The 285,981-nt window shown below is 39.0% G+C and overlaps 12 protein-coding genes across 44 annotated transcripts; 7 read left to right on the top strand and 5 right to left on the bottom strand.

The window, feature by feature from the left end:
- Positions 1-16,090: 16,090 nt before the first annotated feature.
- KIF14 (kinesin family member 14) lies at positions 16,091-39,089 on the bottom strand. Of its 3 annotated transcripts, none has more exons than XM_039386294.1 (30): positions 38,899-39,089; positions 36,227-37,423; positions 35,597-35,851; positions 34,436-34,523; positions 33,838-33,933; positions 33,155-33,207; positions 32,800-32,830; positions 32,348-32,455; positions 31,129-31,245; positions 30,386-30,504; positions 29,916-30,088; positions 29,420-29,567; positions 29,253-29,316; positions 28,877-29,061; positions 28,050-28,152; positions 27,679-27,839; positions 26,741-26,888; positions 25,934-26,086; positions 25,200-25,326; positions 24,535-24,628; positions 23,424-23,562; positions 22,960-23,060; positions 22,189-22,283; positions 20,725-20,946; positions 20,397-20,581; positions 19,678-19,836; positions 19,000-19,119; positions 18,588-18,662; positions 17,828-17,966; positions 16,091-17,693 (listed from the first exon to the last, which is right to left on the bottom strand). In XM_039386294.1, the coding sequence occupies exons 2-30, from the start codon at positions 37,333-37,335 to the stop codon at positions 17,332-17,334; spliced, it is 4,929 nt and encodes a 1,642-aa protein (XP_039242228.1). In that variant the 5' UTR covers positions 37,336-37,423; positions 38,899-39,089; the 3' UTR covers positions 16,091-17,331. The 3 variants fall into 3 exon arrangements, with proteins under 3 accessions (XP_039242228.1, XP_039242230.1, XP_039242229.1); XM_039386296.1 differs by having other exon boundaries at positions 38,951-39,089; XM_039386295.1 differs by lacking the exon at positions 38,899-39,089 and adding an exon at positions 38,448-38,557.
- Positions 39,090-41,140: 2,051 nt separating this feature from the next.
- DDX59 (DEAD-box helicase 59) lies at positions 41,141-65,018 on the bottom strand. 4 transcript variants are annotated; one of them, XM_039386291.1, is made up of 8 exons: positions 64,960-65,018; positions 46,416-47,239; positions 45,102-45,269; positions 44,457-44,546; positions 43,846-44,097; positions 43,108-43,260; positions 42,459-42,587; positions 41,141-41,605 (listed from the first exon to the last, which is right to left on the bottom strand). In XM_039386291.1, the coding sequence occupies exons 2-8, from the start codon at positions 47,226-47,228 to the stop codon at positions 41,342-41,344; spliced, it is 1,869 nt and encodes a 622-aa protein (XP_039242225.1). In that variant the 5' UTR covers positions 47,229-47,239; positions 64,960-65,018; the 3' UTR covers positions 41,141-41,341. The 4 variants fall into 4 exon arrangements, with proteins under 4 accessions (XP_039242225.1, XP_039242226.1, XP_039242227.1 ...); XM_039386292.1 differs by lacking the exon at positions 64,960-65,018 and adding an exon at positions 51,552-51,877; XM_039386293.1 differs by lacking the exon at positions 64,960-65,018 and adding an exon at positions 48,518-48,597.
- Positions 65,019-65,351: 333 nt separating this feature from the next.
- On the top strand, positions 65,352-147,557 carry CAMSAP2 (calmodulin regulated spectrin associated protein family member 2). Of its 4 annotated transcripts, none has more exons than XM_039386286.1 (18): positions 65,352-65,826; positions 77,258-77,517; positions 105,472-105,633; positions 106,295-106,378; positions 112,236-112,268; positions 116,365-116,506; positions 119,682-119,821; positions 128,050-128,143; positions 129,223-129,316; positions 132,808-132,878; positions 133,390-133,459; positions 134,268-136,476; positions 137,550-137,686; positions 138,229-138,449; positions 139,500-139,599; positions 141,603-141,718; positions 142,696-142,814; positions 144,285-147,557. In XM_039386286.1, the coding sequence occupies exons 1-18, from the start codon at positions 65,688-65,690 to the stop codon at positions 144,588-144,590; spliced, it is 4,497 nt and encodes a 1,498-aa protein (XP_039242220.1). In that variant the 5' UTR covers positions 65,352-65,687; the 3' UTR covers positions 144,591-147,557. The 4 variants fall into 4 exon arrangements, with proteins under 4 accessions (XP_039242220.1, XP_039242223.1, XP_039242222.1 ...); XM_039386287.1 differs by having other exon boundaries at positions 65,688-65,826; positions 139,527-139,599; positions 144,285-144,590; XM_039386289.1 differs by lacking the exon at positions 112,236-112,268 and having other exon boundaries at positions 139,527-139,599.
- A 4,916-nt stretch (positions 147,558-152,473) lies between these two features.
- On the top strand, positions 152,474-177,164 carry WDR47 (WD repeat domain 47). 4 transcript variants are annotated; one of them, XM_039386256.1, is made up of 15 exons: positions 152,474-152,694; positions 158,344-158,510; positions 159,284-159,367; positions 159,910-159,994; positions 161,655-162,457; positions 164,944-165,067; positions 167,011-167,189; positions 167,298-167,555; positions 167,941-168,019; positions 169,259-169,416; positions 172,580-172,749; positions 173,626-173,796; positions 174,192-174,323; positions 174,921-175,139; positions 175,771-177,164. In XM_039386256.1, exons 2-15 carry the CDS (start codon positions 158,353-158,355, stop codon positions 175,911-175,913), a joined length of 2,763 nt encoding a protein of 920 aa, XP_039242190.1. In that variant the 5' UTR covers positions 152,474-152,694; positions 158,344-158,352; the 3' UTR covers positions 175,914-177,164. The 4 variants fall into 4 exon arrangements, with proteins under 4 accessions (XP_039242190.1, XP_039242188.1, XP_039242187.1 ...); XM_039386254.1 differs by lacking the exon at positions 152,474-152,694 and adding an exon at positions 152,973-153,121; XM_039386253.1 differs by lacking the exon at positions 152,474-152,694 and adding an exon at positions 153,170-153,835.
- Positions 177,165-177,616: 452 nt separating this feature from the next.
- On the top strand, positions 177,617-201,406 carry CLCC1 (chloride channel CLIC like 1). Of its 4 annotated transcripts, XR_005565432.1 has the most exons (13): positions 177,617-177,883; positions 181,190-181,285; positions 181,741-181,848; positions 182,690-182,911; positions 184,069-184,209; positions 184,878-184,971; positions 186,080-186,177; positions 186,262-186,408; positions 186,992-187,303; positions 187,817-188,063; positions 191,986-192,154; positions 196,883-197,082; positions 198,505-201,406. XR_005565432.1 is itself a non-coding variant. In XM_039386282.1 (12 exons), exons 2-11 carry the CDS (start codon positions 179,296-179,298, stop codon positions 188,042-188,044), a joined length of 1,578 nt encoding a protein of 525 aa, XP_039242216.1. In that variant the 5' UTR covers positions 177,795-177,883; positions 179,287-179,295; the 3' UTR covers positions 188,045-188,063; positions 191,986-193,344. The 4 variants fall into 4 exon arrangements, 2 of the variants coding, with proteins under 2 accessions (XP_039242215.1, XP_039242216.1); XR_005565431.1 differs by having other exon boundaries at positions 196,883-201,406; XM_039386282.1 differs by lacking the exons at positions 196,883-197,082; positions 198,505-201,406 and adding an exon at positions 179,287-179,427 and having other exon boundaries at positions 177,795-177,883; positions 191,986-193,344.
- On the bottom strand, positions 186,664-216,678 carry GPSM2 (G protein signaling modulator 2). Of its 6 annotated transcripts, none has more exons than XM_039386277.1 (16): positions 216,551-216,678; positions 207,106-207,411; positions 200,962-201,183; positions 199,904-200,039; positions 199,290-199,432; positions 198,671-198,794; positions 198,293-198,408; positions 197,124-197,279; positions 196,198-196,306; positions 195,663-195,792; positions 195,005-195,075; positions 192,903-193,079; positions 191,968-192,130; positions 191,597-191,814; positions 189,900-190,104; positions 186,664-188,744 (listed from the first exon to the last, which is right to left on the bottom strand). In XM_039386277.1, the coding sequence occupies exons 2-15, from the start codon at positions 207,165-207,167 to the stop codon at positions 189,940-189,942; spliced, it is 1,992 nt and encodes a 663-aa protein (XP_039242211.1). In that variant the 5' UTR covers positions 207,168-207,411; positions 216,551-216,678; the 3' UTR covers positions 186,664-188,744; positions 189,900-189,939. The 6 variants fall into 6 exon arrangements, with proteins under 6 accessions (XP_039242211.1, XP_039242214.1, XP_039242210.1 ...); XM_039386276.1 differs by lacking the exon at positions 186,664-188,744 and adding an exon at positions 215,408-215,536 and having other exon boundaries at positions 189,689-190,104; XM_039386278.1 differs by lacking the exon at positions 186,664-188,744 and adding an exon at positions 215,408-215,502 and having other exon boundaries at positions 189,689-190,104.
- A 207-nt stretch (positions 216,679-216,885) lies between these two features.
- AKNAD1 (AKNA domain containing 1) lies at positions 216,886-228,566 on the top strand. 4 transcript variants are annotated; one of them, XM_039386259.1, is made up of 14 exons: positions 216,886-218,134; positions 219,233-219,292; positions 219,601-219,730; positions 219,828-219,979; positions 220,089-220,148; positions 220,640-220,773; positions 221,125-221,260; positions 221,930-222,093; positions 223,438-223,523; positions 224,981-225,103; positions 225,190-225,300; positions 226,216-226,297; positions 227,126-227,261; positions 227,890-228,566. In XM_039386259.1, the coding sequence occupies exons 1-14, from the start codon at positions 217,499-217,501 to the stop codon at positions 228,046-228,048; spliced, it is 2,169 nt and encodes a 722-aa protein (XP_039242193.1). In that variant the 5' UTR covers positions 216,886-217,498; the 3' UTR covers positions 228,049-228,566. The 4 variants fall into 4 exon arrangements, with proteins under 4 accessions (XP_039242193.1, XP_039242191.1, XP_039242192.1 ...); XM_039386257.1 differs by having other exon boundaries at positions 216,886-218,575; XM_039386258.1 differs by lacking the exon at positions 220,089-220,148 and having other exon boundaries at positions 216,886-218,575.
- On the bottom strand, positions 226,096-250,036 carry STXBP3 (syntaxin binding protein 3). 3 transcript variants are annotated; one of them, XM_039386272.1, is made up of 19 exons: positions 249,962-250,036; positions 246,978-247,027; positions 246,171-246,252; positions 244,674-244,750; positions 243,973-244,051; positions 242,503-242,603; positions 240,395-240,549; positions 239,371-239,461; positions 238,308-238,432; positions 236,773-236,877; positions 236,213-236,270; positions 235,929-235,994; positions 235,412-235,492; positions 234,637-234,775; positions 234,004-234,110; positions 233,465-233,563; positions 232,497-232,582; positions 231,959-232,107; positions 226,096-230,253 (listed from the first exon to the last, which is right to left on the bottom strand). In XM_039386272.1, the coding sequence occupies exons 1-19, from the start codon at positions 250,002-250,004 to the stop codon at positions 230,162-230,164; spliced, it is 1,785 nt and encodes a 594-aa protein (XP_039242206.1). In that variant the 5' UTR covers positions 250,005-250,036; the 3' UTR covers positions 226,096-230,161. The 3 variants fall into 3 exon arrangements, with proteins under 3 accessions (XP_039242206.1, XP_039242208.1, XP_039242207.1); XM_039386274.1 differs by lacking the exons at positions 238,308-238,432; positions 239,371-239,461 and having other exon boundaries at positions 249,962-250,035; XM_039386273.1 differs by lacking the exons at positions 246,171-246,252; positions 249,962-250,036.
- Positions 249,654-268,979, top strand: FNDC7 (fibronectin type III domain containing 7). Of its 7 annotated transcripts, none has more exons than XM_039386262.1 (15): positions 249,655-250,254; positions 250,817-251,127; positions 251,563-251,581; positions 252,670-252,927; positions 254,212-254,466; positions 255,093-255,353; positions 255,884-256,135; positions 257,504-257,758; positions 258,456-258,713; positions 259,149-259,403; positions 260,265-260,519; positions 261,061-261,321; positions 261,869-261,898; positions 262,407-262,470; positions 268,621-268,979. In XM_039386262.1, exons 2-14 carry the CDS (start codon positions 251,065-251,067, stop codon positions 262,442-262,444), a joined length of 2,460 nt encoding a protein of 819 aa, XP_039242196.1. In that variant the 5' UTR covers positions 249,655-250,254; positions 250,817-251,064; the 3' UTR covers positions 262,445-262,470; positions 268,621-268,979. The 7 variants fall into 7 exon arrangements, with proteins under 7 accessions (XP_039242200.1, XP_039242196.1, XP_039242195.1 ...); XM_039386261.1 differs by having other exon boundaries at positions 249,655-250,713; XM_039386264.1 differs by lacking the exon at positions 268,621-268,979 and adding an exon at positions 262,957-266,663 and having other exon boundaries at positions 249,655-250,713.
- PRPF38B (pre-mRNA processing factor 38B) lies at positions 266,651-280,014 on the bottom strand. 3 transcript variants are annotated; one of them, XM_039386269.1, is made up of 8 exons: positions 279,248-280,014; positions 278,982-279,084; positions 275,622-276,663; positions 272,306-272,374; positions 271,860-272,011; positions 271,716-271,776; positions 268,991-269,214; positions 266,651-268,723 (listed from the first exon to the last, which is right to left on the bottom strand). In XM_039386269.1, the coding sequence occupies exons 3-8, from the start codon at positions 276,441-276,443 to the stop codon at positions 267,868-267,870; spliced, it is 2,184 nt and encodes a 727-aa protein (XP_039242203.1). In that variant the 5' UTR covers positions 276,444-276,663; positions 278,982-279,084; positions 279,248-280,014; the 3' UTR covers positions 266,651-267,867. The 3 variants fall into 3 exon arrangements, with proteins under 3 accessions (XP_039242203.1, XP_039242204.1, XP_039242205.1); XM_039386270.1 differs by having other exon boundaries at positions 278,982-279,081; XM_039386271.1 differs by lacking the exon at positions 278,982-279,084.
- Positions 279,023-280,389, top strand: LOC120324256 (translation initiation factor IF-2-like). The gene is made up of 2 exons (XM_039386252.1): positions 279,023-279,084; positions 279,248-280,389. The coding sequence occupies exon 2, from the start codon at positions 279,316-279,318 to the stop codon at positions 280,387-280,389; it is 1,074 nt and encodes a 357-aa protein (XP_039242186.1). The 5' UTR covers positions 279,023-279,084; positions 279,248-279,315.
- Positions 280,390-281,314: 925 nt separating this feature from the next.
- On the top strand, positions 281,315-285,807 carry LOC114002751 (collagen alpha-1(I) chain-like). Its single transcript, XM_039386283.1, has 7 exons — positions 281,315-281,639; positions 281,785-283,079; positions 283,243-283,636; positions 283,826-284,105; positions 284,220-284,385; positions 284,440-285,093; positions 285,256-285,807. Exons 1-7 carry the CDS (start codon positions 281,315-281,317, stop codon positions 285,676-285,678), a joined length of 3,537 nt encoding a protein of 1,178 aa, XP_039242217.1. The 3' UTR covers positions 285,679-285,807.
- Positions 285,808-285,981: the final 174 nt, after the last annotated feature.

Here is a 285,981-nt window from a genome sequence, read left to right as displayed (position 1 = left end):
TAACTGAAGGAATATAGAAGGAAACAAGGAGAAAATTAATGTCAGCTACAAATGTCCTTGCTTTTGTGTGCTTCAGACGGACTTCTATTGTGATTTGGTGTGCAATCAGGCTAAAACTCCTTTGTTTTCAACTCTACTCAAAATACAATTTCCTGATCTAATTCTGTTTATTACCAGTATGAACATTTTTGACCTTAAAAGGTATCTGAGCAACATTAATGACCCAAACATTAATTCTTAACAAGGCAGTACATTAGTTTACTGATGCAGATTCATTTTTGCCCCTAAGTACTCACACTAAAAATCCTCCTAAAAGACAAGTTAGGGTCTCACCCACAGAACCTCTTTCCTTCAAATAAGAAAGTCATAATCCAACATCAAGACAGGATAGTAATTTTTGAAATCTATAAAATTAAACCTAAATGTCTTTATTTTACACCAGAAAAGGGGGATGACTCGTCTTACACACACACACACACACACGCACGCACAAGGAAAAAAAAAAAAAAAGTATCTGGATGACCCCCCAGTGAAGCCTTTCTTAATTTGATGATCTGTTGCTTTGACATCTTTGGTCATTATGTGTTTCATGGAGTGTTGTATTAAATAGAAACAACAGAAATAAATTTCAAACCCAAATATTTTAGATGTATATCTGAAATGCAGATGCATGTGTCTGGCAAATGATTGGTGTGTTTAAAGTACAAAGTTGATTGACACGTGCTTTCACTTAATGATGGTAATTACGAAGAATAACAACTCGAAGCCACATCTGTTCAATATAACAATCTTGTTGTGCTATGCAGATTACATTGAGAGCTGTCAGAAATGCCAATTTTGCCACAAATCACGCACAAGCACATTTGTAAGACAAAAAACAGATTAATAAGCATCAACACTTTTCTGTAAACACTTGTTGAAGAGAATAAAAGCTGTTAGCACTGAAGGAAATGATACAACAGTGGATGCTTTCTCTATCAAGCTTGAAATAAGAAATCACAGGAAGGACAAAAGTGCAGGCTGAATCCCCAAAGAAAAAGTCCCTCTGTAGCAGATCAAGATGTGGAAAACTCAACAATTACACTACATGCAAACAACATATAATCATATTTTTTCTTTCACTTTGCTCAGTTCTCACTTAAAATCTACATTTTTGACAGCAGTAGATAATGTAATATCAATTTTTTATTTAATTGCGGAACATGCAGATCTAAATTGAAGATAAAACCACTAAATGAAGAAAACTGAAATTGGTAACTCATAAACATATGAAATTTTTTTATCATATCATAATTGTAGGTGCCTTTATTCAAAAGCTGTTTAAGATTCAGGGTCACTTTTTTCTATAGCAAAGGAGCATGGAATTATAGGCATGCAGTCTCAGAGAAGTCATTAATGTAATATGACTTTGCTTGCTTTTGTATGACAGAAGACATTATACAGCTAATATGCAATATAACTGTAGAATAAATAAGTAACATGACTTTTAAAAAGATTTTTAGATATATTCCCCTGTAAAATATAATTAAAAATTGAAATAAAGAAGATTTTTTTAAAATCTCTTTGAGAAGCAGTCTTCCACTGATGTGACTTAGTAGACTCTAAATAATCAACACAGAAACTGTACATGCACTTATAATAGAAACTTAACAAATCATCTTTTTTTGGTTTTAAGTATTTATTTTCCAAATTGTCTAAGCTTACTCTTGTTCACAGGCTGCTAGAGCAGATAAACTGTATACTCTCTTAGTGGATCAGTTAGACATCCTGCAGATTTAGCCAGAGAGGAGACCCTCTTTGTGAATCATTTCTTTCTAAGTTTAGCTTTAATTTGCCTGAGTTTGATCAAAATATTTTTCCAGTATTCATTGATAATGCTGGTACAGCTGCCTCAGGCGTTTAAAGCATACAGAGAAGCCAACAATGATTTACAATACCTAAAGATTTCATAGAAAGACTCTTTAACCATCTAAGTAATATAATTTTGTATAATCTACAAAGTGTCCAGAAAGAATAGTACAGTTATTTCCATACTCTGGGCTTACTCACTTTGCAATAAAATGAACAAAATATTTTTGTAACTAATAGGAGAGATCTTGCAGAACATTAAGTCTCATATTCCACAAATCACTTAATTATGAGGCTATCCTCCTTAAATCCACAAAGTTACATACAAAGTTTGGATCATGGAATGCCAGGCTAGAAGGGACCTTAGGGATCATCCGGATCAAACTTTTTTTTGTATAAAATCCACATTGTGTTAAAACTGCATGGTTCCTATCAAGCTACCTACCTGCATCTGTGATCACACAGCTCACAGTTCCCAATGAGGAAACCAGGGAAATATTTTCAGAACACATTCAGAACTTTAAAACTTGCATTTAAAATTGTCCATAAAATCTTTCAAACTTTACAAGAAAAAAAACAGCAGCTACCAGGACTTTAAACACTTAATAGCATTGCTTCTATCAAGCCATTAGCTACAGAATTAACATTCAGTGGTTATTTATTGCAACTGTCAAGCAGCAGCAGTGGTATCTCTTAGCCAGCAGGTTTGCAAACTGAGTCCCTGTTCCAGCCAGGGTTGAAAGTTCTTGACTAAGGAGCCCACCTGCCCATCAGAATCATCATTTAACTCCCTCTTCAGGGTATGGCACAGCGTGCTTCCTACTGCAGTAGGAAAGGATTCTCTAACCTAATGTTCTTCATCACAACAAATATGTAAGCCTGAACAAATTTTCTCAGACACAGCTGCTTCTATGGTATCTCGGCATTTGAGTAGATGATTTGCAGAAATTCCACTGGGAAGGAGGTACTTTAAAGGCTGCCAGGGAGTGTGATAGGGCTAGAAGAAGAGTGAAGAGGCACAGCTGCGACAGCTGAAAGCACGATAAGCTGCCACTGATCTGTTTCTATGCTTATCACAACACCCATTAATCAATTCCAATCACAGCAGGCCCACCAACTAAACTATACTCCACCTCTCAAAAACTGACTACTCAGCCTTGTAATCTTCCTGAAAAATTGTTCATCTGAAAAAGTGTCAGAGGAGCATTATATTACTTACTTTATTTAAAAAAACCTATTATATTTGCATTTAAAAAAAATAAAAATCAAGCAATAGTCAAAATATCCACAGGCCTTTCTTCACAAAACTGTTCAAAATTTCACTGTATTGATTATTTTTGTGTGCAATTTTAAATGAAATCTTTTCCTTTCTGCTTTTTGTAAGTTGCACCACAGATGCTACTTTTAGTGAACCTGAGATCAACAGTAGACCTTTAGGTCTGTATCTTAAAGACAGCCTAGAATATAAATAGTATTTACCCTATCATTTAGAAAGGGTCTCTTTAAATACAGGTCTTCGTGAAAAAAAAATAGAATTACACAAAAATGACAGAACACACAAATACATTGAATGCCCCAAATTGCACTAACTGAAACACAAGTAGGTATGTTCTGATTGATGGTAAATTTCCTATTATTTTTATAATTTGCTTTAGTAAGTTTACTTCCAATGACATTAATGCTACCCTGAATTTGAGTTTTCTTTAGAGCAAAGGGTTGAAGGGACACCCTTAACCACTGTTGGAATACATCACCAGCTCACCTGATGTGCAAATTCTGTAGATTTTGAAGGAGTAGTCTGATCTGTTTGGTATATGAGCTGCAGTAATATTTGTTCCCTAGAACAAGTGAGCAGGCAGTTCTGCAATTTGGTTCCTTGTTCACTCATTTTCTAGTCATTACTGCATTTTACAGTTACTGCTTTTGTTGGCCTCAGGTCTGCTCACACCAGAAAAGTTGTAGTTTTAGAGAACAAAACAGCAATGAATTAAAAGCAGAATGAAGAAAATTGTACTTTCCCCAACATGTTAAAGGATAACATTGGGACACCTTTCCACAGATTTTCAAAGTTAGCCTGAGGAGTGAGACCCCTTGGAACCAGAAGTGGCCACATGTGGATGTCTGGCCCCCAGCGTGCTTGGTGACACAGAACTCAGTCCCGTGCTGACAGCCCAGAAGCTTTAAGCTCGGCCAGGCATCAGAAAAAGCACTTCATCAGAAGCCTGGCTACTTAAAACAACCAGTTGGAAGGATTAAGTGCACTTTGTATATCTCTTTGCAATGTCAGTTTAAAGCTTGGAAGGAGGTTTTCAGAATAACCAAATACATTTAGAAGCCAGAGTCCCTTTACTATCTAGTGGGATCTGTGCATCCAAAGAACATGGCAAGTTCTGGAAAATCTCCCAATATGATACACCACTAAAACAGCTTTCATATTTATGCAGCTGTCACGTCATTGAAGGATTGTATTCACTCTTTTTATAAAAGTTGTGTATTTTAATAGTGGAATGGGTTTAGAAAAACTAGATGCCTGCTGTGGCATTTGTGGAATTGTACTATTTTCCAGAGAATGGCACTGTTGTTTCCCAAGACCATGTTACAAATCCAGGCAATTCATAAGGCTCCAAAACAAGTACGTGAAGAGAGTTGCTATTATTTATCAACAGTTTTCTAGCTGATCCACAAGCAAAAGAAAGAGCCTGACATAATTACAATACAACAGCACAGAACATCAAATAGCAAAATTTACACTCATTTAAAAAAGCAGTAGTCCACAATTACCACTGGCACAGAATTTGCTTTACTTTTGAATTCTTCCTTTATTTAGTAGGATGGTGTCAACCATCTAAGTGTTGAGAGAGGTCTTTCATGCTCATTTTAAATCTCTTTTATTACCACGACAAAATTCTGAGAGATCCTATATGATATTCATATAATACATATTATCATGTAATATCACATGACTTATTTCTATGTTTATTATTAAAATTAATTTGGCAAATAGATGAATATGCTGCATGTATTGGCACTGCAGAATGGACACAGTAAACATGCCGGGGAAATTCTGAATTTAGAATCAAATCATGTAAGTTATATAGTATTTCTAACCCTATAAAAACTTGGTAAGTACAATAAAACTACTATTTATTTTAATATTCATCACATTCCTATCTTTTGTCACCTTCATCGTATGGCAGTTTAAGGATTTTCTTCCCACTCTCTTGATCTCCCTTCAAGACAGGTACAACTCATTCTTCTTCTAGATGGCATTTCCAGGAACAATAGCATAGTGTAAAAATACTACCTGTATAATATAAAAGAATTTTGATTCTCAGGCCCTGCAAAAATTTCCAAATTCAACACCACCCCCCCTCCTTTTTTATCCCCTGTTTTCAGCTCTAAATTCTTTGGGACACAAATTTCCTCTACAACTGAAAAATGCCTATCAAAGAATGAGCATCTAAATAATCCTTACCTGAGCAAATTTCCTGATGCAGCCTCTGCAGTGGTGAAATAAAAAAAAGCTTCACCTCTTCAAACTACTTTCACACTCTGATTTTGCATTTACACTCTAATAGAAAAGTTGATATATTTCTCATGTAAAAATTAACAAGAAAAACTGAGGGAGTAAAAAATCTGTTTCCAGCAGGCAAAGCACAGCTTAAGAAACTACAGACACCATCAGCTTAGAGACCTGCATCCCATGAAGACAGAATATACCAGTGTGCTCTTGATATAGAGACATTTAACACAGAAGTAACAGAAAACAAATCAGATGTGCACACACATGAGAATGTGATTGCTCTATGAAAACATACTAGTACAGAAATCTATCACATACCAGGTTTAGAAGAATCTAATAGGAATCTAACAAGTTGGTCCTAAGCCACTACGCTACATGGACGTGACTTTTATTGACCTCTTTGATCATAAAGAGCTCTGGAACTGTCAAAAGAAATGTACAGGATTCCCAATTTATGCAAATGCTCAGGTGTTACAAACAGCAAAAGTGACTGCCAAAATAAAATAATCTTATTCAACACAAAAGCCAACTTTGTGCATTCAGAGTTATATTGTCAATTCTATAATGATAAAAATACATTTTATTGTGACTACAGAAATGAGAAATGGAGCTGGTGGACTGCACTGCCTACTGAATTATTTATTTCCTACTGAAAAAGCCTGCCAGATAACTCCTTCCTTACCAAAGACATAGGAAATTAAGACACTGCATGACAGGAGAATTTCTGCTAAGTAGTAATCACCCTAACACTGTATAACAAAAAAGTATCAGCATCATGCTAAATACAATGGCTCCCCCATTCTAACATCTGGACAAGGCAAAGAAATATTTCAGTCACATTATGCCTTTAGCCTCAAAGCAAATTCCCAGTTTTAGTTAACTTAAACGTACCAGCCACAAGAGCCTATTTTTAGGTTGAGCTGTATGCAACGTTCAACATTTCCAAAATACCGTGATGAATTTCAATGCTTTTACAAAACAGTTCTTTCGATACTGCCCACAATGAATTCTTTCAAGGATTTCTTCTTTCACAGTTAGAATTTTATTTTCCTCTGAAAGCTCCAATTATCTGAGAATTCAGGAGAAAAGCCAACTATTCTGTTTTGCACCTGTGCGCATCCAGATCACTGATGTCTTTACTCCTCTGAGCAGAGGATGCTGGTAAATGCCCTCCCAGGACAGCACCGCTGGGCCACAGCACAGAGCAGAGAACAATCTTTATTCCCTGGACAGCAGAGCCTACCAACACAGTGTTGCCAGTGCAATGTGTCAGAAATGTGTTTTATGTATTGTATATCTTAGTGAAGCCTCATCTTTCCTGGGCCACAGCTGTAAACTAATAGCATGGAAGTCTAGTCTTAAGCACAGTGAAAAGGGGCCGTTGAACTGACAGATTAAAAAGGTTCCACATGGGTTCTAGGTACTGTAAGAACAGTCACACATGTTCATTCAACATCAATATTAAAAAGCATGGGCAGGCAAAACTGCAGGGCTCACCTTCAGGCAGTGCTCTTGAGTCCAGCTAATACAATCTACTTTTGCTATTACTATATACAAGGATGTTTGTCTACACCTGGGTTGTGATTAACTAAGTCCCTTAACAGTGCTATAACTGTATCCATGCCAAGTGTGCACCACATTAATAGCTGAATTCTTAAAACAACTTATACATAACCTACTCCCTACAAGTTAAAAAAATACCACCATAGCTAAGCAGATTCCCCAGAAGTTAAGAAACTATTTCTTCAATAAGATCTGTTCCTAAAGACATAGATCACTGAATTGCTTTGCAACTGAGATATGAAACATTCGATCTGTTTGAATACTTTCTCCCCATCTATTGAATGAGAAAGTGTTTCTCACCTTTGCAAAGCACTTTGAGATCTACTAGATGAGAAACACTGTAGATTTTCATGCAATTCCAGCCACAGCTGCAGAACAAGAGATAGTTTTATGATGACTCAATAGCATCAGAAGTGGAAAGGTCAAGTCACAGCTAGTAGGATCCAAGAACATTAACACTCTGCAAAGAGAAACCCTCTCTTGAAATTATATCTATCAAGAAATGTACTTAATTTCTGGATTTCTAAAAAACAAACAAACAAACCTACCTCAACAAAAAACCACAAAACCAAAAAAAATCCCACCCCCAACTTTAGTGCAAGACTTGATATATACATCAGGAGTATATATATACAGTATTGATCCTACTGATCTGTCTACAAAACACATAATATTTAAAAATTCCCATTATTTCAAAAAAAAGTATTGGCTTCCCCCCCAAGAGATAAGACTGCTTTACTACTGCTGCTTTCATTTCATAGGGGTTTTTTAAAGCCCTTTATCCATTGCAATGCCATTAACATGCAGACAAAACAATTCTGGAAGAATCCCACGCTATCAAGACACAGCTAATAAAACAGTTTCTAGACCTGTGGTCTGAGTTTTTGTAAGCACAATAATTGGTAAGTTGGATTGCTTTATGCCCATTTTTATGCTTTTATTAAAGCAGTGAGATTGTGAATAAACGCAGACTGCTCATTAAACAAGGATTCTCTCTAAAAAAAAAAATTAAAAAAAAATCTACCTCTCCATCTGATTTACAACCTCACTTTCACAAGAAGCATAGCCAAGGCTGGAGAAGGACAAGTTTATCTCAGATCTTCTTAGCCCTTTGGATACAGCTTGAAATTATGATGTGAGACATGCTAACAAGCACTGGGGATTATTTTAAACAGGGGACCAAAAAAGTTACTAAATAAATAATTCTTAAGTATTAAGCTTCTCTGAACACATTGAGAGGTTTTCCCAAAAATACTTCTCTCTTATTCAATGCAAACCTAAACCTTAATAAACCTCGGTTTCACATTAGAACACATTTACAACACTTCTATGTACAAAGTTAACCTGTTAAAAACCAAAATATTGTCAGCTATTTCTTACCTACCAGTCAGAACAGAAAACATCAGAATTTCCAAGTTCCATTCTGAATTTCACTCTCGACCCACTACGTGATTTGTGGGAGAGACAAGGAGGAATAAAGGAGTCACCCAAGCTCCTGGGCAGTAAAACATTAGTTTATTTGTAGGCATTTTGGCAATTAGAAGTGGTTTAAGAGTGAAGTTAAACAGTCATAATATTTTTTCACTGAGCCATCATCTTTCCTGGCTTTACATTTTCCAATATTAAATATGAGCTATTATATTTCTTTTTTGGGGCTATTCACGTGAATATGACAGGAAAAGTTATTCCTTGATATTGTTTATGTAGTTAAACCCACTATATTAGAAATATATTTGTGACATTGATAAAAAACGTTATTAAACTGTATTATGCACAGGCAAAATTCCATGTTTTTTCACTTAATAGCAACTTTAGAAAAAAGAAAATTGTAAACTAATAATGTGAAAACTAAGTGTAGGATAGTAGGTGTTTTTGTATATAGTGACAGCTAATCTCGATGGTTACAGCTATGCTATAGCTGCCATATACTTGAGGGAATATATAATAGAAAAGTTGTTCTATAAACTGTAAAAAGACCCCGAGGGAACAGATTTTCCTACAGACCCTGGCAGGAGCGATAACTTTCCCGGGGCGATGGGGCCCGACACGCCTTGGGCAGCGCTGCCATCCAGCGGCTACCGCGGGAACAGCAGCCACGGCCCGCCCAGCCCCACGGCATCCCGCCAACTTCCACCGGGCTTTTCCACTCCCCCACCGGAGGGGAAGGAAAAAACATCACCACATCAAATATCCATCTTCTTGAAACCACTCTTTTCAGGAAACACATTGTAAAGCCAGCAGAACTTGTGTAAGATAAGAGAAAAAAAATCCAAAACTAAAAAAGTCGAGACAGTCTCGTTACCATCCATGTTTTTCTAAGAATGCTGCTTGTGGACAGTGCTGGCATGTGGCAGAATGCAAAATGCTAAGAGAATCATGAAAGAATAGCTAATAAGTGACAAATGGGTTTGGATAGAGTTACTCAATCACCCCTGGCAGTGGACCACAGTAGAACTAAGTAGGGAAGTATCCTGGATCTCTCTGGAAACAGTCAGGATATGGCAGCACACCAACCCAGAACACCAGCCAGAGCTCTTGCTGCTGGAGTATTTTAGGGGTCCACAATCTAACAAAAGCTATGTCTAGAGCACTTTGCATGGATCCCCCAGACCACATGAAGCTGGACCCAGCTCCCTGCAGTGCTTCTGGGGTAATCCCAGAAGTCAGTGACTTCTGATAGCAGCAGTAGAGGGAAGAGCACAGGCTCAATCCTGTAGCATTAGTCACAGATGTCTAAAGGGACTATTCTGAGACACATTTACAAAGGTTTTATGCAAACAGAAAACCAGCTGATATCCTCATTGCATTAGTCCATTGTTTATCACTCTTGCTACACAAAACAAACCCCACAGTGCTACCTCAGAGCACTCTGTAAGCATCTTTACACAGCAATCTGGAGTCCCTCTCCTGATAACCAGAAAAATTAGAAAAACTGATACACCATTGCACAGCAGGATGAGGAGTACAAAGGAACAGCTTTGCATACTTCCCTTTTGGGCTGTGTGTTAAATGCTTAGGGTGGGGTACAGTAGTATAAGAAGTTTATTATACACATACATCACCCCTTGATTAATTATCTTGTAGTGAGAGTCAAGTGTAGGAGATGAAACTTGTATGTTAGTGGTTACAGTCAAACAACTCAGCTGGCCTTCAATTCTTAATACTGGCCTTCAATTCTTATACTCTTCTGATTTTATCTTCATTAATCAAATATTTAAACAAACTGAGTCCTACTTACCAACTTTGCTATCTACTGTTGAAGATGACTCAGGAGCTCAAAAACAATCTGTTTTATTCCATACTTACCCACCTGACTTTGCCATGTTCTTTGTGGACACATAGCTGATATTAAATATAATTTAATTTACATGGTTTAACTTCATATTTTATCAACTCACCTTAGTTGTGCTGTCTTCTTGTATACATAACAATACACAGATAGTAAAGTTGTGATACAAACTACCAATAGAGAATTTCATATTCCATTTGCTCTATCTCTGAAAGATACCTGAAGTAATATTTTATGTTGTTCTTGCTGTTGAAGAACCATTAGCTCAGAAGACTTCTTTCTCAGTTTTGTCCTGTTTTCACTGCAACAATCACAGGAATGTTATTAGATTATATAAATCCAATTCTAGAAACCAATATGATTCATGCATACAAATATACTAAAACAACAAAAACAAATCAAAAAATAGTGCAGGAAACAAATTCAAGATCAACCAAATCTTGTTACATATCCTGATTCGAAGTCCTAAAAAGAGTATAAAATAAAGAAAATATGACAATTATTTTTTAATATAGAAAAGTAAAAATATCAGGACTTAAAAAAAAAAACAACAAAACAAAACAAAAAAAACCAACCAACCAACCAAACAACAACCAAAAACCAGTCCTTTCTTGGGAAAATGCGTAAACCATCTCAAATACTACCAAAAGCCAAGAAGGGAACTAAAATGCTGTCCTAAAATAATAATATAAAAAAAAAAAAAAAAACACAATCCAAACAACCCAAAAATCCCCCTTACCATGAAATCAGAAAAGCTGCAAAATACGCAAAAGCAACAGGACTTATCTAATCACAGTGTTTTACTGTATATGAAGAATGAGAAGAAATTTCCTGTCCAAAAATAATAGGTTGCATTTGCAGAGGTGAATCAGATGTAGTCTCCTCTTCTGCCTGCAGATGCCATTACTGGATCAAATTAAATCTGGACTAGAGCTTGCTGTTTTCCTTCACCTCAAATTCTCAAGCAAGTACTAGAAGAGTTTACTTATCCTTAATTTCTAAGACTGATACACATTCTTTAAAAAGCATAGCTAGACTGCCTTTGTTTTAAAAATGCATTTATATACAACACGTCTCAATAAAGATGGACTACCGTTGTCTGAAGGATTCTCATGTAATCAAGTCTCACAGTCTGAGGATATACTTCCTTCCAGGACTGTTATTTTTACCTGAAATAAACATGTTTCTTAAGGATAAAAACAAACAGGTTAGTGACTAATCACAGTTAGTTGGACTCTCATGGTTTTAACAATTTTCACCAAAAAATCAATTTGTTTAATTTTTGTGCAGTAGTTTAATGCTGCACATATTAATGCTGAATGATGTTGGAATGTGTAATTTCAATTTTATTATCCTACTATTAAATAAATAAAACTAGACTCAGAGCTATAATGACAAAAAGAGTTGCAGATCAGTACTCTCAAGATCATTAAGCATTTGTATTGATGTAATACCATTTTTAAAATAAAGTATGGAACTGAAGAAATACCTATTTCTTATTAACTTCTTAAAGCGATTTCTATTATAAAGGGAATGTTTTCCATTAGTTAGATTTTTCCTAGTTGCACATTTTCAAATTAACCTAGGGTGCAGCAGCTTGAATACCCCATCTCTCCACTTTATATTTCAACTAAAACAAACCCCCCTCCTTCTATATCAGTCAATAAAACCCATGAGTCAAGTACATATAGTTCTAATTACATGATTACTTTTTACCTGAAAGCTGACTAAAGAACATTTTTCTGGAGAGAGAAGACATTAAAGGAAACAACAAACAAACACCACCAAAAAAACAACTTCAATAACCCACGGCCTGACTGTGCATGTTCCTGACTGTTCACTCGAAGTTCATTTCAGTCACACAGAGCTGAAAGACTGTAGGTTTGAGAATCTCAAAACCTTTCAAGACCAAATATAGCATTCTTAGCAAAACCATGGCATTATCTGCTACAGTGACTAAGTCTCAGCCAAAATCATAAAAGTCCTGTGTATGCAAGTGTGTGTGAATGGACTCTACCGGTCCTTGTGGCTGCAGATGAAGAAATAGTAACTCAAAAACATTAGCCAACAAGAGGCAGCACACATGCTGAGGTGTACAGCACATCAAAGCTTATGGGTAAGCAAACACAAACCTCCACTTCAGAGTCAGAAGCTCAGTTGTTGCTCCAGCCTTGTAACCCTAAGTGATTTTTCTGTGTGGGTGCAACTGAAGTGTGAAGGAACTGTGTGAACAGTTACCTGCTGGAAGTAAACATCTTAATTCCATTAATAACAGTTAACTAATGAGAAGTGTGTTAATAAATATTATTAATATTACTACGTAATCATTATTAATAAATAATAATAAATACAAATTAATAAATATATTCCTGTGAATGTAATTAACTTCATGACATACTAAAACTTTTTCAATTGCATTGTTTTGGTGTCTGCTTTAGGGTTTAGAAGAAACTTCTAAAGGTACCATCATAAGAAGATTTTATGTATTACCACTGTCTGCCAAAGTTATCCAGACCCTGACTTTACAGTCAGATCTGCAAAAATACAAGATGGTGAAAGTATCTGGGCCATACTATTGAGCAATATTAAGGTCAACTTCAATTCCCCACCGTGCCCAGCAGGGGATGCAGATACCGTGTTCAGACATGGCAATTCCTGTGCTGACCTGGGCCTAACCCACACCTATCTCCAATGTGTTGGAAAGACTAATAAAATAACATACTGGTCAAATCAATACATCCCAAAATTTGCCTGCTATAATCCCAATTCCTTGACATTCGTAACTAATAAATACGTTAGCCTACAGTTATAAATATACCTTACCTCATGGAATATTACACCAACAGATTACTGGAGCCTCAGCCAGGCTGGCTGATGTATTAATGCAGCACGCTGTGAGAGCACCAGCTCACTCTGATGATGTACTGTGACCATAAAGATCCTAAGAATAAAGCACTTCAATGATGTACAACTGTAAGAAGGGTACAGAGCTGAAAAAAGCACTAGCAGGAGTAGGTTTTGTTAACATATTACTTTAGAATGTGAATATGGTATTAACAAAGGGAAAAAAAGAGGGATTGATTAGTCAAATCATTAGATAAGGTTAGTTAGCACAGAGAAGAGGAAAAAAGAAACAAGAAGAAAAAAACCCCACAAAACACCCTAAAAACAAACCCCAACCAAGCAGCAAGAACCTACTGGCAACATTTTCACTCATCCTGCAAAAGCTAAATTTCATATCATTAAGATGGCCCAATATCTCAGTTAAAACTATCTGAAACTCATTTGTTTGCATGGTCACTTCCTCCTGAGTTTCAGGAAGGCTAAAAGCTTAAGGGCAGTTTGAGCTCCAAGTTTGTTTTTTAGTTACAGAAAGAAAAAAGGATGAAAAAACTTAAAAATTCTCATAAGAATACACAGAACTACAAAACTCAATGTTTCCTAAGCAATGCTTCCCATTAAACACAAGAATAAAGCAAACATCATTAATCACCTGGGCAGGTGGAACATCAGTAACACTTGAATGTAATTTTACAATGGACACTTGACATGATACCACAATATTGACTTGTAGATACAGGAGGGGGTTGAGTATTCTGACATTAATAGGTGTAGATTACTGCATAAGCATTCAGCCTCCAAATGTGTGCTGTCCACAGAGGAAAGTTAATGTGTATTAGTAGAGGAAAGAAACACAGGTAAAGAAGTTTTCTGTTTTGTTTCACTTGTGAGCTACAGAAAACAACTCTTACTAATATTTCATATTTCTACACTATGATACTTTGAGCAAGAAAGCAATACTCTCAGCAACAAAGGAAGGTCTCAAAATCAACTGTACCCAGATGAAAAATCAACAAGGAATTTACATTTGAAGTCATCAAAAAATAAATAAATATTGGTGTTCAGTTACATGATGTAGTTTTACTCTTTACAGTTTCCATGCTTAGATACACAATTCAGAAGGACCAGTTACGTTCTTAGAACGCCAGCTGAATATAAAGTAATACATTTACACAAGTACAAATATATCAGGTTTCTTTTCATTTTTACAGCACAAAAAGCTGAACAACTAAATAAATATACTTTAACCCTGGAGCAGACTTGCAAAAGCTTTTACAGTAACAAAGCAGTTAAGCATCATACCTCATGTCAGAAGAAAATTATTAGCTGATACAAAAATTGGTGAATATTTTTGATGGCAGCACTGTGCCACTAGACATTTTTTGACTAAGTACAATGGTATACTAGTCTTTAAGAAATACATGTGGGTTACCAGATCAGCATAATTACCCTCCTCATTTCCTCTAAATAAGGAAAGTGCAAAATCCCTGAATAACAGCATCAATTATATTTACAGTATGAAAGGTTTCAAAAGAAAATGATGGTTGACTCTACTGCAGTCTTTTTACAAAGAATAGTTCTAAGAACCTAACATGTTCTCAGAGACTGAAATTCCCAAAATGCTGAACACCTTCCCTCAGAAGGAAAGGTGACAGCTGTGAATATCTGGTTTGTAAGGTGTGCTGGGTTTGGCTGAGGTAATTTTTTTTACTATAGCTAGTATGGAACTATGGTTTGGATTTGTGCTGAACACAATAATAAAAAACAGATGGTTTTGTTATTGCTGAGCAGCACCAACACAGAGCCAAGGCCTTTCCTCTTTTCATACTGCCATGTTGGCAAGGGGGCTGGGGGTGCTTGGGAAGTTGGGAGGAGACACAGCCAGGACAGGTGACCCCAACTGACCAAAGGGATATTCCATACCATTTGACATTATGCTCAGTATATAGAAAGAGAGGAAGGAGGAAAGGGAGGACATTCAGAGTGATGACATTTGTCTTCTCAAGTAGGAATGATGGAGGCTCTGCTTTCCTGGGGATGGCTAAACACCTGCCTGCCCATGGGAAGCAGTGAATTGATTTCTTCTTTTGCTTTGCTCATGTGCACAGCTTTTGCTTTCCCTATTAAACTGTCTTTATCTCAACTCAGGAGGAGTTTTCTCACTTTTACCCTTTCAATTCTCTCCCTGACCCCACTGGGTGGGACTAAGTGAGTGGCTGTGTGGGGCTGAGCTGCCAGCTGGGGTTAAACCATGACAGTTTGTTTTGGTGCCCAACATGGAGCTCAGAAGGTTTGAGATAACGACAGATTTGATTGGAATATGTTAGATGGAATTTATAGCCCTTATTGCTGTTTTGCTGCTTTGGGCAGGCTCTTGTGCTTGCCCTGGGCTCGACTGTATGAGAATCTGAGCTCCTTAGTGGCTGCTTTTTACTTTCACTGCTTGTTGTGCTGCTGATCACCTTGCTCTGCTCTTCCTGGGAACATTCTGATATCAGCAGTGGTGATGCACAGGGACTAGCAGATGGCTGGGGCATGGCTGCTGTTTGTGCTGCTGCACTGGCCACGCTGGAAGTCCAGTGTGAACACAAGTCAAGGAGACTAGGACCTGTGGATGAGTCCATAGGGATATCCACCTGCAGCCCCTGGAGGATCCATGCCCAAAGGAGCAGGTGGATGCTCGAAGGAGGCTGTGACCCTGTGGGAAGCCCACACTGGAGCAGGGTCCTGGCAGGACCTGTGGAGCCATGGGGAGAGAAGCCCACGCTGGAACAGGTTTGCTGGCAGGACTTGTGACCCCATGCGGGAGCCCCGCTGGAGCAGCCTGTTCCTGTGGGACTGCACCCTGTGGAAGGGACCCACACTGGAGCAATTAATGAAGAATTGCAGCCTGTGGGAAGGACCCACAACCCCATGCTGGAGTAGAGGAGTAGGTATTCCAGCTATTGGAGCAGAGATTCCCCTGCAGCCCCTGGTGAAGACCATGGGAAACAGAATTTCTTCTTTTGCTTCACTTGCGTGTGGCTTTTGCTTTCCCTATTAAACTGTCTTTATCTCAAACCCAGGAGTTTTCTCACTTTTACCCTTCTGATTCTCCCCCACTGGTGGGGCAGTGAGGGAGCAGCTGTGTCGTGCTTAGTTTCCAGTTGGGGTTAAACCATGACAGAAACTTTGATGTACAGGGAAAATTCTTTGGTTTTAGCTTACAAATTTCGCTGTTCTGTTGTCAGTAAACTGTGCTCACTCCAGGCCTCCTAAAACCCAGTCTTAAAGAATAAAAATTCAAATTAATTTCCATCCTTCCTGTCAACTCGCACTGGCTTCAGCCAACAGACTAAAATTAAAGCGTTAAACAATGACTACAATAAAAAGCATAAGGAAGTAGTTGACTGAGAAAATTCTCTACAACCTCATGGGTTAATGTATATTTAGAGATATGCTTCTATTCCAATATGAATAGTACTGAAAATCATTTGAGCAATCAAAAGATATCTCACTAGCAACAAACCCAACATGAACTTAGTTCACATCACGTTGAAGAGCAGCATCACTGATACACTTTAAACCCAGATTTTTCAATGATCTACAAAACCACTTCAAAAAGCATTTATCAAATAGCGTTGGTAAAGTACTCTTACTCTCAGTTTTTCTCTACAGAAACAAAGGTTTTGCTCTGTTTAAAAAAAGGTATAAAAACCCCACTTTAAGTTTGCAGTAACACTACTAGATCATAATGCAGCAGAATTGAAGCAACAACTCAAAAAAAAAAAAAAAGAAAATTGGTTCCCACATCATTTACCTTTCAAGTGTCCAAGTTAGGAAGGCAGTCTTCTTACCTAACTGTATGCAACATAACATGTGTTATGAATGCCCTTCAAAGGAATCTCCCACACAGTCCTAAATCATGGTTTGTGATGAAGAGATGTGAATGTCCTGCCAAGCCTTTACTGTGTATCCCAGTTGTTCCCCAGGAATTTTAGTCTACCTGTTCATAACATCTCCAACTGATTTTTTACTTACTGCATTAAATTATTTCTTATAAACTTAGGTAATAATAGACATTTATTAAAACAAAACAAATTGTATTTTCAAGTCTGGCAGCCATTTAAGGAATTTTTTTTGGTGAAATGTAGGGTACTTATCCTCACACAAACATGTCACTTACTTTCACATCACTCACTCACTAATCTTAGTAATATTATTGTGGCATACGTTACTTTGCCTTCATGCAATAGGAAAGAGTTTCCTTTCATTTGTCGATAACGTTTTATACCCACTCTATCCTACCAGGTGAAAGCTCTGGAGTTTCTGTGTGTTCTCGAGTCCCATTCCATTTCCAAGCAAATTCAACTTCACCTGTTTCAACCTGTCCTCCTTGAGTCTCAGTAGTTTCACTACAAACAGTTTGAGACTGCAGTGATGGCTGTCCTTGTTCAAGTTCAAAATTCATAATAAGGGAATCAACCAGAGAGTCCAGTTCATCCAAGTTCATAAAAGGTTGGGGTATCTTCTGGATAGGGTTGTTTGCAGAAGACAAGGCAAATAAACTGAAATAGTTGTTAAAATATCCACCTATGACAGAAATATTTTCTGCAAAGCTCCTGAGGGGGCTTGTGTTTCTGTACAACCCTATGAAGAACAGAGACAAGAAGAATCAAATGCAGCATTTTGCAAAGGCAAACCAAGTTGTCTTCCCTCTTGCTTTACAAGTCTCCTGTAGCCCACAGGTTACTATCAAGACAGGTGATAACCCAGATAAATACCTTGTAACATAGAAGAAACAATTCGACAGACTTCAGTTAGGCACTGCTCCAATTCCAAATATTTCACAGCAATCTTAGTGCTTTTCTTTATTTCTCGATACAGAGATTCTTCTCCTGGTAACTGAGATTCTATTTCTTTCTGTATTATCAAAGAACAGTTAAAAAAAAACCCAAATACATGACAATATATTAACTATTAAACATGCCTATTATGAATTCAGTCACATACAACAAGCCAATGCCAAAACACAAAATCCAACTGACATCAAGTCACACAAGTAAGATAGCACCAGAAAGAGTACAGATTGTTGACGAGGTTAAAAGAAGGCAAATGAAACTAAAATCCATAATAAACTTGGCTCTTAGGAGACAAATTAAATGATCTATCCTGGCTTTTAATTGAAAATACCAATAACTACAGCAGCAGCTATAAGTTACACTAGAATTACTGAACTTAAGGTTTTCAACTTAAAAGAAAACAAAACAGGTGGTTAGGCTTATGATGAGCATAAAATGAAGAAAGATAAAAGTACCTCCAGAAATACTTTAAGTGAAACAAAAATCAAAGAGTTTTGAGTGGAAATGTAGCAGCCAGAAAACTTTGCATCCCAATCACAGGAATGCTGCTGAGACAGGAACTGTTATCATGCAAACGTAAATATACAGAAGGTAGTTTCAATTCCTCTTCTTTGATAAATGTATTCTTCAAATTTAAATGCCAGCCTCAAAGCACACACATTTTGTGAAGCATTTCTCTTACCTTTCTGCAGTAAGAGATGTTATTTTCAAGGAATCTGGCTAATACCACAACGTTATCCTTTATTCGATTTTGAATCTACAAAGAAACTTTTAATTATATTGTACACTTGATTGAAGTCAAAGTACATTAATATTTTAAAAGGATAAGAATGAATACTGGCACACTATTAAGAAAAATACTCTAAAGCAGAAATAATGTTTTCTGCAACATAACATGGAATTTTTCAAATGTTAACAGGTTACTTCCTTATACTTTACTCTCTATTATGTGTATCATCTAGTATCATCTACTTCACAATTTACCACTTAAGTAAATTAAAAGCACAAAAGAACAGACTGTACCTCAAAAAAACCCTCTATAATCAAGTGCCTTCAAGATATAGTAGTAGTTTTTAATCTTACTTTCATCTCACCTCATTTTGTGGACATTGTTTCAGAAGTTTTTTCTGTACCATTCTTGCTTTCTCCTGTACAGCATCAATGAGAAATTCCAGACCCAAGCCTACTCCATCATAAATGGCAAGTACAAATTCCTTTTAAAAAAAAGGTTCAAAATGCAATGATTAAAGAAACTGATTTGGTCTTAAAAATTTAAATTAAAAGAGATTTTCTGTAGTGGGCTAGAAACAATTTTGTTTTCAGCAAATTGTTCAGTGCAGGCCTATTCAGTCACCTGTCATTCTTGGACCACTGGTGCTCAGCACTGTAACCTCCTTTTCCTAACTTTGTTCAGATTTCTGAAAACTCAGTGTGGTACTTAAACACAGATTACTGAAATATAAGTATTGAATTTCAGTGAAACAGGTAGACTTGTATAATCTCAATGCAGATACAATCCTAAAAGCACAGTATTTCTTTCTCTTTACAAGTGTAAGTTACAGATTTAAAGTGAAGCTTTTAAGGGAAAAAAATGTCAAAGGTGTTAACACATCTGTTTTCACCATAAAAATGAATGTACTATATGTACTTAATACAGTTGGTGAAATTGTTATTTGTAACAATTTGCTTCTGAGCAGTTACTGATAATAAGTGTGACAGCAACATTAAAATTACCATTCATAATTACTATTTCTAATAAACATTTTTTTTACCTGTAGACTAGATGCAGGAATATTGTTCTCTTCAGGAAATGAAATATCAGCTGTTGTGACTACTGCCAAGTGTCCAATGTATTTCATTGTTTGTTTTACTGTTTGGTTTACTTTGCTCCATGCTTCTGTTACCATTGAGGATATATCTGAAGAACATCCCTGAGAAACAAAGGCACATCGTTCACTGAAAGCACTTGCGGTCAAAGAGCACATACTTTCTGTAATGCAATAGTTTGTAGCATGCAATAGTTCAAGGAATTTTTAGCTTTACATCTTTCTAATTACAGTGACTTATCTATCACAGCTAAAAGACTGTGCCTTGCAACCACAGAGAAGAAAACACAATCAAGAAAAGAAATAAAAGCTTCACAAGGCTGCAGCGTAAAAAGGGTAATACTCGCTGGCCACTAGTTTATACATTTATAAACAGCAGCACTTCACAGTCTAAACCAGCACTTGGCTCTTGCTCCTGCATGTTTTCTTTTACCCTTTTACGAATAAGAACTAATGCTGTTGTCCTGGGCACAGGAAGGTCTGCATTACTCTCAACTAGCACATGGAAGTACCAATTTAGCCAGAAAAAAGCACACCTTCCTTAGGTGTGTCCAGTTGTCATTGCATGCATTGGACATTTAAGTGTTTTTAGCAAGTCTGTAGTAAATACTCCATTAATGCACAGAAGTTCTCTATACACAGAAGAATTCTTTAATATGCTTTACCTGCAACAGTAACTGTAAATAACCTCCCAAGTTCTTTATTTCCCGTTTCATTTCTTCATCAACTTTTATAGATCCAGGACACTTTTGGACATTGTTAAGCCAGAGCTTGCTTAGAACCACAATCTGGTCAAAAGCAGAGATAATTCTGATGCTGTAGGACTGAGCAGCAGGATCAAGATTGAAAACTACAAGAGAAAAACATCTATCAGATCTATCTCCTTGGCAAATTAATGGAGGAATGTTAATTCTTGTGAGAGACAAACACATGAATGCTTTTGAATCTTCAAGTAATTAGTAATGTTTAAACTCTTTTGAAAATGAGACTTACAGTTTTCTTGACATTCTTCATCTTGCTGTTCATAGGCTTTTGAAATGGCAGACACTCCAGAAAAAATTATAAACAAATTAGTTAGGAGACTGTCTGCTATGCTTTTTCCCGCTTCATGATTCTGTTCCAGTAAATCTAAAGCTGAACTTATAGATTCCTTGCAAATTCCAGGAAGAAATGATTCAGAAAAGCTTGGGCATATGCTGGACTTGTTCTGTGAACCTGTATGATGTAAAAGCAAAACATACGTGCAAGGAACTCTTCACAGGAATGAGCAGTCAGTGTGTCTAAGCAGTAATGACTATTTAATCTTAACAGTCATCTACTCAAGATTGTAAGTCAGGAAAAAATGCATATACAATATCCTAAATACATTCTAGATTCAGTTAGTATGAAGACAAATTCAACAGTGAAATTCCTTAACATGAATCCATCTGTTTCAACAATCAAATCTACTGAGAAACAGAAGATAAAACCCAACCAATCTAAAATAACTGAATGCAAAAAAATGTTTGGAGCATCCTATATTTCAGAAAACAAGTTTGTAAAACCTGGAAAAAGCTTGGGGAAACCTCAGTAGTTGAATGAATAGCAACAACTCAAGAAAACAAAGTCTCCAAATTATTGTATCAGGATGCAACCTTTTTCTCCAGTTAACCCATGTAGTTACACAGAGTAATGTTTTAGGCAAGTTTCTTAAATAAGGTTCTACGGCGAATTGAGGGAGAGGGAGACCTCCAGGCCTTAAGCTTCTAGCCCCATTACCTGCGAGGTGAATGCCCTTCCCCCCACCCCAGCACATGGCCCGGTGACCCCGCAAGGAGCACACACAGACCACCTGGGAGGGACGGACGAAAGAGGAAGTTTATTGTGGGGTTGGGGTTTATAAGGCTTTTAGGAAGGTCAAAGGGGACCAATCACAAGTTCAGGGTCACACAAAAGAAACCATCAGGTAAGGGGTCAACAGCCAATAGGAAAGGGTTAAACAAAGGACCAATGGGACCCCTCGGGACATCTTCCCAGGACACCTTGTATTGGAGACAATAGCTTCACAGGGGGTGTTTGGGAGAGGGATACACTGCAGAAAATACACAAACATGTTGAGACATGTTTAAACTACAGTAAAAACTTCTGTTTCCATAGAGTTTGAGCTGTTTTCCTCACCAGTCCATTTCTGGCAGGACTTTTTCCATATTGTATATGGCAAATTCATTGCCACAAGGTTCACAGAGTGCTGGTCAGGAAGTTTTTGCCCTAAGAAAGTGTAATTAAAAATACAGAAACCCCTACTGTTAACAGTTTGACATTAAAAATTTGAAGATATCACAAACAGGATATTTTTAACTTTGCTTTCCAACCCATGCTGCTTTTTTAAAAAACTATTACAAATGCCTATGTTTTCTGCATGTATTAGGTTCAAATTCTCAGTATGAAATAGAAGGTATTCTGCCATATAGCAAGTACCTGATATATAGGAAGTCTGTATATTCTGAATGGGTTGCAATTTTATCTCCGACAAACATCCAGAAATTCTCTTGTTCTTCATGAAACTTCTACTTCTAAGAAAGGATGATAAAGTAAAAACATGACAAAATGTCAAAAGAAAAGGATCTCTTTCCTCATACCCACTGAAAGTTCAATGAATATTAACAGACATCAGGCAAACAAAATAAACATCTAATTAATGGAACTTCTGAACACAGAACCTAAACCAGAGTGAAAGCAAGTCAATACAGCCCATAGAATGGATCCTACTTACTTTCTTCAGCCTCTTGCTACTATAGAGGGATCTTCATTCCATGAACTCATTTTTAATCTAATGTCCTCTACTACTGGATTATTGTAATCCAGAACTAATTGTCAGTGGTCATACATAAAACCCTCTGGCACTGATCAGACACACGCTGCACATATTCCACACCTGACCTCAGAAACACTGCTGTTACATCTACCAAACTGCTTCCTGGGCACATAATTTTTACCTGCAACATGTTGCACACCAGTACACATTTCATAAGTGAAGCCAGTAGAGCCTAATAAGGTAACATATTTAGTTTCAACTTTCCCCTCCTCCTCACAAATACAAATTAAATCAAAATTTATGGATATAATTGACATTATAATAAGGTAAAAGAAGAATTAATAACTTACTATGTTAGTGACACAAAAACATATTCAGATAATTACACAATTTTGTGCTTTAAGTGTAGAAGAAGAGCTACAAATTAGTATTACCTTCTTCTGGAAAGAGAGGAAACTGAGGTGTCTGAAAGGTCAGGTTCCCACTCATCAGCAGGATCATAAAACACATCAGCAGCTTTATTTCTATCATTACTCTGAAAAAATAAAGAAAACAAAGGGGAGGAAGAGAGTTAAACAGAAGTAAAGTGACAAAGAACTCAATGCATAGATGAAGACAACATGTTCTATTAACAGGAAAAGGGTAGCTTTAATGTTTTTGCTTATTTTCAGACATAAATGTTTTACTGTTTCTTACTCAGTACAAAAAACCTGAATAAAGTCATTGATTTCTATTGTCCTCTTGCTGTTTGATGAAGAAATGCATATACATGTCTTGGCATTTAAAATGAGACAAAACCCCAAAAAACTCAAAATTTTCCTCCTGCATAGATTACCAAAATCTTATCTTTGACAAAGTATTACTGATTATTAGTGTTTATTCTTCAGCTGTTACTGACCTCATACAGTTCTTTCATTGCTGCTAGTTTGCATTCAAATTTCTCTAGACTCCAAAAAGTTGCTATTCCCAGCTTGATGTTACGAACATGCACCTGAACAGAAGACACTGCTCCTGTTTTATCATCAATTTTGTCATGCCTAAGAATGTGGGAGAGTTAAAAGACAAATATCAAGACAAAACACATTATTCACATTGCAAAAATAAACAAGATACTTGTTTATTACATAGAGAATAAAAACATGATACAAATTTCTTGAGACATCATGTATCTAACCAAACCAACCTAAGTATAGCTGTTAAAGTTACTTTTATGCAAAGGAAAAAAGGAATCCCTGCATTCAGAGGCAGAAGTAGATACTAGCATATGAATTCCTGGCTCCCAAGAAATTCAGAGCCAAACATATGCTACAGAATTCTACTAGCAGAATTCTTCTTGAAGGAAGTGAAAATATAACACCTGGAAAAACAGTAAACATACACCTCCTATTTTACCTGCATTTACTGTAGCAAGTGTTTTAAATGATACAGCATTTGCTCTGCACTAATACATCTCTGCTCATGCTAAGAAGATCTGAACAACACACAGGTCCACTTCCAGAACGTTCTTCAGCTACAGCTATCAAGTAGCCTGGCATAGCAAGAGATCTGTGGAGTGAAATAACTGGTCTCAAAGGCTCAATATCCACTGAGGTTTTTACTTTGAGCTACCCCTGTTCCAGGCCTGTGAACTGAGCACCTCCTGGTGGCTGGCACATAGGGCTCTGTTCAGTTTTGCTTTAAAGGAACATAGTGTTCTTTAGGACCACTTCAATATGCGGACACGGGCATCAGAAGATTCACCTCCAAAGCACATTCAATCCAAAATTACTTGGCTGTGGACACACCTTTGAAGTTGTGATCTAAAATTCAAATTTGAAATTCACATTTCAAAGTAACAAGGCTGAACTACACACTTAACTGAAGTTAGTTTGGAAAGTTCATTTATCATGTTCGATTTCATAAGACTGTTAAAAGAAAAACCAACAGCTCCCTGCATATTCACCCCCCAGTTATAAATAGGTATATTGTATATACATAACCCCTTAAAATTAACTAACTCAGATACTCACCTGCAGAAAACAGTGTTTTTCCCTAATGCATTACTAATGGTGTTGGCCTCTTTGACCATCACTGACAGCTTCAGAGACTTCCAGTTAAGTAGACCTATAAAGAACATAGAACATAATGCTTAAGTGGACCAAACAATGTGATGCAACAACTTTAGGGTTAATTAAAACAAAAAAAAAAAGGCGAAAAAGAAATCAACCCAAATATTCCATGAATTCCCAGTACATTGGGAAAAAATTACCCTTCCAGGCAAGATAACCCTTTCAAAAGGTCAGATAAAGGGTATTTCAGAAACAGAGGCGTAAGACCAAACACTACATATTAATCTGCAGTAGAAAACTAAACAAAATTAACTCTGTTACTCCAGTTTCCCCAACGAGTTAATGCTTGACCAGTTCAGACAGAAGGGGAAGGACTTTCAAGCAACTGGGATAAATACAGACTACATGGATATCTACCTAATCACCCTGAGTATGATTAAAACAGAGCTTTTAACACAGTCTGACAGATACAGCTTATGAATAGAAAAGCTTGTAACAACCAGGAAGGGTCTTCTGTTTAGGGAAGTGTTAGGGGAATAGAAAGACCCCCTGTATCTGTATCCATGGCCCAAGCCCACCGAGCAAATGAAAAGTCAGCATTGTCTTTGCAAAACATATATACAAACTTGTCATTGTTCTATTCCCACTCCGACGGTTCTTCTGAAGGGTGTGTATTTCTTCAGCAATCTTCTGCTTCTCAGCTTCCAGAGCCTCCAGTATCTTTGCATGACGAATAGTATGGTCTTCTAGAGCCTGGGGAAAAATGGGCAGTGATTAAAAAAAACCTAAAAATTTAAAATTCTTAATGCTGTTTATTGAAGTTAAATTTTACGTTCCTGTCATTTTAAAGACTCTCAGAATGAAACTGATACCAGGCACCTGCTATATTGATAGGAAATCCCTCATTTTCAAACTCTGACATTTTTCTGAGTTTGCTTCAACATTGCAAAGCTTAAAAAATACTGCAATTAAAAAAAGAAACAACTTTTAAAAAATTAAGTCATATTTGTTGCAGCAGTCAGATATATATCAACACCAGCCAGGAACCAGACGTTGTTTACATTAATGCCTGGCGTAATGACTTTTGCCACAGGCAACAGTCTCTAAAGTTTGGTACAGAAAAAAAAACATCCATGTTATATAAGAAATAAAGTCAGCATTAATTAATCCCCAACATTAATACAACATCATACTCAGAATGCAAACTAAGTATCAGTTCTTCTGCATAAAATCACGTAGAAGAAAAATACTTCAAAGCATTTCCTTTAAAGTAATTGTTTTAAAAAAAAAATTAACAAAAAAAAAAGCCCCCCCAAACAAACCAGTTTATTGCCTAAAGAGCTGCTTTTTTTAAAATTACCTGCTTGGTAGCCAAGGTCTCCATTTCCAAACGTTTCTTATTGAATTGTAGTTCTAGCTCAAGGTTTTGCTTTGCCTTCTCTAGCTCCTGTATTTTAGTTGCAGCTTTTTGGTTATTCATTTCTTGGATTTGCTTCTTACGAGATTCTTCTCTCTGATAATAAAAAGAAGAGATGAGAGGAGGAAAACCACTTCTACAGCATTTCTGACCCATCCCTTACACAGATATTAAGGTTTATTTCCACTTCCAACAATTAAAACATGCAGTCCCTACAGCCTACACAGCCCAATGTCAGCAATGAAAGGTTATATCCCGCATTACAAGCATCACTGTCTCCCACAGAATGTTTAAAAAATAAGATACATCATCATTATTATTTTACCATGATGTACGTTCTATGCCAATATACATACTATATTGTAAAAGTGCTGAAAAAACTAACAAAGTAGCATGCCAACTTGGAGAGAAAAAAAGCCATATTAAGTAACATACTGTAGTAATATACTATAGTAATTTAAAAATCGCATGGAATAATTCTGTAGGTATTTTTCTTTGCATGCAAGTTACAATCCCTAGAATAACTCTGAAGGGGATACCTACTTGACAACTTCTTGTGTTACTAAGACTGACTTCGTTACTTTTTAAAGAATGAGGCCTAGCATTCCCTAAAATACTTAGAATATATTCAAGACAAAAAAACCCACACCATAAACAAACCAACCCCAACCAAGCACCAAACAAACAGATACCACATACTACAGTTTCTGTTATTGATATGTTTGATGTAATGATGAGATGGCAACTTACCACCTCTGCTTCCAGTGATTTTATTTTGCTTTCATAAGCTTCTTTTTGTGAGGTCAGCTCTTGTTGAACCATCTCTTTTGCAATTTGGACACTTTGCATCATTTCTTCCTTGGCTTTGAGCCGCGCCTCTTCAATTTCTGATTCAAGACTACAAGTATCATACATTTAGAACGCTGCCTTTAATCTCATATAGGTTGTATAGAGACTATCAACTTTTTATTCTTATCATGAGGGTTTGTTAAGGTTTTTTTTTAGAAGAACGATTTTTATACTTCACCTATTTTACATTTCATAGGGAAAATGTAGACACTGGTAAATATGAAGAGCGTTCCAGAATGTTTAAGTCCACTCTATTTCCATTTTCATTTTATTACATCACTTCCACAAAACTAAGAACTGTAATGGAAACCCACTAAATCACATTAAGATGGGATAAGTAAATTTTAAGTCAGTGAGTCTGGCACTCTGATAACTCCCAGGAATGAAGCAAGTACAAATAACACTTCACCATCTCCCAAATTCTCCCTCATCAGATACGACTTCAGGTTATAACTTCAGGTTCTTCCCATTTTCCTAAGGCATTTATTTTTCAGGGTTTAAATCTCTCTAAAACATCAAAACTAACTTTCAGACTCATCCTATGCTTGGAGAGAAACACAACCCAAGAGACACACTACTTTGAGGACCCATGGAGCTCAGCGTTTCTTTAATCATGGTCTACATTGTTGATAAGTGGACTAGTGTGTGGTGATTGAACCTTAGAGGTACACTTTCATTTCAGCTAAGTCTGGGACTTTCATTTCCATTACAAATAGAGTTGCTATTTTCCTATTTTCCTTTATTGTGAAATAACTGAAGGTTATTAATTATTTCTTAAACTAATTGCACGGTTGAATTAACAATTGCATTTATCAAGAACAAGAAGAACTAATGCTTACTGTGTTCTCTGTGCAATAAGCAGCTCATTCTTTGCAAATTCAAAATCTTTTGGACCATCATGCAAACATGTAGTCCCACAAGAAGGTGTTTTAACTTTCTGAACCTCTGCTGGATGATTAAACCTGAAATAATGGTCTCCTCCAAGGATCACTCGATCACCCTATTGAGAAAAAAAGAATTCTTCTAAAAATTTAAATTTATAAGCAAAAATTTTCAGCGCTTAAAACACAGCAGGCAGAGCTATAAATCAAAGATGAAGAGACAAATATTTACAGTTACAGAGCCTTCTAAGAAAACTGCAGTCTGAAGTTGAAATATTAACGAAGCAAAGAAATTCACACATGCACATATTACTAAATCAATCACTTACATGATGCAGAACTGTTGGGTTCAAAATGCATTTCCCATTTACATATGTCTTTGCTTCTCTCAGTGGAATAATACTTACTTGGCCAACAGCATTTTTTATAACACTGAAAACAAGAAACATTTACAGTATCAGTAGTTCATAATAATTGCAAGTGTTATTTCTTAATAGACTAAAATTCATGCTTTAGAGATTGTGTTCTGTTATTGTCTTTCCAGATGTGTATTGTCTTCATACTATTCAGTCACAACACACACACTGAAGAAATGACAACCTACATTTTGGAAGGGAACCTATATTAAAACTAAGAATCCACTGCTAAAAAATTACTACACTACCCTGAGCATTCCTTTCATAATACTTAATTTCCCAACATATCTGCATCTTTCATGGGTTTAGTAACTGATTAGCTAAGTTTCTTACAGCTTTTTGTCTGGGATCAATTGCACAGAATGCACTTTAAACAATATTTCTGCAGTATGGCCAAGTTGATCTCTATTTTTACTAACGTAAGAACTGTCAGGACATTTCACTTTTCTATTGAACTTAATGTAACAGAGTTATCTACCACAAAACATCATCTGATCAGGTCTAATTCATGCAGAAATGCTGCAGAAGATTTTGCTACATGAATGAGATGAACAAAGAAATTAAACTATCCCAGTTAACAGAAGGAAGCTGCCTTAATCATTGAACAGTAAAAAAAAAAATCCCTAAATGTTATTTTCTTGGCTAAAAAAAACTGGTTTTTTACTGCCAGAAGAAAGAGTGACTCCAAAAGAAAGGGAAGAGGGAGAAGAAATTTTAAGTATAAAAATAACACTACATACCAATGGTCATCAGCAATCAGTACTCCAGAAAGCTGGATATCATGTCTTGAATTTGGTGTACACCTTCCAACTGTAGTTTCTCCTTCTTTGATCATATACAACAGCACCTCAGAAAGTTGAGGATCTTCATTGAGATTGACAAGGTTTGGTAAATGATTGTCCATTTTGAATGCAATTCCAGCTTTCTAGATAAAAGAGAGCTCTGCATAAAAATACAATTTACTTTGTGCATTCAAATATTAAATCTTCCTAAGTCACAGCGGTCTGTTAAAAGAATAGTATTACAGAAACCAAATCTTACAGCTACTCCCATTATTCTACAAGGTTTGCTGATGTTATATTTTCTGTATTATCTCCTATAGAAAGAAAAATGTACCTGCAGTTCCTCTATATCTTCCAGTTTCCTTTTTTCTGCTTGTTCAAATTTTTCTTTCCAGGCCCTTAATATATTAAGAGAAAATAACGCAACATATTAGGAGAAAAATGACAGCATATAAGTCTTGCCATTTCTATTTTAAATTAAGACATTCATGACTGCCTGACCTTTGCATTTCTGCCATGTTCCTCTCCTGCTGGTGCAGTTCTACCCTCAAAGATGTTATTTCCTGCAAATAACGCCTGTATTTTTCACGATCAGTGTTTAGAGCACTTTTCTGAGCTGCCTTCATCCTCTCAATTTCAGCTTTCAATTCTGCATTAGACAAAGACACACAATGCACATTAGAAATGAAGACAAAATAGGGTGTAGAAATTTCAGTACAATACTAGAAAATTCATCCTGTTACTCAATTAAAAAAACAAAACACTTTTCCCTGTTCCAGGTTCTCAAGTGTAACCTAAGATACCACTTAAACTTTGGAAAAAAAGAGTTCACAAAGAATAATGATATTAAAAGGAAGAAAATCCTAAGTTGTATTAGCCTAGTTGACAAGCGGTCACTCAAATCAACAGATTATTAATAGTAAGAACTCCTATGAAGCAATAAGTTAAACACATGTGCAAGTGAAAAACCCTCAAAGACTGCAGATGTCAATCTCACCTCTGATTAGCTTCACATTTACATCTTCATTTACTTTAGCAATGTTGATAATTGAACAAGCCTGCTTTGCATAGCGGAGGGTGCTGAGCGTTTCCTCCATACTGCTGGCAGCTGGACTCACTGTGGCAATCATCGTCGTTTGGGAATTCCCACCAAGACTTTCCTTTAACAACCTTCATTTAACAGAAGAATACAAGTCAATCCACTGAGAGAAAAATTCACAACTTCTCAAGCAGAACAGATTAAATAAAAATACCCAGGGTCTTGCTACTTATTTGAGAGGGACTGTTAGCTACTTAAAAAACAAACCAAGGTCCTGTTTGTTGTTCATCTGATGCAACAGGCTAATTTCTTCTTTCCACAGATCATTTGAGAGAAAGAGAAAAGTGATGCCTCATGAACAGATAAAGAAAAACACAATCTCAAAAAGCCTTTACTTCTATATACAAAAAATTCTTAAGTGTACATACCAAGTAAGGACAGATTCCCGGTAAGGAATGAAAGTTTTCTTTCCATTTTGAAATTGTTTAGAGAGTGCAGAAATAACCCTTCCAAGGGTTAACAGCGACTTATTGATACTCACACCTTCCTACACAAAGCAGAAATAAAAATATTTATAATACAGTTGCATCTTCTTGTGTGATGTTATTAACTGTACTGTTGATTAATTATGCTTGTTCAATGTATGGTGCAGCTGTACCACATTAAATGTTACCACTTATTAACTTATTAAAACAACAATAAGATGCAAAAGCAATCTAGAAGATCTTCATTTGGAAAGAACAAAGACCTTGCCTTTAAAATAAGTGGTGTTAAGAGCAATCAAACTTATGAAGGCAGCTTGAAATAAAGTCTCTTATTAGAAACTCTAATTAGATTCCCCCAAAAAGGGGCAAGACCCAACTCTGTGATATTTGATTCACTATTTGCCAAGCCATGTCAATAGTTTTCCCTCACTCCTCCTGCAGGATCATTAGACCTGCATAGCATGGGAAGTGCTGTTCTAAGCAAGATGTGCCATATTGCACAGTGCAAACACCTTCTTCAGGTCACCCACCCTCACGGCAAAATGTGATGTAATACTTATAAGGGCTACATACATCCTTTATAGCTACAGTTCCTGCCCAAGAGTCCCATTAGGTGAGCATGGTTTGGAGTTTAAGGATATTATTAGGAGTCAATCCTTCTCCACAGATTTCCAGTCCTGGTTTACCTTCAGCCTCTCTCCAGTGGTCTGAGCTTTCGCACAGCATTCACTGCCAGCGAGATCAATTAGATTGATGTGACTGGTAAGCCTACGATCACACTGTTCTTCATTCACAAATTCTACCTGGAAAAAAAGGGGTACGTTGGCATTCAAACCAAAAAAAAGTCTGAGGACAAGCAGAAATCTGATAAGGTGTTCACAGTAAATACATCAAGAGTTCCTTCTAATTTTTGGCAGGATATCCTCATGTACATCCCTTGAAGGAGATGAAGTTCAGATTTTAACCACAGAATTAGCTAGCTGTGGCTGACTAACTGCATAAGCATAAACTGCAAACATAACAGATTACCAAACTGTGGGTTTGGGTCCGAAGTTTGGTTATTGCAGTTATCCAAAAAACATCAAAGTCAGTAAGCTGTTACTGACTTAGACTAATCAAGATCAGGTCAGTAGAAAAGGCTCAAGACTAGTTATGATAGAGAAAAATCAACAATGTAGTGGTGAGAATGGCAAGGGGGAAGATGGAAAGAAGATCAGGAAACTGGGATGAAAAATTAAACCAATCAAGAACAAAAAAAACCACAAACCAACAAGTTAATTGTGCACAGAGAAAACTGACAGTCTGCAGACTCCTGAGGAGCTCTACCTAATTCACTTTTGTCTTCAGGTTCAACTCAATAAGTCAGGTTTTGTCTTTTAAGCATCTGTAAATCAGATGAGGAGTTGTAGTCCCTATGTCCTAGAGATACATGGGGGAGGAGAGGCATCCTGAAGCAAGGAAACATTTGTTCAGTAAATTGTGTTCAGACTGAGCAGAAACTGCATCTCCTACCATTGACCCAGTCCGCTGCTTGCATGAACTCAGCACAGCTATACACCTCACACAGCCTAACCTTCTCAGAAGCTGTGTTGGCAACAGTGTGAAATTTGGTCTGGCCTCAATTAGGATTCCTGTTATATCTCAAAACTCACACTGAGAAGCTTGGAACTACTCCTAGATCTGTCAGTCTAGACGTATTTATATTGCTGCTATAAATACAAGTAGCACAGAGACACAAGAATCTACTCAAAGCATGTAAAATAAAACAAGTTTTGCTGTGTAGAAAGCCACATTAAAATGCCCTGTGCTTTTCTCAAAGATCTCCAGGTATATTCTCACAGCACACAAAACAACTTTTTACTACCTGATCTGAGTAGATATAAAAAAAGAACAACCTGGCAATACCTTGGTTTGCGTCATGACAAGGGTGAAGACAGAATGAGATCTAGAGCTCTTGTCATTCATTACTGTAGCAGCCGTTGCTCTCTGCTTATTTCCTAGTTCAAGCCAACTCTGTAAGAAACAAAAGTTAGGATGTGAAACCAAAACCTGCTTCAGAGTTAATTGAAGATTTTTATGTTTGCCAATAAAGTTATTAACAAAAATCATGACTATATGGGAGGAATGAAAACTTGAATTTAAGAGATAACCATGTGAAAAGGGACACTTAACTGTATGAATCTACTCAGCTCCATTATATAGGACTAGTCTTCATTATCCTTTTACAAAAACAGTTGAAACATCACATACTGGACAGTCTACACTTTCTTGCCATCCATGGAATTTATTTTTCAGCAGTGAAGAAAGGAGCAAATAGAAATATTTGTATTCTCTTTTAGTAACCAAATAACTCTTACCTGAATATCAGAGTAAGAACGAACAACATTCCTAAGGTGGGGGGGAAAAAGAAAAGTTTGGGTTCAGACAGTTTTCTTTCTACAGTTTTCCCTGCTGCCTGAGTTCTGAAGCATTTCCCCAGTTACAAACAAAATACAAACACACAATGAAAGCTTCAGTTGTCTTGAGACTTTCACACGCTTATTTCACTAGGGCAATACACCACAGGTATGAATTTTTCTAAAACTACATGACACTGAGATCTTGCTTGATTTACTGGTGAGTACACAAGCTTGCACAGAGCCTCAAGATAACTATTGCACTCTTTCAGGATTACACCACACATCTTTTAAAGTAAGAACAGTTAAGACTTACACTGTCAGGCCTTCCACATATGGTCCTAACACTGGATGTTCTCTTACACGAAGCTGGTGAGAATAATTTCAAAATACAAATTATTAGGAGTGCAATAGTTAGATCTGGCACTCAGGACTATCTTACAAGAAAAAAAACATTCTGCAACATAAATCTATTACGTTTCCAAGTTAAGTAGCTTACCTTGAAATTACTGACAAAACTCACTCCTGCTTTAGACAAGACAGTATAGTCTTAATTTCTATAAAACAAGTCCACATAAGTCTCAAGCTTAGGTTAAAGGACTTAGTTCAACAGCAAGTTGAACATACTGTATCATCTCTATCATAAACTAATATTCAGTTTACACACAAGTGGCCAGTATACTGTTCAGTGTCAAAGAGCAGAAAATACTTTTTTTGATAAATCAGACATAATAAATTCCTTCCTACGTACCCTACGTAAGACAAATTTCTTTAATTTATGTTTTTTCTTATTCTAACACACAAACACTAAAAACTAGCTAAACTAGTTTAAGTAGTGATATAGTGATATTTTTGGTTTTTTTACTTGATTCCCATTATTCGCAACTAAGTTACTTAGATGGCAAATTAATAATCATTTGCCAATTGTGCATTTTTGTTTACAGAACAGATGCCACTGCTTGGAGCTTATGCATATACTTGTTTCTGTGAGCAACTTACTTGTTTTTTCTGCCCATTTTCAGCTTTAAAGACAAGCAAATCATGGATTTTCTCGTTGTATATTTCAAAGAAACTCATTTCAAGATGATACAAAATCTAATAAAATTAATAATAAAAGAGGTATTAATATGGTCCACAAAACATTTTCATTATTCTGAGTGAGGGTTGTTATTTTTTATTTCAGCAAGAATACTGAGCTAGAATAGGAATACTATTGAAGTGTATTTTGCTTTGATACATGATGTTTAACAATAAATTCATATTTTTTGAGTTCTATTCTACTGCCTCCACTGCAAGTATGAAGCCCACTGGGATTTATCTCTACTTACATAAATCTTATCTTGTAAGACATGCAATATAGAGAAAAGAATCCTAGTCTAGCGATGTATTAAAAATATCATGCCCGTTTTTTTTTCACATTACTGCCATTAAGGAAGTAAAACAATATTGATTTTGACTGCTTAGCCCTGTTAGTCAGAGCTACTAGCAGAAATAAGATTTGAATCAGCAAAAGAATATGAACATAAATAAACGGATTAGCACTAAGTTATCAGTTTCCTCATATTCCAATGTGAGGTCAATAGCATAAGCACATCACCTGTTCCTTGTCCATTTGTGCTATTTGATTGAAAAGATCTTCACAAAGTCTTGGAATTATTCCTCGGTCTTCATCAAATCCCATCATCCTGTGGTTACAAAAAACCTGCTAGTTCAGCTTTGTAACTCTCAACAGATACTTTAGCTGTGCATCTCTGCAGTTGACACTCCATATGCTTTTGTGTTATACAAGTAATAAGCAACAGAAATAAATCTGATCTGAGTTGATGCTTATTTAAGCAGGGAGTTGGACAAGATGATGTCTGGAGGTATTTTCTATTTAATCCATTGAGAAATGGGTTGAAAACCTAAGAAAAACCAAAAACCTACAGCAGCTGAAGAGTAAGTCATACTATTAACAGTAAGCCTATAGATGTTTATTATCTTAACACGCATGCATCTTGTACCCTCTGCACACTTCCAGTGTAGTCACATAAGACCCTCTCCACCTCTGGTGCAGCTTTTTCTTGTTGAATTGTGCCATTGCAGACCACCAGTGTACTGGGCTAACTCAGCCACAGCCTAGGGACACACACAGGTGCACAACATAGTCATCAGCACAAATCTGTTGTGTAAACTTGACCAGAGGACACAGGTGCTACTGATACTAATTTCAGCCTTGCTTAAAATATCAGTGGTTGAAGGTAAGTAGTTAAGGGAAAGTAGAAGAAAAAAGCTAAACAAAAACCCAACAAACATACCAACATAATATTGCAATCCCAAGTGTATCTTTTCTTTTAGGTCAAGGCTAAAAAAATATTGTACATAACAACTGAGTTCACACTTAAAAAGGAAAACCCTACTTCTAAGTTCTGTATCTATTGTAAATTGAACAGAAATACTTCTGGTCCTCAACTACCTATATTAAAAGTTTATACAGCCTCATGGAAATTACAAAACTCAGAACTAATTTCTCTTTAAAGAGGTTTTTTTTCCCACTAGAAGTAGTAAGAAGTCAGTGTCAGATACATAAAAGTATTCTAAAGCTAACTTTGGATTAATTACTATAGATATTTGTTTAAATATTTTTGTTTTAAAATACACAAAAATATTTTGACAAAATTCTATAACACTGGAATCTATTCCATACAATCTTTTTTCATGATTTTACATGGCGTAACAATTGGCTCCTACAGAATTTTGACAATTATCAGGAACTTACGTGTATGATTTTCCAGAACCAGTCTGCCCATAAGCAAAAAGACAAGCGTTGTATCCCTCAAAAGCTCTTTCAAGGAGTGGCACTGCTAAAGCTTGATAAATAACTGCTTGGTTTGCAAAATTAGGACAACACTTGTCAAAAGACCAGAAGGAGAAGTCATAACTGAAGCTGTAAACTTGGTTTGTGGATGGATTTTGTACAGTTGTCTCTGAACCACTCATGCAGATTACAGGGAGTGAGTTTTCAGTTTTCTCTCTGCATGGAAAGGGAGGGATATTAAAAAAAAATAAAAAGTATAAGCTACATGCTTTAAATTAATAATTTCAATCAAAACAAAAAGAAAAAAATAAATAGAAAAATATTGGTGATCATTGTAAAAATATCTGTTTGATGAACATATAAAGTATTAAAGATCAAAACACTCTTAATGAATATGTAAACAATAGACCCAAATACCCATAAAGTCAATTCAGTTTCTTAATAAAATCTTCATCTTGGTGTTTCATAAGTATCAGCTACTTTCAAAGTATATATTATATCCTTATTGGGTCAACGATTAAACAATTCAAGAAGTACAAAGCAGAAGTCACCATACACTGCGAGCAGCAGATATAAGTCCAGGACACAAACCTGTTACTGAAGGGCCGGACCCGCACAGCCACAATCACTTTGCTGTTTTTCACTTTGAAAACATCTCCCTCAGTTCTACTGCTCTCATCTAAAGCTTCTGTGTTCACTTCTGCTTCTGAACTTCTACTCCCAGGAAGAGAGCTGGAGACACTACAGATCTTTTTGGTTAAAATTTGAAGATGAGGTGTTTGTTCATTTGAGGCCAATTTGAGAGATGGCTGATCTTGAAAAGTGCTGTTCTTTGGTGTAAGCTTAAATCCTTCTGTTAAACTTTTGGCTGGGGTCCTTGGTCTTTCCAAGCTGTTATGTTTTATCATCAAGTGCTGTACCCTTTGCTTTCCAGCTAGCTTATTTATATTGCCTTTTTCATTCAGTTCTCCTGATAGCCTATTAATACATTTTGAGGTAACTAATTGTTCTAATTTAGGAATTTCATTTTGAAATTTTGTATCAGCAGTGTCTGTCTTATCTTTTAAACACGTGGAGATACCATTTTTACAGACACCATCAACAAAACCCAAGGAACCCTTGCTTTTCAAGTTACACTGCAATTTGGTACTGGACTGACCCTCAGCTAACTTCAAGTTTGGTTTAACAACATCAGTATCATTAATATTCTGTGGAGGTGTAACCTTGTAATTTCTTTGTGCATCAGCTGGCAAGTTTTCTTTTCTAGGCACAATATTCTGATTGATATTACTCTTCTCAGTGGAGCCAGTCCTCACACGCCTCCGCAGAGTAAGTCTTTTCTCTGTTTGTAGCTCTTCCGTGCCCTGTGTTGCATTTGTATGCAATGGTTCACTACTGGACACCGGTTTTTTGCTTACTCCAGTTCTCCTCTGAAGTGTTAACCTGCCTTCAGATGTAAAAGCAGTTGATGCGTCACCCACTTTTTCACAAGCTGAAATCACATAAGTCCTATTTACTTCCTCAGCCTTATTCTGAGAACATGGAAGTAGACTATTCTTTTCTTCTCCCAACATCCGTGACTTCAGTTGCTGCCCAGATGTTTTCCTGCTCGCAAAGGTATCATTTGAGGAAGGCTTCTGCAAAGTGGCAGTGCATCGTGTCCCAGCAGGGCTTCTGCCAGGAACTGTGTAAATAGGCATGTTGTCTTCCAGCCCGTTAACACTTGGTTTTTAACAAGCACAGCACCTTTCCTAAAGGATCATTTCTAGTTGCTGCTTCACAAGGAATCTGGGAAGACAAAGCAAAAATTTTTTTTATGATGCTCACATCCAGTGTGAGTTATGTTTTGGTGCATGGGGAGCTCTTTACATACACTGCAGTACTTGCTCCCAAACATAAATAAATAACAATTAGTATCCTGTTTCGCCTCCAGTACTTAAAAAAAAAAGTTATTATTTTATATTTGAATGACTGCTTCCAACAACAACAGGCTATTTGACTTTATTTACTGAGTTCTATGATTTGTTGCAGAAGGTTAACCAAACATCACAAAGCACCTGTTGGTAAAAAGAATGATCTAACTATTTAGCAACAAAGATGACCATGGATATTTCTTTCAAGTGATCTACTATGATCCTTAAAGTAAGGAAATTCCAGATCATGCCTCCATTCACTCACACCTATTTATACTCTTAGTGTTTCACAGCTAGCAGAGTCCAATAGAACAAAAAAATTAACTTTGAATAAGAAGTCTGTGAACATGGAAAGCAGATTCTTTTTCAGGATTTTGATACGTAATATAAAACCCACTATCAGAACAAAACAGTTAATAAAGATGACTATTAATAGTACCTTTGGACATTACTTTAGTTCACTCTAGTACATAGGCCCATAGCAAAACAAAAGACATCTAGCCTAGGGGAAAGAAAAAATATGTAAGATATGTTCCCCATCCTTCCTACATGTAAATATTTTGAAAGCTGTATATATGCAATCTGCATAGGAAAGTATGTTTTCACTGTTGTATCTGCATCATGGATATTGGGTTGCTACAGGTTTGGTATCCCTACCCACTGTAGACTTGCCAGCTGCAATTAATTTGCTGTTACAAGAAGTCACCTGACTTAGATCCTTAAAAACTGCATCTATCATTAACAACAGCTGTACATGGTCAGGGGAAAAAATGGGAAGCAAGATGAGAGCAAGTGATGTAGAAGAAACCGTTTAACCACTGCTCCAACAGAAGTTTACATTAAATGCTACACTTTTTAAGTTGTAGTTTTCAGAGCACTCTCCGACTTTATGCACTTACATCCACTTTCGCATGTCATGACTGCACACTTTTCGCAGCTTGCAAGTTGTGAGGAAAATATCAAAATTTCAAACCAGAGCATATTTATTGCTCAATCCAGCTTGAGACAGGAAACTATTTACGTCACACGAGTTGTAAAACATCAATTTTGTGGCTCCCTCGGCAATCAGTAAATAGAGAAACACGGCCGCAAGCCATGAATGGTTTCAGTGTTTTCTGAAAAGTCCACCCTTCCCGTGCAGCTTTAATACAAGTCCTGTAAGAAAGTTCTCCCCTCTCCTTGCCATAGCTGTGCCTTGTGAACGCACATAAAGTTTTTCTGTAGAACAGTGAAACTGCCCATTGAGAGCTCTTTCATTCTAAAATAAGGAACGATGTCCAGTTCGAGAGAGCCGAACTCGGAACGAGAAGTACGCTCACCCCTCGTTTTTAAAGGATTACAATCACCAACCAGAGATGAAACCCATGCGCTCAAAGCTGGGTGAAGACGCAGCTTTGGGTACCGGCAGCAAAGCTCCTGTCCGTCCCTCCGTCCATCCATCCATCCGTCCCTCCCAGCCGAGCCCCGGCAGAGCCCGCGCGGCCGCAGGGCCGTGTCACGGGCCCGCGCGCACCGACAGGGCGAGGAAGCGGCGGCGAGGAAGCGGCAGCGCTGCCCGCAGCCCTGCGGCTCCCAAAGCCCTCCCGCGGAGGGGCAAGCTCCGCCGGGACGCGGAGGGACCCCGTGTGTCCGCCCCATCCCGCCCGGCCCTTACCTGCGCGCGGGGCCTCCACAACCGCCGCCGCCCCGTTTGAACGCGCCGGGCGCGCGCCATTGGCTGCGCGAGGCACCGCCCCGGGACCCGCCCCGCGGCACCGCCCCCGCACCGCCAGGGGGCGCCCCTGCGCGGGGACCGGCGGGAGCGGCGGGAAAGGCGAGCGTTGGGAGCGCGGACCGTGAAGAACCGGAGTGTGGGGACAACACCCATCTCCACCCGCTCCGTACGGCCCACACAAACCTTGGGAGTGCAGTCACACCTCACTGCCACGGATATCCAAGGGGTGAGTGGAAATGGGAAAAAATGGGTGGGAAAGGAACTAAAATAACTCATAACGGCCAGGACACTTACACAATGCTGGCACTCCAAGCAACACCAAGGGAAGAAGTGAAAACGGGGTGCTGGGCAAACAATGGATCTGCCCATGAAAGATCCATTGAATTAAAATATGTTATACTAAATTATCTAAACCCAGTAACAATGAAAAATCTTGCTATAGCATAACCAGGTCACTGGTACAATTTCACTTTTACAAAACCTGCACTCGCGTTTTTTTCCTGGGGCAAACATGGTGTAGAACTATTGCTTGATCTTGTAATTGCCAAAGAGAAATCATGGAATTCGTGTAGGGCAGGGTGCCCAGGGGTAGAGGTGTGTGCAGTTCTAAACATGTGCATGCCTGAGCTAGGTTTGCCTGCAGTAGCATTACACAAAAACAGTCTATGGGCAGGAGTGGGTTATTTCAAACGAGAGAGAAAAATCAACAAATTCCAACTCTACAGGAGACGTTTTGATATGATGCCAAATTGAAAGTAATACTAAAAGCATGACGACAGTTTTACACGTTGTGGTGAATTATGTTGAAGGGAAAAAATGTTGTAAACTGTCAAAGGAATTCAACACTCATAACGTGCCTTTGGACAGGCCACAACTCTCATTTGAGCTTGTGTCTACAATTCAAGATTGGCATCAAATGGCCATATTCAACAACACTCATCCCTGTGTCTCCTCACATTTACAACAGGGTGCCACACTCATATCATCTGTCCTGCAGCATGTAAGACCTATTGTTTTAATTTCTAGTTGAGGAAATTAAAAACAACAGCAAACCACTAAGCTGTTTTGTCACCAAAGTCAATTTATCCCCTTGCTATCTTTGGCCAAAGAACAGACATACAATGCATAGGGCTAACGCTTAACTACCTGCAACATCTCAGTCTGCCAAAAAGGGATGATGCATCACAGCACCACAAAAGGTCTGATGAAACTAATTTCTCAAGCCTTAGTCTAAAAGGAAAAAAAAAAAAGAGGGAAGTTCTGATTATGACCTCTCTACTTCAGATGGGAAATCATACAACGCTATCTCAATACAGTTTTAACCTCACTTCCCCAAAAAAATGAAGGAGTATCTGATGTCAGAGCATGGCAAGTTCTGCTCAAATAATATGACCATTTATACATTAATTGTGTTTCACTAAAGAACAACACAAATTTCTTACGTGTTTTATCTTACATCTCTACAATGAAGCTCCGCTAATAACCAAGTACTGCTGCTATTGTAAAGTGCTTGAGTAGAACATCCCACTGGTTCACAGGCACTAAAGGAAAAACTAAACTACCAGTGTTCTTTACAAACAAAACTTGAATATGTTCCTAAGAAAGCCCCAGAGAGCACACTGAGAATCTGGGGAAATGTTCCCAGTGGAAGATTTTATGTAAGCTAACAGGAAGAGATTTTCAGAGACTAATCTGTCACCAATTTTTAATGGTCTATAACGGTGTCCTTTGCAAAGATCTTGTCTCAATATAATGACATAAGAATTACCAGAAGAGTATGTCTCACAAGAAGTCTGAAACTATCATGCAGAAATACTAGAACAAAATAAAAGGTATCTTCTCAGTTCATGTTGCAAGCAAGACCAAGACTACTAGTTATAAAAGGGTTACAGAGTATCTTTACTAGGCACTACTGTAATTCAAACACACAGCCTGTATTTCAAAATAAAGATGAGATAAAAATGAGCCTCCTTAAAAAATTGACAAACTTCTTTAAAAAAGGCAATACACAAACCATCATTTCATGTTTATTTTTAATCATACTTTCATTGTAATTACATAACTATAAATATATCTTTATTACCTCTGAGAATTATTTTTCTTGTGTTTTCTAATAATGTCCATAATATTATCTCCTGTTACAAGGCTATTTTGTAACTGTTTAAGTCTTTGTTGTTCCCTTCTCTTTTGGTCATGCAGATATGGGGAATTAAGCAGCTGTGGGGGAAGAATGGTGCCTGTAGGTTTTACTCTTTTTACAACGTCCCAAAAGAGCTTCTTGCTGTTGTTATTGATAAAAGTAATTGCAGTTCCACTGTGGCCCAACCTTCCCGCTCTTCCAACCTGAAAAAGCATGAATTAATTTTAAGTTATCAATACTAAATGGAAGTCCTTCAAATAGCCCTTAAGTTTATTTTCTGTTATAAAACAGAAAATAACCTAAGTGACAGGGTCAAATCTCTAACACAAAGTTACTTACAAAATACTTCCTGAATTCAGGATATGTAGATCTGAAGTTTGAGCTTAAATGCATCTAAAGTTATGACTTGCTTATAGGACATACCAGAAGTCCACTATTGATACTGAGACATGTGACACAGCCTACAGGCAAAAGCTTACAGTAGATCTGATCCAAATAAAATGTTTTTCAAAAATCTTTATTATAGAGATGTCACATACATGTATCAAGCACAATATGTACCAGCACGGCGATAAAAATGCCCTTTACTTTCTATGTTCTAGTAACTTTAAATTATTTGCCAACAACGTTCATGACTGGTTTCCTGACTATTTCATGCATATCCCACACTGCAGACAAACTGCAGCAGATAGAGGGATATTTGGCCTTTCTTCACACAGATAGTAACAATGGTAAACTTTGCTTTCTATAGACACAAAATTCTACAAGAGTACAAAACAGGAAGAATAATACTGCAAAAATAATTGACATAAAAACACTCTTCTAGGTTTTAGTAACTTATACAGATGAGAGACAAGAGCAGTGTTCTAGATTTTAGTAATTTACATAAAGAACTTATAGAAGAGATAGCCCACATCTTTCTTTCTTTTCCTATAAAAATCAATATTCTGAAGAGGAAAATAATCTTTCTTTTTACATTTAAATTTGAATTTCCGCAGGTGGATATCGTATTTTGATATACTTTTCAAATAAGGCTTTAGCAATTTATTTATTTACCTGGTGTACATATTCATCCATACTTGAAGGCATATCAAAATTCACTACCAGTTTGACGTTGACAAGGTCAAGCCCTCGTCCAAGGACTCCAGTACTTACTATAACTTCATACTTCTCTTGAAGTAATCCCTGGCAAGGGAGGAACAAATAAAAATTAGTTCTTTTTAGCTCATTTTTATTTTGAACCGCTCCAAGCATAGGCTAAGGGCTAGTGTGTAAGAACAGTGTAAGAACACAGCAAGTGGGATTATTCTATTGTAGAAGAGATAATAGCTCCCCTGTATTCTTGATTTAAACAGGAATATAATCCACAGAGATAATTCAAGAGAAATCAAAGCCACAATTTTAACTCTAAAAAATAATCAATATAATAAAAATAATCAATATAATCAAATAATCAAGATAATGCATATTTGAATTTCAATTTCTAAGCAAATAACCTAGGAAATAGTGTCCAGTATTTATCTACATTTAAAATGGCATTATTATCTTCAGTTTTGTTTGGCCCCATCTGTCTCCCCCAGCACTACCTCAGGTATTACTGCAGAAAAGCAGTCAATTATGACTTCAGTCATTCAAGTGAAGCCACCTTAAAAAAATGGCCTTTTAAAAATCTACCAAAACTCCCGTAACTTCAGGAGGCACAAACCTGTAATATGTCTGTTCTTTCCACCTGAGACTTTTCAGAATGCATAGCTGTGCACTGCAATCCTGTAATCTTATGAACAGCATCACTCAGCAGATCTGCTCCTAGTTTACAGTCCACAAACACTAACACTGGAGGCTTGAAAAGCTTCTCATCCTGTAAAATTAAACAGTTCGTATAAAAAGGTACCCATTGGAAACCACTGGCTGCCCATCATCAGCATGGATTAAATTTCTTCTGCTCTTTATCTCCAACATTAACAAGACTTTCAGATGAACAAATGTTTCTAGACTTCATATAACAACAAGATACCAGCCATGAAACTTTACAAAGCTGTACATTATAAACATATAATGACTTGTAGACTCAGAAGCCAATTTTATATCAACACATGAATTTTTTTACAAGTCAGAAGTTTTCAAGTAATTCCAAATCTCTTTAAGTTCAGAGATTCAGTTAAAAGATTCTTATTTACCTCTTGGATAACCTCAGTCAAACATCCAAAATCACCCCCATTTCCTCATAGAAAATACATGGGAGTGATGGGAGTGGAGTAATCCCTGAAACTGCCCTTAAAACTCTTACACTGCAGAACTGCTGAAGTGCGTGCAGTTACATGCTTCACCTCACTCCACCTCTTCACTACATACAGATTAGAACTAAAGATGAGAACCTGACAGAGATGTGTAAAGACATGAGCATTTTTATAAACTGTTCTTATGAGAAAAATATTAGACTTACATTTAGTATTTCAAACAGCTTTTTCTTTTTAGATGGTTCTTCTACCCACAAGATAATCTGGCGGACATTGGAACATGGCAGATTCTTCTCTCCAATCGTTATTCTTACAAAATTGTGCAGAAGCTGATTTGCCAAGTGTTCAATGCCCACTGGAATCGTGGCTGACACCAGTATGGTTTGATGGTCCTGTGAGATGTCTTCCAAAATATCCAACACTTGCTGCTGGAAACCCATTTTTAACATGGTATCCACCTAAGTGAAAAATATTAATTTCTACCAGAGTTTTCCATGAAGAGCAGGACCCTGAACTTGAATTGACAAAAGAACCATAATGTGTATGATGCAGCAGTATTTACAGTCAGAAGAAAAGGTGAGAAAATTAAAAACAAATGATTCACACTGGTCTAACAGTATTACCCTGTCAGGTATCTAAGTCTTTTACAGCCAACAGAAGAGGAGTTGTTCAAATACATTTCAAATTGTATTAAAAAAATAAAATTTTCTCTTAAGAAATGTATCTTTATAACAAACACTCTGTATATTTAATCAGTTAGACCAGCCACTCACACTGGTTCTTAAAGGAAATACAGCTCTGATAAATAAAAACTTACTTCATCCACCACTACAATTTTTATGCCATGCAGTTGAACACAACTTTGCTTTAAAATCTCAAGAAGCCTTCCAGGCGTTGCTATTATAACCTATTTAAAAAACAAACAAACAAACAAACAAAAAAATAACCCAGGAGTTAGAAATTCCATGAAAGAACAGATGACTTTCCTAGAAAAACTATGAAGTTACAGCAGAGATAACAAGAGCTATAATTAGTGAAACTACTTGCCTTCAAATAAGTCGTAAAACTTTTAAAGATAACTTAAATTATAGATGCTCAAAAGGAAACAGACCTTTTAGAACTCTAATGGATGTGTCTAAATTACAAGCAGTATAATCTGCATGAAAAACAAACTACTTTTTGCTGTAAATTACAACTCCTTGTCTAATAAAATAGTATATTTTAGTCTTCGAAAGCAGCAATATCACCCATGAAACTTTTTAAAACAAACAAAAAAAAAGTTTAATCAGAAGTCAAAATGTTTTTAAAAATTGTATTACTGTAAAATTTTCAAGAGCTAACAAACATTTCAGTAGTTTAGACTTGGAAAAAACACATCCTTGTGTGCTCATACATGTCAACAATAACATTTTTCTTTTCTGTGAATGTCATGAAAACCTAACTCCCCACTCCAAGTCCTTACCTTAACACTTTGCTTGAGCCGGTGAAGCTGTGGAGGCAGCGGCAAACCTCCTACCAGGAGAACTGTTCTCATGTTTGGTAAACCAGCCATCAGTTCCTTAGCTTGTCTCTCTATCTGAATTGCCAACTCCCTTGTTGGTGCCAAAATAAGGGCAGATGGAGTTTCTGTCTAGAAAGAGGGGGAGAAATCTAATGAACATGGGAGTGCTCTATTATTTTGAGAAAAAGCTTTCAAAATTAAATCTCCCAACGTAATATTTTACATTAAAACCAAAAATTATTTTAAACAACAAAATAAAATTATTTCTTGACATATACATGAACTTGTTTAGTGCCCTGAAGATGAAGAACAGGAAAGATCATGTACAGAGGTATTATTCATTGACACTCCAATTTTGTGCACATTATTATAAACATACAACTGTCTTGCAGACTTTAATGATAATCAGACAGAGGAAGTACGGGAATGCAATACACCTGTTCTTACATGTTCTTACATAATGCTTTTATTCTTAAAACTAATGCTAGAGTACTTTAGAGATTAAAAGAGTTGCTTAAATAATTTCTCTTCATTTGTAAAAGTTTATGCACTCGTTTGTGAGTGTATACATATATTTGTAAAGGTATCTAACCAGTGCGAAACATCAACTAGAATCAGGTCCAGAATGTTCAAATATGTTCTTATAAATAAAACCACCAAAGAAAAAGCAATACTGAGCCACACACAAGGTACTCAATACTATTTGCCATTACTTCTTGTCATACATTCATGTCCTTATGAAGCAAAAACTTTCTTAATTGCTTTTTCCCACAGAATCAAAGGGGTGACTGGGTAACTAGAGGATTTCAGAAATTATATTACCCCAAATTCCTGCAGTTATTTGATGGTCAACCAAATATATTCCAAGAGAAATTACTCTTTGAAATTATGCAAATGTCAACACATCTCTTTCAGCCTTCTGGCATATCAAGATAGAGGAACAACTTCTTGTAGAGGGCTGGAATTACTTTCACTTTCTGTTTTAAGTCATTTAGGAAGTGTACCACAGAATTGAATTACCTTTCTTAAAAAGGAGCAACTCTACACTTGGTAATATTAATATTGCTTTATCTCCTGACCAAAGTGAAAAAACATTCAAAATCATTAAAATTATTCAGCAACTCCGCCCACCCCCAAGAACCAACATTCCATCGATCAAAAGTAAAATAAATCATTGAATGTTAATTAAAATCACCACAGTCACATTCTCCTTCACATTGGGAAACCAAAAGACAAAGTTGCAAACCACACTCAAAACATACAAAGTTCCATTACCTCATTCAAAACCTTCATAATAACAGGGAGTAGGAAGGCTGCTGTTTTTCCAGAGCCCGTGTCTGCACTAGCCACAATATCCCGCCCCATTAGTCCAACAGGGATCATTTGCATTTGGATGGGAGTTGGGACTTCATAGCCAGAATTCTTCAAATTATGGTTTAAAGTTTCAGGAAAACCACAGTGTTCAAACTCTACAATAGGTCTTGGAACTTGCTGGCCCTGGACAGCAATACCCAGCTGCAGCTTAAGGTTCTCAACCTGCTCATCTCGCAAACCTAAAATAAAGGAATGATCTTTGTAGAAATAAGGTGCATGAGGCAGGTGAGCTTCTGCTTCAGAGTTTGTGAGTTGATCAGATGTCAGCTGTTCTTCCTTTGCTTGAGTTTGTAGAAGGTGTTTGGCTTTACATTCCAAACTACAAACATCTTCATCTGTTTTATCGCAGATATACTCTCCATAGCGACCGCACACCACACACACAGGCTCTCCGGGTTCTGCCCAACGCTGGGATTTGCTGAAGGATTTTATGGGTTCTTCCAAAGGGCTGTCTTCATCAGTATTTTGACTGTCCTTTCCCAACGTTGTATTAGCAGCATCAAGGTCTCCAGCTACAGGTTCTGTGTGTTCTTGTACAATTTCATTCAAATTGCATGCTGAAGGAGAAGTTTCTGTTCTAACTGACTTACAGTCTTGGAACTCAGTGGTGTCCTCTAGCAAAGGTCCTCCAGAAGACAGTTTATTTTTCTTAGCTGTACAGCTTTTGTCCTCATCAGCAGTCCTCTTGACTTTAACAGATCTTGGTAAAAACATGCTTCAGTACACTAGAAGGCAAATGGTTACAGTTGTTAGAAACTAGTGCTATTGAGAAAGGTACATATACTGTTACCACAAAAAAAAGTCCAGCAAATATTTGCAAACCCAGGAACGAACTCTCACTCCCTGAAAAGATCTAGAAACTGCCTTATTTAAAAATTATCTTGGTATTACAATGTTCATGCAATGTCAAGTAGTATTTCAAAATAACAGTGAAAGCATGGAACAGTACAGAGATCCATCTACAGGTAGTTTTCACTATTAGACCTTTGCAGCTGAGTAAAAACTTTGGTTTTGACTGCATGGAAATTTATCTATTTTGAGAGTCAGTCATATTTAAATCCTTGGAGAGTTGTTTCTAGGACAAAACTATGGAAGCAAGCATTGTTCTAAACTATAAATAAGAAAAAATAATAAATTTTGAAAAATATGTCAAATTCAGTATAGGACCCACTCAAGACCACTCCTTTTGTTGCCCTTTTCAAAGACCACTCAAATTTAAAAGGCTGCACACTTTTGAGATGTTTGGAGTCCAGATCTGTTTGCTCGAGGTGTCCATAAAAGAGCAAAGACCTACATGATTAATTTGCTAAATCTCTACTGTAAAACAAGGAAGACAAATCAAGAGTCCATAATGAACCATAACTTTTATATTCTGAAACCTTCAGTAGTTGACTCTGAAAGCGTCAGATATTCTCACTAATCGTTTGCTACCGTACAATCACTAAAAAAAGTACACAAAACCCAGCAATTTTATTCTGAATAAATGGTACTGTGTATACCAGTCTCTGAGAACTTCTTCTTACATTAGTTTTGTAAAACCCCACAAAGCTATCTCTGTTTACACCCAGCTGTGTTTGTGTAACTCGGAGCCGTCCAGCGGCTGAGGTAGCGGGGCCGGCCCGGAGCTCGGCGGGCAGACCGCGGGGGCTCGGCGAATGCTGCTCCCCCTCGCTACCGGACCAGAAGCCAAATCTCACCACTTAATTTTTCGAGCCTAATGAGGATTTTCCACAACAAACCTCTTCGCAAGCTCAGCAGCCTCCCAGGCAAGGGGAGCGCTCAAGCAGAGTGCCGGACTGACGGACGGGCTGCTCGGAAGGGACCCGCGGGAATCCCGGACAGCCTCTCCTCGCCTGCCCCAGCCCCGCTCTCCGGCAACGGCCGCGCACCCCACGGGACAACACTGCGGCGCGGAGCCTTTTCTGCCCCCCAGCCGCCCTGCCCGCGCCCGGGCCCCGGCGCTGCAGGCGAGGCCCGGCCCCGGCCCCCCTCGCCTCACGCACCGGTGCCAGCCGCCCGCGGGGCCGCGCCGCTTCCCGCACAAAATGGCGGCGGCAGCGCAGGGCCGCTCCCGCCCACAGGCTGAGGCGGGGAGGGGCGGGTTCCCGGCTCCGGGGTTCCCGGCTCCCCGCGGCCGAGAGCCTCCCTGCTCGGCCGAGGAGGGCCGAACCTGTCCCGGAGCTGCTAAACTCGGCTCGGATTGGGGTCTGAAGGCGCGGTTTTTGTCCACCAAAATCGGATTCGTCACCCAGTGTAAAACAAGCCCAATAATTAGTAACTCGAGAGAGACATTGGTTATTTCAGAGTTGCGCAAGCCTGAGTGCTCGGTGTTATTACACAAATCGAGCACACCAACTATCAGTACATTTTACTATTTAAACATTTTAGCAAACAAAGGAATTAGTGCTCATTTGCTACAAGTTACATTGTTATCCTATTAATTAGTATTCTATGATTCCCTCGCTTCTCATGCTAATTAGTCCACATGCCCAGTCTTTCTCTTCTTTTGGGTCGGTGGGTTTCTCGGGTCAGTGGTCTCTGAGTTGGTGGTCACAATTTGCCCCTGCCAGAATTAACCATTTAACCGGTTGGAGCAGATTCAGCACAGTTGCTGAGTTGTCTTTATTAGTTTCTTCCTTATCTTGGGAGTACTGCCAAACGACCTTGTGGCCTGTAAATTCTGCACTCTTTGTGTCCACTATCAGAGGACATCCTTCTTCCCAAGCTTTGCTAACCTCCCCCTAGGTCTTTGATCACTGGAGCATGCCTAGACCTAAACCTTAACAAGGCAATTCTACCAACAAGTTATTTGTCTTTCTAACACCTGGACATCACTTAGAGCTTTCTTGTTAGCTGTTATCTGTTTCACCGACTAAATCTCCCTTCTTGTTGATTAGCCTTGAAAGTATACAAAGATCAAACAGCAAAGAACATCCTTAGGAAAATTTTACATATTCCACATTTTGCAACAGGGTGCTGCCCCTCTGGCTCTGCAGGGGGGGCACGTCCAGCACTCCCACAGTTACAGCCCGAGTTGCCAGATGCTACAGACACATTTGCACACGAGGAAAACATTCCTGCTGCACATGACAGAGCCACAAGGTACGGGAGAGAAATGCCTTACCTGCTTGGAAGGGCACAGTGAGATAGCTGTTCACATACTGCAAATTGAGTAGGTTATTACTTTCAACAATAAATAAGCATATTTACACTACTTCACAAGGCATGAGAACACAAGAATTTATGACATTTCACTGCAGGGCACAAAACACTTTCAGACTGTTGGACAACCTGTCCTTTGCAAGACAGCCCAGGTGTGACCACTGCCCCAGGCAAACCCAAGTTCCTGGAAGAGAGTAGGAGGGCTTGGATGTGTGTCCACTCAGAAAGGCTGATGGCTTATCTGCTCAGCCATTGTGAACAGGGTAGTCACTGCCACTCCCTCACTTTTCAAGGACTCACATCACCACAGGGAGGTCAGTCAACCTGTCCCAGGTACTCCCTTCCAACACCAAGACCTTGCATAGGTGATGTCACTGTGTCTGTACCCTGGTTTTGAGCACATGCAGCAATACCAGAGTATTCCCAAAGTAAAAGAATACCCTATGACCATAAATGATTTGGTGCATGGCAAAGATATCCTGCTGGGAATTCTCTGGGTTGATGTACTCCCAGGCACTCTAGATACCCTAAACCAGATTTTATCTTACCTCCCTCCCTCTCCTCCAACATTGATCCCATTAGCCCGAAAGCATCCCCATTGACGCAGAGTTCCATTTCTGCCTCATTACTTTTGTTGGTGACTACAACCATCACCATTTCCGACTAAAGAGAAAATCCATAAATCCTAACAGCCCCTTTGGAAGCACTGTTTAATAGCAGTCCAGAGGGACAGTCAGGGAGCCAGCAGGACGGGGGTTAAAACACAGGCACAAAGCTGGGGGCTTTCCAACAGCCGTCTGTAGCGTTCTATAACATTCAAGTCCAGTCACACGTGAAACATGGTCTATCTTAAAGTATCCTGGAAATCTCTGTATTGGATTGCTACCACAGTAGCAATACAAAGTTAGTGCAAATAAAGGGGGTTTGGTCTCTCTGGGATTATTAATTAACTGGTAGAACTGGAAGAGACTACTGAACTTCTGGAAAGATTAAGTGGGCGTTTCTAGACCGAAAAACTATCGGGCACCTTTCACCCATACTGCATACATTCCTGTTAAAATCCCCACCTTTCTCTGATTCAGCCTCTGTCATTCCCTTTTGTTAGCACTGACTTTCTTTTCTTCATTTTCCCTCCCTAACATAAGTGAATTTCCTTTTCTTACTTCCATTTTTACAAGGTCATTTCCTGGAATTCAAAACATCATTTGCTAAACAAAGACCAGTATTTCAACAATATTCAATATGATATGAGATGCTTCATACTCTATGGAGTTCATACACCAAAATGCAAGTATCCCATATGTATCAGCTTTTTCTGGTTTTTTTTTTAGTGTATAACAGCAGTCAGAAAAAAACAAAGTCACTTGGCAGGAAACACTGGGAAAGGTATATAGAACATTACTATATATACTGTATCCACCTATATGGATGCTCCTTGTAATTCCCCATCACTCAGTCCCTGAGAAAGACTACAGTATTGCTTGAAATTAAGTTTTAGGAAAGGACTCTATGGGTATTAAGAGGCATGAAAGGGCTTCCATGCAAGAGACAACTATGTAAACTCGATCTGAAAAAGAGATGACTGAGGAACAGGTAACAGTAGATCTCCTGTACCTTGAGTGACTCATAAAGGATGGACAGCTGATAGTTCATTCTTCCAACAAAAATTGTAACATGCTTTATAATAAGTGCTCACAACTGAAAAGGAGTGCAAGCTTCCACAGAATGCAGTAGGTTATTCTTGATTTACATGGATAAGATAATCAGTATAGATGTAACAAAACCTCTTCTGGAACAGATACTGTACTTTGTGAGCTCACTAAATAATTTTTTTTTCCTGGAATAAAGCATAAATGTTCTATTTCAGTTACTTACCTGTTTTTTTCAGAATGATGAAATATGTAAGAGATAGCCTTGGTGAATTTAATTCCCATCCTCTCAGCTCTTGATGCTGCTAATCAGATCTGAGGTGAATGACATTTTAATAAGATTTCTGAATTCCAATTTTTGTAACCTTCAGAGTTCACAAAATGTCCCAGACAAGATGCTCTCAGATATGCTACAAAGGCTCTGTCTTGGTATTCTTCCTTCTAAACACTAGTTAGTTCAAGCATTGACTGAATAAAGGTGGGGTTACATCCTGTTAGAAAACCATTAATAATTATCATCAGTCAGTCAGTCAGTCATGGCTGGGCTTCGCGAATGAAGATTTGGGAAGGGCTCTACCCACATTTGTTGCAGGTGCGTTGGTGGCTAAAAAGGCCAATACGAGATAGCATTAATAATTATATTATATATTGTATATTATCATCATCATGGCTAGGCTTCGCGAACGAAGATTTGGGAAGGCTCTATCCACATTTGCTGCAGGCACGCTGGTGGCTTATGAGGCCAATACGTGACAGACACAGATTTATACATTCTGGACAATTTATCTGGGAGTGTCATAATGGAAAATCTTAAGGTCTCCAGGGCAGCAAGGTAGCATTTGTATTTTGTATGATCACATTGTTATTTAATTGAGTTGGTAAAACACCAAGAATGTACAATATTCTCATCTTGCCTACGCTGCACGTGTTCTAGTACAATAGCTGCCCAGGAAAATATCACGTACTGTTATTAGAAACCCCTGCACAAATATAGTCCTTATATAATTAACACGTCTCTTCACAGTAAATTCTAAAGTAAATATTAGGAGCTACAGAAATGTAACACACACAACCCCACATGTACAAAAGGACATATACTGTGACACAGATTTACTACATAAATATATAGCCCCAGATTATTTCAACGCTATGCACATTTTTATTAGAATATCAAAGATAACAACTATTAATTAAAAGTCAAAAGAAATAATGAAAACAATAACTCAAGCGAAAATTATTAATAGTTAAGTATCCCACTTTTTGGTCTATTTTAAATGATATCAAGAAGATTTTTCTATATTTACTCATGGTTTCTATATTAAATATACAGAAAGCAAACGTGGCAACTTGGATTCCTGCCCTCAGTTTAAAATCAAGTGCTTTGCCCTGTAACATTAATAGCCATTCTTTAGAAGCATGAACCAACCTTTCCCATCACTTGCAAATAATAAATAATTCAGTAAAATAAAATTGGATTAAAGCAGGAGGCTCAAATCCCTCTACTCCCAGGCACACTAAATCCATAAGAAACAGGCATTCTGCATACTAATTCTGAGAGAGTGTCCCAAGCATTTCCAAGAGCTGCCTGACTGTACCACACACCTCAGCTCTCCACAGCAACACTGCCCAGAGTGATCCCATCAATTCAAACCTGTACTAGAATACAACCTCCAGGCACCTCTCCACCAATCTGGCAGGAAAGGTCTTCTCGAGTTCCACACAGGGATTTGATTGGCACATAAGTACATCCCAAAGGGTAACTGTCCAAAACATTTTAGTACACAGCATTTTAATTTTCCTTTTGTAGCCAGAATATCCTCATGTGATGTCTGATTTTTCCACTTGGAGTGAGCTCCCAGTGTATGCAAAACTACTGAGAATGGACTCTAATTTGAGTCCAACCAGCACTTCGTGCATCACTCCCTCAAGTGGCAAGTGCCAGGAGTGACAGATCTGACAATTAAAACGTGTCTAAAATCACATCAAGAGGAATAGCTTTGGGTTTTCTTTATGCTATTAATTATTTTAAATATCTCAACACATATCCTGTGTAACATTATTCTACACCAAGGAATTACAGAGCTTTAGTGCTGTTTTATAACGTTATAAGGGATGAAGAGCATTAAGCTTATGAAGATGTCAATTAAAGAATAAAAAAATTATTCTCTGGGTTTGTTTAGTTTTTTTAAGTGTGCCACAATACATGTAATTGGAGTTAACAACACATCCACTGCTTGAGTGAAAGTGAGGGGGAATGTCTTTCCATTCAGAAGGCATGGAAGTCCAAGCACGTTTATGTGCAGATTGGTCCATGTCTGCTCCATCTGATGCTATGAAACGAAATATTTTTCTGTTTCTTCAATGTTTGGGGATTTTGAAGCCACTTAGCATATTTTTAGGTAGGTAGTCAACTGCAGCTCTAACCCAAAGCATATTTAATGAATAGTTGATTGAAGGAACTAGCGAGTCAACGACACCACTGGTTTCTGAATTACAGCTTTAAAGGAACCACACAGGAAAAATGCAGATAATCTAAAACCAAATAATGGTGGCTAACCATTAACTAGTCAATTTTGCTAATATGCATACAAAATGGCCTGCTTTAGTACAGCTATTGCACACAGTATACTTATTCTGAGGCCCAGTTTTTCTAATTTTGCTTAATTTAAACAGGCAACTCCTAAGGTTTTAGAAAGTAAATAGTCAGTAAAAGAAGACTTGGACTAATATTTTCAGGCTTCCTGAGCGTTCTCTTTGTTTGAAGAGCCACATTCTAAGGAAACATTGGTCAATATTAGTCTCTGCAGAAATCTGTGGTAAAATTGGAATTTTAAAAAAATAATCTAATTAAATCTGAATTTTTAAAGCATATGACTGAACTGGTTTAAAAAAGAACTCCAAAAAACACCCCAACAAGCAAACAACAGCAGTCCTGCCCTGAAGCTCCAGCATTAAATGCCACTAGTCCATAGGGAAATAACTGTATAGGGCAATTCATGAAAAAATTATGAACATAATTAATGTATGTGATTTTATGCTCAAATACTGCATATAATATTTACTTTGAAAACTGATGGACTCCCTAATTCAATATCATCATACTCTTAGCACAGCTATAAAAACTACAGTGAATACAGTTACCAACTTCTTTGTGCAAGATACAGACCAGCTCTTTGCAGTTAAAAGGAAGGATTTTAGAGTATGACAACCATTTAAACATATTCAAACTTACACATCTCTGTCGGGTCTCTGAGACTTAGAGAACAAGAATTTGATCAAAAGATTGCAAAGACAATTGACAAATTCCAGAGACTTCAGTAAGCAGCAAACTGTAACCCAGAGAATTCAGGTGGACATTAACAGGATTAAACGATCTTGAAATATAACATAATTAGAATTAAGAATTAAAAATTAAAAATTCTCTCCTTTCATGTTAATCTCATTTTCTTTCTGAGAGGGTATAAAACATTGTATTTGGAAAGCTGCTTACCAGTTTGCCACTTAGATTTGTGTTCCAGTTAATAAGGCTGTTTGGAGGCAAGAGAGATTGGCATCTATTCTAAAAGTAAGATAACACTCACACAACATGCACTTACTGAAATTAAACCCTTTCCCCCCCTACTTTGGGGTCTCAGACAAAAGGATGGGAGAGGAAAAACAGAAATTCCACAAGAGACAACAGGAACCATTAGGTTCCAGCTTGCCAGATGACCTGTGTCCAGTGTGTATTGCCACCTGCCCATCAATAAACTCTCTTTCAAATTGTATCACTTTTTAAGAGATTAAGACCTTTCTAATTAATAAGCAAGTATAATAAATATAACAGGTACATTGCATTCATATTACAGGGAGACAGGTGAAAGAAGAAGAGTTATAATCCACTAATGTGACAGATTGAAGGAAAAATTTATATCATAAGCCCTTTGAATAAATAGATAATAAATTTCCCTTTCCACCAGGAAAGCTTCTATCAGCACTGCTAGTTTTGACAGCAGAAACTACTGTAAGAAAGGCCTGGAAAACATGCAAGAGAGCTGCTACAAACTAGACTTTTTATCAGTTGTCTTGTTAAAATTTATTCCAATATTAACCGTTAGGTTTAACCTTCATGCTTCCCCGCATTAGATTTGGTCCCCCTTCTGTCTTTGCATGAAATCTTAAAACTGTCCTACTGAATCCCTCACACAAAAATTATTAAAGGAAGGGTGTGGAAAGGGTGTAACTTCACCTACAAAAAGTCAACTCACTGCTGCCAGAGTAGATGCCAAGTTCAGGGTGTCCCTGCTACCAGTGACTGCCAGCTGTGACTTGCCTTTGGAGGGCACGGGCAGCCTTTACCAAGCAGAGGATGCCCCCAGAAAGCTCCTGCACTTTCTACCAGTGGTGGGCTTGGTGGCTACACAGCTCCAGGATTCCTTGAGGCCAGCCTTTACCACTGCTCTCAGTGACTGTTTCTGTTGGGCTCCAGCCTACAGATTTTTTAAGTTCTCAAAGGTCACTCTTTGAGCATTCATTGCAATCTTAATAGTGTAAATAAAAAAATACACCTTGTGGATATTTTTCTCCTACAGGCTCATCCTGCAGGTCTCCGATATTAATTTCACAGACCTGGGTTGTAGTTGGCACTGTCTTCACTAGCACAGAACTTTGTCACATGCTAAAAAAAGGCATTGTACATGACTGCTAAGCAAAACAGAGGATACAAGTTTGTTTGTTTTGGGACTTAGTTTACCAAAACAAGTTACACCTGCAATTAAAATTGTTTCCAAAAGGATTGTAATGCAATATAAATACGTGGTCAACCTTTAGGCCATTTATCCATGACTTTTTTTTAATAGAAAAGTATACCAGATGGCTTTCATTTCCAAAGGCAAAACACTTCTTTTAATTGCATACTTAAGGCTCACAGACCCCTAAAGTTAAACCAACAGATTTGTCCTTCTGAAATTTAGTTACTTTTCTAAACTTTGTTTGCTGTGAGAACATGCAGACAATGCATTAGCTCAGCTTGATAAAGCACAATAGCTATTAAAAAACAAAAGCAAGCCTCAAAAATGCAACATATCTCTCACTACCACTCTTGAATGACTGCTCCCCATGCTGTTTATTAGGAAGATTCAAAGATGCCAGTAACCTTACAGCTGGTGACTGTAAGAACAGAGGGTAACAAGACAGAAATAATGAATGCCTCCTTGTTAAGTCATGTTGTTTGTGCTGTTCCAAGAGAGATCTGCCAAGAACTTTCCATGCAAACCTTATTTTTCTGGGATCTGTAACTTGGCTGCAAAAAAATCCATCATGATAATACCCACTTCAAAAGAATTTAGATTAGAAGTTTAAAAATACATTTTCACATTTTGGTATAAATTCAATTTACACTAAATAAACAGTTTATCACTTCATGTATTTTTTAGTTGCTTTATTGCAAGAAAACCTCTGGTTAGCAAGTTTGCACCCCAGATCATTATATGTTTTCTAACTCTTGGGTATTAAATAAGTCTGAAGTATTGCAGTGTGAAAGGAAACTTTGTGCTGTATGGTCAAGCTTTCAGGGATGTGTATTTTCTTTTTAAGGAAGCCTGTATGAAATTCATATGAAGCACTCCTGGGATTCTATCTGCCAAACAATTCAGTGGAATAAATCTATGCTAATTCTTAATACAACTCAGCTGACCTGAGTGTAAGGCCAGATTGTGAAAAAGACTGACTTCAACACACTGTTCTCACAAAATATAAGCCTAGAATTTCATGTGAAATTATGTCAGTTTGGGTTTGTTTTTAAACAAATAATTTAGAGCTTTGAGCCATGCAAAAGTCCAATTTCAGTTTACCTGTTTCTTTTTTGGCTCATGACCCACTAGGAGAAGGTCATTTTGTACAGTTCCTGGCCAAAGCAATATTCTTTCCTGTGGCAACTAGCAAGATATATAGAAATTAGATTTCAGGCACAAAACAGGTTGCAGCCCAAGCTGAGGAAGCTCTCTGTCAGGTAATAGCCTGGTGTCACAAAACAAGAAGGCTATGATAGTTTCCCAAGTGGACAAAGGTGGTGGCTTAGGCTTACAAGTATAAGGAATAAATCTCCCAGCAATTTAAAACTATAGGAGATAATAAAAACATATAAATATTATCAATATCAATAAATTATAAACTGTTCTGAATATATATGGTGAAATAATTTCCAAAGAAACACTAGAAGAAACAGGCCAGAAAACAACATGAGACAGAGTAGCTTAAAAAGGTTTCTGCTCATTTCCTTGGCTATCTTGGGTTTTCCCTCCTAGAGCACCTTATTCCCCAGAATATTTATACTTACCTCGCGGTTCAAGACAAATTAAAATTAAGTAATTCTATGAAACCACAGTTCCCCTGAGATTATTTGCAATTCAGCTAACATGCTGGGTATATAAGGATATTACCATTCTTGAGGAGTTTGCATGAACTGGAGCAAGTCATCATACTCAGATTCTCATTCTGCTCAGCTCCAGAGTAAACTAAAGCTGCAGGGGAACAGTTCCCCTTGACATTACCAAGGTAAATACTTGAAAAATAGAGCACTACTGCACTATACAATTTGAAAAAAGAAAAACACAGGTAGCCAGAGAAGAGACAAGCAAGAACAAAGAGCTCCTACTACATCAGTGGAACATGGAGCAAAAAGGCAAAGTAGCCAAAAGGCTTCTGCATTACTGACACTGTCTGCTCTGCAAGGAGCCACGAAGGAAGGCAGTGGTTACAAGAGGGTGTTGGCCCTGGGAATCATGACATGTCTTTCTTTAATCATTAAAAGAGCCAGCAGATACACAGACACAGAGCATCTCCATTCAGATGGCTCTTAATCTTCTGTCGATACACAGGAAACCTGCTCTCTAGCAGCACCGAGGATATTTCTGTGGCACTGGACTCTCTTAAATAATGAAATCAGAGCAATGTAATCAATCAATTTGGACATTTCTACTCTTTGTGCCAACAAGTGGAACCATGGCTGCTCCCTGCCCAGGTGGGACAGCAGAGATAACACTCTGTGCATTAACAGAGCCATGTATATTATAGAGCATGAATACCATATGAGGACAGAATAACCAGAGAGACTTATCAACCTTTTGTAGTTAATTTCTCTTTTGAAACTTTCTAGAAAAAAGAAATCACCCAGGCTTTTTTCTTCAAATACAAATAAACTGCATGGCACCTTTAATCCAGAAACCCAATTATATATACACCTACATTTAATTATGTCTGTAGCACCAGTAATTTCAAAAGGGAACAACACATAGGATTAACCTAAACGTAAAAAAAAATCCTTCTTGGAGCCAAATATATACACATACACACAAACACACATTTAGTTTAAGGCAACTATTAAAATAATTGTTGCTCTTTCCATGTTTCTAATATATATTGAAATTGGGGAGTATTTAAATCAAATTGTTCTATACACAGCTTAAACATCTCATACATTTTTCTATCTTGAACATAAATTAAGTTATGCCGAAAGATAATGAAATGTAACACAGTTCTATACACTCAGGTTGTGATGACCTTACCATAATCGAAATCTCCAACACCCTCAAGGATAACTATGTGTAAATGATTACAATAAAAATGTTTAATATACACTTTCCGCATCTAATTTTTAAAGTTACCAGCTATGTACACCTGCTCCCTAAAGAAATAAAAAAATTCCTCAAAAACTTACAATTTCTCAGTAATTTAAGGGAAATGGAAACTGCTTAAAAAACCAGTGACATTTTGGAGCATGATGTTTCAAAGAAGACATATATAAAAAACCCCACTGTCATTGGGCAGTCTGCTGTTCTATTCCCTTGTTCACTCCTCCTCATACATATTCACTACCATGCCTTCCAAAAAAAAAAGAATTTCACTGCAATGAAATGATACCAGAAATGCAGTGTTCAAACACAGTGTTTACCCCTGGTCTCATTCAGACACACATGAGCTTCAGTGAAAACTGGAAGCAGGGCCAAAACATGGGAAACTGAAGTCTATTCATGCTCTGCTAATAAACCATGTATATGCTCAAAACAAATGAGCTTTTATGAATGTTCAGATCTTTCTTCACATGTAGAAGCCGCATAAAAAAAGCCAGTCAGAGCATGAAAAAGTGCACAATTTTGTACTGACTCTCAGTCAGACTCAGTGAAAAAGCCCTAGTAAATGATTTAAACTTCTTATACGTGAATGCACAATTTGAAAACTAAAGTCACGTCCATTTTCCTCTGAAGTTGGCTGCAGCTAAAGCATTATCTGACAACTACCATAATGGTAATAAATATGGCGTTTTAGTTTTGTACCAAGTTTATAATAAAACATATCAGTTATAGCAGGGTATTTGTTTTCTTCACAGACAACCTGGCAACAGCGGAGCATCAAGAAGGAGAAAGCCTTGGAATTACGGAGTATAGCACAGCACATGTGGGAAGAAAGCTCATCTAAAATCTCCTAGAACAAGAGCAATTCCAGGAGATGGGAAGAACACAAAAGTAGCCAATGTGAAAAACAGATTAAAAAAATTAAAAGTAAATTTAAAAATCTGAGGAAAGAAGGCACCAAAGTAACCAGAGAAAAAGACAAAACAAATCAACCAGTCCTGAGTGTTGAGGGGGATGAGAGGTTTTGCCTCTCACAGACCACAGATCTATTGTCTGACTGGTGACCCAGCAGAATTGGGAGGGAAGATGTAGATTCCCACCCCCCCACCACAGAGCTACATTAGGCCAAAGCCAAGTTGAGGAAATGAAACCAGTAGCATCCAAGTGTTAAGAGAAGTGACAGTTAGGTACCACATTTGACTCACATCGGGAAGCTTTCTGGTTGTGCAGATTTCAGTAGCAGTAAATGAGTTAAAGTAGGTATCACTCCACCTTTTTCCTTTTTTAACTGTATCGAAAATCACTGACAATTCAAGTAAAATGTCAGACAAACCTTTATTTTCCCTTTGACTCATGACTCTACTAGAATCTATAAAGTTGTTAAGCTGTTTTATTCCCTTTTAAATGCCTCAGCACTTTCTGATTACAAATTATTAGAACAATCTGAAAGACAGTAATTATGTAACTGTTCTTGTACTTTTGTATCATCCTGAAACAGGAAGAACATACTCCCTTCCAAAATCATGCTCTGAGAAAATTCCTAGCTTGCAGAAACTACATACATGCATGTCAGTAATAATGCCAAAGAAGTTTAATAATTCAAACAATCACTCACTTGATTATCATAGAATGGCCTTGGTCGGACGGGACCTTAAAGGTCATCTAGCTGTAAGAAAAAGAGCTTTGAAGAGCTGCCAGCTCTGGTCAGCTCCTTTGTCCCTAAGGACAGTTTCCCAGGGAATCTCATTCACCAACTCCTTTAACAACTGGAAGTTCATCCTTTCCAAGTTCAGGGTCCTGACTTAGCTCCTCACCAGGCTCATGCTCCTTGAGATCACAAACTTCACCAGGGAGTGGTCGCTACCCAGGCTGCCACCAATCTTAACCTCTCTAATGAGCTCCTCTGCATTGGTGAGCACCAGGTCTAGTAATCCTCTTCTGGCTGGTTCACCTAATACCTGGACCAGGAAATTGTCCCCCTACACACTCCATGAGTCTCCTGGACTGCTTACAACCAGCTGGATTGTGATTGAAAAATATAATTTCTTAACTCTCACAGTTTTACCACTGTTCAACCTCATACACGCAATATAAACCTGCTGAAGTCAACAAGCTTGTTCCTTAAGGTTCACATTGGGACATGACTGGTTCTTGGGCCGTATATTGACAGTCTAACAGCACCACATTGAGTTGTACATGCTGCCTCTTTGCCAGAGGTTACAGACCACAGGGTGTATCCCTCCCCTCAGCCAAAACCATTTCTATCATGACTGATATTCTCTAAGCTAAGGCAAACAGATGGGATCATCTTAATTAGGCAAATTTGATAACAGCAATTAAAGACAATATGCCCACGGTGTTATTTCAAGTCTGTTTCCAACATTGAGCAGTGAAGCATTACCCAGCTGAATAGTTGCTGTGAGCTGCTGTGTTTGTGGATTTGCCCTAATAGCACCAGCTAATCTGAAATGGGAATGTGCTTACTACCCTTCACATGCAGCCTGATAAACTGGCTGTTCACTAGCACCGAGTCTGTCTACAGACATTGCCATTGCAAAAACAGTAATGGTATTGCTAATTTAAAACATTTTACTCTACCTTTATCATCAAGTATTGTGAAGGTAGAAACTATGCATGAAATGTTATTCCAGTTTGAACACTCTATTATCTAGCACTAGCCTGAATTTAGTCTACTGCTTTCTACTCTACACATATCCTCTTCGGAAGCTAAGTGAATCCTAAACCAAGTGAAAAAAATTGTATGAAATTGTTAGTCAGGACTCATTCCGCTATCTCCCAAGGTTATAACTATTAGCAACAACTGCCATCCACACCATTATTCACAACTTAATGGTCATATTTGTTCCTGTTGCCTGATGCTGACTACAGGCGTGGTACACCCACTGCATAGATGACCAGACACATGACAGTGAAGAATCAGGCCTATGATGCAATCATGGGATAAAACTAGTTAAATGGGTTTCTAATCTGGGGTAGAGGGAGGGGAAAGGAAGTGAGAAATAAGGTAAAAAAAAGTAATCTGTAAGCTGATTGTTTTAGTTCTCAATACTTTGTCTTTCCACTTGGAATTAACATTAAAGTATTAAATACTCTGCAGCAGAAAGATTGTGTACAGAACAGATTATCACTATTTAAACTATTTTAAGATGGATAAACAGGAGCAGAAAGGCATGACTCCTCACTCAGTTTTCCTGTTTATTTACCCTGAGCAATTAGAGCAAATTTTAATAATTTTCCATGTTGGCTGTTGATATCTTTGATAATGCAATAAGCAAGATGACACTTTGGCATGCCTGCAAAAGTAGAAGAACTGGCACAAGAACTCCAGAAGCTAGTGGTGATGTCTTCTTTTTCACTTATTAGATTTTATATTCATGCATTCACTTCTAAGAGCACTAAGCAAATGAAAAACCACTTTGATTGCAGTTACCACAAGACAGCATTTTTAGATTTTGTTTTGTGACTCTGAACAGGTTTCATTGGCACAAATGCTGCACCCACAACAATGTCTGCATTTTAGATTAGACTGTAGCAATGTCTATATACGTACCTACCCATAATTGTACCTATTGCCATTTCTGAGATACATTCTCTGAAACAGTATTCACTTTTTCCTTTTTTTAACTGAGAAGGGACTCATGACTGCAAGAATTTTTGAAGATCAGACTTTGCTTCAGGTAAGCCTCACTAGTCCCAGTACTATGTATACTATAGTACATAGTATATATAGTACTATATATGTACTACAGTACATATGTATGTGTGATGTTTTGCAAGTGCATAGGAACAGATTATAAATACAAGAGTACTTTAAATATAACTGATGATTTCTTATTTGGATTATGCCACATTTCTTTTAGAAATCTGTTTCTGCAAGTTTCATATAATTTTATAGGGACTAGTTTGTAATCTTTTGATCTCTTAAAGTGGATCCTATCTCCATCACAACTAAATAATAGCCTTATAGTTTTCCTAAGCATGTTTTCCTCTATGTTGATCTAATTTTTAGGCATTTTCTTAGTCATACAAGAAACAAACTAGTTGGGATCTGGAGTATATTTTTTTTTCCATAGCTCTAATCATTTGAGGGTTTAAAGCTTATAAATTTCAGATGTTTGTTGTTAAATACGCAGGAAGAATTAATAAAGTTTTCTAGTGGCAGTATAAAAAAGTAGTCAAAATAACATTAAATTTCTAATATACTTCCAAAGTATGTGTAAAAAATAATTCAGGAAAATGTGCAAATGTAGCTCTTACTTTAGTTGTTGAAAGCTAAGCATGTACTTTCTGAATAGAGAACATTTTCCCAAGTCACACCTGTATGTTAATTTGCTATTGTTATTACTATTTCTGCTGCAGAGGATCTGGGAATTTCAGTCTTACGCCTGCTAAAGCAAGGATTTGTCAACTTTCCTCCTCCCCTCCCTTCTGCTGAATACTGCCCACAGCAGCTCCTAGTTTTGTAGCTCGCTATGTAGCACTTATGAGTGGTATGCATGACAGTTTGGGAATCCCATCCCAGAGAGCATATGGCGAGATACTTGGCAATAATTTCTTCAAATGTTGACCTCCACAACCCTTTCATTTACTCATTACTAATAAATATAGATACATGTCAGTAAATCTTGCTTCGTATTCATGATGTTTGTCTCACTGTGCACATGAAGTGCTAGAAGCACACATAGCCACACAGCAATGGAAAAATCTCTGTCCAGATCAATTCACAGTTCAATTGAAACGTGAAGAAATAACAGTCTGGCCAGAATATTATTTGAGACCTTACAATGTCATGCTAAGACTGCGTCTAAATATTCTTTTCCAGACTCAGGGGAGCAACAGAAAACCTCAAAATCAACCCACCTCAGGCCGCTGCCCTCCACTACAGGAGGTTGGGAAAACACTCACTGAATTACCATAAGGGAAGGAGGGCAAGTCAGCTAATAATTACTATAAATCAGGAGTAAGCGATTCAAGCAAGCTCAACCAGATTAAAGGGGGGAAAAAAAGTACAAAAAGAAATTATTAATTTCTGGCCAGATCAGCTTCTTGAACTGGCTCACCACAGAGCTGCTAGAGCACCCAGGCTGGCGGGGAAGGAGGGCACACTTCGACATTGCACCAGCCTATACATACAATATATACATATTGTATATACAGTATATACAATAACTATATACACAATAACCTACACTAACTATTTGTTTCCAAAACTCGGAGATGTACCACCCGCTGGCGCTGCGGGTCACCCGGTGACACACTGCCCGTGCCGAGGGAGGCAGAGCCTCCCGCCAGCCTTCCCTCACCAACACGGCCGCACCCTCAGACCCGCACTTCAAAGCCAACCCATCCAGTTCTGTTTGAGTCAGTAATCACCCAGTTACTGCTCCTGCCGTGACTAATACTTCTCTCCACGCGGCCCCTGTTAAGGTGATTCTGTACTTCCAACAACAGCCCAGCTACTTGTGGGCACGACAGCAGATGGTCTCTAGGGCAAATCGCTACTCCTGCCTGCTATTACAGTGATTACGTGACCAGGCCCTGAACCATTTTAAGGCTTTGTCATTTTTCTACCCGAGCATTTTTAAAGTTATTTATAGACGCGATTTAAAATAGGAGGGACGAACGCCCAGGGGCGGGATGCTCAGCCCGCCTCCCCGGCAGCGCTCTGTGCTCCGGCCACCGCCACTCGGTCCGCCGGGGCTCCCCCGCAGCCGGGCGGCTCCTCAGCCCCCTCGCACCCGGGACACGCCGGGGCTGATCCGATCCTGTCCGACGCCACCGCCGAGGGCCCGTCCGGCCCCGCCGTAGAGAGCGGCGACGCCGGAGCGGCCCAGGGACACCGCCCTTTCCCACCGCCGGGCACCGCCGGCGCCCCCTGACCGCGGGAAACACTCCGCCCTCTCCCGCCGCCGCCGCCGGGGTAAGGCCGGGCTGGGCCGAGCCTAAGCCCGAGTCTGAGCCTGCCCGCGCTCCCGCGGCCGCCCCACCCGAGGCCAGACCCACCTCGCGCGCCCCCGCCTGCCGCGGCGCCGGAGCCCCCGTGGGCTGGGGGCGGCCCCGGGCCCGCCCTGCCCGGCCGGGGAGGCGGTGGCGGCACATGCGCAGCCGCGCTCCGCCCGTTCAGTGCGGCAGCCGCGGGTGTGGAGCCGCAGCGGCAGCGCCGGTCGGGAGCGGGGCCGGGGGGCGCCGGGGCCGCCGGGCAGCGCCGGGGGAGCCCGCACTGCTCCCGGCCCGCACAGGCGCCGCTGGCGCGGTTGCGGAGCGGAGCGGGGCTGCGCGGCGTTTAGGGGCCGGTCCCCGGCGTTTTGACATCCCGGCGCCGGGAAGGGCCGCGTCCCGGCCTGCGGCGGCGGCGGGGGCCCTGCCGGCGGCTCCCGCCCCGGGCCGGGGGGCTGGCGGCCGCGCGGGGCTCCCAGCCCTGGCCGCGGGGTGTCCCCAGGGAACGCGGGGCCGGGGCCGCCGGGGGCATTTTTTCGGAGGCGGGGGGACGGCGGCGTGAGTGAATTGAGACAAAGAGCGAGGAGAAGGAGGAGGAAGAAGAAGAGGACACTCGGGCTCGGCTACATTCCTGTGCAGAGGAAGGCGGGAGGCGGTGTTAGCCCTTTACGGACAGCTGGGTCCGGCGCTGCCCTCAGCTGCTGCCGGCGTATTTACAGCCCGCTCTCCCGGCCGCGGGAGGAGGAGGAGGAACAACCATGTAAGTTCCGAATTGCTGGGGGTCCTGTGAGAAGATGGGGGATGCCGCAGACGCCAAGGAGATGAGGAAGACTTTCATTGTTCCTGCCATCAAACCCTTTGACCATTATGATTTCTCCCGAGCGAAAATCGCCTGTAATCTGGCCTGGCTGGTGGCCAAAGCCTTTGGGACAGGTAGGTGGCGTCTCCTTCTTCCCTTTCTTTGATGCTGGTTCCTGCTTGGTTGCTTCGCTACTGAGGACGTGCGAGCCCTTCCCCGAGGAGCTGGGAAGGGGGGGTAGGAGATGTGTGAGAAATGGTTTCAGTCTGTTCCCATATCATTAAGATCCCTTACATCTTGCCGGTTATTTTTTTTTGTTTTGTTTTCTTTTGTTTTTCTTTAATTACCCGTAGTCTTTTTGGAGTCGTCCCACTATTTCCGTTAGCGAGTATTTTTTGTATATTGGCGCTAATACAATCTTATTTGAAGAATCGAACTCTGTAAATGGTATTTTATTTATTACCCGCGTCACACTTCTAGAATGCGAAAAATCACTAGCAGTCCACGTTTGTCTGTCGTCTTGAAATTTTTTCCTAATAGCATTTAGGAGCTGAATTGTGGGCTAGCAGTTGAAATGGATGTGTGCTGTTAGTTTTGACATGTGTGACAGTAGCCTGTAGCCATTTGAGTGGTTAACGGAAAAGAACGGTTTCAGGAAAAAGAGCAGGTTTTGGCCTGCACAATACAGAAGGCTCTCCTTGTCTGTAAGTGTAAATGGAATTGATTGTATTGCCTCCAAAAGGCATCAGTGCTCTGTCTTTGAAAACCTGGACCTTGAGGAATACCAGACCTATTATTCTGTGCCTGAAATATTGTTGGGCCCTGAGGAATACCAGACTTGCAGAGGTCTTCTAAGGGAAGCATTTTGAAAATTTATCAAGCTGCTTTTTTTGCTGCTTTTTTTTTTTGGATGGTTTTTTTTGTATAGCTGTAGTATATTAATCACTGAATTTTCTGTGGATTAAAAATAGTGGGTTTTTTTTGAAAGGTGAGTTAGATATTAACAGTCAATATTTTTACCCCTATTTTTTTGTAGAATAACAGGAAAAGATTTCTCCTTCTGGAATTTTGCACCTTTTATGTTTAGAGCCAGGGCTTTGTTATGTGTTTGGACAGGGTTAAAGGCATAATACCTTTATGATGCCTCTGGGAACTGGTGATATTTGACATGATGTGGTGCTTCCAAAAAGCCACTTTCAAAGTACTTGAATCTAGTGAAGTAAGTGCAGGAGCACTTACTGAAATAAAGTGCATGTTCATCACTTTAGAAAGAAAAAAAGATCAAAATACTATTTCCATATAAGGATTTGTCAATAAACTCTGCTTACTTTTCTTTGGGAAATCTGGGCAAGTATGTAATGTTTTTATATATGGCTTTATTAGCTATGCAGACGTGAGAGGTAAAATAGTAGTAGAAATTCTTCGAAGTACTTAATTCAACATTTTCAGAGATCATTATATTTTCAGGTAGCTTGGTTCTTTTGGCTCTACTCATGAGATTCTGAGTGTACAACGCTTGTGCAATTACATAACCCGGCATTCTAACCAGAAAACCTTTTTCTACTGGAGTTTGGCAGATTCTCAACCTATGGTTGAAATGGCTTAGTTTGTACGGGTTGAGTTTCTGTTGGATGTGTAAAGCCACTTGCAGTAAAAAGTGTGATCCAAAACAAATTCCTTTACTCTTTCTCTTCATTATTGGGGTTGTTCTGAGATACACAAATGGAAACATGATTAGAGGAGATAATTGCTCCATCTGCTTTCTAAATACTGCAGTAATGTAATAGTAGGAAGAGAGGTAAACATACACAATTGTAGTGTTTCTGCTCTCAGATCTTCTACTGGGGTTAGTATAACTAGAAACCTAAAAGAAGAGTTTGTGGCTGATGTAGGGAAAAACAGTATACAGGATTTGCATGTCTGCAGTACAAACACTTCCTTTATACTTGGAGTGAAATAGAAGAACTGACCTTCACCTTTTCCAAGAAGGAAGGAAGTTTGGGTTTGCTAAATTATTTTAGTTCTTGGGAGTAGATCACAACCTCAATCATGTCTTTTACCTATTACTATATACATTTGTACAAGGGAAATACAAAGGAAGATTATTGTGTTTATAGATGCCACATTTTATTTCTTTTTTTATCCCTAAAATGTTGGAGTTCCTAAGTGGGCAGGGGAAATGAAGGTTTTTTCCTCTACCCTTTCTGAAACAAAGTAGTGCCATTAGCTTCAAGTAATGAAAAGCATAAGTTGTTACCATCACGTATCCATTGAAGAAATCTAAATCTTTATGTATCAAATGGGCACATCTTTCAGGGCACATCTTTCACGTGCGTATTTTAAAAACATATTTTAATACAATCAAAATTGTGGCTACAGCTTGGCTACATGATGTGAAAAAAGACTTTGAAATAGGTACTGTTTATTAGCACTTACCAGTGACTTTTGGTGTTTGATTGATACCCATGAGCAAAACCGGAGAGACAAATTGTTTATTGCTATTGTTCTTGGTGAAGCTACAAGTATAGAGTTTGGCCCATAACACAAACAGGTCAAAACAAGCTGTCTTATTAGTGAGATGTCTTAAGAGAGTAAGTATAATAACAGTCATTTTGAAGGCTTCTTGTATGAAGAATTTTTTAAGGAACACTAATTGAAGACAGAATTCATATTTAAGTCTTGAGGGAGTGGAAGATTTTGTGTCTTGGTGTTTTGCTGCAGACACAATGTATCAGTATTAGGACATGTCAGTTTAAATGTTTTGTAATAGCCACATTGTTTAAGAGAGAGGACTTGCAGTAACTGAAAGGGGAGGGAATTCACAAAAAGTGTGAGGTATTACAGGGGGGATGTTTGACCTTAGAAATTAAATCTGCAAACACTTAATTTTACCTTGATTTCCAATGCCAAGAGTTAACCATTTCAGTACAGAAAAACTGCTTTCCAAAGAACTGGTTGAACTGTATAGACATTATACAGTTATATTCTTCAACTTAGAAGAATAAAAGGACCTATTTTGTAGGAGTAGGTTGAAAAAGGTCTCGATGTTGTGATACTCTGTGCCCTTTTCCTAAAACAGAATTGGATTTCATTATTTTGAAATATGACATTTTTGCCTTTTCACTCCACTATAGTCATAGAAAATGTGCCTGGAAAATTTGTTGTCCATCCACCATCCTAAAGACAGGCTGAGCTAAATATACATCATTCCTCACAGATGTTTGTTTAGTCTGTTTTTTGAAAATCTCTATAGAGATTCCACAGTATGACTGCTAGTCAGTTTGAACATTATTTATCTCTAGATGTTTGAACAGAATCTTGATGTCTCTTGTTACACTTTGAAACCAATAACCTCTTCCTGGTGTGTGTGAGAATGGGGGGCACCTTATCTTTTAGAATAAAAGCAGTGTCTCCTCTCTGTTGTGTTGTTTAGACAAAACAGACTTTTTTCTTTTTTGTAAGTCACACTTTTTTGCTCCCTGTGTTTTGGTGTTTGTTTTTGGGGGGTGTGTTGTTTTTTGGTTTTTTGTTTGTTCAAGTATTTTTTCTGTGGTTGGTTTGCGTGAGTTCTGTCCTTAAATCTACATCTAATGGTCCAGCTAAACCATTGCCAGTACAAGGTAAATTTGAAAAATCATTTCATCTTTCCAATCTATAATACTCTCGTTTATTCACTAAAATATGATGTTTGTCATTTTTGCATCAGCCTAGAATTGTTGACTCATCCAGTCTGTGATTCACTGTAGCTCTGTATCTTTCACTGCAGAACTGCTGCCTACTCAGTTGTTCCCATCTTGTAATTGTACTGTTGTAGGTTCCTGCTTTGCAGCTACACTTACATAACTACACCCTATTTTCAAACCACTTCTTCCACTTATCAAAATTATCTTCAATTATAATTTTGTCCTCCAAAGTGCTTCCAATGCTTTTGTAGCTTGGAATCACTTCTCTAGAACCTTGTCTAGTGTGAAGAAAGAGATGAATTCTTGAACGTGTTCTTCCCATTTGGTAGGGGACTTCTGAGTACTCTCAGAAAATAGTTTTTCAGACAGCTTTTCATCCAATTTTTAGTTACTAAGTTAAGAATATCTCTGTGTATGACTCTAAGACAATTATGGGAACAGTTTTAAAGTCAAGTTAAATCTTTTGCTGTTCTCCTATCCATACAATATGTTATCCTGCTACAGTAGAAATTTCACTGGTTAGCATGAGATTTTTTTGTTTTACCAGAATAAACTAAAAACTAAATAAATACTGCACAAGTCTGAGTGCTTGTCTTAAACACTGTTGTGTTTTCTGCAATCAAAATAGAATAGTCCATTTACCTTTTAACATAAATTTATCCTTTATACGTGTTTGAAGCGATAGATTACAAATTGCATCATCTGCAACTGAATGTTACCCAAGAAACTTAAAAATAGCTCTCTCCTGATGATTAACATTTTCAGAATTCGTATGTGGCTACTTACTGCCATTTGCACATGTTGCCAGTAGAACCATGAAGGGAGGAAACGAACACTGTGTATCTGACAGAAACAAATTGTAGCTAAATAGTCTCATCTGTTACATTGGGTGTTGCAGGCCAGAACACATCTTAATCTTTTTCTAGCAGACCTAATTTCTTTACTTTTATTCAGTGTGGCAGCAAGCAAAACCCTGTAGAAGGGTTTGGAGTACAAAAGAAAATGTTCGAGATTCTTGAGAGAAATTTTTTTATTAGATTCCATCACACCTCTAAAATAATTGCTGTCAAATTGAAACTTCAGTCAGTCCTACTAAAATCAGTTGATTAGACTAATAATCTACTGGGATGTTCTACTTAGAAGGTGATTGTATCACTCCTTTCTGTAGAACACACTTGAAACATAGTTGGACTGTAGATCACTTAAAGTAAATACATAACATGGTGTGAGCTTCTGGACCTGTTAGGCTCAGCAGAGTCACCTGAAGTTGTACACTGCTTGTACAAACGTGCAGGAGGTGATTAGTAAGTTAACGATTGCAGAATTCTTAGTACACGATGTACCTCCCTTGGAGTAGGTAGTTCAGAATCTGTTCTTTCAATGACTTCATGCCAGTGAGCCTGTTTTGAGCCTATTTGCCTTTACAATTTTAAGGGCTTGTCTGCAGAATGTAATAGATCTGACCGAGAGACTGTAGCCAAGGGCTCATCGATGTCAGGTGATGAGATGAAATATATTTCTTCTACCTGTACCTGGTTTCTCTTTATATTTTTTGACCATCCCTGCAGTTACTACTGTAGATATATTTTAGCTTCCTCCCCTTCCCCCCATGATTTAGGGTAATGTGTTGGGTTACTTTAGTGACTCCATCTTTGAAGAGTATTGATATGCTATTGATCAGGAATGTATCACATTCCCAATATGAGATGTTATGTCACTTCCATTCTACAACTACCTGGAGGATTTTAATGAGCGTATCTGGGTACAATTCCACTCCTGAAATCAGTAACTTTTAACTACTTGCTCTGCTAAACCCAAGGCTGTGAATGAGTGTTTTTACGGGTCATTCTGGAAAATGGTGGGGATGAAAAACATTCAAGACTCCATAAGAAAAGTAGAGCGAGTTCTTCCTCCCCCCCTCTTTTTCTTTTTTCGCCTCCTTAGACAATACATTGTTACTGGATCAGGTGGCAGTAATAAACCTTTCTCCTACAGAGTTGAAATGTAGTGTTTGAAATCTAATTGCCAATGTAAGAGTTGTATAGTTCTAGCTGTTTCCTACGTGTTTTGTTCAATTAGAGGCAGTCTTAAGCTAAGAGAACCTCTAAACCAGATACCAAAGCAAATGTGTCCATTCAAGTCTATCTAGTTATGATGGGTAAAAAGTTTTCCTTGGCTTTACAAAATCTAGTAATTGTTCAAGAAATAAGCATTTTTCTTCAGATTTCTGAAACAGTCTATTGCCATATTTAAATAGCCATAATGGCCTATTTAAATCATAACTTGTCTGTAACAGTCATCAGGGTGCTGGCTGGGTGAGATAGGATTAGAATTAAACTATTATCTTTACCTTTCTCATAACTCACCTCTCCCAAAAATAAGTTCTGAAAGCATTTATGTTAATAAGAATTGATCCTCTTATTACCAGGGTTAATTCTAAGTAATTCTTTTGTTTATTTAAACCTGAATCAATAAACAGGTTTCAGTAAGGTAGATGCTAATCTTCCCATTTTAATAAGAAATGCCAGTACTAGACGCGTTCTGTAGGTTTTGTGAGGAATGCTTCCTGTTGTGCTACCGAAGACAGAATGTTGGATGGGACAGACAATTAGTGTGACTCAGTAGAGCATTTCTTATGTGATTCTCAGTGTTCAAAAACAACTGAAGTCTGATTAGGCTATGAGGGTAAAGACTGTGCATATTTCTTCCTTAGATGTTTTGAGTTTGTTGTTGTTTTGTTGTTTGGTTTTTGGTTTTCTGGGTTTGTTGTTGTTTTTAATAAGGAATCCCTTATAAGTGCAGAACAGCTGTTGAAGCACTGGATAGTGGTCTATTTTTGTGTCATCTAGAGGCAGGAGATTGAGTCTGTTTATTCCTTGTACTTCTGTGATGGTAAGTCCAAGAATCTCTCAAGTTCAGCTTAGCAAAGTTAAGAATGGTTATACTGAAATTGAGTCTGCCATAAATTTGTAGAGTTTGACCTTTCAGATACTTGCCCTAGGCAGAAATACACCTACTGCCTGCTAGCCAAGAACTATCTAAGTGGCAGACTGATTCAACAAACCAAAAAGTAAAGTCTTTCAAGGAGTAATTCACACTTATCTGAGCAGAGAGCTTTGTTTATACAACAACTTTTAAAGGTAAATTCAGCAGTGGTATCCATGAATAATTTTTAGATGATTCCTGCCCTTTAAAATAGTCTGTCTAAATGGAAAATTAAGTTACATTTCTTTCTCATAGTGGGAAGTGTTCTGATTTTGTCTGGAATAGAGTTAATTTTCTTCCTGATAGCTGGCACAGTGCTGTGTTTTGGATTCAGTGGGAGAATACTGCTGATAACACACCAGTGTTTCAGTTGTTGCTCAGCAGTGCTTACTCTCAGTCAAGGACTTCTCAGTGTCCCGCTCTGCCAGTGAGAAGCTGCACAAGAAGCTGGCAGGGAGTGTGGCCAGGACAGCTGCCCTGAACTGGCCAAAGGGATATTCCAAACCATGGATTGTCTGCTCAGTATAAACTGGGGGAGTTGGCTGGCTTGGGGGCAGGCAGCAGCTTACCTTTTTCCATTTCATTATTATTGTTGTTATAATATTTTACTTTATTTCAGTTATTGAGTTGTTCTTAGCTCACAGGATTTACTTTTTTCCAATACTTCTCCCTGTCCTCCCATGCCACCAGGGAGAGGAGGGGAAAAAGAGCAAGTTGCTGGGCCTCTTAGTTGCAGCTGGGGTTAAAGCAAAACAGGGAGCAATAATAATCCCTTGTTTGCTTTAAAGCTTGGAATAAGCCCTTTAATTAATTTATTTATTTATTTTTATTTTTTCTTCTCTAAAGAGGACATCTGCAGGACTTATGATTCCATTATAGTTTATGAAAAATTATCTGAAGATGTGTTGAATACTATTTGGAAGTTAGCCTGATTAAATTTGTGCTACTGTTTTGGGCTAATGTGATATTTCCTTTTTGTTATTTTCCCTGTGTATTGAACTTGTCCATTAGATTTAACTATTCTCTTCACATTTCAGTATTTAAAAAATTCAAAATATCAAAATTATTTCCAAAATTGCAATTTGTGGTCCTGTTCACAATTTAAAAAAAAAATAGGGTAATCATCTAGTTTAGTCTCCTTGTCCAAGAAAAACCAGCCTCAAAGTTAGAAGAGGTCTCTCAGGGCCTTGTCCACAGTTTTGAAAGTCCCTGTGCATGGTAGTTTCACAGCTGACTTCCCAGGCAACCTGTGCCTGTGCTCTGGTGGTCTCTCTTTGAAGAACTTTATTCCTTGTGTCAGCTCGTGACCACTGCCTTTTAGCACTTCACTGCACAGTCCAAGTCCATGTTTCCAAAACCTTCCTGTTGGGTGCTGGAAGAGTGCAGGTGGATCCTCCACCACCTCTCTCAAAATACATCCAGTTCCCCATGGCTCATCTGTATTTCATGTGTTCAAGTCCCTGAACTTGGTGTCTCCAATATACCTCTTTAATACAATAACCACAGATTTCAAGGTCAGATGGTACTTTATGGCAGTATGTGCAACAAGGTATTTATTTTAAAACTGGTGATTTACCTCCGAGGTTAATCTTGAAAGACTTCTCTTGTCAGTTGGGCAAAGGAAAGGGAATGGCAAAGGGCGCATATTGGGGATTAGTGTTAAGGTTCTTTTCTCTATAACAGAACCCGTTTAACAATCTCCAGTCCTGCCAGAATTGTTAATAAAGGCTTTTGACCCTGCTGATTGTTCTGGTAATCTGCTGAGAACTGGACATAGCCTTGAAATTCCCTTCCACGGGACTTCACAGGCAGCACATGCCAATTCTGGAAGGACTCCTACTTGAGATAGGAGAGTTTTCTCTCTCTGTTACTTATCTGCTGGGCTTTTTTTTTTTTTTTAACAAAAACCTAACGTGGGAACACAGTTTGACTCTACTATCAAGAGCTATTCTGATATCGAACAGTTCGATACACGGTATGAAGTGGGGCAAAGTGCCCGTGTTACTGTCTGTGTGTGGAAGGAATTCTGACAGGAATTTTTGTAAAGACTTCTGATCTTGTTGCAGCAGGGATTCCTTGTTTGTATGCTGTCACATGTTTCTATACATTCAGAATATGTCTGTAGCCACAGTCTCTCTTCGTAGCCTCTTGTTTCTGTACTCTATTTTTCTGCTAAATTTCTTTTCCGGTTTTATTTTTGTGAACACCAGTAAATTTCTCTTCCAGATTTATTTTTGTGAACACCAGTGAGGTAAAAGAAATGGCATACATCTCATTTTGTCTTTTTCTGTATTTTTCAGAAGCAGAAATAACATTTATAAATAGTTCTATTTGCCTTTGCTAGTGCTAATGTTGATTTTTTTAAAATTTATTTATTTTTTATTTATTTTTTTTTTAGTGTATTGAGTCTTTAATTACGAAATCCCAGTAGTGGATATAATTTTTTCATGATAAATGCATTTGTTGTATTTTAATCTTGTCACTTTGGAATCTGTTTTGGTGATACAGAAGATGAGAATTAGGGGTGATGGGTTTAGTATTTCCTGTCTTGAAATTTTTCTTTGGGCTCAAATTTTCAGACTTGAAATCTTTATTGTCTTCAGTGAATCTGAACTCCAGAGTATGTGATTTCTGTTTGTGTTTACCTAGCTACTCCTGCCTCAAGAGGTGTTGTTTTTATATGGGAAAGAAGAAGAAATTATAAATGGCTTTCTCTGTTCCTCCCTGTTTCCCCCTGCTCCCATCAAACTTCTCATCTACTTCAAAAAGGGGGTGTGCTGGTTTTGTTTTGGGTTTGTATTTGTTTGTTTGGGTTGGGTGTTTTCATTGTGTGTTTTTTCTATTTTCCAAAAGAAAAATCTGCTGTTTTCTGGTCCTCTCTAACCTGAGGAAATAGCATAAAGATGTTCTAAAAATTGGCATTTAGAACTGTAGAGGATAAAGTCCCAATAATCAGGACTGTGCTTCTGATACTGAGGTGGACATGGAGCGTGAGGGACTTTAGAAATAATAAGCTTAATATTTAAATAGGCAACGTATGGACAAACAGGGAAAAGAAAGAAGGTCAGGTAGAACTGAGATAGATGAAAACAATACCTGGGGAGCCGCTACCTAGCAGCTCAGAGTTTAAGTACAAGTGCTTTTTGTAGGACTGGATGACTCCAAGTCCCATAGAGTCAGTGTGTGAGGTTGGGAAGAGAAGTTTGCAATATCATCTCCTGAAACTGGTAGATATTTTTGTTAGCAGTTTTATCTTGTTAAAAAGTAATGTTGTTAGACATTAGATTTGTGTTTTAAAGGGCAAAATAGTTATGCTGACAGCTATTTTGGTCTATGTTCTAAAGCAGAGCTGTCAGTTTTCTTGCCAAATTTAGGCTCATGGTTTAAGCAAATTATAAACTATACCTCTCTTTCACTTGAATTGGCAAAAGAAGCAGCAATAGCTCACCCTTTTCACACCCTCCTTATGACATTTAAAGTGTGTGTTAAAATTTCTTTCACTTTTTGCACTCTATAAGGTGTATCTTCTTTCACAACTAGAAGGCAGCTGGCACTTTCCAAAACCCATAATGGAAACCCATGAACTGCAATAGAATATGTATGAGGAAGAAGATAATCTGTCATTATCTTGTGATGGCATGTTCTGGTTTTTTCTCTCTCTTGTGCTCCACCCTTACTGGGCTGTTTGCTCCAGCTTCTGCTTCAAACCTTGGCTGTTTAGCCATTTATCCAGTTGAAGGCAAAGGGGATGGGAACTTAGAGTTGCATCACTGCTTTCCTACGCAATTATTTTTTCTTCTAGCAATTAAACAGGCTTTTTCCATTTGGACTCAGGGAAAGAATCACATGCTTTTGATCCCATAAGTGTTGTTGGCTTCACTAATTTCACAACAATGGAGAATGAAATTCTTGCGAGAGGAAAATGGAGCATCTTGCAGTGTGTATGCCTAAAAATGTGAAAGTTATTTTCCACTTCACTTGTGATTTAATTTTATTCGATCTAGTACCATATTTAATTAAGTTGTAATTATTACTTTTGTGGTAGACAATTATAAATGTAGTCTGCCTGTATTGCGTTATGTACAGTATTTGAAAACGCTGTTAGATTGTCTTGGAATGCTAATTTTGGGGTTAAAATCTTAGCATAAACTTGACAGAATCTTGCATAGCTTTCTGTGGGTGGTAAGCCAGCTCATTGAAAAAGGAGAAAAGCCACAATTTTAAGAGAAGTCAGTAACACAACTAGGCAAATAAGAATTCAGTACTTTGTCACAAGGAAACTGATAATATTTTGTCATCTTTTCCCATTCTTTTAATTTCAGTAAAACATCCATGTATCTATGCCTAACTGCTGGATTTCATCGTTCTGTGATGCATGGCCTTTGAAATAGATAGTATAGTAATCAAATTTGTCTTGCATATATGAAACCTAGAAGGCTGACTTTTGTCCTGAATTATTCTGTTCTGAAATACAATGTTTCAGTTCCATTTTTTTACTGTAATAGAGACCAGAGTTTGTGTTTAAATGTGTTGTTCTGCCTTTATATGTCTGACCTATATAATGTTATGCCAAAGGAAATGAGAATGTTTAGGCATGTATTTGTCAAAGCCAAGAAATTTTCGTGTAATGATGCTGTAAACCACAGGTTGGCCTTTTATTGTGTCCTTGGCAGTGTGAAGCTCTTTGAATTTTTCTGAAGTTGCTATTTATAGTTCAAATGTTACCTTTGTATGAAATTTTTCCTAGTATTTTATATCATAATGCCTGGTAAAGACTCTGGCCTTTCCTTGACTATGCTTTTGTTAATGTAATTTTGAGTTTATACATATTAAAAAAAAACCCCTAATACTGTGTCTGTCCTTTCGGATACTGACTAGTGAGTTTTTTTCTTTGCAGAAAATGTTCCGGAAGAACTTCGGGAACCATTTTACACAGACCAGTATGACCAGGAGCACATTAAACCACCTGTTGTTAACTTGCTGCTGTCTGCTGAGCTCTACTGTCGTGCTGGGAGCCTTATCCTCAAGAGTGATGCTGCAAAACCACTTCTAGGTCATGATGCTGTTATACAAGCCCTGGCACAAAAAGGCCTTTATGTCACTGACCAAGAAAAGTTGGTGACTGAACGAGATCTTCACAAAAAACCAATTCAGATGGTGAGTGTTCAAAGCTTGTGTGTTACATTTCTTCTCCTCGTCTGTATACTCCCAGTGCCTACATATCTTTTAACAGGCATCATTGTGTTGAAGCATTTTTCTCAAGAGTTAAATGTGATTCATTACTGGAAAGTTTATGATTGTTTTGGTTTGGGTTTTATTTAATCTCCTCAGCTGCCAGTATTTCTCAGCTGTCAGAAATACGGATGTATTTCTTTTGTACTAATGCTGGAATACACCTATCATTCTACTTAGTTCAAATGTTACATTTTTAAATATAGTACTGACAATATGATCACTTTAAGTCAATGTAAAACTTACAACAATGGTATTTTTTCGTGGAGACTTTTAATAATATGTCTTTGCTTTATGGAACTGGTAATTAAAGCATTAGTTCAACTGATGAATGATTCTATTACTAAGCTCCTGAATCATTCCTTCCTTGTTTGGAGCTGAATTATAAAAAATGATCTGTAAAAAGGATGGCTACATATGTTTGTTTAGCAAATGACAGTAGGATAGAATAAGGTGCTACTATATTTAAAGTGAAATATTTAAAATTTTCACCTTTTTATTTTTTAATATTTAATATAGAGAATTCATTACATAAACTTTAAGTATTTATGGTCAGTGACCTGTAACTGCTGCTACAAGGAAGGTGAAAAATAATAGAGCTATGGTTTTATCAGCTTATTAGCAACCTGTGTTTACTAACATGTAAGAAAACAAACAAGTATTTGGCAGAACATAACTAGAGACTCTCTCTTGTTTGATCAGTTGGTATCAAGTGATAAGTTGCAGAGGCTTTACAGGTGTGATATGAAAGCTACTAATTAGTAATTAATGATTTACTCCATACAGTATTGCCAAGTATCAGGCCTCTTAGTTTGCACAGATGTTTTTTAAGAAGTAGCAGTACTCAGTTACTGTGGTGTAAAGACTGAATTCGTTATCTCCACTTAAATTTTTTTTTTATTTAAAAATTCTTTCGTGCTCATAGAATGCTTAAGGTCTGAAGAACAATAGTCGTAAGACTAATCATGACACTCTTTCCTTATGATTAAACTGTGATCAGTGAATGCAGATTTTGCATTGAACTTGAGATTTTGCCAGTCTCTTTTTTTAATCTTGGTATCCCTTTTAAAAAGGTGAGCTCAGCAAAGAACAAATAGCATTTTTGTAAAAGAAGCTGTGGATGGCAAATAAGCCATACTGAAGTATAGACTTAATAGTTGGACTTGATGATCTCAGAGGTCTTTTCCAATCTAAACAATGCTGATTCTACTATTCACAGAAGTCAAAGCATTTAAAAAACAAACTCCCTGACTGTTTAGGTTTTATAGAACTTAGTTCTGTTCTTGTCTCTGAAGCAAGATAAGGTTACTGGCTTGCATTTATGCTGTTCCCGTTTAATTATTTTCATTTAATCCCTGTCTAGAGTAGTTGTAAGAGCCGTCTCTTCTCAGAGTTGTCAGTTGAAAAAAAAAATGTGTCAGTATTATCCAGTTGGGTCTGCTGATCTTTGATTTAGTAATTCATGTGGCTTAAAATGCATTTCAGTAGCCATTTTTTATTTCCTCTGTGCTTGTGTGGCTGTTTGTGCCTTTCTTTCCTGTGTTGTTGAAGTATAGTCCAGCAAGTAGTTGTTCAAATATCATCATAACCGTTGACATCCCCAGGTTCTTGCTCTGCTCAGGGCACTGGTTCCCATTCCAGTACCAGCAATGGGTGAGTGTGCTGTTGATGCTGAGTTAGTCCACAGGCAGCTGGGCTGTGGCAATGACAGGGAACACAACTGCCTTTGGGGGGAAATGCAGCCATTACCAAAATAACTGCTACCAAAGAAATGGCTGTGAAATTGTAGTCTCAATACTGATATTCTAAGCCCAAGAATTTGACTTTGTCAAACCATGCTCATATTCCTGTGCGAGTCCTAGCAGCAACACTATATTTTAGTTGGAAAGCCTCAACCTTTTTCCTTATTATACAATTAGTAAAGTTGGCAGAGAACTTCCAATCTGGCTGTTGCAGTATTGACAGTCTTTCCCCTTGTTGCCTTCCAGTACCTTTTCCTAGTGTTCCATATGTCACAGTTTCTACAAGTCTTACAAAGTTAAATGTATATCCTGTTTTAGAGCATGGAATAATTTTTCCTTTTCAATTACATAGAACAGAAAGTTTTCATATATAATTAACTCATATGTTCCTCTAGTAGACCAGATTGTGTTAAACCCATGTTCAATATAATTTTGAGTAATTCAACAGAAAATAGTATACCTTTTGCTAGCCTATCTTCCCCATGAATAGGGGAGAGATATTGATGTTTGTTAGAGGATATTTCTTGTTACCTGCTCAGATGTACTGCATTTCTCTAGCTGAAAAGAGGTGAGTTATATTATAAAATGGAATTATGGAAAAGAGATTTGAGTATGGAATGTTTTAATTTTACATGTGCATTATAATATGTTTACTTTTGGTCAACTCTCTTGGAATTCCTTGTACTGGCTATTTGTGCAGGGATGTCTGTGGGGATTGTTGGCTTACTTAATGTATGACTATTTACTATTTACGTATCAAATTTTGGTCTTCTCTCTTTCTTAGGTTGAACTTTTTTCTAGGAAGCACCTTACATATTAAAGTCTTCCTTGGAAAAGTCTAGGAAATGGATGTGCTTCTTTGCACTGGGGTCAGGATAGATGGCAGTTTCCTTGTTAGTCATGACTGACTTGGCTGCATTAGTATCTAATTTGAGAGGCTGCAAATTGTTGTGTTTATGTGTGTTTCTGTATGTGTATACACACATGTATATTTATGTATATTACATGTAAGTGTATTTAAAAATCAGTTTCCCCTGGTGGAATGTGGTTAGGAAAGAGGCATTTATGAAATGAACACATAGAAACAGAAGCAAAGGAATCTATTAAAGCCTCCTCTGTGTAAGGGTAGGGAAGTCCCTGTGGAGTCTGATTTGTTTAGTCTTTTCTCTAGGTTTGGTTTGTTTACATCTCCTATTTGCTTTCTGTTAAAACCAAAGGCTAGGTTATTCAGAGATAGCTCTATTTTTGTTCTCCATGTATTGCAAGGTATTAAAACTTAATTCTGTGTTAGTTTTTGTTAACTCTTTGTGTTTGAAAGGATCATCCTGTTGTCTTTATTTTTGGTAGGGAGGCAAAAGAATCAAATACCATGTTATTACTTTTCTGGTTGACATTTATATGGTCTTGGGTCCACTATGCTAGACTTCCAACAGTGCAGAAATAGTCTAGAACTTGGAATTGAAGGTGTTCAACCAAGAACCAGAATATTTTTCTCCTGGAAATTATAGTTCAGTACAAAGGGAACTATTGGATTTTTAAAAGGTTTATGGAAGCTAAGTTGCAAAAATATTTGCAAAGATTTTTATTTTAGTTGGCAAGTTCCAATTTAATTAAAAAAAAAAAACAAAAACAACTGTCTTAAGCAGGCACTCCCATATGGAATTGTGAGATTTTGACAAGCTATAGAAATCAGAAACAGCTTAAGAATTCAGCATGGTTCTGATAATGATGCAATAATTTTGTTTTGATGCTTCTAGTTATAACAGGCAGAGATCACTGTTCAAGTCAAGGTTGACTTTTGTTGATTATCTTTTTTAAATGTCATATTTATTTCATAACTCAGACTGACTTAAAGCTTAAAATGGCAGGTAAAGGAAGGCAATTTGGATTTTTTCATATTTTTTCCCATGTAAGTATTGTAGCTATTTATTTTAAAAACATACATGTCTGTTCTTACAGAATGAGTCAGAGGCCTTTAGACAAGCTTCTGCATTATGACAAGAATTTTATATCAACTGAAAAATGTATTTTCCAAGCCAAATCATTTTATGAGAATTCTGATATTTAATCAGGCCGGTCATTTGGTATTCATATGGTCTCTTTCAATTTGCCTCAATTGGAGGGAAGAATAAACAGATTCAGAGAGGAATTAAGAATTTCTTTCCTTCCCTCAAGTCCCTGCAATGCACTTCTGCCATGTGGGGAAAGGAATAAAGCATCAGCATCTTGGTTCTCTGCTGCCTGACGCTCTGCAGGGAAACTCAAGTTGCATAATTACCCCAGCAGTGGACTTCTGTTCTGCTCTACCTGTCCCTAATGTGGCAGGGCCAAAGCTAACTGAATTTCTAGCTTGAGGAGTAATAATGTCAAATCTTGAATACCTGTTTAAAAACAGTGTTGTGTTAGGGATTATACAGATACAATAAAGTTACAGATTTTTGCTAAATTTGCACCAGAAAAATCTATTTTCCTACACTTACTGTTGTATATTGATAGGATATTTTCACCTGACTACAAAAAAGTTACTAGCTCGCAAGGCATTTTAAAGCATTTAGTTCTTAAATAAAATTTAGTGACTAGAAGAAGGTTAATGAATACCCTTTGTAGAAATACTATATCCGGGAAAATAAGCCATACAAATATTTTTTTGTATTATATTTTCAGTATAGGAAAGTATAAAAACCATGCTAAGCATAATGTAATCAAAAAGCGTAATTTTTATTAAAAATTGAACTCTCAATTTGGAAAAGTACTGTTGCCAAAAAAAAAGGTCGACCAGCTGAGTAGCTACTTTAAACTTACACCCATGTATAATTGAACTACTGTCAGTAATCAAGTAACACTTAAATCCTTCATACAATTCTACAATTTTCAGCCAAGATGGGAAAGGAATGAGAGGCTCCTGCAAAACCCCAGCAGTAAGTCAATAATAGCTGGTAGGATTAAAAATTGCTACCTCCCTAATTCTGAGACACAATTTATGTGTACGGGGTTTTAATATAAAAATTATTGTGCTGTCGTCCAAACTGTTTATCCATTTAGCTGCAAATTACCTCCTTCCTTGAAAATGTCTGCTATGAAGAAGTCTGGCAATAATTTCTCTGTAGCAGTTGGTGAATCTGGGCTATATCTGAGGTGTAATTAGGTGTGCCTGTATTAGCTATTTAGTAGTGATCTGGAGCACGTGTTTGAGGCAAATCTCTGTAATTCTCCCAGTTACTGCATCTGTGGTTTGCAATGTAGAGGCATTGCAGGGAGCACAAACTCTATTTCTTTCAGCAGATAAACTGCAGGACGGGCCCCAGGATCACACCTACGGTAGCCCACTTGCCAAGGGGGACTCATTTCACAGGCCTAGAGTAGAGCTGACTGAAGTGAATCCCCTGAGAGGGGAGTAGAGGTGAGTCCAGGGACCTCTGCAGCAGTTTTGCCTTTCTGCTGTGCAGTACTAATTGCTGAGTTAATCACAGCCAGTGAAACTTCTGCGGAAGGCAGGGGGTTGATAGTGCTAGTTGTGTGTGTACCTGTAGCCAGGATCTGGATCTCTTTCTGGATGAGATAACAGACAATAAGTGGTTAACTCATCCTGCAGTCCAGACTTTTGGTCTCTGACAGACTGCATTCATTTTAAATGACAGTGCCTTTCATCAGCAGTGTTTCTCCTTGAGGAGAGACTGCAGCAGCTCACCGGGTTCCTTGCAGCTACATGCTGCAGCCTCTGCTCTTTCATGCTGTAGGATTCCTTTAACTCTGTAAAGCAACACAACATGCACTAAGCACTTTGTAGAACAAAGAAGTAATATGTGGCTTCTGCCCTGAAGAATTTTTTTTTTCTGGTTTTAGGCGTGATGCAACAAGTTTCCATTCTGTGCTATTGTAAATTACTTGGTAGATGAGGACACATAAAAAGAATTTGCAGTTACTTGACTTGAGCCCATAGATACTATAATTTGTTAGTTAAAACACCGGATTCTAAGAGAAACTGCCTTGTGATATTTGAGCATCTTTGATAGTAGCGTGTTTCACACAGGATTAAAATAATAAACAAATACAGTGGTGAAACAGAGCCTGAATTTAGTCTAGTGAGTCTGATGTGCCGTGTAGAACCAGTCTGCTGTGGTTTTGGGCTGGGATAATGTAATCTTTAGATGTTCTGTATTTTTTGCTCAATTTCTAGTCTCACCTCTTCACATGCATTCCTGGTAAAGTTCTCATTTGCTTGAAAACAGTGATCCAGTATTTTTGCTGGTCTTGCTGTGTCAAATATACCATCACGCTTTAGTCAGCATGGCACAGACACGGATACCAGGCTCCCTCAAGCACGAGGTGCCAGTTTGCACTTGGCTTACTGTGACTCTCCATAAAGTTCATTCTGCTCTTACCATTTTAACGTATAATTTAGTGTCCTATTAGCTTTTTTTCGTGAAGCTTATGTTGACTCATAGCCTGGGGATTTTGTTTTGCTTGCTGCTCATTTTTAATTACGTTTGTCTTGTATGTAGCAAATGTTTGTTTTCTGTGTCATGTAAATAGAAACAGTGACTTGGGATGCGTTCTACAGTATGTTTGTCCAGAATTTAGTGTGTGCAAATCATACAGCTTATCAGTTTTAGTTATATTAGAGTTTGCTTTACTTCTGTATATTCTGAAATTCGTGGAAGACATAGATAACCGCAAAGTCCTCTGCAACATCCTTTGGGTTTTCATGGAATGCTGTCTGCACACTTGTGCATCAGGTGTGGCAACTAATGCAGAAGGTAGCAGAGCTTCTGACACCTAAGTTGTGTCTATAAAGAACACAGAGAAGGGATGCTTTGCTGGTCCTTTCAGCAACTCTAGTGCTAAAAAATAAAAGAGCCTTCTATGGTTTCTCTAGCTTTAATTCTTTGGGGTTTTTTATTTTTTTTTAATCCTTCATCCTAATTTCAGTACAAAAATCTATGCAGGGTTTTGGTCTTAGTCACAGTTCCAACATTGTAGCTGCCATTTCAAATTGGTGTCACTAAGAACCCTTGCATAGAAAATAACTAAATCTGGTCATTCTTTTTAACAACTCTTGTAGGATTGATTTCAGTTGTGCAGAGCTATTGAATAAACTGTGCTGCTTGTATTGTGCTGAGAGTGTCTCCTCAGAACCGCCATGAAATACAAAACTGGCCTTACATTTGCCTTTGCCAGTTGAGTGTAGTAGGAAATGTTCGGAAATAGCAGCACATTTTCTCATATTTCTTCTAATGTAAAATTGTGGCAGCTACATTTAATCTTCCACTAAAATGAGGAGAGAATATTGCAGTACATCTTCCAATCAAGATATCTGATCTGATAAATAAAACTGCTGCTTTTGGAATGATGACAGGAAATGAAGTGAACCCCAAGAGAAGGTAGTTCCTCCCAAAGAAAGGTCTTATGCCTCTCGTGAGAAAAAAAAGAAATGTGTTATTATTGACTGTTGTCTGTTTTGTTCACTTCCTTGCTAATTAGGAAACACTGAGTGCTGTCAGGACTGAACAAAATAGTTGATATTCTTCTGCCTTGAGCAAACTAAAATTTTGAACTAAGAGCTTCTGATTGTATTCTTAGTGTTCCTTCTTGTGCTGCTAACCTGGAGGGAGAAGGGAGGTGAAGAAAAAAGGAGTGATGGTGGTGATTTAATTAAAAAAAACCAACACAACCACCTGGAAGCCAGACCAAAAAAACCCACTCCTGAAGCCCAAAATGAAAACCTGTTAAAAGGAGGAATAAATTAGGAGAAAAATATGTCATGAATTAATGTCCCTAAAGAATGCCAGATACCACGTAGAAAACGCTTTCTAAACAAGTCAGGAAGTATTTTCATTAACCTTGAAAGAAAGACTATTTTATTAAACACAGTTTAAGAGCATTTTCTTCCTGTTTCAACAGCACTGCTAAGTAGTGTGGTTCAGCTTTTGGCTGCTGGTTTGCTGCTGTGAACTTTCTTTATATCTCTTTAAATATGTGAAAAGGTTATTTAAGTAAATGTTTAGAAATGGTTGTACTTCTGCTGGGTTAAGTATATTTTGGAGTACAGTAACTGAACTATTAGGAAAAGATGTGGCTATTAATTGTTTTACAGACTACCTAGAAGGTGTTTCTTCGTCAGTTTGTTTGAATTATGCTAAGGAAGAGAAATCTTTCTTAATACCCTTGTGCTGGATAGTGGAAAGCTAAAAATCTTACATGGTTGTAGCAGGCAGTTCCTTGAAGAGCACTGCTTTCTTCCTATTATGGAAAACAGTGAGCAGCTTTTAGCAGGAGGTGTGGGTCTGTCATGTAAACATAAGGAGAGCTTCACTACCAGCTCTGTGTAGTACTACACACAGCAACAAGGGGACAAAACCACATTGACTGTTGAAGGAATACAGTTTGTACTCCCCAAAATGCAGCAGCTGCTCTAATAGAGTACAAAAGAACACTGAGAATCTACATTTATTAATCTGCACATATAATCTTGGCAATCTGCCTGCCTTTATCAGCAGAGAACACACTCTGTCGACACAGTAGATGTATCATAAAAAAATCTTTGTTCTTACAAACTCTCTGGAGTTTTAACAACATTGGGATTTTTTTCCCTCCGAAGTTGAATGAACAAAATATCATAAGGTCTCCTTAGTATGTCTAGTCTTTGTTTGACACTTATGGAAATACACTACTATTTACTGCATTTCCCTAATTTATAGGAACTGGTAGGTTTTTTCTGAACTATTATGTTTATATGAACTAGCAAAATTCAATAGAATTTGTCCTATATATATAAAACAATATATGTATTAAAACATTATCTGGTAACTTGTTAAATAGTTTAAGGTACAAATTTAGTATAATAGTACTCTTTATCAAATTGACTGTCTACTGTATATGTAGGATATTTTCAGTTTCCCCCCATCTGTCAGAAGGTCATTAGGAAGGATATCTCCCAGTATATTTCTTTGCCTTCCCAAACCACAAATGTAAGACCAGTGGAAAAATTAGTCAAGTGTATGTCAGAAGGAGGTCCTCAGCTTAATAATTTTTAGAATAATGGAAAAAGCTATCTTTAGCACAATTTATCTAATCATGTAGCAATAGCCAGGGATCCAAATCAGTCAGTTGTCAAGACTGATAACATTGCTCAAAAGCTGAAATGGCAAGAGCTTTTATAAGCCTTAAGTTGGATGTTTGGAATACAATTTAGAAGACCTAGCAGTCAGTATTTATCAACTAATACACACTTGACATTGTATATACCTGATATTCTTTTAACTGTTTGGTTTGATAAAGAAGTGGCAGGTTAAAAATATTATGGCCTCTAAAAGAAGAAAAATGACAAGAAAAGCAGAGAGAATATGTAGATATTGGGTAAGCATGTAACTGTGGATCAGATTAATTTTGCATGATGTAATTATTAAATGTATATAGTATGCAATACGAAATCTCATTATATAGGGACGTGTTTCTTAAATGTGAAATTGAGATATCTGTTCCATTATTAAAGGATACTAATATATTAAGCCAATTGCACAATGGTATTTAGGCAGCAAACCACTGCAGTTGGTGCCAATTAAGTGCTGTCAAAAGACAAGTGGCATTTTCTTGCTGTTTGTCAACAGCATTTGTTCAGAGGTTCAGTTACGGTGCTTGTATCACCTTACTCTCTTTTTACTGATGCTGACCTGCAATTTATAAATTAATTTCTGGGATTTGGGGATAATGAGGGGTTTTTTGGCCATATCAGCAGTCAAAAGAACCCTATAATCGGAAAACCTCCTTTTTCTTAAATTTCTTTCTAAAATCTATTATGTAGTGTTGGCTCCTTATTTTCTAATGTGTCTACTGAGAACGTGAACGGTTCCTTTTTGGAGCAGCTCTTTTCTGTGTGAGAAGGTAACGTCTCTCATACACTTTGTTTCCCAAACCTTATCCTTATTTGGAATGTCCTCCATTTGGTGGCTGTCTTTCTGGACAGGTTGTGCTGAGACCTGGGCCCAGGATTCCAGCTGACCTTGTCAAGGCACATGATGCTGGTGTGTTGTTTGCCAGCCGGAGGCTGCAGGTGACACACACGTGTGTCAACCCCCTCTTTTGTGGCAGCGTGGCATTCACTGCCTGCTCCCGTTCAGGTGCTGGTGCTCTCTAACCTCAGATCATGTTTGCTGATCAGCAGTTTCCTTAGGTGTCCTCTACTCTAATGCAAAAAGTTAATACAGACTTTTTTACAGCTCTTTTCTCCGTCGTATTATTTTGAGATTGATTAAACTGTATATTGCTGAAACATGCTTTGGTGGAAAATACCTTGTGCTTGATTTCCTTTCTTATGGGCATTCTGTGAGGGAATAAACATTTGTAAAATCTTCCTGGTGTATTATACAAAAAGAGTTGTGTAAACCCTCCCGGTGTGTTTCTGTGGCATTGTTTTGTGTAGGCTGCCAGATTTTTACAGAGCTCAATTCACTTCGAAGTGTGGACTTAAAAAAGAGGTTAGAATGAAATACAGGACTATGCCAGGTTACATCCTAATGCATGAAAGGGAAACAATGGAATGCAATGTTGATGGAAAGAAAATTTGGTTCACAATTATGAACAGATTTTACTCTTTTTTTTTTCTTTTTTCTTTTCCTTACCCCTCTTCTTACCTTCCCCACTCCCAAAAGCAAACCCCAACCTATCCAATGATACTCAGAAGTTCACTGTAAAGATGTGTTTGTGTATGTGAGGTTAAAAAAAATAATAACGTTGTGACTGCCCATAGAAGTATTGTAAATTAATGTAGTTCAGTATATCATTTTGTCAGGGAAGTCTCATAGCTTCCAAGTTGCTGAATTCTTTGTGATAACATGTATCTAATAGGTAAGGGATGAAATTGTTCCAACTCTTGCTTTTAGGTTCTCTTCAGCAACAGGAGGAAATACAGAGAAAACTCAACTTTTGCATTTGGGAAGTAAAACATCATGGTAATAATGGAGTTGGTGAATAAATATGTGCACATGCTAGCAAAGAACTGCTAGAGAGAAGCAAATCCTGAAGCTAAAAGACCCCTTCAATTAATTTACTTACTGAACTTGCTCTCAGGTTTAGTATAATATTTAGAGAACAATGCCATCACTCAAATTACTCCAGTGTCTTATAAGGTGTTGTGGTGTCCCTAGATACTCTCCAGCACTTTTCTATTCTTTATTGTTAGACAAAATACAATTCATAATTCTAATTAAGTCAGCACATGCATATGTATGAAAATTCTTATTTTTCCAGGTCAAAACTCTGGGGAAAAAAACCCAATCCTCTCAAAGTACTGTGTACTTTCAATAACAACAAAAATATTCATATGCCTCCAAGCATTAGAGGATAATTTATCTGGTTTTCCCAGAACATAGGGAAACTGTGAACTTATGTAACAGGCTACATGTACCTTGGTATTATTGGCTTGTACGGATTGTGGAGAGGGAGAAGGATAATACAGCCTTGCTTGTTCTAACGAGATCTAATGTCTTAACGACTTAACACAATTATACTCTTATCATACGTATGGCTGTAGTCTCAATTGTTTTAGGTTCCTCTTCTTAAACAATTTTAAACCTTTCCTTTACTAGAGAAGATAATACCTTTCTGATAACTGTAGCTTACCTTTTTTTTTTCCCATTTGAGATGGGCCCTTCTATTTCCATGTAGCTTATTTGACTCACTTATTACCCTCCAAAGTTTAGAGGGAGAACTGATTACTCCTCTGATTCATCTTCTTTCTTAGCTACCTTTCCCACAAGTATTGCATTCTCTTTCAACCTGATAATTCATCTGTGTGGTGTTTCTTGAATTCATTGCTGATTCTGTGCTCAGAGTTGCATTTTCAGCTTAGTTGACTGGACTATAAATCAGTTTAATGTGTCCAGCATTAATCAGAGTGTATTAGTATCAAGGTAGATGTTTTGCACTTATAATGAGTCTTGCACATTTCTGTTATATTTATAAATGAATTAAAAAAGCGGCTTATGTTCTGTTAGTTCATGTTTTAACTGGTACATTTAAATTTTATACACAAATCAAGCTGCTTGTTGACTCTGAAATTATTTTGCATGAGAAAAAAAATAATCCATTGTTTCATTTCTTCTAATCTTTTGGAATGTCCCCAGAGTTCTTAGAGTTACAGAAAGAATAGCTCAATGTGTACAGATTACTGCTCTTTAAATCCTTCTGTAGTTTTAAAAGTATAGTATTTTTTCTTTCCTTATTTGGTCTAGACTGAGATGAAGATGTAGGTTAAACATGAAATTGGCAGACTTGTAGATAATACAAAGGCTATCAAAAAATAATATATTTTCCAGAAGACAGAACTCTCTTTATAAAAAGTGAAAGATACTACTAATATCAACTTGCAGGTCAATATGTTAACTCAGAATTGAGATGTTTCTTGTCCTTAAACACAATGACTGTTCTCAGACATTGAAGAAATGAGCAAAAAGGCAGCTTTTCAAGGCTGAAACCTTGGACAGCAGCACAAAAGACTGCCAGCACTTAGTGTCCTTTCAGAAGGTACTGTGTTCACTGGGGTGATAATGGCATGTGTCTCCTGCCACTTACATCACTTTTTCCCTGTATGAAGTTCTTGGTTTATATTTACTTTTAGATAATATTCATCTTAGCTACCATCTTGATGATTAAATTAAAATCGTGCAAGACTGCTTTCATATTATTTTAAAATATATCTTAACTGTATTGTCACTTCTGTCGTCTTATCCAAATTGTGGTCTTTTAGATGGTGGGTTGTGGTTTTTTTCCTGGTAGTTATTTTATCTGGAAAAATACCATTCTTCCAATATAACCACTGGCTAAATTTGCCTTTAAGTTTTTCTGAAGGCTGTTTGATTTTTAGTTCTTTGCCTTGCTTCTGTACCTTTCCCAAATCTTCTTGGAAAAGAATTTAAAATATGATCTGAATTTGCAAGTTTAATCCTAGCCAAATAATGTTTTGTTTTTGTCTTTTGTTCCACTTAGGGATGGCCTGTATCTATCTTCTGCTTATTTATTTTGCAAATTCTTTCTTGTACAAGTTCTTGCAAGCATACTGGAGATAGCTACTTGTTTAGAGGAGAGTGAGCCAAATTCACTCCTTTGACAAAGGGAAGGCTGAAGTGCACACCAAATAGCTGGACTCTGATGAGCTTCCTTCCTGAGCCAGCACATACTGAGAATAGTTCAAGGAGGCCTTCAGAATGTAGGTCTGAGGAAGAATGTGAGAGATTAGAGGATTTAGAATGGGAACTGGATCTTTCAGAAGACTTAGTGATGTCAGAATGGGAAAAGAACTGAAGTTACTCAAGAGGCTGGAGCTCATAGTTCCTCAATCCACAAAGCTTCATTGACATAGAGCAGCTTAACTTCTTTCCACTTTGCTCCTTTTTGTTACCAAAAGATAACCAGTGGCAAGTGCTTGGAGGTGCTTCCTGAAAGTGCTTCAGTTATACTACTGAAAGGGCACCATCAGTCTGTGACAACCCCAATAAAGCAAACCTCCAGATCTGTGTGTAGGCCTGGTGTGATAAAGCTTATTGCTAGGAATATCTATTTCCAGAATGGTGATAATTTTTTTTTTCTTCCCACAGCATAACTCCCACCTCTCCTCCTCTGCTTCTTCAGTGTACTGGTGCTTTACAGATTAAAATAATGCATTGCTAATCTGTTGGCAAGTAGACATGCCATTATCTCTTACTTTATTGTCATAATTTCTGAGGGTAAAATAGTGGATTTTGATTAAAACAGGAAAATACTACACTAAAGAAAAATATGGATTATAATAATTGAACTTTTAAAAGTGTTACTTAACTTTTGTTCTTGCTGCTGTGAAAAAGCATGTTACAGTAGACATATATTTACAGAAACTGTTTTTGCAGTCTTTTACGTATTTCGGATGCCTTTTTAAAGGATGCAATTAGTTGCATTTGCATACGCAGTTTGAACCTGATTATATATTGAAAGCTTAATGAAGTTTTGAGGTGAAATTTGAAAGCTTGGTAGGTCACTTGTTTTTCCCTGAATTAGATTGTTGTAAATGTCGTACGCAATAGATAGTGCTTAAGGTCGGGCTGCTTACTATTTAGTGAAATGCTTATTAAATTAATTAAATGCAGAATAAAATCTGGAGGCTGAGTGAAAAGACTAAAAAATCAGGCCTACATATGTATAGATTAATTATTTTTTTATGTGAAAGAATTGTTTGTCTTTATATCACCAAGCAGCATATTTTATCATAATTGTATAGCAGTATATATGAGTACATTCACTACTAGACAGTACATTCACTATCAGTAATTAGGAGAGAGTTTAAATTATTTCATCCAGTGTCTTGTTGAAATACCAGGGCATAGTGGTAAGTTTTCATGGTGGATCAGGGTAATAGAAGAATAAAAAGGTTCTAAGTTTATAAATAACTGAACAAGACTTGCTAGGCGAATGCCTGGTGTTTGTAATGGTATATAAAATCAGTAAGTATAAAAATAGTCTGTTTAAAAACCCCACAATTTGTTGTTACAGACACCAATATCTGTAGAAACTGAATTGGGGATATTACTTGTATATTTTACTGTTAATTAAAAAAAAAAGTTTAAAAATGTAGTGGCAATGCCAAATACTGGAAAGCCAGGAAACAACAACGTGATATTTTCATTTGCAGTCTTGGAACTCTGACAAAAGCATGACATTAGTCTCTAAATGTGAAAACCTGTCTTGTTCACATCTCAAAGGGATGGTGCTGTTTGAATGACTGAATCATTCTGATTATTTAAGTCCTGTTGCAACATTATTTGCTATGTGCATTGAAAGCTGCTCTGACCTCTTATTCCTGTAGGTATGTATGTGTAAATGCATATATATATATAAACACACATAAGAGTTGAGCCATTATAAGTAGGGAAATAAGACATTAAGAATGTAAAGAGTTCAGATGAAGACAGCCTTCAAAATAACTTTTATAGTCTAACATTGATTTATCTAGAATTTCCAAAAGAATTTGTATTTTATCTGAAAAGAATCCCAGTATAGTCAGTTGGGGATTGATTCAGAAATCATTGAAAAGGTCATGTTAATAAATGATAGAAGCATTTTAAATAGTATCCAGGGAAAACCTCTGAAGAATCACTATTATTATGCCTTTTCTTTATTTTGAACCATTCCATGGTTATAGTTGAAGCTTTCTGGTAGATCAGTATGATCCAATTGGCTGCCAGCCAACGTGCAGCCTTTCTGCAGTGGATGTGGGAAACCGGTATCTGAACAGCCAAGTCCATTCCAAGAGCTTCCTGCCATGGCTGTGCTGTCCTGGCACATAGCCCCCATTTGCTGCTCCCGGGCCTGGCTGAAGGATGGAGCTGGAAGCACGTTTCCTGTTGTGACTGCACATCCTGGGATGGCACAAGGAAGTTGCAGGCTATAATGCACAGAGGGGAAAGGACCGAGGGATGTTTATGTTCCTCCTCTCCACAGTAGCTGCTCTGGTTGAACCTCTCCGTGTTTGTTCATTGGATGTGCAAAACTGATTTTGTTTTGTCTATTTTTTTTTTGCGGTATGAATAACTGGCATTAAACAGCTACTTTCTCCTCTGCAGAAGGCACAATCCAAATAAAGCGTTTTGGATTTGATAAGTCATTTCGAACTACCTGAACTATATAGCAAGTGTTATACCACATGCTTTTTGATGGTAAGTATTTATTTTGCATCCAAGGGCAAAGGGGATGAATGGGAAGAGGTGCAGACACAATAGAAAGCGTATGTACTAATGTGAATGTTTCTATCAGTTTATGCAATTTTTTTGTCGTTTTTCTTTGCAGCAATAGAAACGTATGAAATTGTTTTATGACATGAAACTTACTTTATTTAAAATTATGATTACAGGTGCATGTGATTGTTCTCCATTAAAAATTATAAGATTGTGAAATAGTTCTTCAATCATCTGATATACCTCACTTCTGTACCTTCATCTTTCATCTGTTGTGGAATAATAAACAATGCATTAAGTCAATATATCCACTTCAGATGCATTATACACACTAAGTACACATTACCTTGTAAGTTAAAATACTGCAGAATCCTCTGTTCAGGAAGAAACCATGTGTACATTCTCTTCTAGGCTTGGCATTTGTCTGGCCTGTGTTTGTTCTTGGGCCTCTATAGTGCTTCTTGCCTTGCTTGGTGTGTATCCATATGTATCCAACATGGAACTTGAAAAAGACTTACAGTTCTTAAGTAATATGTCTCAAAATAACGACTGTTCTATGTTTGAAGATGAATAATTAATATTACTAAGGAAACCCTAGGTTGTCTAAACTATGTTTTAAAACACATTTTAATATATTGACAGGTTTTCATTTTTAATATAGATTAAATTCTACCCAGTCTTTCATATCTATAATGTGTACTGTAAGAATTTTTTTTGGCAAAATTACTTACTGATTTGTATTTATCCTATGTTTGGATGATCAGGCAGACACTGAAATGTATACTGCCTGTTACCTGTGACCAATAAATGTGCTGAGAACTGTATACCAGCTTTTCAAAAAGTGTCCATGCCATCTTGTACTATTACAGTATTGATTTTTTTCATTTTCAAATATTACAGATTGACTTGCCTATGCAGACAGCCAGCTTTTTAGGTTTGATAAAATTTTCCTTTGGGTATTTTAGGTAACGTAAGTTACAGATACTGCCTTCAATTCTGAAATAACATACACTTGAAGCCAATGATTTTAAATTGATTGCTAAAACGGCCAGTAATGTGTCTCACATGTAGTTCAGCCAAGTTTCTCAATAATCATCCTTTCCCATTTACGGATTATGGGATTTCAGAGTTTGGATGCTTGAAAAGAAAGAACAGATGTCATTTAATTTCTAATTTTAATGAGAAGGAGGTTTGGAAAAAACCCCAAACAAACCACAGACATAAAACACGGAGAAAAATAAGGCTTTTTCTTAATTCAGAAATTAAGAAAAAATTGGGAAGCAACAATTTCTACTTTGCTTTGCTTTACTTAGTCTGATCTGAAAAGCCATCAGTTAAGTTCTTGCAGCAGTACCTCTCCAGGGATTTTGGCCTGGCTTGATGTAATTTCTCTGCAGTCCTTAATGCTTACACTACCTTCTTTTCCAGCTCTTCCAAACAAAACTATTTTCAGTTCCTCCAAATGTTCAACAGCCAAACTGCCCAGCAAAGATTTTTGTTCTGTGATTTTAGGCTTTTGGCTGACAGAACAGTGTCACCAATTGCTGAGTGTCACAAACTGCCCGAGGCTTGCATAGGGCCTGCACTGATCCTTCCATGACACTGCACATGGCACTGCTGATGAGACTTCAGGTTTACAGCTGGTGGGCTCTGAATCAGTCATTTAAGGACAGCTATAAAATACTTTCCTGTTCCTTCCCTCCCTTCATCCCTTCATCTCCCTTCCTCTTCCCAATTAACAAGGTAATTTAATAGTTAACGTTCATATGTGGGGGTGGGTCACTGCTTTTGCCAAAGGAAAGATTTTATCATTATGTGAAGAGCTTGTGTGGTTTCTGGACAGCATGCACTGACATACCTTGTGCTTGTAGCAGAGGTTTCAAATAATACTATTGCTGTTAACTGCTGTTCTTGGAAGCACAGAAAATACTTAAAATTAGTAATTGCCATCTTAAGTAATTATTTTGAAAATGAAAGGAGTTACCAGTTTTCCTGTTTCTGTATTGTGATTTTCTGTTCAACTGCTTTGTGTTTTGTTTCATTTATCACCATGCCCTCTTACTTAGCTTGTCTTAATTGTGGAGAAAAGGAGGAGTGATGTTTTGCCAACGAAAATAGTTGTTTACTACAATGTGAATCGGCTACTGCTGCAGCTGACTTTACTGTTTTGAGAGCTACTAACTAAGCAACATCTCCTGAAATAATAACATTATAAACCAAAAATGCATGAGAACTGAGGACATGATCATGTGTTTTATTGTTTTAATCTTTAAATAGACTTATGAACTGACCATTCTTTCATTACCACAGAGAGGTGGAGGATAAGACTTTCAAGTTCATTTTCGTGCTCTGAAAAGTATCAGTTTACAAACAAATACTTGTGAAAGATGAGAATGGTCATTGTTATACCTTGGTTGTCCGTTAACTGAGAAGTGGTCTCTAGTTCGCAATGGTCTCCTGTTCTATCTTAATTCTTTGGATAAAACATTCTAGTCTTTTCCATGGATAGGAAAGAAGCTAATTAACCATTTCATTTTTCAAAAGAAAGTTTTCTTGAAGAAAATGTTCTTCCTGAAGATGGTGTCATATTAATCGTGCCTTTACCAAAGTAACTTCTAAGAAAGGCTTTAGTTACTATTTCATTGATATTCCCATTTTTATGAAACACTGATAGAAAGACAATCCATTGCCTTACTAATATGCTGCTTGAATTCCAGATTATTTTTTAAGTGGAGTGATTGTTGACAGGAGCAGTCCATATTGTAGGTATCCCCTCCTCAGCACAACCCTTTTCTGTCTGACAGCGTGATCCTGCTGGTCTGCAGCAGTTCCTGATGCAGGCAGAGCCTGTGTATGACCCTGTGCTTATCAGAAGCTTATGGTGGTGGAGACTGCTGCCAGATGTCCTGCAAAAATCTACAGCAGTAGATGAAGTGGACATCCTCGGGTGCAAGTAATCTATTAAAAAGGATTATTGGTACAGCAGGATCTCTGTAAAGGCGCGCAGATTGCTCTTTTTAAAGTATAAAGTGTATTCCTGAGTGCAGAGTTGATTTGGAAGATGAAAAAACAGATCGTAAAGTTTACAGTACAGTAACTATTTTATGCGTGTGAGTGCATATGTAAGAGTCTTTCTCTGAAGAACCCCCACTTTACTTCAGAGGTTCAAGATCTGTCTTAAAGCTTGATGTTTAGTCCAGATTAACCAACCAAGTGGAAAGGCTTTTGAATATGTTTGTCAAAACAACCATAATGCACCTTTCCCACTTGCGCTGTAACATCACTGTGGACCACTGTTTTGTGGCTGGCCTGTCGTAATCCTTTAATAAGTAGATGAAAAAATGTTGGTCAGCTGTCTGATTTAGTAATGCTATTAGTCAGCAGCTTGTCACTTACAAGGTTTTACTACATTAACAGCCATAGAGAAACAGATTTCTTGTGATCAGTATACTTTTCTGTGTCTGTTTTAATTATTTAACGCTGCTGATAGAGTTCATTTAAGTAGGAGACTGGGAAATTTCTTTTGACCTTGGCTGTTATTTTGGAGGAAAATGTTTGACAAGGTCAATTTCCCTCCCATGTCTTACTGTGCTGTGTTATGGTCTATAAATGTGCTATTCCTATAAACCTTTGAGAAAAAGGTAAAATAACTCCTTAACGTAATTGCCGTTACTGTAAGGAGTGTGATGACCTCATTTCTCTGCCCTTCTATGGTTAATAAAGAAACAGCAAGAAAATTATCAGGAGCCTGTTTATATGCAAATGGAGGAAGATTTCATATTATGTCTTCATATAAAAATTGAAACTAATTTTCCTCTTTCTGAAGATAGTATGTTGAAATGACGATATATGTTCTGATTTCTTGATCCAAAATTTTGCTAGATCAACACAGAAAGCTAACCCAAAGAAAGTTTCTCATGTTTCTTTCCTAAAAATAGATTTTTGTGTATCAGCAGTTAACCAAAAACCACAGAAACTTTTCATGGGTTTTTGAGCAGCAGCTTGATAAAATTATGGTGATATTTGACATGTGACAGGATGAAGTTGTCCCTAGGTGTTAGATGCTTACATTTCAGAGGCATTAGCTTCAACACTAAATTTATTTGTTTTATCTAAGATGCTGAATGATACGTGTGTCCTCCACATATGGTAAAAATACAAATTTGGACCAAGAAGGATGATCACGCTCAAAAACAAAGATGAGTTTTGCAACAAAACACCCCAAATCTCTTGTTTATAATTAAAAGTTAATCTTCAAATACCTTCCCTGAGAATTTAAGTCTGTATTTCCAGTTTGGTATTTTGGCAAGTGTCTCACATGAGTTCCAGCTGGGAGGCACATTTCCCGAGGAAACTGAGTAGAATGTAGGCGTTAAAAACATAGCCTGGAAGGCCAGTCCCAGAACTGTGTGGAATTTAGTTGGAGGTTTCCATTGATAACTAGGCCTTACTTTGATCTTCTTTTGGTTTGAGAAATGAGGGAAAGAACCACAGCTAACTTTATCTCTCCTCTTGTAGGAAAGCATATTATATCAGTTACCTGAGCTACAAAAGCTGCCATTCAAAAATGCCCATCAATATTTAACTGTCAAATGTGTTAACTAGGAGTCTGTTGTAAAGTTTCAAAACTGGTCTGCTCTGATGACATACAAGCAAGTGGCTCTGGGGAGTTTGCCAGTGGGACTTGCAGCATGCTGAGGCACAGTGCCAGGTGAAGTCCTGCACTGGAGACGACATGCCTCTGTTTCCTTCTCCACTCTCATCTCCATGAATTAGTATCCCAGCCCCACACATATATTTTATTTTGGGACCTCCGCCTCTTTTTCTCTTTGCCTTTCCAACTTCCTCTCTTATGTACTTTAGCACATCACCCAAATCTGAACTCTTCACCTGTAATTCTGTAGAAATCTGGCTTGTCTTGTCACTGCTCCTCCTTCTCCACGAAGAAGTGGTAGTTCTGCAGCATTGCCGTGTTCCTTCAGCAGATGTTCTGAGATGAACATACTTTGATACTCTGGTGATAACTGCCTCTGCAGGTGTTTTAGCTAAGCTGCCAGAGAAGTTAAACCAGTGCTTTTAATGTCATTACTATGCAGGTATGAATGAGTCAGGAAGAAGGAACTACTTTTTATTTATATATGGGTAAGATGAAGACTTGTTTTTCTTTTTCCCCGTTCCTGTGTTCTTCAAAGAGTGGTGAAGCTTGTTGTGACAAAAGAAATTCAAATGATATTTTATATAATTACTACTTGTTCTTGGTTTAAATATCCAGCACATGAGAGGAAGGAGGCAGTGTATATAAGTAATTTTTGTAAGAGATTTTTCCTGTGGTTTATCTGGACAGGATTTGACAGTATGATATACAAAAATCCTGAATTATCTGCAAAAACAAAATCCTCTGGGAAATCTGAGGTTCTTGCTATTTACTTGTCTAAATGTATATAACTGTCTTGTTATCGGTTATCCTGCATTAATTTCTCAGTTTAGTTTAATCTATACAACTGCAAGTGTTTTATTTTTTGAAACATGGAGTACTTAGCATAAAGGCACTTGAAGGGCCTTTGTGGTTTTTACCATTAGGCACTTGATTCTTCCAGTAAATAAGATACAGGCAACTTGTAGTTGTTAAGTATATTAAAAAAAAAAATCGAAGTAGGTTGTGTGAAACTATTAAATATGACAAAATTAAAATAATATGATGAATATAGTTTGCTGGTTCCTGATTCCAGTGCTTGTTGTGCAGGTATTTTGTTTCACTATGACCTGGAGTAGGTCAAGGTCTCACTTAGTTATTTGATTCAGAAAGAATCTGGGAACCTCTGTTAGATATTTAGTTAGGATTGAGTTAGTACATCTAATTAAGTTCCCTAACAAGCATAATGAAGAGACCTTACTTAGAACTTAGAAGTGCTATCAAAGTGCTTAACTCAGCAAGTATCTGTACCTAACAAATCCTTTTTACAGAAGTGAACTACATTTCCTGTGTCAGCTGCGTATAGTCAGTCAAATAATGAATTTTTAACATATATATTCATAGAAGAGATTGCTAAATTAAAAAAGTTAACCAAATACAGAAAGCTATAAAAATACTGAAAGTAAAAACCATTCCCTCTACCTTGCAGAACCTGCCTCGATGTGCTTAGCATGACTCAGTAGTGCCCGTTTTTGCTGAATAAGCATCTTATCAGAGTCAAGTGCTTGTTCTTCATGACAATGCAGTGAGGAGGTAATTCCACATGATCATTCACTTGCAGGACAAGACTAACTAGACAACTGAGGTTATTTTGGGATTGTGTTTAGGCATAAGTACTGTGTGAGGCTAGAGAAGAACTACATCCAAAACCATCAAACAGAACAGAACTGACTACTTCAGACTACTCTGTTTTGTTAATTGAAATATTTTGGAATTTGTTGCCTTTGTAGTATCAGAATTTTCTTCAATTTGCTGCATAAATGATGGTGAAATTTGTAATAGAGTTATCACTGCTCATGAATTCCTTCCTCACCTCCTGCAATATCAAACTTGGTGTATGCCTTCCCTGAGCTGAAATTCTACAATTTTCCTCTCCTAGTTAAGACTTGGAATTTAGATGATATCTCATTATGCTAGCAGATTCATTTGAGATTTGGGTTATCTGGGGGAGAATCCCTGGAAAAGGGAGTGTGGGGGCTAAAGCTACTCAGCTTTCTCAAACTGTGCTGTGCACAGAATCTGCAAGGGAGCTGGATTCAGAGACGTAGGTTAGAGTGGTACAGAAGGGGATCCTCACACTGCTGGTGGCACACCTTTCCTGTGTGCTTTCCCTTGCCTGCTGTTACTGTGTGATTTTTACTCTGGATATCAGCAACTCTTGTTTTTACTTTTTTTTTTTTCTCCCTAAGTACATCTTATACCAGTTATTCCATATATGTTCTTGAGTAAGTTTCATCAAACCATCGGAATTACTGTTTTTTACTGTTGTGTGAGAAGTATCTGAACCTCTGTTTTCAGAAGATAGGAGTGGTTAGTTACATACATAACTACTGATGCAATGGATATAAAAATTCTGCCAGCCAAATGTAGAGAGCTGATCTCATCTGTTCTTTGCTCAAGTGCCTGATCTAGTCTAGGCAAAATCTTTAGGGAATTTAGCTAGAAATATATGTATTTGTTGTGCAAGTGATAACTACAGTGTAATGATCCTTTTTTAAAAAATATGACCAAATTCCTTCACAAAATTCTTGCAAAAAAATTCTTGAAGCACAACCAACTTGAGTAAGAACAGGAGTACATATGTGTGTTTACAAAAGTCGTATTCTGTCAAGGATCAAATCTCTTGGCCAAAGCATAGTGAGATTGGGGGACTTTTCAGCGCGAGGGTAGCGATTATATCGTCTTTTTCTTTCTGCCTCTTTCTTCAAGCACGGTAGTGGGAAATGGGTTTGTCTATGTTTTTCTTATGGAGGTAGGTCATAAGAGAACTCCTGACCTGAATATCATTTAATGGAATATGAGAAATATCCTTAGTAGTAGGTAACAATACAGGTGCTGTCTGTAATTTGCAATATTTATCCCTAAGTATCTGTGTGTACAGTATCATATGCACCTTTTGCTTAGTACTCTTTTAATGAAGTTGTTTTCAGTTCTTCAAGGGACATGAAACAAGCTCTGTAATCAAACGTTAGGCAGACAGGGAAGGCATTAGCAGTCATGCTCAGAATAATTTTTCTTCTACAGATCAGTAAGCTTCTTATTGAAGTATTCAGCAGTAGAAAGAAAAGCTGTGGAACCTACATTACAGGGCAGAAACTAACTAGTAATTACATGAGATTGTTAAGATTAGTAAGTTAAAACTCTTGTACTCTGTGCAGGCTGTAGCTGGGCAAGACAAAACCACATTTGTGTCTTAGAAAATAAAATACCTCTAAGAATCCAAGGTTTTGTGTTTTTTAATATGTCATCGTGTTCTATTTAAGACTTTAGTGCTTTGCACTGTTGTAGTGAAATGATCAAAGAATGAAAAGATATTTTGACTTGGCTTAAACCAAATCTCTGCATAACACTTCTGTAAAAAGTGTATTACTTCTTGTGTTGTTCACTGCTGCTGTGTTGATCTTGTTTGTTGGGTTTTTTTAAAAAAGATATTTCTCTAATGTTCTTTTATTCTACTCTGTGTGATTTTTTTAATTTTTTTTCCTTATTTCTCTAATTCTAGTTTTATTTCGGAACCATGTATTGTGGCAGTTTTGACCAGCACAATATAAGAAAGATATTAAGCCATAAGAGTGTCCAAAGGAGGGCAATGCAGATGGTGAAGGGCCTTGAGGAGAAGCCGTGTGAGCAGTGGCTGAGGTCACTTGGGCTGTTCACCCTGGAGAAGAGGAGACTGAGGGGAGATCTCATTGCAGTTACAACTTCCTCCTGAGGGGAAGAGGAAGGGCAGGCACTGATCTCTTCTCTGTGGTGACCAGTGACAGGACCCAAGGGAATGGCCTCAAGTTGTGTCTGGGAAGGTTTAGGTTGGGTATTGGCAAGAGGTTCTTTGCCCAGAGAGTGATTGGGTTGCTGGAACAGCCTCCCCAGGGAAGTGGTCACAGCACCAAGCCTGACAGAGTTCAAGAAGTGTTTGGACAATGCTCTTGGTCCTGTGCAGGGCCAGGAGTTGGACTCGATGATCGTTGTGGACCCTTCCAACTCATCTGATTCTGTGATGTTTTTTCATATATGCCTTGCTGCAATTCTGGATGTGGGAGGTATGTGACAGCATGAAATCCTGCCTGGGCCTCTATGCTGTGTATCAGAATGCTCAGAGGAAATATCAGCATTTAACTTACTGTCTTGATACCAGTCATCACGGCTCCTGGGGACTTCCTTCAGGTGTTGTGTTACAGGCTTGTCTGGAGAAAGAGGACATTGCTGAGTGGTGATCGTAGTCTCTGCCCACCTCATAGTGGTTTCTGTTTCTCCCTCAGATATGAAAAGTTACTTCCATGTGTAATTCACTCATAATTGCAGATCCAGCTAGTAAAAGTGAACTGTCCCACTTGATTTTTTTAGCTGTACTTAAAATATGTTGTTTGGTGAGAAAGGCAAATCCATAGAATTTCTTAAAAATTGGGGTTTTTTAGAGAACTTCAGCAGTTATGCTGTCAAAGCCTGTATTTGGAACAGTAGCACACTATTTTTGTAGTGTGGTTTTTAATTTACTCTTTCTCATTCAGCATAGTGGATCAGGAGATGTAAAAGAATGCAGCTTGTCTTACTCTTTACAGAAGAAGTGGAAGAAAACCAGTAGAGCTGTATATGGAATTAAATAGTTTTCTCATTCTTTCTGTACCTCCTTTTAAAAAGAACCCAAACAAACCAAACTAAAAAACAACTATTTTAGATACCTGTTATCCTGTGTGTTTATTTAGTTGCTTGTAATTTTCTGGGAGAATAAATCCATATATGTTACTAGTTTTAAATATTTTTATTAGTAAGAGAACAAAAGCTTGATTTTTGCTAATTGAAAAAAATAGCAATTTTGTTGTTTGTTTCTCAGGATAATAATCATTCTTCTTTTTATTAGTTAATGTTTTTAAAAAAATCTTCTGAATGTCTTGCCTGGATTCTAAAGAAAATAACTTGGAATCACTTATGAGACCGAAAATGCTTGTATTTGATTGTTTATGTAAAATAAAGTTTGTGACATGAATTTCGTCGGTGTGGGTAAAAGTTTATTACAGTTAGTTTTGATAATACAAAGCATTATCTAAGGTCATTCCCTTCATTGTTCCCTCTGTTTGCTTAAGTAGTTTGCAGTTCATTAATGATTTACTAGAAACAATAAAAATGTGACTCAACTAACTAAATGTAAATAATTTAATTTTCTTGATGTATTTATAATGTATTGAGCATATTTGCAGTTTTAGCAACACTTCAGTGGCATTCTCTCTCCGTTGGCAATCCACTTTATAGGCATGATCAAGTTTTCCAGAGAAGCTGATGATCCAGCACGGGAGGTGAGGGCTACTAAATTCCTCTGGGAGAGTTTCCAGGGATAGCTTTTCTTGCAGGCCAGTCTCAAAGCACAGCTGTAGTACCCAGTGTACTAGTCATAGATCAACAGTTGGGGAAGAAGATGCTGCTTCCACACCTGCTTGCAACTTCCTTGGTTGTCAGACCTCAGTGGAAGGCAGTGTCCTCCCACAGGCAGGGATGAAAACAATCCCCTCGTGCACAGGCAGTGTGAGCAGTTCTGGATCAGCACTGGTGACCTCCAGCACACTTGTAGCAGTAGCACTCTGTATGAGGCCACTCTTACGTTTGACTGCAAAACATGATTTTTTTGCACCACCTCCTCCTAAAAGGCAAATCCAGTATTTTCTTGCTGTTTTAATTATATCTTCATTTCACCTCCTGGGGAGGTTCTGAAAACAGCACAAGGTTTTAACCCGGGAGCCATTCAGACTAGGTAAGAAAAATGTAGCAAGGAAAGATTATTAGATCAATGACCCCTGGATGTCACAGATGATCCAAATCTTCCCTTCTTTCTTGTGTACTACATATGCTAAACTACCCTTCTGCAGTCTGTGCTGGAAACTCCTACCAGAATTGCATGGATTTGTATGGCTGACCCAGGCTCTGCAATCCCTCACAACATTTTGGGGGACTGTACTGGTAGTTAATGACTTGATTTTTTCTCTGCATTGCTGGGCCAACAAAGGAGTAGCTTGTGCATCCCTGGATAGCATTGCTGCATTGCCCACTGGAGTGCAGGCTCCTTGGGAGGCCGGATATGGGCAACACTCTTTTCCTTCTTGAATACTTTGAGTGGCAAGAATTCAACTCCCCAGCGCTTTCCTTTATTCCCCTAAGAGCTTGTATCAGTATTTGTTCATAAAGGTCTGTAAGTAAATTCATAAGGCACAATAATGGTGGTGGAAGGAGTTTATTCTGAATGGGTCCATCAGTAGTGTCAGGAGCGAGGAGATGCTGGTTCCCAGCCTGGCTCCACTGCTGCTGCTGGGAGCACAGATGGAGTCTGGGGCACACAGGGCTCTCAGGTCACATCCAGGGGCCAAGGAGAATAAGCTTGTTCCCAGGAAGGCTGGCTATCAGGAACAGTTTTGTGAATGTCTTTATTAGATAAAGTGAGTGTAGTTTGCCTTTTTTCTGTCAAACAAAGCAACTTAACTGCATTAAAAAAATTGGTATATGCTGCTGCCTACTTCTGAGGTCAGCATCATCACTGTCATTGGTGGTACAAACACTAAGGGCAGCATGAAGTCTGGATCTGTTCATTTCCTGCTGGAAATTCTGGAATGAATGATGTGCATGAAGTACCTTAAGTGTGATGATTAGATAGCATATTGCCGTGTGACTCATGTTGTTCATTGCTGTTACCATGGCTGTCACAGCTACCTTGTGAGATGTTTATATGAATATTTTTTATAGCATTGAAGTGATGGTGTTAGCAAGTGTTGGGGATTTTTGTTTGCATTGTAAGCTGTGTTTCAAGTCAGTGTTTTAAAAAATACCATCTTTGGAAATTGTTCTAATCCATGGGAAATCTTGGTTTATACTTAGAAAACTGTTTCTGTTTTTGTTATCACGAAGACGAAGGAAATCTGTTTAACTGTAGGCACTGCCTCTGCAAACCACAGTCATTTTGTTATTCAATCACAAGAATCTAATGTAAATCCTGGTTGTCATCCTCTTTTTTATTGCTGCGTTTGGGTTTTTTGTTGGGGTTTTTGGGGGGGGGGCAGGGGGAGTTTGTTTATTTTTAAGTATTACAAACTGTGAAATAGCCATTGTCTTTTAAGACATAACATAAGGAGAAATGTACCCCATCTTTTAAAAGAAGCTATGTTTTATTTATCAGTACATGATTATTTTAAACCTAGTTGAGCATATATAGCTGCATCTGCATAACATAATTAATATACTAGAAGAAAAAATGTATTTTTCTATCATGTTGGGGGTTTTGCTAAAGATTAGTATAATCGTGTCTTCTTCCTGGATTATGACTTTAAATACAGATAAACTTTCACATATTAATGCAGCATTTTCGTGATGATGAAGGTTGTTTAGCAGGCAGTCTCAGCTTTTATTTCCAGTACAAATAACATTGATCAGGCAGGGGGGGTTGTTTTTCCTATGGTAACAAATTTAAAAGATCTCTTTAGCTCTGTTAAAGGTGATGTGATGTTTGAATCAATAAATTTGCTTATTCTTTTCATTTTCAGTTCTTTAATTTTTGTGTTCATTTTCTTACAGGAGTTATTTTAATTTGAAATTTAATTTGTGTTCTCAAATCTGTTATGTTTGTTTTCATTTGCCAAAAGCTGGCAACCAGACAGAAAACTAGAGTTTCGGTCTTTTCACGGATGTGGCTGTGTTGACAAGCAATCCATAAGAAAGTGATCTTTTGATTTGCAAGCTAATTAGGTATTGCTGCTTCTTGTTGCAGAGTGCTCACTTGGCCATGATTGATACCCTCATGATGGCATATACGGTGGAGATGGTCAGCGTTGAGAAAGTGATTGCCTGCACTCAGCAGTATTCAACCTTCCTCCAAGCTACAGATGTACCTTATGATATTGAGGATGCTGTCATGTACTGGATAAACAAGGTATGAGTATTGGAAAGGCAGGCTGACTTTCTTTGTAGCCTGTGTGATTCGATTAGGGATGAGAGGGTAGAATATGTGTGTATGTAGGTGTATCAGCACTGTGTCTGATAAAGACTGTTCCTTTATCCTGTTTATGAATAATAAAAAACAAAGTTTGCAGAAATAAGTTAAGCATGTTGTGTGAACCAAATAAATGGGAAGGCTTACTAAGTACTGTAATGTACATTGCATGTGACATCTTAGCTGTCACTGTCACATTGAGGTGCCATGATGGCCACTCGAGGGTCCTTCCTGGCTCTTTAGAAGTTGTCATCTCATTGTGTAACCTAAACCCAAAGGTATTCTGTTTGAGTTTGAACACCTCTTGCTTGAAGTGATCTACCTTCGCTGCATCATCAAATCAAGTAACAAGGATACACTGTTAATCAAATATGATTGAGCATAATAGGGGCAAGGTAGTTCATACAATGTAAAGCTAATAAGTAGTGACCCTAGACTGCGTCTGAGACTGACACTGGCTGATTTTGCTTCAGGGATTTAGTCTGAAATAGTTGTTTTATCTTTTTAGTTAACTCTGTGGTTGTAATTTGTAGACCTTTTGAAAGCTTGTAATTTCTATGATTTGTTTCTTAGACAACTGAATGAACTATTTTGTCTCTAGGTAAACGAGCATTTGAAAGACATCATGGAACAGGAACAAAAGCTAAAAGAGCATCACGGTGCAGAATCTGCAGGAGGTCAGAAGGTAGGTGTAGAAGTTGAGGTATTTTAAACTAGAATAAGCATTTATCTGTAAACAAAAACTACTTGCATATAGTATGTAAATATACATTTGCAGACATTGAACTTATAACTGCTTGTTAAAGAAAGAAAACTTGTAGTATGCATTTTGTTATTAGTTTTATCATTTTCATTAAAATACCCATTTAAAAGTAAAACTAATAGAATTGCACTTTTTATTCCCAGTTGTTCCTTTTGACAATAAATCTTTGATAGCGGGGAAACATCTGTTATGTTAGTGATAAGGAATTTGTTAAGATTAATGAATACTTTTGAATGAATTAGATCTACAGTCAGATCTGATGTGCAAAAAATAGCACATTGTATTCATGGTTTTTAATGATATTTTTCCTTGTGTATTGTCTGAATCTCAAATGAGAGATCTGTATGTAACATCATGAGGAGTATTGCTCTGGCTATGATCCAAAATACTGGTTGATTACAGGTTTTATTATATATACAATAAAAACAGATTATGTTTGATTTCCTTTCCCAACAGGATTTTTTTTCTTTTGTTTGTGGGGTTCAGTTAATTAGGTAGCATTATATACTCACCCAAATACAGAGGGATAGCATACACTTCTAGAGTATGTAAAATTGCTTGCTTCAGAACAAGATCATTTATCTTACTGAGATATAATTATTATTGGGGAATTGGTAATCAGTTTGAACACCCTTTGGTATTATCCCTGCACTTGAATGCAGAACAGATTTCTGAGCTCCTGCAAGGCCTTAATCCTTGTTCCTCTCCTGGTCTGTTGTCATGTAAGCTGCTGTCTCCTTTTCAAAGCTGCTCTGAAGGAGTTGTGGGTTACCAGGCCAGATTAGATGTTCAGCTTCAAAAAACATGAATGCAGTGAATATCCTTCAATTTGTAGGGGTTTTTTAAATATAAGGAACGATGATGAAGGCTAATTAGGATGTGACTCAGCAAAAGAAAATGGTGGGTTTTACAATAGTAGTGTGACTGCATATACCCTGATATGGAAAATTTAAGCTGTGTTCAGTAGTGATAGTAGATTACAAATCTGGAAAATGAGATGTCCTTGACAAGTTCATTTCTCAAATTTAGATAAAACAACGTAAACAGTGGGCAGGGAGATAACTTGTGTACCTCTGTCCTCTAGTGATTTTTCTTTTTGCTGAAAATAATAGTAGGTAGTTTTATGTGGTTTTTAGGTCTCTTGGAAAGATGAGAATAATTTTTAAAATTCAAAGTGCATGAGAGTCATAATATGACAAACAAATATATATAAAAAAGATTGTTATCAGAGCAATGCCATAAAGTTATCCGTATTATCTATATTTGTATTATTTTTACTTATATTATAGTTTGCATTTTATATTAGGAATAAAATGATAAAATTTTTAGTTTATAATTTATCTTCAATGTCAGCATTCTTGGATCAATTGTTGAAAAACTGTATGGTTTGTAACTCTGATCCTATAAATGGAATCAGTGGAATAACACATTTACATAAAAATGGTATATATTGTGAAGCTGTAACACAATAAGAGCCCAGTTCTTTTGGCCAAGGTACAAATGCATTTGCAGAAAAGCAAAATCATTTAACAGTTGCCATATCATGGAAAAAGATATTTAAGGCCTTCTATTCTGTACACTAAATTTTCGATGCTATTATCCCAGGTACATGTTATGTTCTTTCCCTAATTGGGGGATTCAGCTGCATAAATTACTTTAAGTAAGATATTCCATGCTAGGGGGTTATGTTAACATTCAGATTATTTAACTCCGAGTGTTCTTTGAGAAACACTGGTCTGTTCAACTGATGACTAATTTACTATGAAATCTCAGCTATTCTTTTTGTCATGATGGCTTTACAAGGCAAACTAATGCCGATGCATTGGATGGGTCAAATGCATCAAATCAAGTTGGTCAGTTTCTCACCGGAGTTTCTGTTGAATTATCAGCTGGCTCTGGGCAAGCATCCTAGTATTCATTCCCTGATAGCCAGGTGTTTTACCCTGATTATCTGGCTCCATATTGTATCAGTCCATGCATTTCTCTTTTAAGAGCTCAGAATCAATGATAGCATTGACCTTCCAACTTGTACTCAGCAAAGCTGTGTCAGAACTGTAGCTGAATTCCTGTATGAGGTTTGGGTGTTGCTGAAATATCTGTATGTTTCATTTCATGCTGTTCCTGGGTTTAGCTATTAGTATCAGTAGATGTTCTTAGATTAAAAAAGGGGGAGAATTAAATTCTGCCTTTGTTTTAACTAAAGGAATATAACATGCTTTTCCGTTTTTATGGAAAAAAATTAAAGTATACTTCTAGATATTTATTTTAACATTTTTATTCTCATATTACAGTTGTAGCTTAATTCTCAGTAGTTGGATTCAATTGTTTTATTTTCTTCCTTCAATTTTTTTAAACACCTAATTGCTGCTTCTGTTTGTATCTTAAAACTTAGCATGAAGGGGAACTGGAATGTTCCGTTGTGCAGCTTTTCTGTCTTCCACCATCCTTTTCAGGTTGGGGCTTTGTTATGTAATTTAGGTTCTCTGGGTTACCAACACAATTAGCAGTTCAAAAGGGGATGATTCCATTCTAAAATTTAAGAAACTTTGCAATCTCCCTTCTGATCTAGGCAAACACCTTTGGATATTTGAATGTTTCAGAACTAAATTTAAATTATGAATGTCCCTTCCGCTGATTAAACAGATGACCAAACAAACATGGGAAGAACAGATCATTCTAGTCATTAGGGAAAGCTTTCCTTCAGTTTTAATTTCTGGCCAAGAAGCAGTAAAATCAGGTACCTAAAAGGTGAAATAAAGCTAACAAGTAGACTTTTTAATAATTTCATCATATCCCACTGTGATAAATTCACAATCACTTGTGAAAAATAATTTCAGTGTAACCCTCAAGTCTGCAAAATTAATGCCTTACTGTCTTGTTACAAACCTGTAGTGAACCTTTTTGCAGTAAACAATAAATCTCTATGTTTCTAAAAGTTTTAAGCATCTTATAAACAGATTAGTAGATAATACAGCTGATAAGATATACCTATTTTATATTTCTGGATGGATAAAACCAGTGCTAACACATTATGAGGTTGCTTTTGTTTTCTTTCACTTAATTCTGCTACTGCCTGTCTGTAGAAGATGAGAGGAAGGAGTATATATGATTTTAAGTTCCAGGTAGTCCTCTGGATCTTGATCACCTGGTGATTTGTGGTAACCTCATCCGTTTCTGGTAGAGTCTCTGCATCTTTTTTCACAACTAGGATTTCCAGTTTTGTAGTAAATAGCTTTGGTTTTCAGGCTTCCATTGAATAATATGTAGTGACTGCACAGTTGCACTGGTTAAACTATTGATTTTCAATGTAGTTGGAGCATTCTCAAAAACCTGTTGTTTTCCCATCTGCTTCTGTGATTGAGACTGAATCAGTCTTAACAGATTTAAGACAAGTAAATGCAAATCCTATGAGAGAAACAAATGTATGAGTATTCATCAAGTACCTGTGTTCTTCAAAAGTTTTTTTTAAATTAGTTTAAACAGTGCGACTTTTTGCGTGAAGGTAAAACACTAACGCCGTAGTTCCACTTTCAATTTAATGTTTCATAAATCCACACTGCTAGCAAAAGCTAACCTGTCAAGAAGAAAAATTTGCAGCAGAATCAGCTTCTTGATTAATGCACAGTTGCATGAACACAAATGATGGTGCAAGGAAGACGACAGAAACAAGTAATTAATGAAAGACATGACTGCCATGTTTTGGCACCATAGGATGAATTCAATTTATCATAGTCACGTTTAAAACCTTGTTAGGGGGGGTAAAAAAGTCTCCTTGTAAAGAAGACTTTTTGTCCTTTCAGTTTTTGTTTTGTTTTGTGGGGGATTATTTTGGTTTTTTCGTTGTTTTTTTAAACACTGGGAGAAGTCAGCCAGGATTCTCTGCTTAGTTTGTTTTATAGTGACTGATTTTTATGAAGTTCCAGAGGAAAAAAGTTTGTTCTTGCTGATTGAAAGTGACAGTTCAACACCCATTGAATTCCCATTATGTTGTCCAAGAGATTTCACCTTTTCTTTCTCTCTTTTCCTTTAAGTGGCTTTACAAAGCGTATATTTATAAATCTTGGGGTAATTTTGAATTTAAATTTGATTATCTTAAATCTTTCACCCCTTTGAATCATAGTCATCTCAACTATAATTTCAACCAACTGGATAAATAAAAATATATATTGGATTACTAGTTTTGACTTCAGTTACTGTTACAGAGAGCTAGTCTTGAGAATTGAAACAAATTTGTGCTTTTTTCCAAAGAGTAGTTTTTCAGCCTATCATTAAATAGACATTGGTGACCTTTTTAAGTCTGAATCTGAAATACACTTCACCTTGATAAATCCAAGAAGAATGTTCCTATCAGAGTTAAGCAGAATAATAGGCAGCCTAGGTCTGTTCTCAGTCAATTTATCTAAAACCCTCTTTTATGATATGGTTTAGAATTCCTGATTGCAGTTGAAAATTAAGATTATTTGTTTTCAAATTCACATATTTTCCCATACTTTGACTATATTTCAGTGATATAAAGAGATACTGAACCCTGTACAAAGTGCTTTATTTGGGTGTGACAACAGAAATGTCCAGAGCCACACATGAGCATGCATCTTGTAGTTAATTTCTTTCCCAGTGCCTTTGGGATTCTCCACTGCAACAGTCCAGTTAAATGGAGGAGAAGAATATTGAGAATAGCCCTGCTACTAATGGACACCCTTTAGTGCACAATAGCTTTTTTGCATAAAAGCTTTGTATCATTACTGGAGCTGTTTTAAAGGTTTAACAACTACATAAAATAATAAGGTTCCGTTGCAGTTTTTTCCGTAGCAGTTTTCAAACTATGTTTTTATCACTCCAAGAAAATATTTATCTTCATTTAAAAAAAAAAAAAATTATTTCCTGCACTTTGGTAATGGGTTTGATTTTTATTTTTCCTAAAACGAAATCCATAGAAAGATAAAGTTTTCTGTGTGTATTTATAGTACTGATATACAATATTTTTATTCTTAATAGTAGAAGTATTATGCCAAATTAGTGTGTAGAGTTACAGAGAAGAATCAATTACTTCAGTGTGCTTCAGATTAGTATTTTTTGATCACATATGAGTTTAGAGTTGTATGTACCAGATCTGATCATTCTCTGCCAGCAGTCAGAACTCCATCTGCATTTCAGGTCATTGCACATCATGCAGCTGATGCTAATGTGATTTGTCATTGCAAAAATATAACTGCCTGTACCTCTTGTTGTTCTGAAAACTGTCATACGATTGTTTAAAAATACTGTTGAATGTTACTGTTTGGCTTGAAGTAACTAACACAAGCTTCACTGCAGTTGGTTGTACTGTACTACAGTGTGTTTATCTTTTTTTCCATCGCTTTAGCTTCCCTGCTTCCCCATGTGTGCTGCTGGTGTTCATTTTGATACTTGTGATCATGACTTCAAGTCTCAAATGAATTCCTCAGTCGGATTGCATATGTAGAGTACAATTAGATGTGTGAAAGCATTTCATAAAACTGCATTGATCTCACAATCTTATCTGTTCATGTGGGAAAATTATAATGTTGATCTACAAAGAGTGCAGACATATTTCTCCACTGTTATTGCTGCTAATTAGCTCAATACGCAGAGGTTACGGTGCACTAATGCTTACCATTAAATTACAATTCACTGTTATACAAAACTGAGAATGTTAAAGAAAATTGCTTTGTAAAAGTAATTTATGAAATCTGATAAAATGTTCCTTTTTTTTTCCTTTGCTTTTTGCTTTTATTCTTTTTTCCTACTGCTTCCTCTGAAGTCTCCTACCAAATGGTTTTGGAAACTGGTTCCTGTAAGTTTGCCCAACTGCTTCACTTTGATCAAATTGCTTATTTTGGGAATGGCTTTGTCCATGTCATGCTGGTCTAATCATTCGTTTCATTTACCTGTATGAGATAATTTTATAAGAGATTGCCCCGCAAAGCTATGCATACTGCAGAAGCCTACTTTGCAAGGTAATCTGTGCAAAAGAAATGAGATATAATGCTGGATAAGGAATTACTTTTCAAGCAGTCAGTGGGTCTGTACAAGGCAGTGCTACCCAATATTAACTCATGTCAAATGATCAGGGAATTTGCAAACTACTTTTTCATAAGCTTTCAGTAATCACATGCTATTTGATACCAAATCTCTTTTAAAAAGAGGCTTGAAGAAATAGCTTTTGATTATTGATGCTACATGGAATCTGAAATCTTATTATATGCAATCATTACACCATTTGTCTAGAATTCCCTATTTTTTCAGCTGATTTAAGACTGCTTTAATCTCTCCCCACACAAAGTAACCCAAAGCAGTCTACTTTTAGTGAGACTATAATTTCACTAAAAGCAATAACAAATAACTGTTCATGTCTGCAGTAATAATCAAGTTTGTTTTCTCTGTGCTGTGTCAACTTGGTGTTATCATTACTTTCCTCTATCATGCAGTAATTCCCCCCTGAAATACATTCAGATTATTTATTCTGCAGCAGGTTTTACTGGGAACAAAACAGTCAGCTGTTTAGGTATATGCAGAATTGCTTAGGTACATGCAGAATTGCATACTTCTAGTCTGAATTCCAGAGAACTAATTCTGATCTATCTTCGCTCTAAGGATTACCAAGTAACTGATACAGCAGTCCCTCAGGTATTTGCTGTCATAATTAGTAAAAGACTGTTCTTACATTGCAAAAAGAGTTGAAAATAACAATAAAGGCAACAACAGAAGTTACTTGGTGTCTGGAAAACCAGTTTAAAAGTACTGTCTTCAGCAGACTAATCAGTATTCAAATTCCTAACAGTCTCTGCGGGCAATTTCTCTAAAATGCTATCTGTTACAGTGGTGACACACAGATACACTGCTCTTCACAGTATAGTCCTTCAATTTTATTTTGGAATTAAGATAGTGTAACTAAATGGAGGGATTATTGAAAAAAAAACCAAACCCAAGATTTAAGCACTTTTTTTTGGTCTCATTTTCACAAATTAGGATGGCTACTTCAAAGCAGTTTTGGAATATGCTTGTGTTCTGTTTTTGTCTAGGGTGTTAGTTTGCTACTGATTTTCTTCCTTTGCATAAAAATGGTATTCAAATATAGAACATTCAGTCTATTGAAAAGCTAACTCCAGTTTGCCTACCAGTTGTCCATAGACAACTCAAGCCAGTGGTATTTATGTTACTTTGAGTTATTGGTTCAGTTGAAACCCGAGTGCTACTGATAATACAATAGGAAGGCCGTGGCTCAGGCTGCTCTTAACAGTTCAGCCAGTCTTCTGCCTCTTCCCTTTATAAAGAACAAATGTTTCATAGAGAGAGATTCCTGAGCATACAGGCAGCTAAAAACTTACTCGGAGAAGTAAATTTATAACATGTTATCTGCTGCCTGGTAAATGTGTAAGAGCATTCATTAATAATGATTAACTCTGAATACACACAAGCACTTATGGCAGGGTAGCTGCTGTGCTGTTGGCTCATCTTTATCTGACCTTGTTTGTAGGCAAGTGTCTCGACTACTTGTTTTAAGTATAAGCTCAAAGATGCTAGATCAGGATGGTTTTGGATCTCAGAAGGAAGATGCCTGAATTAGCATTTATGTTTTAATTAGCACTACAGCTTCATCATAAATGTAGAGGTTAATCTTTTGCGTTATTGCATCCATATATATAGTAGCAAGCATTGCAACTGATGAGAAGGGTTTCTTCAAATGGAAGTTTATTAAAAATGCAGCACAATTACCAATGTCTTTTGGTTTTTCCAGTATAATTTCTCTTTTCAACCAAATTGAAACATGATGCCTGCTATACCCTACTGAACCTAGCAGATCAGGTTTTATGGGTTTATTTTTCCTGAAGTAACTTGCCTGGCATACTCTATAATGAATTAAGTCCTCTTTCTAGGTCCACTTTAAAGATATGACACAGTTTCTAGCATCTGTGTGCACTGTTTGTAAGGCCAGTGAAAGTCTCATTAAAGTGGCATTATACTTCTTCACAGGATTTACTGTGCAAGACCACATATTATCAATTTCAACTATTTTGAATACTCCGTTAAAAGATGCTATTCAAAAGAATATATAAATTACACAGAGCTTGTTGACCATGGTGTTGAGTCCATCTGTATCCTGTATCTGTTATAATTATTTATGTTTAATCATAATTAAATGGTAGTATTTCATAGACTTAATTTCAGTCATTTTGAGGAGGACATATACAGACACAGTCACATGGTATTTGAAATTTGCAGGATTTTCATCATATTGGGACAGTGGATTGCCACAGTGAAAAAGAATAAACTTCCACTGCAAGCATAATTGGCCTGTTTGATTAGAAATACTAGGGAGTATTAAGAACATGGAGAAAAGAATATTAATAATGCATAACAGTAGCATGATTTTGTTTGGTGTTAGTGAATTTTTCCTGTAGCATGCAAAAATTAGATTTTCATTTTTGTACAGCTTATTTGACACACAAATACCACTACACTAAAAGTGTGAAGTAAAGAATAAGTTTTTTTTTTTTAAAGAATAATTTTTTTTAAATATTAATTGGTTAAAGTGTAAGTTCTCCAGGTCAAGTACAAGCCCATTATTTTTCTAGAACGGATGTGGCTGCTGTTGCCAGATTAGGCTTTGACTTCCTAGGCCAGGTAGGGGACACTAACATTCACTGAAATAATCCCATGTGATCCTTGACATAAATCCAGTGGCAGTAAGTATAGCCCTCAGGGTTACTCTGTGGTTCCACAGACTTTTTTGCGTGCAAAGCTCACTTAAACAATTCCTGCCCCACCCATAAAACCTCCATCTCTGCTCACTCATTCACTGCAGAAACAAAGGAGGAGAGTTGTTGTAGCTGGAGCGATGGTTTTGCCGTGCGGTCCCATCAGCAATTGCTCCAGCACAACCAAAAAATGGAGAGTAGGAGATAGGAACTGTCAGCTTTGGACTTGCTGGAAGAGTAACATTCACAAAGACTTCTTAGAATCCCTACAGGGACAAATTAACTCAGAAACACTCTTGGCATCATAAGTACTTCTGTGGTGTGAATGGAAAAGTAATCCTTCACTACTGCTTTAAAAATTTCTTAGGACATAATGTTAACAAATTAAAATCTATACCACTTTCTTCCACCTCCCTTTTTTTTCCCAAGAAGAACTGGGGGAAAAACCTAAGAATTGTAAGTCCTTTTTTTAAGTAAGTCCCCCCTCTCCTATCAAAAAAGGAAAGAAACTCATTAAAAATATATTCACTGCAGATAAATGCTATCTCAGTATTCTGAACTAATGATCTCTTTATATGCCCACTTGTTTTTCAAAATGTTTCCTTTTATAACTGGGTTACTGCATGGTCATAACACTTGACCATTAATATTTCTCTATGACTGCTTATAGTGACACATGCTAGTAATAATCTATATTTTATGAACTCCATTATTTTCTTGGTTTTGAATTTGTCATGAAGTCAGTTATGTAAGAATGAGATTTTGGGCAAAATATTTGGGTGTGTTAACTTCAGAGTCATGACTTGCCAGTAAACTGAAGTTTCACTAGCGAAGGGTTTGTCTCACTGTGTTTACACAGATAATTTTTGATCGTATAATGACGAGTGTTAAATTTTAATGAAGGTATATAATGCTATTTAGTTCAGTGTGCTATACAGAGATCATTAAAACTTGGTGACTTTGAAGGAAAGGCTCAAAATTAGTATTGTTCCTTTCCTCTTAAATATTATTTATGCCATTCAAAATGCGGCATAATCTGAATAGTTTTAGGAAATTTAATAACTGAGAATATTCAGCTATTTCTTGAATACTGCTTTTTCACTAACAGGGTGTAAAGCCTATAGTATAAATATGTTTCTTCATATGTTTCAGAGCCTTTGTTTCTCTACATGTCTTCATTCTATATTGTAGGCTCGTTACAGGAAGGAACAAACGTTGCTTAAACAGCTACCCTGCATTCCATTGGTAGAGAATCTGCTGAAAGATGGTACAGATGGTTGTGCTCTAGCAGCCCTGATCCACTTCTACTGTCCAGATATCATTAAACTGGAGGGTATGTCTAACATGTCTTTTGGCTTGTAAACGTGTTCATAAAAGTCTAAATGTTTGTTTGATAACTATGTGAGGGAAGGTGCTTGAATACGATAGACAAAAGGCATCATTTGAGTGTGGTGAGTTTAATATTAACTTTTTACCTATTTATTTTTACATTTAAATAAAAGGAACCAAGATGTCCTTCCCTGGTGTGCTTGCTTTTATCTTGTCACACTAATATAAACATCTTAAGATATATTATTACAGATCTGACTGTAACAACACGTTGCACTTTGTGCTATGAAACTTGAAACCACCTGCAAAACTTATTCTTGAAGCTCCATAAGTGCTTTTTGTGAATCTGAGTAGTTATAGATATAAAACATGGAAGAGGTTAGACTCTGCATAGCTACACTCCATGGCAAATAGTTGCTCTGTATTCTGGGCTTTTAGTTCATCTGAGAGCTCCTGTATCACTTGTAAACAAAAATATACAGTCTAGAAGGTATTGGTGTCATGCTGTTCTATTAGAGCAATTGTCTGTGATGATGAGCAGCTTCATCTTGTTCCTCAGTAGCTTGGTTAAAGTTATATCTTCCTCTTGGCAACTAAGAGGCTCATGTAGCTGTAAAATGTCTTGGCAGCTAACACCCATCATTTTCTACCTGTGTTCTGGCTATTATACCTTTGATGTCGTGGGAACACTTATACAGAAAGATTCTGAGAAATCCAGGAATGTGAACAAGGGTTTAAAGCTTACTAAGGACTAAAATCTGGAATTCATATATACAAGCACTTTATAGGGAACTTCCAGCACAGTAGGTGTTGAAGATGAAAGACACGAAGATGCGTTCACCATTCTTCTTCAGCTTGTGAATTTTGGAAAATAGAACTTTTAATTTACATAAATATTGTAGCCAAATACATGCTGTTGTATGTGATTAGGGAAGAGTTAAAACTTGAATAGTGTTGAACAGAGTAACACCCAGTTCCTTTTGACTGTCCTAGCGTGGCTGAAAACACAGACAGTCTGAAGGACCTTGTATTCCTTGTGTTAACCACATATGTACTTGCCAGCATCTTCCTCCTGACTTTAAACACAACAAGGCACATGTCATCTTTGGAACTTTAGTTTTAATATTCTTGTTAGGTGTCCTGACATCATCTTCCCTGAAGATATAAATATAATTATCTCAGAAGTAAATTCAAAGGTACTCCAAAGCAACTAGAAATACTTAAAGATTTTGCTCATCTTCCCTGTATTTAGATGACATAATTTTGGTGCATGTGGAATTTTACTGAGATTTGGTTCTGTACTGGCACTGAAGAAAGGAGGGTAACAAAAATGCATATGCAAAAATGCTTAAAAATGCATTAACAAAAAAGAAAAAAATTATTCTAGAGTTCTCCGTAGTCTGAAATAGATCACTTCTCATTAAGACTTCATTTAACTTTCAAATCTAGGTTTCCTTGAAGGAATACAGAACTAGAAAGGGCTTCCTATGTCAGTGAGTCAAGAAATTGGCTATTGTACAAAGTTATATAATCCCTTTCATGAATTTATCTTGTTCTCTCTCAAAACTGTCAAGCTCTTGAAAATATGTACTCTTCTTACCCAATTTTTGTAACCGAGTTTTAAATCTCATTCTTGCTTTCTACCTAAGTGTGCCCTGTAGCCTGTCTTACATGCTTTTGTTGTTCCAGCAGTACCCTTTGGCTTGCATAGCTTCTCCTAATCTGATGCCTACCTTTTTGATATATTTCCTTTCTCTTATTTTAGACCAGGCAACTGAACCAAGCCTTTTCAGCCTCCCCTGCTGAAGTAGATTTCCATGTTCATTATTATACTCAATAATCTTCTGCAACTAGTCCAGTTTTGGTTTATCTTTCTTGAATATGGATGGTCATAATTGTACCCAGAAATCTAGCTTGACATCTCGTTACCTTTGTACAGTGCCTCTTTGTCACTACTGGAAAGAAACTTTCTGAGACATTTTAGCATCACGTTTGCTTTTTCCATAGCTGCATGATGCCAAAGGCACATAAATATGTTTACAATGGCTAATACACGATAACTTCGTGCTCTACATCACTCTCAGCTAGTGAATCACATTACAATTTTATTAGATCCAAATGCATGATTTCACATTTTGCATTACTAAATTTAATCTCCTTTCAGTCAGTTTAGTCAAACATTTTTTTTCTATTGATCATCGTCTGTGGGGTTGGATTGATGGACTAGGTATGACTTTCTCAGTATGGGAATCCTTATCCTGCTAGCATCAAAGTAGATTCTATGTCTGAAGAAACCTTTTATCCTAAACAATTCAAAACTTATGTGGAGCTCTGTCATACACTGTTGCTTTAGGAATAAAATGTAATGCACACTCTGGAAGTATATTTCTTTTTTTTTTCCTTCAGTCCTTCTTTTTACAAGGACTGTCTTTTTTTCTTTTCTAGGAAGTTATTATTGCTACTTATATTTCCAAGAAGCAGTCATAAAAAGAGAACAGGAGGTTATCTGGGCATAAATAGTATTGAGAGAATACTGTATAACCATGAGTCTGTTCACTGTGACCACTTCTTTGTCTTTAAATAGCACTTTCAAACAGAGAGTGATAATTCCTGTAACAGGCTTCAGCTCCTTGTAAAATCTCATCTCAAGCATCTCAATCCACAAACACAAATACATAAGACCAATCTAAAGCTGCTTTTTTGTGAAGATTAAAGGTTAATGGCATTAAAATGTGCTCTTGGATCCCTGTGCAAAGAAAAAGAACTAATATGTACAGAGAAAGGTGTGGAAACATGTACGTTTCCTATTGCCATTGCTCCATAGAAAACCTAATTGGAAAAAAATTCCATTAGTGATTATGGTTTTTCTTTACATGGAACTATTAGGGGTGAGAGCATAACTTCCATCTTCACAGAAGGCAAAACAAAAACAAATAAACTTGTCAATAGTGAAAAACAAAATTATTTTTTGCAAAAATGTCTGAATATATAAAAATGCAAGGATAAAATGTAGGTTAATAATTTGTTTAGTTTCTGAAATAGAAATATAAAAGTCTCTGGTGGGGGAGCAGAAATCAAGTCTGAATCCAGAAAATGCTTCAGAATCCAGCAAAGCCAAAAAGCACTTTTTTGCAAATCTGTAACTGTATCTTATCTTTGCTTCTTTTCTTCTTTTTTAGATATTTGTTTGAAAGAGACAATGTCTTTGGCTGACAGCCTGTATAATCTGCAATTGATTCAAGAATTTTGTCAGGAATACCTCAACCAGTGTTGCCATTTCAGTCTTGAGGATATGCTCTATGCAGCTTCTTCCATAAAGGTAAAAAAAAAAAAAAATTAATAAAAATGTGATCAACATCCACAGGACTGTTCTGCTAATGGTATATTTAGTCTTTTTTTTGGTCTGTTGCTGTATGGCATCTCTTGTGATGGAGCATGCAGCACACAAATTTCAGCAGCATGTAAAACCACCTTCCTTTGGCCATTGTTTTTCTAGTAATTTCAAAGTATTTCAAAAAAAGCACTTGTGAAAGGATCTGTAAAAACTTTAATTTTGTGCAAAACTATTTCACACTTTATCTTCTTTCTTATTAATTAATTGTTATTTAAACCATTTAATCTGTGGTATTTCTGTTAAAATGTAATAGTGATCTGCATGACTTTAAATGTATTAAGGCTTTAACAAAAGGAGGAAATATTGAAGAGTTTATGGAATTATTGCTCACTGTACTTACTCATTTCGGTATACACAATAATTTCATGGTTTTTAAACTTAAAGCTTTTTCACTTCTGTAAAAGTGTGAACTTACAAGTTAATTTCATTGGAAAATCCAGTGGTTTGATGCCCAAAACACAAGCAGGAACACAATTCCAGCAACTACATTTGTTTGAATAAGCAATTAAGTGTTTTCAATCATTCTAAAATTTTGCACTTTTAGAAGGAAAAAAAAAAAAATATTCTATAATTTTTTAAGCCTATGTGGAAAACAAGGAGCAACTGAATGATTTCTTGCTTAATTGTAACTTAAATTTTTCATCATTATATTTCACCAAGACTTTATTCTATATAAAACACTCTTCATTTGCTTAAGATTCTTGTTGGCTTGCCTTTAGGGAATGAAATACTATTTTTCTGAAGTCAGCATATCCATTGCAGATGGGATGTAATTGGTTTCTAAATATCTGGGTCATTTCACTGCTTTTATGATCTTTATAGCAATCTTGCAAGCAGAGTCAGAGAGGCCAGAGCTCACATACGGCTTTGTTGTCTCCTGTAGGGTTGAACCCAATCCTTTTCAAATAAGTAATGAGCTGCCAGGGTGAGTAAAGGCAGGAGGACTTCAGTCTAGACTACTTAGCAGTTGCTGGTTTATTTTGTGTACGCAAAGTTGCGTAGTGACTGCTTTCAGTCAGCTTTTGGTGTTCTTAAATTTCAGATGCAGTAATCTACCTACACACTTGGGAAGTCTGCTGCATTGCAGTCTGTCTTGTCTGTAGTTCATAGTCCTACAACCACAAGGATCTCGAGTGGGACTCCTTCACTGCATTTTGATTGTTTCTCTCTGCTTACACATCCATGGAATGCACGGCATTAATTATTCCTGTTCTGGTTCATAGCACTCAGTAAAATTTTATAGTAGTGGCTTGAATTATTTCTCAAGCCAGTGTGCACTATGAAGTTTCAATGTTAACAAAGTAACTGTAGTAAATATTTTGTCAATATCCTGATGCATCAGACTTTACACTTTGAAAGTGCTACAGACAGTGATTTTGCTGTTTCTGAACACTGTTTCTAGACAGGATTTAGAGTTCTTTCAAAGATTTTGAGTATTTCTAGAACAGAGAAAGACCTTTTGTGATCATGTTATTACAAGTTGCTGTGGTGTAGATGCTTATTTAGATGTAAATGCTACAAAGCAAGGCTGCCAAGTTTTTCTTCTAAAACTTGGCATGGGAACTTTGGCTAGTGCTACAAAACTCTGCTTTTCCAGTGTTAAGAGTTAATTTTCTTTAAAAATAAATTCATAATTAAAGGAGCTCTTTCTTAGTTTTCCAGTGCATCTGATTAGAGTAAGTTTTAATAAATGCATATGTTCTCCAAAGAATTTTATTGTCACTTTGAAAAAGCTTGTATTGTAAATGGATATTTTAAATATTGCACATTGAATTACACTGGTTTGTAGAAGTCACTTTTATCTTGGCCTACAGAATTTACATAGTATGAAGTTTTAGGATTTATGGAAGTGTCTTTTTTAATCAGCTGAAATTCCTGTCTATTTTCAGAGTGGCTCATACTGCACAGTAGGTACCACTGTGCTTTCGGCTAAAAGTCTCTTACATTCATAGAAGTGATAGAAAAATTAAAAAGAACCAACTGCTGATACGTTACTGGAAAAAGCCTCCAGAAAATAGTCACAGCAGTATTTTTGGAATTACAATGCTGTGCCTTGTGTGGTCCTAGCAGTTGTACTAGGTGTCCTGACTTCATGCTAGTTTGTGAGAAGGAAGGGAGCAGAACCTCTTCTGAAGTGATCAGGCACAAAGTAGTCCCTTGCATTCCTCCCAGGGCACACTGCACTGTGCTGCCACAGGAGATCGAGGCAGGTTAGAGACAGGATATGGTGCAGAAATTTGGTGCTGGACTTGACCAGTGTGACTGTGCCTGCTTTTGGCTTTCCCATCAAAATGCACAGAATCACAGTCATATTAATTTAAAACTTCACTTAACAAGCATCTAAAGTCTTTGATACAGGCTCTCTGATTTTGCAGCAGATGAAACTGTTGGCTTAGTTCTGTTTTAGCACTGAGGAGAAATCCACTTTGTCTGGATTTCTAGACAGCTTTAATGTGCCATAATCAAAGGAAGCAGAAAGTAAGTTTTGTTACTCCTCACTTGCCTATTTCACCTCCTCTAAGAAAAATACATTTGTGAAGTTCTTCATAAGCTGTCTACTAAGGCTACTGATATTAAAGAAAAAAAATATTTGAATACCTTCCATGGATGCTTGAGGCACCAACAAGGGACCATACTGGTTCTGGTTGTTTTCCTTTGAGACAGACAAACACAAGTACAGAGAGATTACATAAAAATAATCACAAGGTTTTCTGAGTCCTCCCTGTATATATAACAAGAGGAAATAATAGAAAATCTTAGATCTCTCTTTACTTGCGCAGACTACTTTTTTCCCCTTCTCCTGCAAGCAGTTTTATCCTCAGACAGGATTTATTTTTCAAGTATCCTGTTCTTCACCTCAATCTGGGAACGTACATAGAACTGAAAGAACTGTTTCATTGTGTCTTGACGTGCACTTACTCTGCCCTTTCAAAGAACAAGTCTGTAGAAATAGAAAACCTTGCATGAAGTGCCATCACAAGAAGCATGAGCCACTGTGCAGAACTGTAAAGACTTCTTTATTGCTTTGTCCCAGCAGTTTATTAGCACTGTGATGTAATAGGAGGTCTGTAGCATTTGTGGTTTCATTGTCTTATGGAATGTATAATTCCTAAAAGGATGTTGTAAGGGGCATATATGGTCTCTGAATAGGAAGAATTAAAAAAAAGAGCGTCTCACCTGTTCCGTTTGTCACACGAGATACATGTTGAAAGTATTTCTAGAAGAGGAAAAAACACATATTTGGTTGTAATTGATTATGTTGATATTTTTAGTTCATTCTCTGTCAATTTATTGTAGTAGGACCGTAGGCTTCAAATCTGAGAACAAGTAATTTATGAGGTTAACTGTCAAAGAGGGTACTGACAGACAACTTGAATCATTTGATGTTTCCCATAATTTAAGAGTTTACGTGGGAACTTGGCATTGCATCAACTGATATGCAGTTAATTACTGTCTTTTGTATTCCTTTACCCGAGCCTTCAAAAATGTGTGATTTCATGTTTTGTTTTTTTAAATAGTGATCCTAAACTTGTGCTACTCATTTAATCTATGTGTGTTTTACATTCCCTTTTCTCTGATAGGGGATTGAGGGTGAGACACAGATCACAACCAATATTAGAACAACTTTTATTAGTTCAACTGCTAGTATTAATAGAATGAACTATTGATAAGAGATAACTATTCACACAATGCATTCATTTGCTCACAGAGTTCATGCAGATACACACACACACACTCAGGCATTTTTATGGGGTTGGAGGCCAACCCAGTGGTCTCCCAGAAGCTGGGGGTCATACTGGCTCACCAGTGGCTTTTGGGAACATCTCCAGAAAGTTTCTCAAGGGGTTCATTTGTCTCTTGGGGTGTGTATATACTTATAATCTTTGCATATAATAACTACAGCCCTTGTGGGCACGGTTGGGGTCGTACAACCTGTTGTTGGCACTGGCATGTGCTGATGGTCCTGTACAGATGTGGCTGAGTCCTGCAGTTCTGAGCTTGTGGGTTCTTGGGCGTTGAACAGGGCCAGAAATCTCTGCAGCCTCTCAGTTCCTGGGGGCTGTTTGTTGTGTGCTACCCCTCATCATGGATGCTTTTCTTTGGCTGCTATGTGCTGGTAACTGTAGAGTCTGTTCACCCAAGCTCATACAGAAGGCATATTTCTTTCAGAGTGAAGGCTTTCAGAATGTGAAATGAAGCAAATCTGAGAGATGATTGCTGTCTCTTGTCTGCAAAGGGCGTTCCTCTGACCTAAATGTGGGCCACTCTAAGCTGTGCAGAATCACAACTAAGCACGGGGAATAGGTACCTTGTTTTTGCACTTGGCTATTAACCAGAGAGGCAGAAAAAACATTTGCACTGTCAGATCTTTTTTGATTCAGATCCTTCAGAACTTTTTTTTTGTCTTTTCACTGGTGAATCAAACAGGAGAATATGAAAGCTGAAGGGTTGATGTATACTAAAAAATATTTATTGCACTTGAGCAGTTTTGAATACTTGCACTTTCTGATGTAGTATTGATGGTGACTTTGTAAACAATGTAAGCAGAAGCTATAATCAGCACGAGAGATGTGAAAAATAATGTTCAAATACATTGCATAGATAAATCCTAGAAATTCAGGGCTGCAGGATGTCCATATGTGTCATACAGCTTTTCCTCCAGTCTCAGTGGAAAACCCGCTGCCAGTCAGGCTGCCAACCTAAGGCTGAACTGGCAACTGAAGCCCTGTAAGCGTGACCGTGGATTCCTTAAGGACCTGGGAGAGCAGCTGGCTGTGCTTGGTGAGGCAGTTGGGTATGTATGGTGGGAGTCATCCAGGGATTTGATTCCCATCTGGCTGGATTGAAAGGACTGGGGATCAGGAATGAAAAGTAAGATTCAACCAGGGAACAGTTTTTTAAGAGATGATTTCTCCCCTGAGAGGGACCAGCCGTTCCTGACTCATTATTTAAAGGGAAGCAGGGTGGTTTGCTTTCACTGATGTTCATCGGACAGTTTTCCCTCTTGTTCTGGTCTGAAACAAGACAAACTGGGGTTTTAAAATTGAGTTGTGGCTTTTCTTAGCCTGTGGAAGGAGACAGGACACTGGTGGTGCATGGATCAGACACAACTGCAGTTTGGCCTTCTCTGTACAGTCCAGTTTTCTGCAGCCTTGGTGCATTTATGTTGGCACTTTTATAACAAAAACTGTGGATTTGCACTGGAGGTGACATTTCCTGGCCTGCTGAACAGAGATTTTAATGTGAATCATTGCATATATATATATATATATATATATATATATATATAAAAAAAAATTTTACAGTGTATTTTTATGTTAATTTTGAAAAAATGTCCAAAAGTCTCTATGGCTGCTTTCACATCCAATTTTAGTGGGTTTAGGCCTGATGACAAATTGTTTGTATCGTTTGTATATATGATCTTGTAGTTATTATTCTATAAATATGCAGATCCAAACCCTATAAGTATTAGGAAGGTATAATTTATTTTAAGTGGCAAGATTGGACATACTATTCCCGCTAGCTAATTTGATTTAAAAATTAATAGTGATTTTAAAACTGTGAAGGGGAAGTAGAGATATTAAAGAAAATAATTTACCTTTTTTTGTATAGAATTTTAAACAACAAGCTTGCTTATATCTCCCTTTGGTACAGAAGCAAGTAATGACTTCAGATTTTATGATAGAGAATATGGGGTTTTTTTCCCCCAAAAAAGATAGCATTCCAAAATCTGTTAAACAGAAGGGGTTTTATGGTACAGCACCAGATGATGCAGTACCAGTAGTACAGCTGACTTCATACAACTGAGGAACAGTCTGCAAATATCAAATTAAAAAAATCAAATGAGGATATTTAGCAAGTAAAAGGATCTCTGAAGCTGCAAGTCTGCCATCTGCTGTTCGGGGGGCTTGAGCCAGTCTGAACTGCTCAGAGCTTTGCTAGTTTTTATTACTATTAATGCTGTTATGCTTCTGAACATTGTTGTGTGTAAGTGCATGTGATAATCATGTGACAAGCTGTTAGAATTTTGTCACCATAATCAAGGCAAAACCTGTGGTAATGATAGCTACATTCTTTCTAACCTGGATAGCAGGATCGCTACAGACCCACTGCTAGTTTTTCCAAAGAATTCTGTTACTGTTCATCAGTCTTTCCCTTTGATCATTCTTAACGTCCCTTTCTGACTAAAAATAACTTGTGAGAAAACGTGATTTCCATCATGATGGCTCACCATCAGATATCTAAAGTAGCCTCTGTTCTCAGTGGGCTGTGCAGACAGCACTTTCATTTTTAGTTCAGTAAACACTGCTTTGGTGATTTTGGAAAAACAAAGATAATCTCAGAAGGAATATCTGAGTCCTTCATACAATAGTCAAGCTTTTATGTGTCTACTTTTCACTGAAATGCAGCATTTCAACATAACCATAAGAAATTGGAGTATTTAAATGCAAGGTTATTTCAGATGGGGAGAAAGCTATTATTAGAACATTTAATAATTTATTTTTGTACTAAAAAATCAAGTTAAAAATTTAAAAGTTTAAGGAGAGGTAAGAGGAGGGGGAATATTGAGAGAAATTGCAATATATAGAAATTATAGTGTTAAAAATCATATTTTGTCTGAGAAGTACATCTGATTTTTTTCATTGCTTCCTAATGAAATCAGTGAGTGATACCAAAATGCTATGCTTAACATTTTCTCTGAATGGAAAAAATTTTGCAATGCACTTTTCCTCGTTCAATTCTGTTGAGCTGAATAAGCAGCAACGGGGTTTTTCCTAATCTATTTACAGCTTGTATGTAATAACTATGGCAACATCTGGCTGATCCCTTTGCCATAAACTGAAGCGTGTGAGCAGCTTTTGGTCTAAGAGTATCCCTTAGCTAGAGTAAAGGTTGATTGATGTTAGAGATATGCAGAAAGAATATGCAGAAGTGTCAAATAGATATTCAGAATTATGTTTTCAAATTTTTCTGATACAGAATTGAAGCTATACCATTTATTATTTAACTTTTTAAAATAAATTTTTGTTTATTTTAAAATTATCTTCTTAGTGTTAAGTCCTGTGGTTTGTTTTTGAAATAAAATGACATTTTGTTTAGAATTTTTCTAACAAACTGTTTTAAAAAGTATTTCATTATGGTTTCCCAGTTTAATGCATAAGTGAGGTTTGTATTGTTTACATTTTCAGACTTTGTAAGACTGGTGACACAGGTCTGTGCACCTGCTGGAGCCAGCTCAGGCCTGGATGCTTGCTGATCCCCTTCAGTCGATATTTCTAGATATGGAGTAGCATTTGGGTGTAGAAGCTTTGGCCTCTGAACTCTCCAACCTTCACAGTCAAACTTTTACACTCCTTATATGCTCTTGCAGCAGAAATGTCTGCTGCTGCTTCTCCTGCTTTTCCTCTCTGTTGATTTTTGTTGTTGTTGCTGATGCAGTTTGTCACCAGTTGTTTCTTCCTTTTCACCTGTTTCTCCCCTTGTGTTAAATCTGGTGGCTCCCACACCATGTCTTTCATAGCTGTGTGATGGGAATGTACAGTAGGGAGATATATCAACAGTGTATTAAGTGTGCATAAATCTTTGGAGCTGAAACCTTGTTCTAACCTGCAGTGAGGAAACTCTGCTTCTGGCTTTTGTTTTGCTTTAAAACCTTGTAAATTTGGGTAGATCTTCACACATGTGACCAAAGGGACATACTTAAGATGAAAGTCTAAATAAAATTTAAACTTCCTACACTAAAACTAAGGGTTACCACACTTTTTCGTGTTAAAAATCTCTGAAAAAAAAGCATTGCCTAGCCTTTTGAAACAATGGGCTTCTCACTGGTCTTTAATGGAAATGGCTGATCTGTTTGACAGGCATTTTCTTCCACCCATCCTGCACCTCTCTGCCCTCCTTGCGAGGACATCAGGCTTGAGCATATGTTTATTATGAAACATTTCATCCCAGTCAGTGGCAATCTGGTCAAGTTATGTGTATTAGATAGTTGGTGCTACAGGTCAGTTGTACTGGTCTCATTTTCTAAGAAATCAGTTGAGATTGTAAACTGGGTGAAATGCAGAGACATCTCCCAAATGCTGCTTAATCTGTTTATTTGCAGGCTTGTATTTTAACATAAATTTCTCCCCATCTTTTTTTTTTTCTGGTAGAGCAATTACATGGTGTTCATGGCAGAATTGTTCTGGTGGTTTGAAGTGGTGAAGCCATCATTTGTACAACCTCGTGTTGTTGTGCACCCCCAAGGTAATTATGTTATTTATTTGCCTTAATATGCATGTTTTGAAATGTATGTGTGCAGATTGCCATTGTGTTCACAGATGCAGTGAATATTTTTGTTAACAGGATTTGGCAGTGTACAACCCCCTTAAAGACGGAGCAGAGTACTTACTTCATTGTTAATCTTCATCTCATCTCATAAATCGTAATTAGATTTTGTTGTCTGTTACCAAAAACTCGTTTAAATTGTTGTGGTATAATCACTTGCAAATTTTCCTGGCCTAAACAAGCCTAGAATCCATTTATGCCCATGCAAGGATTACAAACATAATGAGGAACCCAGAAGAGAATTTAGCCTGAAGAACTTGTATTGCTGAGAAGATACCAAGAGAAAGGAACACAAGTCTGGGGACAGTGAATAGATAGTTAATTGTAAAATTGCATTTGGTACCTGGGTACAAGGGCACAGTCTTCCACCAGCAAATTCTCAAATTTTAAAATCCATGTGTCCGGTAGATCTTGAGATCTGTTAATGAATACAAAGTCTCAGTATCTGAACTGTTCATACAGCAGTGCTGTGATAGGCTCTCCAGGCACTAGAAAGAGATTTTCAATGTGTGGCTTTTATATCTATTTTTCATTTATATTCTTTATAGTACGTACAAATCTAATTTAAGTCTTTCAATATTGCTAACTAATTTAAGATGTGCCAAAGACCCCTATTTTCTAGCTGAAAAGTCAGTCTGAGGGTTTGGGGAAAAATTTTTATCAGAAAAATTTCTTTCAGAAGAACAATTTTTTGCTGAAATGGTTTGCTTACTTTTAATTGTGTGGTTCTTTTTTAGTTTTTCTTTTCTTTATTAGTTCTTCCCTTGTCTTTTCTAGTTTATTTTGTCATTTTCCATCCCCTAGTTAGTGCCAATATGGGAGCTTTGGAGGAGGTAAAAATGAAAGGAAGTGACTGAGTTTTAATCTAAATAATGTAATCAATGAAAATTCTTTAAATCTTTGAAAATAGTATTTCAGTTTATTCTGGACAGTTTGTCTATTATGCATTTTAACGGAATACTAAAGCATAATAACTTGAGCTTTGTTCTTCCTGGCAGCTGAACCTGCAAAGGATGCAGCTTCTGCTCACAGCTTGAACGCTAACAGAAGAAATTATGTGGATGCTCCATCTGGTTCTGACTTTGTAGCCAGGTAATGTCAGAGAATCACTAGTACTGCTTCACAATCTCCTTTCTATTAAAAAATCAAACACAGTTGTTCATTTACTTTTGTTGCCTTTTTGCAATGCTCAGGGACTGAGTAACCAAATACTATCTGTGGAATTTTGTGGAAGATTCCATACTTCGGGCCCTCGCTGCCCTGTTGCATAGCAGGTTGCTTGTTCCTGTTTGTACAGATCATGTTGGCCACTTGGACAGCATGCTGCTCTCTTACCAGTTTCCAAAACAACCCCTGCCATTCAGCAGAGGGGTGGCACATGGCCTTGTCCTCTTCAATTTCAAATGGGGCTGCTGACCAAGTCTGGTCTTTTAAGAGCTTTTTTCTGGAATTCACAGCAAATTATAAAGAAAGAAAACTAAGAAAACAGCAAGAAAACCCCTGAGTGATGGTTTTAGTTTGGCTTGATTATTTTACTAAAGTACTATGAATGTCAAATAGGTAAAAAGAAATACTTAGCTATGATGAACTTCCCACCCCCCCTGCCTCCTGGTGGAGAGGAGAATGGGAAAGAAAATGTAAATCTCATGAGGTAAAATATGATGATAATAATCATAATTGTAATGAAAATAAGAAAGAGAGGGAAATATAACCCAGGAGAACAAGTGATGCACAGTACAACTGCTCCCTCCTCCACTGACCAGTGCCCAGCCCATCCTCCAGCAGCAATCGGTCCCTCCCGGCCAACTCCCCCAGTTTATACTGAGCAGGACAATCCATGGTTTGGAATATCCCTTTGGCCAGTTCAGGGCAGCTGTCCTGGCCACACTCCCTGCCAGCTTCTTGTGCATCTTCTCACTGGCAGAGCGGGACACTGAGAAGTCCTTGACTGAGAGTAAGCACTGCTGAGCAACAACTGAAACACTGGTGTGTTATCAGCAGTATTCTCCCACTGAATCCAAAACACAGCACTGTGCCAGCCACCAGGAAGAAAATTAACTCTATCCCAGCTGAAACCAGGACAATATGAAACATTATTTTTAGTATTACTGTTACAGATTTGGAAGCAATATAAGAGCATCCTATTTCCCTTGTGTTCTCTAGCCTATCTTACACGTGATGAATTTCTCAGGGGAGACCTAATCCCTTCCTACAGCTGTCTGAAGGAGCTTGTAGACAAGTGGGGATTGATGTCTTCTCCCAAGTAACAAGTGATAGGATGAGAGGAAATGGCCTCCACTTGCACTAGGGCAGGTTTAGATTGGATACTAGGAAAAATTTCTTCACCAAAAGAGTTGTCAAACACTGGAACGAGCTGCCCAGGGAAGTGGTAGAGTCACAATCCCTGGAGGCGTTTAACAGATGTGTAAATGTGGCACTCAGGGACACAATTTAGTGGTGGCCTTGGCAGTACTGGGGTAATGGCTGGACTTTTCCAACCTAAACGGTTCTATGATAAGGGCAGAAAATGCACCTTAGGCCTTCTTTTTAATCTTTCTTTTGTCGACGTAAAGAAAGCCTTCCAGTGACCTGATCTGGACATAGTCAATGAGGGGTAGTGCTACAATATATTTATAATTTTGGGGCGAAGATTTACTGACTGTCTGAACTGGCACAGAGGAGAAGGATAAAATTAGCATTTTAATTGAATATTCGACAAGTTATTGATTGCCAACCCAGATAATCCTGTTTAGCCTTTTCTGTTGTTTTTGGATGGGGTTTTTGGAGGAAGGGGTGGGTGTTTGGTTGGGTTTGAGGTTTGTGGAGGTTCATTTGAGGTTTAAGATTTCTGAGTATGCTTTTAGCCTTTAGAAATCTACTCTGACTTTAATAAGGGAGTAATACTTCTTACTACCATTAAATGCTGTGATTCCAAATCTTTTTGCTGTATGTATCTGAAGTGTTTCCCTTGTAGACAATGAATTTATTTTTGTGTAAACTTAGCCTATAAGCCAGGAGAAAAAGTAACAGTAGTTTTGAACATCTCTTTTGAAGCAGGGGTTCCCAAAGTGATTCACTGTATCTTTCCTCATAAACCAGTGTACTTCATCCAATTTGATGATACGTCACTGGATTGTAGGACAAAAGAGGGGCCCAAGAAGTAATTTCAGATGGTAGGAATCAAACACATGGGCTTGCAGGTTCCCTGGCAGAACAGACCTTACTGCAGGATGTTCTGGTCCTGGCCTTGCTCATTGTCCCAGCTGTGTGTTCCTGCCCCCTTGAGTGTTTGAACTGCCATTTCAGTGCACAAAGACAGGAAAAACTAACCCAGTCGGAAAAAGTGAGCGTTCTTCTGTCGCCTCAGCTTGTTCAAATGAGTCAGAGCATGGGATGGAGAGCCAGATCCAGCACAGAGGAGGGAGTGGGACTGTGACAGTGAGCAGTTACTATGCCTAAGGTTGCCATGGAATCACAGTATTGGTGCCAGAATCAGTCTTTCCTTGAGGAAAAATTAAGTGCATAAATTTTCTTTGTGGTAGCAAATTTTCACAGTCTGCTGGATGAAATTTAGAGAGCATTTCTTTCAAGATAACTTTTTAGAAATTATGATTTTAAAATTTTCACAGAAATCTCAAATGATATGTAAAACAGATACGTCCTGTAGTGTTGTTGACACAAAAAATCAAGAATTTATGAGAACCTATTTTGAATAATAAGTAATATGAAAGATGCTTTTATAGATTGTAAACAACATTACTTTTCTTAAACTGATGTGAATATCCTTCTTACAAATATTATGTAGACACTTCTACATCATACAGCATATATAATATAATAACACTAAACAAATGTTCTGAAAATTACTGATTGAAAAATGTGAATTTGGGAGTGTGCTCTTCAACTCAGTGGACATAATTCAAAACATGAAAGGATTTAATCCAGCGTAGTTTTGAAGGCTGGCTTCTTTAGAAGTGTTTTACCTACAAATCCATGCATCTTTATGTATGTGTCTTTGTTCTGATGCTGAAGAAGCACCTTGATCAAAACATTGAATTATGTTAATCCGATTCTGGATTAACACAGCCACTCAATTACAGACCTTCTCTATGAACCAAAATAAAGTCTCTGTATAAGTAGAAAGAGAGGAAATCTCTGTAATTACTCTTTAGTAGTGAATATATTTTGTGTATTTATAAAGCCATGTCTATCACAAAATCTTCTTTATCCACTTCTAGTGCATATTGCAGTCCAGACACAAAGCAGAAGTTTCAGACTAAGCAACTGAAAATAGAAACGCATGAAAAGTATGTGATGTTGGCTGCAATCACTCGGTTTTGAGGCCAGTAGGAGCTGCCTCATTTTGCTCATGTTTATGTTTGGACTTTTTACTAAAAAAATGTGAACCTTCTAATAAACACATTTGCATGAAACACACTATGAGACAAGTATGTTAATGGACCTCACTTTCTTCCCTGTCACAAAAAATAAATCTGTTTTGGCCCAGGACATGAAGTCTGGTTGCCTTTTCATAATGTGGCTTTTGATGTGTTGTTTCTAAGTTCATATCTCTTGTTTTATAGATTGGAAAGTCCAGCTTACCCACCGTCTCACCAACTGCATACACCCCAGCAGCCTTATTCATCTGTTCCAGGTAACAATTTACAAATGGGTGGAAGAGGCAATGAGACAAGGTGTTGTCCTCAGACTAAATTGCTGTCTTGCATATATTTATTCAAACATTATTTATGCAGAAATTACTGGGAGACCTTTACATGAAAGACTAATGAATGAGTTCTGTAATTTATAAAGTGTACAAATGGGAAGTTTGTGTTTGTACCTCATATATTGTGTGTATTTTTTTAATTGAACTTCTGTTTTGGTTGTGTGGAAGATGGCTTACAACAACTATCTGTAGTATATTTTAGTAGTATTTGTAGAATATTGTACTCAATAGCAAATTCTTTGGGGGATGAGGGGTATAATATATATTCAGGATGAAATTGGCTCGGTTCCTCTACTTTTATTTTCAATATATGAACACTTGTTTTTGCCATTGCAGTGTTCTGAGTAGTGAAGCAAACTAATTTGTTAAAGTAACAGAAGGTGATGTTAAAATCATTTTTCACAGCAGTTACATTGGGTCCTATTTTCATTTCACTTAGGAGTCATCAGAAGGTCCACATCAATGTCTTATGTAGATGGGTATGTAGGGACATGGCCCAAAGAAAAAAGGTAAGTCGTCTTTAACTGAGGCAGTTAAAAATTTATTATTTTTTGGTCATGAGTAGTAGTAAAATGTTCCATTGTAATTGGATTTTCACAGTCCTGTAATAAGAATTCTTGTAAGCTACTTGAAAAGTAAAAAAAAAGAGAAAAATGTATCATGGATTAAGAACTTGTAAGGAACAGGAAACAATCTTCAGAAAGAAATCATTTATTTTTTACATTGAAAGAGGTATTTTTCAGGTATTTGAATTGTTGGTGTTAAATATGTTCACATTTACTCATCACAATGAACTAAAAGCAGTAAGAATAACATGGCTAATGAACTCAGTAGCATTTAAGATTGTATTATTTTGTGGATACTAAGAACAATCAGGCTGAATGTTTTGTTTTTCAGTTAGACCAGTCATAAACTCTTAAGCTGTAGGGTGTAAACTAAAGTTAAAACAGTAAGAGTTGTAGTGGTGTGTAAATTGTCTCTTTTCACAACTTCTTTCTGATCTATGATGGCAGTGCCTATATTGCTAAAATGCCCAAAATTTATTCCAAAGTAATAAAAAGCATTGTCTGACTCTGAAGAAAATGTTGTGTGCTATTTTATCGTGCTTTAAATAATTATTGTATTTATATCTATTTATTAAATATATAAAAATATATGTGAATTTATTATACTTGAAGATAGGCAAAATACAGTACTAACAGTGCCTTTAATACTACCAGCTTAAAATAATTTAAAACCAAATATGACTATTTCATTATTACTATTACTAATAACCATGAGTTGTTCAGTTACATTCTTTATTCTGATCTCTGTTAGGTCATCATTACATGGAGTTTCGTTTGACATTCCTTTTGACAAAGAAAAAAGCATTCCAGTATCTACTCCAAGCAGAGGAATTCCTAGATCTGTGAGTAATGAAGGCCTTGCAGGAAACATCAACCGCATGCCGAAACATTCTAGAAAAAATCTGTCCTTCAAACCAGTAAATGGAGAAGAGGAAAGTCAAGATATTGAAGAAGAAAAGGATATGATAGCTCTTAAAGACACAAAGGCCAATCAGTCTCTTAATGCAAATCAAAGAAATGCCAATGAGAGCAGCCACTACAGGTTTCCAAATGGAGCTCTGCAAAACAGGGCAGTTCTGGATGATTTTGGCAATCAGATTGAGACACCAAGCATTGAAGAGGCTTTGCAGATAATTCACGACACTGAAAAATCTCCCAGACTTCTCCAAACAGACCAAATTACAAATGGGTTCTTTCTTCACAATCGGGAAATGAGCATCTTGAATTCAAACATTAAACCAAATCAGACTACCCCAGACATAATCACAGACACTAAAGGTGCTCTGAGTCCTGTGACTGACACTACAGAAGTAGATACTGGAATACATGTCCCTTCAGAAGATATTCCAGAGACAATGGATGAGGATTCTTCTTTGAGAGATTATACTGTAAGCATGGACTCTGACATGGAAGAACCATCTAAATTTCTCCAGGATTATGACATGCGAGCTGGCAATCACAGAGATCAGTTAAGCCCCTGTCCCAGCTCAGTAAGTACTAAATCACAGGCAGGCAGCAGTGCCTCTTCAAGCTCGGGGGTTAAAATGACCAGCTTTGCAGAGCAGAAATTCAGGAAGTTGAATCACACAGATAGTAAAAGCAGTGGAAGCAGTTCTCAGAAAACCACACCAGAAGGTTCGGAGCTGAACATCCCTCATATGGTTGCTTGGACTCATATTCCTGAGGAGGCATCTGTTCCTCAGGGAAGAGACACTACACAGTTACTGGCTTCTGAAATGGTACAGCTTAGGATGAAGCTAGAGGAAAAGAGGCGAGCCATTGAAGCACAGAAGAAGAAAATGGAAGCTGCATTCACAAAGCAGCGGCAGAAAATGGGAAGAACAGCCTTTCTTAATGTTGTGAAAAAGAAAGGTGATGGAGTATCACCTCTCCGAGAAGAAGCAGCAGGAGCTGAAGATGAGAAGGTATTCACTGACAATAATCGGTTGAAAGAAAAAGAAACTCAAAAATCAGATGACCAAACTAGTAAGACTTCAGAATTAATAAAAGAAAACCCTGAAAATTCTCACAGCAAATGGTTAAAATCTCCTGCTACTTCCGTGGATGCTGAAAAACAGTGGAATTTAGCAAGCCCCTCAGAAGAAAATTTGAATGAAGGAGATCTCTTAGAATATACAAAATCTATAGAAAAACTAAACTCTTCCCTACACTTTCTACAACAAGAAATGCAACGTCTATCCCTTCAGCAGGAGATGTTGATGCAGATGAGAGAGCAACAGGCTTGGGTTATTTCTCCTCCTCAGCCTTCTCCTCAGAAACAGATTCGGGACTTTAAGTCATCAAGGCAAGTGGGAACTCCATCTGCTGTTGCACCTTTCTCACAGGAATCTCCTCGCTCTACACATCAATCTCCACAGTCTTCCAACAGGAAGAATGCCTCTTTTCACATTAAAATGCAAAGGACTCCTAGGCCAAATGAACTGAAAATAACACCTCTAAATCGTACCTTGACTGCCCCACGGTCTGTGGACAGTCTTCCCCGTCTGAGGAGATTTTCTCCAAGTCAGGTTCCCATTCAGACTAGATCATTTGTTTGCTTCGGAGATGATGGTGAACGTGTAAGTGAACCTCAGTTAAAGGGAAATCTTTTGAAGGAAGCCAAGTCTACAGAAGAGGTAGCAAAAGAAGAAGGACCAAAATTGCCAAAACAGTGTGAACAGAAGGGGGAGGAAAAGGAGATTAAGCCTATTGAATCTAATGTTTCTGAAGTATTATCTCAGCCTATCACAGAAACAGTCTGCCTCACTCCAAATGAAGATCAGCTAAACCAACCGATCTTACCACCTCCGGCTCCCAAAACAGCTAACCTGATTGAAGTTTCCCTATCAGATTTGAAGCCACCAGAAAAAAGTGAAGCATCTGTTGAGAAATACGAAGGTGAGAGTGATAGAGAACAGTTTGAAGATGACCAGAAAGTGTGCTGTGGATTCTTTTTTAAGGTAAGAGAACTAGTGAATGTGTATGTTGGCTATTAGCTTCATGTGAAAAGGAACTTCTTAACTGTGGATGTCAGTGATGATTGAAGTCAAAACAGATGGTTCTGCAACTCTAAATGTATAAGCTTATCTTTTGCACTTGATTAATTTGGCATCATAACAGTGGTAAATATTCTACAGTATTGCAGTTCTGAGCATGCCAGAACTTTCCACTCATAATTGTAGAAGAGTGCTTGGAGTTTTTGATGAGAAAGATGCATGCTGAATGTAGATTTATTTTTAACATAATCTTTGGTGACCTTAATTAAACATCTCACATCTCACCCTCATTTCCCCATCGCACCCCAAACTTAACTAAAAGCTTTTGAACTACATAACAGCCTGCATTTTTAAAAATGAGTAATGTTTCTGAATTGCACTTCAGAGAGCCTTTTTTCCTCTGTTAGCTTCGCTAACGAAGTATAGTCTTCTGAGTCTCCCTTTTGAAGTTGGTATTTGGGAGCACTCCTCGGTGACTTTTTATTAAAGAGCTAGTTCAGACAGGCTTTTAACTACAATACCCATTGTAACAGAGTGGTCTAGACACTGAGAGCCATCAAGATTTTGAATTTCCATTTGGAATACCCCAAAATGGGGTATCACGTATCTGAGATGCGCCTTGCTTGTCTGGAAGCATTCCTCAGTTCCACCAAAACATCTGACTTGATCAGAAGTTACTTCTATATGCTGCATACTTACTGGGGTTTGTGATAAGTTACCATACACATAGAATCTTTCAAAGCTGAATGCAGAGGTTTATGCCGAATGGGATCTGACTCTAAAATATCTCACTTGGCATGTTTTCTTGTATCAGTGTTGAATTTTGTTTGATTTAGGAAGGAAAAAGTCCATTATGAAAAGTTTGTAGCAGTCTTAGGAAAAATCATTTAAAATAGACTTATTCCAAATACTACAAGAGTATGTAGTATTGCAACCCAGTGTTCAGAATTAAGTGTCTAATGATTTGGCAAGATCAAGTTGCTGAATTCAGAGATGTTAATATTTTTGGGTCCTTTTCTTTCAAATACTGTTGCTAGGATGATCAAAAGGCAGAAAATGATATGGCAATGAAACGAGCAGCATTGTTGGAGAAGCGTTTGAGGAGGGAAAGAGAGACTTTGCTTCGCAAGCAGCAGCTGGAAGCAGAACTAGAACATAAGAAGGAAGAGACAAGGTAAAACTACATGTCCTGATCCAGATGATCAGTAGTGGTGAACGTAAAAACGTCTGGTTTAGTTAAAAGTGTGTCTTGCATGTCAAAACATTGCATCCTAATATCCAAGGTATTTACTGCTAGAGCCAGATGTGCTGGGGAGCCCAGCTGGCCCTGCAAGTCAGCAGGTGGCATCAGTCTATAGCTCAGGCTCAACACATGAGCTGTGCTGGCCTGAGCGCTGCATTTCAGAGCAGGCCCTGCCCCGCTTGGCATTCTGGGGAGAGTGCATCTCTTGGGGCTTCTTTCTGCACAAATGCACAGTGCTCACTCAGTCACACCAGTGAAGATGAGAAACGTGGGTTTGAATTTATTAGTAGCAATATCCCAAAAAATTTAAACTGTCTGAAAATTGTAAAAAAAAAAAAAAAGGCAATTGTCTCTTACTGGTGTTTGAGAGCTCTTAAAGTTCCAACAATCTGCTGCCTGTATTGTCCTCACTGAAATACGTTGTTTGGAAAGTTCCTACAGGAGAATTTATTTTTTTTTTTTTTTTTTTAAAGACGCAAAACGGAAGAGGAACGTCAGAAGAAGGAGGATGAGCGAGCACGGCGAGAATTTATTAAGCAGGAATATATGAGAAGGAAACAACTAAAGCTTATGGAAGACATGGATACTGTCATAAAGCCACGTTCCCTCTCAATCAAACAAAAAAAGCCACGTCCAAAATCTATTCATAGGGATCATATTGAATCACCTAAGACACCAATCAAAGGTCCACCAGGTAACAAATGTTTATGTGGAAAAAGAGTCTGTTCATGCTAAAACACCAGCTTGGGTTTTGGTACTAACAAGCACGTGCCTTCCTGAGTGTCTTGTGCTAAATTGAAGCTGCACGTGACCAAACTGGAAAGCCAAATTTGCCAATAGAAATGGAAAGGTGAATGTCACTACCTGCTATGCATGCATGCATATATATATATATATATCAACAAACAAAAAGGTTGGCTCTGTGAGAACCCAGGGGAGACACCCCTGTGTGGTGCAAGTTTCACACACCCCCACGTTTTCTTCACTGATCTCTTCTTGCACCTGTAGAGCTAAGAATGAATAAAAGTTGGGAGATAAGAGATTGATAAATAAAGTGGTGATTATAGGGTAAGAGTACTTAAACTCCCACTTAATAAAGACAAAATTAAAATTAAAAAATTTCTTTCATATTTCATGGGTTTTTTCCTATTTTGCTCACTTACCTACTGCATGTGTAGTTATCAACATAGAAACACTAATCATGTGGAACTTTACATGTGGAATTTTACATTCTTTTAGATACCAAAAAACTGCAGTAATGATTGGAAGAAGTATTGCCACCTTTCAATTAGAAAAAAAGTAACCAGATTGCTCAGTGACCCTTTTTCTTACAGCCTCCTGTAACCTTGTTATTCTCCTACAGTTTTTCTGGCTGCTTCCCTCCATCTTTCAGGGTAATTTAAAGTATTTCATTAACACCTTCCAAGAATCCATCCCAAGCATTAAATTAAGTGCTTAAGCTCTCTTTCATGAGGACTTATTAACTTTGATTGCATTCCTTGATTTGCATAGTGCCAGTATTCCCACTGGTACTTAGTCTGAGACCATTCCTGGTGGCTGCCAATGGCTGGTTGTCAACAAGTGTTTACATGAAGTACACCACATATGCATGCAGGTATATCATGTATGGGTGTTAGTCTCAGGTGTAAAAGCTCCTACTGACTTTCAAATGCTGGTGTTGGGTCTAATGAACAGACTCTACTACTTGCATAGGTTTATAAGCTTTAACTTTGTTTTTATCCAGGTTCACAGCTTTATCGTGTTTTTTCAGTATCTAGTCTTTCATTGGCATCGCTGAATACAGGGGACAATGAGAGTGTGCAGTCAGGCAAGAGAACACCAAGGTAAAGCTAAAATAACCATTTCATTTCATAAAATTTGACAATCAGCTATGTAAAACAAGCATGAATTTTAAAGAGGTCACATATATACTGTGTACTCTGAGAACAAGTATGTTTTCCTGATTTGAGACATGGAGAGTTTCCACTGACAGGCATTAGGGAACTGAGCCATGATCATTTGTTTTGCAAATTTTACCAAGTAAACCAGTTGGGCAGGTATAAATGAGGTCAAAACAAAATGCTGTTCACACAGCCTCTTTAATTCACCTGCTTGTATTTAAGTCTCAACTTGTGGATATTTTATTAAACCTGTATGCTACGTGCAGCTACATAGCTTCTTTTCTTTTTTTTAACATAGAAACTTCTTTTCTGTTTTTTCTTTTTTTTCCTTTAGCAGTTGTGCAGGAAATTATTGAATGCTCACTAGGACTTCAACCTTTCCCAAATACCAGAATTTATTTCGCATTAAAAATCACCTGAAAACAACAGAAACATTTTAATTAAACATAAAAAACCCTATATTATCATTCAGAGGAAAATTGTTATTTCTATGTAACTACTTAATTATATTCAGACAAACACTAATTCTTTTGTATAGGAAAGAACTTGGGAAAAAAAGGCAAACTAGAAAAAAGGGATTGATAAGGAATACTACATATTACGATATCATATGCCCTGTTTTCATGGCCGTTGTGCATTACTCATCAGCTCTGGCATGCCTGCTGCTGGTTTCAGTTGACTTTTCAATTAATTACTTTGAAGTCTTGAGAACTGACTTTGCAGTTATTACGTAAGAAACTTCAATAAAATTATCCAAATAGCCTAACATCTCTTGTCATCTCTTAAAACTTATCAGTGTTAATTGAGATGGGGATTTCTTCCAGCTATATTAGCTATTAGAAAAGGCTTGATGTTGCTCATCTACACAGACTTTACAGGAGATGACCTCTGTCTATGGAGTTGTAGTTGTACAGTGCTGTACTGTGCTTCTAATGTACATCTTCCTCTGGCTTTGGATTTGGTTTAGGGGATTGAGACTTTTAAAACATTATAAAATTCAGTACAAATTGCGAAAAGTAACAGAGTTGAAACAATTTTCAGTATCTTTCCAGACCCATACTGTCACCTTGTCCTCACATCAGAATTGTCTTTTGATGATACCACTGACAGAATTTCAGTGATACCTTTCAGATCTTCTTCATGCAGGTGCTAATCACAAAAGGTGTAGGGTATATTATAAATTGGATTTTCCTCTATTGCTTATTTTACTGAAAATGAGTGTGCCCACAAATGCTGATATAATGCCATTTTTATCTTATTCTGTGCCTGTCTTCTCACTTAGAAGAGCTAAAAATTTGACTGGCTTTTGCAGTAGCCACAATCAAAAAAGGTTTTAAGTATCTTGTAATAATTTAAGAAAACTTGAAAATCTTGCTTAGACTTCTATATGTAAAACTATTCACATTTGAGTGCATCCTGAAGAATTACAGTACCAGAAGTTACTGCCTGTGAAAACAAAAATCAGAAGGGAAGTTGTTTTGCTGTCTTAAATACAGCAGTGCCCACTGCCAGTTGTTACAGTGATCAGTATAAATGAACTTAACTTTTTTTTCATATTCATTATTCTATCAAGAACTGATTTGTTCACTACATGAGATAATTGTTTTTCCAGTACCAATATTAAAAGTAACCCGAATTTCCACTTAGTAATTATATTTTCACAACCAAGAATATCTGTTAGGTTTCTGTCCCTCAGATATAGCCCAAAAATTGACTAACATGTATGTCACCTAAATATCAACTTCTTGCATCACTCAAAACACTTTATACAGTATGTGAACTCATTTTTCCTTTGATATTTTCAATAACTATTGTGCATTTAGGTTTATAGTCTGCAATTCAAATCATTGTGTTTTACCTTAATGCAGTTTGCCTTCCTTTTGTATTAGAAGGCTTCTCAGGTGAACATTGTAAATTTTTTAATAGACGTTAAAATTAATGTTTAGGTCTGAATCTGTGGAAGGATTTTTATCTCCAAGTCGGTGTGGTAGTCGTAACGGAGAGAAAGATTGGGAAAATGCATCTACAACTTCTTCAGTTGCCTCTGCTACAGAGTATACAGGTCAGTGACAACAATGTTCAGAAAAGTACTTGCCTAATAGTGGTTCTGTGTATGAAAAGTTTCCAGTTATCTTGATTTGGCTTCCTAAAACTTGATTGAGGACACTTGTATAGAAATGTTACTTTCACCTCCTTTCAAGTAGAGGGTAATAATAAAAGGTTTAAATTATAGATCCAAAACAAAAGTACTGACTCTGCAGCATTTGTGATAAGCAGAATTAACTGCTTATCTGCAGGCAGGCTCAGAACAGCAAATGGGCTCACATATCACTGTGTGCTTCAGGCAAGAAGAGTTGAAATTTCAGCTTAATTTAAAATAGAGTTACAAAATCAAAGATCAAATTGCACTTGGTATTAATATGTTGGTTTTTTTCAAATGGTCTTAATACATTAGACATATATTTCAGAAATTAAAACAAACATTTCTCCTTCAACCAGATGAATCAAGTCTTTTTACAGCCAGAATAACCTGATAAGTCTCAGGCCCAAACTTTTACCTCTGGTTTTGGGTAAAAGATCTCTGGAATTCCAAAGCGGACAGGCAAGAGTTACTCTAAGCACTGCATCTGCTTCATTGTTATACCACTCACCCTTGAAATCATAGGTGTAGATAAAGAAAAAGAAAGACTTTGCTCTCTCCTGGACAACTGAAACTTTAGTAGGAAAAAGCAAATTGTTTTTTTTGTCCATAAAAACAGTCCTCCGAGAGAAAATATATCTACTGAGGCTGCCAATAATAATGACTTAATAATGATTTAATAATGAAAGACACATTTGTAAGTAAATTCAGTCACAGCTGAAAAAATGACATTTTACTTGTTTGCGAAATTTGTGGTCTCTGGCCTAATTCTGTATTATTCCTGGATTTGTGGTTTTATGCATGCAAAAAGTCCATACGAAAAGTGCTTCACAGCATTTAAAGTAACTCTTTGTTGGCTTATTGATTAACTTAGCTGATTTGTCATTCCTTTTCCATAGGACCAAAGCTCTTCAAAGAACCCAGTGCTAAATCCAATAAGTACATAATTCAGAATGCACTGGCACATTGCTGCCTGGCTGGAAAAGTAAATGAAGGTCAAAAGAAAAAGATACTAGAGGTAAGGGAATTTTTCCCCTAAAAGCTTAAGCACCTAAGTCAAGCCACAGTCAGGCATTGTGGAGACCCTTAAGTATAAGTGCAAATATTGAAAGGAGCCTTCTGAGGTTATGGCAGCTTTTAGTGAAGGGATTGAGTAACTTCTGTAACTTTTGCTTCTAGTGTAGGCAGAAATGTTCTCCAGGGCCTTAGAAACAATAGTCGTGTTGTACATGCAGCACAGGAAGCTGAATTAATTCACAGGTTAATTAATAGTTACTGCTTGTTTTATGTGGGAACTTCAATGTGTAGACTTTCATAATTTGCTCACAGAGTTGTTTTCCCTTATTCGTAAAGATCCTCAGGTTGGGAACTTTAGAACTAAAGCACAGCACTCTTATGAGCAGAAAGAACTGAAATACATCCCTTCTAGGCTCTTCTCAAGTTTCCAAGCAGTAGGGCAAATTCAGGACTTCCTGTTACAGGAAGATGCCTTCCAGTCTTTTCTCTTAGGCTGGTATAAACCTTTATGAAGATGCACAAATATATAAGGGTGAGAACTCAGAGGCCAGTGTGTTTCCATGCAAAAGAAATAACACAGAAGTCTGACCCTTGAGAGTAATGGGACTGTTCCTTTTACCAGCTGTGACAAATATGACAGATTAAATAGATCAAACCAACACAGATACTTGGAATCCGGACTTAGTTTCTTTTCTGGAATAAATTTCACAGCAGTATTTCTTGACCTTTCTTCTCTTTGTAATTCTTCTTCATTCATGTCTAGATGCTGCTTTCTCTGTCTTTCCAGTTACTTTTTGGAAATACCAAGTGAGAAATCAGGATAGCCTCTTTCAGTTCAAGTAACTGGGAGCAAAATGACCCCCAGAAATCCCGAGAAAGAATAGCTGCAAAAATGTCGGTCATGCTTAGCTGTAGGGTGAAGCATCCAGCACTTGATAGAAGCTATACATGTTCAGGGCAAGTGTCTCAGAGAAGTTGTGTTAGGTGGAATAGGAATCTGAAGATTTCAGCTAATGAAGAACATTTGTTTGATATACTCCAACTAACTTTATGGTTTGACCCAAATTGAATGGATTTAGGGATGACTAAAACTCCATTTTTGCACTGGAAGATCTTTCAGGCCTATCACCACACATCTAAAGTTTCTTGTTCCCAAGCTTGTAACTATTAGACCAGTTTGATGAAATGGATGAGGAAAAGAATTTCTATTTGGTCTCCAAAAAACTGTTAGGATGTCTGCTCATGAGGTTCAACTAAACAAGTTTAGCTGAAATTATGTAAGTAAATAACACTTTGCTCAAGAAAGATCTCTACCTTATCAAAATTCTGAGGTCCTTTAGTGGACAAAGTTAGATGCAAGTTTTAGCTCTGATAGAAAAGCCATTCAAAATGGCAGTCCAGTGATTTGGAATGTTTTCTAACTACAATGCAAAATTCATATTCTGAATCTTTTTCTTTCTTTCTTTTAAAGGAAATGGAAAAATCCGATGCCAATAATTTCTTAATCTTGTTCCGGGATTCAGGCTGCCAGTTCAGATCTCTGTACACGTACTGCCCTGATACTGAAGAAATCAATAAATTAACGGGAATAGGTCCCAAATCTATCACAAAGAAAATGATAGAAGGACTGTATAAATACAACTCTGACAGGAAGCAATTTAGCCACATACCTGCCAAAACTTTGTCTGCCAGTGTTGATGCAATTACCATTCACAGCCATTTGTGGCAAACCAAGAGACCAGTAACTCCTAAGAAACTTTTACCCACCAAGGCATAGTAGATGGGAAAAAATTTGCTTGAGACAATTATGATAAACTTGCACTTCATCTTTACTGCCTATAGGAAATAGATTTCTAGTTGCCAACAAGACTCTTAGAACTTAAAACTGGACACCAAGTTCTATTATCATGTCCAACTGGAATGTAAACACAGTGTTTAGGAGTGCAGAAGATTATTAGGTGAATAATTATGAGTGATTACGGAAATGTTTGACTTGTGTGGAGATTTGTATGTGCTAATACAACATATAGAGTATATTTGCTCTGTATTTTGATTAGATACACTGAAGCACTGAATGTTCCTCTTTAGTGACTCGAACTACATTTTTTACATCTGTTGCCTTATATGTTTGTATTTGTGCTTGTCTTGAAATATTTTTCTTTCACTAAAGAAATACTTCTTAATATTCTCAATACCATCAAACTTTGCATACTGACTTACAGTAAACACTAAGTTGTATGTCACTGAATAACAGCTGAATGGGTCTGTTCTGCAAGATCCTTACTGTGTGTGCTGTAACAAAATCAAGATTCATTCCCCTGTGTCTTTATAGTTCTTTCTCAATTAAATAATACTGATTTGCTTATAAACTAAACAGTAAAGGAAAAACCTTTGAACTGCTTGAAGTTTGCTTCAGATGAATTATTTAACAACTCAGGGTATAGTTAAGTGATGCAATTATTCCTGTTTCAGTAAGTTGCCATCTGAGATGTAATGACTGACCATGTATGTTCATAATACCATTAAAATGCAAAGTAAAAAGATTTGGTAGATCTCTCAAACAGTTTGAGCAAGTGTGCATTCATTGCTTTGCACTGTTCCAGCTGAAGAGAGAGGACACGGTCAGGTACTGCTTCTTCAAGGAAGGAATAGGAACTTATGATACATTCAGAACTAGATCCCTGATGTTTGCCTGACAGAACACTAAATATTCAGAAGAATCACAGAATTCACTGAGTCACAGATCTTTCAGAAGTCGTGTATCTAATTCCCATGGATTTCAAGATCCAGGCCACTTCCTGCCTTCAGATCTGCCACTTCAGACTTAAATCAATTTTCTAGGGAATAGACATCTGAAAAGAATTTTCAGTGTGTCTTAGTAAATTGTTTTCTTGACACTTACAGGTGATGCCCTGTGACGCAGCAATTTTTAAGTGCATATGGCAAAAAAGCCTAAATGACATTTCAGTAAATTTATAACATGACCATTTGCAAAACCAAGCTCTAGGCATATTTCAGTATTATTTATAAAGGGCTGCATTTTATTTTAAAACAGTGTTTGATTATTTTATAAATCACTATTCCGTTTCAGTGTTTGTTTCTCTTATAATTTGCTTTCAACATAGCACTGTTCTGAAAAAAAAAAAAAGAAAATACAAACTTGAAGCCTCCCCTAAATCTGTGGCTATTTTGATAACAACTTACACCAGAGAATTTGTTGTGTGGGGGGGGGAAAAAAAATCTCATTCTCAGGAAAAGACTTGAATGATTTGTGATTCTGTTCTGTTTCAGTGTTGTGACAACTCCATTAACATAAGCCAGTGTTGTGCTATGAGTATGTAGTCCTTTCAGTTTCATGGGGAGACTAAAGCTATGTTCGTATTTCTCTCATTAAACTGCTTTGAGAGAAACTATGCCTCACTACTATGATGTACTCATTTATTTAGAGAAAAGATGCACAGGAATGAGATGTCATTAAGCAGTTTAGAACAGTACTTTTTTAAATTATTATAAGGCCTTAGGCATCAGTGCATCTGGATTATAAACATTTTCTCAAAAATGCTGTCAGTTTTACTGTAATTTATGTTCTTATATTTATGTATATTTGTTAAAACTGTAAAAAAAAGAAAAAAACACTTTAAAATACATGTTTAATATGTATGTGGCTCAAAACTATTTGTGGTTAGCTGATTCCTACTGTTTGCATGTATATCACCAGGATATGTAACTCTTATATTTCAAGTGTATACATATTGTGTATATAGGATATAAATAATATTAAAAAGGGGGGAAAGAGGGTTTGCACATTCTGCCTGTTAGACAGTTCCTACAAATACCATTGTAGGAACATCTTGAATAACAATATGAAACTGTGTATAATATACAGTGATTCAAGAAACCAGGAGGTTGGAATTAACTGACACACATATGGTGAATAACTTCAAAAGAAGTTTTATCATGGGAGGCTTTTTATTTCTAAAATCTGTACTATGATTTAACTGAAGATTTGCAACACCATAAAGACACACGCATCAATCTAATCAAAGTGAGCTTAAATACATGACAGGAATTCTTTGAGTAATTTTAAATATTTCTGAATGTATTATGAAATTTGCATTTGTCAACAGGTTAAAGATTTGTGCAATGTCAAAAAGTAGAATGTGAATAATGCAGTTGAAAATTTCATTGCTCGCAGTATAAAGTTTTACTTAATACAGGAAAAGTAAAGCTAGATACGCTTTTCCTTTTTAAGCCTGCAGATTTTCTAATTACAGTGGATCTTTGGTTGGGATCATGTTTAAAAAAAAAAAAAAAGAAAAAAAAAAGGAAGCTTTCCATAAAGGCCAGTATTTATCACTGACCTTTTCAGAACACACTGGTGCTTTCATCAGGGGTATTACTATTGTTGCTACGAATGAATTGCCAAACTCTCGTCTTAGTTTTTGGAGCAAAATTTCATATTCTAACAGTCATAATGGCTACTGAATTTTTTTTTTTTAATAATGTTAGTATGACTGTTAAGTTTTATTATTTGGCTGTTTAAAGCCAAATTCAGCTATTTAATTATGATTTAATGGGCACTGTTGAAAAATGTACAGTGTATTGTGTGCTTATTTGTCCACTTCTATGGAGCATAGCTTCCATATTTTTTCAAATGCTGTGCTGTAAAATATTGTCATTGCTACTTATGTGGTACAGTGTAGTTTTTTCCTTTCATTTAAATAAAAGCATGGCACCAAAACAACATTTTTTTTTGTTTTCTTGCTTACCTCTAAGTATAACCTAAAATTATCAAAAGTTCACATTAATGTTTACATCTTGTTTCTTCTCATATTTTAGCAACATGGAAATTGTAGGAAATATGAACCATTATAATTTCTTCTTTTGTTTCCCATCATTTGTTTAATTTCCATGTATAATCTTGCTTTCTGATGTTACCAGAGGAAGGCTATTGAAGAATGAGGCTTCACATTTCATTCTTGAGGACAAAAAGGTGTTACCCCGTTCTCTTCAAAAGTGAGTTTCACAATTTCAAGTCAACTGATAAATTTCTGTACCCTGGTTAGCTCCCAGTGATCCAAAGCCACAGAAACTTACTGGTCAGTGTAATAGGATTGCTTCAGCCTGAAAGGTTTTCAAGGTGAGCTGAAGTCTTATCTTTGTCAAGACACCGTTTCAAGCACGTGTGTGACTTTTAGTGACATAACTTGTACTTGCTGGTGGCAAGAAATGGCATCAAAAAAATGAGGGGTCTCTTCCAGAGAGTCCTTGCAGAGTAGGAGCAAGGACCTGCTGAAAGAGGATGTGACATCACTGAACTGTTAACAGGCTGACTGAGCTGTTGGGCTAACTTACACAGATAAAGAATCTCAAAATTGCAGAGCTACTCGAAGGGCAGCTTCAAGAATACAGGAAATCTGACAGTAGGGCTTTTAATGCTGAACTGAAAACTACTATGGATGAAAATGAATAGCTTTCCCTCCACCCCCCAAAAACGGGTTATTTTTCAGCCAGCTCAGTCAGTTCCCTGTGCAGCATCACAAACAGGCTGACACAAGCTAGGAATTGTGTTGGAACATAAACACCCAGTTGCACCCAGTAAAGCTGTTTTTTTTCAGAGGTGAGCCCAGCTCAAAATCTTCGTCTAAAAACAGCCTTTGTACAGACCAGCTTTAGAAGAGACTGTTTTTTCTACCCTTTGGCAAGTAACACCGTACCTGAGAAACTTTGGCTCACACCCTGCTTAGTTGGACAGAATATGACTGAATTTGTACAGAATTTCTGAATCTAACTTTGTACTGCTGTGGGATCCAGTGCAGAGAGTTACACTTGGAACTGAAGGGTTTGGATCCATCACCACGCAAATGTTGTTTCTCAAATCCAGCTGTACTGAGCAGCTAGATGTCAGATGTCTTTTTTCTAACAGCTTAATAAAAAAAAAGACACAGCTTTTTAAGGGCTAAACCTTTAACTATTTAGATCTTTTCAAATAGCAAATTAGCATTTCTTTGCTGCCTTGTTACTAATTTAATGAGCTGAATAAGCAGCTTGAAGAATTGTGGCTATAAAGATATATCTTGACAGCCGCAGCCCTTTTCAGCTGCTTTTACATTTTCTAGTTAAAAAAATTGAGAAACGACAATGAAAGAAAAAAAGTCACCACAAATACTGTTATTCCAGGTATAAATGGCAGGATGAAAAACAAGTGTCTTTAACATGCATAGCATTTTTGTTCATGTATAGGCAATTTGTTTTTAAAAGCAGTCTGTTCCGTTTAGGAAAAAAAATATATGAAGTGTGTTTGTGTATGCATACATACAAATGCACATATACCTTCACACTTACTTGCTTACATACAGAATTAAAAAAATATACTTTATTTAGACAACTGCGGGAAAGAGTCATGCATAGTAGGGAAGCTTCTAGCAAGAGAGAAAAGCAGCTACATTGTTTTACCCTCAGAATTACTGGTCCTCCTGAGAGGCAGGGAAGCATATAGAGCATACACATTTCAGAGCTGAGTACAAACTCTTTGGGAGATGAGGCTCTTAACATCAGCTTTTCATCAAATATCTGAATTCAAGGATAACGTTGATGGACACTGGACAGAACTGCCTCTGATCAGAAACACTAATAACAACCAGAATTCAAGCAAGGACAGAAAACTATATAAACAAGTAGAGCATTCACTGAAAAATGTTATTTAAAACTTCCTTCAGACCCTTATTCAACGTTACAAACAACTGGATGTATAAAATGCTTAGGAGTACTTCATTATCCATTGATGATTTTGTTTAAACAAGATACTGAAAGAATTTTTTTCACGTAAGATGTGTTTAAGTTTGCAGTTAATGGTATGTGAACTTTATGGAGACATACTAAGTAATACCTGTATGCACTTTTATGTCACTGTTAATCTGTTAATGGAGCTTTGCAGAAAGACTTAAAAGCTAATATGAAGCTTTCCATCACAGCAGCTCTGTCTTATCCTTTCTTCATCATCACTGATCTAAATGTCTGCAGTACAAGACCTGGCAAGGCCCCACAAGCCTGCAATTATTTAAATTACTGGAAGCCAGATTATACTTTGGCTCAGTATTTTCCTCTTTAAGCTACCTGAAACTGGAGCTATGATGCTGACGTAAAGAATTCTATAGATTATGCAAGAATTTTGCTGATTTGTCACCTTAAAGTTCTGGAAATCCTTTCTTGAAATGAGTAAAAACTGATTCCAGAATAAAGTTTTAAATAGATTTTTCCCCAGGTTTTTACAAGAACATGTAAATATAATATATAATGTAAAGAGTTGAATGGCTGTGTTACAAGTACTGAAAATCAGGGGATTGGCCCATTTTTAGGGTGACGAAACAAAGGTGCTTTGCACAAACTGCTGGACTCAACTGGCAAATCTTGTGCAAGTTTGGTATTGGGGATTAAATCTGAGAATGTATCCAGCCTTGCTGACGTTGTCTGCAGCCGCCTGCAACATCTGTAAAATAGTCAATTACTATTTTCTTTTCTGAAGCGTTCCAAGGACAGACTGCAGGGCCCTATTTTGTCACTAGGCAATGCAGATCTTGTCCTCTACTAATCCTGATTTTCAAGCTCTCTAAAACCCACACCCAGCAGCTTTGCTATTCATGGGAGTTACCTTCTTTGCAGTAATGAGTAGGGAGTTCAAACAAGCTGAGACCGTCCCAAAGATGTCTCTATGCCTGAATAAACAGTTGCAAACAACCAGAGAACAGGATTTTCCATCTGCCCCCTTCCCATATAAATGCTACTATGGGTATCCTCACCAAGTATTTCAGAGTAATATGATAGCCCTCCAAAGCAGGTCCACCAACTGCTGCTACCTATTCTTCCATACCTCTTCCTGAGAGGTTGGTTCTTGAAATCTCTTTCCAGAGTATAGGAATTTGCTGCTTCCTTCTGAAAGTCCAACATTCTGAGCAGGAAACGGGATAATTTAAAATTCATATTTTACTCTTCCTTTTGGGTCCATAATTGGGGAGAAGCTTTACTTTTCTTTCATCCCGAAACTCATGCCCTCCAGAGGTACAGTCTCACAATTTGGTCTCAGAACTTCCACTGAAAACAAAGCTATTGCACCAAAGTAAGTAAACTACACTAAACCCATTCTGAAATCAAGATTAAATTTAAAGCACATGTCTGTTTACCTAGTATTTTGTAGGCCAAACAAAGTTTAAAATGGACTTATCTAAGTTTATGTTCTGCAAAGCTCAGTTTAGACAATTCTTTTTCCGTACTCCCTCTAGTTTATCAGCTATATTGTATCATCTGTACTGAGAAAGTTTCATTTCTATAATTACGTATTCTATTAAGCAGTCCCTCCAAAAGTGATACTTTTGGAAGTAAACAGAAGGATTTGGTGTTTTACCAGTAAATCAATCTTACTGGGAAGAAATGCTGAGACTTGAACAGAAGGAACCATTGAGTTCCATATTCTTTGCTCATCCCTGGCAGAGTCACTGAAGTGCAACCAGGCAACACTCCTCGCTGGACAGCCTTTGGGGAATTTGTTTGTATTCTTGTTCGGAAAGAAGAAAGAGAGAAAGTAACATGATTGCCCTCTGCCCTTCAGCAGATCCTCAGCAAAACAGTTTGCAACCAGACTTGAATTCACTGTTGTCCTTCACATTTTGCGATTGTGACACAGAATCCAGTTCAGCTTCAGTCAAATCCCTGACAACCTTTCCTGGATCTCTGATGCATGGCCCACATGCACACATGCATAATTAAAAAAAAAAAAAATTAAAAATCGGGTCCCTGCTTGTCAGAAAATTGCCACCATCTCCATTTTGGCGGGGCCTGCCAGTGCTCTGCCATATGCTCACGGCTGCTTTGTCGAGGGCTGCAGTACCATTTACCATGATTTTCTGTATCTCATCTTACCACTACATTTACAAACAGAGAAAGCTTATTGACTGTTCACCGTGATTCTGAGATGCCATCATCTTTTGACATTACAAAAACATACCTGAAAGTCAAATTATATGTAAGTACATCATAAGACACAGGTATCACACATGCATACATGAGACTTCTGTAAAGCATGTGTGCTTTTCTCAACAGCCTCAAGAAGCAGAAGACAGCAAGAACACAGAAAAAATCCCTGGCTGACCCGAAACGCGGCAGCTCCACCTCACTCAGCAGATCAAGGTGCTGCCAACAAGCCATAAGCCTGCGCCGCAGCAGCGGTGGCACAGGGTGGTGGCAGAGGGGCAGTGCCCGTCCTGCTCTGCTCGTGTGCGGGGAGCGTTGAGTACCCGGGGGCAGTGGAGCAGAGAGGTGACAGCGTGTGTGCCCTGACGGTCGGGGGGCCCGGGGCCTGACCGCCGTTTGTCGGGGACACCGGGCTATTCGTGAGCGTTCCCGCCGCCAGGAGCCCCGCCGGGACGGGCTCGGGGCCGCCGCGGAGCTGGGCGGGAGGACGCCGCTGAAGCCGCTCTTTCCGGGGCGGCAGCTGCGGCCCCGCCCGGCCCGGCCCGGCCCGGCCCGGCTCCCTCAGCCCGGGGCGCGGCCGTGCCCGGCGGGCGGGCGGGGCTCGCCCCGCCGCGAACAAAGCGGCCCCGCCCAGCACCGCCGCCGCCATCTGTCCCTCCCTCCCTTCTTCTCTCCCGCCCCCGCGGCGGGGCGGCCCCGACCCGCCCCTTTCGCTTCTCACTGAGGCGCAGAGGGCCCCGGGGCGCCGCCGGGCGGGCAGCGGTGCAGGCGGGCACCGAGCGGAGCGACAGCGGCACCAGTGCCAGCCAGACCCCGGCCCCGGGCCGGTCCCTCTCGCCGCGCAGCCGCGCCCGCCGCCATCTTCCCCTCCCGCCCCGCCGGTGCCGGCGCGAACGGGCCGCGGGGCCCCGCAGGTGAGCGACGGGAGCCAGGGCGGGGGCCGGCGGGCCCGGCGGGGCTGCGGCGGGAGGTGGGCTCTTCCCGGCGGCCGAGCCGGCGCCGGGCCCCGTCTGTGGCTGCGCGGGGCCGCCGCCGCTTCCCCCGCGAGGGGCGCATCGCCCCGGCTGCCGGCGCCGCCCGAGCGCCACCGCCCCTTTGTTGTGCCCCGGGCCGGGCAGCGCGGCCGGAGCCCGGCGGGTGCGCCCTGTGCCCGGGCCGGCCCGCAGGAGCCGCGCCGGGGCCGTGCGGCCCTGCCCGCCCCGGTGCTGAGCTCACATTCCCGAAATGCTGATGCGGGCTCGGCGCGGCGCAGTTCGCCGGGGCGGCTGCTCCGAGTCCGGCGGAGCTGGATTTTGGGTGGAAACCTGCGTGAAGAGGAAGAACGTATTGGAGCAAGTGGGGGTATCAGAGTCAAAATGCGTTCATTCCTAGTTTCTGGAAGTTGTTTGGGCTTTTTATTTTTTTTTTCTTCCTTCTGTTTTCACTCTAACGTGAAGCATTGCATAATTTAATGTCACCTTTTTGTCATTCGCGGTGCGGAATGCGCTGGGTGAGGCGTGTGCGTGTGGGAACAGGGACTGACGGATGCCGAGGGCTCTGCGGTCACCTCCAGAGCGTGGTGAGACCAGGATTACCGGGTGGCTCTGAAGCAACAGCTGATCTAAGCAGGGTAACAAAATGGATTACGAGAGGGCAAGCCAGTGAAAAATCTGTGTGAGACAGAAAAGGCGGGTGTGTAAGAGAACACCGATTTGCTGTGTATTGGAGTAGGAAAGGTTTCAGTCATGGAGTTCAGCTGTGCAAAGTTTGGCGAAGGTTTTCTATGAAGGCTTAATATGCTCAATGCTGTTCATTTGAGATAATGAATTGTGCGATCTTAGGGTGAAATGGGTGTCAGTGAGTGCGCTGACTGCTGTGGAAATCAATTGTGATAACAAAATCTGGCCTATAGCGTTTGTTTGTTTTTTGTAAATTCCTTTGATATAGAGTAACTGGAAGATGATTGAGGGCACATCAGAAATGGAGCCAGTAGGGACTGACCGGGCCCCGAGTCCCCCTTGGGCTCTGTGTGGGCAGAACTCTGGAGTGGCCTCTGGGCAGGCACGAGAGTCATATGTAAGTGACTGTGGGGTAGATTAAAAGGTGAAATAACTTAATGCAAAACAGCCAGCTATTTAAATATGTATGACTTGCTCCCATTCGGGATTTCTGTGACATGGCTCACCAGGATGCTGAGGTGATGGGTAACGCATCGCAGCTGTCAGTGAAGTCAGTGAACCAAGGCTCCTAATTTGGCTTCACGTCTCACTTTAAATGTGTCACTGCTCTCACAGTATGACACTTAAAATTTGAACTATAATATTTTTTTCTTGTGTTTGAGAGTAGTTAGAGATTTTATATTCCTTGCCCAGTTTTCCAAATGTATATTGCATACTATTGGCAAGTGATCTATTTCAGTTAGTAAATAACACAGGAATAATGCTTATTGTAGAATTTCACTATTGACTTGCTCAGAATATTAAACTTTAAATTTCCATTATGTGAATGTGTATGCATTTTAAATTTTTTCTAAGGAAGGTGACTTAAACAGAAGAAGTATTTAATACTGGTTTAGATGCTTTTAGTTTAAAAACATTTTTCTGAAATAGTATATTTTAAGGTATAAGTGAATATAAATGTTTTAAATTTTTTTTAAGAGTTGTTTTCTCTGCTTATAATACCCTGAGAGGATTCTTGCTGTTGGCATGTTCTTAGAACATGAGTAAGAGCAGAATAAGAGTGAAACCTCTCTCTGGAGGATTTAGTGGTATTTAAATACCACTGTGTTCCAAAGAGTTTTTTTTAAAGGGTGTCTTGTCCATTGAAGCTACAGAGAAAAGTTGTGCCAGGTTTGTGGTAAAAAGTTTTTTGGTTTTTTTGGTGTAGGAAAACAAATTTAAACACAGAACTAGGTGGAGATAAGGGGGAGTGAACAGGAGAAAGAAGGAAGGAGGACAGGTGTGGAGAAGTACTGTTCTGCAAAGACTGGGAAGAATAAAAAGGTTGCAGCAGAAATGTGGTTGGTAGAAGGCACCTGAAATATTAGGGTCTAATTCTCATTTGCTTTCATTTATACCTCAAGCTAATGCTATGCCTCAATCGTTCTTGAGTATTAGTGCTTGAGCTGATCAGATTGTGACGTTATGTGCCATATGTGCTGGCAGAAAGCAATACAGTGTGATGGACCAAAGATGCAGCTTGAGCTCTAATCTTGAGTTTCCCTGCTGTTCTTTGCTATTTAATTATTATTATTTTTATGTATACACATACAGACATACCACTGAATGTGAGAAAACCTGATAGATTTCATAGAGGGTGATGTGTAAGCCTATGTATATTTATGATTTCGTGATAGTGTTAGAGGACTGCTTATTACTTTGACAGCATAATTCTTAGAAGTCTGAGCTCATAAGACTAAAAAACATCAATTACGTGAAAATCTTCTCTAGTGGGTTTACTGTTCTTTTCTAGCCGTTTGTGTTGCTCTGACAGCAAATGCACACTAAATATTTTCATAATACTGTTAATGTATGAGCTTATCAGTGTGCTTCAACTCTTTTTCAGAAGTTCGGTGTCCAAACTAGGTTTGGGTACTGTATTACATTTTTTTTTACAGTATCCAAAAGTGCTGTTACTAGTCTTGTATCAAATATGGAAGATGCAATCATTCTTTACCCTGATCTGTGTAAATGAGGTTAAGTGTTAGAATTGTCAAAGGCTTTATGTTCAGGACAAGCCTGTTATTTCAAAAAATCTAAAAAGGAAAATGGAGGACAACTGCTTGCAGGTGCTTAAGAGTACAAATACATTAACTAAAATCTAGCAAGTACTGAGTTTTATGCTCAGTATCAGTACAATATGTGAACGATTAATTTTAAGGCAAGCTTGAAGCTGTGTAGGGTGGCTTCCTATTTCAACTTGAGTCCTGTAGATCCAGTTGAAAAGAAAGCTGGACTTGGTGTTCCTTTCTTCAGAGGGAGTCTTAGTCTGATTTTCTGATGAGGAGTCTCAATATAACTTTACCTAAGTTTTACTTTGTCTTTTGACAAGGAGATTAATTTAGTTTATGTATAAAACACCAGTGCCAGAAAGCATAATAAAAAAGAAATGTAAATGCTTCAGGTGAGGTTGTGAATTAAGATGTCAATACTAAACTGCTGGTTAAATTTGTGTGGGGTTTTTTTTTTCCCTTCAGTATATAAGCAGGGTTGAATTTTTCTCTGGGACCAGAAATCCATATCCAGTTGCCAAAGGGGGAAGTTGAAACAGTGCTAAAATGTAAGGAGAAAAGCACCTTTCTACAAATTCTGGATTTGGATTTGTGGGTCTAGCTTTTTTTCCTGCAGCAAAGCTTTCTGCAAGCCAGACTTTAATTTTTCCTGTTGACTTTACTATCTGCGAGTGTGCTCGTGGTCTCTGGGTGTGTCTTTCATGAGACCCATCAAAATACTTGTTGATTGGAGTCTTCTGTGACTAAAATGAGAATTAGACCCAGCCATTTTAAGAAGTTAGGCCATTTCATCTGGTACAACTAGGTCTCTGTTGTTCCAAAATAAACTATGCTGCTATAATCAAATGCTTTGCTCTTCAAATGTTCTGGCAAAAATTTACATGGAAAAAAGTTGACATACAACTGTGAGAAAGATGAAGAACTTGGGAGTTTAGATAATAATGCAAAAAACCATGTTATTAATGCCTAAGTTTTTGTATCCTTTCAAGTTCACTAGCATTGGTTTATGGTGATCAGTGAGAAGTTTCACAGGAGTATTTGTCTCTTCCCCTCCTCTCTGGTAAATAATTCATTTCTTGTTAATACTCTGAGTGTTCTCTTTGGTTTATTCAAACTTATTCAGTTTCTCTGTGTCTTGTCCTGATATGAGATAGATAACTATCTTATTAACTCCAGTTTTCTAAGGCTGAAGTATCTGAAGTCTGTCTTGGGAGCTGCATTGCCCACAGCTGGTTGTCTTTCAGCATCCTAGTTGCTAGATTTCTGCATAAGTGAATGAGTGCATGAGGGAAGTACTTTTATTTTCCCCTTTGAATTATAAGGGGAAGAAGCTGGGAACTATAACCTGTTGCTGTGGACATCTTGCTCTCTGTGGTGATCTCCCTTCATTTTTTGGATCACCATTGTCTCTCCTTGTTGCCTTCTGCTGAGGGTTCATCACTGCTTTCCTGTGTTTTTTGGTGCACTCTCATAATCAGTTTAGGTTGGGTTAAGACTTTGCTACTGCCAGAAAGCAAAGTTCTGTTAGTTCCTTGTGTCCATGGAGTGAATAAGTGTTTAACTTGCCCCCGGCTCAGCACACGGCCCAGCTGGGGATGCTGTGGGGTGGCTGGGGATGTGTGGGAGTGTGTGGCTGAGTGCAGAGGTGACAAGAGACTGCCCTTTTCTGCAGTAGTAACATGGGATTACACTGGAATCTTCCTGATCTGAAACCATACTCTCCTATACAGGAGTGCTGCTAGGTGGTTGTTTGGTTTTGGTTTTGTTTTGTTGGGTTTTTTTTAGAGCTCCTGATAAGGCGATGCCCTGTGGCTTGGCTGTGTTGTAGTTTTTCTCCCCACATTCCCTGATAGTTTACAGATCATCTTAGGAGGTACAACTGTAACGTCTTTTTAAAGTTTGAAAAAGGAAGTTCAACAGCTTCTACTTTAAGTCAGACTTAAGCACTCAGGCAAGATTTAACCAGAAGTAGAATTTAATTTAGGTTTCCTAAGAGGAGTACATGTTACAACTCTCATATCCTTTGAGGAATTATGCTGCAGAGGAGCTCGGACCTTGTACCTATGGGAGCTTTAAACAAGGTGACTGCCGGCTGCCAGGGCCCCAGCTGCATCTTCCTGCTTCTCCTTTCTGCTGGCTGGACAGCTCCTTAGACCCCTGAGCCACTTTATGTGTGTTGGTGGAGAAGCTAAGGCAATGACAGAAGTGAGGAGTGCTAGGGAAGGGCCAGGACCGTGCAGCTGGAGGCAGGTGAGTGAAAGGGAGTTGGCAACCAGCGGGCAGACTGTCTTAGGTCACCTTGGGTTTGCAGCTTTAGATTCTTCGTGAAGGGTATAGACAGAAATAGGCATCCTTACAAAGGAAGAATGAAAGCCCCTGGCTTAATTGCCATATGCTACTTCAAAATTAAGGTAGGGAGAGAAGGCAATTTTAGTGTGCTATGCCTTTTGCATCTGTTAGAATGCGAGATCTCTAGATAATGACATAGTAACTGACTCTTATGCTCTTTGAATTTCACTGTTTCCATTTCAGAAAGGAAAATTTTACATACTGCAGGCTTGGTAAGCACAATATTTTTCACACTGCAAGAGGACTGATTTCTTGTTAGATTTGTTGATATGAGCCCTGTATATGCATAGGACAGAAACCAAAAAGTTGCAGATGCAATGTTAGGTCTTAATTATGGCTTCATAGTCAACCTCTTAAAATCAATTAATTAATCTTGTAATTTAATTTTTGTAACACTACTACATTCTGTTCTATAAAACTGTATTTTTGTTTTTGTTAGTAGCCAACATTTGTTAATCAAGCATAAAGTAAGATACTGATCATAGCTAAAATTCTTTCCTTTTAGGCTGCCATCATGACGGCTGAAGAAACGGTGAACGTTAAAGAAGCTGAAATAATTAAGCTAATACTAGATTTTCTTAACTCAAGGAAACTTCATATCAGTATGTTGGCACTTGAGAAAGAAAGTGGGGTCATTAATGGCTTGTTTTCAGATGACATGCTCTTTCTAAGGTAGGACTTCTTTTTCTGGTGCTTAAATACTACATATATGAAAACAGAGCTGGACTGTGATTCAGTGGGCAGCCCTGTGCCACTCAATGGGAGATCTTAACTTGTGCCCTCATCTTATACTGCTTCCTCCTGATCCCATTCTGTGGTCCAGCCCTGGAATGTGTTCCAGCTCTGAAGTTAGTGACACCCTTCTATGGGCCACTTGGAGTAAGTGACTGGGCATCATCAGCATACACTGAGCTAGATTTTTTTGGTTGCTTGTTCATTCGTTTTAACTTGGTTATTTTTCTGGCACACCAGTGAATTTAAGTGGGAAGGAATCTTAACAAGTGCCAGTGTTAGTGCAGGGTAAACTGGGGAAAGACCATAAGCAGGAATAGTATGGGAAAGCAAGCCCATTCTTCCATTCTTTGAGATGTATTCATTGAATTAATATCTTTATTTAAACTCTTCAAGTAAGATTTTTTTGTAAAAATAATAATTACAGGTAGAGCAGGAGACACAGGACCATTTCGTGCTTTTTGATGTGCCTTCAAAAGTAATTCATATTTGTCCTTCTAGTATGCAGTTATTTTTACAAAATATTGAGAAAACATTTTGCTCTTGCAGTTGGTCACATCAGACAGTCCTCTTGGCATCTGTGCAAAGCATTAGCTTTTCAAAACTGGTTGATCACTTGTGTATTTAAATTATTGTTTTGTATTTAAGTGGACTTCTTGAAAAAGGTTGTTCTTGTCTAGTGAAATTCAAGGAATGATCCTTTCTTTTACTAGGCAGTTGATTCTTGATGGTCAGTGGGATGAGGTTCTTCAATTCATTCAGCCTCTTGAATGTATGGAAAAATTCGACAAGAAAAGGTAAAATAGAATGTATGTCAGAGTTCAGTTTTCTGAGTTGTGGAAAATATGTGAATTTCTAACTATTGTCTATGAAAACAGTAGTTGTAAATTTGTCACCTTAGTTTTGGGGGTTTTTTTCTAACCTGTATACTCTTCACAAAGTGTATGCATGCATTTTTAAAGTTGTACTTAAAATACATGCACAGGATCTGTAATGAGGTGTCATTGACCATACGCTTCAGAAATATGGTGCATGTTGTACTGTCTTTTAAGAGATGGCTGCTCTGTCATATTTCTGTTTAAGAAATAAGTACGTTTGCTATACTTCTCATACTAGCTTTCTGACATTTTTAATTGAACACTTCTGAAAGCAGTAGTGGAAAAAGACATTTCCTGTTAAAAAAATAATGTTGTGGTTACCAATTTGTTAAAGTTTGAGATGAGTTCCTTGTCGTGGCAGTTTCTATGCCTGATTCAAAAATTTGCTATGAAATACCCTGCATGTCTCTAAAGTTTACCTACTAGAGCAAGATGTATAGTATTTAACTTCTCACCTGCAGATTTCGATACATTATAATGAAGCAGAAGTTCTTGGAAGCCTTATGTGTAAACAATGCGATGTCAGCAGAAGATGAGCCTCAGCATGTAAGAATTGTCTCTGGTTTGGGAAGTTTTTTTGTTGTCAGGAAGTCTCTTGAGAGATTCTGATTAAAGGCAGAGCGGAAGCTCCCAGCATTAAATGCACAAATTTTAGGTATTACTAGATGGTTTCATAAGCACTGGAAAAAATAATTGGTGTCCTTTGGAAATTAATGTGGCGCCCAGGTCTCAAATAGAATTCTATATAAAAGGGTTGTTTGAAACTTTGCAGCATGGATCAGTAACCATATGCTGTGCTTGTGGTCCTGGTCTCAGATTTACTTTAGGCCATTATGCTGAAGTACAAAGCTTTTTCCTTTTTTTTTCCTCTTTCCTCTCCCCCTCCCCCCTCAATTATTCTGGAGCAAGCCTCAGAATTGCAGAAATTTATTTTCATAATGTGGGCCAGGTAAAGGATTCCGATTTGAATGAATCTTAAATTTAATTTCTGTTGCTTTTGGAGAGAAAGGTCAGAGTTGGTTTGTTTGGACTGTTTTTTTTTTTTTTCTTGAGGGAACAGATGTGTTCACAAAGGACTCCTTCAGTTAAATGTGCAAACAGCAGGAGTTGTGGACTTAGGTTTTTGATATGGAAAGAGGCACTAACTCAAACTGGCAAAGAAGGTTTGCAGATTGTGAACTTATAGTTTTTCATTTATTTTGAGGATACAGTAATACCAATTTTCTAACACTAAAATGTTATGGAATTAAAAATGAAGAACACCAATAGCTTTAAGGTAATCGATTTTGTTTTCCAAACAGAATTGATTTTAATTCTCTGTCCCAGTACATGTACATTATGCTGCAGGGTTTTCTCTTGACAGTGTAGAGAAAGTTAAAAGTCCATCTTTATAGTTGTAGATGGAAGCTGTCTATTCCTTTAATCACTCAATCTGTATACTGTTACTAGACAGCAGTAGAGGGAAAAAAAAAACATACTAATGTTCCTTATTTTGTTACCAAATGGGTTGGCATGTTGTGGATGAACGGCTGCTGTATTGAAGTATCTAGGTAACATGGATAAGTGAGGATTTTTATCTTTTTTTAAAATCTTTGCAACTAAAAGTGCCAAGTTTTGTGTATGTAACGTGGTTCTTGGCTATTAACAGGCTTTGTAATAAAGCCCTTTATTCATTTGGAGGTCTTATCTTCTGAGAACTCTTTGAATGTTTCTAGCATTTTTGATTGGGGAGCAGAATCTCAGTATAAAAGCTGACTCAAAGTTGCTAATCACTGGAAACTAGAGCAGTCTATAAGCCTTTTATAATGTATGCCAATAGCTTCTCACAGGAAAAAAAAAGAGGGATATAAGTCAGCTGGCTTTGAGAATGGAAGCAACCTGTGCTACAGTAGAATTGTAGCTGTTCAGCTACAGATTTAAAATTTAATCCTATCAAACCTGCAGTGACATGAAAACATTCCACAAATGTCTAGGAAGTGGGACTGGATGGGGTTTTTTAGGAAGTCAGAGCGTCTAGGAATTTATCTCTGTAACTGCATTTGCATCAGCAATTTCAGACTCTATCGTATGACTTTTTAATTTAAATATAACCAGTAATAGTAATAAATGAATGAGAACAGGGAAACTCTGCTACTGCCTGTTCAGCTGTTTTACTGTGGAACCACATGTCCTGCGAAGGGCTCCGCTGACGTTAATGTTTCTGTAGCTGGAGTTCACAATGCGAGAGGCAGTGCAGTGCCTGCACGCGCTGGAGGAGTATTGTCCCTCCAAGGAAGACTACAGCAAACTCTGCCTGCTGCTGACACTGCCCCGCCTGACCAACCACGCCGAGTTCAAGGACTGGAATCCCAGCACTGCTCGGGTGCACTGCTTTGAGGAAGCCTGTGTCATGGTGGCAGAGTTCATCCCAGCCGACAGGAAGCTGAGCGAGGCCGGCTTCAAAGCAAGTAACAACCGCTTGTTCCAGCTTGTCATGAAGGGATTGCTTTATGAATGTTGTGTGGAATTCTGTCAGAGTAAAGCAACAGGAGAAGAAATCACAGAAAGTGAAGTATTGCTGGGCATTGATCTCTTGTGTGGCAATGGGTGTGATGACTTGGACCTTAGCTTATTGTCATGGCTGCAGAACCTGCCAGCTACTGTGTTTTCTTGTGCTTTTGAACAAAAGATGCTTAATATTCATGTTGATAAACTCCTCAAGCCTACAAAAGCTGCGTATGCTGATCTTTTGACACCTCTCATCAGCAAACTTTCTCCTTACCCATCGTCCCCAATGAGAAGGCCTCAGTCAGCAGACGCTTACATGACCCGCTCCTTAAACCCTGCCTTAGATGGGCTGTCCTGTGGATTAACAAACCACGATAAGCGGGTCACAGACCTCGGGACCAAAACTTCTCCAATGTCGCACTCCTTTGCTAATTTCCATTACCCAGGAGTACAGAATCTCAGCAGGAGCCTCATGCTTGAGAATACTGAGTGTCACAGCATTTTTGAAGAGTCACCTGAGCGGTAAGTGCAACTAGAGCTCTGGATTTTTTCTTAGCTAATGTTGTTGATATTACTGTGTTCTTACTGGCACTGTAACTCTGAACATAATTGTAACATTGAAATATAATTTGGTTGTTTGATTTCTGTTGTAAGTAAAACTGTACAAGGTAGTTTCTTCCTTCTGCTTTTATGATTCAAGTAGATTTTCATATTTGGTTTTGGGCCATATAGATTCAGTCTGGGCTTTCTTAAAGTTGAAATCCTAGCATGGAGCACCAGTATGCTCTGAGTACATAATAGAGTCTAGCTAAGATTTATGTTCAGTATCACTGAGTTCTTTCATTCCACATAAATAAATGGAGACAGTGGAATAGCTGTAACTCTCGTCTTCTTTTTCCATTCCGTCCTCAAGTCTCTGTAAATTTTAGTCCTGACATCCTAAATCATTACCTATACTTGCAAAATTTGCATATCCCAATGAAGTTAGTGGAAATGACAATATGATGTCATTGTAGCATTCCTGTATCACTTCAAATGTTACAATAGTATTTCAGCTTAAATATTTACTTAATATTTTCCAAACCAATTCTGAGTCGGTCAACTTAATGTATTATGTTTTTTGTATTGGACTTAGAGGTAATTGGGTTATGCTATTAATAAGTTATTGATTGCAATGTAGATTGCAAAACTGTCCTCTTCTTTAAGAACTGCATCAAAGTTTTGTGCTTTTCTGCCTTCCGAGAGAAAGGTAATTAGGAGATGTGGTACTTGTCAGTTGAGAGTTTATCATCATGTTTTTGCCTGGCCTTTATTTTGATCAGCAGTTCTGTCCCTTCCTAAATGTAATATCCATGCTTCTCTAAAAGCAGCTGCCAGGTTTTTTTGGCTCCAGAGGACCAGATGGGTAGCTAGCCCTGCATGTGGGTGCAGTGGCCAACAGGAGACATTTTCAGAGCTGGGGTGGTCAATCTGGACTGCAGCTGGTGTCTGTTAGTTTTGCCTCGCAGCAATATTCTGTATATTGTGTCATGGTAAAGAGCAGCTGTAATTAAACTCAGTAAAAAGGAAACAAACACTATCAAACTGATGTCACTTCACCAATGATGATGGAAATACTTACAGTAATGTATGTATTAATACTTATTAATACATTAATAATGTATTAATATTTATCTTAATGCTTGTCTTGAAAGGACATCTATTGTTTGATTAAAATCTTTGGTTTTACCAGCCTCTTTCCAAATGGAGTTTTTGTGGATAGCTATTATGGAAGTATCCCTGGTGTTACATTTTTTACAAAGTGTACCTCCTGATTATAGTAATGAATTATGAATCCTCTAATTTAACTGATCTGTATAAAACCTTAACATTTGTGTGTGTAGACCAGGGTTCGATGTTCAAACTGATTCTTGAAAGGTTTTTGTTTCCCTTTTCAGTATTAGAGTACTAGAATAATTCTGCACAAATAGTGTTATGTTGTGGGCTAAATAAGGTGGTAAATTGCTGCAGTTCTTCTTTATGTAGGCCTTACGTGATGTTAAATGAAGTTTAGAGTTTTTAACATGTTTTTTTCATAAGTAATAGATCCCTTGAAGGTAAGACTTAGGTTATAGGGCCAGAGCCATAGTTTTCAAGAAGGCATTACCTTTTTCAGAACAAAATCCAACTTCAGATCAAGTGTGCGACTTAAATGGCAGTATTTGTAAGGATGGGAGCTGAGCTTTATTTAAATATGGCCTTTGCTTCCTCTTGCACATGACAGAAATATGGTATTTCTCTTACAAGTTGTGTTCATCAAGCAACTGTCTTTTAGTCAGCTGAGATACTTTTGTTATTGTACAGAGGTGTCCAAAAAGTTTAAAATAACTTTATTAAGAACTTTGTTCCAAGTCACTATGTGACTTGTGGCTATGTGAGCTCTGCATGTCTACTGATGGCCAAACCATTTCGGAAAGAGCGCCATGCAGGAATAGTTAAAATACAAGAATAATAAAACTGATACAAACAATTTTCTGTCTTGCACTTTCAGGAATGTTCAAGCTGATGGATGTTATACATGGTTTAAATTTAGATTGCTAGTAGTAATTAAAGTGATTATCTTAGGGAATATCTGTAGTCACATAGTATATGAGATAATATTTTATGCACATAATTGCTTTGAAAATGGGAGATCTTGAATAACTTGTTAGTTAAAAGGTATGTAATTCGAGTGAAGGGATAGAAAATAGGGAGTTTGCATATGTCATGGTGGTAAAGCTTTTTGGAAAATGCAGGGAAAAAAGCACAATGGCTGTGCTTTTTTGTTTGTTAGGAGTTTCATTTTTAGTGTAACCCCTTGCAAGTGGCATTTTCTTCCCAAGCAATATCTTCAGTTATATGTGACTTAAATAGTTTGCACACTTGTGTCATCAGACTTTACTCTAGAATGTTATCTTTCTCTACTTGATTTTTCTACTCTTAATTTTTCTCAGTTAAGCTTCTCTTCTTTTCCATGTTGCTGCGAGAAGTGATACTCCTGTGGAGCAACAGCGTCCCATCGGCGGTGAGGCTTTGTGCCAAGGTTCAGTTCCAGAAAATGAGCCACTCAATGCAGCACAGAGTCAGGGATCAGCCAAACAAGAAAAAAATGAGGTAGTGGATGTTTGTTTAAAAATAATGAGACCCTTTGAGCTGCGTTCTGATCACTTCATAATGATTTGCCTTTGTTTGGAGAACTTCATGCATGACAATGGGTTGCTTTGAATCTTTGTTTTTACTATATTAAAAATACCATATTGCAGCTTGTGTAAGAAACTGCTCCTTTTTTTCCCCGTTGTATAGAGTTCTGCTGTTGTTTGAGTTTGTAATGCAGCTGATGAGTGTGCCTTGTCACGCCAGCAGTGCAGCTAAACTTCACTTCCATTAAGGTCTTTGAGTCACTTCTCTGCTGCAACAGTATTTTGTACGCACCTTAGGAGGGAGGGAAGAGCAGATGCAGAATTTATAGGAGAGAATGAAGACAGGAGATGCTGTGGTGAAGATGTTAGCCAGGCTATTATACACAAGTAGAAAAGAATGTAGTACCCAGTCCAATTTCACCTTGTTTTGTTTCCCACATCATAGTGGGAAGAAATTGTAAGAACTAATTTCTGTGTAAGAAATTAAGTTGGTTTTTTTTCATAGCTTTATTTTTGCAGTGTTCCTGTAGAGACTGATTTAGAAGCCAGAGTTTATAGATTAGGGCTTCTGGGCAACATATTTTAGGTTTTCATGTTAGTTTGGGTAATAATAGCACGGAATCCAAAAGATCAAAGGATTGAATCCAATTATAACAAACAAGTATCAGTCATGGAAAGAAATAGAGACAAGAATGTACCTGTTGCCTAGAAGGGTTATAACCCAGTGACTGGGGAACAGTTCACAAATTTCAAATACAGGGAATAAATGCTTTCTAGACAGCTGGTGATTCCTTTGAAGTTTCTAAACTGCAAGTATTCGCCATGGGAAACCCAAGGTGATAAATACTTTGCAAATACAACAACATTAGAAAATCCATTATAAATCAGAAAATTATTGTGTCAGAGAACAAAAAATCATAATGCAAATATTGTTAATTAGAGGAAATGCAAAGGCTCTTAGTTAAAAGGACAGATCATGCATGAATTGTCTGAACTAGTGCAGAGTTATCAGGGTGTCCTTATACAACCTAAATTCATAGGTGACAAAGCTGTTGCTTTGGAAAACAAAAACCCCACCAAGGTTTTTTTTTCTTTTACTATTTTTTTTCCTACTAGTTTTCTAAATATGCAGTTAAGGGGTGTTTTTTTTAGAAAACGTAGGGCAGTTCTGTGTGGATCATCTGGCCTTGGACTGAAGTGCTTTTGGTTTTCTGTTTGTCTGTTTTTATCTTGTCCTCAGCTGCTGGCATTTGGAACTAGTGACACAGAAAGTGAGGATTGGGGAATGCAGGAGGCAGCAAGTCCTGGGCAGCTGGCAGTGTGGGGAGCTAAAGACAGAATGTAAAGGAGAAGGGACCATGAGAAAGCAAGTTGAGATGTTTGTGTTTGGCCCAGAAAGTACAGAATTTTTAAGTTAGAACAGAGCACCAATTTCAAATGTAAGATGTAATGCTTAGATAGACCACTTCAGAATTGGCTTCTGGGAGAAGGAGATTGACACCTCCCTGCCATCAGTCTGCAGAGCCAATGTGGCAGAAAATACTAAATTTGTAGTGAAAGTGTGACTTTGAATTTGGAATGTTGCTTATGTTGTTTTTTGATTTTTATTTTCAGTTTTAAATCATTTATTTGTTTTGATCTTAAGTAATACTTTGGAAGTTTTGTAGGAAAGAGCAGTCTCCTTCAGAATTATGGCAGAACTGCTTCAACAGTGAATAGCCTAGGCTGGCAGTGGTTGCTTTTTTTAATATGTAAATTGTGTCTGGTTTTAAGGAGGAATTAAATCATTACTCCTCAGAGGAGAATCTCCTGGCCTTTTGATGCCTGTGTTGAAATAATGAATCAGAAAGTAAATATTTAGGTTAAATACCAAAATTAACTATTTAATTTTCATCAGTGATTCTCATTTCTTTTTAGCTTCGTGATTCAACAGAGCAGTTTCAGGAATATTACAGACAAAGACTACGTTACCAGCAGCACTTAGAACAGAAGGAACAACAACGACAGTTGTACCAGCAAATGTTGTTGGAAGGAGGAGTAAATCAAGAAGATGGAGCTGACCAGCAACAGAATCTTACTGAACAGTTTCTTAACAGGTTGGGGACGTTTGTTGATTCTCCTTCTACCCACCTGTATCTCTTCTTAAGTCTCACAATAACCTGGTTTGATGGTCTTTTTTTTTTTCTCTTGTCATTTGTTATTAGATCTATCCAGAAACTAGGAGAATTAAATATGGGTATGGACAGTCTTGGAAATGATGTACAAGCACTTAGCCAGCAATGTAATGGGAGCAAAGGGAATGCATCTACCAATCCAGCAAGTAACTTCACATCACCACCCTCAGATGGCAGTCAGAGGATAGCAACTGATAGCCCAAATGTTAATACAAGCACTCCTCGAAAGTGTGGATCAGCCAATCAGATCCCCTTTCCTGAAGAGTCACCTGTACAGGGGAACCAAACGTAAGTTATTTGAAAACAGGGCAGAATGGGAACTGAATTTCTTCTGTTCACTAATGGTAGTGCTGAAAGAAACAGTAATTTTTCCACCTCTGTGTGTGTGTTTATGTGTATACATATATACATATGAATGTTATGGAATGAAAAATTTCTAACTTGCATTCACTTGTCCAGTGCTTGGAGTTGCTGCACAAAGAGCAGCCCCTTGTAAAAATAATGTTTTAATGGTAATGAATCAGACACACGTAACACTTGTCCTCAGATTAGTCAGTTCTGAGAATGAGTAATTGAGACTGTAACTTTAGTCCAGAAAATCCATACAAATAAATCCGTCTTTGCTCTTCTTTTTTTGTCTTGTTATGAATTTAAACTCTTCACCAAATCAAAGCAGTGTATCAGCACATGCTGTCACTCAGCCACAGCTGGAAGACGCTTTGGGGAATTTAGCTAAGGCAAGAGGTGATGAGGTGAGTTTTCTTGTCACTTACAATTTGTGTTATCAAAAGATTTGGTATTTAATCCTGAGTATGTGACATCCTCATTCTAAATATCTATTAACAGTCAGAGTTTTTGGTTAATGCGGTACCTGCAGAATCACAGAAACGTTGAGATTGGAAAGAACATCTGGAGACTGAATCCAAACCCCCTGCTCAGAAGAGGGTCAATGAGAGCAGGTTGCTTGGGTTTTGAGTCTCTTTAAGGATGGAGGATGTTCCACAACCTTTGTGGACTACCTCATCCCATGTCTGACCACCCTCATACTGCTTTTAAAACAACAAAAAATGTTGAAGTGGAATTTGCTATGTATTATTGTTGTTCATTGCCTCTTGTCCTTCCACTGGGTCCCACTGGGAAAAGTCTTGCTCCATCTTCTTTACTCCTCCTATCACATATTTATATACACTGGTGAGATGTACACATTCACACCCTGAAAAGCCCTTTTGACCTCAAGGCCAAACAGTACCAGCTCTCTCAGCTTCTCCTTGTACAACAGAGGTTCCAGTGGGATGTCTTTTACAACCATTGTTTTGTATTTTCCAGGTTGAAACTTTGATTGTTAGGCTCCACTCAGTCCATGGTTTGAAAAACCAGGGAAATAGTTAGCAGGGAAATAACTGCAATAAGTACATTCAAAAGTTTCTGCATCAGATACATGAAAATCATAATCTTAGAAAGATGGTGATGAAGTCACCAGGAGGATGATGTAATAAAACTTAGCATAATTTAATGATAACTGTTTTTATATACAGGGTGAAAATCTGATTCTGTTTAGTATTATATTTGTTTTAGAACTTGTGTTTATGACTTGGACTGTTTTCAGTAAAAATGCAGCTTTGTTCCCCTTGCAAGTTTCACATAGATGAAATGTGTTTACACAAAAATAAACTGTAGTATAGTGCATCTGAAATGGGCTGTTTAGAAGAACAAAAAATGGGTGGAAGTCTGGAGGGGGAATGAGAAATGTTAATCTAATGTTAGCTGTAAAAGTGAGTTGAAGAAAAGAATTTGTTGGAGTATGCTATTCTGGGACCTGGAGTAGACATTGTTTTACAAATCTGCGCTTTGAATAGTTCAACCTGGTGTGATGCTACTTGTTAATACTTTGGTTCAGTAGCTTTACTTTACTCCACAAAACAGTCACATCTGCTTGTAAATGTCCAGTTTTACACTGAAGAGCCTAATTTGACTGTTACCCTTCTACACAGGATGACAAATCAAAAAAGCAATTCATTTGCATTAATACTCTAGAAGACACACAGGCTGTCAGAGCTGTAGCCTTTCATCCCAGTGGGAGTTTATATGCTGTTGGCTCCAACTCTAAAACTTTGAGAGTTTGTGCCTATCCAGAAGTAATTGACCCAAGGTAAGAAAGCTTGTGTAATCATTTCTATATCATAACCCTTCTTCCTCCTCATACCTGTACTTATTTGTTCTCTTTCCTTACTGTCAAGATGCACTGCCATGATACCACACTTTTCCTTATAAAGTGTTGGTTTTGCCTCAGCAGTTGGGCTTTTCTGTGTTTACTGTGATGGCTTCTGGTTCTGATATTCCAACTGTAAAAGTGGGAGAAAGCATGTGTCAGTTCCCAGCCAGCACAAGTTGGGCTTCATGAGATGCAGTTTCTGGCAGGAGGACAGACTTCACATTTGAGAAAGCAATATCTTCTTGAACTTTCAGAGCAAAATGTGCCAGAGCCTTTCTATTGGCCCATTATTACTATAAACATTGTTTTATAGGTATATTGGTTCCTTAAAGGGAAAAGCACTGTTTGTGGTTTGCTGTGTACCTGGTATTTTCAGGGGTTTTTCACCCATTTTTTTAATAGGAGGGGGAAAATATATTTTTTCATCTGGAAATAAATATTGCTGTGTCAATAACCACCTCCTTATCTCTGTTCCACTTCCATTATTTTCTTAGAGTAGGGGTGAAGTGCAAGCATCTAAAACTTCACAAGCTGCAAGTGTGCACAGTGTGACTTTATCTGGGACATCTTCCCAGTTTAGAACTGATGCTCAGGCTTCCAAAGTGTTCAAAAGTAATCAGATTTTTTTTTTTAGTTTCCTCCTTAAATATCATCAGTAAGGTAGACTTTGAAGTTTAATTCCAAAGTATTTATTGGCAATGTATGACACAACAACATAAAAAAAGAGATTTCTCCGATACTCAACGCAAGCCAACTTGCTGGGCTTGAAGCCCAGGCAGCTTCCTCTTGACTGGCAAACAGTGCAAAGCATTTCCAGTGGAATGGATGCTGCTTTATGGAGTAACTGTGGTCTGCTTCTGCACAGCTGGTTGTTGAGAGCACTGGGAAGGGTTAGAGCAACTCTGCAGCCTTAGTCTCTAGTTGCAGTGCACGATCTGATGTGACAAGTGACAAGCTGCATCTGGACATGAAAGGAATACTGACATTTCCTTAATTCTGAACTTGTAATTCTTCCTCTTACTGTTGGTTTTGACTATGCTTACAGTTTGCCTGAAACAATTCATCACAGGATTTACAAGACAGCAGAGAGATTACATTATCTTCAAGATACTCTAATCCTTGTAACAACATGAGTCCAGACATGCATTCAAAATTATTTGTGTTTTTCAAAAAGCTATAATTGTGTAGAACAGATGTTCTTTGAAGCTTTATTGGGCCTTTTTAAAGTTTTTTAAATTGTCCTTCAAACTGATGTGTGATTCAGGATAGGCTGGTTTGGAGTTGTTTTTTATTCCTTTCTCTAAAGGTATAATAGTAGTGTGGGAGTTTTTTTCTGCATATTCGAGATTAAACACTGATAGATACACATTACAGTTCTGCAGATATTGCTTAAATAATTCCAGTGCTTCCATGCAGTGGATTCGCAACGTGTGGTCTCTGAGCTGGGTAATTGCTCCTGTATCCTGGCAGAGTCAGTGATTCTCAGCATTTAACAGGTGGTGGATCCAAACTCGGAGTGCAAGATAAGGCATTAGGTCACTTAGGAAGCTCTGAAGTGTGTTAAGTGATCCTGATTTACACTAATCTGTCATGGATTTCCTCTCTGGCAACAAAATAAAATTAGCTTCCATGTAGATTTACTTTAGTATTCTTTACTAAAGCCATGTTTATCTCCAGAGTTTTTCAACAGACTTGGGTGATTGTCTTCTGTCTTTTCTCTCTGCCTCTTCAGGTATTTATAGTATGGTTTCTGAATTTTTTCAATAGTGATTTAATTTGTTGATTTCTATTGTTGATGTTACTGGAGTGAACATTGATGGAAGTGGATACTGCAGTGCTTTATCCTAAGTACTTGACTTCTTCCTGCTATGAGAGCAGAGAAAGAACATTGTAGGAAGGTAATTGATTGAACTTAAGGCAATGTACATCAGTGGGACTGTTGCTTTTATTTTAACCACGTGTAAAGCTGATGTGGTTTTAGAAATAGGAATGTATGGTGTGTTTAGATGGTGTGAAGATTCTTGCACTGACGTAGAATGGTGAATGTGTCTTTCTGGCACAGGCTGCTGTATTCAATTTTCTAGTAGAGAAGTGAAGCTTTTAGAGTCACTTTATTCAACAAGTACATTCAATGTACAGCTCATGATGAACATAAATGAGTTTTTTCTTTTGTATGTTTTTTTGGTTATTTTTGTTTAATGGCCAAAAAAGGAGACAGTACTTGACTTAGAGTAGCATTTTTCTTTGTCTTCCCAAGCAGGGATAACATTTTTTATGATCCTTTAGGTGCTTGATGAGTCCCACTTATTCGGACAGCAAGAATGGCATAGACAACAACTCTCTGGATAAAACATCAGGCTTCAGTTTTTATTGTTGCAGTACTAGTAGGCACAAACCAGCCCCAAACACAAGTATATGGAACCTACTATATGGCTTATAATTAAGCTGTCTTACCAAACACAGCCCTCAGTTAGGGATTAAATCTGCTGCGTGGGAAACTGGAAGGGAAACACCTTCCTGTACGCATGCACAGAGGTTGCACAGGCTCCTGCTTTCTTCTTTTTTCAGGAATTTGTATTTTTCCAATCTGCAGCCTAATGGTTTAGTCCCAGAGCCAGCCTTTAGCCATGCCAGTTGCAGTGGTGCTACCACAGACAGTGTGCATTATGAGCTTTCTTGGCCTGCTGTTGCATAATTGAACTCAAGTGTATTCAAAAGTGGCCATAGAATCAAGATGTTGAAGTATGAAGGATGTAGAGAAAAATCACACCGGTTTAGGACTCTCAGGATAAGGTTTCATTGTACTATAACTAGTAATTACTATATTTTATCTATATCAACCCCCAGTAGGTGAAGGGACTGCCTAAGTCCTTTTTGCATGTTTAATCACAAGTACAATGGGAAGATGAGGAAAAACTGAGAAAATGGGATGGAGATGATCCTTTTCTCTTGGTTTACATATATATGTTTCAATGCAAGCAGTCATATGAATTTAATGTTACTCAAAATAAAGAAAAACTGTATTTTCATTTTAAAATACTTTGTTTTCCTGAGAAATAAAAGGATATCTGATGGTTTTCTTTTTTTTTTCTTTTACCAGTGCTTATAATAGTCCTAAACAACCTGTAGTTCGCTTCAAAAGGAATAAGCATCATAAAGGATCAATCTACTGTGTAGCCTGGAGTCCCTGTGGACAGCTGTTAGCTACTGGTTCTAATGATAAATATGTGAAAGTACTGCCTTTTAATGCAGAAACTTGTAATGCAACAGGTACTGTGTGTCTCTGTTTAAAGAGTTTATTTTCAATTATTTGTCCAAACCATTCAAATTACACTGATTATGTATTTAATAGCTTTTGTTATTTTTATTCTAATACTTTAGTCTCTTTTCCCTTTCACCATCACTGTAGTCTTTATCCAGCAAAGAGCCACTGCGAGGTTGGGGATTATCTTTTGGGTTTCGTTTGGGTTGGTTGGTTGTGGTTTTGTTTTCTTTGGCAAGATTCCAGTATTGTGCTCTCTTCTGGCAGATTATCCTCCATATACAGTAAAACAGCCAGATGTTCTTATCCACCTCTGGATCTTGACTGTCACTAGGAATTTATTTCCACTTCTAGTTCCCCTTTTTTTTGCCTACTTCTGTCATCTGTCTTCTCACCCATCTTAAAAAGGTTTCTGGCCTGGCAAATATTACTTTCCATGCCCAACCCTCCTAATCAATACACTGAATATGGCTCTTATCTTTTCTGTTTTGAACTTGGGCTGCCTTGTCCTATGTGGTTCAGTGGTCTCAATGACCTCTCCCTCTGGGCAGAGAAAACCTTTTGAGTTTACCAGAGTTTATAAAAAGAAATAAACATACTCTGTAAACTTTGGCTGCAATTGGCTGTGGTGATGGTCATTTTGCAAAGCTTTAGGAAGTAAGAAGCTCCAGCAACACTCAACAATAAGATTCTTGGGGATTTTTTTTAAACTTTAGTAACTGAAATATTGTGTTCTATAGAAAGTGCACAGCAATATTTGTACTTGGTAGCATACCCACCCTTGCCTAAGGTATTCTGCATTATCACTGTAGCTACTTTAAAGAGTGTAGCACTAACAAACAGAGTATGCCTTATTTTGTTCCTCGATTTTTAAATTATTTTAGGACCAGATTTGGAATTCAGCATGCACGATGGGACAATCAGAGACCTTGCTTTCATGGAAGGCCCAGAAAGTGGTGGTGCTATTTTAATAAGTGCTGGAGCAGGGGACTGCAATATTTACACAACAGATTGTCAGCGAGGACAAGGCCTGCATGCCCTGAGTGGTCACACTGGTATGTGTACTGTGGCTTCTCTCACACTTTCTAAGCCTGTACTATGTTCTAATAAAGTTGTTGGGTTGTTTTGGGAGTGGTTTTTAAATTCTTTGTGTTTTTCTTTGTAGCAAGACTTTTTTTTGCTCTCCAGATTGCTCTTGAGGTCTTTTGAGGGGTGATGGGGAATGTTTGTTTTTACATATGTTGGCTGTTAATTTAATGGGTTAATGCAACCTCATTCCAGAGAAGATGCAAAGGTGGGTATTGCCTTTCACTGGTGTGTTAGATCATGCAACATGCAGCTTTTCCATGGGATAGTTAAATCTCTGAAAGCAAAAATATAATCTGAACTGTGGTGTTTCAGTATTTGATTAATGATGGTTCATCAACTTAAGAAGTCTTCTTGTTCACAGGTCATATTTTAGCACTTTATACATGGAGTGGCTGGATGATTGCATCTGGATCCCAAGACAAGACTGTAAGATTTTGGGATTTGAGAGTGCCAAGCTGTGTTCGTGTTGTGGGAACAACGTTTCATGGAACAGGCAAGAGTTGCTATCATGCTTCTGAACATTCTTGCATAAAAATAGACTTTGAAGACGTCAAGGTAATATAGGCAGAATGTAAGGGGGGGCGTTGTGCCACAGGCTGGAGGCTTAGCTTTAAAAGAAAGAAGCTGTGAGGAATCTACCTGCGTTTTGTTTTTAAAGTAACATTTCCTTTCAGAAGTTGAGTAGTGTTTTTGCCTCGTGACTTTCAAACAGACACTTCCAAATACATTCAGATAAAACATAACTGAAATTCTCGAAACATTAGGGCCAGGGTGAATTCCTTGCAGTATTCCACATTAGTTCATAAAGAGTGACTTTCTTTCCTGTGATGGAACAGACACTTTTTCTCATGCAGCTCTAATAGTGTCTTTGCTACAATTCCAGTGTGACCTATGGCTTCAGAGTTTTTAGTGCCAGAACATAAAAATTTTGTTATTCTAAAGTAACAGTAGCTGTGTGTGTTCACCTTAAATTTAAGGCCAACATTCAGTATTCTTTTACAATGTATATTCTGGTTTAAAAAAAGTTGGCTATTTGTGCAAATGTACAGAACTATAACGTGTGACCATGTGGATTTTTCTCCTCCTGCAGGCAGTGCTGTAGCCTCAGTAGCTGTTGATCCCAGCGGGCGACTCCTGGCTACAGGCCAGGAGGACTCCAGCTGTATGTTGTACGACATCCGGGGGGGTCGGATGGTGCAGAGCTACCACCCCCACTCCAGTGACGTTCGCTCCGTTCGCTTCTCCCCGGGGGCTCACTACTTGCTCACGGGGTCATACGATATGAAGATCAAGGTGACAGACTTGCAAGGTAATGTGCTGCAAAGGATCATAGGCTCATTTTCCATTTGGTGCCTTTAATGTTGAGATCTTGGTTCCAAGATCAGGTTTTACTTTAAATGGGGAGAAAACCAGTAGAGCTTTGAAGGGTTTGACGTGTGTATATGTGATTGTGTTTGTTGGCAATTGGCTAGTTGTGTAGCTAAGAGTGCAGGCTATGAACTAAATCTTGCTTTGGTCTCATTACTGTTGCCTAGTGAGATGGCCATTGCTTTCAGATAGCATTCATAAATTTGACACTTTAAAAAGAGTACATAATTTTAATTTTTATTGGAAAGAATTAAGAAGAGGGAAGATATCGGGTATATCTAATTGACTTCATTTTCTTGGGCCGTTAAACTTTAATCACTTTTTGTGAAAACAGTGAAGGTCTGCATTTTTAAGTTGTACTGTGTCCAGTAACACCTAAAAACTGAAACAGTGGGGCCCTGTGTTATGCTGTGTGTATGTGAATGGGGGGGAAATCGAGTGCTTCGTAAGATGAAATACATATGAGCTTCACTAAACAAACAAGTAAAAAAAAAAACAACACGAAAAAACCCACTCAGGAGCTGGGGTATAAATTCATGAAATGACTAATGATTTCTGCTCCTCTGCCACAGGGGACCTCACGAAGCAGCTTCCTCTGATGGTGGTAGGAGAGCACAAGGACAAAGTTATCCAGTGCAGGTGGCACACGCAAGATCTTTCCTTCTTGTCGTCGTCTGCAGACAGGACTGTAACCCTTTGGACCTACAATGGTTAGAGTGCAAACAAAGGCAACCTATGCAGCTAAAGCACAGAGACCTGAGACTACAGAACTGTCCAAACAATAATAATGAGGCATTGAGAGCAGCAGTTGAGCAGGAGAGTGTCTTATCAAGAAGAGGGGCACTTGTCACTGGTTTTTCTGGTTTCTAGGAGGTCTTGGTGTTTTTAGTATATTCTTTTGCAGTGCTTCCAGTCTTCCATGTTGAACTCATGCTGCTGTGACCTATTGTAGTCTTGTTGCCAAAGTCTATGAGGAGAACTCTTATGTTGTTGATGTGCACTCAGAGTAACATGAATGATGTGTTTACAGTTTGGTATTAATTGCATTCCTTGGTCTTTGCCTCAATGAGAATTTTGTACAGAACTTAAGTTGAACAACACTTTAATCAAGTCTGTATGTAACTAGTTACACCCATACACACACACACACGTAAAACTTCCACTGTTTTTTCAGGTTCATTGTATTGATCACTCCTCAACAAGAGATCAGACTTCATAACATCTCCACAATTTCAGTGTTTTTAGTAAAAACATCTGAACTTTAAAGGCTGACTAGGCAGCAATCACATCTTGATTATGGTCCATTATATAGTGTGGGATTTTTTTCTTTCTTTTCATCTAACCTGGGAAAAATGTTGCTGTTTTTACTACATAACATTGTTTTGAACAAGCTAACATGTTGGAGGGGGAAAAAGTAAAATATTGACTTTTTTCAGTAGAAACATGTAATATTTTACTTTTTGAATGCAACAGAATACCTCTGTGTATAATGTACTGTAGAAAAGAGTGGATTGGCAGCAGTTGTCACAGTGAGCTTAATGGCTATCAATTTTTCAAGTAAAAGGGATACCATTAATGCTATAATAGAAACCAGCATGGCTTAAAATGCTATGTCTGCATGATAATTTAAGAATTGTTTAAATTCCCAGTTCAGAAGCTTATCTGAATTTTATTTCTTGCACTGTTTATGTATGGGAAACTGCAGTTTTATTTCTACAAAACTTTAGATTCTAATGTTTATGTATTGTTATATTTTCATATTGTACAGTTCCTTTTAATTTTTAAAATATAAACCTTAAACTTTGGGTTATTTATTTATTTGAACTGCAGTTAAGTTTTGGATTCTCTTGGTTACTAAATTATATGTGCACTGTAGCAAGCATTTTTAACTATCGTATAAAAGTGGAAAGGTAAATATAGAAGTGTATCTGTGCTATAATCTCAATAAAGACCTCCAACACCTGCATCCGTTTTGGCTGTTATTTTGGATTCTTAGTTCGTAATTATTTGATACAACTGTGATACAGAATTAGACATATGACTTAACATGCCAGAACTATAAAATACTCAAGAGTTTTGATATTGTTTCCCTATATTGAATTTTCAGTGTGATAATAATCTTGTTTATTTTTCTCAATTTCATACATAATGCTGCTTCGGAGGAAAATAGTGTTCCTCTAGTTGTTTATCTGTGGACAAAGCTGGCAGACTTAATTAGTACTACAACTATGTAAAGACTGTCTTCTGCCATTAATTTTATTCCAGCTTGGGTCTATTAAAGAGCAGATCCAGATTTACATCCCTTGTTTTACGTCACAGCGTCTTGTGACTGAGCTCGCATTTAGCGAAGGTAAGTCCTCCTCTATGTCTGTCTGGGACTGGAGGCGATTCGAAAGAAACGAAAAATCCCTCTACCGGAGGAGAGGGGCGGGGATGGAGCTGGTGGGAGTTGCTGGGGCTCCCTCGGTGCCGCGGGGTTGGGCGGGCCCGGGGCGGGCCCTGAGCGCGAGCCGGTGCTTGAGGGCCGGGGCGGTGCCTCCGCGGCCGCTGCTCCGCGGCCGTTCCCGGGGCGGGGCGGCCCCCCCCGGGCCGGGGGAGCTGCAGGGCCGGGAGGAGCCGAGAGGAGCGCGGCTGTGGGGCGGCCCCGGGCCGGGTAAACACACCGAGATTCCTGCGGCCCTTCAGGTACGGCGGGCGGGACGGGCCCGGGGCCTGCGCCGTGTCCGGGCCCGGGCGAGGCGCGGGAGGACCGCTCGTCTCGGCGGAGCGCGGTGTCGCTGCCGAGATACAGGAGGCCGGGGCGGGGGAGGAGCGGCCGTGGCTCCGCTCTGTGGCCCTATCCGCCCCTACAGCGCTCGGCCGGGCGGCAGCGCCGGCCTGTGCGGGGCCGGGCGGAGCCGCCCCGAGGGCACCAGGCCGTGCGTCCCGTCCGGTCAGAGCCGGGGTGCCCCTGCAGGGCTGGCCAGCCTTGATTGTTGTTCTGCGTGACGGGCGTACTGACCCTTTGTGGAAAAATAATGTGAAAGGTCAGCGAGCAGGAGTGCGTGCGGTGGCAGTAATTCCCTGGGGACGAGCTGTTCTGCACCCTTAGGAGCGGGACCGCTGGGGGAGCGCGGTGTATCGCCCTCAGAGAGGCCGGGGACAAGGGATGGCGCGGCACGGAGGTGGTGTGGCCATGCTCCGTTTAAAACAATGCCGCCAACGGGAACTAAGCGAAAGGAATGATCTAAAAAGTGACCGACCAAAAGCTGAACTTTGTTCTATTAACTCGAAAATACGTGTCGCTTTTCACATCCCCACGTGGGCTAATGAAGTAAAACCTGTACATGCTTTACATGTGTGACTAAAGTCACGCAAACCACCTAAACGTGAAATGACATCAGCTGAAACGCTACCTTTTCCCCTCCCTCAAAGAAAACCATATAAATATAGGTTATGAGGGATGGGAGGTCAGGGGAGACTTCACCTTTGTACCCTGGGACTGTCGATGGTCTGTGCTTATCTCTTCCCTGTAGGATGCCTGTTGGGTAAGGCTCGAACACTCGGCGGTAGCAAGTGCTTCCTCGGGAAATTCAGAGGGCCAGCTTGTGTTTGTGATCGTGCTTTTAGCCCTAGATAGTCAGCTCCCAATGTTATGTATTTGCTGTCATCTGTATTATTTATATTTTTGTGTTCGTGCACTCCTGCAGACACTATGTAGCACCAGCAATCCAAGAGCCTGTGTTTCTGTTGCTTACCAAATAGCGTTGTTTTGCACCTAACAGTTATTGCATGAGACTGGGCTTGTGATCTGGCCATGAATCCTGGAGGAGTTCTGCACAGGTTTATTGTATTTAGCAATCCTGAACTCCATGTTACACCTGCTGATATCTGTGGTCAGTTATATTGATCCAGTTATGTAGTACAGTTTAATTGGTGCATATTATTGCTGGCAATTTCCTTGGGGGGGGGGGGGAAAGAGGGAAGCGAAGTTTAACCTGCTTAATGGAGAACTGAGTTTTTAAACAGCACCAGAGAATACTTCTTTCATGTAAGATTGTTGCATGTTACACCTTGACCTAAATATGTGGATTTCTTGTTACATTCAGTGATACAGGATGCTGTTCCCTCTGGTGTTGTGTGCAGTTATGCTGGTAGGGAGCGGTAAAGTTCAAGAAGATGAATGGATTGACCCCACGGATATGCTCAATTATGATGCAGCATCAGGAACAATGAGAAGACCTTACAAGGTAGAAAAAGAAAGGGTGTATGAATACATGTCTCTCCCAAACAGTCCTTCAGCCACATGCTGTTGAAAGATTGCTCTTAAATGGTGACATTAGATAATGATAGAATTGTGATATTTTTAAGGTCTTACTATGTTGTATCTGAATCCATTCACAGGAAAGTCTTTTGTGTCCATGGTTAAAATTGCAAGGAAAAAAATAGTGACCTATGTTATTGTAGTTAGCTCAGGACCCTTTCCTGTTAAGTTTCTGTTGCACATTGATCCAGTCACAGCAACCAAGCTTTTTGTCTTTTTGCAGGTGGTGCTTGATTTATGCAGGTTGTGGCACCACAAGTTACTGCTCTGAGAAGTACTGGGTTCAGCAGCTCTTGCTAGTTTCTCAAGTATAGTGTTAAATATCTTGAAATCAAGTTCCTATCTGATAACAGTTGGGGGAGTTAATGGTTGCATTTTACTTTAATTAACCAGTTTCACAGCAATATGGTAATAAAGCACATTTCTCGTGTGAGTGTGTTGTGAAAGTCACAATGTGTTTTGTAACGCTAGACATCAGTTTTCAGAAGCAAGATCAGAATAGGGGTTGAGTGCTGTGATTTGTGATTTGTGAACATTTAGGAGAAGATGAAGTAGGAAAAAAACTAGTTTTAATATGGTGAATCATCTCAGTTGTCCTGCGTGAGGGATGGACTCTACATAGATACATGTTAATCAAATATGTATGTGCACACATGGCACTGTAAACTGTGGTTGGTTGCACGGGCGCCTTTGATTTTTGTCATTATTCAGCTTTCAAGTTTGAATGATACTATTTAACCACTTTAGAATGTAATTTTCTGAAGTTAAAAAATGCAGACTGCATTATTTCTCTCCACAGCATTCCTCTTCAACCTCCACCTGCCTCAAGTCCACCTGACAGTCATTAACATCCCTAAAATTCAGCACCAAACTTTGGAGTCTTTAAACTTGGAGCCCAACTGCTTCAGCTTTTATACAAAAAATAGTAGTTTTACTGTTGTCTCTTACAAAAATAGAACTTCTGATCTTAAAGGAGAAAAATGCCTGCTTTGAGTTAATCCATCTTTTCAGGATTTCTTTTCTGCTCTGCAGTGAGTTTTTAGGTAGGCAGGCTGTGGGGGCCGTCCGAGTCCTCAAGACCAAACTTGGTTTCAGCATGAGTCACTGATTTGTGCACTGTTGTGCTTCCTTTTGGAGACTTCCCTCAACGTCCACTCCTGGTTGTGTAGAAGCAGCACTGCTAAAACTGGGTCTGAGTAATTAACAGAAAGCATAGAGTGTTCTGGAGCAAAGAGGGAATGTGACAGGAGAGGCCTGCATCCCAGAACGGGGGATTATGTTTACTTGCAGTCTGGCTGGCTGCGTGGCCAGCTGGGCTGGGAATTTGTCTGGCTGGAAGCTGCCCCTTTGCTTGCTGAGTCAGTTTTTAGCCAGTCCAGTTATCTAATCTGATGCTTTGTGTGGCTCACCAACACTCTAAGGAGGGGAAAGGGCGGGTGGGGGAGGACAGGCCTCACCTTTTGAAGGCAACAGGCATTTACATAAACTTTAAGCAATTGTCCATCTGGAGCCTAGAATAACAGCAGAGAGGCAGATGGAGTATCACTGGGAGAGTATTAGCAGAAAAGATCACTCAGATTTTAGCTCCTTTGCTCCTTTTAAAGGGATCTGACAATAGAAGTGTAACGGGGCACGTTTGATCAAATTATCAGATTCTAAAAATACATGTTTTTCTTCTGTTATTTTAGGCAAACTATCATGACTCTGAGGATAAGACTGTGGATACAGTCAGTACTGAAAACTCACCAAGTTGTTCCAGGACAATAGATTCCCTGCAACAGAAGGTTTGTTACAGAACTCCAGAATATTTTCCAGTCTTTAACAGTTTGTGCTTTCTGACAGTGCTTTTTCTGGATAGTACAGAACAGGTGCATTGCTGGCATAATTTATGAGAGACTGTGCTTTATGTAGGGGAACCTCTTTATTCAGAGGAGAGACTGAAAGTGGTCTGAATTCAATTCCAAACTGTTGCTCTCCTTCCACGGTCGGTTTCCTAAAATATTTTATGTCACACCATGCTGCCAAAAGCCAAGGTTGTTTTCAAGTTATTCAGTACATGGAAAGCAGCATCTTCAGTAACTGCATATGCTTTTTATCTGGCATACTAATCACAGAATCATTACTAAACTAAAGAAATGTGCCCCTGTTGATCCTGAGTTTAATGTGTTAGTGGGGGGGGGTTCTCCTATGAATGAACTGGTTTGAGCAAAGTGAATAAGTGTCTTTTGCTTGATTGCAGATTGCAGAATGTGAGAAGAGGAATGCCAAGTCACAGGAAAGCCGTAGCTTTTATATTTTTAAGCGATACTTGAATAAAATTTTAAATGAAGCTGGAAAACTTGGCCTTGTAAGTATTTGAACAGTCATTTAAAAAAATTAATTAGAATTCATATTACTACTTTATATGGTTTTCACAGTTATCAAGTATTGCTTAATTATTCTGGCGTATTTTAAATTAAAATGAAGGGAACTGAATGGCACAGGAGAAGGTAATAGCAGTGTGTGCATCCAGTACTGCTCAGGAGACACAGTTGCCATTTGATATGTAAAGCATCCAGAGGAAGGCTGTGTGAATCCAGTGTATCTAAATATCTGTTGCTGGGATGCAGCTACAGGAATACCTTGTTCAGTTCACATTAATGGTTGTTCAGCTGGAGTGGCTGCATGGTACTTACTTGTTGGGTGGGCTCTTTATTATATTGTCTTTGGAGATTTTTTTTTTCTATTCAGAGATAGAAGAATTAATTTTTAGTAATAAGCAAAATTAATATTTAATAAAGAACATTATATTTAGCAATGTGAAATTTCTTATTTCAGTATTTAATAGCTTTTGTTTGTATTATCCAGCTGTGATCAGGGCACACATAGCATGTATATCATTATTACTTGTTAGTGAGCCATGGTTTTAAAGTTTTAAGAACAGGTGAGATAATTAACTTCATTTCTATTAGTTTATTGCTGTAGAATTGAAGGAGTACAAACCAGTTGAACTCGAGTATCATATAGTTTAGAAGAATGAACAAAAAGGACACAGAATCATAGTTTTGTCCCATATTTTCATCCTGCAGTCTGCTTCAGAAAGATTCTGGTACAGCATGAAGGGTATATAATCAGGTTTTTGCCTAGGGATGCACTTCTATTTCCAAATAAGCAGCTTTTAACGTTATTTTGCTTTGCTTTTAATTCAGCCTGACGAAAACGTGGGCCAAGTCCACTACGACGCTGAGATCATCCTTACAAAACAGACATATCTGGAGATCCTCAGGTTTCTCAATGAGGAAAGCTGGCAGCCAGGTGCCATGGATGATGCACTTAGTGATATTTTGATCAATTTTAAGCACCATGATTATCAAGCTTGGCACTGGAGATTTGAGGACACTTTTGGAATTGACCTATATAATTTGTTTTTGGTAAGAGAATAAAGGGGGGTTGTTGTTTTTGATTGCAGTTTTCTCCAGTTTCTCTGAGGAAGTCTAGTCAGTGAATATATATATAATATAACCATCTTAACTCCACATGGAAAGCAGTTCTTTCCATCCTGCTTCAGTGAGTCATGGGTTTTTTCATGGTTGCTGAAGGAAGAGGGGATGTATTCATTTTAAGTAAGAATTCAAGGTTTTTATTCCTGTGGTCATCTTTTCTTACTGTAGCTTTGTGGGAGTTTTTTCTGTTATGCTTTTTTTTCTCTTCTTTTTGTCTTATATCTGTGCTGCCTGACTCATTAGGCTCTAGCACTTTCTTATCACTAGAACTGACATTTTGTGCATTACAGATTTTCTGGGTTTCTCTCTTGTTCAAGTAGATGCTGAAGTTGTTGGCTTCTGCAGGAGTTGGAATATATTTACACTGAGACAAGTATATATTTGAACTCTTACAGGCTCTTGCAAATTTTATGGAACAAATTGTGGAGTGTTGGAGAGGAGAGCATGACTATGGAATTATAAAGTGCTAAGCTGAGGATCTCTGATAAGATGAAGCTCTCTGAATAAAGCTTTGCAATTCAGAATATGCTGATGTTTTATAGTGACATAATCTTGAAAGGAACCTGCCTAGATTTTAGGGGTCCATGGAAGCCAAATCACAAAAGCGAGCTGTCTGTCAGTAGCAAAACCTCACTGTTAGGGGTCCTCAGATGGTGGAGACTGTGAAGTGCTTCTCTGAGGTCTTGCTGCTGTTACCCAAACTGTAACTTTGTCTCTTAACCAAAGTGCAGGAGTTGGCAGCAGTTGTTCTGTGGTTCATACCAGGCACATACTACTCAAGCAGTGACTGACACCAATTTTATAATTTAAAAGTGTGGTAGGTAACGTGATAAACATCATAAGGAAGAAATAACTCAGTATCACAAGAAAGAAATGAGCAACTGCAGTGTAAGGCTGTGATAGGAATGACTAGTAATGCCATGAAACTTCTGCCTTGTGCTGCACAGGTGTGCTGTGAAAGCAAGGAAAAACTGTGTAAATGACACTAGAAAAAAACAAAAGTTGGAAGTTTCTTCATGTGTACTGGCAGTAAGCTTGGAAAATGCCAAATCTGGATCATAATTTTTTCCTCTTTTCTTTTTCAGCTACTCTTGTGCTTAGTGTGCATTGTAACTGTAATAGCTACAGAGCTCTGGACACGTATCCTTTGGTTTGTTCAGCTAAAACGTCTTTTGTTAATAAGTTTTTTCATCAGTTTTGCATGGAATTGGCTTTACTTGTATAAGGTAAGGTCTCTAATCTTCTTGTCTTTTAGGCTTAAAATTTTAGAGTTATGAGGAAGTTATTTAGTTCCCTTAGGTAGTTTACATAAAGCTTTTAATTAACCACAAAATAAATAAAGGGATTAACATTTTGTTTTGCATGCTGATGGGTGTGTTAGGCTTAAAGAACAAAAGAAATTCTGAGAACTTTATCCTACAGTAGAGGTGCCCAAAATTCATAGAGTACTAGAATAGAACTCTGATTTCACTGTGTGACCTTTGACTAAAGCAGCTTGGTAGAAAAGTTATATGAAAATATATTGTGAGGAGTTTTTTCTTTTTGAAGATTCCCTGTGTTTGAATTGCCAAAGGACTAAACTCCAATATTCAAAGATACAAGTTCAAGGCAAAAGTCTCAGACTCTATTGGGAGGATAACTCAGAGCTAGCCATCATGATGGGTTTTGTCTATTCCCAGGAGGTGCTTGGAGTTGAACTCCATTAAATTGTTAGCAAACTTCTCTTATTATATATTTACATGGGGAGTTACTATTACAGGGGGGTGTAATGGGGAAATTATAATTGACATGGAGGACTATCCCAAGCTGGCTAAGAGCAAACAGGGATAGCTGAGGTGCAGCACTGCATGGATGCAGGTTCTCTTTGTTTCACAAGTCATTGTGTTTCCCTCAGTTGGCCTTTGCACAGCATCAAGCAGAAATTGCGAAAATGGGCCACTTTGATAACATCTGTGCTGAGAAGTTGGACTGGCGAGAAAGTCTTTTTGGTAAGTACTTGTTTCGTTATTTTGTAATAGTATTTAAGATCACAAAATAATAGTATCCAAGGAGAGTCACATATCTTCATGAGTAGTACACTGAATTTTCCTCAATACATGATTCTGTGGTTTTACCATTTTTCCATTCCATTAGACTTTTCTAGGCCTTTGGAGGAGAGCTGATCACAAAACTGTACTTGGAGCATGTCACGGTGTTCCTTCTTTTTCTTTTAACTTACCCATGATTATTTCCCCAGCTCCCCTCCCCAGAACCATCCAGTGCCATTTACCAAAGACAGGTGGGCAGAGCTCATGAAAAGGGTTGTTTTCTTTCCATCTGCCAGGCCTGTGAGTACAAAGGACTTGAGGAATTAGATCTGTAGCTGTTTTACTTGAGTGTTACTATTTTACAGAGAAAGCTGATTTTTTTTTTTTTATTAGCTGTAATTAGTATCCAGTGCTATAGCTGGTGGATGACTGGTGGCAACTCTTAAGGACTGCTTGTTATGGTCTTCCCTTTGTAATTTATTGACTTTGATTATTCTGTTTATGACAAATTTCAATGACTCATGTTCTGACTGCACTAATACCAAACTACAGAAACACTGATGTTGTAAATGACTTGTTTAAAATGTAAAAGTTCCCTTAAGAAGTGAGACTTTCTGCCTGTAAATAAAATAGACCCTTGAAATCTAGCAAGCAAAACAGAGAATTTTAATCTCATCTGCAGACTGACAGATGAATAATAACACTGGGAATGGCACTGTTTCAGTAGCTGTGCACACATTGTGCTAGATAATTGTTCTCACAGATGAGACTCTTAGCCCCTGAGGCTTCTAGGGAATAAGTTCATCAAATAAAGAGAACTTTCCTGACTCTGCATGTGAGAACTTCAGGTTCTTTTTTCTTTCTAGCCTTCCCTCTCCTTCCTCCATCACTATGACTGGATAAACTACACTGCCAAGCTGATCTCAGAATTGTAAAAATAAATCTGAGCTTTGAACCGCATCTAGAAGAGCTCTCTTACATCTGTAATTGAAATGCTACTTTCTCTACTACTGCTGTGTCATAGAATGTATTTTTAAGAAGTTGTAAAACTATGTCTCTGCTTTGACAGAATGGCTTAGAAGCACATGGACATTACAGGACGATCCCTGTCAGAAGTATTATGAAACTCTACTTGTAAATCCTATTTTGCTGGTTCCACCAACAAAGGTACATGCCAAGTCCAAAGGGACTGTTCGTGTTGATGTTTCTTGTTTGTGTGACAACACTGTTTTTCTATTTGTATTTTTCTAGGCCTTGGCAATTACTTTCACCAACTTTGTAACTGAGCCTTTGAAGCACGTAGGGCAAGGTATTGGTGAATTCATCAAGGCACTGATGAAGGAGATTCCGTTCGTTCTGCAGGTTCCAGTACTAATTATGATGGCTCTGGCTGTCCTGGTTTGTATACATTTATCTTATGTTTAAGAGCTCAGTTTTATTTTTTATATATTATTTTAATTTATATTTATTATCTATTATTTATTTGTTATTTTTACTTAACACAGGTGAAATTACTTCTACAAGGCAATTTTTTCTTGACCAAGGCTTCACAGTACAGGTGGTTTAGCAATTAAAATAGCCAAGTTTGTATTCAAAACACAACTCCCCCCTTCTCCCCAAGTGGTATAAAATAGCATTAAACTACTTAAAATCTAAGACTCTATGACAGTTTATTGCAGCTTAGTTCCCATTTCTTCTTTGTGTCATTACACAGAGATGCATATAATTGGCATTTTGTACACAAAAGCATTGAGTTAAAACCTTCAACAACTTCAGTGTAGCACCAACAATGAACTGCACCCAATGTGGCAGTTCCTGCAGTGTGGTCAGACTGTAGAAAGCTTGAATTTTACTGCAGCCCTTCTGATCACCTGAGCTTTTCATTCAGGGTCTTGTAGATGCCTGACTTTGATATCTATGTGAGAACCACAGGCTGCAAGTATGTGGTGTTTTGTTCAGCTTGGTTTTTTCCCTCCCCCAGGCTTTTTGCTATGGTGCAGGATCATCGGTGTCTGCGTTAAGATACTTAACATCTTCTCAGAAGAAAAGTCTTCCTCCACCTGATAGTCAACAGGAGCAAATAGGCTTTGGGCAGTACGATGGGAGGCAATCAGAGGACTATTACTTGCAGAAGCACCCATATGTGTACAGAGGACACCAGGACAGAGGAGATGGCTCTGCGAGACCTCCCCTCACTGTGAGAGCAGCGAATGGCAGCAGGAACCCCGACACAGCACAGACCAGCAATGAGCCGGACACACACGTACAAGAGTCTCACAAACCAGAACCTAATGTTAGTCCTGGTGCTCTTTGAGCTGGGATTAAATTGAATAGATTTCAATGTCACCTGATAAACACGCTTAAACAACAAGCTTAACCCAAATCCTGGGGAGAGAGGAGTTAAGGAAGTACATGTTTCCTGACAGAACAGTTTGGTAGAGCTGTCTTGGACATGTTTCTTTCTGGAAAAATACTTTGCAATGGCTAACTGGCAGGAAACTACTGAATTAAAACTCTTTAAGACTTCAGTTTTGAAAGATCAGTACTTATGTCAGCCTGGGCATTCATGATTACCCCCAGGAGAAAGGGGGAGAGGGAAGTGCTGACTTTTTTGTAAACTAGAGAAAACTCAAAACAGATTTATACCCTACATTGTGTATATTTACATGCACTGTTACCCCCGGGGAAAAAATTATACTACTCATGCTTTGGGTGAGCTCTGCCCCTTGAGCTGAGGTGCCCTTGAAGCCATAGATGCTGTCACTTTAGATAGCTTAATTAATAATTATTATTAATTTTTTTACAGAATAGGTTGTACACTGAGTCTGAAGTTCATAGACTAGAAACTCTCAAAGCGGAAAACCATACTGAGGAACCTGCAGTTGAGCAGCAGAAACAGGAGACAGGCAAAGCAGAGCGAGAGGCTGGAGAAAACTGTGATCCCAATAAAAACCTAGAAGGGAAAAGCTCTGTGATGGAGCAACGTGAAGAGAAGGAAAAGAGCATTTTACGCGACTCCCAGGAAGGAGACTAAGGAAGGCCCGAGCTCTGCTGTAAGTGTCGTCTAATCTTTGGTTGTCATGTACTTGCTAATTCTGCTCTAGTTCTCCAGTGTCCGAAAGAGAACATCAGTAAGGTGTAAGGTGGGGTTGTAAAATCTGGGAGAGTTATAGGTACTGTGTCTGGAATTTGAAATAAATGTGTTAAGATAATAATATACGTTTAAGTGGCCAAGAAAACAGGCTTATGGGGTGTTGCTACTTGTCGGAAATCAAGTTTGTGTAATAAGTTTTGGGTAAAATTAGATTCTCAGTGGGGAAGCACTGATACTCTGATGTAGCAAACACAAGCCTAGCCAGGTAACTGTCCAACAGCCTCAAGGAAGTTACTGATATTCCTGTAATTCACATAACACTAATCACAGCTCAGATGGAGGTCTATCTTTGGGTTTATAGTCTGTAAAACCAGTTGGCTGTTTGTCGGCTCAGTTTTAGGACAGCCAACTGATTTTCTCCTAGTTTAATGATTTGCAGAGTGAGAAGCTGATGTGTCAGATGAGTTTTAGGGCAATTCAAAGCTGAACAGGGAAGAGGAAGCAGAGTAAAAGCATCAAAGCTCAGGATGATAAACTGATTGGTGATTTTTTTTTTGAAGAACATTCTGACGTTTCTCCTTACAAGCAGAGGGAGGAGTTCTAGTTTCAGTAGGATTCAGATTTCAGTGCCTAAAAAAAGCTGCAAGAGAATATTTATAAATCTTTCAGTAATTGTAAAATAGTTTGAATTATGTGTCTGTTTATTCTTACATTGCCATTTCCCTCTGAAGCTAAAATTAACTGTAGGTTCTTCTCTAGGGGTATAATACTTCAATAAAAACAGGACATCATTTATAAATACCCAAAGTGAACAGTTTGCCACCTTTGCTGTTAAAATCAGTGGCTTCTAACTGAAGGTACCTACAGTTAAACCAGGCACAGCCCTCAGGGTTCCCCAGAACTGCCTCGGGACTGGGATCTACTGCAGGGAAAATGAAGTTACAGTGGCTGTTCCCCAGAACTATCCCAGCATAGCACATCGTTAGCAAGAACAGAAGGAATTGAGGTCAGGTAATAAGCAGCCTATGAGCATTTACAGCATGTGACATTTGAAATTCAGGTACTGCAGAAACTACACTGTGTCCCTGGGAGTTCGTGCCAAGTGCCCACCACCCCTGTGATTCTCTGGTGCATGGACTTGTACCACACCATATGTAGAGCAGCATGAGCAGCTGTTACTTGAAAAGAAGTACTTCTAAAAACTTCTCCTGATTGTAAAACTGTGCTGAGTTAATGTAAGAACCACTTAACTAAGTATTACCAAAAAAACCCATCATGTTTTGAAAAAACTTATATTTTATTAAACAGAACTAAAACCAGGGTTTAATTTTTTTAATAGAAATGATTGTTGCTTCCAAACTGTGTTTCTGAAAAGACAGACTAACTACCGAAGCTATTTCTCAATTTTTTTTATTTTTTAAAAAAAGTATAAAAGAAAACAGGACCTTTTTTTCAGGAGGTACAAAGCAGGGGGGGGAAAAATCAAGTTTTCTTTAAAAACAACATAAAAATTTAGGTCTTACACTAGATTGAGACAGTAGTAGAATCCACACATGAGCACTGATAACCTTGACAGAGAAAAAATTAATGTTGATAGACTAGAGACAGTTAAGAGGGAGAGAGAGTAATGGTATCTCAGACTGCTATAAAAGCAGCTGCCAACTGCATGAGCAGGGGCAACTCTATAACTACCAGTCACACGTGTGATGCTGCTGCTATTTCTATGGAAAGTCATTAGAAAGGAGACAAAACTACTCATTGCAGTCATCTTTAAAAAGGCAAACAAAAATGATACCTAAGATGCTGCTGTACAGTACATTCCTGTGTGTGTGTCTTCAGCTAGAATTTGGTCCCTTTATAGCTGGGGGTAAATGGACTCTCTGTTCATCCATTCTCTTAGCTTGTGATCGTAAAATGAGGCTGAAAAAATCCTCATCTGGTACAGTGGATCCTTTTGCAGATGCTGGAGGAGCACATCTTTGATCATCCAGTCTGGAACCCTACAGACAGACCAAGAGATAAAGCTGCATATTTACAGGGACAGATATAATAAATGAACAATATAAGTGAAAAAACTCATAAAAGCTTTTGTTTTCAGATTTAGAGCTATTATATAGATTTAATTTTAAGTTTTGTTTCAAGCTAAACTGGTCAAATGAAGTTACTAAGAATGCAAGTTAAGCTAAAATGTCCATATGTATCTGAAAATACCCCCCAACTGTCCTATTGCAGAATGAGATTTAAGTGTCCTTTGTCCAGAAGAAGAATTTTAGCACTACTGTGCGGTATTTTTAGTCTCATATACAGAAAAATATAGTTGTCTTCCTTTCCTTATACAGGGAGTAAAAAATGGCCCCACTGGAGTCAGATTTGGAAAGGCAATACTGAAAGGCACCTCCACACTGTAAGGACAGGAACAGTTCAGTGACAGAGTTACAGAGCATGGGATGGTTTCTGTGCTCCTTTCACACAACTGCCCTCCTGGCCAGCTCCTACAGGCACCAGGTCAGGCTGCAACAGCTACGGCAGCTCCTGTGCCTGAGCTGGGAATTAGCATTCTCTGTCAGTGTAGGAAAAGCTTTCAGTACTGGATGGACCTTGGACGGTCATCCTTCAGACAAAAAGTCTCAAAGGACAGCAACCCTTTTGTTGCTGTTTAAACAGAAGCTAGTGCTTCTGTTTAAAGCGCTAGCCTCCATAATGATGAGAGGGGATTAAATATTTTTCCATGCCTTAAAAAGACAAAATATATCATACTAATTTCTAGGTTCTTTGCTTGTCTCAAAGGAGTAAACAGATAAGCTGCTAAAACAGAACATGATATTTCATCAGGTTGAAATTCAATTCCAGGTGCTTCTTTTCACCCCAGCTAACATACTTACCTTTGGAGAACTCAGTATCTGAACTTTGTATTTTGAGATGCTTATCAACTCATTTAATTAAATTCTTTTTGGTCTAAGTGGTATATATACCATGCTCTAATTGACAATCAGCCATCTCACCTGCATATTGCTATGAACTATCATTTACACTAAACATAATGGGAATGATGACCAAAACTTGAATACTAAATCCTTTAATTTCATTTCATAGGATTCCTGGTATATCAGGTGCCTTACACTTAAAAATCATTTTAATATTCATTTTAAGAGCCTCACTTGTTTTCCTTCACTTTTTAAGGATTTTTTCTAGAAATAGTTACCATAATATACATTTTTGTTACTTGACATAGTTACCATGGTATATATACCAAATTTACACTTACTAGACACTGGATAATTTAAAAAAAAAAAAAAAATCAAAACAAGAAACAGAAATTGTAAAAGAACCCCAAAACTTGAGGAAAAAATCCTAATATTTTGTTATATTCTTCCTTATCTGCCAAATCAGTATGTATCTTAAATCACATGGTAACCAAGCAACTCAATAACAGGAGGCACAAATCACATCCCCAGAGACTCAGAAGCTGAAGAACTTTTGTTAAGCACTGACCTGGCATTTTATCAATATATCAAAGAAGTCATCATCCAGCTCCCTGCTGTTGCTGGCCATGAGGTGCCCCAGCACGGCCTGGCTGTCGCGCTGGGGGAGGCGCAGCCCGGGCAGGTTGTTCAAACTGGCGCGCTGGTCGTCCAGCCGGCGGCTCTGCGAGCTTGCCAGGAGGTCCAGAAACTCATCTGTGTGTGGGGACACCACAGAAGTGGAAAAGGCTGGGGAGCAGGAAGAAAACAAGTTAGCCCAGAAATAACTGTAACATTTCTGAAAAAATTTCTGTAGTGAGTCGTGCACGCAAATACATTTTGAAAATGGCATTTGGCAGAAACTCAAGTCAGATACGGATTTTACTTCAAAAAAAAAATTACATTTTCGCATTGTTTTAGGTGGAGTAGAGGATTTTGCCACTGAAGCAGCTGGGAGTCTGTTCTTCTCCTGGAAGTAGCACCTCTGGTCGTCCATTCTGTTGCTCTGGAATCGACTCAGCAGATCAAAGAACCCTTCATCTGCCATTGTCTCTCGACTGCTTTTCTGAAAAGGAGAAAAGATTTAGAGGTATTTGGAACTTAAGAGTATCTAAAGCTGGGACAACTGCATCAGAGTTTAGTCCAGTCCTGTTTCATATTTGTGTATCTGATATCTATTAAAATCAATTTTTTTAGTCATCCCTTTCTATACACAGAGATTTATCATAAGAGGAGATATAAGAATATGGCAGCATTTTTGTAAGGTATAATATATTAGAAACATTTCATTCTCTCACATGGAAAGAAGCAGTGCTTGGATCATGGTACAGCTGGAGTTATTCCTCCTCAGCCATTAATCCACTGAAAAAAACCCAAATGCCCATGACAGAAGAAAAGCAACAAGAACAGCAATGAACAGTTTCCATTGTCTCCTCAGGTTTATGATCAAATGCCTTTTATTTTTAACTGAGTTCTGTCAAGAGTGGACATAATCTAAAATGTCCAAAATATCTGCTACTGCCTGAATCAGAGAAACTAGATTTTGTTAAGTTTAGAGAAGTAGTGTCTAGAAGAGACTTAGAAATAAAATACGTGGGTAAGCTGAGCTCTAACTTTAGAAAATCCATGAGGAATACAATGGTTTCAGTGTTAGGAAAAGCTTAAAGCTGGCACCACCCATGAGACAGCTGTAGAATGGAAGATTCTGCATGTTTTACAGAGCCACAGTGTTTAAATGAAGTTAAAGTGAAATGGACAGTTGCAGGAATGTGTTTTCCATAATTCTGATCAGACAAAGATGAGTGAAGGCGATGATCTCCACAGCTCACCAGACCTACCCTCTGGGAGTTGGGAAGTCGATGATCAATAGAATTACTGGCATCCTGCAAAACTTTGGAAGTGGTGCTGGTTTTGTACTTTTTGCCTTTTAGTCGATTTACAAAATGCAGTTTTGCTGAAGGTTTGGCAACCAGTGGTTTCTGTTTAGCAAGAATCTCACTGTTCCAGTTCTGAACCTAAGAAAACAAGAGTCATGAAATTAAGCCTTGAGATTTTAATTACCTCTTACTTGCTGCTGCTTCTCCTTCCCAAAATGAAGCAGCTTTATTTTGTTCATCCAACCACAAGGATGTTAAAACTTTGGGTTTGGTTCTGTTACTTGACCTGGGATTAGTGAGCTGTTGTTGGCTGGAGCAGGTTAGCGCTGTTACTGATTAGGCTGAGACCTGTTGTGTGACACCTGATGGATTAAAATGTGATCAAATAGTGTATTTAATTAAACACACTGAAGTTGTCCTTGCTGACTGCAGTGCAGGAAAAACAGTTATAATGTAAATGCTGAACTGCAGACACAGCTGGTATTTCCCACCTGACATTCTTAAAACTGGAAAGAAAAAAATTAAAAGCCCCCATATTACAAAGTGTCAGAGCAAAAAAACCCTTATACCAACCCAGATACTCAACAAGCCTTCCTTGAAGTCCTTCATATACACAAACTTCTCAGTAAAGACTGAAAAGGAAGAGGGAGAATAATGCCAGCACAAGAGCAAACAGGAATGACCATCTTGTTTCACTAAAGATCAGAATGGATAGCTTTGTCAACCTGTCAGATTTTCCCTAAAATATCTTCTAAAATAAATAGAATTATCCACAAAATAGCTTTATCCACAACTGACAGACTCTTATAACTGAGTAAAAACAAAACAAAACCTTTTCTTTCCTGATTCAACATCACTAAGCATGAACAGTCACAAATCTTCCAGCAACTGTGCCTACTGGATTGCCTTTTCAAGGCTTCCTGAGCACCCGCACACAGACTGTGACTCCAAGAAGATGGCATCCTGTCCACTGAAACCCTAGTGCTCCTGGTGTGCATTGCTGTAGATATCAAGGATTTCCATGGAAGAATCTACTCAATAAGTACGTTGAAAAAAAGTCCTTTATAAAGTGCTAAACTGCAATAGTAGATTAAAGCCAAAAATCTACAGGAAACAGTATATTTAGGGCACAGACTATCAGAGGATACACATTTTAAAAGTGATCCCAGATAAACAGATTCAGAGAGTAAGAAAACACAGCTGATGGTGGCCAAAAGCTTAGAGGTTCCCTGCAGAGGCCTCACCCTGGACTAAACAGTCTTTCTAAATCAGTACCCAAGCAGGTCTTGAGCATTAGCGCTGACTTCAGCTGTACCCACTGTCCATGTGCTTTGAGATTTGATCAACATGATGACAGGCTTTGCCTCACTTGAAGAGAGGGGAAAAATATCAATTTCAGTGTGCCACTGGAGTCATTCATGTAGAACTGCCAGCCCAGTATTGAAAGGCAGATAGAACTGAAGGAAAACTCTCATAGAGTGACACAAGGATTTTAATCAGGAACTCCTGTCTCTAAGAGATTTCTCTGAGCCTGGGGGGGGAAGTTGCTTTGCTTATCAGTGACTCAGGTGCAGCATTTCTGCAATAGCACCCTTACTCAAGATGGATATTGAAGCTCCTGATGGCTTGCAAGTTGATTGAAATCCCAAAAGGAAAAAAACCATATATTTTAAGTGCCTATAAAATGACTGTAGCCAAAGAAAAAAAATGTTCAGAACAGCTGAACTAAAGCTTAGAAATTTTACTCTGAATCACTCATGCTGCAACCTCAAACCATCTCTATAAAGATATGAAAAGGAATTCCTTTGATGCACCTACAGGACCTCATTCTTTCTTATTTGTGCAGTGAATAAAGCAAGCTTTCCACAAGCCATTACAGCCATTATCTGTGTCACACACTCCACACCCACACAACAAAACTATTATTTGTTAGTATGGTTAGACCTGCTGTTATGTAACTCCTAAGATCAACTAAATTAAAAGGGGAGGCACGTGGCACATCAGCAAACCCTTAGAAATGTTTCACTGCAATCTCAGCAGCAGAACAGAAGCAAAGTGCCAACCTTTTCTGGGGTTAATTTCATAAGTTCCATGTTCTCCATGCTGTGACGGCGTCCTGCTCTCGGTCTGGTACCTTCAAGAGAGAATCAAGTTCATCTTTTTATCATCAAAATTTATGGTGATTTTTAATCAAAGCTGTGGCTGTACTCATCTAAGGTCCAAGGCACAGCCATTCTGACTTCCAAAACGGTGCAGGTAAGTATATCAGCAAAGAATAACTAACCACTAGTAAAAGCAGCTTACAAAACCCACCCAAATCTAAGCTACCTAAGTTGCTTTCATAGGACATGAGAGAAGGACCTTTGAAAAGAGGAACAGCAAATGGACTGGGTTCTGCTGTAACCCCAGTGTTGCTGAGATGGCAGGAAGAGAAAAGACAGGATTTGACAGCAAATAGATACATCTCCCACATTAAAAAAGGGAGGGGAAGACACGGACACAATTAGAAACATCATCTGAAGAAACTAAGTAGTAACCAGTGATTCACAATGTAAATCCTCTAGAAAAGGAGGTGCTGAAGGGGTCCAATACTGCAAAAACAACTGTCTTTTGTTGGTGGGGGAGAAAACCAAGCAAACCTGCACACCAGTGTGGTCAGTAAAGAACACAACACTCTTTCTGAATGCTTTGTTCGAAAGTATTGCAGAAAGAGGCACATACCATTGAAACTGTTTTCTACCACATGGCTTTCTGACATCATGGAGTTGTTTGTACTGTAGCTTAATCCAAGAACCATTTGAAGATCTGAGAGATTAAGTCTGGCAGTGAGTTCTCCACTTCTGTCTCCTACCTTCAAGCAAATAAAATAAGCAATTATATTACCTTAAGAAGTACACACATGAAAGTGTAAAGCAATCCTTGTCCCCTAGATTTCTGACAGGAAAAGGCTGAAAAGGTTTTCCTGCTTGAATACTGAGAGAACCATCTTTTTTAATGAAGTACCTGACAACTCATAAAGCCTAAAATAATCTCTAATAGGCTACTCAACTTGGATTCCATGATGACATTATGAAAGGTGACACTAGAACTAAGCAAGCTGCAGTGAGATGGGGCTGAAATGATGTGGAATTAACTATCTCTGCCTTCAAAATGCATTCCATTACTCAAAATCAAATGCATGGATACACCTCCATAAAACCACTGTGTAAGTGAGAGCAAAAGCCAACAGTCAACAGTGGGAGTATGCAAATCATACCTCTCTTGAAATCTCCAGGTGCCTTTCTGCAAAGTGGATAGCTTGGTCATGGTTTCCCAGAGCAGTATATGCGTTCCCTAAACTCCAGCACGCTCTTCCTTCACCAATTCTGAAAAGCACACACACATTTTCAGTTACACCTTTACCCGCTGAACACCAGGGGTCAGGTTTGCACAGCACTGCCACAGTAAGATCGCTGTGCCAAGAAAAAGGGAGGCTGTCATCAGAGACGGTTCCAACACCAACACATTAGGTATTGTATTTAAAGAAGTGTGATCTGGGTATTACCATAAATATGAACAAATCTAATCACAATTTTAAGCTCACAGCAAACAAGTCACTCAGTTTTGCAAGCATGGAACATTGTATAACCTACTTTGCTTGTCCTCAGATTGCATGCCTTATCATTCTTCCTATATTCTGCTTATTGAGAATATGTACATTGTAGAATATGTACATTTAAATAATGTAAAAACTTTTAGTTGTACCCAACATTATAAAAAAGGCCTTAGAAATCATGACTGTAATACAAACATTACTTGCTACTGTGTTATTTACCTTTCCCCGCCTCCTCCCATATTATTAATTTGTGGACAAGTTGGAGACAGATTTTTATGAAAGTATGCAAAATTATTATAATGGAGTCATGAAAGAGAGATCTGCTTTTTCTTTCCTTAATTTACAGAGGCAATGCTGACAGGAGAAGATGTAGAGACAGTCACTCATCAATTGGTCTTTCATCTCAGACTCATTAACTGCAATACCTTCACGAGGAACTTTGGTTTTCCATATGAAAACCAGAGCCCAGCACTGCAGGGAATTCACATTAATTCAGCTGTCACATACCGAACAATGACAGCAGAGCTGGAGGTAACAGGATTTGCTGTAAGTGTCACACATACATGAAACAGTGTCTTAGGGCTTACTTATCATTTAATTCCTGAGCAATCACCAGGTGTTTCAGATGATAATCGATGGCTTTCTCGTAGTCCTGGAGCAGAGTGTACGTGTTCCCGAGGCTGTAGCAGGCCTGTGCTTCCACAGCTCTGTCCTTCAGCTGCCGAGCCAGCTGCAGCGTCCTCCTGGAAGAAAGGGTTAGTCACCTCAAAAATCACTGCAAGGAAAACCTTTCAAAAGTATCCCTGCACACCTAAAAATCAGTTATACAACTTAAACAAATTAGGAAACCTGGCTGGCAAATTACCGGCTAATAAATTACTTACTATATTGTAAACTCTTGCCTTGCCCTTCTCAAAGTATTTCCATCTATTTCATTCAAGGGCAGGCTGATCCCTCAAACAGCATCTTTTAATCTTAATTTATTGCTTCATTAATAATTTGTAGGAGTTTCCCTGACAGTATGCAAATTGACACAGTTTAGTACCAGTGTTACAATAATGACTTGCCCATCAGCAGAAGCAAGGCAGGGCTATACTCACCAAGCCAGCTTGACCCTGCTGGGCAAGAAGAATTCAAGTGCTAAGATGAATCTGCTCAGTACTGAGGCTTTTTTCCCTTTCAAAAAGAACAGGTAAGCTCTGAGATCCAAGTAAGATGCTAATAACACCTGTACTGTATCTTTGCCAAGCTTTTACTTTCCCAAGTACAGCAGCAACTCTTTAGTGGTGCAGAGGTCAAGAAAAAAGCCTGGATTAAAAATACAGACTCAAGATGTAAATTTGTGTTGCCATGCACCACCTCTCTCAGCTACTGAGCACACCCAAGGCAGCCACCCAACTCAGGGTAGAAAAGTTACTCAGATCCTTCCAGAACTCGCTAAGAGCCAAGACAGTAATGCCTGGTTCTAAAATAAATGGGAACAAATGCCTAGGAACAGAAAGATGTCTGTCTACAGTGCTGAGAGGAATCTATTTAGAGTAACAAAAGAGTTAAAAAACAACAAAAAAAATACTAATCCCACGCTTAAAAGAATCAGAATAGTTAAACAGCTAGGAAAAATATTTTTGCCAAACAAACAGAAGTTTTATTCCTAAGTATATGTTCAAGATGGCTATTCTACAGTGAGCTACAGTACCAGACACAACAAGTAAACTGTACAAGAGGTATAAATTGTATTTAGAAGAAGTCAACTAACTTGTAGTATTCTGAAGCGGTTTCAAATTCCCCCAGGAATATGTAGGCGTTTCCAAGGTTGCTGTACGCTCTTCTTTCCGCTGATCTATCACCAAATTCTTTTGCAATTAGGAGACGCTTAAAAATGTGAAATAATTGCATTATTTACTCCATTTTATACTTTGTAACATACATTTGCATACAGAAATGCACATGAAAAAATGCATTCTTTAGGTCAGCAATGCTTGATAAGAACAGCCAAACTTGAACTTCTGCCATTAAGATTTAAAACCTGCATTAAAAAGCTTGCAACAAGATCCAACACAACGCATGTACTAAAGGCCAGGAGCAACCAGTGACATTCTGCTAGAACAGAAATCCTTATTAGCACATGTTGTACCTGTTCATGGGCTAAAACTGCACTCCTGAAGTTGCCCAGAAGATAGTGTGTGTTTCCCAGATTTCCAAAGGCACGTCCTTGTGCTGCTCTGTCACCCAGCTCTGTTACTATTGTCAGATTTTCCCTGTTTTGGGGGAAAGTGAGAAGAAGAATAGTGACTTTTAAGAGGTTTTTTTTCCTCACGTTCATTTAAATAGTAATTTAAAAAATCTTTATATAAAGGAAAAGGTAGAGATATTCTATTTTGGCCTATTTCAATGGCCTTTATGCAGCCACAGATCTGAGTAGGAAACATTTCCTGTGAAGTACTGAACTCCACTGCATTCTTACTCAAACCAGTGTGCTCACCTCTAGTTACATATACAAGTATAACAAGGTCCTGTCAACTCAGCCTGGTCTGAAGAGCACTACTGGTTTCTAACCTAAGGGAAGGACTTGTGAGGTGCACTAAAAATGAGGGCAAACAAAAACCAGTGGACTCTGCCACTGAAAACAACAAATTCACAGGTACCTCAGTTCTGCATAGAAGTGTTCCACAGTTTAGCTCATGACACTACAAATCTCCCATATTCTAATGAACTACATGATCATATCCTCCCAATCCCCAACATTTACTTACTCATAATAATTTGCAGCTTTTTGTAAAGCATTTTTCACATCATCTGGAAGGTCCCCTGGATCGTGAGTCCCCGCACTAGCTACATTTTTCCCCTTAGAGTGATACACATTTCCCAGATTATACAGTGCTCTTGCTTCTCCAACCTAAACCAAAAGTAAAACAAGGCATTAAAATTTCATGCTTCAAAGTCTTTTGTCACAACAACTATTTGTACAATCCACGGATAGGAAAAAAGTTTGTTAACTACTCATCAAGACACACTCTGCCCATTCTGAACATGCTCTTACCATCCACCCAGTCATACCCCTCAATCCAATTCTTTTGCATACTACTTCCTTTTGAGGTGCAAGAGACAGAATAATTCCTGAGGTCACTCACCATTAAAAATTAAATTAAGAACAGACTCACCACAACATAGGATAATATTTAACCTGGATCTGTAGCTTTCCAGGTGCAAACAATTATATTACAACTAATAGAGTATTACTGTCTAGAAGAAATAATTGAATATTCAGTATTTATTTCTCTCTGAAAGGGGCACACTCCTTACCAGTACAACAGCATTCAGGAATGTGTGTTAGCAGTTTACTTCCATATTCCCACACAATTCTTACCTTATCATTAAGCTCTCTGGAAATATCCAGATGTCTTTGACAGCAAACGATAGCTTCTTCAAAATTCCCAAGTACCTTTAAGGTGTTGCCCAGATTCCCACTAGCTTTAGCTTCTCCCAGTAGATCTCCAATTGTCCTAAAATTGCAGAAATTAAGTACCCAGGAAATAGTGTACAATTTGAAACCAAGCAGATGATCGATGTATGGCAGACAATTACATGAATTTATGATCATCTGCTTAACATTTTTTAAAAGTTCATGTCTTTTATGAAGAGAACAGAGAGAAAATTCTTAATGATGATGTTGAAAGACAGTCCCAGTATTAGAAATAGAGATTTAACTGTGTCTGTATTTTACTTGACTGTCATAGTCTCCTGTTACTTCCAAGACACACCAGTCTCCCAGAAAGCTCAGAGGCACCAGGACATTGCTAGATGCTAAATGAGACTAAGGCAAGAGACTGCCACTGAACCACTGACTCGTACCTGGGGAATAACACAACAAATTCCCACAAGATCACAGCACTTGAGCAGGCTAAGGCAGGGGGAAGAATAGATTTATGCCTAAATTGAGGTTAAGTACATTAGGTGCCTGTGTCTTTTAATGGATCTATACCAAATCAGTAAAACTCAGATGCATAAATAGCATATGAAATGCACAGGGTTTTAGATTTCACAATATTACACTATGAGTTTCACACAGATAAACATGAATAGGTTCTGTCCAGCAAACAAGAGAGCAGTTTAACATTCTGGAGAACCAGAAAGACTGAGTTTTAGAAACAGGAAAGGGTAAAGAAAGGGTGGATTTAAAGAAGCCACTTAATTATCCACAACCCTGGTGAGGCCTCAGTTCTAGGATTATGGTGCTAGACCAAGTATTAGCTGCCAGGTTAGAGGCCAACCAAGTGACCTGCCAGACCCCCAGCCCTCTGCCACCACCACGTTCACTCATTAGCCAGTATTAATAGTAGGGTTTGGCAGGAAAAGGAGCAGCCAGCTGCTCATCTCTACGGGAATGGGATGACATGGAGAACATGGTTAAGGACACAAGATTACCTTGCAAGAGTTAAATCATGGTGGTGGTATTCCAAGGCCTTTGCATATTCATGCAGGTAGAAATAAGCATTGCCCAGCTGGCTGTAAATAGCACTCAGGGTACGTAAATCTTCAGTCCCAACCTGGACAGCGGCTTCAAAGAACGACACACCAGCCCGGCAATCTCCTGCTTTGCACAGGCGCTCACCTTCCAGAGCCAGCTCCAGGCAGGAAGCCTCCATCCTGCACAATGGAAACAAGCAAACAGTCACTCAAATGCAGTACTTTGTCCATCACCTGAGTTCTGAAGAGGGTCTTTTACTCACAGGGCTTCTATTTGTTTAGGAAAGGGAGTTAGCCCCACAGTACAACCAGTGAGCTCTGCATTATAATATTACAGAAACTTGGGCTGAAATGGGAGTTGCAACTTCAATGGTGATGAGTAAACTTAACATTACAACAAACAGCTTCAACTTGTTTTCTTTCTTCTGCAGTCTGAGGGAGGAAATCACTGCTTTGTCCATATATAGCACCAGTAGGATTAAAAAATGCAGTTTTCACCATCTAGACAAACATAACCACTTTAATTTTTAGGCTGATACGATAGTTACCTGCAAATTGTTTTAAGAAAAAAATTCAATTAGAATATTCTGTGTGTCAAAAACCATGACTAATTTTCCCTAAATTGTTTCCTATGTAATTCAATATTCCTTGGCACTTCATTTCTTATATTGGCACTGCTATGAAAATTCTCAGTGTAAGAAAAAATACCTAGATTCAATTAATGACAAAAGGTATGTCAATGCAAGTTACTTCACTGATACACCACCATTCCAGAACCCACTGGAATACTCCTTATTATTATCAACAAATAATTATGTAGTTATACAGGTACAAAACACTGCAGTCATGGATGAATTTGCAGAAGATTACATTTTGAACAATGAATGAAGAAGCTGATAGAGAACTACAGTGACAATAACCATTCACGTGCACTTTCGCCACTGTGAATTCAGGTGTACAAAATGTAACATGTCATAAGTGTTAACGATTATATACAAACATTTCCTACTTTCCAGTTGTGGGATGCAAGGGAGGTAGAGAAGAGGAGGAGAAGGAAGACGATAATTTCACGTCGTGGTCTCGAACCGAGATGGTTCTCTAGCTTTTGCAAGAGACATGCATTTTAAAAAGCTTGCAAAAACGTCATCATGCTATTTTTTAAAAGATTTTTTTACAAAAAAAAACTCGGTAAGAGACATTCTGTAATTGTTTAAAAAGCGTGTCCTAATATTGCCAAAAAGTGGACAATTAAATGCTGGCTTTTCCAATTGTTATTTTAATAACAATTAAAATTAATAACAATTAAATACATTAAAATGTATTAATAATTTAATAACAATTAAAAACATTAAAATGTTTTGACAAGACATAGTGATGAAGTATTTAACGTACCTGAAATATTTACATTTCCTTATTTTCCTAAACTGGAAAAAAACAGATCATACAGAATTCTTTTCAGATCTGAGTAAGAAGAATATATATTTGAAAAATCCAAAGACTTCTCAGAGATCTAGAAGAATTTGGATCGTAAGTACAATAAGCTACCAACACAAACAGTACCATACCTGCTGGTCTTCGACATTCCACAACTTAAGCACAATGAGATGACAGACATAATTAGCTTTTGCAATGAAAAGCACTGTGTGCTTGGTAGTTGGTAAAGATGCCAACAGCAAAAGGTAGAGCGGGCATGAAGTTCTTGCCAGGCCCAACTTCTCAGGTTGGATATCCATAACACATGCAGTATCTTAGGTTTGGAAACTCTTCTCAGAGAAGTTAAAGCATTCCTACAACACACCACCTGGTTTTCACTACACTGTGTATGTGTTGAAGGTAAGACAGAAAAAGGCAGAAATGATTAAGTGTAGTTAAGTACCAGGCAGGAATGATTACACCATCAGCAACTGAAGGTTTAGGACTTAAAACACATCATTGGGTAATCTTAATCCTATCCACAGAGGTTCTCTCCGGGCACCTCATGTTAACTGACATGTCCAATTAGAGTGATGGCTAGAAAATATGGTGCTTCTCAGTGCAAAGATTTAGACCATTACACAGCCACATTCAGTCCCTTAGATTTTTAGCTTGAGCGGCTAAAAAGGGCAGAACTTTCAGCAAAATGTGTGTGTGACATAAGTCAAAATGCTACACTGGACTCCACTTCTGTAAGTGAATTTATTCCATAAAAAAAACCCAAACATGTTTTGACTTGCAACTGTGATGCATCAGCCACATGTTCAATGGAGAAAAGGCAAAGTTAAAAAAGGTACAAGGCCAATGTCAGAGAGTGCTGTGCTCCAGGAACTCCCCTGGCAGACTGCATTCATCTCATTTCACACACCCCAAAGACGCCAAATGCCAAGGCAGCACTACCAGTTTCTCAGGGAACTTGAAACATAATCGTTTGACTTTGCAACTCTAGATTTAATATAGCTTGTGAAAATGAAAGATCTGGGTCCTTTCATACACAACACAAATAACTACGAAGCAAAAGGCTTATACCCAAACTGATGAAAATCAGCTGTTATTACAGTGTTTCAATTCAACCTGAATTACAGGAAGTAAATGAAAATGGGAGCTAGTAATTGTGTGAGTAAAAAAGGAACTCAAAATTTAACATTACTCTTGAGCCTAACTCTAGAAAGGTTGTGTTAACAGGTTGCTAGAATCTTACAGCCAATTAAACTTTATTTCCACTTGGATCCATTCTTACTGACCTACCAATTCAGTTGCCTGCACCCAATATTAATATTTTATTCATGTTATATAAGAGCTATGATATCATTCAGTTATTTTAAAAGTTTGCTAGGCTTACCCATCAAGTACAAAACTGGACTCAGAAGGGGTTTGGTTTTGGTTTGGATTTTCTTTTTTCTTCCCCTCCTCTACTTAAAAGGACTTATGCAAATGAACACTTTTTTTGTTTTGCTGGGGTTTTTTTAAGATTTACGTAGGTGTTCTCCACCTGTCACTACTAATGGTTAAATAGCATGTTGGCAGACCAGACAGGGCTAGGCTATCAATGTTTTAAGAAGTCATTAAATAGTTACAAGGAGAATATGACATTACTTTCTCTGCTCCCAGGGCTGAATTGAATTATTTACTCAACACCCAATGGCCAAACAAAAGATACATTGAATCCCCAGAGAGGAGAAGAGAACAAGGCCCATTCATCTTGGTACTTCTAATGAAATCCTGTTCCTGCTGAACAGGATAACCTTCCCCTAGATATTACTGTGGAACTGCTCACACAGGGCTTCATTTTGTTATTCTGTCTATAGCTGCCTGGACCTGTTCTCTGAAAGGCTGGCATCTTCTCAATAATTTCTCATTTGTAAAACTACCTCATCCTTATCTGTCCCTTCTAAGCTTTTCCTCTTGTCTGGCTCCCTTTTTTTCCCCTTGTTCTTCTCTGACCTCCTTCACATTCTCATTTAAACCTTTACACTTATAAGAATATAAACCCTAAACATATTGCCTCCCCCCAACCTCCCTGGTTTTTTCTCCCATTTTGGAGTCTCCCTCCCTTCAGCTGTTCCCATCTTACAATAAAATCAGAAAACTGGTAAGAAGTAAGGCAATAGAAGAAGGCACTAAGACTCATTGATTACTACAATCTCTAAAGACAATTTAGTTTTAGTCAGTTCAATTCCCAGCAAGAGGATTTTTTGCTCGAGGGGGAACAAGGTTGACATCAATTTGCCAAGAAACACATGACACACCTGGACACAAACCAAACCCCCCCATTATATCTCTTTAGTTGAGGTGCACAGCATTACTAACCCCACAGCATCCTGTAATAAAGCTCACAGACCATTCCTGACTCCTGCACTTACTCTTGGCTCCCACACGGAATGCAGGAGCCTCCACACTGACCACTCCAAACAGCTTCACCCCCACTGAACACTGGTTCCCTCTGACTACACTGGGTGGCAAAGTCAGAAACAAACAACACACACACCAAGAAACACACACCTGGATTTTGGGTTCTTTTGCTCCAATCAAGATAAGAGCAGTGACAAGTTTTTGGTGTGTAAATTTAATAGGCCAAGCCAAGAAAGTCCTACAAATATTTACCCTATAGATCATTTATTAGCCCCATTTAGTAGCATTAGCATTTTATTTTCAGTCACTAAACAACAAAAGAATAAAAAATAGTGTCCTTCCACCAGCATAAGCATTTTTATAGCTGCTAAAGTGATACTGGTCAAGTACTGTGGGGAGAAAGAAACATCTTGGACAGTCAGAAACAGACTTATAGTAAAGCCTTTCCTTAGGAGTGGGCCACCAGCTTCTTTTAAAATCAGTTGTAATGGATTGCCAAAAAGAAGGAGAGACGAGTCAGAGCCAAATGAGCCTGGGAACATAACTGTGATTAAAAAATTTTTAAAACTGGTAACACCCCTCCCCCCTGTAATTTATGACCTACTATTTCCTGCATTAAATTTTAAACTACGACCTAATAAATATTTCCAAATTAAATTTTAATTTAAATATTAAAAAATTAAAAATTAATTACAATGATTGAATTAAATCATCATCAAGTTCCAGTTCAATATACTGAATTAATTTGCAGTTTCTCTAAATTTTAGAAAAGTTTAATATTTTTTAAAATTAAAAGTATTATGGCATGACTTTTTAAAAATGTCCATCACATTACAGTTCTTAGACAAAGGCTTAATAAGGCCATTAATATTTTATTGATAATATTTTTAATTGGTACCATTCAAGCCTGTACTGGAATACAGCATAAAGCAGTAAGACATTTTGCCCTGAATGTGCTTGCCAATTTTTTCAAAGTTATTTTTGACTCGTCAATTTAAACGAGACAATTGGGCATAATGCTTTTTTTATCCATTTACTTCTATAACAGTACCCTGAACAGCTCCTGCTTTCATTAAAAAGTGAGCAAGGATCTTCTGTGGTTATCTGGGGAGGACCAAAAGCATCAGCAACAGCATGGGGACACCTCAGAGGAAAGCTGGGAGGGAGGAACATTAAAGAAACAAGTAGCACAGAAGAACCATCATGCTCACACACTTAGGGATTCCTGGTGTCTAAGCCACACTATAAAGATTTTAGCAAAATAAAGAGAGAGAGCAGACAGTAAATTACAGTTTATTTCTAAGTTTTCTCCTTACTGACCATGAAAAAGCTCCTCATGCTGACTGCATTGCTAACTAGAACACTGTAGTTCTAAGAAATGGAAGACAAGACCAAACTAACAGCAATGTAACATTGTCAGAACATTTTCAGAATTAAATCTAAGCATGTGCTGTCTTACAAAAACAGGTAGAGCCTTACTGCTGTTAGCCAGCTATAAAAAGGCCTCTAAAGCAAGAATGACCAGGTTGGGAGTTGAATCATGCTTTTTATTTCTTTTTAAAACAACCATTCCAGTGTTCCAGTGTCCCTTCCTGCTGAATGAGCTGCAAGATTTACCCTTCCAAACCCACGCACTACACAATGCTTCTGTTGTTCAGGGTCATTAGAGTGAGTCTGCAATGCCAACACGTTGCCCCATGTCTGTAAAGGGGATTCAGAAGAAAAATTATAAAAGCTCTCAGAAGGAAACTCACATCTCCTCTTCACTTGCAATAACGGTACTTTTTAGTCCAAGGTTTCAAAGCAGTTTCCATCTATCCATCAAATCTCTTCATTTTAAGCAAGGAAAACACCAGCATAGGTGACAGTGTGCCTAAAAATTCATTGTTTAAAGAAGTAATGATGGGATAAGTACAGAGAACTGCAGCAGACAAAACTTAACAATTTGCATAGGCAGTCCACAGCCAGAAGAAGAGGGAGCAGGTATTACCCTGCAGGGATCATACTTCATATCATTCTACCCAAAACACAAAGAAATACAGACAATTACGTACTATTTGCTACCATGCACAGTTCCAATACTGTACAATCACACAACTATATTAATATAATCTCCTAGACAGCAAATGTAAATTTTCATCGCTCAAAAATCAAGAAAAGAAAAAAGTGGTTCAGTTCCAATAACTAACAGAGATATCAAACTATTTGTTGCAGCTTGTTTAGTTTTCTATTATTAAGAGCACTTATTCATCCACAGTAAAATTAGCACAGCCTTACCTGTATCGCACGTGGAAGGAGCGATCCTCGCGCATGCTTATCCAAGCATTACTGTCCTCCATGGAGCTGCATTATCAGCAGGGAAAGTAACACCGTCCTCTAGTAGGGTAAGTACTTCACTACAGAAAATTGTTGTCAGAACACCATTCCAGTTAGTATATTAAGAAGTTGGAGTCAAGATATCCTAAGCTTCTGTAGAAAAACTCTTCTTTATTACCAAGGTTAGGAGGTCACTGTCAGACTCATCTCACACCTTCAGAAATGTTCATGTTCTTTCATCTGTGGCCCTTTAGCTCCACTCAGTTTCTGCAAAGGGAACACAAGATGCTTGGCTTGAAGTCTCATAGTCAGTTAATAACTCATAACCATTTGCAGCTGATGTAAAAGCATAACACTGCTCCTGCCAAGCAGGAAACGTCAATCAAGAACTGAAAGGCAGAGCCAAAGCCTTCTACGTACATACGGCAATTCCTGTAGGCAAGTGAGAAAGCAAAGGAGGTTTAACAAAAACCAATGCTCTCTCTTCTCTTGGAAACTTTGAATAATTTACCCTTGTTAGTATTCTTTGGCCTCATGAAGTTCCAACCAAAAAGCTACAGAATGAAAGGCATACTACAGAATAGATCACAAACTGCTTTACACAGAAACAGTGCTGCTGAAACCCGGATAATCAGCTGAAGGCCCTCTGCAGTGAGAACCAGAAGGCAGAATCCCATCTGGAGATCATCCATGCTGGAGACTGTCCCACTTGGAATCCTAGGAGCACAGCAGCCAGCAAAGGTTTAAGATCTATTCTCTTTTCCCCTTTCTGCTCCCCAAAGAAAAGGGGGGAGGTATGGGAGCTTGGGAGGTGAGAGGTGTTGTGTTTACACTGGCTTGCCATTCCAAAATGCTGCAGCATCGTGATATGAGCTCCAGACTCTGCTTCAAAGGGATTGCAGCAGCCAACAGGTAGACATCAGACATGTTTAGGCTGGCTGGGAAAAGATTAACAGAAAAGAAACTCTGTATTCAAAAGTCTACCCACTTTTAAACATATTTTTAGTAGAGACAGTGACATATTTATTGCTCAGTACTAATATTACCTTCCTTTGCAAGTAAACATATAGTTGTGTAACTCACAAATGCATATTTCATCAGGAGACTGCAGAGGTGTCAGAAGACAAGAACAGAGCTCAGATTCAGAGCTGTCAACAGAAGAAAATGCAACCCTCTATATTTAATTGTCAATGTAGGCCATGCCTTTTCCTCTCATTAGTTTTATCAAGTACCAGCTTTACTTCCCTTTCCCATCACACTCTACCTTCACAGCAGCCCTCAAACAGACTATCCACATTCTTCCAGTTAAACAACTATTTTGCCCTTCCACGCTCATCACTAGAATTATTTGGCATCAACAAGTGGGTGTGGGTGTATTTTTGCAATTATGAAGTGTGACACCTCCAGTTTACCATACCATTGCAACCCACATACTGGGCAGTCCATGTTACAGGTATTTACTCTCCGGAAGTTTGTCCAGGCCTCACATCAGATAACTCACACAGGCAGATGGCTGTAAGCCACCCAGTCTGCAGCAACCATCCATGAGCATTCCTGCTGCCAACTTTAATTAAAAAAACAAAGTTATACTTAAAAGTACATCAGAACACCTGCATTTATTTAAATATCAGTTATTTTTAGCAGTACATGCCACATCACCTGTTTATAGCTTCACTGTATCTGAGCTACACTTCTGTCCTCATACTTAAGCTCATCCTCTGACTGATGCCACCATCTCCCACCAGCTGGAAGCACTACTCCTGCTTCCTTGCCTCCTTACTGGCCATACAGCACATTCCTAGTCTTGGGAGGGTGATATGGACACACCCACATTGGCCAACACATCATCATCACATATCCAACAAAAATTACTGGGTCTGGTCTTCATAGCTCGCTTCTTCACCCGTAAGTCATTAGGATGCCAATGACTCCTCCGGCCAGGCCGACGTGTAATCAGTAAGCAAACTTAAAGCACATTAATTAGAGTGATGAATTCAAAATTCAGAAGGTGGAAGTCAAACACTTCCACAGATGGCATCTCTCAGGTGTAAACTGGCCTTGGAAGGATTGTGCTACAGCAAACTAAGCCTTGCTCTTTCAGCTGATGCACGTGAACTACTGAGAAACTGCTGAGAGTATCTGAGTAACCAGCCTCGCCTGAGCTGATGATCAACACAGGATTGACTCAGGGGGCACAGGACTTCAGCAGAAAAGCCAAGTGAACTAACAGGCATCAGGAGAAGGTCTATGCTGCCAGCATAACTAACAGTGAAACAAGTTTTCTCCTAAACTTGCATTTTTAATTAAAATTTCATGTAGATTGGAAAAAATCACTTCAGAAGAAGTTACAGAAGAAACTAAGACACCTCCATCTTTAAATCTGACCAGTACATTTCAAGTTCTTGACAGTAATAAAACATTAGTTGCAATTTCTTTCCCAAAAGCCTGCATGCAGGCTAATAGTCCTAGTTACTGCAACTTCCAGACAAGCATTTCACGTTTTAAGGCATTTTCCATTTCAGCAACAATTTATAACATACTATGAATTTTATCACTATGGCAGACAATCACTTTAATCAGTTTGCAGTTCTTAGTTACACTGAAGGTCTATGACAGATCCCTTCATTTTAACTTCTGGCAGGAAACTGTTTTTCCAGACAGGTGCAACTTCATCGGCAAGAAAAGCCAGAAAGCCAATATTGCTATTTATTAGCAGTCTACAGAGCCAAGAATCACAATACAGTGGGAGAGGAAGATGATTTTTACCCCCTGCATCGCCTTAAAATGGTACTTTTCTGCACTTTCGTTTGCTCCTTCCCTCAACCCACACCTTCCTTTTTGGAGCTTGTCAGATGGTTAAAAGCATTGCTTTGCTTATCCTCAGTCACATGGCTGGCAGGCTGACAGATCCTGACTGGTCACTTGGGGGCTGAGCAGTTCTGTTCTTTCTGCCTTTCCCAAAAGGAGACGACCAAGTCATGCCTTCTCTACCCATCTGCTACTTCTCACAAAGCTACGGGAAAGGAACACCAGCCAAGTGAAGTCATCACTGACTGAGAGAATCAAAAGCTACAAGAGGAGAGTACAGACTGAGGCAGATCAATTGCACAAATTGTATTTCCTTAGAAAAACTAGCAACAGAAGTTTGTTGTTCCATGATTAAGGCGAATTTCCCAAAGGTGAACTAAGTTTGAGTTTCCTTTTGGGAAGATGCTATAGCATGTGCGAGGAAAAGAAAAAAGAAGAAGGAAAAGAAGCTCGAACTGGATTATCTGAAAACAAAGCAGAGCTTTGTATACCCTGTGGAGGAAGACACAGACTACACAACAACAAAAAAACCCAACAGTTCCATTACTGAAATAGAGATTAGCTTGTCTCCAGACCTTCAAAATATGAAAGAGCATAGAACAAGGAACACTCAGAAATAGAGCATTTTCTATTTTAGTCTTCAATGCTGTTCAAGGATATTTTTAAAATTTACCTGAATAAATATGCCTAAAATAAGCCACCCAAGAAATCTTTAAAATTCCATATCAAGTATTGTATTTACATAGCAAACAGCATCATCGTTAGCACTTCTGCAGTAATACAGATTCCCCAGTGAATGAACTTTAAGGCAAATGTTTGCCATGCTGGGAAAAAAAATATTTTTTCCAAACCTTGAGCACAGTACAAGTGATTAGTCATGAGAGTGGACCATGCAGATACAAGAAACATTGTACTAAGACCAGTGTGGTTATTCTTGGAAGCTTAATTTTCAACTCCTCTCTGCACCACTTCTGACAGCTGTTCAACAGTGGTTAGCTGACAGCACACAGAAACCACCTTCACCGATGAGGTGAATTTGAGGTTTCATTCAGGGTCATGATGACATGGAGCAATGCCTGCTCTGAAACACTGCCTTTGTCTCCCCATGGATTTATATGTGGAGCAGAAAACCCTAGAATAAACCAGGGAGCTTCTGTTAAAGGACTAGTTTAGCAGCATACAAGCCCCTTTCCAGCACACAATCCAAGTGAGGCTCCCATCACACATTAATGGGTTGCATCTGAAGGACAGAACAGGAAAGATGAGGTTCATAAACAACTATCTCAGCTGCTCTCCCAGGTGTGAGTCTAATAAAGCACATGCTGCAGAGCCTGTACCACTACAGAGCATGGGAAAGACCCAGCCTAAACATCCTGTGCTATCAGGCTCAACAGACAACCTGCAAATAAATTAATACCACTATCTAATGTTCTTGGTTCAGATGCTTCCTCCTCCACCCCAACTACATTACCATGTTGACTTACAAATATGGACCCACATGAATCTAAGGCACATTGCTGAATATTACAGACAGTGCTGAAATGGCTGGAAAGGGTGAGTACTGTACTGGCTGTGGCACACAGGTGACAATCTTGAGATGATTAAATAAAAAACCAAACCAAAACACAACAACAATAGGCAGAAAGCATTTCTGAGATGAATTTTGCTCACAATGGAGTGATGCTCTCACCACAACCACAGCTGGAAATGAAAGCATGGATTTGAATTCAACACTAGAGGAACACAGCTCCAGAGCTGTGTTCCAGCATCTATTACCTAACTGCTAATATGGTCCTGCATTATGACAGACATGGTTAATAGCAGAGATACTTATCACCCTATTTCTAGAAAGGTTTTTTTGGTTGTGGCAGAAAGTACATATCCACATTGCAAGTATATTCAGAATACTGCCATATTCCAGACCAACTCTATTAACTTCAGTAAATGCAAAGGTGCCCTATCAGGCACAGTAAAGGTATAGTATAGCTTTGTAAACAGAGATATTTAAGGCATCTGGCAAGGCTGCAGGACATTTAGTGACTTACAGTCTTAGAATGTGCTGTAGACAAAAGCAAACAAACAGCTAACACACATAATTCCACTAAGAAGAACAAAACAAACAGGCAACAAATGCACATATGAGACTGGTATTGGTGCTCAATGATGCAGAGATGGCCCTCGCAGTGCCTCCATCACAGAGTATCCTTCCAGAATAGAACATCCTTTTTCTAAGAGAATTGGTAATTAGCTGGAAAATAGCTTGCTACTTAATGTACATAATTACTGTCCAGCGTGCAGGTTAAAGAACCTGGTGTAGCTGACACAAGCAACCACTAGCATTTTTATTATACAGATATTCCTGCAGATAGTTAGGGTAAGTCATCTATTTAAATCCTGAACTAAGGCAATCCCACACTATGATAAAATAAGAAAGTAAGAGAACATGAAGTGCCAGCAAAATATAACTAATGTCTCCATCATAAAACTAATCAGGCAACTGAACTCATTCTAATATGCAGCAAGATTAAGATTTAAGACACAAGAAGATAGCAGAATAATATCTTCTCTTTACTTTAAAAAAAGGAGCAAAGTCAGAATAGCTCATAATTTTTCACATATTTGATACATCAAGGTAATAGAATTCCTTTTTTTTTAATCAGAACAAGTTCCAAGTTTTTTTTACAAATTGTCATTCACACATGGAACAAAATATTGTGCCACCTTCTTTCCAAGCATCCCATAACTGGATATGAGATTGGCATTTAAGCACTGTAAAATAAAGTGCTTAAATGCCACAATAGACTGCAATGACAGTTCACAACAAAATAATAACTTCTGATCTTTTTATTTGTAACAGAAGTTGAAATCATATTCCCACAAAATCAGTAAGAATTTTGTTACCAAGTTCTCTTTGTTACCAAGAAGGTAAATTTGAATGTTGCTCCATCGGGAACATCTCATTGTGCAAATTAACGTATATGAGGCCTCTCCCAGGCAACAAGACACTCAACTACCTTCAGTTTGGGAAATGGAGCATGTTACACGATGTGAAAGAACGCCACATGGGAAGAGTTCAGCACAAATGGTTGGCTATTTGCACTTAAACTGACTGAGCAAGTTGATCCCAGATCTCTCCAATAAAACGTTCCATGTAGCTCAGCTCCTTCTTGGCCTATAACATCTCTTTTTAAGAGATCTTGGTAAGTAAAAGAAGGAAGATAAACAGATTGTACAAGTACCTTAAAGAGAAATGGGAAAAGTTGTCTTGAGATTGCATAAATTCAAAAAAAATTAATAATCCTTAGAGTCACTGGCAGTAAAACACAACAGCAATTTAAGTGAAGCAATGTAGCTGCTATTTCAGATTTCCTACATTGCACTGTGATGCTCATTCAGAGATTAAGTAGACATTCAGCATAAAGAACTCAGTGCCACTCCAGCAAGGTTTCATCCTGCAAGGAGCAGATGTGGCTCTCATAGAACCTGTATGACACAACTGAAATGATCCATGACAGTTTAATGCCAGCAGCATTTCTGGGTGCATCCCCGGTGCCCCTCAGTTCCCGAGTATTGACAGCAACCATTAACCATCCTCTCTAATGACTCCTCAGTTGAACAAGCATAGCTACAACCTGTAAAAAACTGTTAAAGTGCAGGATAAACACAAATGAACACATACTACGGGGAGAAGACCATGTGTTGGCTTTTCATACTGTTTGTTTCTTATAGACACAGGTACAGTGTATTTATAGCACATCACCCGTGTAGATTTAAGCCAACAGCATTTGTTGAGGTGCCAAGTTGTAAATTGCTTTGCATATTCATTCTAACACTCAGGATGCAGGTGCAAATCTATTCAGAATCTATTCACTGCATTTTCTTCCCTCAGTGATGGCTACTGGACTGGAGGCCATTCTGCCCCCACTGCCCATGGATATATCCACTACTGACACACATTATTACACCAATATAACTGGGTCACAATAGTGCATCCTGCCCTCTAACAAACCAGTGGCTGCATGCAAGGAACAGAATTCCTAATAGGATACTAGCAGGGCAATGGTAGGAAAAAAAAAATGTAGCAAACAGAAACAGTACAGAAATAAAATAGATTTAGAGAGCCGTCTTTATAAATCACATATGGTTTATATTCCCAGTAAGTCAGCTGCATGAAAGCTTTCCTTCCTATTAGCAAAAGGTTTATAATACACAAAAGTTTTATTATATGAACAAGAACCATATTCCTCAAACACTGTCAAATTTGAGTCCCAAGAGGCAGCTTGACATTAATCATCTGTTCAACAGTACATACGTTTCAGACCATCTCTTACCAGTTTGTCCACTTTTGTTTGTCCTGTATTTTACGTTCCTAATATTGTGGTTTCCACAAAATACCACCACTTTTTTTCTTTTCAGGTACTATCATTTGTATAGCAAATTTGCTATTAAATGGCTAAAGAAAAGTTCAGGGTTTTTTCTGGCACCTGGTATCTCTTTTTTCTTTCATTAGCAGGAGCAGTTATAGCAATAACAGGTTAATCTCTTGCAAAGTCTCAAGATCAACACCTGCTCCTTGAACAAAACCAATTTCATTCTGATTTTAAGCTTAAAAACTACTGGAACCAAGAACATAGTTACCAGATCTGGGCACGAATTACTAAATTGTGGAAAGTGAAAGTGACCACACAAGGGTAACAAAAATCCTGAATTACAAAAAGTACAAATATCTTGGCTATTAAATTAAAAAAGTGCAACATCAGGGGAAACTAAAAAATGATCCAGTTTTAAGCAAAACAGAAGAATCCAGATAAACTATAAAAAAAATAAAAACTCCCCACACATTCAATAGTTTAAACTATGGACAAATAGCATTTATTTTTAGGAAAACACCCATGTCTTACTAAAACTTTTCCTTCCTAACTAGTGACAGACCAGGATGCCCTCTGAATCATACTGTGCTGTCATTTGTTGACAAAAAAGGTTGAGAATTGACATTGGAAACAGTTCTAGTAAAATAAGAATACATTTCCACCCTGGCAAGCTGCAGGAAGTAAGACTCAGTTTCAAAATTGATTGTTCCCTGCAGCATGCCACAAGAAACAGGTATTCTATGTTTTTGCAATGCTTTTACTCAACATTCATAGGAGGAGACTGGCTTGCTTACTACCAAAAGAAAATCTATGTGAAGAAAGAATTGTTGTTTTTATATACCTCAGGAAAAAATGAAAAAGCGAAGCATCAACAATTTAAAGCCAAGTGACAATGAGCACACAAGAACAGAATGGTAAGATGTCAATGAAAAGCTTTTCAAAACTTACTTGAACCTTCTAACCATCAAGTTGTGAAGTAATTCTCCAGCAAGAGTAGCTGGAATTAAGTAGTCTTAGGATGCTTGGAAAACTTTCAAGAGCATTTAAACAACAGCATGTTAAATAAAGCAGCAGACAAGACTCACATATGTTTCTTCTAGTCCAATGAAGCTGTCTTAGGTTTCAGGTAAGTTTTGTCCCAGTTTTATACGGAAGTACTAAAAGTACAAAGTCCTTCCTGCTGGAGAGGGATGCAGGACCACAGTTCAGAAGGCCTGGTAACCATTAATTAAACCAATAAAAAGCAACATTGTTATAAGAAATTAATTTAGAAGGACTGTAATATCAGGACAACTTTTTTTGCTACCATTTACAGCTCTATTAAAATTATGACTTAAACAAGAGGTACAAAGTTTCCAGACAAAATTTAAGGAGGGACTAGAATCTCTTCACTGATCTTTTTGAGACGCAGGACTCAGCACCTTCTCCCAAATTCTGAGATGGCTGCACAGCTCTCCATGGCAACCCAGGATACATGAACCCCGCAGTCGCTGGCAAGAATCTAACAGGAACAACACATTAGGCTGAAAAAGCTTCTAAAGCAGAAGAAAGGCCACAACTTCAAGGTGGGGTAAAATTTACGTCTGGGCAACTGGGCCAATAAAAAGATAAAAAATAATTTATCATTTACTCCGCTCCTCTATTGAAAAAGTGAAGAAGCAAAAGCAGAGGGGGAAGGACTACACTAACAAGAGCTACAGTCTAGTGGATAAATAAGACTAGGTCTGGTATAACCTGACTTTAGATATGCCACAACGTACTGCCCAACTCGAACCCGTGCAGAGCTCAGAGCTCCTTCCCCTGTGCCTGTCTCCCTCCTCGCGGTGTGCTGGGTGAGCCTCTGGTTCCGCTTCCATGAACAGCCCGTTCCACTCCCGCCCTTGGACTTCTATTTTCTGTTCATCACCTACACCCACCCTGTTAAACGCAGCAAAACTGCTCAGAGCTCCCTGTTGGTCCCGGCTCCCTCCAGAGACACCCGGGCGGTCTCTCCCTGGCGCAGAACCCACCCGGCCCGCCTGCGCGGCCACCTCCTGTCTTTGTTCCCACAGGGAGTCCGGCGGCGCCGGCCCGGGCACGGAGCGGCCGCACCATGACCGTGTTCGCCAACGCGCGGGGCCGCTCGGCGGCGGCGCTGGGGGCGGTGAGGGCGCCGCAGCCCCGCGCAGCCGGGACCGGAGCAGCTGCCGCGGCCGCGCTCGGAGCCCCCGTCCCGGCGCCGCGCTCACCTGTGTGCCGGGCCGGCGGTGCCGTGCGGGACCGGCCGTGCTGCGAGGGCCAGGGGCTCTCAGGGGCCGGGGGCTCTCAGGGGCCGGGGGCAGACCCCGCCCGCCCACGCGCAGCCGCTCCCTGAACGTGCCAATGGGCGGCGCGCCCGCCCTTCCCCGGGGCGCGGCGCCCAACGGCTGGAGGGTGCGGCCGTCGCGTCATTTGCACGGGCCAATGGGGAGGCGGCGGGGGCGGGGCACAACCCAAGGGGCGGGGCGGCAGGAGGGCCCCGCCCGGTGCGAGCTTCCAGCGGAGCGCGGTGCCGGGCACAGGGACGGGGAGCGGGGATGAGGCAGCAGCGGGCAGGCCCTGCAGCACAACCGCGCTGCCCCCGCCGGAGGGAAGCGCACGGCCGCGCTGCTGCACTGGTGCCCGTAGGAAAGCGGTGCTGCAAGTTCGCCTCTGCCAACTCCAACCCCCGCACATAAGGTGAAACCACGCGCTTTATGAAGCCGAGCTGTTAAGTCTGCTGCTTTTCCTCTGGTGCAGAAGCTCAAGAAGCGCTTTAGGGAGGTGAGGTGAAAGGTGTTTGGGATTTTTAAACCTGATGTTGGACTCCAGGACCACTGGGGGCTCTGGTACGAAGTTTTTTTGTCTATACAATTACAGCAGGATTACCGAGCAAGGACAGATACCTGGCCCTAAGCTCAATGCTCCTGTTCCCAATGCTTTTGTCATTTGTGCCTTCCTATTCCCTCCAGCAGTTATTCCAGGCTTACAGTAGTACAAACATGGAAACAGCCCTTCCAGAGAATGGTTCTAAAAAAGCTACAGTAGGTAAATAGACATTAAGTCTATAGATAACTAGATATTATTACTCAGACATTCCAGATTTTGATCCATGCAATAATAAAAGCTCTGTCCAAAACTGGCGAAACAACGGCACTTACATTCTAAATAAACTGGGTATGGAGACTACAAAACAGTGCAAACCATCAGACTGGATGAAAACTCAAATGAATAATTCATTTTCAGATGCATTAGGCTGTAGCTCGGATGTAACTGAAGAGGAACAAGATGAATTACTTTATGATGGAGATGTAGAAATAACACATAAATATAATAATAATTCGTATCATTTGAATGACGGTATTTGTACAGAAGATATTTCTGGTATTTTAAACCTAATGTGTTCTGAAGATAACAAATACGCAACAGCAAATTATGCAGCTCATCCACAGCCTGAAGAATTCTCCAGTCAGCATAGAAGCACCAAAGGAACAATGGGAGTTTCAACTGAAATGCCTGGAAGTGAAGCTTCCTTTAAGAAGGAATTCCCTGTCGGTAGTTCCAGTAAACCATACAGCAAAGAACATTTAACTACCTCAAAGATGTCCGATGTCCTCCTGCATCATTTTTCTGAGGGAGAGTTACTGAGCACATGCCAGTTAATTGAATGTGAGATGATACCAGAATCGTCCTTCACTGACAGTATCGATGACACTGGGAGCGAACCTGAGCCTTCAGAACACCTCAGAGGCCCTTCAGTGCAGGAACAGTGGGCAACTACCTTTGAAGAGTATCACTTAGAAAAGCACAAAGAGGTAAACTCTAGTGGTAAAAATGAAAATGTGTTAAGTGAAAATAGACCTGTTTCAAAGAAACCTTGCACTGGTAAGTGTGGGTGCACACAAGAAAATTCACAGCTGATTAATGAGAATGAACACAGACACACCTTTCAAAACATGAAAGATGAGAGAGGCCTGTTTAAGAAAACAGTTTCACCTTGCAAGCTCCAATATAGCCAAGGTCAGGCTCACTGTTGCCTTCCTGATTTCTATGAAGTTGCTTCAGAAGTAAAAGTACCAAAAAGAACTGACAATATTAACTCAGTTCCTACAACTGGGAGAGCAAAACCCTTCCCTATTTTGCTAAGTAAATCAGTAAGTGTGAACAATATGCTGGAAAATAAGAATTACTTCAATTCTGCTGAAGTAGAGAATAAAGAAGAAATGAGCATTTCAGAACTGCTGCAACAGCTAAAGGTAATTAGGACGCTTGAAGAAATTCATATTTGAGTGGTTTATTGTAAGAAGATATTCTGTGTCCCATAAAATCTAACATGACTAGTTCAGGCAGGCAGTACATCACTTGACTCAAAAGCTGCTTTCACAAATAAAATTTAGTGGGACTGACTTTATACGACAATTTCATTACTAAGTATTCAATGACTAAGTATTATATAATACTCCAGTATTTAACACTGGAGTATTATTTGTGATGATAAAGCATCCTATCAAATCATTAGGAAATTCACTACAAATTTTCATTTCTAGTGTTATATGTAAAGGTTTAAGTTCACCAAAACTACTTAAATGTATTTTTAAGAAAAACTTTCTATTTTTATACTGTGCCTGTATTAAGAAAACTTTGGCCTTTTTTTACATCTTAAGGCTCTTCAACTATTTAGCCTGGTATTCTTTTTAAAGGATTTGTTTGACAACAATATTTCTTTTGTTGTAGTAAATTTATTTTAGAGTAGTAATTAGATAATCACTGCTCAATTTTGTGCCCTGACATGGAGTTCACTCACAGAGCTCTATGAATTTTTAAGTCCATTCCTAAATTTAGATCTTAGTAAATCACTCAAGATGTAACAAAGTTCTAATAGTTTTCCCTATTATTTCCTGGCTGCAAATGAGATGCTGACTCAGCATGCTGACACCCAGAATCATATAGACCATCTGAGATTTAATCCCAAGGTAAATCTCTCAAAATACTTTTTTTGTTTTCAAGTCATTCTTCTTTATCTCTAGGACTGACTATCCCCTAAAACTATTTTGTCACCTTCATGTTGTACTTCCCATTTACACAAATCCTCTTTATATTTTCACAAGTATTTAAGTATTTATACAATGAGACACTATATACATCTAACTATAAACTCAGAAAATTATATGGTACTGTTAAACATTTCATTAATATTTTGTGTTTTGAGTTATTTCTAAGTTTGTTGTTTTTGTAACTGTTCTATACATTATATCTATAACCAAAGTTCTCACTTTAACAGATACTTCCTCAGTCAGACTTTCCAAATGCCAGCACTGCCATTTCCTCAGGAGGCACTGGGACAGCACCTGGCATCATCACATTAGATGCTCCCATCCCTGTACAATCTACACATGGTTTGCTTAAAGCAAGTAAATAAAATTAACTATGCAAATGACTATTTTATGTAACTTGATTACACTTTTGGGCAGACATTTCAGCTGATCAGTCTTATCTTGTATCACACAGGATTGCAGTCTGGAACAGCAGCATCAGCACTACCAGCAGCTGGTATGGTAGAAGCACGATGTCCAAATCCTTCTAATTCACTGCCAGAACTAACACTAGGAGAAAAGATGTCTCAAATACTAAAGGATCAGACAGAGCAACTGACAAAGAAAGTAAGAGCTCTGTTTCAATATATACTTTGCACTGGTGCTTAAATTCCATATTCATTTGGCATATTTCTTTTCAAAATCCCAAATAAAAGTCTAATATTTTGTCTTTAAGGTAGAAGACTTCTCTAAGCATATGTCCCAAGAAACATTCTTTTTACAAGACAAATATCTGGTAAATTATTTTACATATTTTGAGCTATCTGAAATGCATTTTACATGGCTGTAGACTTACAATTTTCTGTCAAGTTGTTCATGTTCTCCTCAAATGAAATGTTTACTCTTTTTCTCAATTCAGACCAAAGGTACAAGTTTAAGAAGCAAAAATGAAGGTGTTCAGTAGGTGGTTGAATTCTTAAATCTGTTTTAAGGATTACAGTTCAAAACTATTAATGAAAGGCCTTAAGTTGCCATGTAATTTAGGAATTTTGACACATAGGGCATCAGTTCAGAAGTCAGGGTTTAATATTTTACTTGTACATAATAGAGCAGCACAGAGTACCAGGTGATCATACAATATGCAGTCCTGTTCCAATTCAGAGAATTATCAAAATTCTTACCAAGAGCACTGCAAACAGCATCTGGCTCACATAGCAAGCCACAGTGATAGCTACTTATGCTAAATGATAGTGACATTTGCTATTGAATTCTTTCTTATTGATGAAGGCTTTAAATCAACTGAAAAGATACCTTGATGCCTTGGAAAGGAATTACTTAACAGCTAGAGAAAAGCACCATAACTTACAGCTGCAGAACTTCAAGGACAAGTCTATCAACATTGGAGAGTTTGATCCTGACAGGTTGGAAGATAAGTGCTAAGTAGTACATCAGTATATTTTGAGTATCTTATATTTTGAGTGTCTTATAACTTTTACTTCATTTAACCATTAGAATTTTTCTGAAGTAAAAACATTATGTCATATGTGGTAAGCTAAGAGTGATTTGGCCAAAATTCATCTTGGGCTTTATATATCCCACTTATAATTAGGGTATCTATTTAATTAATTCAGATACTTAAAAGGGACTCAGTGAACTCCATTAATTTTATTTTTTTTCCTATGAGAAATGTACTGCAATGTCCCATATCATAGTAAGAAATAAAAGGTCAGTTTATACAGGTTTAACTAACTCTGTATTGCAATTGGATTTAGAAGGGTGGAAGGGGGAATATTTAGACTTGGCATGCTGCTTGAAGACATTCAAGAACAAATGGATCACAGCAAACACAGCCTGTCATCTTTGCTGACTTCCTATGAATCTGCCTATTCATCACATTCTTTTTGTGAGGTAATTGAGTTATATTATTTAAAGACTGCAATTTTTCGGTTTTACTGATGCAAGTCTTGAGAAATAAGTGTAGTTGTAAAATTATATGTTCTCTAATAAGAGCATAATGCTTTTAGATAGCATGTTACTTCAGAGAAAATATTTAATGAAATATTAACTTCAGAATATTTCATTAATTGTAACAGAAACCTAAGTATTAAAACACTGCTGCACTGAAGATGCTTAATTCCAGTTTCCAAAGCATTTATTTCAGAGTAAAAAAATATAAGCAGCTACTTTGACTTCTACAAAGCTGTCTTTGTTTTGGGGGAATGAATCAATTCCCACTGTCACTTAGTGGGAAGAAATATTACTTTGTTTGTCCATGATTTTTAAGCTGCAGAATTACTAAAAGACCAAACAGTACTGTGCTATAGAAAATTGAGTTTACTGCTAAGTATAGTAATATTTTATCCCAGATCATAAATACACACACACATAAAATCTTACTGCCTCCTACAAATCTACAGATAAGCCTCACCCAATGCTTTCATAGTCAATGTTTTACATAACATTTTCCTCTGAAGCCCAGGTTAGGAGAAACTCAGGAGATACTGTTTGGCAGAAGTCACATGCTTGAACTGCAATGACCACATCCACCTGTATCTGTGCTGTGGTTACTTTGTACAGGGCTCGGTGGTTTCAAGCATTGCTGATCCTCCAGAAAGAAGAGGTACTGAAACTCCATTTCTTTACAAGAACCATGAGGGAGAAAAGAGTCCCACAACTGATGTAATCCCACAGACAAATCAACTTTATTTAGAAGGCAAAAATTGCTGTCTTTGTCCTCACAGGTAAGCGAAAACTTGGAAACAGCTGTTGAAATTTTTATAAAAATGTACCCAAAATTATTTGCTGAGTAAGAAAATTGGAATGACTGGAATCTCTGAAAGCAACACGAATATTTCCAGAATAAAACTTCTACAGAATTCTGTAATTACGTACCCAAGAATTCCTCCCATTCCTCCCAGCCTGGCATTCCTACCTTTCTGAGTCTGAAAGTATTTCCTGAAGCCAAAACGCTACTATCGCTTTCACCTAGAGTTAAACCATACTTCTGTATAAAATTAATTACAGCCATACAAATTCAGGATGTGAATGACTCGTCAAAGCATCTCAATGAAATTAGAAAAATAACATAAATGGTTTCCCCTTAACCAATCTAAGGTTAAAAAAAAAGAGAGCTTTGCATCAAGTTTCAGAAAAGCAGCAGAGCTTCTGGGAAAAGAAGGTCTGCTAGGAAACAAGCATTCTTCTAACATAATGGTAGGAGATCTCTTCATACTTTTTTTTTCCAACTTACATTATCTTACTGAGCTTTGAGGGCGCACAACATTTTCCCTCCAGTTTTTGCACAGCACAGTGTGCAAAAAGCAACATGGTTATTTTGGAGTTTGGAATTTTGGCAAATCTCTATCCAAAGCTATATCTTACAATACATGCAGCACAGAACACAATCATACTAATCTGAATATTCCGTCAGATTATTTCACAGGGTAGATGTTAATATTTGTCTAGTCAAACTCACCTAGCTTCCACTTTTTTCTCTGTCATTGAAAGAAAGTTAGCTCAATCTTCTGATCATTATGTTCATGAATGGGTGAAAAACTTTCCAAATAAATCTGATCACTCTGTACACCCTAAATTGAAAATACACATCAAATAAATAAGGAACTTTGTTCTTGTCCTCTTAGAAGGTACATCTCAAATATTCCTCTAATTATCTAAAGGCAGTGCTATTAAAGCCTTAATAACTCAAAGTTACTAAGAAACCAAATCCTATTTAATATATGTTGTAGCAAAATACTATCAATGGTAACACATGTATAAATATGTAAGATTTCATACAACTTCACTATTTGAATATGTGATTATCACGACATCTACTTTTAAGGATTTTTAACAGCTTGTTAAGTCAGAATGTGTTCTTTAACTAAAGAGGTCATTATTTTGCAATTGGTTAATTATTAATTTAAACTTCTACTTACCACCTTTTCAGATAACTGAGTTCTTTCTATGAATAAATCTGATTTCTTATCAACTATGAAATAGTTAATTATTAATATAAAATGCTTGTAAGTCTCATCATAGAAGTATTCTGATGCAATTAAAATATCATTCTGTTTCCATGCTCAAAGAAATATAAACATCCAGGAAAGAAAAACTGGAACATCTTCACTCTTCAGTCAGAGAAAACCAACTGATTTATCAGATACCTACCTGAGTAAGTCATGATGGCATACAGAGGTCAGAACTGTGCTTAAACCTGCTAGTGAATCCTGTTAATACATTCCTGTCACATCTCAACTACATGAAAATTGTAGTTTCAACAGATGTTACTGCTTAGCACAGCACAAAGCACTAAGAACAAAAAGGAGGCTAAAGGGGACACCAAGTCAAATTCACTGTGGAAGTCTCAGTGACAGACCAAGAGGCAACAGACAAGTTGCAAGGCAATTTTCAGTTAGATAAGAGCAAAAAATTATTAAGTTGAGGTCTAGTCAAACATTGAAACAGTTTGCCCTGAAGAGGCTGTGGTATCTCCATTCTCAGAGATATTCAAAACTCAACTGGAGAGGGTCCTAAGCAACTTCATTTAAGTTGGTCCTTCTTTGAGAGGGGACAGGGCCAGATGATCTACAGAAGTCTTATCCAACCTGAATTAGTCTATAAATCTAATTCAGCTTTCTAGAGAAGGTTCCAAATATTGCCACTATTACCATTTTTAGAGCATGACACTGATATGCACACAATGCTTTGTTTTTTCTTCTGATGTACGTATTTTATGTCCTAGAAGAAGATTCCAAACTTGACAACTGAAACATTTCATATCAGTACTTCCACTTTCACTTTTGGGATTCAACTTTCTTATTCTGCATGAATAAGTTTTTGCATGAAAACACTGCAAAAACTTTTCCTTGATCTTTGATCCATTCAGAGTTGACACAGACAAGAAATACTCTCCCCTTCCTTAGTCTAGCTCCTAATAATATAATTTCATGAAATCCAAACTAGACCCCACAGAGGCTACTATGAGCTACTTAATTCAGTTGTCAAGTCATCCAAGACTTCAGCTCTTGGAAGCTTACTAGCAATCTGTAGGCATTTGTCTCTCAGGGCATCCCAATTTTATCTTTCCACTGCAGAATATTTTGAAGCTGTTAGTACCCAACAAATAAAGAATAGCATGAGCTGTCTAAATATATAGGTTATTCTTACCTTTGGTCTATCTGTTGTCCTTGTTTGTGATATGCTTGCCTTTTAATATAAGACACTGGGACCATTACTGTTAGTACTGGTTTGTGCAATAGTTAAAGCAGTGCTGTACTAGAGCTGCCCAAATTCTCATCACATTTCCATTAGGCTGCACTGTTTGCACAACACTATGCACAGGGAGATGGAGAGCTTCATTTTTTTATTAAAAAACAGTTCTTGGTCTGAAAATAACCACCACCAAAAAAATAATAAAAATCTACATTCAAGGCTTACAGTCAGGGCTGAAAGCCAATCTTTAAAGCTCAGTTCCCACACTCCTGTAAAATGGAGGAAAAAGTACTTCCTCAAATTGCAGTATCATTAAGGGCTCTGAAATTATGGTGCTGAAAGCCAAATAATTACCTGGATACACTAGCCTAAGTTTCTAATATTTCAGAACCTTTTAACTTATTTTTTGAATTCTAGGCAGTGATTCAGAAGACATCTCAGTCTACGATTCTTATAATGATTCACAAAGCAAGGACCTTGTCAACTGTGACACTCAGAATTACAAATCATTAAATACGAGATTATGTGGAGAGAGAAAAGGTACAATGATTGCAAAAATATTAATATCTACAAAGAAACATGGCTTATAGTGTTTGTTTTTCTAAACAACATGTCTCTGTTTTCAGGACTCAGATGCAGATGCCCCAGGGGAAGCAGAGATCAAGTTAAACTCAGGAATTACAAAGAGTCTGTTCAGTCTTGTGCCCTATGTAGAAATAAAAGTTCTGGTTCATCCTGTAAGTATGATGTGTTACTGAAATAATTACCAACCATAGGCTAGATTTTAAGGGGCAAGAAGCCACACTGCACATATCAGGCCAAATTTAATTTAGTATAAGCAATCATTAGCATTGTAGCTGAAACAGTGGGGTTTTATAGATCCTGTAGAGCAAAAATCAGGAAATCCAACTTTTACACACCTGCCCAAGTTTAATCCCCATGCACAACAGCTTTAACCTTCTCTGGTTCTTTATGAGAGGAGTGCCTTTCATATTCCATTCATGGCAGGAATATCTCATTTTGCAGTGCCACGTGAAAGAATATGAAAATTGGGCACTACTGTGCCAACTTTTACAGTGCCAGCCATTGCCTAAAGTAGTGTAAACAAGCACTAAAGAAAATTTCAGTTCTACACTCATCATGTGACATGCAGCAAAGTAAAGGAAAGACTAATAAAAAAAAAATTAAATGTTTAACATCTACTTTTTAAAGTCACTTATTCAGACTCTCTCTCTACCATAAGAAAAAATTGCTTAAAGAAAAATATAAAATTTGAACAGTCAGAAGAAAGTAAAGTTAGCTGCTTGTCTCTAGCAATTCTGTGAAACTATAAAATCAAAGCAGTACTCATGTAATTAGTAGGATTATGAGAATCTGATTATTCTCCACCTCCCCCCTACAGTTTTTCACTGTATGAAATAGAAATGTGCATACCATTTGCCACAGAGCTAAATTCAACAGCAAGCACAAAAAGGTTAATCTGTCCTCATTTACGAAAAACTTAAGCATATTCAAGTTTTATTCATCAGTGATAGTTTGCTTGATCTTTTATTTATGCTAAATGGAGAAAAATGTTAAATACACAGAAAATTCACAAAAAATTACCTTTTTTTTTTTTTTGCTTGTTTTAAACATGGCCTCTATGACTCCAGCTTATTCACAGAAAAGAATCTCCACAAAAAACGCTCAAAAAAATAAACAGCCACATGAACTTGTAAACAGACTTTCTGAAAGGTAAGTTGTAGCAATAACTATACAGTACATAAGAAAATCCCATTGTTGAAGATCCAGCAGGGAAAAAACACACCAGTATCATAGGCAGGAAGAATGTTTTATCTTTTGCAGTGCATGTTGTATATTAGAATTTTACTCAGTAATGAATTTAAAATATATACTCTAAGAACATGTATAAATAGTTCTTAGAGTAGTTTTTCAGTCTTTCTAAGTTAATGAAGAGTAAACATATAACTTCTTTATCTGGCACATTTAGTAATGAAACGAAATATTTAATTTTATTAAGAGGATGTTCCCATTCACTGATTCAAAGGCAGGTCTGTATTTTCAGGATGCAGCTCTGTTTGCTGCCAACTATTTCTTTATAATTAACAGTCCTCCTTTGAATTGTTGTAAACATTAAATAATTCTGGGAGACCAAGAAGTAAAATGGATTCTTAACTGTAGCACAGACTAGACTGAAATGCAGACAAGTTTTGTTACCATATTTTTTGACTCAATAGCAGTAATGGCCTGGACTTGGACTCAATAGCAGCTGCACTTGAGAATCAATGGCACAGACCCCTGTGTGAGAGAGCAGCACCAAGAGACTGATGCTGTGAGAGATTTCCTTACTCTGCATCCTGGCATGTTTTCTGTCTTACTGCAATAGAGATGGAGCACAAATAATAACTGTAAAACACAGTCCATCAAATGGAGAATTCTACTCACTGTAAAATTAACTTGCAACCCAGTGTGCTATCAAGGTGTGTGTATTTAATTCAGACTTTAGAAATTCTTTTGCTTACTGAAATTGTTTGTGTTTTATTCTCTATATCTTCTCTCTAGGGAATCCTTTGAGGCTGCCAAAACCTGCTGTTCAAGCACATGCAATAAAATTCTTGTTTCACATCAGTATATCCCCAGCAAGAAGTTTGCCCAAAGCAAATCTGCAATCAGAAACGCCAATGATTCCAATGCAAATGTAAGACTTGAAAGTGAAAATTAAGTGCCACACAACTATCTTGGAAAGGTTAAATCCACACATCAAGGCACTATTGAGCATCCCTTTCTTAGTAAGCTGATTATTACAATCTAAGCAAACATAGACCATTTGAGGATAAGACTGTATGGAGTTAAAAACCCAAGCATTTTAGCTTATATATTAGTATATAACTTCATGTAAGTATGTCCAGACTTTTTATACAACTTAGTCCCTGTATGAAATGATCAGGACAGAATAGTAGCACTGCATCTTACCTCTGAAATGGTTTCACATACTGAAAGAATGTCAACACCTAACCATACAAACTACTATCACAACCACAAGAAAGCCTTCTCGATACCACAAACATGCACAACACTGGCCCTGCTACTTTACAAAGGTGTAAATATCCCTCAGTTCCAATGATTACATAGTCAAAGAGAAATAAATAACAGATACTTCCAACTTGAATCATGAAGCAGTCTTATCACATAACTCAAGTTCTACTTCTCAACATGTATTCAGAGTGAAAATCGTGCACAAAACCTTAAACATCACCTTCTATTCTACACCTGTGTATGCATTTGCCTTCACTATTAACAAGGCTACGTTTTATTATTTCCAACAGATTTTAAGTTCTACTCTGGATCATGCCATACAGACAGCAAACAGTTTGAAGAAAACTACAGAACGAATGGTACGAGCAGTTTCAGAAGATCTGGCTAAAGTCAAAAGAAAACCTACTTTAGTTACCCAGTTTCAAATGCTATATTGTTTTGCTGGGTGATACTGAAGTGTTAGGACCTCTGCAAATACAAAGTGATGAATACAAAAATCAAAAAGTCAGCTAGCTAACTTGGTCAGCTGTTCTGTAACTGTTAGTATTAAACCACACCAGATATAAAGGTATTCCTCAAGTTTATGCTCAGTCTCAGAACTCTAAAACAAATTACTAATTCTACTGAAAGTCCTTAGTAGGTTGGCTAAAGGTACCTTTCTCTAAGGATCCATTGCTGTGTACAAGTTCCTTTCTCTAAGTGTCCACCTAAGGTAGCTTAATAAAAATTGGATTAAACAAGGAAAATTAACTTTGTGACTTTGATTTCCCCACACTCCAAAGTGTGAGAATAAACCTCAGTCATTACTAAGTATCATTTCTTCCCACATTTTAACAGCAGCTGCTTAAACACACCAAAACAGCCTCTGCACCTGAGACACCTATCTGCAAACATCACGCTAACATACCAAGTCACAGTTCACATTTCTAATTATTTTGGTTTTACAGTGCTCTACATTGAGACTTGTTTGTTTTTACAGTTACAAACTAGAATTCAGAAAAATGTTATAGGTATTTCTGCTAATTTTTTTAAAGTTTTGATACACGTGGTGTTTGATGAACCAGTTAATTTTAGAGTGTTGTTCCTGTATTCATATGAGAAAAAAAAGTCAGAATACATTCAATTCCTAACTCATTTAGGTGCATTTGAAAGATAGAGCCACTTATTCTCACCATGCTACATGTGCTGCAACATCTTAAAATGTAACCTTCTCATCTTTCATTCCTCTCTAGTGTGTGTGTGTGTGAACTTAACCTTTTCCCACCTAATTAACTCTGAATGATCTTACCTAGCAAAAATATTCTCTTAACCTGCTAGTTAACCTTAGAGCAAAATAAAGAGAAAAGAAACAAATCCACCTTTATGCAAAACAAGAAATTAATTCCTTCATGGTTGGGGAAAATGTAAATAAAAATCCATGAGTAATCTATTATTTTTCATTATGACATTTCTCAGCTTCTACATACAACAAACTAACATTTCAAGGCACATAAATACAACATCCCTTCAAAAGTTTAGTGATTTTAATTATGTAATTTTTAAAGACACATCTAATCATTACCAGTGTTACAGAATTCATACAGTTCAGATTATTCCCTTCAATGCAAATTTAAGTATTTCTTTCTTAATATGTAACAAAGCAGACAAGTGAGTAAATTCTCTTGAATACATCAGGTTTTCTCATTTGGTTTTCTTTTAGCTTTTCTTTTTTAAATTACCAAGCCATTTGAAAGATTCAACTGCTTCCCTTCTTTTCCTCTCCTTTTCCCCTGCCTCCACTTCCTCAAGAAGACATACTTATAGTTTTGGAATTTCTGTATCACAGGCAATTCAACTTCTAACAGATGCACTATGTAGACACAATCATAAGGAAGTTGCTAAGAAATTAATTTTTTTAAAAAGCTTCATTAATAATCCCTGTATATACTTAAATATAAAGTGTACTTCAGTGCACAGTTGACAGCATTTCTTCAGTTATTTATTGTGATTAGAACTGCTTAATACTTCTGTGATTAACTATCTCCCTTACCCAGCACCATCTAAAAAGCCTTTAGATTTTTCACAATTAAACATATTTAAAGAATTTTCAGTGAGTTACTTTTACAGAAAATATTACACTTTAAGATAATGCATTTGTATGAAACATTTTTACCATAAACCCATATATACAAATTTTCTCCTGAAGCCCCTACCCAAGGGCCTAGGCCCTTTTTAATTCAGTAATTTTTAGAAATAAATTCTATTATATAAAGGTTTCACAGTTCTCAAAGACAATTCCAGTTTATATATAGTCACGATAACTTTTAGCATAATTTCTTAGGAACAAACATGCCCTTTTGAAAAAGCACTTATATTATAATATTAAATACAACCTAAGAAACACGTGTTTAGTTTTTCCTCTCTCTGCCTTCTACTTCCCAAAAAGCAGCAAATTTAAATTATAACATGACTTTCCATTAGTCAGAACCATGTAGTATCATAGTGCAGTGTTTGGAAAAGTCAGTTCCATTAGAGTATGTACATACTGTTTGTCTTTGTAATACATCATAAACATCACCATATCTATTCATCCTTAATGGAGACCATATCTTTGGGTTTAGTAAGGCTCTTCACTTCATCCAGTAGTCTTTTAGGTGTCAAAATATGAGTAGAACCTGACAAAAGAACGTAAATATTAACTGTGTCAGTCAAATTCTGACTGTCAGACACTCCCTCTTTAAAACATCAGTGACATGCTGGCCTGTTTTTACTGTACCTGCAAAACTGACAAGTACAGCAGTTCAAAGCGTGTTCATATAAAACACCATCCTATAAATGTGTTACCATTAGGTAGGAAATGTCCCTCTCCCACACACACATCCAGATCAGGACTCGTGCTTGGAATAAAAGTTTCAAGTCCTGCTCTGCTCTGTTTGAAACACAGGCTTGAACCTGGGCCACTTATGCTGTGTACAGCTGTCCCAGCCTGCAAGAAATCTGTCCAGTAAATCAAAGGCTTTATCCTAGAATCAAGAAACTACCTGGATTAAAGGTCATCACAAACAGTAGTTTTCCACAGAAATATCAGTTACAAAAAATTGGCTTTTACTGACTAACATTTCTGTGAAAAATTTACAGCAAATTCCAAGTCTCGAGCAGCAAAGAAAATCCTTAGTATTCTTCAGGACTGCACAACTCTCTTATTCTCATAGAGAGTAATTATAACTTCTGCCATGAAGGGTCACCCTACAGTTCTAAAGGCAGTGCTTAACTGTTTAAGATTACAGCTGTCTGGAACTTTTGGTTTCAGCAGTGTCACTCTGAGTGGGCTAGTATTCCTTGAGTTCTGAATCACGAATGCAGCAAAATTTTAATCCTGCAGTAAGCCACATGGAAATCTGGCAAATTTCACCTTCCCTCAAAAATCAGGATTACAAACAAAACTACAAGAATCATCTCCAAACAAAAGGGAAGATAGTGCTGTGGTTAGTGCTAGATACCACAGTGAAAGAGTGACCACTAAACATGGTTTTGTAAGCAAGTCTCAGATGAAGAAACAGTCTGGTTAATCTGCATTTCTGTTATCCTGGTCTTTCTGTTGCAACTCAAAACTAGAACCAGCATTAGACCTACCTCAACCACCATCAATGAAACCAGCAAAGAAAAAATTAACCAGATAAACCAACCACACACAAGCACACCTACAACACTCCTGACTATTTAGAGGTAACAGACTCTAGATCTCAGAATCAAGGCTGTCATCGTTTTAGGAAAGGACTTATTTAAAATCATGGTAGATGAATTCAAGCCTTTCTGAAACTCAAGACCGAATTTAACTGCCAGACAGACATTTCAAGCAACTTAAAATGCGTTAGATGACCCTGCACCCAAATATCAGCTGCCCCTGCAGATGCATACAGGTCTCTGGTAAGGTTCTGTATTTAGACCTCTGTTTTGATATATCGTACTACTTCCAAAAGCAACAGGAGCAGCGCCAGTAAAGGCAAAGCACAGGCAGATGCAAAAGTTGTGAGGAAGCTGTAATGCAAGGAAACAGAGGTATGTTTAAATCCTTTTTGCTATACTTCAACATATTTCTCTGACATAATTCACAATGGTTCTTCTGTAGAGCATAACTACCTTTTTTGTCCTTAATACCCTGTTGCAAAAAAAAAAAAAACCCTCTCAACACCAAGCAGCCTGACCAAAATGAAAAGATGCTTCTAAGTGTATGGTTTTAAGCAATACACTGGCTATAATATTAATGTACTGAACCAACACAGGGCATGTATGAAAAACGATCCCAATGATGATCCTTACATTTTCCAGAAGCACATGTAGTACAGTGCACACACCACCCTTCTCCCAAGGCAAGCTTACCAATAACAACTTCACAGGACTTGTAGGCTTCAGAAACCTCATAAGCACAGCGCATCTCAGAATATGTGACTCCCCCAATTACAAATATAATCAGCCTTGCACTGCTCTTCCGCTCCTCTCTGGAACTACCCTTAGGTTTCTGGCGTGCACTGCAAAAGATTTCAGAAGATGACATTTATCCAGCTTTACGGTTTCATTTTTGGTTAAAATTATATACTTAACAAGCAGTTAATTCCTGTCATGCAGTTCATGGTTTGATTGTAATTTCAGCGAAAGTGTTTACATAAATTGATCGTTTATCAGTTATCAAAAGGGAGGTACTCCAAGTAAAGGTCTATATGACTAAGAAAAATTATTAAAATAACAACCAAGTTCAGTACGTTTTAGATTAAATAAAAATATAGGCTTGAGAATTTAGCATTACCTTATATACATTATTTTACCATTTAGTAAGCACACTTCCATAACTCTTTAGAATGTATATGACAAAAATATTGAGAAAGGGGTAAACTATTTTTCAGGAAATAAAATTATTTACCTTACTGCTCCTGAACCATTCCAGGTGGGAGGACACCGGGAAGAATAAGGCCAGTCTTTTGAATCCAGTTTGTTTTCTATAGCATCCTGAAGGGCAAAACAAAGACACACTTTAAACAGCCTTGCAGACCTAAAACCCACCAAGTTTCAGCTTTCAGTAAAGATGTCTACCTGGAATTTAATGACAACATATTCAGCTTAGAATAACCAATTGCAAGTCGCATCTCATGAACAACAGTCCTATGTAACAAAGTGCTAGACCACATAATGCTAAAATGTATTCTAAGTCTTTTGTGTATCACAAGGAATTGGGAGAACGTGTTTTTTTTATAAACACAATACTGATTTAACTGTTCAGATTTTACAAGTAGCTTTTCATCTGTAACAACCCAAAGTATTTAATTTCTCTACAGCAGTGTGTGAGAGAAGCCAGGGTCCACTAAAAATACAAATGAGCATGTGAAAGCCACCAAAATCTATGAATTACAGCAATGGGTCAGATTAACGGTCCAGTGAACTGGACCCTGTCTGACATCAGTCACTAACTGATGCTTAGGAAGAGGTTGAAGAATAAAGGAACTACATTTCCGGCAAGAAACATCTTCCAGTCTCTACCACATTACAGTTTAGATTTGAATTGCAGTTTAAAAACCCACTGGAGGAAAAAAAAAAAAAAAACCAAAGCAAATCTTTAAGTTACACTAAACACTGCCAATCACAGGACAAGCTGTTCTAAGAGACTTCTTGCTTTCACTTTCATTTGCTTCACCTTTAAAAAGACCTCTAATAAAGAGCATTACTAACACAAAGCAGTCTAATGTTCTGTATTACTGACAGACTAAAAAAAGATCACTTTTTCACCAGATGTATTTGACAATAGTAACTCATAATAGTATGGACTGGCTGTAACTGCTCACTCAAGTAAATTTCTGCACTTCACCCATGAATTAATTAGTTGGTCAAATTTACCTCCATAACATCTTTGATAACAGGTGTCCACCTAGAAAGTTGAAAGGTTTCTTCTGAAGAACGGTCTCTTCTTGGGTATTTATGCTGCTGAACAGCAAACTGAAAAGATTTTCAAAACATGGTTGCATTATATAATGTATTTGGACTTTTGAAAATTATTCACAGTCAGTAGTGGAAGGAGGGGGCATCAGTAGGAAAATTTAAAGAAATAATAATAATGACAAAGAACAACAATTAATACCTACAGAATTCGGTGTACACTAGAAATACTAACTTCAGAGACAAGGAACTGAGTAAATTGGCACTTTCCAAAACCAGCTAGGTCAAGTCACCATCTGATGATTGTAGAGGGAACATTATGGGTACCTTACTTTAAACAATTAACATGAATAATTTTCAAAGGATTTAGCATTTAAGAATTCCTAGTAATTGCCTGTTTCCAAAAACAGACTTGGATAATACTACTAGGAGTTGCTGAAAGAGCTGTAGACAAGTGCTTGGGTAGTAGGAACTTAGAAAATAAATAAACACATTCTTACTGAAGAGATAACAGGAACATCAAGGTATTTCCAATTTCTTATCATATCACTATCACTTTCTATATGCACATTCTGGATCAGCTTCTCCAAGTTCTCCTGGGTAGTTCCTTCAATATATGGAAAACAGACAACTTAATTACCAAGAGACTGTAAGACCAATTTTGTCTCACACTGTCTGGGCTGTTATTTAGTCCAGGATTTTTTTGTTTGTTTCGTTGTTTAACATACTATTATAGTTTAGATAAAATTTTGTTTAATGGTCCATTTTTGAGACCAAAACTCGATATTGCTGCAGATTCCTCAGACCAGCATTCTAACAATTTCCTCCTCTTCTACTACAAATTCTTCCCCACTGACTTAATTTGTGAAAACAAGAAAACAAACTATTGCACACATCCAAGAACAGGAATGATGCTAAAACACCGTATAAATCTGCACTTGAATTACATCTCTTAACTCCTTATCAGTAGTATCTTTGCTACCAATTTGAGCACAGCTACAGAGGATGGACAAGATTTCTTTCAAACCTCACCATCAACTCCAATATTAACTTATAGCAACTAAAAATATCTATCCTAAAACTTGAATTCAAATTAATAGCACTGAGGGAAAAAATAGGACAAGTTATCATACCATTTGTGCTAAAGATATATAGCAGAATAGCTCTGATTTTGTCATAACTCTCGTGACTTTTGTTCAGCAGAACTGGAAGGAGGACTCTCATGGAGTCTTTCACTTTTTGACCTTCTGCATCAGTTCCAAGAGCCAGGTCCTAAATTAATAAAAAATAAAGAGCACACACACAATGGTTTTAGAGAGTAGTCATTAAAAAGCAATATTGTTTTGTGTGGTTTGAAATGTATTTTTATGAAACCATAGGTTTCAGGAAACAATCAAGCCGCATCAATTTAAACTCAGTATGACACGTCTGACATTTATTTCAATAGCTGCAGCATTATAATAGCTCTACATAACACTCAAACATTTAAAAGTGTTTGATATCTAGAACTCCCAGAATTGTAATTTACAGTTTTTTACTTGAGATTAATAGTAAAATGTAATGCCTCACCCTAACAGGTGCTTTTCCCAGACATTTTAAAAAGGCTTCCACCAGCAGAACATACTACAGCAACCTCACAGGAGTTTTGAACAAAGAAAACAAAGATGGTCTTCATAAAAATCAGCCAGATTTCAAGACAAAAACCCCCAAACTCTAAGAATACCTCCATTACTGGCAGATTAAGAGCCTTGTACATCTCATTTAGTTTTAATACTAGTACCTCAAAAACTGACAGAAAAAAAAAAAGCATGAGATTTTTGTCACTTAAAACAAGCCTCTATTCCTGCAAACAAAAAAATCTGTATTTGCAATAAGTTGCTGCTTGGGTTTTGGCTTTTTTAAACATACCTGTTCAGTTTTACAGAGCCTTTCTATGTTAGATTTGAACTTGCTCATGCAATCTTCTGCTATGTTAAGATGAACAACTTGCTGTAAGACAGAAAGAAAGGAGAAAAAAAGACAATCACAAGCTGCCATAACTTTACTGTCTTTTTTTAACATACTAATCATTTTTACTGGTTATAAAAGTCAATCTTTCAACTATCCTTCAGAACCATCATGCATTTTTCCATGTTTTACCCTTCACTTAGAGACCGGCCCCGGTAATACCTTTTAAAACATTAAACACTAATGCCATATTCAATCCTCAAAGCACACAAATAATATGATTTTTTTACTTAGTAAAATGAAACACCTGGAAACAAGTTTTCTTCTCCAAATTTTACAGTAGGTGAACCTACTGGAGAACAGCTATATAGTACACTCAACAGGAAAACAACAGAATAAAGCTCGACTTCAATAACACAGAAAGTTAAAGTGCACAGAATTATTTATTGTGACGTTGTAATTACAAAAGACCCCTTACCTTACTGATCTCTTTACGATACTGTGGCATCCTTTTCATCAACTGGGACAGAGCAGAGAGTGATAACTGTGAAGAAACGATACAAGTTGAAAATCTGGCCCCCCCAATATTTGACATGCTTATTTCCCTTCTTGTTGCAGCCTTGCTTCCCCCACGACCCTTGAAAATTCCAGTTGAGAAAAACCTCAATCTCTGTAATAGGTCAATGAATTAAATGGATCTGAACAGCTGAAAATAACTGAATTATCAGGAAAGACTGCAATACTTCAATTTAAACAACTTACTTTTCCTTCTGCTTCTTTTTTTTTTGATGAAATCTCTTTCAAAAGTTTTGGTATTTCTCTGAAAAAAAAAAAGAAAAATTATTGAATGCAACAGCACAGAAGTTCTTAAATCTTTTGTTAAAATCTTAAAGGAACTGTACAACATGAACTTCTGAATGAAAGTAAAAACTTCAAATACAGGTCTCCTTCAGAGAAGAGAGCAATTTTTCACAGAAACAATGTAAGTTAAACTTATGATATCTGCATAATGTCATTTGATGTAACAGCTTGCTAGTACTTTACACAAAATAATCCCTTCAGATGCAAAAGATTTGAAAATACTTCCCAGGAAATTACTTTATTTCCATTTTCCTCAAGAACTGTAAGGAACATTAGCATAACAGTGTATCTTGATACATAACATATTTTGGAAGCACAGTTTCTTGCTGGCATCCATTAATTAACTGAATGAAGTCTATATTACAAACCATCTTCACTACTACCTGTATTCCTACCAAACAGCTTAAATACCTTCCCTCTCAAAGAAACCAAGTAGTTGGGTTTGTTATTCATTCACATACTCTATCACATCTGCAATGTGCTTGTGCCGCATCTTCACCCAGAGGTCATCATCTTCCTCCAAAATTGCCTCCTTTTCCTTCCCAGCAGATCCTTCTGTTTTGTATCTTCCAAGAGAAAATTCAGACAGTAATTTGGTTTTTGGGTTCCCCCTAATTCTCATTACTTATGACAGTATTATTTATTACAGTTTAATGAACATGAATGGTAACAGCAGTAACATACAAAGGTTTGCATTTACAAGCCAAGCTATTGCCTCACAAAAATATAATTAACAGAAGGATTTTACAGATTACATCTTTGAACATAGAAGATGAATTTTAGAATGGTTCTTTGGGGCAATAGCTTCTGGACATTCTTTTAAACCAACAGTAACTAGAGATTTAATCACACATTCACATGCACCTCCATTTCTCTTCAGCTTTCAATGTCAACTTCCCTCTGGTTCCAAATGCAACCTGCACAAACAACACACTGCAACTGCAAAGTGCAGCTTTCCATGTGTACTATAAGACATTTTATAACTGAAGGAAAATGAAGTCCCATTCACCAACAAAACAGACTAAGCAGGGCAAATTGCTTCACATATAAAAAGGAACATGCTTCACACCATTACAGAGCAGTTATTACTTGACTATAAACAAAGCTCACAATAAACCTACAAAGCAAGACAGTAATCACATTACACAATATTTTCACATTTACAGAAACTCACACAGTTGCCAGAAAGCAGAATGCGGGAAAAAAAAAAAATCACAGGATTAATTGTGAAATTCAGATCATGGCTACCTATAAAACATACTCTGCTACATCTTCATACCTGGCGAGTTTGAGATTCATAGAACTCTACACTTTCTATGAAAACATTCACTCAGTGCTTCCAACCAAAGACAGGCATTCCTGTTTGCTTGACCAAACAACGAGGCCATCAGGTCTCATTTGCTGTAGAGGGTCATCAGAAAGCAAAGTCCTACCAAAATCCTTGTTGTCAGAACAATCTGACAACAAAGTACGTAACTTATGCAAACCACTGTTAGACTGTTGCAACACTGCTTATGAACTGAACATGACTTACTTAAATGTGCACTTAGAATAGAAACATGTACATTTTAACAACTACACAAATTAAATTACTGGAGCTATGAAACTGAGCATTTCTGAGAAATAATCAAGAGTTTTCTCAATATGCAATTACTGGTCTAATTTGTCTTGTTATGTCCAAAAGGTTGAGAATATGAAAGAAAATCTAGAGAATCTCAGTGTGCACTATGACAAAGTTCTTGGTTTTTTAAAAAAATGCAATTTGTTAGACCCAAAACTTAACAAAAATGGTAGTTAGATCCTACCTAATCTCAACTAAGTGATGAAGTTAAAAAAATGAAGTTACAAATCCAAAAGGAAAGAGTCATAAGTGAAGCAACAGTTATGTAATACAAGGAGCTAATACTGCCATGGTGCAAGTATGCTAAACAACTCCAGAGATTTTATAATCAAGAGTAAAGGGTTTTAGGTTTGTTTTCTTTTTTAAAGTACTTGCTTGTAAGTATCGTTTTCAATTGGTAGCAGGTCATACGCCATTGCCTGGAAGGTGAGCTCATGAAGTACAGTTGATACTGGATCAAAGGCACGATCAATTATTATTAGTTGGGAGTGGGTTTTAGCCTAAAAAGCCATCAAACAAACATGAAGAAGTTAAGACATACAATACAAAGTTAATGCATGTTAAATCTATTTACATTAAGGTTACAGCACTGCAGATATGTTTTGAAAAATACCTGAAAAAACCCTGAAGTATGGTCCAAGTGTTTATCAACATTATTAGCAACAAACATTTAAATTACATACAATGGGTTTAAATATTAATTTTAAGGTAATGCTCTCAGCAACCTGAATTTTGTTCATCTAATGAACAAAAAGTTTAAAGGAAAAAAAAAAAGGCCACTCACTGACTTTTCATAGGTAACTGCATTGTTCATATTTCAGTGCCCATTATCTATACAGTGCTGCAACACAGGAAAAAAATCTCCAAACATTCAACTGAAAGTTTCATTTTGGGATTTAATAAAGTGGCAGTAGCAGCAGGTACATTTATTTCTGTAGCAGAGTGCAAAGCCACCAAGTCAGAATGGTTTAGCCTATACTTCTGTGTTAAAGCAGCTGCCCTAATCAGCCCTGACCTGTAGGGACAGATCAAAACTATTATTTGCATGAACAGCTCTATCTTTGTGGACAATAAATCCCTTCAGGAGAGCCATTTTAATTCTACAGGGAAGTCCCCTCTACACACAGCCTTATGGAAGGTGATATTAAAACAAAATTTATCCACTTGTCTTCAGGTTTATATCATCCCCTATATCATCACAGGGCTAATTTTTCAAGTAAAATCAGTTTATCAGTTTTTACCTTAGATACAGATTTACTGTATCAGCTACTACCTCTAAACTGCTATCATACACAAAAACAACTAAATGGCAATTAGTTGCCTTCATAATTAAATAAAATCTGGGTATTTAGAACCTATTGTCAAAGCCTATTTTGAACATGATTCTTTTTCCCCAGACTTAAAAAAAAGTAGCAAACATTTTAAGTTCACTTTCTACCTTTATTTGGCTTTTCTCATCTGTTCTGTAGTAGTTTTCAAGATTTTTTTCAACAAGCTGTGCAAGTTTGCTGGCTCTATCAGATGGTCCACTGGGAAAAAAAGGAAGCATGCAAAAAGAACTTAAATTTCTTCATCAGTACACTAAGGTGCTACCTTTAAAACAGAAAGAACTCCCTAGATTGATCCTCTGGTTTCACGAGCAGTTTCTGAACTCCATTCTAAGTATTTCCAATATATTTGCACTTTTACATTACGATTCCACTCTTTGAATGCTTCAGGTATTTCACACAGCAGAAACAGCTTCAGCCAAAAGACTGACATGAGCTGGCATATGGCCCAGCACCTAAAAGTCTCACTCAGAGGCAGGAAACAAGAAAGAAGAAAGACAAACGGAAAGAAAAGAAAAAGAAACAGTCAAGCAGTTATTTCTTTGTTACCTTTGCAGAGAATAAGGCACCACTTCACATTACACCACAGAATGCAGTTCTTGAACACAATTTCAGATGTCTACTTTGACATCGAAGATACTAATCTGTACTCCCTTTCAAAGCTCAAAGGAGGCATTCTTCTCAATATCTCTACTACAAGAAATCCTGATCCCATCTGCCACAGCAATTTATGAATTCCTTGGCACCAAGTGGAGCTGCAAATCTACAAACAGCAGCAGTTCTCCTACAGGATTATGCATCTGGTACACAGGAATGCAGCATAACAGTGTCATCCTACTGACCAAACATGAAACAAGCCATTTAGAACAAAACAGGGTCTAGCAAGTACTGTTCTACAAATGTACATAGAGAAATAACTCACTGTTTTACCTACACTTCACAAATTCCTATAATTCCATATTTCAGAGTTGTGGATTAAAAACAATTAACCCACAATTACAAAAATAAACCAAAAAAACCAACTAACCAAACTATGCTGCAGCCTCAAGCTATGACCAAACAATGTGGTAAGCACTAGAAGTGAAAGCAATTACACTGTAAAACACTGACTTTATATCATACTCCTTTATATACCTTTTATATCGTACTCCTGGATTCTCATCTAGTGTGGCACATAAGGTAACAATTTGTTCAGCCATTACTTGCATTACAGCATCTTTCTCCTTTGTCTTTTCCAGAGTCGGACTGTAACAGCGGTAGAATGCATCTGGGACATTGAGAATAAATACCTAGGTAGAGCACAAACAAGGAAAAAAGGGCCTAAATTGCACATATCTAAAATATCTGGTAAAAAACTTGCTAATAATTTAAAACTAAATGCTGTAAGAGAAAGTCACACATAATACCACCAAAAAAAAATTAATCCCACACTTCATTCTGCCTTCTCTGCCCTGTTGAGCTCATCAGCTTCTTGTTCTCACACTCTTTTTCCCTATTACTCTTTTCTCCTATGTAAATTACTATATTTTTCAAATTGCTTACTGCCTGTTCAGATGGAAGGAAGGAAAAGATATCAGGAAGAACTAAATCCTCTTCAGCGTCTTGTACAGAGCCACACAATGCAATATCAGAATAATTATAGAACGTATCAAGGTTAAATTTAAAATAAAATTTTATGTATTGTATCTGCTTATTAGATGAGGACTTTACCTTCAATAATTGAAATTTTTTAAATGCATTAAACCTTGATAAAAGAAGTTTAGTACTACAGAGAAAAAAAGTTTTTTCAACAGTTTTGTAAATGGAATGCAAACACAGAAACAACCCCATTGTCAGTAGATGGATTTTCTCCAGCTTCAGATGGACTCTGTAACTACAGAGCCAAAGAAGAACGTCCATCCAGATAAAGATGTTTGCCTCATTGAAGTACATAGTCACCTGGACTTCGCCCAGAGCTCACTCTGATTATTCACCCTTAGCACCCCAGAAAGCAGGTAAACCAGTTAACGCTGCTCCTTTGCTAAGGATTTAAAATGTTCTCACAACCCAAAATATCTAGAATACAAAACTACACCAAAAACAACAAGAGTGTTGTTCAACTGGAGTGCTGCTTATTTGCAACATCAGAAAACTAGTCACAATTTCTATTCTGACAGTGAGACCTCTGGAGAACCACGACCACAAAATTTTCATAGGCCTTATTTGGTAGAGTATTTCTGAAGAGCAGCCTTGGCAGAGCTCCCCAAAACAGTTTGAAAAAAAACTTGGGGGCATCAACCTCACTGGAAAGCAAACAAACAAGCCACCACGCTCATTATTCTCTGATGGCTTCTCAACCTAAAAAATAAAAAAACCTTTATAATAAAAAGGAGTCTGTCTTCAAACTAGGAAACTGCATCACAGCGACATGTGGCCAGCAGTAACCTCTCCTATATTCACCTGCCACTTGGTATATTAAGAGTTGTGACCCCCTTTGTTCATAATGTTTGATGTGGGAAACATTCATGGTTAGTTGTACAACTCTCAGTACTGGACACGGTTTGGAGGCTTCACTGTATTAGTATCAGTGTGCATTTCAGCCTTCTGTGTCTGATCAAGAGCATCAGCAACAAATTATTTGTCAACACAGTACCCACTGTGCGGCTGCACATTGAAACCACTCATTGGTTTCCATTGGTGGTCTCAAATTTTTAATTGAGAAAACAGGGATTTCCATGTTCTCCTCTCACTGAAAAGTCTGTCAGGCTGTGGTAGTTTTTATTTCCTGGTTTTTGTAAGGCTTTCATTTTGTTCCCCTTCCCTGCAGTTCTCTTAATCCATTTCTTCTTCTTTACTGATTTTCACCAAGTAGTTGGTCCTACTTACTCCTATTCCTATGCACCAACCTACCTTGTCTGCCAAAGTAACACCTCAGCATAAGCAGTAACATAAACTCTACTGTTTACTGAAGACAAACCAGAACACTTGCCTTCTCTTAGGGAACAGATTCCTTCTTTAACCTCCCTGCTTAACTGACATTAAGTCTGGCAAACAGACCACGTGCAAAGAATAAACCTTTCAGTATGAGAGCATTTGTTTTATCTGAAAAGCACAAACGAGTACTGGAAATGTGCCAAAATGGTAAAACATCTCACATACAGTTTGTCAGTCAAAAGCTACATTTTATTTCATTGTTTTCTAGAAGGTCAGCAACACTTGAAAATAATCCTCCAGACTGTTTTTTGCTGTTAAGATTAACTTACCTGAGACTCGTAAGGGAAGAAGGAAATATTGATCTCCTTGCATTTCTTTATTGATTTCGCACATGAAGATTTAATTTTATTGAAGAGGCTGTCAGGACAAACTAGGGGAAAAAAAAAAGACTAAGTATAAATAATTTGTGCATATTCCAGCTGTCAACTCGCTTATGAGCTTACAGTATTCAGAACAGACAATTCTAAATTGAAAACCAATTAACCGTAAAATACAAAAAAAAGTTGCCTGCTCTTCCTAAAGTGAGAGGGAACATATAATCAATATTTTGTGTTGTTCAAAAAGCACCACTGGTCAATTTTTACTAGCTTTGTGCAAGCGAAGTTGTAGAACACTCAATAACGGTTTGCAGCTGTGAAAGATGCTGATTTTATCAAAGCAAAACTTTCTGCTATTTATTCTCATATGGGAGAGAAAAAACACTTCCCAAGCTACAAAAAAGGTTAAACTGAGAAATAATGTGTACATATCTAACAGCAAAACACAGAAATACAGAATTTAATATAGGTCTCAAATGTGTTCCACTATGCTTCCAGGCTACACTGGATCCCAGTCTAGAAACTGAATTTAAGGAATACGTGAACAACACGAATACTACACAGACTTCTAAGTGACAGAACTATTTCTCTAACTCAGGAGTTATTCATCTCAACAGGAAAAGTTTTGGCAAGTATTCAAACTGAAAGCTTGCCACTTGCAACCAAGGAACACAGAGCAAGATAGTATTTTTCCAGAACAGTAACTGCTGCTTCAGTGTGAAATGAACCAAGAAACCAAGAGCTTTGGATAGTAATTTGATAACTGCTTTGAGAACATACAGTAGCAGATATGCACCATGCACAGACATCCACAAAGACACAACTCAGGCCCTACCTTCAGCAGCACGCTTGGGTTTTTTGTTTTCCCTTCATTACAGACCGTTTTAGTCACACTGACTGACTGCAGGGAACATGCAGTCACATTAAGCGCATTTACACTCATTGCCTCTGCTGAGCACGCAAGGGCTAAGTAGGCCCCTTCTTCCAGGTGAAGGGAAAAAGCTGGCTCACAAGTCTGAAGAACTACCTGAAATAACCAACTATTAACACTGCTCTTGCAGAAAGTTCTCATGCATATTTATTTTGTTTATGTGGAGATACGTAGTTATACCTGAATTGTGTTCCTCCACACTCTCCAACACAGGTGAAGACTGGAATACTTAAAAATAAAACTACATATCCTAAATTAAAAGCTGAGGAGCAGAACAATCAAGACTGGTAATTGTGAAAGAAATTACTATTGCAACACAGCATGATGACCACAATCTGGCAACCCAAATATATGGTTAATGACTTGAGTCTCAAATCTTCTCACAAGAAACAGGACCTCAACTTTTCAGGTACTCAATTATAGGAAAGAAGTGAGGAGATACTTATTTACCTATATAAAGTTATCAAACTACAACACAAAAGCTTACTTACAGTCAGTGAAATACACATATGCTGCTTTGTATCTGCTGCATGATTTAGTGATGAAGTCGTCAATAAGTCCATCTACAGACTTACGGGGGTAGAAAAAATAAGGAAAAAAACCATCATGACAGTGTTTTACCTTTGTTCACATACCAGATAAAGTTTCTCCCACCCTATTACCAAGTCCCACTTGGGAATACTGAAGTTCAACATACAAGAAAACACTTAAGCTTGAGATTTTTAATTCCACAGCAAGAATAACAAACAGTTACAGATGGTCAGTCATGCACCAAGACCACTTTAGGAAGCACCCAAATCAGGGTACTTGTAAAATTTCCCACCTATAACAGTGCTGAGATTTATTCTCCCAAGAATTTTTAGGAAGTAATAGAAATCTTATTATAGCCATTACTTTGAATTCTATTTTTCAATTTATTGCATCATTATGTGATACAACGTCTCTTTCAGTGAGGTTACAATAGCTAAGCAATGAAACAGTGCCTCCATTGACCACAAGGTACTTGTTTGTAACATACTCTGGTAGCACAGCATTTTCTTTTCATTATGGGAAATGAAGCATCACACGGAGAAGTATTACAGAAAATGCAAAAGTTAAGTACTGCATAGCTGTACACAGTAAATCAACATTTTAAAATCAGATTGTTTTTTCAGTCTGAAAGATCTTGCAACACTTTCTTTAAAATACTAACCTTTTTTGTGGGAGTTATTAGATATATTGCTTTCATGTGTGGGACAGGCTCACGGTTTTTATATACATTCTCCACCACTATAAAGTAAAAAATATTATTTATATATATATATACATAATATATAAATTTTATAATTAAGAGCATTATGCATCTTTAAGGAAGGCAGTAGAGAGTTAATAAAGTAACAGCAATCAAGTTGTCCACAATATTAGAGGCAGGGACATATCATCTGCCAAGAAAGCCCTGATTTTTTTCTTTGTTATTTTAAATGCATCAGGTTACCACATGACTTCTTCAACTCTCAGCCTAGTGACAACTAAAGTTGTAGGACTAAATTTTTCCTGGGTATTCTACACAAGCAGAGTTTTGACCTCACACAGAAAGATATGGCAAGGCAAACATGCTCAAATTACGGGGGCCAGTACAAACTGTCTTGCAAGAGAACTGCCTTGGCAAGATGGTTCTTTTTCCAGCACACTGAAGGAGAGGGAGAGCAAAATTATGCAGGGCATCATTTTGGACTACAGCCTCTTCTGTCCTTTGTTTGCCTATTTCCTGGGCACTTACTCTGTTTCAGTATAAGTGCAGGTAAAAATTAGATATTTTCAGCAAATCAGCTTCACTCAATTCTTGTTTTTCTCTCTTTAATAAAGTCATTAATATATAGTGTTGCAGTACACTAGCTTGAGAATGCAGAAATTTTGTGGGGGAGGAATGAGGAAGATAAGTTATGTCAGACATCTGGATGCTGAAAGACAGGCTCTTTTCAGCAGTGTACTCACTAAAAATAAAAGGTTTTTCTTAATGAAGAGGATACATGCTCACTGTCAGTTTCTCACAAAGGATAAGTAGTACCTCTTATGATTTATAACACACTCCGAAAAAGGAAACTGATACAGTTTTGCTATTATACTTCCAGAATAATCATCTTATACTGAATAATTGAAATAAGAAAAGTCTTGCTACTTGTGAAAAAATAACCAAGTCTAAACAACACCCTCTTACAAATGTATTTCTAAAAATCTAGACCTAAAGCTAATTAAAAACTAGATCGCTTACATTTTGTGCATTTATTTCAATCTCAAAGACAGGCATTAGCAAACAAACACCCACTCCCCTCTCCCAAAACAAAAATCACATACAAAAAAGCCCAAAAACCCAAACCCACCACACCAACCAAACAAAAAAATCTTAAAAGCACAGAACACTGAAAAACAAACAAACCAACCCTTACAGCAATCTTTAGGGAAAAAAATATTTAAAAAAAGGATCTGAACTTCTAGGCAAAGAAACATTTATTTCTTCATTAAAAAAATAATAAATCACAATTGGGTAACTACTGTATAAGCCAGAAAGTCTACTAGTCTAATATCCCATAGCTACTTGTCTTCATCAACCAAATAAAGATACTTTTCTGGAAGGGTATCGTCCATTTCGCTCCTTCCCTTTTTCTTACCAGGATATTGCCATCTGTACATTAATAAGAATTACACTTACCTGTGATACCCTCTGCCAGTAGATCAGTCATTTTGCAGCACAGTGACAGTAATTTAGTAGTGTAATCATCTAAAAGCATTACCTAAACATTTTGAAAAAACACACAAGTATTTACGTAAGTTAATCAGCTATAGCAAACCCACGTTATTGCCTTAACTTGGTGTGGAAATTTGAAGCTGAAATCTATTTCATTACTCTATATCTTTTCATTACCTGCATATAGCAACACTGCAGGAGAAAATTAGTCTCAAACAGCATTAGAAGGCAGCTCCCTACATACAGGATATCCAAAGATAAGCTTCATCTTAACTAAGTAGCTTGTCCCCCCGACTCATACTAAAAAATATTTTGAAACTTTCACTTGGTCACAAGTCTTTTGAATTCCTGCTAATATACACAATGGCCTGCTTAAATATATCTGTACTTATTCTAAAACTGTTTTATAGCTTAAGCAGCTCAAAGAGGTGAATCCACACGTACTAGAGTGCCATATAATTTATGAAAGTAATAAAGCATAAGTCTTTGAAAAGAAAAGTGGAAATAAACAAAAACAGTTTCTAATTTTTTTTAAAAACTAAAAAAAATAAGAGGCAATTAACCATTTGTTCTCCCTATACTAGCCTTTAGATTTTTCAACATGTATTATACAGTGTTCAGAGTTACCAAACCCCAAATCTATTACTTGGATAGAAAACAATGTTAGGTGAAAATACCAGCCATGAAGTTTATTTATTTGTTCTCTACTCAGTGATACAGATTTCTTGTTCAAGCGATGACAACATTCTTACAAAAATAACAAAACTGTACCTTCCATTCTTCCTCTTTCCTGAAGTCATCAAACACTGCTGATTTTAGCTCTGCAAGAAGAAAGAGTTTCTCAGTTAGAGGAATCAAATTGTTACTAAAAAAGAAAAAAATAATTCACTCATTTAGATTCATATGTTTAGAGGCCTAAAAAGAATAATAAAAAAACCCCACATCAATAAATATATCCACAGAATTCTTGACCACAAACTGTCCCTGCCTGTTTCTAGGTCTGTACACAAGGTGTAATAAAAAATCTTTAGCCTTGTGAAAATTTTATTAACCTCCATATTTCTGGAGAACATTCTTGCCAATTAATTAGTCCTTAGCATTACACAGAGTTCTTTTTAATAAGCTGAATGCCCAATAATCTTGTCCAAAAGCTCAAATATATTTTTTCTACAATACTGTATTTTGGTTGCTTATAAAATAAACCAGACCATACAAATGCGTAATTCAGTTGTCTTGAACCTCATTTCTGTAATTAAAAAATTGAAGTCCATTTTTTCCCATGATAAAAAGAAACTTTATTCCAAGCTGTCAGTGTACTAACACAGTGTACTTGCCCGTGTAACATTCCAGCAATGTTTTGCCCTCAACCTGCAGCTGCCTCATCCAAATAACTGACCTAGACTGCTTTACAAGCTCTTAAAATCATCTCACTGCTCTCCAGCAAGCATTCTGAACACACCAAAAACCATCACAAGCCCAGGAATGATTAGTGCTCCATTTTTGCCCAAGTTTTCATTTTCTTCTCACAAATTTCATACCAATCACACATCCTGAATACCTTTTCTACTTTTGTCTTCTTTGAATTAGTCTAGAAAAGCATTTTTTCTTCTACCTTTACTTCCTGATCTAGATAAGAACTATACACAAGGCTGCAGGAACTGCAGACTGCTAAATCCCTATGTGAAAAAATAAACAAACAAACAAGGAAGCCACACCTTGGCAAAGTCAGTGACCCGTTTATAACACACTTCCTGAAGAAAGGACTGTAAACAAGCGTTACAAAAAATAAAGTTGCAGAAGTGCCAAAATTAACGTAGCTATCTGTGATTAGGCTAGAACCCATTATACAAGTCTAGAACAGAACTCTTTGTGGAAAAACTTTATTTACAGATAGACACGGAGAGCAGCTGTATATAGTTAATGTCAGGATTTTATCCACAGGAACTACTGCTTCCTAAATACAGGTGCTTCCCCTACCCCCATAATTGTGAGCTGACAACAAACTGGGTGAATTAACTCTCCCACACACTTCTGCTTCAATTCAGACTAAAACTGCACCTAACAGAAGGGACTATCACAATGGCACAAAGGGGTTTTTAACAGCACCATGACATAGCACAGGTACAACTCCCTTTGTACACACACCACAGGTACTTCTGTACCTGTTCACAGAGCAGGAATAAGATACACATTGACACAAACTGCCACATAAACCACCAACACCACTGACATACTATTTTCAGATAAATCAGCCTTAAAAAAAAAAAAGCACCAACATGGTTGCTGATCCATTAAGAAGCAGCAGTTTATGGCCTTCAATTACTCATAATCAGAGTGCCAGAGTATGTATGAAACTTAGTTCATCAATTTTCATTGTTGTTGAAATGGAAAGACAAGAGTAACTAATTATCTAACAAAGCATTCTTTTCATGACATACCTCAACTAAACTTGCAATATAAATGTTTTATTATTTACATTGCTTTACCATCACTCTAATCTTCATTCCTCACAGTCTTGTCTGCACTGACAACGCCATTTTCAAAAGTCCTTACAGGCCCTTACAACACTATAATGCTTTGATCACATTCCTTCCTTGAAATGTCCAAGTCTTCTACAAAATATCTCAAGACAAAACGGTGGCTTGACAGTCAAAGGCACACATAACCTAACAGACCAAGACAGGAAAAGCAAAGCAGAAAAAGTAAGGATTTCTAAAGGTCAAGTTGTAAACAAAGGTATCTAATTCATACAAGCAGGGTATAGGTGCCAGCAATTGAGGACTGAACATCAGAGTTCAGTTCCTCTTTCTCAATATCCTCTTCCAGTGACAGGAGCAACCAGATCAGAGCTTTCAGGTGGAAGCAGAGGAGGAACAGAAAGAAGACAGCAGCAGGACCTTCCCATTTCAGTGACAGTCACTAGGCTGGCTGAACAGCTCATGGAGTCACAACCTCAGTACAATTAAGCCCGGGGTGAGGTGGCTGCTAATGCCTTTTCTCATAGGTCTCACACTACCTGAAATACTATGAGCCCTTCTACTCCACCAGGGAAGGGAGCAGTTGCAATTTCCTTTTCTGTAACAAACACCAGCAGAACCTGCTCCTAAACATGGAGTTAAAAATCTGCAGTTCATTTGTAAGACTACGTGGGAACGCCTTCAACTTTTTCTACTGAAACCGTGAAGCCGAACACAAAGCGGGCAGTGCCGCTCCGTGACACACACCAGAGCCCCTCCTGAGGCCGGAGTCTCTCCAAAACAGCCAGTTTGGATGCAATAGAGAAGTCCTGGAAGAGCTGGCTTCAGTTTAAGCTCTCTAAGAGCCGGGCCGGCGGGCTACAGCCCGCAGAGCTCACCCTTATCTCGGAATAAGGCGCGAGCGTCTCTATCCAGGCGCTGTCACCGCGGGCACCGCAAGGCGGGGCAGCCACCTCCCACCCCCGCGATGAGTCACCAGGTGTAGCAGCCGGGGAGAAGCCACCACCCACAGCCTCCGCCGCACAGCCGGCTCCCCGCAGGGCCGCCCGGGACCGACTCCGCTCGCCCTCCTCGGCTCCGACAACGGCGCGGCTCCGGCCGCGGCCCCGGACCCACCCCGGGCGGGCAGGGCACCCCCGACACCACACGGCGGGATATACGCGGGCGGCGCCCCAGCGGCGGCGGCTTCCAGCCGGCCCGCGCACACCGAGCGGCCCCGGGGCGCTCCCGGCCCGGGGCGGGGGCAGCAGCCCCGCACTCGCTCCCGCACTCACTCACTCTGCCACACAGCGCCCTTCAGCCCCCGCACCGGCGGCGCCATCTTGCTGCCAAGCCCTCCCGGCAGCACTCCCTTCCCCTCCCTCTTCAGGGACGGCGGGCGGAGCCGGGCGGCGGAGGAGGGCACTGCCTGCTCCTGGGCGGGGCGGGCTCCTGCCGGCCGGGCCCGGCCCCAATGGAGCCGGGCCCCCTTCCTCTGCCACATTGGGGTCCGTAATTCCCATTGGAGAAGCGCTCGGTGACCAGGGCTCGTCCCCTGAGGAAGGAGTCTCTTGCTGCTCACCTGTCAGCAGGTGAGCCCGGGACACGGGGGCCGCTCCCGACCCCCGCGGCGGCTCCTGGGGCTGTGTGTGGAGCAGCGGGGGGAGCTGGAGAGCGCAGAGCCGAGGGAGCGTCGCGAAACTTGCCGTGGTGCCGGGTCCCCTCGCGGTGGAAACCGGGGCTCCCTTATGAAAGCGGCCCCAGGGTTCTCTCTGACATTCGTGTAAAGCCGCCAAGGAAAACACTGTCGGGTCATAGAACGATACTGTTTGTTGTCGCCTACAATCGTCTGTCAGAAGTTACAGTTTGAAGACATAAAGTCGTGTTGTCTAAGGGGAACCAGCAGCTGGTACAGATACGAAGGAATATGAGGAAAATGTCTCTTTCCACAACGCCAGATACTGAGGAAGGGTGGTTCCCAGTCCATGGCAGTGTTCCATGCGAAGGGGAGTACCACGAGGGCATCATTCCCAACAGAAAAGAAGGTCCTTGTATGTAGACAAAAATACAGTAGGTAATGAGCTGAAGAGCAAATCTCAGATTTGCTTAATTATTGGGCTTAATTATTTTATTAATCTTGTATAACCCATACAGAGACTGCATCCTGTAAGAGAAGGGGGAAAACCCCACCGCCCGCCGGCGCTGTGTCGGCCCCTGTCCCCAGGGTTCGGTGGCCGCCGGCCGGCTGGGCTCCAGCGGGGAGGAGCGCCCAGCCCAGCGCGACCTCCTCTGTCCCGGGGAGCGAGCCTGCAGTGGCAGCACTGCCGAGACACAGAGCTGCTCACAGCAGGGATCGGCCTCGGCTCATCCCCGTGGGAAGGCTGGAACAAAGCTCTGACAAGATGTGTGGTGCGAAAAGTAAATCATTAGCATTTACTGGACTGCTTCTCAACTGCCTAGAAATGGTGAGTGCAACTCATTTACTCTGTAAATGTAAACTAAAAGTTAGGATGGAGACTATCATGCAGATGCTTCCACACTGGTATTGAGTTACTATTACACTTTTGCACTGTTTGCAAGTGACTGAAAAATAAAAGGATATATTAGGATTTGAGGCCTTTCAAAGTGTGTCAACAACTGAAAACGGGATCAATAGGAAGATTTAGAGAGGAAAATGAAAATGAAGAAGCAGTACAATCTGGACACCAGTACCAAATCTCATTGGTTGCATACTCTTTCCATGCTTAAAGAATCTAAGCCAATACATCATATCAGTAAAATGTGTTTAAAAACATAGTATTTTAAGTTGTTGTTGTTGCAATTAACATTCTTAGGTTTTTAATTTTCCAAATAAAATATTTCACATTGTATTTCTAATTTTCTTACATCTTCCTTTTCAGATCTTTTCAGCTAACACAGGTAAATCTTCAAAATGGTATTTTGGTTTTGCCTGCCTGTTTTTTAATGGGTCTGAAGAAAACACACACTTGTGATTTTTAATAAAATATTCTGTAAGTTCTAGCAGTTTTATAAACAAAAATTGTTTTCAAGTTTGATTCAACTTTAAAAAATTATGTTGATATCTTTATAAATTTTAAACCTCATTTTCAGGAGTCCCAATTCTGTTGGGCACTTGCACAAATATTCAGACTTACACCTTGACACTGGTGTGAACCAGAGAGAACACTCAGATGAACAAATTCTGCTGTCCACTACCTACATAACTGTGCTACAAATAGGATTCAAACTGTCCCATATTTGCACCAAATTAATTGTTATATATTTTAATAATAAAAATTAAAAATCACCAAAAGAAAATGCCACCACACTCCTTCCAAAAAAAAAAAAACCCAAACCAAACAAAAAAACCACACCAGGAGAAGCACGCTCTCCCCTGCACAAATATTTCCAATGTTCTGCGTTTTATACTTTCCGCAGTCTTGTATTTTGTGCCTCCACCTTAAAATGTGAATATTGAGTTTTTTGAAAGAAGAGATTACACGATTACAAGAAACGCTTTCAGCATTCATGCACTCTCTGGCAATAGTACATTCCTGCATATCCTGCACTGTCAAGAGCCTTAAATGCTTGATCATTGCAGACATGTTGCAGTATCTGGACACTTACTGTAACATATTCTTTTTATGATTAGCAAAACAACTGATCCTATTTATTTATGGAATAGTGTTGACATTGCTTGTATAGTCACATACGGATTATACATGGTATTTTTTAAAACAATTAGACTACAGCGTATCGGTAATTTAAGAAAAATAGCCATCATCACAGCATGATATTATGAGAGTGAGCAGCAGTTATTACAGTAATTAATGGATTACAAAAGTGAGCAAGGGAAATAGCACTCCAAATTCAGCACAATGCCTATTGTCTGAAAATTAGGTCACATAGATGCTTGATAAGGCACTGAACAATATTCTTGTCAAGACTTAACTAAATTCAGGAATGACTGAAATGTTTTCTGATAATGATTTTTTTGGGTGTTTTAGGTTTCTCTGTGTCTTTATATGATGTGACATCGCAAAGCATTTCTCTCAGATGGCCCAAGTTTTCAGGAGCCTCTTCTTACAGGGTCACAGCTACAGATGTGAATACTGTAGGCCATTCATTACTGGCTCATTTCAGTGATGTGACACTTAAAGCAACTCTAACTTCATTAATTCCCAATACTGTTTATGCTATACAAGCAGAAGCCATTGACAAGAATGGGATTATTCTTGCAGAAACACAGATTATGCAGTCAACAGGTTAGTAAGAGAAACTGGGAAGTATAATTTCCATTGTCCTCTGTATGACTGGGATTTCATCCTTGATGTTTCATTGTACTGGTAGGGAAAATCTGCCATTCTTGTTGAAGCCTTTTGCTGGTTCTCCTACTGAGTTCAATATTAGCATGATTAGCTCCTTTTCTCCTCTCATCTTGTTCCAAGTTTTCCTGATCTGGCACACACAGTTTGCTCAGACTGCATCTTTTTAAATCACCTACCCTTTCATTACAAAAGCAGATATGAAGCTATTTATAAATTTTTTAGAACTGCTAAACAGTAATTTTGTTTCATTCACAAAAGGACTTGTAGCATGTAAGTCACTGATGGATATTGAAAGAATCTACATAAACAGAAATCCTTTTTTATTTCATCACTGAAATGTAATTGAAAAAATATTCTGTTGAAATTCTGTTTTTAAAATAATTTAGCTGATAATTTTGAGAAATAGCCATTACTTTTCCAATTGAATGTTTCTTATAAAATTAATTATTACAATAAAATTTGAAAATAAAAAAGTAGAGGTGTTTTATCATGGTAAGTGTAAACAAGGAGAAGTATTTATCCTGCTAAGTGTAAACAAAATGTCTATTGCTAGCTTAGTTTTGAAGAAGAGATATTAATGATTAATGTTGTGTAATTTATTTCCGATATACATCACATGCTATATATTCTCTACTTGACTGTTAGGCAAAAAACTCCATTAGACTTGCACGTGGATTTCTTGCACAGAAATTTTTATGCACGGTTACTAAAGACAATATTTTAAAAGGAAAAAAAGCATAGTGCAATATCTTACTCAAAGATTGCAAAAGACCCACCTGCAAATGTTCCACAGGCATGGTCAGACAGAATATCTGTTACCATTTTTACAAGTGGGGCAACATAGGGTGTGTGACTGTAACTGATAAGGTGCTTGGAACTAAGAGAGCAGACATAACGCTCAGTTAAATAGCTGTGTAATACTTGCTGGGTCTCCCAAATCCCAGGTGAGCTGCCTTGCTTTGAGTAAGTTTGCCTCAGGGTGCATACTTTGTCCCAAATATTTTACATTCCTTTTCTTAATTTTATGTGGGATACACCTTCATTTTATCTTTTTTTCTTTTCCAGTGAGTGTATATCTGAGTATAGTGAGTCTAAGTGTATCTGCTCTGAGCATGGAGTTAGATGTCCTACATTTTGTCTGTGTGAAATGTTCAGAGCACTCAGCATTTCACAGGGCTCAGTTCCCCAACTTAAGCATGTCTATCATTATTTCCATTTTAGCTCCAGACATACCTGTTATTGACCAAGCTTATTCAAAACTTAGCAACAGTATCACAGTGGAATGGAGAGCGGTACCTGGGGCTACTAGTTACATGCTGACTGCACAAGATGGAGATTCCTTCATTGAAACTGTAGTTAAAAATTCTCCAGGCACAGTAACGGGGCTGAAACCTGCCACCTTGTACAGAATCACTATCAGATCTATAAATTCAGGAGGAAAAAGCCAGCCTTCACCTTTCAGAAAAGCAAAAACAGGTGGACTTTAAAATTCTTATTTCAAATTCTATAATGTTATTATAAAGCATTCATGCATGTACCAGTCCTGAATTATTATAATCTTGCATTTTAAATTGTAATGATCACATTCGCCTTTCAGTTTTTGACAGCTAGAATTCAGGTATTTGACTTAATGACCAGGACAAGAGTCTGAATTAATGGTTTACTTTATGATAGGAAGTTAAGTTAAATATTCAATTGGGAGTTTTGCTAGAATTTGTATGAATATATGTATTTTACTTTAACAAAAGGCATAAGTTGAAGGAATAGAAGAAATGAATAAAATAAAATAATAAGACAATGTAAAACTTAAAGGACGGGAAATGCAGTATCTTGGTGATTTTCATTCTTCAACACTCACAACCTTTCATACTTTCTGTATGAGTTACATTCATTTTACAAAACCTGTAATATAATAATCGATGCATCACAAATCACTTTCTATATTTATTCTATCAAGCTGGCATCCATTTATTTTTCTGCTTTTGTTGTCACTGAATTTGTCTCAGAGTTGGTGATTGTTGTTTCTGTATTCATTTCAAATTTGGCCCTTTCAAACTGTACTACTGAAAAACCAAAAGCTTGATTTTGTTCTTTCTCTACAGTCCTGGCTGCTCCGATTCTGTCTGTTAGTTCTCCGAGCTGTGACTCCATTGCACTGAGCTGGAAAGCTGTGTATATGGCAGCTGGATTCTCTGTGTCACTCATGAGGTCAGATGGTTTGGGCAGAATGCTGAGGGAGAACACCACCAATACCTCCTTGATATTTACAAATCTAGATCCAGGAACTCTCTATACTATCAAGGCTTATGCCTGGAATGCCAATGGGATGCCTGGAGATGATTTCACATATAACCAAAAAACAAGTAAGAAATTTTCTTTTCTGAAACCAAGTGAGCATTAAAAAAAAACCCCAAACCAAAACAGCAACAATATAGCAGGAAATATTTATGTGTGTGTATGATTGTGTTATGTTTTTCAAAGGTACACGGGGTAGATTTTCAGATCACATCATTTTTGCCCCATCTCAAAGTTTATGAAACCTCAGATAACATGACTATGTTTAATAAATATTACTGAGGCAAAGATACCATTAACTGTCCCTAAAGTGGTACCCAGGACAGGTGTGGATAAGGATTACACAAGTTTAGACTGATTTGAGGATTTTTCTAACTGTGAGAAGCAAATATTCAAATAAGGCAGGGAGTTTCAGCAGAAAGCTTCGTGACAGTGTATAACTAGAACTATTTCTTTTAAAAAATGTCACTTTAACATGAATGAGGCTAAGGTCTGCACCACAAAAAATGTATTTAGTTTGCAAATTATGAAAAAGCTCATGTCTGTAGGCCATAATCTAAGTTGTATTTATGTGTTCCAAACTATTGATATACCGTAGGTCCTAATGCACCGGCGGATGTTAAAGTAGCTTTTAATAGTGGTGCTTTAAGAGTTTCTTGGATGCCAACAGAAGGAGCTCTAACTTACACTGTCACAGCCTCCAGTGGACTCTTGAAACTGAAGTGTAACACATCCTCCTCCTCCTGCATGGTGCCATCCCTCCAGTGCAGCTCTGAATATTATGTTTCTGTCACAGCATACAATGATGCTGGATCCAGTAAACCTACTGATGCAGTAAGCTTAAAAACTAGTATGTGTCCTATTGATCCTTATATAGCTTATGGCATTCTAACATATATTTCTTTAATTTCAAATGCAAATTAGTCCATTGCAATTCACAAGTGATTCTCAAATAGTTATTTCTGCTTTTGACCTTTGTGCATGAATGGTGCCATATTCTTTTCTATTTCAGGGATAAGAGCCTAAACTTTCTTCATATTTGTGTAAGAAAAACTTGCAATGGTGTATATATTGTTGGCTGAAACAGTAAGCCTCTGTTTTCCTATTACTAGAAGTACATATTGTAAAGTCAATTTTCTGAGTGTAAAACTAATGTAAGGAATAACAGGTCTGTGAGGAAATGGCATTAAGGATTGCCTCTGGGCTGAGAAGTGTTCTAGGCTAAGTCTAGTTTTTAGTTAGAAAGAAGGTCAACAAAACCACATTCAGTCAAAGTAGCACCACTAGACTAAATTAAGAAACCATCAACCATCATCAGAACAGAAGCTCGCTTGTTTCAGCTACAGCACCAGTGCCATGTCAGAGGTTATTGCTTCCTGACCTGTTAGATGAACTGCCCATGTAATTAAAATCTAAAACATTTCTTTTATTACATGTTACTTTAAAGACACAACACTATTTACTTAGTTATTTGATGTAACCTGCCTCATTTTGACTTTTCATTGATAGGAGTTAGAGATCAATTCTGTGAGCAACTCTGAGGTGGATCTAATGGGATGAGAGAGCCTTACACAGTAGACAAGTATTAAGCTGTGGGCTCTGATCTCAGCCAACACTGCTTCAGCTGGATCATGTACATTCATTCTAATAGCAGCAAGCTACACTTCTTTGAACTAGAAAGAAAGGAAATGTTATTTAAGCAAAAGCCATAGAGTTTGCAGTTTAATGTGACATGATGCCACCAGAAAGGGAACCTAAGCAAAGGACAGTTCTACTCACAGACAGCCAGGGAGTTTCATACAAACATATAAAGGGCTTTCACACATAAAAGCTTTTGGATGCTAATTGTTATTCAAGCTAGTATTACAATTACCATCCAAACCTACTATTTGTGAGCACACACTGTGCCAGTTTCTTTTGAAATACTGCCCAGTGTCGCTGTTTTTTTCACTGTTCGACAGGGGCTCCTTAATCAGAATTTGTTTCTGTAAAACATGAAGATAGTATCTATTTTGTTCTGTAAAAATCATACCCACTTGTCATCTAAATGTAAGTAGCACCCTCTGTAAATGCAGATAATATTGCTGTTTGCTTGAACAAGACAGCAACTGAGTAGAATAATTCTGTATATTCCTGATTTTCCTTTACTATGTAAAAGTGTAACTTCAATAAAAATATTGTCGTTACAATTCTTTTTTTTTTTTAATTTTTTTTTCAGTTCCTTGTGCACCAGTAAACATATCAATTGAAGAGGATGAACTTGGTCACTTGCTGGTGTCATGGTCTAGCGTCAGTTTTGGTCATTATTACGTGGTTTTTGTGAAGAGTGATGATGGCTTGGAAGTGCACTGCAACACATCATATACTCAATGTCATTTTCAGTCAGACTGTGGCTTCACTTATTTCATTAGTGTCTTTGCATATAACAAGGCAGGGCAGAGTCCTTTAGGTGATGTATTCAATTACACTACTGGTAAGTAGCCACTTATTTTTGCAAATTCATTTGGATCCTTTAACTGTGTTTATGGACATTTTTATGGGAAGATGCTGACTTAAACTTCTATTTTTATTCAGGTTTTGGGCAAAACACACAAAGGTTGGCTGAAAAAAAAGGAACACTTCCCGTTGCCATTAAATTTAACTTGTGTAGTCAAGTGCAACATGCTTACAAACTTGAAAATAGTTTAACAATTCACAATCATCAATCAGGCAAGGACATATGAATAACTCACAGCCCTGGCGTAACATTTGAACTCTAGTCCTGTTTAGTTTTTTTCTAAACACCTCAGGAATGGTGTGTCAAAATCCTAAACTTCCTCAAAGAGAGTTTTCATACTTGGAAAATAAAAAAAAGATTAACCAGTTCAATGGGAAATTGAGAAGAATGTTGTTTGAATTATTTAACCTCTAGATGCTTTTAAAGCTTCAACCAAAGATATATGTAATTCCTGCGTCTGACCTAAACACTAGGATGTCCTGTATTGATTTTGGAAGGAGGAGCATTGAATTAATTCAGGAAATAAGTCTGGGATTCATGAGACTGTTTGCACAGTATTGGTCACCTTTGGAGATTTAAGACATGAAGCACATAGGCAAACTAAAGAAGGCTCCTATTCATGCCAGTTTCCCGTTCCCATTCGAGTTTCCCTCTCTGCCTCATCTGTTCCCAGCTCCTTGTTGCCCCAGCGACTTCAGGGCCGTGTTCGTGTCCAGCGACACCGTGCGGGTCACCTGGGCTCCTGTCCGAGGCGCCGACCTGTACGAGACCAGAGCTGCCGCCTGGAGCACGGTGGTGCTCTGCAATGACACGGCCCCGGCCTGCACCCTGTCAGCTCTGCAGTGCAACACCCGCTACCACATCACCGTTCACTCCTTCAGCGAGGCCAGGGGCAGCAACACCTCATGTGCGCCCACGCACGTGGCAACAGGTACCGTGATCACTCGTGTTTTCCTTTAGCAGGAGAAATAATTATTAGGCACCGCAGTGATTCATGGATGAAATGCATTACTGGAATGCTAACTTACTGTAACTGATAAAAATTAAAAAAAATAACCCTCCAAACCAGGAAGTCTTTAAAAATATACTGTAAGCAGGGATCTAAAAACAGATTTGGACTGAAAGTTTCTGGCAGCTCCAATATTTTGAAAATCAGATTTACAGTTTATCTCTGGTTTTGTACACAAACTCCTTATGTTGTCAGTTCTGTCACAAGGTCTAAATTCTCACCAGGACTAAGTATATAAGGATCATATACTTTTTCCAAAGCAGTTTGTTAGTTCTAACTGGAATTTAATTTTCATGTCTAACTTACATAGTATGTATAAACAATCTGTTTAAATACTGTTAATATGAAATATTTCAGCTCCCTGCAGTCCTGAAATTAAAAATGTCTCAAAGGAGGGTCTTTCTGTAATCAGTGTACAGTGGCAGTCTAACAATGAAGACGCTACATACGTTGTCACTGCCAGAGGAGAGGCTGGACTTTGGCATTGCACAAGCACTGGAAGCTCCTGTACCTTAACTGATCTTCCCTGTGGATCTGCTTTCTCTGTTAGTGCTATAGCAAGATCACCAGCAGGACAGAGCTTACCAAGCTACAGTGTCCCTTTAGAGATGGGTATGTGGGAATTGTATGTTAGCAGCATAATATTAAAATAGTTCTATGACTCTTTATATGTCTTTGGCTTTTTTTTTTTAATTACAGTGTGTGCATATTGTACTACCTATTGCTGGATGCCCTTTGTGTAAACCTGTCTGTATCTTTGTGTGTGTGAGAATGATCACTTGGCAGTTGCCACATACTGAGAAGCCTTAGTGCAAACAATTATTTTGTGGCACAGCTAACTAAAATGCAGTAACATAAGCCACTAATGTAATACATAACTTCTTTGTCAGCATTTTGATATTTAATATTACTAGGAGAAGCAATGAGATAATGTCCACATCAACAAATGAGCAGTATAAAGAACAGATTAAAGCACATCCTACTCACCACTCCTGCTATTAATTTTCTAACAGAGTTTTGTCCTCTACCACTTAACCCAGACAATCCCCAGGCCCTGTACAGCAGTTAATGTACACCAGGGTCTATTTTTAACAGGCAGTTTGGCTGCAGTCATCTTGCATTGTAGAGGAAGAGACTTTAAACAGCGCTGGACTGAGCTATATGACTTGAGGGGTAGAGGTAGACCCTGCTTAATTATCCCATGTACTCTGATACTTTCGAATCTTGGTGAACGATCGTGTTGTAGTAATTCCAGTATTATAACCCACTGTTATAGACAAATTGATCTTGTATTGATGTTCTGTTTATTAGAAGCTTGCCAGCAATGTCAAGTATTTTTCAGCATGCTACTGCTTGCCTGAGAAGTACGCACTTCTTCATTCCTTTGCTCTTGATCATGTACAATTCTGGCTGCAACCCAACAAAATACCTTCCAAACCAGAACTGACTTCTCTATTTTTTCTTTTCTTTAAGCTCCTTGTTGCCCTAACGACCTGATACTAACTCAGGTGACACAGTCTGTAACAAATATCAGCTGGTCTGCTGGGAAGGGTGCACAGACATATGTAACAACACTGGAGTCTCCAAAAGGACAGGCAAAGTGTCGCACTCTTCAGAACTACTGTCTCCTGGGATGCATCACATGTGGCACCAACTACACAGTGTCTCTGAAAGCAATTAGTGAAACGGGTCTGACATCCAGTTGCACATATCAGGGATATTCTTCCAGTATGTAAATTGTAAATGCACTTGGGAAGAAAAAGACTCAATATACAACGTACTTTGTATACTGTTGCTCTCATACAAATAGCACAGCTGAAATTCAGTACATACTTAGTACACTTGCAGCTCCCTCTTCTAAATTAATGTACTTTGGATTATTTTCATATAATTTAAAACTTGTCCTTATGACAGCCATCAGATGGCCATATAAAGAAGTTTTAATAACATTGCTCCAGAATCAATTTCTTAATTTAAATTATGCTATAGCATAATTAAATTTTAGAGACCTCAAAAGGATTTTGGGCACTTTAAGGTAGGCCTCGTGCCAGGTGAGAGCAACAATATTCCAACATGTAAAATGGCTGAATTCCAGCTCCATAATATGAGTCTGATAAAACATTTTCTTTCCTAGTTCAGTTCAAGAATTGTTTTGGCTTTCTGTGAAATAATAATTTCTCAGTGAAATTATGATAATCATAGTAATTTGGTTTAAAATGCACTCTAGGAGTTCACAAAATTTGCTTATTAATGTTTCTCTCTTTATTAGGTGCTTGCTGCCCATCTGGGGTGAAGCTATACAGACTGAACAACAATGGCATCAGGGTGTTCTGGCGAGCCTCTGACGAAACAATGAACTACAGCACTGATTTACATGGTTCAAAAGGCAACTTCACCTGTACCCCCAGCGCAGGTCGAAGTCACTGCGACATCACCGAGATACCCTGTGGGGATGTCTACACAGTGGTGGTAGCTCCACTGACTGATAAGGGTCCAAAGCTCACATTCTGTCCTAAAAAAATATATTCAGGTAAAATTTAAATTTCTTTGAATGATCTGGTTTTGTCCATGCATTCTAGATGGTTAAAATGTAATCCAAAGTTATGAAGGTAAAGGTGGCATGTTCTAGTGTTGACTACAGAGTAAACTTCGTGGGTGCTGTCTTGCAATATCTGTTACAAGAACTTCACAGGAGCATTTTGGGACTGGGCATACTTACCTACACAGATCCTCTTAACTAGATCAACTGTATCCTGGTGAAGGTTAGGAGTGGTTACAATATAGGAACAAATAAATGAGCATTTTTTGTTTTGTTTTTGAATTTGGTTTATGGATGTTTTTTAAATAAAGAAACAATTACTTCTATGAACCACTCCTAAGCACATTTTGAAGTAATAATTGTTTAAAGGGGTAGTAGTTACCTTGGGATTCCTTTCCTAGGGCATGGATTTAATCCATTTTAAAAGTACTGGTATCTGATGGGATTGCACAGTTGGACTACATACTACAGACTAATAATGTTTCACAGCTCACAACCTGACACCTCACATTTATACCACTGTTTCATGTCATTTCAGTAACTTGTTCTGGAAGCTCTGTTGGAATGGGTAAGAGCACATAGTACATTCATTACAAATTCACGGAGTTTGTAAAATATGTTCACATCGTTTAACTTCAAATAAGATGCATATAACATAAATTTGATCATCAAGGCTTCTGTTAGTATTATGCAGGTTTGTCTCACCCCCCATCTTATAATGAATAATTAAAAACCACAATCTTATCTATATTGTGGCCTGTATACCATCATGCATAGTCACAACACTATTTATCAGATAGTACAAAATAAAAGGCAGGCTTATCTTTTATAGCCTCACCATATCCCATTACAAATTAAACGAGGTTGCACTTCTGATTTTTATTTTTAAAAAGCTTAAAAAATGTGGCTTACCTCAACTTATTCTACCTTATTTCTTCTGGGGTTTAAACAGGATAGTCTTGTGTTTTATTTGCCTACGTAAACTGCTAGAAACAACTTCAAAAGCAGCCACTGAAAAACTTCTCAAAACAGTTGCTTTTCTATAACTGAAACTGAATTTCCAAATTCTTTTCTAGTGATTTATAGAGGCAAGAGCAATGCAGAACACATCTAAATGAAAATTCTGGTTCAGATAAGAAGGTAAGTTACAAGAATTGCCGCTGATATTATGATGTATTAATCAAACTTTTCCTGCTGATTAAATCTTTGGGACTGGAGATAATCCATATTTACCTCCAAAAGCTCATGTTGTCTACTCCTACTATCAATACTGATTTGTCCTCCATTTATAATAACCCTCTTTCACTTCATTAAACCTTTTCTAATACTATCCTCTAGTTCCCCATAAAAGCCTTCAAAATACAAACTGATCAAGATACTCTTCAGCACCCATTTACTTTCTCTCTTTGCCAGCTAAAATTGCTTACTCTTCAACACAATTACCAGCGTTCTGCACTATTTACTGCTCCTGTCTCAAAGGAATGGCAAGAAATCACTGCTGACTTTTTCCCCCCAAGGCTGATCATCTCCTTTTTGCTGCTATTCACCTACAGCTATCCTGGATGTTAAGGTTGTTGATAACACCATTCTCCCTAAATGCTCCTTTCACTCTTTCTTTCCCTGAAGCTGGAAAGACAACATCTGTGCTTAATGGCAACATTCACAGCTGCTCAGGACTGGGAGGAGGGAAGCTGAACAGCTAGTCATATCTGAGATCTAATCCAGGACATCAAATTTGAGCCCCAGCTGACAAGATCATTTTTAAAATGCAGCTGAACACTTGATGGAGATGTCTGTAATCTTGAACTATAATTTTCTGTGCAAGCAATCACTTTTAAAAGTTCTTCCAAGAACCGTTATTAATCAGTAGGTGTGTTCCAGAACTAATGTACCAACGAAATAAGGCTGAAATAAAGATCAAGAGAGTGAAGTTAAATTTCTTAAAAAAAGAAAACAAAACAAAGTAACAGCAGTTCAGGTAGAATCACTCAAAAGCAGCTTGAGGCTTAATCGAGTATTATTCCAAGGCTATTTCATTTTACTTCAAAATTTAAAAAAAGTTTCTTCCTTTAGAGTTTAGAGAGGTGACTCATGAGGAGTAAACAGAATGTCCTCTTCACATCAACTGACTTGCTTTGCACTGTAGCTAATGAAGAATTGACAGATATTACTAAAATTTTAATTTCCCATTTTTCAGAAAAGGCAGGACCTTTTCTCATACTCCTCACTGGTTACTTTCTCAGCCAACACAGAAAGCAAAGTTCAAGGTCAACAGTTCTACAAACATATGTAATCTTACAAAGAGAGTCTTCAGAAACTCAGTTGTATAAAGGTAACCAAAGACAACAGGCATTTTTACACAGCTGTATTAGGTATCTCAGTCACTGCTTCTGATCACCTGCACAGAATCATCTCACAGGAATCACCCTTCAATACGTTGATTGTAGATGGCCCAAGAATTACATGTTGCTTCTTAAAACATCATCTACATTTAGTCATGGTCAAACAAGTCTTTCTTTAGGAAACATTATTTGAAACTGCCCTGCATTAGCTAATAAACAGTTGGCAACTTTTCTCATTAATTGAAAAAAAAATATTATTGTTAAAGGCTTTCTTCCTCAAGGGTTTTACTTAAATATTTCTTCTTTGGAGACATCACTGTGAAACACTGCCACCAAGGCCTAAGTGTTTAACCAGGTGGCTATTAACTGGATTTTCAGAGGTCTAAAGCAATCAGTTTCTTTCAGAATCAAGTTCAGGGCCCAAATTTCTTCTTCTCGCATAAACAATTGTGGTAATTCCATGCTCTAACAGTAATTCTAATGTTTTTTAAACTGTTGGTGTATATTTTCTCAATTCTTCCTGGCATACAAACCTTAACATCTCAAAATTGCACACTACAAGCAGGACAATGCTATAGTACTGTTTTCATCAGCTCCCCTCACTTTTACAATTAAAAAGAAGCATAGTTGTAACAGAATGTATTATTTGCATGTCTGTTGGGGGGGAAAAAAAAGGAAAAAGCTGAAGAGGAGTAATGATTTTAAGAAAAAACACATTGATTCAGCTCAAAAAAAATGGTTAGGGGATGTACACAATTAACCAAAAGAGGGAGGAAAAGCAACAAAACCAAACTGAGCCAGATCCACACCTCCTGCTGTGGCCGTGTATATCTTCCAGGCCTTGTTCCTCAGGCATTAGGCATTGTCTTAATAGTAATTAACACTGCTGATATGTGAAATGACACTGGCAATCACTCAGATGATTAAAAAATTTTGGTGAGGATTAGTTGCAGGTTCTCTCCAGACTGAGGTAAATGCTTTTTTATGGGTCATGCTGACTTAATGGACGATGACATGTAATGTTTTCATAGATGTAGTTTCTACACTACTTACTAGTATGAAGCTCTGGTCTTTGTGAAATAAAAAACCACAACCAATAAATCCCCTCACCAAAATAACAAAAAAAAACCCTAACAAAAACCCCCAAGCAACCCAACCCCATTAAGCTCTTGAAAGAAGAGACTTTAGAACCAACAAGGTACATGGGCTTCATAGCAGTGCAAAAGGCTCAAACATCAGCAGAAGTTCCCTCATTGCTTCGGGTTCCCTTTAAGGGTGGAATTTGTATACTGTACGAGACTAAAAATATTACTAATGCAGTACTTACCGTTGGAGCCACAGGAAATTTCAAAGACAGATGAGGCTGCCAAGGGATAACTATCCCAGCTAGGTAACTATGGACATGTGGCATCCTGTGGGAACTTTGGGTTCACAGTGCTTCAGTCGTTGTGCTTTTACCCTGAGAACTGAAGAGTGCACAGACTGTCAGAGAGCAGCTCCTGGGGAAACTCCCATGCCTCCAATTAAAACTGGCAGAAGTTTTCTCCGAATGCCCTGAGCTGAATGCCCACAGTGCAGCTGCACTGCAGCAACTGCAGCAGAGTGGGCAGCACCAGCACCTCCACTGAACTTACCACTGCTCACCAGAGCTGCTTGCACACCACAGTTCCTTTTGGTTTCAAGGAAGGTCATGTGAAATAAAATGATATCAGAAAGACAAAAAGGAACCAGAGTCCCTGGATCCAAACCCAAGAGCTGCACGATACTAAATCCCAAGGATAACTTAAGACAGGTGTCTTGGTCCAAGTAATTTTCATGGGTCTTGGTAATGAATATTGTGCCATCCATTACACTAACTCAAGTACATAATATGCATCAGATTAAATCCAGAAGTCAAAAAGTACTATTTATTGGAAAATAAAAGCAAGTCCTCAAATTAGTGCACTTGTAAGAGGTACTGGCACGGGCTGGTCTTTTCACAAGCTGTACCAAAATGTTGACCATCTTTGTTGTAGTAAGACAGCCATTCTCCGCTTTCAGGTCAAAGATTGTGTTTCTCAAATACCTGTATTTTTCCTGCAAATAAACCATTCTTTCACTGTATTTCCCAACAATGGCGGAGGAGGGGGAGCCCTGAAGGAACAATTGGAAATCAGTAATCCATTTTCCCTGACAGAACAGTGGCCTTGCAGCCTCTCTGCCTAAGAGTGTACTTGCTTCAGAAACTGAAGGTTAAAAACAAGGCCAAAAGAAGCCCTCTAGACACAAACAAGATAAAGTTGTCCTCACTGTTTTGACTTGGCAGAGACAAGCTCTAATAATCTACTAGACAGGGTATTTCTTAAATGGCCAGTACAGTTTTTCTCCCATATTAAATGAGAGCTCAGTAGTTTTGTTTTACACTGCAAGGGAGTGACTTCTTTGAAGCTGAAGTTTTGTTTCAAGCTCAGATTTAAAATCAGGTAACACAAATATAAACAGACAATACCTCAACAACATCAGTATTAAAAGATCTTGATTACTAAGGATCACGATGACAAAGGAACTGTTTCTGAACTGTTAGTTCAGAAAAAAATTAGACCAGGGAGGAAGAAAAAAAATGAAGTTTGCTCCTTGGAATACTATGGAATGAAGTGTACTGTTAGAAGCTGAAACACTTTGTTTTCTCCTGGATGTTAAAACAAAACAAAAAAAAAAGCCTAAATGACCTGCATCACACAGAAGCAAAAAGGAACAATTATCAACTTATTTCTACCTTCTACCTTCAGGTCACTTCATCCTCATGAATGAGTCACACTTCATGTTCTTCCTGTTTTGGGGCTGCTGCATTTCTTTGTTTGCTACATGTCCCACATAAAGTACTTATTACATAAAATCCCTTATTCATACAAAATGTCACTTGATCTGAAAAAGAAATGTGGAGGAACCAAAACACTCTTCAACTGGCAATGAACATGCAGGGAAAAGCTGACACTCGATACAAAGGAATTAATTGAGAGTTTATTCCAGATGGTTCTCCTCACTTAGTATACAAGTCATCAGAATAATCTACCAAATAGACTTGGACTGTATTGATATGATTTTCTTCTATAATCCATTTTGGTTTTTGCTTCTAACAACCTGTTTTAAAAAAAAATCTGCCAGATGAAATGTTCAGCATGAACTGCGATCCTTCCTATTTGTAGAAAATATGACTTAAAAAAGGACACTGTCATTTAGTTCATATTTTAAATGTTTACACTTATAAAAATGCTTTGGAAGCTTGAAACTGAAATCCTTTGTAACATTTTTCTTCTTCCTACCTCCCTCTTCCCATCTTAAATGCCTTTATTAGCCCAGGATTAACATAAATGACAGAGTGCAGCTGATGATTAAAAAAACAAAAACATTAAAAGACCACAAATGGATAAATTGTGTTTAAAAAAAAAAGGAAGCTTACATGGATTTTTTTCAAACAAATAAAATGCATAGATGGCTACGGTACTCATCTGTCAACCTTTACAGTGTCCGCTTGAGGTAGCCTTTCTACAGAATTACTAAACAAGCCCCAACATCATCTAAATCCTTGCATCAAAACCACTATCTCTTTGAAAGTCCACTAATTTAACACCACTGGTGATCAACATAATACAAAGCTTTGAAGAAAACAGCAGGTACAGTGGACATAAATGTTAGTTCTAAATCTGCAGCCCTCAATGTACATTGTATGCACATAAATATCTCAGCTATAGTACACATTCCAGATCCATCCCTAAAAGCCATACTATTACGTAAAGCACAGCCATGCTAACTTCAGGATACAAACCATAATTCCACGTCTACGAAAGGGAAGTATAATTAGTGGCAGTTTATTGCCTCATACAAATTTAACCAACATGGCAACCATGCCGAAGGAATTAAAACATTTTCAGGACATATGTACAGACTGTACATTTCAGAAACATCTGAACAATAAAAATGCAAAAACAATCTCTGCATTACAAATTAAACTAAACAAATGGTTTGAAACCGTCAATGCATTGAATGGGTTTACAAAGGCACTTCCCTACCCAAAATAGGAAATGACAATCTGCAGCCTAGAGGGAGGTTGGAGAAGAGTGCTCATCAACTACTGCACAATCTCAACTTTAAGAAAAAATAAGCAGGATTTAATCAAACATTTATAGGATTCAATGTGATCCACTTCTGAAAGAATTCACAGAGTCTCATCTTTGATTTTCTCTTGCTTTTCCTGGCTCTCTCGTTCTGTACTTTGGCTCCTTCGGCGATCATGTTTGTCAGAATGGTCCTTGCTATCACTGTGATCATGTTTGTGGGAACGTTCTTTGCTTCTGCTACGCTTCCTAGATTTTTCTTTGCTGGGACTCTGATCTCGTTTTCTGGACTTCTCAACACTATCTGTTCTTCCTCTGCTTCTGCTTCTACTTCGTTTATTCGACTTCTCCTTATTTTCATTTTTATGTTTACTTGATTTTTCTTTGCTCCTGCTTCTGCTGCGCTTACCTGTGTTCCTACTGCGGCTCCTACTCCTATGTTTTCTTTCCCGGCTTCGACTTCTACTATGTTTTCTCTCTTTTTTGGAATCCCTCTTGTCATCCCGGTGTTTCTTCTCATCCTTGTCATCCTTGTGTCTTCTCTCTTCTGTATCACCCTTACTTTTTCTTTCTTTTGACCTTTCTCTAGATCGATCTTTTTCCCTCTCACTACCTCTTTCCTTATCATAATCTCTCTCTTTTTTTCGACTCCGTTCATTTTCTTTTTCTCGCTCCCTATCCCTGTCTCTTCTATCTCCTTTCCTGTCACGACTTCGACTACGGCTTCTGTATCTGTCCCTGCTCCTGCTTCGCCTCCGTTCCAGTGTGCGATCAGTACTTCGAGATCTCCGCCTTTCTTTTTCTCTCTCCTTTGCCTCACGTTCTAATCTCTGCCGTTCTCTTTCTCTTTCTAGTTCTCTGTCAAAACTAGATGATCCATGGCCTTCCCGATGGTGACTTCTGCTTCTGGATCTTCTGGGAGACCTCCTGGGACTGATCGATCTTGGTCTTGGAGACCTTTTAAAAAAGAAGATATTCAGTGTGAAACACATCCTTTTTAAGTTAAAGAGACCATCTTTCCTTTTCAATTTATACTTTACATACACAGTCTGTTTTTTATCTTAAATACCAAATATCATGTGATGATTTTAATCCATTAGCATCCGTAAACTTTTTTGCCTGTTGCCTTAAAACCCAACCCAGTCAAAAGACAAGATGTTGCTGGTAATAAGTTGTTCAATAATAAACTTTTAACATTCATTTTAAAAATAACGTGTATATGACCTTGAACGTCTACGTTCTGCATGCCGTTCGATTTCTTCCATTCCCTCCTTGCCCTCTTTCTTGATTTTTCTAGGTCTGCTTTTAATTTGCTGGTCAATAGCTTTCTGGACTGGCACAGGAATTCTTGGAAACAAGGTGGAAAACCATTCAAGCTTTGTGAGGAAGGAACGAAGCATCTCCCCAATGGTCATAACGCAACCCCCACCTGCCTTCACATCCAGGTCCTGTAAAATACAAGCAAAAAATATCCTGATGGTCAAAAATATTCTTTACTGATTAAAAAAAAATGTTTCTACATTACTGTCCTATTGAAGTCTCATGATTATGAAAGTTTACTTGTCTCATATTCTAATACATTTCCTTAGAAAAATTCAAACTCTGCGCCCTTTGGATTTAGCAGTATGTTACAGACAGGGAATGGGACTTAATATATATGCATGCAGGCACACACTAATCCTGCAGCCATCTGGATGGTAAGGGACTGTCGATGAAGAGATTAACGCAAAATCCCCTTATACAGTCTGGTTATATGGTATGATCTTGTATTTTATTTCAATGCCAAAATGTTGAGAAGTCCTCTGAAAGTACATTTAATACTCCATTTTGTGGATGTACAACCGTGTACCATCATACCCAACCCTGTGGCCTAAATCATTTATGAACTACATCATTGCCTATCTAAAAATGATCATAGAAAAACCTCTAGTACAAAATGGCATCCTAACAGAATTGGAAGCAATAGCAAACCAACTGCCATGAAGCAGTGAGGTTTCTAATTTAGAAATATGTAAAAAAATAAATAAATGAACAAATAATTGGAAACGCATAATCCATGATGACCATTGTCTCTGAAAAGGGTCATTACCGCATGAAGGCCTTCTTGCTATGCCCTCTCACAGCTCAGGACATGTTAGTCAGCTATTGTCAGTCCCAAACCTATAGTGCAAGCACACAAGGAAAGTGAGATTTGTTATCTAAACAGGAAGAGAAAATCTAAACGTAAAACTGCTTGCACTCACACACATTTAAGTGTTCAGATATACAGTTTTTCCAAATATAATCGCTGCAGAGATCTAAAGAAGAAAAAAAGGAGTTAAACGTAGCACCTGGAGAGTACGTACAGTTAAACAAAATAAACATAAGAAGCATTTTGAAAGGTAACTCTGTATCCTGGGAAGTTTTTCACAGCAGCATGACAAAAGATTAACTGCTTCCACATATTTAAGAACTGAAGGGGAAAAAAAATCCTGTAGGTTTAAATAATTCCATATATAAAAATTTGCTTCATCCTATAGAGTTTGACCAGGACTAGTAAGAAACTTAAGCAGCCCCAAGCACGTAACACAAAGCTACTGATAGCAGCTGGGAAAGAAACACTAATTCCAAAAATATACTGGGAGATTTTAAACAAGAAACAAATACATCTTGATAACCAATATCTGCAAGAACTAAAATGTATAAATAAAAAATATGCTTTGAATAATGAACCAGTTAAGACTTGCACAATGCAATGCGCTTGTGATCACTTTATTGTCCTTTGAGTCCACACTGAGTTTGCGAGACCCTGAGAATGAAGCCACCCCAATCCTTCTCATAAATTACAGTCCAGCATTGCAGAGGAGAGTTCATTTTAACTACCCCACCTGGGGGAGAAGGAGGAGATCACAGAGATGCAATCAAGGTTCAAATTTGTTTTGATTTTTGTTAAAAATGTAGAATAGCACAGGTTTACCTGAAATAACAGCTGTTTCCTTTGCACAGTGTTTTTGATACTTAGCATGAAAGAAGTTGTTCATTGCAGTCAGATACAGGTGTAATTAACACTATTTTTATTACAAATATCTGGACATCATTTGCAACTACAGCATTTGGAATTTCTTGAAGTAGATGTATACTGTCACACTGAAGAGGGCAGATGATCCTTCCTGTTCCATTCTTAAATCTAAGATGTAACTTAAAACCTGCTCAATAAATACAGATTGCAGCAGTACGTAGCAGACCGTGTATTCAAGTTCATAGCCCAAGAAGCGTCACCCACCAACTCCCTACTCTGTTTCCCCAAACAGTAAATCAGGACTAGGATACCAAAGGTATTCTCCCACCTGACTGCATAATAATGCAGCCTCTGCACTGGACTTCAGTGAGCAACTCATCTTCTTTATTTGTCCCCAAAGACATGAACAATGGAACCTTATGCCATAATCAGGCTGTTTGCTTCTCCTCTGGAGAAATCCTGGGTTTAGTTATTCCAGGACATGAATAATAACAACAGAGATTTTTGGCAGTATTTTCCAAGGTGAATGTTGGTTTCTACTATGTACTTCCCACTCTTTTATGTCAGCGTCAATTCTCCCATCCCAGTAATAAATAGATAATATAAATTTAGCATTCTCATGACTTACTACACCTTGCTTTTAAGATATGACTTTGAAAAATGCACAGAAGCCACACATACCCTGCTGTTTGAATTCTGATTTAGTACACCTGTTTCACATGGCTTTGTCAATCTGACACAGTAACATACTAACCAGCAAAAAATTCTATTAGATCTTTACGAAAAATAACCCATGTCCGAGCTCAAACCTGCTTCCTGCACTAATTAATAAAAATTAAAGAACAGAACGTTACAACAAACTACAGAAAACCTTATGAAACAATGTTTAAACCTAAAGTAGGAACACGAAAAGAAACAAAAGAAAACAAATTATTACCCTCGCCGACATACCTCTTCGTCATCAAGAAAGGATTCAAACCAGTCCCATAGATCTGTAGGTGGTTGTGTGTACCTTCAAGTACAAAAAGAATGTAAAATTTTAATACAGTTGTCTGCATATTAAAACAGTCATTAGTTGATAACAGTGATACTTACCTAATATACATAAATCCAAGAGCCCTAATATATGGAGAGTCTGTATGAGTTATAAGGCCCATCACTTGCTTACGAGTGAGTTTCAGGGTAAATAATTTGTAGAGCAGACAAAAGGCAGTGGACACAATTCCTCCAGTTCCAACACCACGCACCTTTCAAAAGCAAAAAGTTAGGTGAGGATGCAGGAAGTCAAAGACATTATCCCAAATCTTCAAAAGAATGTGAGAACTAACACATAATAAAATCTAAATCTACAAAAAAAGCTATGTGGAAAAAGTAACACTACCTGCATCCACAGCTTTGGAAGCAAGAGGAATATATCTACTCTATGTAATAAATACTTCTACATCTAGAGACTGATGTCAACAGACCAGCAAGTTTTAACTATGCTTGGCAAAGTTCTTTACCAGACAGAAAAATTTAAGAAGGCACGTACTTCTACTTACCCCTCCACACATCCCTGTCTGGCCTGCGGTTTTCCTGCTGCCCTTCTCCCATGGTTCAACATGTGTAACCTGAAAGGGTGAGGTGAGGGACAGGAGAAAGTAAATTACAATTGCAACCTCCATAATGTTTAGGTGCTTGTACAAACCTGATTTAAACAATGGACATCATAAACCAGTCTTTAAAGTTTGTCTTCTATGAAATTTAAGATCAAGTCTGCTTTGTCATTAAAGCAAAGCATCCGGCTTTTTAAACTACAACATTAAGAAATTAGAGCCAAAATCATGACTGAAGTTTAAAACAAACAAATCCCGAAACACCAAAGGAAGCATCCATGCTCATTCTATACTCCACGTACTTTCAAATGCTTTATGATTAAAGTCTATCATTACTGTTTTCTTGGGTGACTAAACAACTGCCTGTATTTAAACTGTCTCCTTTAGTTTAGTGATATCTGCTGCTGAGAGCTACAGAAGTCAAAATATAGTGTCTCACATTCATGAGTTTCACTTACGCAGTGAGCTTAGCTAGAGATTCCTTTTGGTATCACTTACAGTTAGGACAAAAGAAAGATGTTTATAAAGTGTAGTATTTTAATAAAAAAAATCAGTGTTTTTTCTTCTAGACTGCAGTGATGTTCTTAGGTAAAATGGTTCCTAAGTACTAACAAGTAAATTTGCTCATTTCAAATCTTGTGAGATACATTTAGAGATGAGCACACACACACAGTTAACCAACACCATTCCTAAAACTTGACAATAAGAGTCATAAACATGTTCAGAACCACAAAACTGCCTGTGCTGCATCTGAAATTGTGAAATTCAGAGAAGCAATGTCTGGCTCAATAAAGAAGTATACTGCCTAAGCACATCAACTTAAAAAAAATACATAACAGACAAAAAACCCCCAAACAATGGTGATACACCAGATTTGGAATAAGAGTTCATGGCTGTACTTCACAAATTAAATTTTTTTAACAATACATGAAACAAAACCAATTATGCACACAATTACATGAAATCAGAGATATACTAACAGCTGAAGTTGCTGAACTGTTTGTTTGTGTTTTTTATAGTTGCTGTCTTAGCCAAACAGGAAATATAAGAGATGCCAGTACTGTAGAATTCAAAATTCATTATGACTTCCTGTATTGCATAAGAAGTTCTCAAATACAACATAAATAATACTGCACATCGTTCTGATTATAGAGAGTTTTGCCTCTCACAGGAAATGAAAAGTATTTTTTAGTCCAAGTATTGAGTATGATGCTATCACAATGCTAGTCTTCAGTCTTTTTAATTTAAGTTATATTTATTGGCCGCAATCAATATAAACATGCTAGGTTTGACAGATATTAATTAAAAAATAAGCAAATAACAAAGTTAAAGTTTTGATCCTTCAAAGACTGCTGCATATGCTTAGCTTGTTAGAAGAACAGACTAAATGAAATTGAGAACATGTACATGGTCCTAAGGTCAGAGATAAAGAAAGAGGAAGTCCTGCACTTTGCAGATACAGAACTGAAACAGGAGACCAGAAGTACAAGTAAATTAATTCAAATATTTGGACAGAATCCATATCTTCAAAGACGATCCCTATCACTAACTGCCTGTGTAACTGAAAATCATCTTTCCCGGTAATCCGGCACCCAGCATTCTCCACTTTTTTAAATGAGCCACCAGTTTCTCAAAGAAAGACAAACACTTGAAAATACATCTCCTAGGATGGGTGTCATGTTTATTCAAAGAAAAGAAAACACACAACAATTATTCAGAAATCTTAAAACATGAAGAAAATTCAAATCTTCTTAATATCAATGAAGCACCTTAACCATCTCCCCCACACCCATTACTCACGAGTTAGTAAGAGGCTGAGTTTTCTCTTTATTTAGCCTGCAGTTTTGAGTCAGAGTAACTGAGAAGTTCAGTAAGCAAACTTTATTTGCACAGGATTAATAATCAGATTTTTAATGGCATGACAAAATTTTCCCCCAATTTAAGATTAGGCCACTTGTGGAATGAAACAGTAAGACAAGTAACACGAAATATCTGACCTGCTTCAGGTGAGCTCTGCTAATACAAAGACAACAGATCCCATCAAATATTTTTTACTACATCTGAAAAGGTCCACTTAAAATGAGTATGCTCTCAAATTTTCTGAAAATGTTTCCTTTATAAATTTTTCAGCTCTAGCCATCACTTGCATAAGTAAAGTCTGCTACTTTCCATTCAGATAGTCAGTCTCTCTCACATGCAGCAACTGGAGAGATGCTTTGTCGACAATCTCTGTTACTCTCAGTACTAGGAGAAATAAATAATCAGCTTCAAGTGACAGAGCACAGGCAGACAAATGCTATCATTAAGTGAAAAAACAGTAGCATAGGTAAGCCCAAACTGCCAAAAATCTCAAAAATACTGTGGCGGAGTTACTTTTCTCAATTACAGTGCCCTAAGTAACTTGACTTGCCTTGGTCAAACGAAACAAAAAGGCTACCTTTGCTTTTTTTTAATTTCAAATACACTGAAACCTGCTGACACGGTAACATTATCAAGCAGAATGAATTCACTTGAGAAAAATACCCGAATAACCACCAAAGTACGGGTGGCTAAAGACAGCTGAATTATTCAAGCTTAAATTATCTAAATTTTGGTCTCGTTATCATAACAAAGAAAGTGGCTGTGTTGATGAGCATTAATTATGCATACCTCTACCTGGGAGACTGGCTTGATGGAAGCCTCGCTGCAAAACTGATTCAATCCTGCTAGCAAAACTGATTCAATCCTGCTAACAAAACAAGAACCGAGACATGGATGCCCCGATACAGACCACTCCTCTCCCCAGCACATCCTACCTAACGCCAAGAAAACTTCTTTAACGGGTAACGGAGGAGGGAATCCCAACGTTTAAGTGACGAGGAAAGCCACATGCAGACTCCCGTTGGACCACCTGCAGTCACCATCGTACCCTGTGTGTCAGTGGTTACATGGGGTGTCGGCAGCCCCCGGGCTGCGGGGAGGGCCCGTCCCTGGCCGCGGCCGCTCCGTGCCCTCCGCGCTCGCTCCGGCTGAAGGCGCAGCCCTTCGACGGCCATTTCGCCCCCACCGCCCCGGCTCACGCCGCCCTCTCCAAACCTAACTCACAGCTCCGCAGTTCCAAATCCGACGCGGAATACGCCTCTTTCGCGAGGCAGACAAGGCAGCACCCCCAGCTAAGCACTACAAGTGGTATTCGCTCCCATCCCTCAGCGCGGGGTAAGGGGCGAGAAGGTGCGGGCCGCAGTCAAACCGGGCCCGGCGCCGGCGCGGCCGGCAGGCTCACCTTGAAATAGATCTCGTCCACCACTTCGTGGTAGGTCTTGAGCTCGTAGAGCTGCACCTTGAAATAGGGCGACGAGAGGATGTTGGTGAGGATCATGGGGTTCAGGTTCATGGTCTTCTCGTTGCCCCACAGCGGCAGCACGTTGCCCGGCTTGCCCGAGGCCGCCGGCTTGGGGCCCCCGCCCTGCAGCGGCTGCTGCGCGGGCGGGACGGCGCCGGGCGGGTGCTGGGCCGCCTGCTGCCCCTGGCAGTTGGCGACCGCGGGGCTGTTGTTGGCCATGGCGGGGCGGGCTGGGGCGGGCGGGCCGCGCACACGGAGCGGGGCCGGCGGGCGCTGCCTCAGCCCCGACAAGATGGCGGCCGGGGAAGTGACGGCGGCGCCTTCCGGGGCCGCGTCACCGGCCCGCGGGGAAGGGGCGGGGGCGCTCCGGGGCCTCGGCGCGTCCCGCGACTCCTCCGGCCGTTCTTCCCGCTGCCGACGGCGGCTCCTCCCGCCGTTCTTCCCGCCCGCGGATCCTCCCGTCCCCGCCGCGCCGCGCTTCGACTCGGCCGCCGCCTCATGGCCGGGATACCCCCGCCGGGGGAAGCGAGGGGACCCGTGTCCCGCCGGGGATGGCTGCTGGCACCGGCACACGGGGGTTAGTAGATCGAGCCAGCGACTTAGCAAGGTTGGAAACTGGTCACTTGTCGTCGGCAATGAGGCCAGGGTGCAGCAGGAGCAGGGGAGGGAGCGCCGGCCGCTTCTGCCTCCACGGCAGCGGAAAAGCAAAGAAATCATAGAATCATAGAAAGGGTTTGGGGTGGACAGGACTTCGAGGATCATCTCGTTCCAGCCTCCCTGCCCTGGGCAGGGACACCTTCCTCTAGACCAGGTTGCTCAGAGCCCCATCCAACCTGGCCTTAAACACCTCCAGGGATGGGTCATCCACAGCTTCCCTACTGGGGAAGGGAAGAAATAGTGTCAGGGATGTTGGGTGTGCAGGAGCCCCGGTGTGCGATGGTGACCAGTGCTGGTGACAAGGCCGCTCCTCCAGCTGAGAACCCTGTCAGACACAAAGAAAACAGTTGCTACACCCTGCTGCTCAGTTCCAGCACAACACATCTTTCTGAAATCAGTAATAATACATACAGCCTCGGAACAAGAAGAATTAGGTTAATGCAGTTTGAAAACATCTGGATTTAAGAAAATAACTGTCTACATGTAAATACTGACAGGAAACAAAAGGAACTCCTCCAGTTTTGCCTGCAAAAGCAGAAAAAAAGACTCCAACACAATTAGTTACGTACTTCGGTGTCAAGCTTTAAACCTGAATTACAAAAGGGAGGAGACAATACACAATTTAGAAAAATTGCTAAAATATTCTAAACATCAAATGACTATGCACAAACATAACTGAAAGTCCACTGAAATTACTGCAAACTGGGCATAATGTGGCAAAATACGTTCAGTTGTACACACACAGAAGGGTTCCCCATTGCTCAGCACATCAGGAAACAGGTACAGGGAGAAGCTGGTATGAAAGGATCCATGGAAATAGCATCTCTACATATGTGCTATTTAAAACTAATTTAGACTTTTAATTTAGAAACCAGAAGATAAATACTACTGGAAGTAACATTAAAATACCTTCAGTCTTCACTACACATTGAAACCCTGAGAAACAGTAGTTTATCTTCATTACCCTGGCCCTTCAACGTACCTTAGAGCTTGAAGGATAGCAGAAAAATGTTCTGATCAGGGCCCTGGCAATAAACTGTTTCTCTAAGCTGCCTGTTCTGCTATCTAGGCTCTTCACTCCCTTTTTCTAGGAATAACCACCAGTCTTCTTTTGGCCTTCTCTTCCCATCTTGGCTGATTTCCAAACATGTTCACAAAATCTTCATTACTTACTTACAGGGCTCTACCATATTGATGCAGTAAATATCCATATAACAATCCCATATGAAATCAAAGAACTAATCACAAAACTTAATTTTAAGAAAGTGTCTTTACAGAAGCGACCTTGTTCTGGAGGCAGTTAGCTAGAGCAGTAACTTTCTTTGAACCTGAGTCGTTTTATTGTTGTTCTTTAGGGTATCCTTGACTGAGCACTTCCTTAATTTATACTGTATAATCACTTCAAGACAGCCTGTGTTTCTGTTATAATTTATATTATCCAAATTGTGTTTTCATACATTTAGCTTTTCCTGTTGAAATATTTAGTCACTATATTCCAAGCCTCAGTACTTTTTACTCTGTTTAAGATAACATTTTTGTACTTCTTATACATTCCCTCTTTGGTGGTGATGCTGAAACCTCTGATATAGTTGCAACCTATGAATCCATTTGCTCCAAATTAGATTTCCTTCCCTCAGGCATCCCACCTGGTCTTTATACTGAATACAGCCAAAATGAAAAGAAAAAAAACAAAACACCAAGAACCCTCAAAAGAGGTGATTTTCACTTGCAAACTGCAAGACACTATACACAATTATAAAAGAGTTAGAGGATGGTGATTTGTGTGTAAGAGTCTAGCCTCACTTCTCATTCACACAAATTAATTCTGAACTTTTTCAAATGGGCCAAATCTGTTGAAGCTGAGGAGAAAAATCCTAGTACTTAAGTCACTGAATTTGGGTTGAGAGAAGTGGTTGTTAGCTCTTAAATTATAGATTAAATAGCATTCCTGTATGTATATTCCTGTCAGCGGACTAGTGTCTCCTGGCAGCAGAGCTGCATTAGATTTCTTTTGCTATCACATTTAATTACATGCACTGCAACTTCAAAAAGGAAAAGTACTGGAATTGCACACAGTTGTCTTTTTCATCCCACTTACTGAAGGAAATAAGTGTCAGCAGTTTAAAATTTCTTGATTCGTGACTTTATACTCTGAGATGCTTTTATTCCAGTGTAGTCATATCATTTGTTGCTCTCTGTAAGGTACAAAATTAACAGGCTTCTCTAAAAATAACCTGCTTAATTTGTGTGCATATTGAACTAAATGCAATTTCAATATTCAGTTTGAAACAGTTTCTGTCCATGGCCACATTGGGATATACAGGTCTGTAAATCTTAATGGGGAGAAATCCCACAAGAAAACTGACCAGACATTAAATATACAATGTTTTTTCTATAACTAAAGATCGTTAATATTACAAATATATATTGTATACAAATAATATTACCATCTGCAATGCAAACTGATAGTAATAGCAGTATGGCCAGGCTGCCACACTTGAATATACTTTTTGGTGATCCACTGGTTTTAGTGATCTCCGCCTCATTGACCCAGGCAAGGCTTGTTCACTACATGTGGAGACCAGCGCAACAGCGCGTTTGCCCAATGGGGCGTAGCAAACACGTCTGCAAACACCACACCACCTCAAGGTACTGGCAGGTGGGCCCGAGAAGCAGAACGTCTTCCCGCGTCGGCGCTGCCGTCCCTCCCTCGCGACGCCTCTTCCGCTCTCTTCTCCGACGGCTTCTGCCAGGGCGGGAGGAGGCGGGTGGGCCCGAGAAACACCAGCGCCTCCGTACCAAGGCAACCCGCACCCCACGCCCCCGGAGGCACATCTCCAAGCCCCTCCCCGCCCCCCCCACAGGCCCCCCCACTTCCACCAAACTCTCCAAGCTTCACTTGGACTCACCACGGCGACGCACGGCGCAGTCCCAGCCGCTGCGGGGAGCCGGGCCCTCTGGGCAAAGGCAGCTGGGCATGCGAAGCAGCGGCCAAAGAGCCTGCCGCCCTGCTTACAGGGGGCTCCGGCTGCTGCCTGGACCACAAAGCGCCTGGGACACCAGGGCACTGGCCCCGACTTACAGGGGGGCCCTGGGCCCAAAGGCCTGCGGAGGCTCCTTCTCTCCGCTTCGGGGGGCACCTGACCCGCTCCCCGCTAACGGGGCGGTCGCCCCGCACAGGCTGCCAGCTGAGGGAGCGCAAAGGCTCCCAGACCCGGACCCTGCTTACAGGCGGGTCCACACCCAGGGAGCCACGGAGCTCGGCCTTCCCCCGCAGCATCAAGTACCTGGCTCAAGGGCCAGGCACTGGGGCTCGTGGCCTAAGGCCCTGAGCTGGGCCCCGAGGGCAGGGAGGGCACACGCCCAGCCCCACGCCTGTGAGAGGCCGGGGGACCCCGCGGGACACCCGCCTGATTACAGGGGGTCCCTCCAACCGCCCGCCGAGCAGGGGGGACGCACAAAGCCCCACTTAGGGGGCCGCCCCCCCGAGGCCCGGCACTCCCAACAACGGCCTCGCGGCCTAAGGCCGCCGGGGACAGGGCCCCCAGCCCCGAGGACGGGGGGAGGCCCACGCTGGCACGTCGCCAGCAGGACGGGCAGCCCCGCGGCGCGGGTGGCGGTGCCCGCGCCGCCACTAACGGGCTTCGCTCCGTCCTCGGGAACAAGGGGCAAGCCCCTCAGCACGCTGAGGCCCTTCTGGCCCGTGCGCAGCCCGGGGGCGAGCCTGAGGCTCTCCTCTCCTGCTCGGCGGCGGGGCTGGCTCCCCACGGGTTGGCGCACAGAGCCCCTCTTTCCCTCCTGGGAAGTCCAAGCTACGCTGCCTACATCTCTACGGGGGCTACAGGAGGGACCAGCTCGCTCGCTCACTCACACCGACAAGACAAGCACACAAAGGGGGAACGTCCCAGAAGAGGGAGCAAGCTCTGTGCGCCGAGCCGTGGGGAGCCGGCCCTGCCGCCGAGCAGGACGGGAGAGCCTCGGGCTTGCCCCCGGGCTGCGCACGGGCCAGAAGGGCCTCAGCGCGCTGAGGGGCAAGGGACACGGGCTGTGACGCACCCCGACTACGGGGGGTCACTCTGGCTAGGGGCCGCCAGCAGGCACCAAAGGCGCCAAGGGAAAAAGCCCTGCCCTGCTTACAGGGCGGGCGGGCTGGGGGTCCGGGAGAGCTCCGTTTCCCCCCTCGGGCGCGGAGGCGGGCACTCTCGCCCTCCTTACAGGGCGGTTGCCCCTCTCTCCGGGCAGCCACAGGAGCGCGATGGCAAAAGGCCAACGCCAAGCAAAGCAAAGGACCTGGCCCTGCTTACAGGGAGGTCGCCCAGCGCCAAGCCGGCCGGCGCAGCCGGAAGCTGCCCGCCGGACTCTTAGGGATCCCTGCCCCGGGTCATGCCAGGGAGGGGCCTTTGCCCAGAGGGCCCTTCTCCCGCCCCCTCTTGAGCGCGAAGCCGACGCTCTTCTTCCTGGCTCTTGCCTCGCCGTCCCGCTCCACGGCTCCGCTTTCTTCTCGGAGGGCTCCTGCCAAGGCAGGAGGACGCAGCTCGGACTCAGAAGCTCCGAGTCCTTGCAGGACCCGAAGGAAAGCAGGACCCAGAGGCAGCTGCCCCGGCCACCACCCGCCCGCCCACTCGCAGGACCCCCACACCTCCACACCACCCCCCAACTTCAGCTGCTCTCACCGCGGCGTCTTCCCGCGTCGGCGCTGCCGTCCCTCCCTCGCGACGCCTCTTCCGCTCTCTTCTCCGACGGCTTCTGCCAGGGCGGGAGGAGGCGGGTGGGCCCGAGAAACACCAGCTCCTCCGTACCAAGGCAACCCGCACCCCACGCCCCCGGAGGCACATCTCCAAGCCCCTCCCCGCCCCCCCACAGGCCCCCCCACTTCCACCAAACTCTCCAAGCTTCACTTGGACTCACCACGGCGACGCACGGCGCAGTCCCAGCCGCTGCGGGGAGCCGGGCCCTCTGGGCAAAGGCAGCTGGGCATGCGAAGCAGCGGCCAAAGAGCCTGCCGCCCTGCTTACAGGGGGCTCCGGCTGCTGCCTGGACCACAAAGCGCCGGGACACCAGGGCACTGGCCCCGACTTACAGGGGGGCCCTGGGCCCAAAGGCCTGCGGAGGCTCCTTCTCTCCGCTTCGGGGGGCACCTGACCCGCTCCCCGCTAACGGGGCGGTCGCCCCGCACAGGCTGCCAGCTGAGGGAGCGCAAAGGCTCCCAGACCCGGACCCTGCTTACAGGCGGGTCCACACCCAGGGAGCCACGGAGCTCGGCCTTCCCCCGCAGCATCAAGTACCTGGCTCAAGGGCCAGGCACTGGGGCTCGTGGCCTAAGGCCCTGAGCTGGGCCCCGAGGGCAGGGAGGGCACACGCCCAGCCCCACGCCTGTGAGAGGCCGGGGGACCCCGCGGGACACCCGCCTGATTACAGGGGGTCCCTCCAACCGCCCGCCGAGCAGGGGGGACGCACAAAGCCCCACTTAGGGGGCCGCCCCCCCGAGGCCCGGCACTCCCAACAACGGCCTCGCGGCCTAAGGCCGCCGGGGACAGGGCCCCCAGCCCCGAGGGCGGGGGGAGGCCCACGCTGGCACGTCGCCAGCAGGACGGGCAGCCCCGCGGCGCGGGTGGCGGTGCCCGCGCCGCCACTAACGGGCTTCGCTCCGTCCTGGGGGACAAGGGGCAAGCCCCTCAGCACGCTGAGGCCCTTCTGGCCCGTGCGCAGCGCGGGGGCGAGCCTGAGGCTCTCCTCTCCTGCTCGGCGGCGGGGCTGGCTCCCCACGGGTTGGCGCACAGAGCCCCTCTTTCCCTCCTGGGAAGTCTAAGCTACGCTGCCTACATCTCTACGGGGGCTACAGGAGGGACCAGCTCGCTCGCTCACTCACACCGACAAGACAAGCACACAAAGGGGGAACGTCCCAGAAGAGGGAGCAAGCTCTGTGCGCCGAGCCGTGGGGAGCCGGCCCTGCCGCCGAGCAGGACAGGAGAGCCTCGGGCTCGCCCCCGGGCTGCGCGCGGGCCAGAAGGGCCTCAGCGCGCTGAGGGGCAAGGGACACGGGCTGTGACGCACCCCGACTACGGGGGGGTCACTCTGGCTAGGGGCCGCCAGCAGGCACCAAAGGTGCCAAGGGAAAAAGCCCTGCCCTGCTTACAGGGCGGGCGGGCTGGGGGTCCGGGAGAGCTCCGTTTCCCCCCTCGGGCGCGGAGGCGGGCACTCTCGCCCTCCTTACAGGGCGGTTGCCCCTCTCTCCGGGCAGCCACAGGAGCGCGATGGCAAAAGGCCAACGCCAAGCAAAGCAAAGGACCTGGCCCTGCTTACAGGGAGGTCGCCCAGCGCCAAGCCGGCCGGCGCAGCCGGAAGCTGCCCGCCGGACTCTTAGGGATCCCTGCCCCGGGTCATGCCAGGGAGGGGCCTTTGCCCAGAGGGCCCTTCTCCCGCCCCCTCTTGAGCGCGAAGCCGACGCTCTTCTTCCTGGCTCTTGCCTCGCCGTCCCGCTCCACGGCTCCGCTTTCTTCTCGGAGGGCTCCTGCCAAGGCAGGAGGACGCAGCTCGGACTCAGAAGCTCCGAGTCCTTGCACCGAAGGAAAGCAGGACCCAGAGGCAGCTGCCCCGGCCACCACCCGCCCGCCCACTCGCAGGACCCCCACACCTCCACACCACCCCCCAACTTCAGCTGCTCTCACCGCGGCGTCTTCCCGCGTCGGCGCTGCCGTCCCTCCCTCGCGACGCCTCTTCCGCTCTCTTCTCCGACGGCTTCTGCCAGGGCGGGAGGAGGCGGGTGGGCCCGAGAAACACCAGCTCCTCCGTACCAAGGCAACCCGCACCCCACGCCCCCGGAGGCACATCTCCAAGCCCCTCCCCGCCCCCCCCACAGGCCCCCCCACTTCCACCAACCTCTCCAAGCTTCACTTGGACTCACCACGGCGACGCACGGCGCAGTCCCAGCCGCTGCGGAGAGCCGGGCCCTCTGGGCAAAGGCAGCTGGGCATGCGAAGCAGCGGCCAAAGAGCCTGCCGCCCTGCTTACAGGGGGCTCCGGCTGCTGCCTGGACCACAAAGCGCCTGGGACACCAGGGCACTGGCCCCGACTTACAGGGGGGCCCTGGGCCCAAAGGCCTGCGGAGGCTCCTTCTCTCCGCTTCGGGGGGCACCTGACCCGCTCCCCGCTAACGGGGCGGTCGCCCCGCACAGGCTGCCAGCTGAGGGAGCGCAAAGGCTCCCAGACCCGGACCCTGCTTACAGGCGGGTGCACACCCAGGGAGCCACGGAGCTCGGCCTTCCCCCGCAGCATCAAGTACCTGGCTCAAGGGCCAGGCACTGGGGCTCGTGGCCTAAGGCCCTGAGCTGGGCCCCGAGGGCAGGGAGGGCACACGCCCAGCCCCACGCCTGTGAGAGGCCGGGGGACCCCGCGGGACACCCGCCTGATTACAGGGGGTCCCTCCAACCGCCCGCCGAGCGGGGGGGACGCACAAAGCCCCACTTAGGGGGCCGCCCCCCCCCGAGGCCCGGCACTCCCAACAACGGCCTCGCGGCCTAAGGCCGCCGGGGACAGGGCCCCCAGCCCCGAGGACGGGGGGAGGCCCACGCTGGCACGTCGCCAGCAGGACGGGCAGCCCCGCGGCGCGGGTGGCGGTGCCCGCGCCGCCACTAACGGGCTTCGCTCCGTCCTCGGGAACAAGGAGCAAGCCCCTCAGCACGCTGAGGCCCTTCTGGCCCGTGCGCAGCCCGGGGGCGAGCCTGAGGCTCTCCTCTCCTGCTCGGCGGCGGGGCTGGCTCCCCACGGGTTGGCGCACAGAGCCCCTCTTTCCCTCCTGGGAAGTCCAAGCTACGCTGCCTAACATCTCTACGGGGGCTACAGGTAGGACCACGCTTCGCTCGATCACTCACACCGAACAAGACAAGCCACACCAAAGGGGACGTTTCCCGAAGAGGGAGCACGCTCTGTGCCGCCGGTAGCGTGGGGAGCCGGCCCTTGCCGCCGAGCCGGACGGGGCGCCTCGGGCTTGCCCCAGCTGCGCACGGCCAGAGGCCTCAGCGCCGTGCGGGGCAAGCGGCCACGGGCTGTGACGCGCCCCGACTTTTTTTTTTTTTTCTTTACGGGGTTCACTCCTGGCTAGGGGCCGCCAAGCAGGCACCAACGGCGCCAATGGAAAGCCCTGGCTGCTACAGGCGGGCGGGATGGGGGTCCGGGAGCGCTCCGTTTCCCCCTCGGGCGCGGAGGGCGGGCACTCTCGCCCTCCTTACAGGGCGGTTGCCCCTCTCTCCGGGCAGCCACAGCAGCGCGATGGCAAAAGGCCAACGCCAAGCAAAGCAAAGGACCTGGCCCTGCTTACAGGGAGGTCGCCCAGCGCCAAGCCGGCCGGCGCAGCCGGAAGCTGCCCGCCGGACTCTTAGGGATCCCTGCCCCGGGTCATGCTAGGGAGGGGCCTTTGCCCAGAGGGCCCTTCTCCCGCCCCCTCTTGAGCGCGAAGCCGACGCTCTTCTTCCTGGCTCTTGCCTCGCCGTCCCGCTCCACGGCTCCGCTTTCTTCTCGGAGGGCTCCTGCCAAGGCAGGAGGACGCAGCTCGGACTCAGAAGCTCCGAGTCCTTGCACCGAAGGAAAGCAGGACCCAGAGGCAGCTGCCCCGGCCACCACCCGCCCGCCCACTCGCAGGACCCCCACACCTCCACACCACCCCCCAACTTCAGCTGCTCTCACCGCGGCGTCTTCCCGCGTCGGCGCTGCCGTCCCTCCCTCGCGACGCCTCTTCCGCTCTCTTCTCCGACGGCTTCTGCCAGGGCGGGAGGAGGCGGGTGGGCCCGAGAAACACCAGCTCCTCCGTACCAAGGCAACCCGCACCCCACGCCCCCGGAGGCACATCTCCAAGCCCCTCCCCGCCCCCCCACAGGCCCCCCCACTTCCACCAAACTCTCCAAGCTTCACTTGGACTCACCACGGCGACGCACGGCGCAGTCCCAGCCGCTGCGGGGAGCCGGGCCCTCTGGGCAAAGGCAGCTGGGCCTGCGAAGCAGCGGCCAAAGAGCCTGCCGCCCTGCTTACAGGGGGCTCCGGCTGCTGCCTGGAGCACAAAGCGCCCGGGACACCAGGGCACTGGCCCCGACTTACAGGGGGGCCCTGGGCCCAAAGGCCTGCGGAGGCTCCTTCTCTCCGCTTCGGGGGGCACCTGACCCGCTCCCCGCTAACGGGGCGGTCGCCCCGCACAGGCTGCCAGCTGAGGGAGCGCAAAGGCTCCCAGACCCGGACCCTGCTTACAGGCGGGTGCACACCCAGGGAGCCACGGAGCTCGGCCTTCCCCCGCAGCATCAAGTACCTGGCTCAAGGGCCAGGCACTGGGGCTCGTGGCCTAAGGCCCTGAGCTGGGCCCCGAGGGCAGGGAGGGCACACGCCCAGCCCCACGCCTGTGAGAGGCCGGGGGACCCCGCGGGACACCCGCCTGATTACAGGGGGTCCCTCCAACCGCCCGCCGAGCGGGGGGGACGCACAAAGCCCCACTTAGGGGGCCGCCCCCCCCCGAGGCCCGGCACTCCCAACAACGGCCTCGCGGCCTAAGGCCGCCGGGGACAGGGCCCCCAGCCCCGAGGACGGGGGGAGGCCCACGCTGGCACGTCGCCAGCAGGACGGGCAGCCCCGCGGCGCGGGTGGCGGTGCCCGCGCCGCC

The sequence above is a fragment of the Pipra filicauda genome, unplaced genomic scaffold (genome assembly GCF_003945595.2).
Source record: "Pipra filicauda isolate LSUMZ 115617 unplaced genomic scaffold, ASM394559v2 scaffold478_size463431_pilon, whole genome shotgun sequence".
In the NCBI taxonomy this organism is placed as follows: domain Eukaryota; kingdom Metazoa; phylum Chordata; class Aves; order Passeriformes; family Pipridae; genus Pipra; species Pipra filicauda.
The sequence above is the reverse complement of the archived record's forward strand: the minus strand, read 5'-3'. Positions and strand labels throughout refer to the sequence as shown.

Excerpts from the sequence above, each read along its gene's own strand:
- WDR47 (XM_039386254.1), top strand. The coding sequence starts at position 153,005 with ATGCTGATGCGGGCTCGGCGCGGCGCAGTTCGCCGGGGCGGCTGCTCC. Across the intron at positions 159,368-159,909 it reads GAAAAATTCGACAAGAAAAG|ATTTCGATACATTATAATGA; the intron begins GTAAAATAGAAT and ends TCTCACCTGCAG. Across the intron at positions 167,556-167,940 it reads CCTGTACAGGGGAACCAAAC|CAGTGTATCAGCACATGCTG; the intron begins GTAAGTTATTTG and ends ACCAAATCAAAG.
- CLCC1 (XM_039386281.1), top strand. The coding sequence starts at position 177,632 with ATGGAGCTGGTGGGAGTTGCTGGGGCTCCCTCGGTGCCGCGGGGTTGG. Across the intron at positions 182,912-184,068 it reads ACCTATATAATTTGTTTTTG|CTACTCTTGTGCTTAGTGTG; the intron begins GTAAGAGAATAA and ends TTTCTTTTTCAG. Across the intron at positions 184,210-184,877 it reads ATTGGCTTTACTTGTATAAG|TTGGCCTTTGCACAGCATCA; the intron begins GTAAGGTCTCTA and ends TGTTTCCCTCAG.
- DDX59 (XM_039386291.1), bottom strand. The coding sequence starts at position 47,228 with ATGTTTTTACCAAGATCTGTTAAAGTCAAGAGGACTGCTGATGAGGAC. Across the intron at positions 42,588-43,107 it reads AAAGAACAGACATATTACAG|GGATTACTTCAAGAGAAGTA; the intron begins GTTTGTGCCTCC and ends CTCCCTTGCCAG. Across the intron at positions 41,606-42,458 it reads TGGATGAATATGTACACCAG|GTTGGAAGAGCGGGAAGGTT; the intron begins GTAAATAAATAA and ends ATGCTTTTTCAG.
- FNDC7 (XM_039386262.1), top strand. The coding sequence starts at position 251,065 with ATGTGTGGTGCGAAAAGTAAATCATTAGCATTTACTGGACTGCTTCTC. Across the intron at positions 255,354-255,883 it reads CACATATAACCAAAAAACAA|GTCCTAATGCACCGGCGGAT; the intron begins GTAAGAAATTTT and ends GATATACCGTAG. Across the intron at positions 257,759-258,455 it reads TGTATTCAATTACACTACTG|CTCCTTGTTGCCCCAGCGAC; the intron begins GTAAGTAGCCAC and ends ATCTGTTCCCAG.
- GPSM2 (XM_039386277.1), bottom strand. The coding sequence starts at position 207,167 with ATGGAGGACAGTAATGCTTGGATAAGCATGCGCGAGGATCGCTCCTTC. Across the intron at positions 198,795-199,289 it reads AAAGCTGCAAATTATTATGA|GGAAAATCTGACAATAGTAA; the intron begins GTAAGTAAATGT and ends CCCCCAAAACAG. Across the intron at positions 191,815-191,967 it reads ACCTAAAACAATGCGAAAAT|CCTTTTCCACTTCTGTGGTG; the intron begins GTAATTTTTTTT and ends CCTGCTCCCCAG.
- STXBP3 (XM_039386272.1), bottom strand. The coding sequence starts at position 250,004 with ATGGCGCCGCCGGTGCGGGGGCTGAAGGGCGCTGTGTGGCAGA. Across the intron at positions 247,028-249,961 it reads GAAGGGCGCTGTGTGGCAGA|AGCTAAAATCAGCAGTGTTT; the intron begins GTGAGTGAGTGC and ends TTCTTCTTGCAG. Across the intron at positions 235,995-236,212 it reads AAAAAGAAGCAGAAGGAAAA|TTATCACTCTCTGCTCTGTC; the intron begins GTAAGTTGTTTA and ends GTTTCTTCACAG.
- AKNAD1 (XM_039386257.1), top strand. The coding sequence starts at position 217,499 with ATGGAGACTACAAAACAGTGCAAACCATCAGACTGGATGAAAACTCAA. Across the intron at positions 219,293-219,600 it reads ATCTGAGATTTAATCCCAAG|ATACTTCCTCAGTCAGACTT; the intron begins GTAAATCTCTCA and ends TCACTTTAACAG. Across the intron at positions 222,094-223,437 it reads TGCTGTCTTTGTCCTCACAG|AAATATAAACATCCAGGAAA; the intron begins GTAAGCGAAAAC and ends CCATGCTCAAAG.
- PRPF38B (XM_039386269.1), bottom strand. The coding sequence starts at position 276,443 with ATGATCCTCGAAGTCCTGTCCACCCCAAACCCTTTCTATGATTCTATG. Across the intron at positions 272,012-272,305 it reads AGACAGGGATGTGTGGAGGG|GTGCGTGGTGTTGGAACTGG; the intron begins GTAAGTAGAAGT and ends TGCTTTTGAAAG. Across the intron at positions 269,215-271,715 it reads CCTTTCTTGATGACGAAGAG|GACCTGGATGTGAAGGCAGG; the intron begins GTATGTCGGCGA and ends TGTATTTTACAG.
- KIF14 (XM_039386294.1), bottom strand. The coding sequence starts at position 37,335 with ATGCCTATTTACACAGTTCCTGGCAGAAGCCCTGCTGGGACACGATGC. Across the intron at positions 33,208-33,837 it reads AAAATGGGCAGAAAAAACAA|CTTCGTGTAAGAGAACATCC; the intron begins GTAAGTTGCTCA and ends TATTCTCACCAG. Across the intron at positions 32,456-32,799 it reads GTTCTTACTCTGATATTCAG|AGTTGGCTTGAACTAGGAAA; the intron begins GTAAGAGTTATT and ends TGTTTCTTACAG.
- LOC114002751 (XM_039386283.1), top strand. The coding sequence starts at position 281,315 with ATGCGAAGCAGCGGCCAAAGAGCCTGCCGCCCTGCTTACAGGGGGCTC. Across the intron at positions 281,640-281,784 it reads GTACCTGGCTCAAGGGCCAG|GGGGGACGCACAAAGCCCCA; the intron begins GCACTGGGGCTC and ends CCCGCCGAGCAG. Across the intron at positions 283,080-283,242 it reads GCTCTCTTCTCCGACGGCTT|CACGGCGACGCACGGCGCAG; the intron begins CTGCCAGGGCGG and ends ACTTGGACTCAC.
- CAMSAP2 (XM_039386286.1), top strand. The coding sequence starts at position 65,688 with ATGGGGGATGCCGCAGACGCCAAGGAGATGAGGAAGACTTTCATTGTT. Across the intron at positions 65,827-77,257 it reads GGCCAAAGCCTTTGGGACAG|AAAATGTTCCGGAAGAACTT; the intron begins GTAGGTGGCGTC and ends TTTTCTTTGCAG. Across the intron at positions 139,600-141,602 it reads TCAGGCAAGAGAACACCAAG|GTCTGAATCTGTGGAAGGAT; the intron begins GTAAAGCTAAAA and ends ATTAATGTTTAG.
- LOC120324256 (XM_039386252.1), top strand. The coding sequence starts at position 279,316 with ATGCGAAGCAGCGGCCAAAGAGCCTGCCGCCCTGCTTACAGGGGGCTC.